General features: G+C 44.8%; 1 long non-coding RNA gene across 2 annotated transcripts; it reads right to left on the minus strand.

Annotated features, from left to right (window-relative positions):
- Positions 1-9,147: 9,147 nt before the first annotated feature.
- LOC146783977 (uncharacterized) lies at positions 9,148-190,207 on the minus strand. 2 transcript variants are annotated; one of them, XR_014970428.1, is made up of 4 exons: positions 189,975-190,207; positions 173,366-173,409; positions 16,879-17,360; positions 9,148-10,276 (listed from the first exon to the last, which is right to left on the minus strand). It is a non-coding gene; the product is annotated as an uncharacterized LOC146783977 (long non-coding RNA). The 2 variants fall into 2 exon arrangements; XR_014970427.1 differs by lacking the exon at positions 9,148-10,276 and having other exon boundaries at positions 16,216-17,360.
- Positions 190,208-288,358: the final 98,151 nt, after the last annotated feature.

Genomic DNA, 288,358 nt, shown 5'->3' on the forward strand with positions numbered 1-288,358 from the left:
GTTATGCTCGGAAAAAAAAAAAAGTAAGCCCTTGGTATACAGGCTTTCTCTCTAACTTCTTCCATTTCCATTGTCTTTTATGGAAATAATAAAAGAGTAAAAAATCCACCATAAAAAGGATTAAATGTTTCAGCTGAGAAAAAAAAACACTCGATTACCGTGTGGTCAAATTCTGCAATGCAATAATGTCCGTGATCCAAGAGTTAAGAGTTGACAGTTCATGACCATCTCAGTGCTTTGTTCTGAGTTTTTAAGGAAATCCTGTACTGCTTTGAAGAATTTACCTATTCTTGCCAGTTCGAGGGGCACCATAGTGGTAAAAATCCAGTTAATTGCATGGTTGCATGTTCTTATACCATGAATTAAGAAGAGTGGCTTTAGTAAGGATCGGCGGGAGTTGAGCAACATTGGACAGCTGCACAGTAGATGTAGAAACGTTTCCAATTTGTAGCCACATAGTCTACACTTGACTACTTTAGAAAGCAGCAGCCAGTTAGGATTAAAGTCTTTGATTTGTAATGCCAGCATCCTTACTTCCAAGATTTTGGTCAGGCAGGCTTTTCCTATTGTGCAGTTAAGGTAAGGTTGTGCCCTAAATCCGACATGGCTGTCATTATTGTATGATGCTGCCAGGGCCCTTAATGGCGATGTAGAGTTAATTTTTTGCAAGTCTGTGTTCTTAAAAAGTACTTTAGTCAGTTTTTTCAATATGCTTTTTATTGCAGTAGACGTAAGTAAGGAAGTATTTAGAGTGGTCAGGTCGATTTGCAAAGTTGCTACTGCCGTCCTTAAATAGGTGGACCACGGGTTGATTTTATATTTGAAGATGTCTTGCAAAATGAATTTCAAGGTGCCCGGCATTGCCGTAATGCACCTATGGTAGTACTTTATGAAAGACCCCATACTAGACCATGCGATGTCCTCCAGGCCGAATTCAAGTCTCACCAAGGGTTCCCTGGTGTAATAGGGCAATTTGAACACTCTTTTATATATTTTTAGGTGTAGTTCTTCAATGGTTTTGGTGAGTTGACCTGGAAAGGCCTCGCTGCCGTAGGTAATTGCATATGGTAATACAGCCCTGAGCACCTTTCTGATTGGCACTGAGGAGGGGCTTTCAAGGGCTGTGTATATTTGACAGAGTCTAGTAGTTATTAACGCAGCCTTGTTCTTTAGATGGCGCTTGTGTGTTGTTGATGCACCGTTTGCAGAGAACCATGTGCCCAAATAGTTATAAGATTTGGCTCCAGAGATTTTTAAGGGACCCAGGGACCAGTTATTACTTATTTTTTGTAGCGACCTTCCAAAGGATAGCACCTTTGTTTTGGCTTCATTTACTTTCATCTTGTTTACACTGTTGTATAAGTGAAGAGAATTTTATGCTCTCTGGAGTTCTATTTTTGAGTTGTCAAGAAGGACGATGTCATCCGCGTATTGCAATATTGTGATCTTAGTATTGCCTATTTTTGGGGAGCGTTGTTAAGTGCCCGGGACATGTCTGCTGTATATAAGTTAAACAACATTGGAGCAAGGACACACCCTTGCTTCAGCCCTTGGTTGGTGTTAATCTTCTTAGTTAACGCGGTGTCTGACAACTTGACCCTCACCCAAGTAGATGTGTATAACGATATGATGGCGTTGAGGATGCCGCTGGGAATACCCCACGCCTGGAGTTTTCTCCATAAGATACCTCTATATATATATAAAATTCTGCAAATAAAATATATAGGGGTCGATACCGATGTCGTTCGGAAGGGTTCCAAATCGGATTTGTGTTTGCAGATTCTGATCCGGAGCCCCTGTTTCCAACCGAATCGTACACACTTCCCAACAATTGTGTATGATGCCTGGAAACCAGTAGGGCTGTCTGAATCGGTTCTGAAAGGCATACGGACAGGTCGCCACTTTTGGAGCCAAATCGTACAGCTCTATGAAATCAGTTTCCAAGTGAGCGGGTATGATGACAGATTCGGACAGCCATTCTGATTTGGTTACTACGGAACGAATCTGTCTTTGGGGGCCCATAGCAGACCCCCTATACCCGGGGCCTTCCGAATCAGGCCCGTTGGGGTACCAAGCGGAAACCCCTTTCCAACCATGCACATCGTGGTAAGCACCATAGGGCACGCCACAGGGAGCACGATTTTCCCCAACTACCCATTTCTTCAATGGGAGCCTGTGTTCTCGTTCAGAACACAGACTCCCATTGAAATGAATGGGAGTCTGACCGAATCGTATCCAGAAGAATTTGGATGCATACAAATCGCTTGGCCGTACTCACCCATTCTGAGTTGTTCAGAAAGCATTCCGAAACAGATTCGGTCGAATTCTTTCTGGATGAGATTGGAATTGAGCCCATAGTATAGCCACTCCAATTTATAAAACATTACAAAAAAAAAAAATGTAAGTAAGGAAAAGTACAAATTACTATTCCTACTACCATACATGCAACAGTAGGGAAAGCGTTGAATTGCACAGGGGTAACATTTAGTATTCCCAAGCTAATCAGTGCAACAGTAGGGAAAGTGTAGGATTGCAGAGGGATAACATTTACTTTTAATTCACCAATAAGTGCAACAGTAGAGAACACGTTGGAACAGAGAGGTGGAAATTACTATTCCCACCCCAGTTGTTGCAACAGTAGGGAAAATGTTTGATTGTGGTGGGATTAAAGTTACTATTCCCACTCCAGACATAACTTAGGGTAAGTGTTGGATGACAAATGGGTAAAATTTACTATTTCCACTCCAGTCAGTGCAACAGTAGGGAAAGTGTTGGATTGCGGAAGGTTGAAATGTACTCTTCCTACTCCAGTCAGTGCAACAGTAGGAAAAGTGTTGAATTGTGGAGAGGTAAGATTTACTATTTCCACTCCACTAAGTGCAATAGTACGGAAAGGGTTCGATTGTGGAGGGGTAAAATGTAATATTCCCACCCCAGTCACGTTTTGCAACATTAAATACACTGTAGTTCAGATAAAAAATAAATATTAAAAACATTATTAAATAACAACATTTCTTAATAATTAATTAGTAAAGTTATATATATAATTCTATTTTAAAAATATATTCAAATTACACATTTATTATAATCTTTTATACATAATATAAATTAATATAAATCTTATAATTATAGCTAAAATACCAAACTGTGGGCCTCATTAGGATGGCGATCGGACTTACATCCGACCGCCATCATATTGGAGATGGCACTGCCCGACTTGCTGTCGGCAGTCGCGCCAATTGTTTTATAATGTGACCGCCTTGAGTGCATCTTTTGTATTACAGCGTGTGCTGTGGGCTGCAGCACATGCAGCAGTACAAAAAATACAAAAATAGACTGTTAGCATATCCTTGCACTTTGTGGCAGGCACCATGCTGAGGGCTGTGAGGAGGCCCCTGCAGAGGTCCTTTCAATCAGCCTTTTCATGGCAGGTATACCGCAAGTCTTTTCATTGCGGGTAAACCGCCATGAAATGGCCAGCAGGGAGGGAAATCAGAATCCCTATGGTGTTGCCTGGCAGCCACCATTGTAGGGATTCGAGTTTGCTCTGACGGTCTGACGGGCTCCTTGAGCCCTCTGAATCCATGGTGGTCGGTCTCTCTGACCGCCACCCATGCACCCGCCATCCTAATGTGGCGGGTAGTAAACATGGCTACGATGGCGGTGAGACCGAAGGGCAGTCGGTGGCGGTCCCACCATCATTGTAATCAGGGTCTCTATTCCCAAAATATTAACAACAAATAAATGCAATATATTTTTTAAATAAAAAAGCACAACACAATTAACACATAACATAACAAAAAACATGTTTCTAAATATTTAAATATTTTTAAATGTTTTATTACTTAAGTAACTTCCTACCCAATACCTATGCAAACTACACAACACACACTTAAATATTTTTATTACATTATAATATTTATGCATTTTACATTAATATTTTTCAATTAAATTATTAAAAATAAATACCTAATAGCAAATTGATTATATTTCATTACATTCCCACCCTTTATCCTTAGAAAACAAACAACCCTAATATATATTTTAATAAATGTTGATTTCATAATTTACATAGGTAATTATCAATTAAAAAATTAACATTTAACTAATAACAAATTAATTATATTTAATTAACTCCCCACCCTTTGTCCCTAAAATTCAACTGACACCTAATATATAACACAAACAATATCTTCATTAAACAATTTGCAAAATTAATTAACAATTAAATAAATGTATATATCAACATTAATTAAGTACTATAATTAATGTCCTGCACTACCTTTACCATTACAAATACAGGAAACTATGCACACAAAATGTGAACACAATTTACATAATTAATTATCAATTAATACAGCAATTATAATATTAAATATGTATTAATTATTTATAAATGATTTACTTCCCACCTTTTACCCCTACACAACCTAAAAACTGAACCTAAAACTTACATAAAAAAATATATATATGCAATTAACATCAATACTTATCAATTAAATAATTGTATTAATTACATACTATTAATTATAAATAATTTACTTCCCACCTATAGCCCTAAAAAACCCACAACCTGCACCTAAAACTTACATTTTTAAAAACACAATCATACAATTAACATAAATATTGAACAATTAAATAATGAATAGAAATTAAAAAAGTGATTTATTAAATAATTATATTTAAATTACTTCCCAACCTATACCCAAACAAAACCCACACCCTACACCTAAAACATATTTATAATTATACAATTACCATAAATAATTATCAATTAAATAATGAATATTAATGTAAAAATAATTATTAAATAATTATAATTAATTTACTTCAATCCGCCCTCCGTCCCAACAGGCTCCATGAGCCCACTGGAAACAAAGCGGTATTCCTCTGTGGGTTTCCCTCCAACCGCCAATATCATAATACGGCGGTCAGACACAAACCTCTGATGTCGGGCGGAAAGCCTCCGATGAGCTGTCGTATGGCTTTCCACTCGACATTATAATGAGGCCCAATATTTTTTAAATCGATATTAACAGCCTAGATATTTTTGTAATAGATATTTACTTTTTCAATATTTCTAACATCAATATTGCTCACCTTAAAATCGATATTCTTGTCAATGATATTTTTGCTGACGATATGTCTGCCTGACGATATTTCCAACTCGATATTTCTGTAGGTCTGTTAGAAATGGGGGTCAATAGTTGGCTGAGGTAGCTACCTTTCTCCAAATGGGGACCCTTGCTTCTAGTCAGGGTAAGGGAGATACACACTTTAGATAACCTCTGCTCACCCCCTTGGAAGCTTGGCAAGATCAGACAGGCTTATCCCAAACACAATGTGTAAAGTATTTGTACTCAAAACACACAGTAATACAGTGATAACACCACAAATGGACACCACGCCAGTTTAGAAAAATAAATTATCTTTATCTAAACTTAACAAGATCAAAACAACAAAAATCCAACATACATGTTATAAGAATATGATTTTAAAAAGGTTTCAAACAACTTGGTCCATAGAAAACTATGGATGCGTGATTTCACACTAAAGTACCTGTAGATGCATCAAGACTCACAAGACTAAACAGCGCAGAGAAAGGAAGCATTGGAAAACCGGGCGATGCCTCAGTTCCTGAGTCCTTGGGGAGGCGAGGCGACAGTTCTGCTGCACACAGGAGAAGTGCTGCGTCGAATCCAGACTGTAGGGGGAAGTGAGGCATCGAAATCCAAGATGATTCTGGTCTGCAGGAGATGCGTGGAAAAATTTGGGGCACAGGTACGATTCGCGACACACCGGAGTTGATGTGTCACTTTGTGAAGCTTCGCGCCGTCCGGCATCGGTGTTGGGGGCTGCGTGGCGAGATTTTGCATCGCCTGGCGGGATTCGTCAAGCCTTTGCGTCGTCCGGCATCTGTTTCAAGAGACTTTGCACGGCTTGGCAATGCTTTGCTATGCTTTGCGCCGGTTCTTGCAGAGCCGAGCTGCAAAATCCACCTCTGAGGCCCTGTGACTGGAAGGAGGCACCTCAGGCAAGGGTAGGACTCACAAATGGCAGAGTCCAGCAGCACCAGCAGATTTGCAGGAAGTCTTTTGTGTCCCCGAGAGTTCTTAACAGAAGGCAAACGCTCTAATCAAACCCTGGGAGATCTTCTTCAAGCAGGGGACATTGCACACAGCAAAGTCCTTCTCCTTTCCTTGGCAGAACAGCTACTGCAGGCCAACCCTAGACACACAGCAAAGGGGCAGTACTTCTCCTCAGTTTCCCCAGCTCTTCTCCTTGTCAAAGGTTGCTCTTGATTCCAGAAGTAGTCTAAAAGTCTGGGGTCTGGGCCCCTCTTTTTATACGTAAATATTTTTGCTCTCTCCTGGACCAGGGCTCTGAGCTCAGTCCAAACCAGTTCTGGGGGGCACTTTGCAAATGCACAACAACCTCCATTGACAGTATGAGCCTTGGCTCCAGACACACCACAGGGAGGTGGAGACATCATTGAGGAAGGCAGACACAGCTCTATTCAGGTACAGGTGCTACTCTTCCCACCACTCCAAATGCAGATCAGGCCTATTCAGCCTTGCACTGGCTCACCCAGACTCTCTGGAGTCACTGAACCTTCCCCGCCCCTGTCACTCTACAGCCAGACAGTCAATCCAGTTCCAAGCAGAGGCACACTGGATGGTTAGGCAAGAACATATCTCGTGTGGTATTTCCAAATACAGAATGTAAAAATCACCCTCAATAAAAGATGCATCTCAACATTCTGATTTCTGCATATCAAAATTTATTTTCCTATCTGGGTTATAAGATGTTATAAGCAAACTCCCCATTCTATCCTATGGGAACAGATAGCTTTGCAATAGTGAAAATCCAATTTGGCTGTATTTCACTATCGGGAAATGCCACACATTTCAGGGCATATCCTCCCTTTCACATACACTGGGCCCTGCCCACAGGGGTACCTTGGGCCCACCTTAGGGGTGACTAACATATAAGAAAAGCAAAGGTTAGGGCCTGGCAAGTGGGTGCACTTGCCAAGCCTATGTGGCAGTTAGCAACTGCGCACAGACACTGCAGTGGCAGGTCTGAGTTATCGTTTCGGAACTACTCATGTGGTGGCACAATCAGTGCTGCAGTCCCACTAGTAGTATTTTATTTACCAGCCTCGGCACACTCAGTGCACTTTACTAGGGACTGACAAGTAAATCAAATATGCCAATCAGGGATAACCAATCATGATCACAATTTACACCGAGAGCATATGCACTTTAGCACTGATCAGCAGTAATAAAGTGCCCAGAGTCCTAAAACCAACAACAACAGGTCAAGAAAAAATAGGAGGAAGATGCAAATGTTTGGGGCTAACTCAGCAAACAGGGCCAACAAGGTTGATATTCAAATTTCTTTTGTCTGAATACTGCTATTACCATTAGTGTAATATCTACACTTAACTATATGTACTTTGCTTTATGTGATATGGGTAGTCAATATTTTTGCTGCAATATTTTCATAGCAGGATTTGTGTATCTTCCATATCTTGTCATTCATTCAAACGAATACCCACATTATGAGTGATTTGTAGTGCTAATTTCTCAGAAGCACCGCTCAGGATCATTTCAACTCATGTGAATTTGTAAAGGCCACTCATAACCGGCTCTGAAAACTGCACAAGTAGCAACTCTGCTTCAGGGGCAACACACCTGGATCCGTTTGATTTGCTGCAGGGGATATTGGCTGCTGCTGGGCCCAGCCCATACTCCCAGCTCTTGGTCAATGGGTGGGTCTGGAAATGCTCCCCCAAACACTCTTCTCACCTGTTATATCCTCTGCTGCCCTTGCTACCCCACATGCCCCCACATCCCTTTTTCGGTGTGCTCCATTTAGGAGCTATGCTCGCTATTTTCCTCGGACTGGAAATAACTATGGACTTGGATCCCATATTTTTGTTTCTACCTGCTTTTCCCCATTCTGAGGCAAAAAACACCTGATACCCAGATTTAGGTGCAGAGATACCAGCTGAAAAATCATAATAGGAGCCATAAAGTCTACAGGTATACCAAATAATCGACCTTTACCTTTTTAAATGCATTTCGACACTAGACAATACAGTGCGATACCATGATCTATTGTGAGCCTTGGTGGTCTAAATCCTGTTTGAATGCATGGAAGTTTATATTGCCTAATAAATAATAACGCAAATCCAGAAAGGTTCTCTTTTGCAAAAGGTGTCTTCAATGGAACCACGTAAATGTAACAAGGGATAAGTGGAGAGATATGCAGGGCCAAACTAGCCTTTTGGCCAATCTGGCAGCGCCAAAATGTGTGGGCCAGTTTATGGGATGTTTGTGGGCCTGTTTTATGGCCTGCAGTTTGTGCGCTTGTTTTATGACCTGGTGAGCTGGTGTTTTACTGAGGATTCTCTGATGGTACCACAAACTGTAGACATTGCCACCAGCATGCAAAAACATATACCGTCTCACATTCCTGCGCAATACTTACACAGGCTCTTTTTAGAAGTTCAAAGTTGCCTGCATTGCAAACGTGGGTCACTTTTTTAGCTATCAGATTCAATAAGAGAGGGGCACTGTTTTTTGGTGCTCAGACCTACTTGGTTTTCCCGGTAGTGGCCTGGAGCTTAGTCTTTTTCAAAACTATGATGTGTACATGAAGCAACTACAGCTGCACAATCTTTTTTTAATTCCACGATAAGCGGGTGTAGTTTACGTTGCAATTTCACAACATTTCACTGTCTGGAACGGGTGAAAGAAAGTCGGGAAGCAGTTAAACGAGCCCTGCACAAATCCCAAACTGCTGTGTTTGTGGGCATTTTGGGAGGTTCACAGTCTATGCGGTTCATTTGCTTCTAAAAAGCCCTCAGTTTACTAGCCTGAGAGAATCACGTGAACCACACAAAACCCTGAAATCTTTCTGTTTCTCGATTTCACCCGTGGAACAGTTTCCAGAGTTTTTTGAGGCCCATGTTGGCTTTGCAAGCAGAATGAGAAGAAGCTGTGGCAAAGTCAATTGCTCTGGCATTTCAGGAATCACTTTTGAATAATTTTGGTCAAAGTTTATTTTTTAATTTATCATTCCAAGATAACTGCCCTCTTATAAGCAACATATCAGTCATCTTTGGAATTAAAGCAAGGATAAAGCATGACAACAAAAAATTCCTTGTGCATGTAAAAGCAGTGAGCATGAATATTTGTCATATTTGATCATCCGTGTACTGTTACAAGATAAACAACACATATACATCCAAAGGCAACAAAAAACATGGGCAACATAAGTACAACTGTCCTTGTACAATCAAAATGCTTCCGCATTAATTGGCATAAGTGGGATTGAGGCCAGAAGATGGGGCACGGAAACAGTATGGGGTTTGAGAAGAAACCAATCGCAGGTGAGATAGGGGTAGGCAGTGAGGTGAAAGAAGTGAGGACAAATGGCATGGCAGCATTGAGTTCTTTAGGGAAAAAATTTTAACAGATGATACAGACTTTTGGATCTAGTTACACTTGCAACTCAGAGAAAATTGGTTTCACGGCATACAAGCGTGAAAGCAGGCTTTCCTTTCTGCTGCAAACATCTATCGAAGCTGCTAGCCATGATACAGTAAAGCCATGAAGTACATATTTCTTAATTCTTGAATAGAATGTGTGGCCCCTATCCCTTCTGTGGTCAGTATAGAAGCCCCTTCATTTTGATACATTTATGGATAACCACGTGGACGACTTTGGCTTCTATGCATCCGTTTCAATCAATCAATCAGTCATTTGTAAAGCACGCTACATACCCGCGAGGGTCTCAAGGCGCTGAGGAGGGGGTGGGGGGCTGCTACTGATCGAACAGCCAGGTCTTGAGTGTTCTCCTGAAATTCAGCAGGTCTTGGGTCTGTCGTAGGCTTAGTGGAAGGGTGTTCCATGTTTTGGCGGCGAGATGGGAAAAGGATCTCCCGTCGGTGGTAGTTCTTCGGATGCGCAGATTTTCTTTCATTCACAAATTTATAATGCCATTCATTTCAAGAATTTGTCTGTGTAATAAACACCTTTCCTATACCTAGCAACTCAGCTTATACCAGTGGGATGTGCATACCAATATTATGTAAAGTGTGTTTTGCATGCGTCATATACAAACTGATGGTTTATCAAGTGTACCGAGGGTTGATTGTGGAGTACTGTAACAGTGGAAAGGACTTCTTCAAAAATATTTTCAACAGCTGATGATGTTTCTTGAAGCTGTGGAAAGCCGAGCTGGGTCTGTTCTTTAGCAGATAGCCCTGGACAAAATAAGACAATGCATTACTGCTGTCACAATATTTCAATGTTGGATCGCAGCAGCACAAGCAGAATGTCAATAGTGTGAAAGTGACCCATACCACTGCATCATATTTGTAGCATCCTAAATCTTAAATGCACTAATAGCGGGAGAAGGTGCTGCACACAGCATTAATCTACAGTAAGAGAAGAGCACTCTGGCATAGTACCTCAATCATGACAGTGAATATTTAGCACTGAAATTAAAATGATTGCACCTTTCAAGTCTTCTCTTCCAGCTTTATGACATAGAATCTCACACTCTTATTTCTGGAGTCCCTCAGGGGTCGGCCTTAAGCCCGATGCTGTTCAATAGCTATGTTTGCCCCCTGGAAGATATTGTGGAAAGTTGTGGCCTTACCCTGTTTTCCTACACAGATGACACAAATCATCTTTTCTTTGTCATCTGCCTAGGGCCACAATTTTGTTGCCCTGAATTCTTGTCTGGGTAGGATCCAGAACACCAACTCATAAAATCTTAATGATGATAAGACTGAAGTGATGGTGATGGGGAAGAACCCCACACTATGAAGCCCCCAGCACTGGCCTGAGACCCTAGGTAATCTCCCAGAACTAGGTTTTTTGCTAGATGTCAACCTGCCGATGAAATCTCAGATCGCCAAGGTAGCTTCAACCTCTTTCACGGTCCTGAAATGGCTGAAAAAAATCACCTGAATGTTCTCTTTTTCAGTTGTCAGACTGTCATCCAGGCCTTGATTTTGTCATAACTGGATTATGGAAACATCCTCTACTTAGGGGAAAGGAAACCCTCTATTAGACGCCTACAAGTCATTCAGAACTCTGCTGTCAAGCTGCTTTATCATCTTCCTAAACAAGCCTCTGTGCCCTGTCTTCTTCACAAACTTCACTGACTTACGGTGGAAAAATGCATACAGTTCAAAGCTCTTTGCTATAAACATAAAGCTAGGTCAAGGACTGGTTATCTTTACCGAAAATAATTGGTGGTACCATACTAGCCAACTCTCTCCCTTCAATCGAGCAACCAGTACCTTTGTATGGTTCCCAGAGTTAAACTGACTCACATGGGTTGTCGCTCCTTCTCACACTTGGACCCCAAGCTGTGGAACACCCTGCCTGAGTCCCTGATAAGTTGGCGCTCATTGATCACCTTCTGCAAAAATCTCAAAACCTTCTTGTTCTGATAGCTTCTCACTCCACAAACTCCTACCTTTATGCCAAAGTGCTGGGAAACCATTTAGGGTAGCTATGCGCTATACAAGATTGTTAGACCTGGCATCCTTGGCGTGGTTCTTCCTGACTTTTTGCCTCTACCTCCCTTGTTTTTTAATGCTGTGCTGGATTTCGTTTTGCTGGCTTAGATGCTTTGGGAACTTTGCCACTGCTGATCAGTGTCAAAGTGCAAGTGATCCCTGTATAAATTAATACTGTGATTGGTTCTCCCTGATTGGCATATTTGTTTATCAGTAGGTTCCTAGCAAAGTGCACTACATGTGCCAGTGCTGGGAAATCAAATGCTACTAGTGGGTCTGCAGCACTGATTGTGCCACCCACATGAGTAGCCCTAAAAAGAGGTCTCAGGCCTGCCACCGCAGTGCCTGCGCTCAGTTTGTTAACTGCCATGTCGCCCTGACAAGTATACCCACTTGCCAGGCCATACCCTTCTCTTTCTGTGCACATAGGACATGCCTATAGCAGGCCCAAGGTACCCCTTTTGGCAGGGTGCAGTGTATGTGAAAGGTAGGATATGTACTGATGTGTGTACCATGTCCTGATAGTGAAATACCACCAATTTCCTTTTTCACTATTGCAAGGCTATCTTGCCCATAGGACAGAATGGGGAATGCTGTGTAACTTTTACCTGCATATCTTCCCATAGAAGTGGGATAGAAAATTGGAGTCTGGTATCCCTGAACTCAGAATTTAATAACACATCTTTTAGTAAAGATGTTTTTTAAATGTTGTGTTTGAAAATAGCACTTTTAGAAAGTGGCTATTTTCCTGTTCAACCTTTCGGGCTTTTGAGTGACAGGGGCCGGGGTGGCTCCAGGAGTCTGGGTGAGTCAGCCTGTGCTGAATAGGCCAATCTGCATTTGGAGTGGTGAGAGGAGTAGTATCTGTCCCTGACTAGGGCTGTGCCTGCCTTCCTCAAAAGACTGGCTCCACCTCCTGCAGTGAGTCCGAAGACACAGGCCCACATTCACAAAGGAAGAAGTTGTGCACTGGCAGAGTGCACCCAGAACTGGTTTGGACTAGGTCCAGTACCCCTGACATATAAAGAACTAGGGGGCAGATTTATGTTCCCTGGCGCATCCCTGCAAAACAGCATGGATGCGCCAGGGAAGATGCGTCACGCAAGTTTGCCCTTGCGCCACTGCAGATGCACCACATTTACAATGCGGTGCATCGTGGCGCAAGGACAAGCAGATACGTGACGCATCTGCCGGCGTAAGGTTGGCGCAGTGCTGAAGTTGCGTCGCAAGCGCGACGCAACTCCAGCACTGTTCCAACCTACCCTATCCCTAACATGGTGCGTCAAGCCTTACGCCTGCTTCAAGCAGGCGCAGGGTTTTGACGCATCAGCGTTGGGAAAGTGACTCAGTGAAATCTTATAGATTTCACTGAGTCACTTTTCAGGGGCGTTCCTGCGATGGAACGCCCCCCCTGTGTCGAAACGCCCACGTGAAACCTGACGCAGGTTTCACGTGGCGCAGGGCTTCACACCGTGATGCATCTCCATAGATGCGTCATGATGTAAATGGGGCGCAACGTGGCGCAGGGTTTACGCCCCCGCTGCGTCACAAAAGTGACGCAACGGCGGCGTAAAAGGGGCGCAAGTCCCACATAAATCTGCCCCAAAGACTTTTGGGGTATAAAAATGAGAGCTGAAACCCCTGTAAATTAGACTACTTCATGATCAAGAGGAACCTGCTGCCAACAAGGATAGCTGAAGAGACTGAGAAGTACTGCCCTTGCTGTGTGTCTGGGGCTGGCCTGCAGTTTGTGTTCTGCTGAGGAGAGGACAAGGGACTTTGCTGTGTGCTGTGCCTCCCCCCGCTTGAAAAGGACTTTGCTTTATGCTATCTTCTGAAGGAACTGGCTCCAAGGGCCTTGGAAGAGCTGGCATCCTGTTACAGAAACTCAGGGATATAAAGGTTTCCAAGAACGTCTTTTCGCCACTGTGTGCGTGTGCTTGCACACAGCTTGTGTCCTGCGTGGAGCCCGTGTTGCTGAGAAGGGCTTTACTCATGAACTCCTCTACGTTGCTGAGTGCGTGTTCCAGCACCCAGCTTGTGACTGTGAGGAATCCGGAAGGAAGCTGCGATCCTCTGCATGCCTGCTTTCACTGCCGCCGGCCCGCGATCTACAAAAGTGCTGTGTGCCTCCTTTCACCGCTGCCGGCCCACAATCTACAAAAGTGCTGCATGTCTGCTTTCACCGCCGTTGCTCGAGTCGAATGCCTGAGGCCGGGATCGCCAAAGAAGGAGCCGCGTAACAGCCGGAGCAGTTACGGAAGGTTGCCTGGTAACCGGGGCTCCTCCGCGCTGATCAGCTGCTGCCGACCTGGACCGCCTAACAGAAGAAGATGAACCGCAACCCCCAGGTAAGACTCGGATCAAAGTCCGGAGTTACAGCGTGTGTCGCTGCCCTGGGGGCGGGTTGAGGATCAAAGAGGGACTGCTTACGGCACTGTATGAGCATAGCGGGTTCGGCTGCCCCAGGGGCCTGAGCTATGCCTCCCTACTCCATTAAATGCATTTGGGGCATAATTTGGCAGTGCTGACCGCGGAGTCAAACGTTTTAGGTGGCAAAGCCATTTGAAGGATAGGAGAGGCACTGCGCACTGATAACAGGTTCCCAGGAACTAAATTGTGAATTTGTTGGATTACCCTAATGAATACAGTTCCTGCAAGTGCAGTATGTTGGAGACTGTTGTTTTCATCACCTTCTATGTGCCTAAAGAGACTACTACCACTACCAGACTATTTTTGGTCACATCTGTGAAGTACAGAAACTACAAGAGAACCCTTACAAGAAAAGATTAAATGTGTATGTTGGATTTTTTGTTGTTTTGGTCTTGCAGTATTTAGATAAAGATAACTTAATTTTTATAAAAAGTTGTGTGGTGTCCATTTGTGGTGTTTCACTGTGTTACTGTGGGTGTCGGTGCAAATACTTTACACATTGCCTTGGGGATAAGCCTGTCTGCTCATGCCAAGCTACCATGGGGTTGAGCCGGGGTTATCTACAGTGTGTTCCCCCTTACCTTGACTAGAAGCAAGGGGCCCTATTTGGTCAAAGGTACCTACCTCTTCCAACTAGAGACCCCCATTTCTAACAAAGATCATATAATAATAATAATAATAATAAAAAGAGGGAGGCGATGTTAGCTAATCGTTCTTTTGGGTACTGTTAAAGCAAGACACTTGGATTCTAATTTTGCCTCTACTTCCACTCAACTTCCACCTCGACAACTGCCAAGACTCCAACTCCATCTCCCTCCTGATTAACCTCCACGTAATCGGACTCAATCAGATCGTACAAGGCCCAACGCACTCAGCAGGACTCACCTCGACCCTATCTTCACAGCAGGAAACTCCTTCTCCTTCATCCATACCTCTGAACTCCCATGGACAGACCACTGCTGCGACCACTTCACCTACAAAGCGAACATCCCCCGCAGATGCCCACCCCAGATCCAATGCAGAAATTGGAACAAGATCTCCGATGAGCAACTCACCACCACCCTCAGCGGCACCGCGCCCACCAACTCAGACAGCGACCCCACGACTGCTGCCCCCACCCTCCACAAATGGATCACCAACTGCGCCAACACCAAACCCCCCTCAAAAAACCCTCCAACCCTCACACCAAGAAGGCCAGCTGGTTCTCCACTGAACTCCGGGAATGCAGATGAACCTGCAGACATCTTGAAAAACTATGGAGGAACTCCAAAACCCCAGCAAGCCTCCACTACTACAAAACAGCCACCACTGCCCACCACAAACTCATCAGACACTCAAGGAACAAAGCACTCCGGGACAGAATCTCTACCCACACACACAACAGCAAGGAACTCTTTGGCATCATCAAAGAGTTTGCCCCACCCAACAGCGAGTCCACTGACATCCCACCCTCCCAGGACCTCTGCGACAAACTCAGCACCTTTTTCCATCACGACAACTTTGACAACAACAACCTCCACGAGGGACCCACTCCCACCACCTCCTGCACCACACAGCCGATGCTGGACAGCTGGACCACCCTCAGCATTGAAGACACCATAAAGACCATGAGGACCACCCACTGCGGGGTCCACACGGATCCCTGCCCCCACCATATCTACCACAGAGCCACAGACATCATCGCTCTGAGCTACAAAGAATCATCAACTGATCCTTCGAGACAGCCTCCTTCCCCGATGACTGGAAACACGCAGAGATCAACCCGCTCCTAAAGAAACAATCAGAGGACCCCACTGACCTCAAGATCTAAAGACCGATCTCCCTACTTCCCTATCTGGTGAAAGTAATTGAAAAAGCTGTCAACAACCAGCTCGCCTCCTTCATCAATGACAACAACATCCTTGACTCCTCCCAATAAGGCTTCAGGAAGAACCACAGCACAAAAACCACCCTCATCACCACGACAGACGACATCTGCTCCCTCCTCGACAGAGGAGAGACTGTGGCCCTCATCCTCCTGGACCTCTATGTGGCCTTCGACACAGTCTCACACCAGTTTTCAGTGTTTTTTAAGGCCCATGTTGGCTTTGCAAGCAGAATGAGAAGAAGCTGTGGCAAAGTCAATTGCTCTGGCATCTCAAGAATCACTTTTGAATAATTTTGGGCAAAGTTTATTTTTTAATTTATCATTCCAAGATAACTGCCCTCTTATAAGCAACATATCAGTCATCTTTGGAATTAAAGCAAGGATAAAGCATGACAACAAAAAATTCCTTGTGCATGTAAAAGCAGTGAGCTTGAATATTTGTCATATTTGATCATCCGTGTACTGTTACAAGATAAACAACACATATACATCCAAAGACAACAAAAAACATGGGCAACATAAGTACACCTGTCCTTGTACAATCAAAATGCTTCCGCATTAATTGGCATAAGTGGGATTGAGGCCAGAAGATGGGGCACGGAAACAGTATGGGGTTTGAGAAGAAACCAATTGCAGGTGAGATAGGGGTAGGCAGTGAGGTGATAGAAGTGAGGACAAATGGCATGGCAGCATTGAGTTCTTTAGGGAAAACATTTTAACAGATGATACAGACTTTTGGATCTAGTTACACTTGCAACTCAGAGAAAAATGGTTTCACGGCATACAAGCGTGAAAGCAGGCTTTCCTTTCTGCTGCAAACATCTATCGAAGCTGCTAGCCATGATACAGTAAAGCCATGAAGTACATATTTCTTAATTCTTGAATAGAATGTGTGGCCCCTATCCCTTCTGTGATCAGTATAGAAGCCCCTTCATTTTGATACATTTATGGATAACCACGTGGACGACTTTGGCTTCTATGCATCCATTTCAATCAATCAATCAATCAGTAATTTGTAAAGCACGCTACATACCCGCGAGGGTCTCAAGGCGCTGAGGAGGGGGTGGGGGCTGCTACTGATCGAACAGCCAGGTCTTGAGTGTTCTCCTGAAATTCAGCAGGTCTTGGGTCTGTCGTAGGCTTAGTGGAAGGGTGTTCCATGTTTTGGCGGCGAGATGGGAGAAGGATCTCCCGTCGGTGGTAGTTCTTCGGATGCGCAGATTTTCTTTCATTCACAAATTTATAATGCCATTCATTTCAAGAAATTGTCTGTGTAATAAACACCTTTCCTATACCTAGCAACTCAGCTTATACCAGTGGGATGTGCATACCAATATTATGTAAAGTGTGTTTTGCATGCGTCATATACAAACTGATGGTTTATCAAGTGTACCGAGGGTTGATTGTGGAGTACTGTAACAGTGGAAAGGACTTCTTCAAAAATATTTTCAACAGCTGATGATGTTTCTTGAAGCTGTGGAAAGCCGAGCTGGGTCTGTTCTTTAGCAGATAGCCCTGGACAAAATAAGACAATGCATTACTGCTGTCACAATATTTCAATGTTGGATCGCAGCAGCACAAGCAGAATGTCAATAGTGTGAAAGTGACCCATACCACTGCATCATATTTGTAGCATCCTAAATCTTAAATGCACTAATAGCGGGAGAAGGTGTTGCCCACAGCATTAATCTACAGTAAGAGAAGAGCACTCTGGCATAGTACCTCAATCATGACAGTGAATATTTAGCACTGAAATTAAAATGATTGCACCTTTCAAGTCTTCTCTTCCAGCTTTATGACATAGAGTCTCACACTCTTATTTCTGGAGTCCCTCAGGGGTCGGCCTTAAGCCCGATGCTGTTAAATAGCTATGTTTGCCCCCTGGAAGATATTGTGGAAAGTTGTGGCCTTACCCTGTTTTCCTACACGGATGACACAAATCATCTTTTCTTTGTCATCTGCCTAGGGCCACAATTTCGTTGCCCTGAATTCTTGTCTGGGTAGGATCCAGAACACCAACTCATAAAATCTTAATGATGATAAGACTGAAGTGATGGTGATGGGGAAGAACCCCACACTATGAAGCCCCCAGCACTGGCCTGAGACCCTAGGTAATCTCCCAGAACTAGTTTTTTTGCTAGATGTCAACCTGCCGATTAAATCTCAGATCGCCAAGGTAGCTTCAACCTCTTTCACGGTCCTGAAATGGCTGAAAAAAATCACCTGAATGTTCTCTTTTTCAGTTGTCAGACTGTCATCCAGGCCTTGATTTTGTCATAACTGGATTATGGAAACATCCTCTACTTAGGGGAAAGGACACCCTCTATTAGACGCCTACAAGTCATTCAGAACTCTGCTGTCAAGCTGCTTTATCATCTTCCTAAACAAGCCTCTGTGCCCTGTCTTCTTCACAAACTTCACTGACTTACGGTGGAGAAATGCATACAGTTCAAAGCTCTTTGCTATAAACATAAAGCTAGGTCAAGTACTGGTTAACTTTACCGAAAATAATTGGTGGTACCATACTAGCCAACTCTCTCCCTTCAATCGAGCAACCAGTACCTTTGTATGGTACCCAGAGTTAAACTGACTCACATGGGTAGTCGCTCCTTCTCACACTTGGACCCCAAGCTGTGGAACACCCTGCCTGAGTCCCTGATAAGTTGGCGCTCATTGATCACCTTCTGCAAAAATCTCAAAACCTTCTTGTTCTGATAGCTTCTCACTCCACAAACTCCTACCTTTATGCCAAAGTGCTGGGAAACCATTTAGGGTAGCTATGCGCTATACAAGATTGTTAGACCTGGCATCCTTGGCGTGGTTCTTCCTGACTTTTTGCCTCTACCTCCCTTGTTTTTTAATGCTGTGCTGGATTTCGTTTTCCTGGCTTAGATACTTTGGGAACTTTGCCATTGCTGATCAGTGTTAAAGTGCAAGTGATCCCTGTATAAATTAATACTGTGATTGGTTCTCCCTGATTGGCATATTTGTTTATCAGTAGGTCCCTAGCAAAGTGCACTACATGTGCCAGTGCTGGGAAATCAAATGCTACTAGTGGGTCTGCTGCACTGATTGTGCCACCCACATGAGTAGCCCTAAAAAGAGGTCTCAGGCCTGCCACCGCAGTGCCTGCGCTCAGTTTGTTAACTGCCATGTCGCCCTGACAAGTATACCCACTTGCCAGGCCATACCCTTCTCTTTCTGTGCACATAGGACATGCCTATAGCAGGCCCAAGGTACCCCTCTGGGCAGGGTGCAGTGTATGTGAAAGGTAGGATATGTACTGATGTGTGTACCATATCCTGATAGTGAAATACCACCAATTTCCTTTTTCACTATTGCAAGGCTATCTTGCCCATAGGACAGAATGGGGAATGCTGTGTAACCTTTTACCTGCATATCTTCCCATAGAAGTGAGATAGAAAATTGGAGTCTGGTATCCCTGAACTCAGAATTTAATAACACATCTTTTAGTAAAGATGTTTTTTAAATGTTGTGTTTGAAAATAGCACTTTTAGAAAGTGGCTATTTTCCTGTTCAACCTTTCTGGCTTTGGAGTGACAGGGGCTGGGGTGGCTCCAGGAGTCTGGGTGAGTCAGCTTGTGCTGAATAGGCCAATCTGCATTTGGAGTGGTGAGAGGAGTAGTATCTGTCCCTGACTAGGGCTGTGCCTGCCTTCCTCAAAAGACTGGCTCTACCTCCTGAAGTGAGTCCGAAGACACTGGCCCACATTCACAAAGGAAGAAGTTGTGCACTGGCAGAGTGCACCCAGAACTGGTTTGGACTAGGTCCAGTACCCTTGACATATAAAGAACTAGGGGGCAGATTTATGTTCCCTGGCACATCCCTGCAAATCAGCATGGATGCGCCAGGGAAGATGCGTCATGCAAGTTTGCCCTTGCGCCACCGCAGATGCGCCGCATTTACAATGCGGTGCATCATGGCGCAAGGACAAGCAGATACGTGATGCATCTGCCGGCGTAAGGTTGGCGCAGTGCTGAAGTTGCGTCGCAAGCGCGACGCAACTCCAGCACTGTTCCAACCTACCCTATCCCTAACATGGTTTCACGTGGCGCAGGGCTTTACACCGTGATGCATCTCCATAGATGCGTCACGATGTAAATGGGGCGCAACGTGGCGCAGGGTTTACGCCCCCGCTGCGTCACAAAAGTGACGCAACGGCAGCGTAAAAGGGGCGCAAGTCCCACATAAATCTGCCCCAAAGACTTTTGGGGTATAAAAATGAGAGCTGAAACCCCTGTAAATTAGACTACTTCATGATCAAGAGGAACCTGCTGCCAACAAGGATAGCTGAAGAGACTGAGGAGTACTGCCCTTGCTGTGTGTCTGGGGCTGGCCTGCAGTTTGTGTTCTGCTGAGGAGAGGACAAGAGACTTTGCTTTGTGCTGTGCCCCCCCCCCCCCTTGAAAAGTACTTTGCTTTGTGCTATCTTCTGAAGGAACTGGCTCCAAGGGCCTTGGAAGAGCTGGCCTCCTGTTACAGAAACTCAGGGTTATAAAGGTTTCCAAGAACGTCTTTTCGCCACTGTGTGCGTGTGCTTGCACACAGCTTGTGTCCTGCGTGGAGCCCGTGTTGCTGAGAAGGGCTTTACTCATGATCGCCTCTACGTTGCTGAGTGCGTGTTCCAGCACCCAGCTTGTGACTGTGAGGAATCCGGAAGGAAGCTGTGTTCCTCTGCATGCCTGCTTTCACTGCCGCCGGCCCGCAATCTACAAAAGTGCTGTGTGCCTGCTTTCACCGCTGCCGGCCCACAATCTACAAAAGTGCTGCATGTCTGCTTTCACCGCCGTTGCTCGAGCCGAATGCCTGAGGCCGGGGTCGCCAAAGAAGGAGCCGCGTAACAGCCGGAGCAGTTACGGAAGGTTGCCTGGTAACCGGGGCTCCTACGCGCTGATCAGCTGCTGCCGACCTGGACCGCCTAACAGAAGAAGATGAACCGCAACCCCCAGCTAAGACTCGGATCGAAGTCCGGAGTCACAGCGTGTGTCGCTGCCCTGGGGGCGGGTTGAGGATCAAAGAGGGACTGCTTACGGCAGTGTATGAGCATAGCGGGTTTGGCTGCCCCAGGGGCCTGAGCCATGCCTCCCTACTCCATTGAATGCATTTGGGGCATAATTTGGCAGTGCTGACCGCGGAGTCAAACGTTTTAGGTGGCAAAGCCATTTGAAGGATAGGAAAGGCACTGCGCACTGATAACAGGTTCCCAGGAACTAAATTGTGAATTTGTTGGATTACCCTAATGAATACAGTCCCTGCAAGTGCTGTATGTTGGAGACTGTTGTTTTCATCACCCTCTATATGCCTAAAGAGACTACTACCACTACCAGTCTATTTTTGGTCACATCTGTGAAGTACAGAAACTACAAGAGAACCCTTACAAGAAAAGATTCAATGTGTATGTTGGAATTTTTGTTGTTTTGGTCTTTTAGTATTTAGATAAAGATAACTTATTTTTATAAAAAGTTGTGTGGTGTCCATTTGTGGTGTTTCACTGTGTTACTGTGGGTGTCGGTGCAAATACTTTACACATTGCCTTGGGGATAAGCCTGTCTGCTCATGCCAAGCTACCATGGGGTTGAGCCGGGGTTATCTACAGTGTGTTCCCCCTTACCCTGACTAGAAGCAAGGGGCCCTATTTGGTCAAAGGTACCTACCTCTTCCAACTAGAGACCCCCATTTCTAACAAAGATCATATAATAATAATAATAATAAAAAGAGGGAGGCGATGTTAGCTAATCGTTCTTTTGGGTACTGTTAAAGCAAGACACTTGGATTCTAATTTTGCCTCTACTTCCACTCAACTTCCACCTCGACAACTGCCAAGACTCCAACTCCATCTCCCTCCTGATTAACCTCCACGTAATCGGACTCAATTAGATCGTACCAGGCCCAACGCACTCAGCAGGACTCACCTCGACCCTATCTTCACAGCAGGAAACTCCTTCTCTTTCATTCATACCTCTGAACTCCCATGGACAGACCACCGCTGTGACCACTTCACCTACAAAGCGAACATCCCCCGCAGATGCCCACCCCAGATCCAATGCAGAAATTGGAACAAGATCTCCGATGAGCAACTCACCACCACCCTCAGCGGCATCGCACCCACCAACTCAGACAGCGACCCCACCACTGCCGCCCCCACCCTACACAAATGGATCACCAACTGCGCCAACACCAAACCCCCCTCAAAAAACCCTCCAACCCTCACACCAAGAAGGCCAGCTGGTTCTCCACTGAACTCCAGGAATGCAGATGAACCTGCAGACATCTCAAAAAACTATTGAGGAACTCCAAAACCCCAGCAAGCCTCCACTACTACAAAACAGCCACCACTGCCCACCACAAACTCATCAGACACTCAAGGAACAAATCACTCCAGGACAGAATCTCCACCCACACACACAACAGCAAGGAACTCTTTGGCATCATCAAAGAGTTCGCCCCACCCAACAGCGAGTCCACTGACATCCCACCCTCCCAGGACCTCTGCGACAAACTCAGCACCTTTTTCCATCATGACAACTTTGACAACAACAACCTCCACGAGGGACCCACTCCCACCACCTCCTGCACCACACAGCCGATGCTAGACAGCTTAACCACCCTCAGCATTGAAGACACCATAAAGACCATGAGGACCACCCACTGCGGTGCCCACACGGATCCCTGCCCCCACCATATCTACCACAGAGCTACAGACATCATCGCTCTGAGCTACAAAGAATCATCAACTGATCCTTCGAGACAGCCTCCTTCCCCGATGACTGGAAACACGCAGAGATCAACCCGCTCCTAAAGAAACAATCAGAGGACCCCACCGACCTCAAGATCTAAAGACCGATCTCCCTACTTCCCTATCTGGTGAAAGTAATTGAAAAAGCTGTCAACAACCAGCTCGCCTCCTTCATCAATGACAACAACATCCTTGACTCCTCCCAATAAGGCTTCAGGAAGAACCACAGCACAAAAACCACCCTCATCACCTCGATAGACGACATCTGCTCCCTCCTCGACAGAGGAGAGATTGTGGCCCTCATCCTCCTGGATCTCTACGTGGCCTTCGACACAGTCTCACACCACACCTTAGCCTGCAGCCTCCACAATGCAGGAATCTGGAACAAAGCCCTCGACTGGATCTGCTCATTCCTCTCCTGCTGAATGCAGCGGGTCAGACTACCTCTCTTCATCTCCGAGCTCATGCCAACCACCTGCGGGGTCCCCCAAGGATCCTCCATCAGCCCTACTCTGTTCAACATCTACATGGCCCCTCTCGCCTCCATCGTCAGATCACACAGACTCAACATCATATCATACGCAGATGACACGCACTCATCCTCTCACTATCCAACGAAGCCAACATCTCAAAACACAAATTTCAAGAAGGAATGGAAGCAGTTGCCGGGTGGATGAAGAACAGCTGCCTACAACTGAACACATACAAAACCAAAGTACTCATCATAGGCACCCATCCCGATGCCTGGAACAATACCTGGTGGCCCCCAGCCCTCGGGAACCCACTCCACCCGCGGACCACGCATGCAACCTTGAAATCATCCTGGACTCCGAACTCAAAATGGACCGCCAGATCAACACTGTCACCTCTTCCTGTTTTCACACCCTCCATCTCCTACGAAAAACTTTCAACTTGATCCCCCTCGAACACAGAAAAAACATCACCCACACCCTCATCAGTAGCAGACTGGACTACAGCAACTCACTCTATGCCGGGATCAACATGAACCTCACCCGCAAACTTCAGAACATCCAGAACGCCGCGGCCAGACTAGTCCTCAACCTACCGCACCAGTGCCACATCACCCAACACCTGCAGACTCTACATTGGCTCCCTGTCGAGAAGAGAATCACCTTCAAACTTTTAACCCACACCTACAAAGCCCTCCACAACACCGGTCCTGCCTACATGAACCTCCGCCTCTCGTTCCACACACCCTAAAGATCTCTCCGCTCAGCCAGGCTCTCCCTTGCCACAGTACCACTTATCAAGAAGATCCTTCCTCGTAGCAAAGGCATGGAACACCCTCCCTCTCTACCTCTGCCAGACTCCTACTCTCTCCAAGTTCCTGAAAGGCCTCAAGACCTGGCTCTTCGACGAATCAACATAAGCCCCCGGCACCACACGTATTTAAAGGCCTCTGACCCACTTGGCCTCTGACGACACTCTGGGAATGCCTAGAAGCTGTGCTGAACCCTTCCCCCAGCACCTGGAGACCTTTCTGGGTGAGTAGCTGTGCTTAACAAACCTATGATTGATTGATTGATGGATCTACTTGAGTGCACTGTTTGATTCCGGTGCACAAATTCTTCTGCCAAAGCATTTTCTAGTACTCAGGAAATAAGCAAAGTACCTCCCCTCGCATATAAACAAATGAACACCTATAATATGTAGAAAAGAACGTGAATTAATCAGTCGGTCCATGCAGGTAACAGTGGTGGGGCCGGGTGGGGGGGGATTTCCTGTGACGATGCATAGGCAAAATTAAATAAAAAATATATTTTCCCTCGTCATCGTCCATCGGAATCCCACACACCCAGCCTCACCGCCCCACCACTGTTACCTGCACGGAACTCGGCTGGAATTAATGCCTATATTTTAAAACTGCGGCTTGAGCTCCTAATTTCTGAGAGCCTAAAAAAGTCAGCGAGCTGATCTGTATTGTTGGCTGACTGAACTGAATTATAATTTCTGCTCCTACTGCACAAAGTGCCAAATGAAGTTGGGGAAAGCCAGTACGGTATTACAACAGTGAACTAATATTGCATTGTGGGATGGAAGAAGGCACATACTTGGTCCTGAATGCATGCAATACAAATATGTTTTATTGTGTTGATTTTGATCATAAATAGACAAGACCATACAAAAAAGAGCATCGGAAAAAGATACAAGTAAGTTATAGTTTGTTAACTAATGAACTATCTAACATAATTATATAATAGAGTAAAAGAAAAAGAAAAGAAAGAAAGAAAAAAGAAAAGAAAAGAAAAGAAAAGAAAAGAAAGAAAATAGAAAGTAGACAATTGATGTAAAAGAGAGAAAAAGTACAAGTTATTGGAACCATAATAAACTTGAGAAGAACTACATAGCTATAATATAAATAGATATATATTACGAATTAATCAACCGATTAGGAATAGTCATGACTGTAAAGCTATATAATCATCAATTGGTTTCCAAAATAAATGATAATTAGATGTGTTATGGATAACCTCTGTAATAGATAAATTGGCTGCTCTTCTGGAAAAAATTATCCATGCCCAACATGTAAATACTGACAGTCATGAAGCATTTTTCCAATTAGCAGTAATGGATTTTAACGCAGCTGATAATAAAAAATCAAAGAGCTTGCCCTCAAGATCTGTCAATTTTGTTGTGATGAATACTGATTTACAAATTATTATAGTGTAAGGCAATTTATCTGTAATATTCAATATCTTGGTTACAATATTCCAATCATCACTCCAAAACCTACCAATGTTAGGACAGTCAAAGAGCATATGTCTCAACAGTCCTTCTTGTTGAGAGCAATTCCAACATATACATGAATTCAACAATGTTGCTTTATGTAACCTAAAAGGAGTCCACAAGCAAATGAACAAAACAGATCAAATAGTTTGATATAGTGAAACAGGTAACCATCCTGGGATGCTATTCAACCAGATTTTCCGCCAACTATCTAAGGATGGTACAATATCCAACTCGTTATTTCAAAAAGAAGTTAGGAGGTTAATATTATCACCTGCACTTCCATTCAATTCTTTTTTATAAAAAAAAGAGATACAGCATGAGATGAGGAGGTCAGGGTTTGGATATTTGCAGCCAAATCAGAGTTCGTGTTTTGGGGACACTTATTAGGAAAAGTGTCTAGTATTGAATTACACAATAGTTCATATTTATAACTATCTGTTGATTTTAGCTTGAACAATTGTTGCAGTTCCTGAAAAGATAAAAAAGTATTTTTATGGTATTTATCTTTCAAGTAAAAAAATACCAGCTACAATCCAGGAATTGAAAAATGTTGTAGATTTATTTAACTTAAGTTTCGGATTGTACCATAATGATGAGTGGAAAGTAAATGCCATAGGACATTGAAAAATTGAATCAAGATCATGTAGTATTAATTTTGTAGATATCACAATTGTTGATTTCTGAAGCAAACTCGTTAAATGAGACATGGTGTCTAATACAGGCAACGGAAATGGGGCAACTACCTTTTGTTCAATACTAAGCCAACTAAGAGTAATGTTAGGTGTCACAACTTCAAACCATAACACACTTTGCTTTAAAATGAATGCTTTGTGATACTTTACAAAAACAGGTAAACCTAAAACACCATTGTTCTTGACTATCTTCAATTTCTTATAGCTTATACAAGGAGGTTTGTTATTCCAAATACATCTGGTAATTATGCTATCTATTTTTTTATAGAATTCAAGAGGAAGCTGTGTAGGCATCATGAATAGAAAGTAGAAGAATTTCGGAGCAATAACCATTTTAATAGAATCTATTTTCCCCCACCAGGTTAAATGAAGTGCAGGCCAGTTTTGAAATTGTTCTCTGATATAGTCTAAAATACATTCACAGTTTAATGAAATTGATTGTTTTATATTATATGAAAATATTATATCCAGGTATTTGATTTTATCTTTGACCCAAATGATATCTTTGTTGAGAACCATAACTGGTAAACAATGAACATTTAAGGGAAGAAAATAATTTTTTTAAATATTTAGCGAGTATCTTGCAAATTGAGTATAAACACTAATTAAATTTAATAATGAGGGAATTGACGAAGCCGGATTACCAATATAGAGAAGTACATCATCAGCATATGGAGAGGTTTTAATAGGAACTTTATTAATAGTAAGACCTTCAATTTCCATAGAATTTCTGATCGCAAGTAACAAAGGTTCTATTGCAAGGAAGAAAAGTAGAGGCGAGAACGGGCACCCTTGCCTAGTACCTCTGTAAAGTAAAAATGTATTAGACCTCTGACCATTAATAAAAAGTTGAGCAGACGGATCTGAATATAAAGCTAAAATCATACAAATAAATGAGGAACCCAGAATAAATGCAGCCAATGTATGAAAGAGATACTGCCAGTGTATATTATCAAACGCCTTTTCTGCATCTAAAGCTAGAAGGCCAGCCAGTTGAGTTAATGATACACCACTTTCAATTGCATGGAATAATAATCTTACATTGTTTATTGACTCTCTGTTTTTCATGAAACCTGATTGATCAATATGCACAATGGAATGTAGTATTGAAGCTAATCTTGTTACCAGGATCTTTGCGTAAAGTTTTACAATCCTGATTAGTCAAGGAAATAGGACGATAATTTGAAAACATAGGGGGGGTCTTTATCTGATTTTGGAAGGACTATAATCAAAGCTTCTGTAAAAGACCCTGTTGTTCCTGTAAGACTAAAATGAGTAAATATTTTGAATAAATGTGGTGACAGGAGAGTAGCAAATTCTTTATAAAATTCTGCTGGAATAGCATCCTGGCCTGGAGATTTACGCCACTCGAGTGATTTAATAGCTGAGAGTACTTCATCAATTGAAATTGGCATATCTGGTTTATCTCTAGCTGATTGAGAAATTTGAGGTAAACCACACTTCTCAAAAAATGTATCAATAAGTGATAACTCATTTGAAGGAGGTTTATTATATAACTCTGAATAATAATTCATAAACTCATTCACTATTGCTGTATGAGATATAGCTGTTTGCCCATCAGATTTGTGGATAGCACTAATTTGAGTTTTGTCTCTCTTAATACGCAGATAATTTGCTAAAAATCTCCCAGGTCTATTAGCATTAAAACAGAATTTAGCTTTAGATTTAAAGATTGTTTGTATGCCTGCTCTAGTGCTTAATATAGAGTTCAATTCATAGCAAAGTTTTTGCAGGTGTATTTTGTATTTAATGTCACTGGATGTAATAAACAAACGTTCATATTTGGCAATTTGTTTGTCTAATTCTTGAATTTGTGTATTAAATGTCTTATTATTATGAGCCATAATTGAAATTGTAATCCCCCGATGTACGCATTAAAGGCATCCCATCTGTTTACAATTGATGTATAACCTTCTGAATTAAACATAAAACATTCATGAATTGATGATACAATTTTGGGTTTGTGGTCGTTGTTAAGAACATTATTTGTGTTCATGCGCCATCTTCCTCAAGACAGTTGAGAGACTGTAAGATGTAAATTGCATGAGACAAGTCCATGATCCGAAATATCAATATTTTGGATAGTGGGTTCAGAAACAGAGGGAACTAAATGACGTGATATCAATAATAAATCTAACCTATAATATGGATTAAGATGATTAGAAAAAAAGATTGTTTGTCTGTTGGGTGATGCAACCGCCAGATATCCACTAATTTAGTTGATTTAGAAAACGATTTGAGAGCAAAAAAAGCTTTTGGAGCTTTTGGAGTGATATTTAATTTGAGAACATCTATCTAATAAAGGATCACTTATAAGATTGAAATCACCTCCAATAATAAGTGGAACATTACCCAATTTTAAGACTTCTGGCGTAAAAAGGGATCAAAACTCATGGTCATCCTTTGTGGGACCATATATATAATAATCAAGTTTAGGACCACGTCATCAACTTAAATTTTAGTTATAAGAAAATAACCATTAGAATTGGAATACTTATGTAATATTTTTTCAAATAAAATAGCAACTTCATTTTTCTTATTGAGAGCAGGTGAAGAGATATTACCCACCCATATTTTGTTCATATAAGCTAGTATAGTGTCATCAACATGAGTCTCCTGTAATAAACAAATATCAGCCTTATGCCTAGCCAGGTAATCCATAACTTTAGTATCTTTAACATGATGCTACAAACCTTTAGCATTAAAAGACACACATTTAATACCATGAACATTGGACATCATTGAAAGAAATAGAGTACAGGGGAAAGTAAAGAATTAAAAGAAATAACAAAATATGCATAGTTCTGTTGAAAAAGAAAGAAAAGAATGGAAAAACATATAACAAAGACAACATAGAGACAGAAACAGAATTCTTGAATCGCACACACGCATAACAAGAATGACCAATTCAAACGTGCCCAGTAAAGAATTCCATCAATTTAGGCTAACTATAAATGCGTAATAATCTAATATCTCAAGTAACATTTTCATTAGTTCCATGGAAAGCTGCCAGTGCTGGTATAAGTATAGACGAAAGTCATCCAGGCATTGAAAGGACTTTGAGAAGCCCTCTTTCTATATTTGCATGGTAGACAGGTTGAAAAGTCCATTTTTGAAGCCACAACTTCTCAGTCATGGACGAAGATCAGCAAATTCTTTGCAGATTTTTACAGTCTCCTTGGCAAAGTCTTGATGAATAAAAATGTTATTACCGGTGACCATTAAAGATGGAATTTCTCTTGATGCTTTCCGTATTAATACAAGATGGTGATGAAGCAACACCTTGAATATCATTTGACGAGGCTTAGTTTGATTTGAGCTTCTATGTGAAGGAATTCTATGAGCTTTTCGATCTCAAATTTTTCAGTAAATTTTAAAGGCTAAAGGTCAGGTAATATATTTTCTAAATACATCCTGCAGTCATTGCCTTCCACAAATTCTGGCAAATTAAAAATTCTTAAATTGTACTGCCGATTACGATTTTCCAAATCTAGCAATGGTTTACTCGTTGGTTCTATTTTCGCTGCAACAGGAGTAATTTGGTTTTTTTGTCTTGAATTTTAATTGCATTGTCACAAACTTTCATTGAAATACTTACCATGTCTTTCCACAAATTCTTTATTTCTGACGCAATAGTGTCTGTGTTAGAACGAATAGCTTGCATTTCATCAAACAAATCAGCTAAGGAAGGTTCACCAGAAACTACAATTTCAGACTTGACTGGTGGAGGTGAAGTATTTTCTTTTACATTTCTTGAGTACCAAAGGAATATTTTTTCCCTCCATAACAATAAGATAAATATTAAAGGCTATAATCTGTTCAAATTATAAATTCCAATCCCTTAGATCTGAAGCAGTATAATTTAGAACTGTGCAGCAGCTAACACCAGCTGTGGGAGTATCCAGGCCACAGCAGCGACTTTCCTGCCTGTGGTTCCGCCCTCCTGACAGAAAAATACCTGAGTGGAAGCACTGCTGAAAGATGCTTCTACATATATGTATAGTGTATGTGGCTTTGTGTTATGGGTAAATTGCAGTAATTATAGTGGCATAGCAGTAAGACACTATAATGTATCACTGATTGAAACAGTGTGCAACATTTTTAAAGTTGAGGATTGTCTACTGAACTTTGCTAGATCTTTCATGGCACTTTTTACACATGATTGCAGTGCTAATTTAAACAAAGAACAAAGAACAAACATGCATTCTTTATGTCTTGTAAAAAGTATGGTGCCCACATGCACAAACTTTGAGGAGTAGGGTGCAGGCGGCCTATCATTACCACCCTTCAACAACAGGAAGTTCTGAAAAGCTTGCCTATATAAAACTCTGAACTGTCACAAGAGGATTGCGGTAGAAAAATAAGACGGCCCAAAAGGTGGACAAACAAACCACTCTATTAGAGATAAAAATAGGACAAAATTGTCAATTGAGCGAAAGAAATCCGCCCTGCAGTTCAAAACACAGATGCACAATAAAACATTTTCTAGACTTCACAGCAAAGATTATGTTTTTCTTTCTTCACTGCAACATAGACAGGAGCCAATCAAAACAATAATAAAAAGTGCAAACTGCAAATCCCATAAGTCACAAAGTACACTTCTTAGCACCTCTTCACCAGTCGACCAATCACTGACACCTAATGTCCACAAAACCGAGTGGCACCATCTTCTAGCCTCTTCCTTTGCTGTTCGGCAGTCAAGATAAGTCTCTCTCAGCTTTGTCCAATTCTGGCTGTTTCACAGTTCATTTTGAATATTACTTGTATTTCTTATAATATTTATGGATACATTTATTTGATATGTTTATTTTATGGTGATTATTACATCTCCCCCACTGTATGCTTCGTGTATTGCTCTGGCATAAATCCCCTTGTTGCACTTCAGCCTGGCTCAAACCCCCAGCCATACTCCCTTTCCTATGGCACCCACTATCTTGTTGACAACTTTCTACCGCACCCCCTTTTGCTGCCTTGTATCTTCCCTGTGCCGCTAACTCTGCTCGCTACATTCCCGTTTCAGAAGCAAGGACCGCACACTGGTAGCCCATTTCGGCACCACAAGCAGTCCTCTTTTTATGTTTACCACCTGTCTGCGGAGGTTGGACGTGGCTGCATTGATGTCGACTCTGGACTGCAAAAACAGGAGGCCATGACTCCCTTCCATATTTCAGGGCAAGGACTTCATATGTGAGAGACTTTTGCCATATTTCTGAGATCTTTTAAACACTTTGGAAGTTTGCCACTATTGGATGCCCCTCCCTGCAGAGTCAGCTGGGGCGGCCATAATTGTGCTCACAGGCCATGCCTGATGAGCTTATTCTCCCTGTGGAGCTGATGTATTCCTTACTCCTCTCTGCATGTTAGTCTGGGGTTGCTCCCCCCTATTCTCCCAGTGCCTAGAGACTTGGTGATTAGTACTGTTAATATGTCTGACGGCCAACCTTATGAATCTGCTGAATATGACCCCTTTGAGCAGGAAGGTGAATATTACTTTGATGATGGCTTTGTGGATGCTACCGATATGTCTGTTCAACACTCAGTTAATAAAGAAGCAGCTTCTGCTCTGCAACCATTTACTGAACACCTAGAATGTTTTGCCAAAAAGAAAAAGAAATGGGCCTCTGCCCCATTCCCCTCCACCCAAGGAAGTACATCTCCCCCTCAACGGATCATGTGGTGTATTACACAATGTCAGATAAAGTCAATTTTATTATTCCTTAAACTATGCTCCCTAACTATTCCACTCTCTAAGCAAATACCTTTTCAATAGACCCAAATACAGAGCCTATTCCTTCCCAGGCACCTGCCTCATTCAATTCAGTTAGTCAATGCACAATGTTAGTGATATTTGCAACATAACTGTTAAGCTGGTTATCTTCTCTACGGATGTAAGCACAACATTCCCTAGTGTTAGATACCTTGCAGACTATGCCTTTCTTCACAAGACGCATGTCTAAGGTGAGTCTATTTTGAATTATCATAGCTCTCATAGCAAGCAAATATTTATTAATTACTGTTAACGCATTGGCTGTATTAGTAGAAAGCCTGTGTACTATGGTGGATCACTTTCTAATCTTCAAATCCTTCAAGGTCATTCCTACCAATGGAATAAACGCTCTGAAAATTTTGCTAAATATCTACTTAAAGATACACTGGCTTCATTTTATAAACTGGTCAAGTTGTAGATCCATCTAATTAGGGTTGTAAATTCTGGGAAAGACTAATGCTGCATAGCAACAACCTACCAAATGGTGGGGCAGCTGAAAGAAAGCTGACTTGCCACACACTTAATATACTTAATATACTCCTTTAATTCTTTCCTCTAATTCAGCAAAGTTTCTCCATATAACTAAGTAACTATGGTTACATGCACTCCATCCCACCACTTCAACAATCTAATTTCCTTCCTGTCTTTTTATCATCCCTAAGGTTCCTACCCTTGGGGGTGGATCCTTTAGATTTTCATTTCCCTTCGGCTTAGTAGATTCTGCCTTAATTCCCTTTCTTTCTTTGTATCTTAACTTATTCTTTAGTTCAATTAATCTATGAACATTCATTCATCCTTCCTGATCTTGAAGGCTAAATCATGCATGCTTTGGTTAGTGGCTCTCATGTTAGTTATAGGAGTAAACAATGTCATTATCTACTCACCCTAATGTTTAAGCTCCTTAGAGAAACATTAAGAATGGTTAGTAGACCACAAATACATATTTCTATCCGTCACAATTGGTACATCTTCTAAAAGCTTTTCATAAATACTATGAAACATTCTAATAGAGTGCTAATGATAGAATAGATTCAGAAGGATACTGCAGTAAATTGAGTAAGACAAAGGTAAATGGAAGTATGCTGATCCCTCAGCTGTGGCGGCTGGAAGATAAGAACACACAAAACAGTCCTCTACCTGCATTGTTTTGACATATATTCGGCTAACATCTGGAAATAGACATTGTAACTAAAAATATATCAGAATGAGGGATATGTGAGACTCTACCTTCATATATTTGCTTACTAGCAGCAGTTTTAACAGTTAGGTTTGTCAGCATAAGAGGAACATCTCCTGACAGTAGATGAACTTCTAACAGCTACCCAACTATAGAGACTGTGGACCCGCTTCACAAAGGTAAACTTAGACTTAAGACTAAGTTTAGACCTGAAGTCTGCAGTTATACTTGAAGTCTAAGCTTAGGACTGGGGGTTAACTTTAGACCTGATGTCTAAATTTAGATTTCAGGTCTAAACTTAGGGTCTGATTCACAAAGGGCCTCTGCACTCATTAGGGAGGCCCTGCAGTCATGGCATGGGGACCTCACATGTGGCAGGACATACACAATTGAAAAACTGCAGTTGAGAGGTCCTATCACAAGTGCAGGCTCCACACCATGACAGCAGTATCTCCACCATTAGTGTGGAGGCCCTTGGTGAATCGGGCACAGAGAGCTCAGGTCTAAACTTAGACTTCAGATCTGAAGTTAGAATTCAGGTCTAAACTTAGACTTCAGGTGTAAGCTTAGACTTCAGGTCTAAAGTTAGACTTCAGATCAAAACTCAGACTTCAGGTCTAAACCTAAACTTCAGGTTTAATCTTACACTTCAGGTCTAAGTTTACCTTTGTGAATCGGGTCCAGAAAAGCAAACTACAGAACAATCAAACACAATTTTGCAACATTGATGCACTATGTTTGCTCAAATCAGATCAAAGTACAGGATCGGTATGTTGATTGAAGAGAATAGTCCTTCTTCACCTCCCTCATTGTCACAACCCTATCAGGAAAGCTATAGTGATTTTTATTCTGTGTCAGCTGGTGGCCTCTGACCATCACTCTAGCTTACTATCCATCCTCCTTGACGGTGTCAACAGTTCACACAAATTGAGCCCTGTTTGCCGGCCTTGAACTCAAGTAGGTTATTTTATGTGAGCCAGACATTCATCAAGTTTGATGGCAGTTCTTGCAAGGTACGTTCACTCAGGACCTGAATATTTGCGATTTACTTTTCTCTTTCTCTTAACCAGCATTGCTTCTAGGCTCTCATCACAGGTACCTTCTTGTGCAAGCAGTTCTTGTTCCTCTAACCCACCAACCTCTTCTATCGTTTCTGATCTTTTAGTAACTCTTAACTATTTCTTTCATCTCTGATCTTTTAGTAACTTCTAGTCCTTGTCCTTGGCCTAACATCTTCCAGCAGTGCCTGATTCTGAGACGTACGTGTAATTTCTGGTTCAGATGAAGCGGATTCACTCTTCAGAGGTGGTATTTCCTCTTTGATTCTCATTCTCTGGTTCTGGTTTTAAGTGATCTTGGGTGATTCGATTTAGCTCGCAATGATTTCTGACTGTCTCATCAAATATCCAGGCTTACTCCAGAATCTGCCGTCTTAGCTGTACCGTCATTCCACTCTCACAACTGTTGAGATCCTGCTACGGGGACTGTGAGGTTTTAGAATGGTCTTTCTCTTCTGATGCCTCAGAAATCTCAAACTTAGGCAGACTCAAGGAGTTAATGGATGTTGTCTCCGCTTCTTCCTCTTTTCGTCTCATCCTCTTGGTAGCTGAGGCATGTGTCCAGTTCGGTAGTCCAGCACACTTCACTGCAGTGTTATGGGCCTCTCCAACACTCTTCCAAGCACGACTTGCAAATGTGCTTTTTCACATGAACCTAGTCACCGGGGTTACAGGTCATGACCTGGAGATTCTGACCCTGCTGGAGTAGCAGAATTAACCTGATGAGAGACTGAACACACCACATCAACCAATTCCTTGCAATACTGGAGTGATCAGGAAAGCCATTTTAACCCATGTGCTGGACAGAGGTAAAAATAAGTTCTTCAACTAGAAAACAAATGTGGGATCACACTGCTTTACCTCCCAGCAGGTTCGCCCCTAAGCTTTATGGTGAATGCAGTTCGCCAAGCGTGTGTACTTGCAAAAACAGTTCTTATGAGTATTTCTCCAGGTTGGTGCAGATTGGTGCTGGCCATCTCTATACAGGTGTTTCTGGATTATTATTCGTCATCAGTAGAGAATAGGCATTTCAAATATTTGAGGTTGCTGAGCAAGTTGACAAAGTATTCTCGGGTCACAGTACCTCTCAGGCGCGCAGGTGCCTCTCCACGAGCTCGTCAGCTCAAATGGCTTGAAGGAGCCTTTAAAACAGGAAACAAATGTGGGATCACACTGCTTCACCTCCCAGCAGGTTTACCCCTAAGCATTATGGTGAATCAGTTCCCCAAGCGTGTGTACTTGCAAAAAAGTTCTTTCCAGTATTTCACCAGGTTTGTGCAGATTGGTGCTGGCCATCTCTATACACGTGTTTCTGGATTATTATCCGTCATCAGTAGAGATTAGGCATGTCAAATATCTGGGGTTGCTGAGAAGGTTGCCAAGTATTCTCGGGTCACAGTACCTCTCAAGGCGCGCAGGTGCCTCTCCACGAGCTTGTCAGCTCAAATGGCTCGAAGGAACCTTTAAAACAGGAATCAAATGTGGGATCACACTGCTTCACCTCCCAGCAGGTTCGCCCCTAAGCATTATGGTGAATGCAGTTCGCCAAGCGTGTGTACTTGCAAAAAAGTTCTTTCGAGTATTTCACCAGGTTGGTGCAGATTGGTGCCGGCCATCTCTATACACGTGTTTCTGGATTATTATCCGTCATCAGTAGAGATTAGGCATTTCAAATATTTGGGGTTGCTGAGCAGGCTGCCAAAATATTCGCGTGTTACAGTACCACTCAAGGCACGCAGGTGCCTCTCCACGAGCTAGTCAGCTCAAATGGCTCAAGGGATCCTTTTAGACAGAAAACAAATGTGGGATCACACTGCTTCACCTCCCTGCATTTTCGCCCCTAAGCATTATGGTGAATGCAGTTCGCCAAGCTTGTGTACTTGCAAAAAAGTTCTTTCGAGTATTTCACCAGGTTGGAGCAGATTGGTGCTGGCCATCTCTGTACATGTGTTTCTGGATTATTATCCGTCATCGGTAGAGATTAGGCATTTGAAATATTTGGGGTTGCTGAGCAGGCTGTCAAAGTATTCTCAGGTCACAGTACCTCTCAAGGCGCGCAGGTGCCTCTCCACGAGCTCGTCAGCTCAAATGGCTCGAGGGAGCCTTTTAAACAGAAAACAAATGTGGGAACACACTGCTTCACCTCCCAGCAGGTTCACCCCTACGTATTCTTGTGAATGCAGTTCGCCAAGCATGTGTACTTGCAAAAAAGTACTTTCTAGTATTTCACCAGGTTCGTGCAGATTGCTGCTGGCCATTTCTATACACGTGTTTCTGGATTATTATCTGTCATCAGTAGAGATTAGGCATTTCAAATATTTGGGGTTGCTGAGCCGGCTGCCAAAGTATTCTCGGGTCACAGTACCTCTCAAGGTGCACAGGTGCCTCTCCACAAACTCGTCAGCTCAAATGTCTTGAGGGAGCCTTTTAAACAGGAAACAAATGTGGGATCACACTGCTTCACCTCCCAGCAGGTTCGCCCCTAAGCATTATGGTGAATGCAGTTCGCCAAGCGTGTGTACTTGCAAAAAAGTTCTTTTGAGTATTTCATCAGGTTGGTGCATATTGGTGCTGGCCATCTCTATACACGTGTTTCTGGATTATTATCCGTCATCAGTAGAGATTAGGCATTTCAAATATTTGGTGTTGCTGAGCAGGCTGCCAAAGTATTCTCGGGTCACAGTACCTCTCAAGGTGCACAGGTGCCTCTCCACAAACTTGTCAGCTCAAATGTCTCGAGGGAGCCTTTTAAACAAGAAACAAATGTGGGATCACACTGCTTCACCTCCCAGCAGGTTCGCCCCTAAGCATTATGGTGAATGCAGTTCGCCAAGCGTGTGTACTTGCAAAAAAGTTATTTCGAGTATTTCACCAGGTTGGTGCAGATTGGTGCTGGCCATCTCTATACAGGTGTTTCTGGATTATTATCCGTCATCAGTAGAGATTAGGCATTTCAAATATTTGGGGTTGCTGAGCAAGTTGACAAAATTTTCTCGGGTCACAGTCCCGCTCAGGCACGCAGGTGCCTCTCCACGAGCTCGTCAGCTCAAATGGCTTGAAGGAGCCTTTAAAACAGGAAACAAATGTGGGATCACACTGCTTCACCTCCCAGCAGATTTGCCCCTAAGCACTATGGTGAATCAGTTCCCCAAGCGTGTGTACTTGGAAAAAAGTTCTTTCCAGTATTTCACCAGGTTGGTGCAGATTGGTGCTGGCCATCTCTATACAAGTGTTTCTGGATTATTATCCGTCATCAGTAGAGATTAGGCATTTCAAATATTTGGGGTTACTGAGCAGGCTGCCAAAGTATTCTCGGGTCACAGTACCTCTCAAGGCGCGCAGGTGCCTCTCCACGAGCTCGTCAGCTCAAATGGCTCAAAGGACTCTTTTAAACAGGAAACAAATGTGCGATCACACTGCTTCACCCCCCAGCAGGTTCGCCCCTAAGCATTATGGTGAATCAGTTCCCCAAGCGTGTGTACTTGCAAAAAATTTCTTTCCAGTATTTCACCAGTTTGGTGCGGATTGGTGCTGACCATCTCTATACACGTGTTTCTGGATTATTATCCGTCATCAGTAGAGATTAGGCATTTCAAATATTTGGGGTTGCTGAGCTGGCTGCCAAAGTATTCTCGGGTCACAGTACCTCTCAAGGTGTGCAGGTGCTTCTCCACAAGCTACTCAGATCAAATGGCTCGAGGGAGCCTTTTAAACAGGAAACAAATGTGGGTTCACACTGCTTCACCTCCCAGCAGGTTCGCCCCTAAGCATTATGGTGAATGCAGTTTGCCAAGCGTGTGTACTTGCAATAAAGTTCTTTTGAGTATTTCACCAGGTTAGTGCAGATTGGTGCTGGCCATCTCTATACACGTGTTTCTGGATTATTATCCGTCATCAGTAGAGGTTAGGCATTTCAAATATTTGGTGTTGCTGAGCAGGCTGCCAAAGTATTCTCGGGTCACAGTACCTCTCAAGGCGCACAGGTGCCTCTCCACAAGCTCGTCAGCTCAAATGGCTCGAGGGAGCCTTTTAAACAGGAAACAAATGTGGGATCACACTGCTTCACCTCCCAGCAGGTTCGCCCCTAAGCATTATGGTGAATGCAGTTCGCCAAGCATGTGTACTTGCAAAAAAGTTCTTTCGAGTATTTCACCAGGTTGGTGCAGATTGGTGCTGGCCATCTCTATACACGTGTTTCTGGATTATTATCCGTCATCAGTAGAGATTAGGCATTTCAAATATTTGGGGTTGCTGAGCAGGCTGCCAAAGTATTCACGGGTTACAGTACCTCTCAAGGCACGCAGGTGCCTCTCCACGAGCTCGTCAGCTCAAATGGCTCGAGGGAGCCTTTTAAACAGGAAACAAATGTGGGAACACACTGCTTCACCTCCCAGCAGGTTCGCCCCTAAGCGTTATGGTGAATGCAGTTCGCCAAGCGTGTGTACTTGCAAAAAAAGTTCTTTCTAGTATTTCACCAGGTTCGTGCAGATTGGTGCTGGCCATCTCTATACACGTGTTTCTGGATTATTATCCGTCATCAGTAGAGATTAGGCATTTCAAATATTTGGGGTTGCTGAGCAGGCTGCCAAAGTATTCTCGGGTCACAGTACCTCTCAAGGCGCGCAGGTGCCTCTCCACGAGCTCGTCAGCTCAAATCGCTCAAAGGAGCCTTTTAAACAGGAAACAGATGTGGGATCACACTGCTTCACCTCCCAGCAGGTTCGCCCCTAAGCATTATGGTGAATACAGTTCGCCAAGCGTGTGTACTTGCAATAAAGTTGTTTTGAGTATTTCACCAGGTTGGTGCAGATTGGTGCTGGCCATCTCTATACACGTGTTTCTGGATTATTATCCGTCATCAGTAGAGGTTAGGCATTTCAAATATTTGGTGTTGTTGAGCAGGCTGCCAAAGTATTCTCGGGTCACAGTACCTCTCAAGGCGCACAGGTGCCTCTCCACAAGCTCGTCAGCTCAAATGTCTGGAGGGAGCCTTTTAAACAGGAAACAATTGTGGGATCACACTGCTTCACCTCCCAGCAGGTTCGCCCCTAAGCATTATGGTGAATCAGTTCCCCAAGCGTGTGCACTTGCAAAAAAGTTCTTTCGAGTATTTCACCAGGTTGGTGCAGATTGGTGCTGGCCATCTCTATACACATGTTTCTGGATTATTATCTGTCATCAGTAGAGATTAGGCATTTCAATTATTTGGGGTTGTTGAGCAAGCTGCCAAAGTATTCTCGAGTCACAGTACCTCTCAAGGCGCGCAGGTGCCTCGCCACGAGCTCGTCAGCTCAAATGGCTTGAAGGAGCCTTTTAAACAGGAAACAAATGTGGGATCACACTGCTTCACCTCCCAGCAGGTTCGCCACTAAGCATTATGGTGAATGCAGTTCACCAAGCGTGTCTACTTGCAAATAAGTTCTTCCGAGTATTTCACCAGGTTGGTGCAGATTGGTGCTGGCCAGCTCTATACACGTGTTTCTGGATTATTATCCGTCATCCGTAGAGATGAGGCATTTCAAATATTTGGGGTTGCTGAGCAGGCTGCCAATGTATTCTCGTGTCACAGTACCTCTCAAGGTGCGCAGGTGCCGCTCCACTAGCTCGTCAGATCAAATAGGTCGAGGGAGCCTTTTAAACAGGAAACAAATGTGGCATCACATTTCGTCACCTTCCAGCAGGTTCGCCCCTAAGCATTATTGTGAATGCAGTTCGCCAAGCGTGTGTACTTGCAAAAAAGGTATTTTGAGTATTTCACCAGGTTGGTGCAGATTGTTGCTGGCCATCTCTATACACGTGTTTTTGGATTATTATCCATCATACCTAGAGATGAGACATTTCAAATATTTGGGGTTGCTGAGCAGACTGCCAAAGTATTCTCGGGTCACAGTACCTCTCAAGGCGCGCAGGTGCCTCTCCATGAGCCCATCAGCTCAAATGGCTCAAGGGAGCCTTTTAAACAGGAAACAAATGTGGGATCACACTGCTTCACCTCCCAGCAGGTTCGCCCCTAAGCATTATGGTGAATGCAGTTCGCCAAGCGTGCGTACTTGCAAAAAAGTTATTTAGAGTGTTTCACCAGGTTGGTGCAGATTGGTGCTGGCCATCTCTATACACATGTTTCTGGATTATTATCCGTCATCAGTAGAGATTAGGCATTTCAAATATTTGGGGTTGCTGAGCAGGCTGCCAAAGTATTATTCTGGTCACAGTACCGCTCAAGGTGCACAGGTGCCTATGCACGAGCTCGTCAGCTCAAATGGCTGGAGGGAGCCTTTTAAACAGTAAACAAATGTGCAAACCCCAAATTGTAAGACTGTAATCTCTACTGATGATGGTATACAAACCAGAAACACGCGTCTAGAGATCAGCACCATCACCGGCAACTTTGGCGAAACACTCGAAAATATTTCAACAAAGCGAGCTACTTGAGACTGCATTTACCAGAATGCCAGGGGCGAACCTTGTCTGCGAGGTGAAGTGGTGTGCTCCCACCCCTGTTGCCTATTTAAAAGTACTCCCGTGAGTCATGAAACTGACGAGCTCGTGGATGAAGCACCTGCGTGCCAGTGAGAGGTACCTGACCTGATGTGATGTTTGGGAGCCTACTCAGCAAATGCTAAATTGTAAGACTGTATTCTCTACTGATGATGGTTAACAAACCAGAGACACGTGTCTAGAGATCAGCACCATCTACGCCAACTTTGGCGAAACACTCGAAAATATTTTTTAAAAGCGAGCTACTAGAGACTGCACTTACCAGAATGCCATGGGCGAATCTTGCTTGAGAGGTGAAGCGGTGTGCTCCCACTCCTGTTGTCTGTATAAAAGTACTCCCGTGAATCATGGAGCTAATGAGCTCGTGGATGAAGCACCTGTGCGCCAGTGAGAGGTATCTGACCTGATATGATGTTTGGCAGCCTACTCAGCAAACCCCAAATTGTAACCTGTAATCTCTACTTATGACGGTTAACAAACCAGAAACACATGTCTAGAGATCAGCACCATCAGCGCCAACTTTGGCGAAACACTCGAAAATATTTCAGCAAAGCGAGCTACTAGAAACTGCATTTACCAGAATGCCAAGGGTGAACCTTGCCTGAAAGGTGAAGCGGTGTGCTCCCACCCTTGTTGTAAGTTCTTCAACTACATGATGGCTTCACTGAAAATAGAGGTGTTTGGTATAAAACATCTCATATTCACAAACCCACCCGGAATCTAGTGGTGGATTTGTGAATACATACACACAGATGGCACCTTAGAGGTGTCCCCTGAAAATCTACCAGCTGCTGGTGTGTTGGCTGACTGGCCTCCGACAGCCTGCCACCCAAGACAGATTTCTGACCTGCCAGGGCAAGGCCCTCTGCCCTCAGGAGTACAGAAACAATGCCTGCACAGGAAGAGGGTGTTCACATTGCCTCCATCAGGCCTTTGAAATGTGAATCAGGCTCCCCTCACTGAAGAGGAAGTTAACCCCCTTTGTCCAGAGCCCTTTGGTACCTGGACATGTGGAAGATTAGTCAGTAAGGTAGACGTGCCCACCCCCTAGCTAGTACAAACCCTAAGGTGGGTTAACTGAAGTGGGCACTTCTATTCAGAATTGCCCATCTTTGTGATGTCAAACTTAGGAATTTTGAGACAGGGTTAAGCCCACTTCCCACAGGAAGTAGTCATATAGGGGGTGTCTTGGCCTTAAGTGTAAGTAACCCATTTGCTACTACCCTACACTCCCCTAACTCTCCTAAATTCAGCATTTAGGGAGACCCCTGGCACCAGAGACACAGATCCTGTCAATCTAGAAGAAGACAAAAGTGAAGAGTCGCAAAGAGCAAGAACTGAAGCCCCAGCAACTGGATTGGCACCAACCCTGCCAGCCTGTCTGCTGCCTTCAAAGATTGCCCCAAAAAATGACTTGACCTGCATCTCCTGAGACCCTAAAGCCTGGGTGGCCTGCCAGCACTTCACCCAGGAATAAAGAATTCCTGAATAGTAGTAGATCTTTGTCCCTGCATCCTGAAGGCACCCAAAGACTCCTGAGAGAAACCCAACACCTAAAGACACTACTGCACCGGTTGCTCCAAGCCTGAGTTGAGGTGGGCCAACTGTGTCATCGCGGTCCCTCAGCCCTCCAAAGACAGAGTTTACCATGGTTTCGTCCCCAGTGAACTTTCCGATGTTGCCTGCAGCCTCTACAGACAGGCCTCTGGTACCTAAATATATATAAAGATGCGTGATATTTTTGTAAATTGGTATGGATCTCCTTATTGAATTGTGTGTCTTACATATTGACTATTGTGTGTATCTGTGAATGTCTAACACTCCCCTCTGAGTCCTACTCGACCACACTATCCTTTGGAAGAGCACCTTGGGATTGCTAGAGCAAGTCACTGTCCACTTGTGAGGGAACCCCTGGACTCTTTCATGATATATATCATTTTGATATATTATATAAAGGGCCAGCTTCCAAAAGGCATCTTAAAATCCTCTCAATTTTAGCATCTACAATTCCATGTCAACCATCATCATCCTGATATTCGCAACTTCTTTCGCTACATTAGATCAACTCTGCATTTGTTTGCCATTTCCTCCATTTTCTTATATGCATCACGTTGCTCCCTTGTAGCTTCTTTGCTCATGTAAAGTAATTCACTATCACAGTGCTCTAAGAAGTCCAATTCTACGTCACCCATCACAATTTCTTCAAACTAAGCTTTTAATTGGGTGATATTAAGCTCTTGAGGAGTCTGTCTTTTACCTTGCGAGGTGATTTGTGGAGTCAAAATAGTTGCGTTATCGCCTGCAGCAGGAGATCTCGAGGCCTCTCTCTGTGGAGGGGTCGACTCGGACTTGCTTGTTGTATCGGATGATGTTGATTTGGCCAACTCGATAGGTTTCAATGTCTGGACAGGAGGTGGTGCAGAAGTCTCAGTGTAACTCGGAGGAACGCTAGCTTCCAGAGTGCTCTCATTGGCTGCTCGATTCACAGCAGCTGAAGGGACTGTCTATTTCTGCCTCATTCTTTGGTCTCTTTTTCTCAGCCGGGTTTTCCTTCTCTAAATCTTTGCTCTTTATCAAAGGATAAGTTTCTATCATCTCAATCACTTCCTCGATTATTCTCTTCTGCCTCTCATTGTCATGTGAGCTTATCACTCACTTTTAAAGCAGGTGTCTTTCTTTTCTTTCTCTTTGCAACATGCTCCCAAAGAGTCAGGGCCTCCAATTGTGTGGGTCTAGGTTGATGCCTCAAATCATACTTTCGCCTACTCAAATTCACTATTCTCGGTAGGTGGAAAGTACCGCAAAGTGGGAATCTCAATTTCCCATCTTTGACTGTATATTTGTGACAATGACTAAGCCAACTACACATGGGTAACGCTCTCTTTGCTGCCGTTTCCATGGCTGGTGTGCCGTGGGTGGGGATTCTCTTCCTTATTTGTATCTTTCTGCTTTTTCAAAAAGGGATTTCCCATACTGTCAGTTTTCTCAGTCTCTACTTGTCCCACTCTCACGCACTTTACGTACTGTTGAATTCACCTATCAATACCAGTGTACCTCTGTCAAAGGTCGCCCCATCGCAGCGCAGCCTCAGCATTTGCCCACCGATCCCTACGTGGCACCTATGATGTAAGCACCTGTATGCTGTCAGGCTCGCCTGAATAATTTTCCTTCACAGTTAATGTTTGTCTATTTAATCTAAACAGAATGATCTACAAACCAAGAATGATACGTACTCTCACATAACAGCAGACTCTCGACCTGCAGCAGCTTACTGTACTCAGCGTGCTCACCCCTATTCACTAAGGAATGAACAGCCACCAAGCTTGTTTAATATATTAATGCAAAAGAAATGTTAAATCTGTATCTTAGTGTGACTGATAGCACATCACTGTATACCTTACTTGAGCAGACAAATTCAAAAATTCGACAAATCTAACTGAGTTACTGCTCTTCAACTTTGTGCTGCATATGTAGACGATTCACAGACTGCTATACTCAAAAGTCAAACAACATATTCAAAAGGACAATAACTGTCGTACCCACAATTTCAGACTCAATGACACATAATAGTTGAATTCAAAATCCGTCCACTTCATTTCACCACACCATTCCGTCCACAACACTCAAAATACACTGCTCGCATTTCATTCTCATTCCTTCTTTGTGTGTGCATGAATCCTTTATTGATACTCACATCGCTTTCTCAGGGATAACTGACAGCCACCTCGTCTTTGGAAATTAGGATCGGGATGGGGCTAAGTTAATATGAATCTTGGGACAAAACCACCTAAACCATGAAGGTACAGTAATTGGCTCTTTAGTCAATTTACCTCATCCAAGTAGGTATATTGAGTGCTGCCAGGATCCAAGTGGAACCATCAGCTAAGCTACCAAATGTGTTGTCATGCAAATTTGTCCTGCCTTTCTTTGCCCAACGCATGCCAGTGACTTGGACTGGGAGTGGTGTAGTCCCTTTATGGACTTTGGTGCACCCAGACTGGACCCATCTCTCTTTTATAGATCTTACACATTAGAATAAAGCTGTAATATTCTGCATAAAAATAACAGACATATGCTCAAGTTAAAAGTTTACTTAAAGAATATAAAGCAGAAATACATAAGCGGAACCATCAACCAGTTAGCATAATAGTACATAAATCATAAGTACAAAGACATCACTAAGTTCAGTAGAAAACCCAGTATAGATTCCCCTTCTAAGGTGGAGAAAATGCAGTCTCTCTAACATTGAACAGGCAGCTCCTATTAGAAGACTTTAGATAAAGGATTTTATACACTCAGTACACAAGAACAACATTCCCAGGATGTGCACAAATGGGGAACAAGCTAGAAGAAATATTTTACTACAGAACATATCTGAACATTTTTCATAAAACTATTACATTAGGTTCAGGTGTTCTCAGAGTCTATTCACGAACATAAGTAAATTCATAGTATGTCATGCAGCCAGGGACAGTCAAGTTGTGCTTGATTGGGTACATCACAGTCAATGTGACTGGGAAAGATTATGTTTTTAATTGTAAAACCTTACCATTCTTTATTACAGCAAGGAAAATAACAGCAGTACATGGTTTATTATAATGGAAGAAGGCATGCAACTCGCTTATATTAGCATATGCTTGAATTCTAGTACATTAAAAACAGTTTAACAGAGCAGTAGAGGAAGATAGCTCACCAAAAGCCTCTCTCTATTTGTATATTATGTAGGATTTCTTGGAGAAAAAATAGTTAGGTGAGGCAGCAGTCTTAAAGGTTGGACTGAAAAAGGAGAGGTTTGACACAAGAAATATTCACGCTCTTCTATCCATGAAGAAGGTGGAATGGAAGAAAAATTAATGCACGGTTGAAAATAGCAGGAGATGAGACAGATCACAAAGTGGAATTTAAAAAATCGTTTTTGAAGATCCATCCCAGAAGAATGCTTGAATTAACAAGATGATTGTAGTATCACGCTCTAGTTCTCGAGCGCTGTGTGAGGACGCAGCGCGCGAGAACGCGTGAGGAGGAGCGGACTGCGCATGCGCTAGACCCGCGATCTGCCGCGACGTCCGTTTTCCCGGCGCTCTTCCTTTGTTGTATGAATAAACATAGGTTACCACTACCTACAGCGTCCTGGCTATTCTTAGTGGGGGAAAGCACCCTAGCAGTGTCCTGGGTGCACCACAACTTTACAGTGTCGACGAGGCTGAGACCTGCATGCAGGAAGGTGTCCAGCAGAGGGGAACCGGAGCACAGACACACCACGTGGCAAGGTGAAAACCAGGAAGGACACCAGAGAGGACCACAGGAGGAGAAAACACCCCGAGAGAGCAGAACAAAGGGAGAGCGTGGCAGAGGCGGCGGCAAGACGTGAGGCGCTCCAAGGAAACAAGATACCAGCAAGAACAGGACGGAGAAGGCCTGTCGAACCCAAGAGGGACCCTGGCGGACGCAGTGGCGCGCAGGGACGGGGGGGAGGACGATCCCCAACAGTAGGACCGACCGCAAGGTGAGAGCGCGGACACGCCAGGCAGCTCGAGAGGCCCAGGGGCAGCGCCGGAGGGAGGCGCCAAAATGAGCGCACAGGCATCCTCATTGACAAATCCAATCCCGTTTCTACCGAGACCAGGGGAACCTCAAATGAAATGGGAAGATTGGAGGGAGTACTTCAAAAATTACATCGAAGCGTTGGAAGATGAAAATGGGGAAGCTTTTTCCAGTGCGCGAAAGAAAAGGATCCTACTGCACAACTTGGGCCCAGAAGGGATACGAGTCTACCAGATCCTAGTGCCTGCAGCCAGACCGGCCGCGGACACGGACGTTTTCCAACATGCAATAGAAGACCTCGACACCCACTATCGACCCGCAGTAAGTGTCTCCATTGATAGGTATAATTTCCAGCAAAGGAAGCAAGAACCTGGCGAATCCATCGATGACTACGTGTCGGCGCTGAGGAAGTTGGCGATAATGTGCAAATATGGAGCCCTAACGGAGGAGTTCATAAAAGACCAGATAGTCATGCACACCACCAACAAGACTGTACAAGACAAATTGTGGGCAAACAGTGAGGCGTCACTGAAGGAGGTGATAGCCTTAGTGAAAAAGGCGGAGATGTCGAAAAGGTGCGCAGAAGCGGCCAAAAGGGAGACCAGTCAGCGCACCATGGTGAACAAGGTGGATGACGCAGGACTGCAAGGTCGGGGCAAAACCATGCTGCCCGAAGGGAAAGGACAGAACAAACGGAAAGGGAAACCAAGGCAGTCATGGAAGCTGAGCGGAGAGGCCAGCGCAGGATGCTACAGGTATGGGAGCTCAACGCACTTTGCGCAAGACAAACGATGCCCAGCTTTCCGGGCAAAATGCACGTTTTGTGGGGTCATGGGGCACTATGAAAAAGTGTGCCGCCGGAAACCGAAGAAACAAACGGTGAAATACGTGATGCACGAACAACCAGAAGAAGAGGGTGAACAAGAGGAAGAAGACGAGATATTGTGTGTCGACGAACCAGTGTTAAGCGTCGGGCATAAGCGATCCCGCAAACCACTGTGCGACATGCGAATAGGCGGCGTGCAAATCGAGATCGTGGCAGACTCGGGATCGCCATACACCATAGTGCAAAGAGCAGTGTGGAAGGAAGACTTCGAGCCCCGCCTAGGATCAAAACTGGAACCACCAGACATACGGCCAGTGTCATACACAGGCGAACCCATCCCCATGGTGGGATTCCGGAAGTTGAACTTCGAATTCCAAGGTAGATGTGCGGAGTGCAAGTTGTATGTGGCGGAAAGAGGCCCGTCGGTTCTAGGATGGATGGACCAAGGGGACCTCGGGATCAAGTTGGACCCTGGAGGGGAAACGCAAGTACTACTGACAGCGCAAGGGAGCTGGCCGGACCTAGACGAAATGAAACGCAAATGTCCGAAAGTCTTTGGAGGGAAAGTGGGGAAACTAGAGAAATTCACCCACAAAATAGTACTTAAGGGAAATTCGAGACCAGTTTCACACAAAGTACGCAACGTTCCGCTGGCCATCAAAGAAGCGGTGCAGATAGAACTTCGAAGACTGGAAGAAAATGGTATAATTGAACCCATTGACAGCTCAGAATGGTTAGCCCCCTTAGTAGTAGCCGCCAAACCCAACGGTAAAGTGCGTTTGTGTGTGGACCTTCGCGAACTCAACAAGTGTGTGGTAGTAGAGAAATTCCCGTTGCCGCGCATTGAAGAGATGTTGTCAAAAACAAAGGGGGTAAGGTGGTTTTCCACCATCGACCTCACTTCCGCATATCACCAGATTGATCTCCACCCCGCAAGCAGGAAATTGACGTCCTTCATAACGCCCTTCAGATGTTATCAATACCGCAGGATGCCGTTTGGGCTGGCTTCCGCAGCGGCGGTTTTCCAAAAATTAATGCATCGTCTTTTTAAGGACATGGAGGGCATCCAATATTTCCAGGATGATAGACTGGTGATGGGGTCCGACAGGGAAGACCACGACAGGAAATTAGACAAAGTACTTCAAGTGTTGGAGGCCAAGGGCTTGACAGCAGAATGGGAGAAGTGCCGCCTAGGGATGACGTCCGTCACTTACTTGGGACATGAAATAGGGGGACAAGGCATTACACCCAAGCGAGCAAACGTGAAAGTCATCTGCAACGCCGAGGCTCCGTCCACCAAAGAAGAAGTAAGATCATTCCTGGGGATGGCCGAATATTACAGCAAATTCGTGCAACACTTTGCCTCCAAAACACACCATCTTCGACAATTAATACGGGATAAGTCGACGTTCAGGTGGACAGAAGAGGCACAAAAGGAATTTGAAGAGTTGAAGCGTGACATCAGCCAAGCAGTGCCCCTCCAAGGATACGATCCGCAAGGAAAATCCATACTGACAACGGACGCCAGTGAAAAAGGATTGGGAGCAGTCCTCATGCAAGAGAGAAAAGGAGGTACGACGGAGACACTCTGTTTCGCATCCAGATCACTATCACCAACAGAACAGAAGTATAGCGTGATCGAGAAGGAGATGCTAGCGGTGGTATGGGCCATGGGAAGGTTCCGCCAATTTCTATGGGGCACGAGGTTCACACTCAAGACGGATCACAAGCCGTTGGTCAAGGTGCTTACCTCAAGTGGTCATGCCAGCGCCACGCCGCGCATAGCCAAGATGACACTGAAGTTACTGGAATACCGATATGACGTGGAATATATACCGGGGACAATGAACAAGGTTGCAGATTACTTAAGCAGAGCGGCGGCGATGGAAGGAGCCCCCGACCCAGCAGCTGAAGAGGAAGAGACGGTGGCGGTGATGGAGGACCTCGAAAGGGTCATAAGTAGACAAGACTGGACCGAAGCATACGCAGACGACCACGACATAAGGGAAGTCAAGGACCACATAGTTCATGGTTGGCCGGAGAAAAGACGGCTGAGGGAGGCGCTCAGGAAATTCTATGGAGTCAGAGAGGAGCTGTCGGTGGGAGATGAAGGTATCTTCCTGTACAGAGTAGAGAGAGTCATTCCCCCAGCTGCGTTGGCATCCCGCCTGATTGGGCTGCTGCATGAAGGACACTTGGGAATAGTGAAAACGAAGATGAGAGTAAAACACATGTGCTGGTGGCCTGGAATGGACGTGCAGGTAGAGCGGCATGTCAGGGAATGCGACCAATGCCAGAGAGCAGATAAGACACTAAACCCACTAAGGCCAGAGCTGGGAAGATTCCAGCTACCGAAGGATCCGTGGGAAGAAGTTGCGATAGATATTCTGGAACCAGTACTGGACAGCCAAGGGACGCCCCAATACCTGTGCGTTCTTGTGGACAAGTATTCCAAATGGCCAGAGATACACATACGGGAAGCGATGGATACAGAAACGGTGATCAAGTTCGTGACATCAGTGTTCCTCAGGGAAGGAATCCCCAGGGTCATTTTGAGCGACAATGGACCACAATTCACTTCAGACAAATGGTACAAGTATACGGAGAGGAACGGAATCAAGGTGCAACACACGGCCGTGTATCACCCGTCGAGCAACGGACAAGTGGAACGATTTAATCGTGTCATCATGGGATCCATCCGAGCAGCCATCATGATGGGCAAGGACTGGGAGAAAGAGGTGCAGAACATGATTTGGGCATACCGTATCACCCCCACAAGCACAGGGTATAGTCCTTTCCAAATCCTGAGGGGACGACACCCTTTCACCAAAGACAATGTAGTGTGGAGAGAGAAGACAATAACCAGCAAGTGGTCTCCGGCGGTGGTACAGCATAACCTGGAGAAGGCCCAGAAAATATATACGGAGTATTATAACCAAAGGAGGAGAGTGAAGACCACCACCCTAGAGAGAGGGGAATGGGTGAGAGTCAGATCTGCAATGAAGAAAAAGAAGGGAGACAGCAAGTACAGCCCTCCCCTACAAGTGAAGGAAGTGTACGACAGAGCGGCTTTGCTCAGCGATGGGAATGTGTGGTCGCAAGATCGCATGACCAAATGCAACCGAATCGTGGGTTGGCCCCAGGAGGAGACTGAAGGAACGACACAAGAAGCAAGTGACAGCGGAGGTGAAGGTAACAGTATGTCGGTGGAGAAAGGAAGGAATGGGGAAGAGAGCAGTGAGGCGCAGGAGGAGCAAATGACCCCTGAATTCGGGGGACCGAGCAGAGAAGAGAGCAGAACCCCGAGGAGGGAAGAACCGAGCACGCCGAGAAGCCCAGCAGGAAGCCCGGCGGAAGGAGGTGCCCCAGAGGAATGCCACACCCCGGTAAGGCGCACCAGAGCAGGCAGAGCGGTGGTACGACCCAGCCGTTTCCGGGACTATGAACTAGAGAGTGGCTGAACTTTCTGGGACACAGTAAGACATTTGTTTTGGTTTGGAAAAGAAGGGAGATATGTAGTGTCGCGCTCTAGTTCTCGAGCGCTGCGTGAGGACGCAGCGCGCAAGAACGCGTGAGGAGGAGCGGACTGCGCATGCGCTAGACCCGCGATCTGCCGCGAGGTCCGTTTTCCCGGCGCTCTTCCTTTGTTGTATGAATAAACATAGGTTACCACTACCTACAGCGTCCTGGCTATTCTTAGTGGGGGTAAAGCACCCTAGCAGTGTCCTGGGTGCACCACAACTTTACAATGATGGCAAAGTAGAACAATTCTAATTTCTAAAAGTTCTAGATTTGAGGTAAACAGGCCTTTGCTCTCCTATTAAGCAAGCACTTAGGCAGCTAGCTTGTCACACCGAGAGAGCATGTCATGCCCTGTCGCAGATATTATCTCTATTGTACAAATCCTTATAGGCATGTGTGTATGCATTCGTGAATCTGGTATTGTATGTATAAGGCATTCCTATACCGCAAACCTAGCCAAAAGGAAATGAAGCACTGTACTTAGTCAACGTCCAGTGTAAAATGAAAGATAGATAGATGGTTTCTGGATAGTTAATGCATTTTAATATAATGGTCCTTACAAAGATGCTCCTTCAGCTCTTTTCTACATTGGAGCAGCATTGGGGTGACCTGATACATATAGGCATTTTATTATAGATTCTTGGTACACATATAGAAAAGGCCTGTTGTCTTGTTTTTTTCTTTTTTACACTTATTGCTGCGGATGTTACGAGAAACACTAGAGATTGTGAGCTTGTCTGCAAGCTTGTAAATTATGCAACTTGTTTTGAATAAAGTGCAGGCCAGAAAGCATAACTAATAAAGCTCCATCAACGTTAGGGAAATGTGATCATATTTCTCAGGGCCATGGATGAGATGTTCTGTGTTGTGTAGGAAACCCCTGAGGGATGCCAGCATTGTGTCTGGGATGCCATAGCTTAGGGTGTTACCACAATCTAAATGCAAGAGTAAGAGGTTTCAAAAAGCAGTTCTGAGTTGCTTTCTAGGGGAAATTAGAGTAGAGAGCTGGTACAAGGCTGTCCTTGTTTTTGTTCTTTTGTTTGTGTTCTTTAAGAGTGATGTTGGTGTTAAGAGTGAATCCAGGTTGAATCCAAGTGAGTTAGCATTCACTGATAGTTGGAGTTTTAAACCATGAAGGTTCAGGTCAATAAGCCAGGTTTGTAGTGTTTCTTGCTGTCGGCAAATAACAAGAATTCCGCCTTTTTTGAGTTGAGCTTCAAATAAGCACTGAACATTCAAACCAGGATGATGTGCAGGCAGTGTTTGAAGTGTTGGATGTCTGAAGCAGAGAAACCTTTCAGATCCACTTGTAGCACCTTTGGTGAATTTTAATGCTGTTATCTATGAGACGAGGACTGCTTGACTCCATGTATACGCTGAAGATGACATGGGACAGTATGGGTCTCCACAGGCGACAGGGCTCTTTTGATAACTGGAGGTGCCCCTGCAAACAAGCTGTTGTATGTTGGAAAGTAATTTCTTTGGTGTAAAACAGAACATTCAGTGTTAGAAATTAACTGTAATACATAAAAAGGTTGCATTACTCTCATTATCACGGACACTTTTCTCATTGTGGGTTTGGGAATTTCTCCATCTGTTCCTAACCACTGAATAGACTTTTCATGTAGAAAGGTAATGTCCCTCTTGTATCCGGTTATAGCAACAGCATTTACAAGAATCTCACAGGTAAGTCCGACCAGAAAATGCAGTAGTATGACCAACCTTTTAGATGCACCAATTACATCTCCCTCTGACTTAAATGTACAAGTTTTCTCCCTTTCCTGCCCTCTATTTGGAAAAAAAGAGCTTTACGGGTGGACTCCTGTATAGATATCTGTCTTGCTTAGTCAGACCATCCAGACAGGCAATGTTGCTTTCCTTCCCACAATAAACTGACAAAACTCTCAAGCAGTGGAGCAAAAGATCACTTTACACTCAAGATTCAAATCTATAGAACTCTCACTCCCAGAACGTGTCACTTGAAAGAGACTCAGGGGCATATCATCAACGAGGCGATCAAAAATTATCGCCGCTTTTGCATCCGTTTTCGTGCGAAAAGCGGCGATAATTTTATCGCCTAATTAGCAAGGTCACGCTATCGCGTGAAACCTTGCATTAGCGCCTGAATTCTGAACGCCCAGCTTTGCATCTCTAATGAGATGCAAAGTGGGCGTTCCTGCCCTGACATGACTGGAGAAATGTCGCTAAGTGACATTTCTCCTATCATCAAGCCCCACGCTAAGAAGCATAGCGGCAAGAAAAGTAGCGATAACCCCTGTTATCGCTACTTTCCTTACGCCTGCTTCAAGACCGACTCAGCCATGATATCCTATGGAAGGTGGATATCATGGCTAAGTTTGCCTTGCCCTATCATCAAGCTAACGCCAACCTTTGTGAGATTATCGCTGGATTTCCAGTGATAATCTCATGTTTGGCAGTTAGCGCTAGGATTTTTATTGCTTTTGAGATAAGCGTTGCTAATAGCACGCTATCTAAGCGATAAAAATCCACGTTAGCCGGCGATAATTATCCTAGAGCTAAGTGCGCTTAGCGATAATTATCGCCGGTCCTTGATGATATGCCCCTAAAATGGTTACAGAAAAGGTATCAGAAATATTCGATCCCAAACTACACATAGAAAATTACATAACAATAAAGCCTTCTTCGTAACCCCTCTGTAATCGATTTGCAATTTAGGTGGTAATGTTAAACATACCAAAAATGTCCCAGAATAGTAAACAACATCTAGTTATCAGATTACTTGCACTTGTTTGCTCTCTGGCACCTTTTAAACATTTCTGGACATCCGGAAGTCATACCATACTGTACGTGCCCTCTTGATTTTGGGAAAATGTATCTATGGTCTTCATAAATCTTTGGCTATCTCATGATTTTCTCACTAATGACATTTGAAAATAATGTTTTCACTGACAATTCCCGTAAAGCTAAGGACAGGTTTAAATTATTGCAGATATGGCTGGGGTAAAGTTAGCAAGACTTCAATACAAAAGGGGACACTGTTCCAAGGTGAGTAGTGCAAGTCGTCACTATCTCACATCAGGAAAGGAAAGGTAGAAGAAGGAGTAGGGTATCCTAGGTCTGGGACTCGGTGGGGAAGAACAAGTCTTGTCTCTTGTTACCCACACACACCCCGAAGGATGTCATGCTTCATCATCGGTCATTTGCTCCTTGTCGGGCCGGCACTGCAATGGCTTATGGGTCCCCCGAAGGTTCACTTTTTTGGGCCACACACCCACATGCACCCAACAGCAGTTCTCAGAAGATCTCCAAAAAGGGGACCCATAGGGCATTGCAGCGCCGGCCTGACTGTTGGAATGTCCAGAGGCCAACAGGTGCAGCAGAGCAAGCAGCTTAGTCTGTGGTGGGATGTTGGCCCTCCGCTGTGTTGGGACCGTCAGCCTGTGGGCGATATGTGTCATAATGCAGAGAATGGTTGTCCTTTTGAGCCTGTAGTGGGCAATGACTTCCGCGGGCGTTAGGTCTGTGAAAGTGGTGCATCTTCGGTAGGTCCGCTGTCTTACTCTACGGTGCCTCTGTTGTGGTCCAGGGGGGCGGGTCTGGGTCCTGGGGGTGGTGGCGGTCCAGAGTACTCATGCACACCACAGAGACGCCTTTGTAATTCACGCAGGCTCAGCATGGGCACACTATTATGAGCCAACATGGAAGAAGAAGCCGCCCCTGTACAATTAACAAGAGTATTTCTAGAGGGCCCTCGCGTCTCCACCTCACTCTCAGGCAGGCGTCAGGACGGGGCAGGTTTAGATGAGCCGATACCCTAGCTAAAACGTGAGTACCGGAGCCTTGACCATGACAGAGGACACCATTTTAAAAAGTACGCGATTGTTACGGGAACCTATGTGGTGTGCAAGTCTGCTTTCTTTTGGTCCCTGGCCATGTTTCATTATATTTACAGCCCGGTAAGGTGCGGGCACCCTACGACAATAGCCAATGGAGCACTTCTCCTTCCTCTATTAGGTAAGGGTCCCAACAACTTGACCGGCACCTACCTTGCATTTTGACACGTTCCGAAAACCTCTCTCTAACCTCGAATACTGGAGTGTGCGTGGTAGCTACCATGAGCCCCCACCATCCGTTGTTGAAACGCTGCGTTTGGTGTTAGCTTGTTTTGTAGCAGGCCAAGGTGACGCCTGACCAGTGCTCCAACAGGCACGGTGGTATGCGCCCCTCACATCTCTCGGGCACCCTCGCCGACATTGAGACTTCCGGGGTGCCAAGCGGGGAGTCGATATGGCTGTCACCCACCAGGCGGGGCTATGTTGGGTCTCTGTCATTTGCACCGGGTTGTCTCATTACACAGGATGCCTGAGGCAAGGGGTATTGCAGATGCTTGGTCTGTCTCTTCTACTCTTTTTCCTTTTCGTTATGCACAGAACGTAAGATGTGCCATCTCGACAGAAGCACGTAGAGGCCTACCATTTAGCCTCCACTACTGACCTGCAGTATGTCTCTCTTTTGTTTTTATTCTTTTCTTTCTAGTCACGATCAGGAGCGGACACAATTATTAAGTTGTATCCTTAACTAATGGACTCTTAGTTGCCGGCCCCCACTGATCGCCCAGAGGGTTGATTTTACCCTCTTGAATTTTACCCTCTTATTGGCATTAGTATTTAGATTCTCTAACGTGCACCACACAATCTTCACAGCTTTAATCTGGTCCTGATGAAACGCCAGGGATCTGTATGACCACAGAGGCATGAAACATGTCTACCTCCTAGTTACCTGGGCACATTACGCCCATAGGCGGTAGGGGTAACTACTAACCTACAGGTTTTTTACTCTGCTAAGGGTACCACCGTATTAAAGTTTCTTTTTTGGTAACCCTTACACATTTTTAATTCCTTGCATGCACTTTCCAACCCTCCACATGGGACTCTTTCCACACACCCACATGCACACAACGGCAGTTCTCAGAAGATCTCTGAAAAAGTGACCTTTGGGGGACCCGTAGGGCATTGCAGCGCCGGCCCAACGAGGAGCAACTGCCTGATAATGAAGCATGACATCCTTCGGGGTGTGTGAGGGCAACAAGAGACAAGACTTGTTCTCCCCCACTGAGTCCCAGACCTAGGATACCCTATTCCTTCTTCTACCTTTCCTTTCCTGATGTGAGATAGTGATGACTTGCACTACTCACCTTGGAACAGTGTCCCCCTTTTGTATTGAACTCTTGGTTAGTTTGAAGCATGGGCACTAGACCATCAATTAGCTCCTGGTCCCCCCCCCTCTCATTTTTTGACATTGGGGTAATGTTACCGCCATTCCATTCCTGCAATATTTTCTGGCAGGTTTATCATTCAAGCCTCTAAATATATAATAAAATTTCCAGAAAACATGGCAGAAGTGGCGAATTCGGAAGGAACATTATATGCCGCCATTTTAAACATATTTAAACTTGTCCTGAATCTTTGGGAATAACAGTGAAAACATTTTCTTGCCGGTTATTACCACAAGAATGCCCTTGCAATGCCATGGGTGCTCCTGTAAATTAATGGAAATACGTACAATGCTCCGAACAGAGAAAACATGCTAAAATCCGACTGATGAAATGTGTTACCTTCCTAGAATATTTCTGGAAGCTTTGACATGAACTGGTCAATTTGTGATATGTTTCCATTCATTGCATTTACACGACTGTAAGGCAGCATAATTGCTCTAGACCAGAGGTCTTCAAACTGTGGGGTGCGCCCCCCTGGGGGTCGTGAAAGTTATCCAGGGTGGCGCCAATGAATCTGCGTCCTTGACTCCATGATTAAATGAGGTGCCAATGACTAACAGAGAATCTGACAGAGGAGCAACATAAACATTTCTAGTCATCAAGAAGAAAGGCTAACAACAATTCTAGGAAGGACATACGGGAGGCTTACTCTGTCTTTCTTCACCTTAATGAGAATAGTTGTAATTTCCAAGGTCATTTATTTAACCATAAAATTATAGTTCTCAAGAACACATGTATATTTAATTACAATAAAATATATAGTCCGCCAGTCATGGCAATCAGTCCCATACATTATCCTCAGTCTACTCTTCATTTTCCTCTTGCTTCATGAGAACAAGCTCTGTCCTCTTCTCTCACTGACCATTCTTCTGCTCCAAATCTAATAAGCAACGCAAACCTGTTATGCTATCTAGTTCAATAGTAACCTCGTCATATATCAGCACATCATGCCCTTTATCATTCGCTGTCAGCAGTGCACCCCGAAACAGTTTGGCTTTTCCTTATTATTATAGACACTTTCCATGTTTTCAAATCCTCTACCTCCTGCCCCAGAGTCTTTCAGGCCACGAGGGATACACAACTTTCATCATTACAGTGACTCAGCTTTGGTTGGTCTAGCAAAGATGTACCAGGAATGGGCGAGAGGAGCATCTTACTATTGTGCAACTGGGTTATAGGTCTTTCCACTCTACTGTGCCTTTTCCCCGCGATTCTGTGTTTGTTGATTGTTTACATGCTAAGCTATAACTGTGATGCACTTATTTGTCATCTGTTACGTTAAACATAGCAGAGCTATGATACTAATTGATGTTTTTCTGCTTTTATTAAATGTCAATAAACATATGTTTAAAAAAGAAAATCAATGCATCTTGTGAACTTATGAATAATAGTTTTATCAAGTATAATGATACAGATTCAGTTACGTCAATATCCTTTAATCTGAAAAAAATAACTCTTAATTACATCATTCAGACGAAGAGAGAATCTTCATTATAAGGTTGTTGGGTAGGCTAATCCTCACCTCCATGTCTTTAATAGAACTGAAACTTTCCCTCTTGATAGGAAATGTTATATTCTATGTCAAAACTGGAGGTATGGACAATGCATGTTGAAAGCCTAGTTACCACCAAGGAGACATGGCAGCAATTTGTGCGTCAACGCAGAGTGAAAGGACAGGAATGCACCATATTTCATAAATAAGCTACATTTCTACCCTTTCACATTGGCGTAGGGCAGCGCAGCAAGAAGACTTGCAGCGCTGCCCTACGTGAATGCCTCATAAATGTTTTTAGCCACACCTTTGACCACGCCCCCAAGCTCACTGACCTTTGGTTTGCTAAACATTGTTTAATTTATTTATTTATAGAACTTGGTCCTCCTTATCATTGCCACCTATCCAGCGGCGGCTGGCTCAGGTAAGTGTGGTGAGGCGGGACAGGCGGGGAAGTCGACAGACGACAGAATAGGTATAATTAAATAAATAAATACATGATACCTAGTTTGTCTGCTTCCCCCTGCCACGCTTACCTGAGCGGACCGCCACTGGATAGTTGACAATGATGAGCAGGCCCCGCTCCAGGAATTTTTATTTGGGTGGGCCAATGGCGCATTTGGGTGGGCCACTGCGGGCCCAATTTGTCGTTTCTGGCGGTAGCCTACAAGCCCTGATTACATCATAAGTACTTGCAAACAGGCAGCATGATACAACGGATTGCTTCTGTGTGTACACAGAGCATGTGGAGAGTTATTTAAAAGTAAGACCAAGGTTTGGACCTAACTGCAAACCCTTGAATTCCAGCTGGCCAGGCAGTAAGAGCAATGTCTGGACATAACTGCAAACCCTCGAATTCCAGCAGGCCAGGCTTCAACACAAGTACTTGAATGCTAAGCATATTATAAAGCGTTCAAGATTAAGGAAGTCCCTATTACTAAACGAAAGCATTGAAACCAGTGCCCCTCATCGCTCCAAAGCACCTCCCCCTCATGACCCCCTCCTCGGATTTCCTCATTGCCATCCTCCAACACTGCCTTTCATCTCTCCGTAGCCTCTTCCCCTCATGACCTCCTCCTCAGACTCCCTCCCTATCTCCCTCCACCAGTGCCCCTCATCTCTCTGTAGCTCCTCCCCCATGACCTCCTGCTCAGACTCCCTCCCTACCTCCCTCCACCAGTGCCCCTCATCGCTCCATAGCCCCTTCCCATGACCTCCTCCTCAGACTCCCTCCCTAACACCCTCCACAAGTGCTCCTCATCTCTCTGTAGCTCCTCCCCCATGACCTCCTCCTCAGACTCCCTCCCTACCTCCCTCCACCAGTGCCCCTCAGCGCTCCATAGCCCCTTCCCATGACCGCCTCCTCAGACTCCCTCCCTAACACCCTCCACCAGTGCCCCTCATCTCTCCGTAGCTCCTCCCCATGACCTCCTCCTCAGACTCCCTCCCTACCACCCTCCACCAGTGCCCCTCATCACTCCAAAGCCCCTCCCCATGACCTCCTCCTCAGACTCCCTCACAGAAAACCTCCAACAGTGCCCCTCACCGCTCCAAAGCCCCTACCCCACATGACCTCCTCCTTGCATTTCCTCACTGCCACCCTCCACCAGTGTCGCTCATCGCTCCATAGCCCCTCCCTCATGACCTCAGACTCCCTCCCTACCACCCTCCACCAGTGCCCCTCATCATTCCAAAGCCCCTCCCCCATGACCTCCTCCTCAGACTCCCTCACAAACAACCTCCACCAGTGCCCCTCATCTCTCCGTAGCTCCACCCCATGACCTCCTCCTCAGATTCCCTCATTGCCACCCTCCACCAGGGCCCCTCAGCGCTCCATAGCCCCTCCCTCCATGATGTCCCCCTCAGATTCCCTCATTGTCACCCTGCAACAGTGCCCATCATCTCTCCGTAGCCCCTCTCTCGTATGCATTTTATTTGTTATATAGCGCTACTCGTAGTGTAGTGTGTCACAGTACTTTAAATCACGCTCACATTATGCAGAGACAATGAATCATACAAGTATGTAAATCAGCCTATAGGGATTGTCACATAAGCTAACGAGGGTAACCAGGTGTAGGAATCACATGTCATCCATACTGCTGGGCAATATGTTTTGAGAGGGTTAGGTTTGGAGAAGCACAAACACAGGATTTAAAGCATACCCTAGTGGTTGGGGGTTGGCTTTACTGATCAGAATGTATATCTGCCCAAACAAACTCTTTATTGCAACATTAGAATTATGAAAGACTGGGAAAATTTGAACTAACTAGCAATAAAAAAAAATAATATCTAATTATACCATTCTAGGTTGAATGCAGGTATTTGATGACAGTCCATAGGTCTCTGTCCTATGTTAGGATTGTAACTTCTGAACTGCAAGTGATCAAAGGATCTCTGTGACAAAGGCAGTAATCCATGTTAACTACAGTTTATCTGCATTTAAAAACTACAAACAGACAAAAGGTTGCTCTCCTGCAGGATCATTAAACCCCAGAGTTATCTGGACATTTTAATAGTTGTCGTGCCTCCTTGGCATAACAAGTCATGATAATGATACTAACGATTTAAACAAACGATTTAAATAAAATATACACGGCAAAGACAAAAGGTACACAGCCGACTGATAGAGCGCACATCAATATCAAAGTCCCATATTAGTACGTTTCCTGTGCCAAGCAACTCCGAGATCTGCTGTGTTTGGATCCCACTGGAAAACCAGAGAAGACAAATGAAAAGAAGTGGAGGTGGCACCAGGTATGAAGTCACAGTCACGTGAAAACGGATGGGTTCACTGTGGTACTTTATTCTCCTTCATATAACATGTAAAAACAGCCAACGCGTTTCGTTCCGTTTAAAGGAACTTCATCAGGGCAGAAAGTAAATCCAAAGGTAAACGCTCTATGTAAGTTTTTTCGTAAATATCCGAAGAAAATAAAGATCCGGAATGGCAAAGGTCAATCAGAAGTGTAATTCCGAACGCACCCTTGTGTTCGAAGCCTTCTCCTTTTGACTGTGGGTGCCTAATCTGTGATCGTGAGGCGTCAATCGTAACGCCGTCTACATATTAGACTTCGTCAACCATTGACACTTATTGTTTTTTGGATAACGTACAGAGAAGCTTTCGAACACAAGGGTGCGTTCGGAATTACACTTCTGATTGACCTTTGCCATTCCGGATCTTTATTTTCTTCGGATATTTACGAAAAAACTTACATAGAGCGTTTACCTTTGGATTTACTTTCTGCCCTGATGAAGTTCCTTTAAACGGAACGAAACGCGTTGGCTGTTTTTACATGTTATATGAAGGAGAATAAAGTACCACAGTGAACCCATCCGTTTTCACGTGACTGTGACTTCATACCTGGTGCCACCTCCACTTCTTTTCAAAATATACACGGCACACAAAGTATGTGTCTAGCACACAGATGAAAAAAACGCAACAATAGCCACACATTCTCTTACCTGCTCCTTACAAACTCTGTCACAGTCCCATCTGATAAGCAGCCCAAGGGGTCAGGAAAATGAACCCGCATAAACAAACTCCTCTTCACCAGCGCTGAAAAGAATTAAATATCCACGCAGCAGGAGGGTACACAAATCCAGGGCCTACGAAAGGATTTGTCACCTTCGCCATGCCCCTATTGTACCTGCACGAGTGGGCGGGGACACAGCCCACCTTTCTAATAGAAGATACAGATGCTTGATTGGGGGAGCGAGCCCAGGCCCAATCACGCAACTCCTAGAGAAAGAAGGAAAATAACGTTCAGAGAACATTTTAAATTGCAGTGGCCATTTTCTATTGGCCTTGCTGATGTCACTGCCAGGGCCAAGGTTCATGTTTGGGTGGGCCAGGCTCAAGTTTGGGTGGGCCTGGCCCACCCGGCCCACCCTCTAGAACCGGGCCTGATGATGAGGCTGACCAAGTTCTATAATTTTTTGTCAGGAGGGGGTCGTTACACCTAAAAAAGTTTGACAGGGGGGTCTCGGCATGAAAAAGTTTGAAGACCTCTGCTCTAGACTACGTAAAATTAAATGCGTCATTTAACAAAGTACATTTAAATGCCTCAATTAACACATTAAAAATGGAATAACGTAAATATCTTGATTTCTCAGTTGCATGACAGACATACTGACATAGAAATCTCCCCAATCTCTCATTGAGAGTAGCTTCATGCTCATCGCATCTCATCTTGAAAGGCCACACATAGTCCAAGCAGCACAAGCAGCAAAGAGGCGGTTCTCTCTTGCTTAGAGGCTCATCCCTCACCTGAAAAAGAGAAATGCGGTGGCAACCCAATGAATGATGAGGAAACTGCACGCCTGTAATTAAAATATAGGCTTCCCGCTAGCTATAATCTTCCCCTGACTCATTTAATGCACTGCATCACCGTGAGCCACATGTCGTGAGAGCTATTCTCGGAGTAACCTGATGAAATACACAGATAGGCGGTGCAACAATTATATTCAATAGGATCTTTTTCTTTCAACAAAACAAAAAAAAGCTTTCCAGTGTTTCCTGACCCTACAGGATATATTTGTCTTTTCCCTCGCCTCTGTCACCCTAGGCATCCAGATTTAACGCCGCCTCGCTGTGGCCTAATGCGGCAGTGAACAAGCAGGCAAGCTGGCTGCATTAGCCTACAAGCTGTGAGGCGGCGCTGGGGTGTCCGTTAAATACTACCTGAGGGATATTTCCATGCCATACGGAATTAGTGGCTAGTGCTTTCGATAATGCCTGCCCTGCGCATTCCACAAGGTCTCCTTTTTGGCATTTAGATTAATGCCGGAGACGGCGAGGAAGAGGCAGCCCTGTCTCGCGATCCCTCCCTCCCCTCCCTCAGCACAAATGACGGATGACAGCGCGCGACTCCCACTTGGAAATGCCTCCCCTTACTCATCTTCTGTCATTTCCCCCTGCACTCTAATTTCTAGGATGGCGCTCGAAACCGTATATTTGACGCAGGAATTCATTCTTTAAAGGGAGACTCTGAAAAAAGGGGGTAGTAGCAGCGTTAATCCTTGGCTGAAACATTGGCAGGGCATTTTTTAGGAGCAAATATTTTCAAGGTCAAAGAGCACGGTGAGCTAACCAGAGAAAAACCCAAGCTAAATCGCTTGCTTTTGTATCTGCTCCCAGGCTTCTTTGTTTATGTTTCAAATAAAGTCATGCAGATGGGATATTTGTTACCTACAGTTAAATGTAAAAGCATGAATTTACTTCGCTGATAAATTACGGGGAAGAAAATACAGCTAATAGCGCTGCATTTGTAAATGTAAGGTGCAAGATCACCTGCACAGAACGGGAAAGAAGCTTATATTTCTGGGGTTGTAGCGTACTTGCCACTTTGAATGCGTTTGCACCCTTCTCCTTTATTGCTGCTTTATTTTATGGGGGGGTTTTCAGCACACAGAGCATGTGTGTCAAAACCTAGGAAGTATTCCATGTGCCACAGCAGCACAAAGCACTCTTCACAATCAATCAAACAGGATTTATAAAGGGCAGCCAATCACCCCAGAGGGTGTCCAGACGCTGAGAGCCATGCTCAGGTGGCCACAGTTGAAAAGGCAGGTCTTGAGTCCCCTTCTGAATTCCTGAAAAGATGGTGAGGTCTGGAGATGGAGAGGGAGGCTGTTCCAGGACTTTGCGGCGAGGTAGGAGAAGGAGTGTCTTCCACTGTTGCGATGGACGCGGAGGTATGAGCAAGGAAGAGAGAAATGGAGTGCAGTAGTCTGGAGGTTTAGTGGCAGCTCAGGCAGTGGTTGATGTGTGATGGTCCTTGGTTGTGCAGGATTTTGTAGGAATTGGTCAGAATCTTGAAATGGTATCTCTTGTGGATGGGGAGCCATGGGAGTTTCTTCAGGTGAGGGGTGTGGTGGGTCTTTCTGGGGTGGTCAAGGATAAGTCTAGCCGCAGAGTTCTGAATGATCTGCAGTCTCTTCAGGAGGTGTGTGATGATGCCTGCGTAGAGTGCCTTGTCATAGTCCAAGCAGCTGGTGATGAAAGATTGAGTAATGGTGCATCTGGCGGAGACTGGGAGCCATTTGAAGATCTTTTTGAGGATGCACAAGGTGAGGAAGCAGGCAGAGGAGACTGTGTTGATCTGCTTCTTTATGGTGAGTTGCCTGTCAAAGATGATGCCAAGGTTCCGGGCATGGTCTTTGGGGATGGGAGAGGGTCTCATTCCAGAAGGCCACCAGGTGTTGTTACACGGGGAGGTGTTGTTCCTGAAGAATACTCATTGCGGAGATTCCCCTCAGAGACACCCCCATGACTGCAGGACCTCCTCCACGGGTGCAGAGGCTGTTTGTGAATTAGGTCCGTAGTCTCTAACCTGTCATTATTTTATCCCAATTGCTAATTTGATATTAGTAACGTGCAGTACCTCATGACCAAGCAGCGCCAATTTCCACTGCTCATTTATTTTTTAGTGAGCCTGCCTTTTGTGCCAAAGTTTGGACATACCAAGAATATAAAAATAGGACTACAATATCTGTCTTTCTCTGTGCCTTTAACTAAGTGAGCCAAGCACCCTACAGCACAACGTCTTTAGCATTTTCTTTTTTAAAATATATTTCCTTTCATTGACTTGAGACATTATAACATAATTTCTGTGTTCACAGGTTGTAGTGCTTATTTCGAGGCAGGGGTTGCTGTGGGGCCCACCAGCACTAATTTTTGGGGACCAGCACATATTACTCCTCATCAGAGATTGACCGAGAGCACGAGAGGGAAAACCGTACAAAGAAGAAAGAAGGAGGAAGAGGAAGACAGAAAAATTATCTCAAAGGGAGAAAGCAAGAGCCTGAAAGAGTTAGATAAATGGGCTGGGAGTGTCTGGTAGTGGATTAAAGAGTCACAAAATGGATTCAATACTAAACATTTGGAATACCTGCCGCTGGCTTCTGAGCAGAGCTTTGGCCACCAACACTGATTCTTTTACATATTAACCACTGGCTAGGTGTTACAGAACTGGGCAATTTAATAACAATAGCTCTGTTACTGAGCTCATAAATACATACTCCACTCTCCAATGGAGATCAAACACAGGCATAGGCAAGCACAACTATTTACCATCCACAGTAGGTAGATGGATTTGCTTACAACTGTAACCAGAATTCTCTGTCAAATGCTTCCTTTTATTTCATGTTAGAGGGTCATGCAGGTAGTAGTCTGGGTCCAACTGTGGTGATGTTTCATGAAGGAAGACATGCATACAAGGAACATCCTATACATATCCTGCTAATAACAATTTAGAATGTGTTTTATGATTAGTCTTGTTTCAAACTGATTATGGATCATTTGTTAAAAAGAGTCTTTCCTTAGAAATTCTGTTGATGCAATTGAAAAAGCTCAGGCCCACTTAAACCTTCCTCTTCAATCAGATGGTCTTTTTAGTTGCTTGAGAGGGAGAGAAAACCATCACAATTCAATCTCATTACAGTGTATCAATTAGCTACACAATAACTTCTCGGCAACTAAAACTGAGATTAGTAAAGTTTAGTTATAAATTCAGGAATAGTCTGATGTAAATAAGTATCAGCATCACAGTATAAAAATATAGGACATCCAGAATGAGTCTAAATCTCCTAAAGAGATTTACCCTATATGAAAAAAACCAAAAAGCAACCAATTCGGTTATAACAATGCTTGTAATAAGGAAAAATATTTGAACGTTAGATTGCATCAATTGATTATCAAAGTTAAACATGAGAACGCTATCTCTTGCTACGCTACCTTAAAAAGGCACAACCCTAAGCTAAGCAGCATTGAGTAAGAATCGATGATAGGAAGGTGTCAGTCACCAGACTCTTCAGTAGAAGAAACTCCAACTAAGGGTCATGTATCATGAAGCCACACAAAGCAGAAGAAGAGGTCTGTACCTCATGAACTCCTAAGATGTCTCTGTCTCTCACTAAGGGCCCGATCAGTATAGTGGGTGGTTGGACTGCCACCTGCTATAATGGCGGTCAGGAGACCGGGCGACAAGCGGTCGGCAGTCCGGCCATCCAATTAAGATGAGGCCGCCAGACTGGCAGTAACAAAGTGCTCATTTACTCTGCGGCTTGCGCTGTGGCCCAGGAAAAGGGACGCGGCATAAGCCAGCATGTGAATAGGCACTTCCTGCACCTCCATGCACTGTGTGCTATGCACCAGGTGGTGCATCGCACACGGTGCATGTAGGTGCGTGGGGGCACTACATGTGCCCCCTGGGCACTTAACAGTGACCCACGAGGGATGAGGGCCCTATTTGCTTCCCCTAATATCCCTTTCCGATAGCTTTACATGGGTGTTCCCGCCATGAAAAGGCTGTTGGAAGGGGATATACAAATCTGAACGGTGGTGCCTGACTCTGCACCACCGCCATAGTCAGAGGCAGCTCCAACCGCAAGATGCTACTTTATTCGTCCTTGGCTATTCTTCTCTTCCTCCTTGGTAACTCACCTCCTTGCTCGTTACCACGTTTATCCTTACCAAACTCTGTCTTCACATACCTTACTAACTTACTAAAGCACAAACCCTCTTTTACTAAATAATGAAGCTTTGCCTGCACTTGCAGTAGGAACAAAAAAAGGCAAGCAATCACATTCTACATTGAAGGTTAAATACAAATTAGATGTTGGATTTAAATGTGAGCTTGTGCTGAAACTGGACTTGACTAAACTAAGAGAAAATATATCCTAGCTGTCACATTCAAATGCTGCTAAACCAATTTAACAGACTATAGGCCATTAATTGAATTGATATAGGCTTGAATCATTTATTTGCTACTTCATTCTAAGCACTTTACTCCACATATAATCATAGGTCAGGTAAGTGTGGATACGTTTTAGTCAAGAACAAATTATATGTATCAAGGCAACAAATAAAACAAAAACATACAGATTTTTACGATAAGGTAGTGTGATGACACAAACAATAAATGAAGAGTGATACATAACAACAATTGGCTAAACATTATATCAGCAGTCTTAGTTTACAAAAGGAGCAGCTACAAGGACATCCATTACCATCCACATTGTGTAACCAATTTAAGAAGCTGCTACCTATGGGGAAAAGAAACATTAGGCCCGGTAGTGAGACCATTAAAAAAAAAATTGTACGGGGGAAACTTAATTAAATGCGAAAGTCCCTGTGTTGTGTAATGCCGACGCGTTTCGATTCCCAAGGTGGTTTACTGGATTCTCTTCAGGGCGTGGACTGGTTTATGTAAGGAACAAAGGGGGACATGAATTATAGATGAGGAGAGACTCTAAACTTCTCAATTAATCAAAATACGGGGTAATTTTTCTCAAAAGTACCTGTTTGAATAGAGGAATACATTTGCACATTGCAGGTGAGAAGAGGTAAGTTAAAATGTAGATGGCACGATCTAGAATAAAAATGGATCCACCAACAGTCATGTACATGGTTTGGTGAATGTTATTATTTTTAGGCCTAGGCGGTAAATTCCGTTCCGCTCGTGGAATTTGCGGAATTTGGGCAATTTTGCGTTCCACGGAGAATACAGAATTGCCAAAAATTCCGCGATCTGCGGCTTTGCGGAATTCTTTGCCTGTACGTAAGATATTTCTCCCCGAGCATGCAAATAGCGTTCGCGAACAGGAAAAAGCACCGCAAACAGGCGGAACAAGTAATTCCGCGTGCTCGTGGAGATTTTGTACCGTTTCGCGGAGCTTTGCGTAGCACGACTACGCAAATTTCGCCCACCCCTAATTATTTTGTAACTGAAGGAACAAGAAAAGGCACTTACTTGCACCAGTCGGGCGGTGCTTTTACTAAAGATATCAGAATGCTTGCTGACAGTTAATTGGTGTGCACCATGCCTGTTTGAATGCATGTTTCTACAGTTTTTTGGGGTACCCCCGTTGCGTTATCTGCTTGCAGAATGGCTCACCATTTATTTGGAAGTCATCATTGTGGGAACAGTTCCTTCGGATCCTGAGTAATTGCCCATAAGGAAAATTGTCTTTGAGATTCCAGGGGGGGGGGGGGAAACTGCGATAGTGCAGCATGGCATTCTTGTCTCTCACCTTTTTGTGAAGTGTAGTAGCCAGTTTGTTATGATGGGGAAAGACCTCCACATCTAAAAACGTTAGTGTTGTTCGGCTCTTAGTTAGGGTGAATTGAATGTCTGGATGTCGATGGTTGAGCCACTTGTGGAAATTGTTTAATGCTGACCGGTACCACTCTGAGGGAACCAAGTATCATCAATGTATCAATACCCTTGGGCAAGATTCTTCTTGAATGGGTTGTTGTTATAGATAACTTTGTCCATATACCTAGCCATATAAAGTACAGCCATCTCTGGAGCCAACGGACAGCCCATGGCTGTTCCTTTGATTTGCCAGTAGAATGTCTCCTCAAACCTGAAGAAATTTTTCTTGAGTGCCACTTCAGCTAATTGTAGGATGAAACTCGTGGGAACTCTGTGGCCGTGTTCTGGCTTCTAAAAAGAATTCTATTGCTTCCAGTGCTTCATCTTGCAGAATCTGGGTGTGCAGTGAAATCAAAGGAGAGAAGCTGTGCTTGAGGCCGCAAAATCATGTTAACTTAATGGTGTACCGGATTACAAATACATGCAGATTACTAAACACACAGCAAATGCAATATCTCAACAAATGGATAAATTGCAAAATATTACATAAAAGAAGTTATTTCAAAATACACCAACCTGAATATAATTTCTTGTTACATGCATAACTGTTTAAACATTAGCTCGTACAAACATATCATCAATTAGCTAACATGTTATTATCTTTGTTTTCTCTTAGAATATTAATATGTAAGTATAGCAGGAACTTTATTAGTCGTTTTTCTAGGCACACAACTTATAATCTTGTTTGTTTTCATGTGGAGTACTTTAAATATACAATAACCCATCTTCTCTTAGTAACATTGATCGCACACATTATATTTGAAGGCTGACTACACATGATTATAATGCACTCCTATAGTATCATCTTAGAATGGGATCAAACTTACGCTGCTCCACAATCAATCAATGTGAGAACATATTCTCACTGTCCTAAATGTGACCTTTTCGTGGTTAATAGTAATCAGGGCATAGATAGTATGAGTAAGAGATTAAAGGAACTTCAATTTTCAAATGTTCTTATTCTAGCTAACATATATCTTTCCTTAGGTTTATAAGAGCATGTTTTTAAACCTCAAAGGGCTTGCAAGATCATTAAACTTTCTACTTGAAGTTTATTAATTTAGTTTCCATTTTCCTTTAGCTTCAATAGTCACTGTTAAATTGAAAAAGTAATACAGTAGTTTTTAAAACGTGTTTTCTTGTAGAGAAGCTGAAGATAAAAGGCTGTACTAAACAAATAAAATGTAAGGAATACTACTCTGCTACAAATGTGCCTAATTAACTTAAAAGACTGTCTAACGAGGGTCAGACTGGGACACAAAATAGGCCTTCACAAAAATAAAAGTGGTTCCCATTAGTGGATGGGATAGCTAAAAATGTGGCGCATATTTGCAAATCATGATAGTTTCGAAGTTGCAAAGGTAAGCTGTATAATGTTTTTGCAAGGTTTTGGGGTCTGTATGACTTTATGCTTGCTGCAAGCAATGTTTGAGGAAATGTCATGTAAATATATATTAAAAACAGCTCACCAAACCATAAGACAGGTTCACAAAAAGTAAAACACTCAACCTACAAACTGACACTGACCTGTCAGACCAGCCATTCAGGCACTGCCAGATTGCTCTGTAGGCCAATCTGACCCTTAGTCCAACCAAGAGGTAGGAATAAGCTAGCGCCATGACAGAATGGTGTTTTTAATAAAGATCAAATGAACATCTGTACTGGTCACTCTCAAGTAAGTACTGTCAGAGTTGAAGTCCCTTTTATATAAATGTGTTAATGAATCCGTTTAATATTGGGAAAAAAGATGTTCAGGAAAATAGGTGCTGAATTACTCAGATGATGAATCTTTGTGAGACTGTGCTGGATTGCAAAAAGGATTTTGCCACTTACACAAATTTGAATCTAGGCTCACGCAGACCGAGTAATGCGCAAAGGCACATGTAAGAGAATCACCAAGAGATCTGTTACTACACTTATGGATTTGTAGATGACTCATAAGTGTATGGATTTGTCCCAAGTGCATTTTGACAAGTGGTCTCTCTTGGTAGCACTGAATTCTCTTGCCGCAAAGGGAGGCTTCCACCCTGCCAGTTAATGCATGAATCTGATAAAAGTTTTAGCTAGAAAGGGTTCACTTACGACCTCAGAGTAGCGTGCTGCTCCCACACAATGAGGTGCAATGTAACTAGTCAATACCACCTAAAAAAGTTGAAATTAGAATTGAAGAAGTGAATGAAATTAAAATGTTGTCTCAGGTAGTAAAACATGCACTTACACGTAGGCTTACATTCCTGTTTCTTACTGCAAAATGGAGGCCTCGCAGCCAAGACCTGGAGTATCCGTCCTCTTCCCCTTCAGACATCAACCTCCCTGGTGGAGGCTCAAGACCTGGCTTTTCAAACTGAGACGAGCAGTCGAGCACCTGGATACCCTCGCAGGTGAATAGCAGCACTGTACAAATATGAATTAATTGACTAAACAGATGCAGTTTGTTGGCCCGTAATCATTTGATGATTGTTGCAGTGTCACCCACTGTGTAGGTCCTGAATATCAACACAGGACTTTTGATTGTATTCACATTCTACATGAATTGGCACTTATGTTTCTAATTGAAAATAATTGTCATAAAAACATGCAGGTTCATTAATTATTAAGTCCTCTGCATCGCTTTGTGAAGATATGCTACCACCCCATAAGATGTTTTTAAATAGCACTGTCACATTTTTCCTGCAATATATTTGACAATCATGAAAGTCAACTGTGAGTGCTGTCATATTGAGACACAATACTTTGATATTGTGGGCGCACCCAAAAAGCACCACTGTAGTTAAGCTTGACCACTGTTGTCTCAACCCTGGCTGTGAACGGCCAACAGTGGTGAAATCAGTATCAGTTGTCTTGCATAGAGTCCTATTTACATCGAGTCTATAGGACTTGGCCCTTCCTGCCAGGTCAGCTCCGTTCTATTTGCCTTCACCCTCCTCTTTTCTGAACCCATTTCTATTGGCTTTTAGGACCCATGTAAACGTTATCACTGCTAACCAGTGCTAAAGTGCTTGTGCTCACTCTTTTAAACTTGGTAAAAGTGGTTCACACCCAATTGTCACATTTAATTTATTTATAAGTACCTAATAAAGTGGTACAGCAAGTACCCGGGGCCTACTAAATGCTCCTAACCCAATAAAGTAGCCTTTAAAAACACATCTCAGGCCTGCCATTGCAGCCTCCATGGAACTTTAAACTGCCAATTCGATAAACATTTTGTCAGCAGCGGCTGCTACTGGATGGGGATAGTGGGCCGGTGGGAGGTGGAGTGATGGGGGAGTGAGTGAAAGAAAAACAGACTTACCTGCAATGGCTGGCCTCTGTCTTCATCCTCGTTCTCTTCCTTATTCCAGTCCCAACCGGCAGCAGGGAACACCAAGGCACACAGGCTCCCCATAGCCAATCACAAGCCCAAGAGGGTGGCCAAACAGTCATGAGCACTTGGAGTGCAAACCACACCTCCCGCTGCTCTGGCCAGCCCCTCGCCACTGACAGCAATAGAAAAAGTAAAATGCTAATAACGTTATGTTATTTTAATTTAATTTTGTCTTTTGAGCAGTGGAGCAATGATCGTCTGCCTTAGCAGATGAGTCTCCACAGATACTTGTACGTTTTACATATCTTGGTAGTGAAATACTCTTAAATTCGTTTTTCACTACTACAAGACTTACGTTTCCCCTAAGATAACTTAGGGTTATCTTATTACATTTAAAAAGTTATAGCTTTTACTTGAAAGCAGGTAGAACTATGTTTGGTGTCTATGGAGTCATAATTTTAAATCCCCTTTAATGGTAAAGTTCAAATTCTAAGTCATAATTCTGAAAATGGCATGTTTAGAAAGTTGGCATATTTTTGTCAAAACCAGTTGGTGCTTGCAGCACGTATCATGGGTCACGTGGCTAGGTGGAGTTAGCAGAGCAATGCTCCAAGACAATGATGCAAAGGGAACTGGGTGTTCACAGAATGGGTCATCATGACTAGCTGGTTGGGGGGGACAGCTTTCACCTGTCACATTTGTACTTCAATAGGGACTGCCTCCTGCTCTCACAAAATACTGAGACCAGGGAAGGGAGGAAGGAAAATCCAGAACTATCTGTTTGGGGAAAACTCCAGAAATGTCTTCCTCTTCAAAGCTGGCACCAGTTATACAATTAGAACCCTCTGATTCACTCCTTAGTACACTCCTGGACCTGTGGATACTACAGAAGATGGACTGTCCTGGTGCAAGAGGACTGCACTGCTGCTTTATACCTGCCTTGCTTTCTGAGAATTAATGCAGGACCTGCTTGCATCTTCCCAGGCTGAGTGACTCCAAGGGCCAGGTGGCTGAAACCTGTTCTGAGCTACTGGGACACATCAAGCTCCAGAGGCCTACCTGCAACTGCCCATGCTGCGCTGGACCTGCCTGGACCTGCAAATGAACCTGCCTGAGCTCTGCGGACTTCTACAGGAGTGAGTTCCTGATTCCTAAGAGGTGCCTCTTCAGGTCCTGGACCTTTGGTTGGCATCAGTTCCGTTCCTAATGTAAAGAAAAGGAAACATTCTGATGTTTTAGGCTCAACCTGACAGTGGAAAGGTCTGTTCACACCAAAATCTCACCACTATTGTGAAGCACTAGTGGATCCAACTCTTCACTCTACAGCTACCGCCAACAATGACCGACAACTCAGGATCTGCAGTGCGCACTACAGCATTGAGAGCCAGTAGTGACCACCAATACGAAGTTCCAGCTATGACTGACCATGACGCCCAACAGGATTTTCAACTACAGCGATGACTGTCTGCAATCATCATCCTGCTCTGTGTGCGACTACCCTCTACGACGCCCTTCCTGCTCCTCGCAGCCTCCTCCACCTTGAACTGGACTCTTTGTGCCGGACTTTGAGAAGCTAACTTTTTGAGCAGGGCTAACCCGGCCCCTGTGCTCCATCGCAGTCGGCCTGAACTTGTATCTTTTCGTCTGCTTTTAGGCCCTATTCATACCTAAATCATTGAAATTACATATTCTACTGATTTAAATGTTGTTGTTTTGATGTCAAATAAAGTATTGCATTTAACTCTGTTTTTATAAATTGGTGTGGTATTTTTTTGCACCTCTAAGTTAAGCCTGACTGTTTTTGTACCAAGCTACCAGAGGGTTAAGTACAGATTAATTTAGTGACCTATTGTGGGTCACCCTGACATGGATTATGTTTACAGCTTGAGTAGGGTTTCACCCCTCTCAGACAATAACCAATTTCCTCACAGATTCATATGGAGGAAAGGCCAGTTAGCCTCCTCCAGGTAAAGTCTGTGCCTTAACTTGCAGCACCACAAAGAGAGGTAAGCTGTACACTAAAGTCTTCTACCCTGTTCATAAAAGTTGACATTATTATTGAAGTCATTAAGGAAAAGTACATTCTTTGTGAGCTGATAAGGCATGCAGTTACATAGGCCCAATTCCTTGCTCTACCTGTATAGTAGAGACAATAAGTAGGAAGACATACATTGTTTGCTATATCCATTAGACGATGCATGCAATATCCTGCATCATAATTCAAAAGTCCTGTACATCACAACAGGGCTTTCTCATTGTATCTACATTTTTGCAAGAATTGTCACTTATGTTTCAAATGAAAACTCTTTGTCATAACTTAATGCTGTTCATCATTTGTTAAAATGAAAGCCTGCTGCTAGTCTGCATTAACATATGATGTCCTGCCCTTGGGTGACTTTGGCTAGCATTGTGACATTTTTCCCCTGTAAGCCTGACTAGCAGTAGAACCTACAGCTGTGTGGATGAACAAGCGTGTGAGAGTCCACAGATTGACTCTGCCCTTAAGAACACAACTGCACCCCACCATTTGACCAGGACCAACGATCAAGAGCACAATGACATCTGAGACCAGTCACACTTAATTGCCCATAACTGTCATGATGGTGAGCGTGCCTCATCCATGAGTATCCCAGTGTCATAGGAAACAAACATTTTTCTATCTAGTTTATTTATTTATTTGGAGTTTTATATAGCGTTTACAAGACGATTATCAGAGCACTTTACAGCATACATGAATAGAAAACATAAACATTAGAATACAGTGAGTAGCATCTAGAATACAGGAGGTCAAAAAGATCGAGGTCATTGGGCAGATGCACAGAGATGACGGTTGAGGAGAAATTCTTTTAGTTGTCTCTTGAAGATCATGAAGGAGGGATTAGTCCTGATGTGGGTAGGGAGAGAGGTCCAAAGTTTTGGGGCATTCCAAGAGAAAGAGCGGGAGAGGGCTTTTTGTTTATGTCTTTTTGGGGGATTAAGAGGAGCGAGTTGGAGCTTCTTAGATTTCTTGATTGCCCATATTTTGTGAGTTTGGCAGCGAGGTAGTCCGTTTTGCCTGTGTGTAAAGACTTTATGGGTGAGACAAGCAGTTTTGAAGGCGCGGCATGCTTCGATGGGTAGCCATTTTAGGGCCTGTAATGCAGTGGTGGTGTGGTCATATTTCTTGATACCTGTGACCATTCTTGCTGTTGCGTTTAGGGTGGCTCTCATGGGGGCTGTGTGTGTTTTAGCTGTCCCAGTTATTGTGGCATTACCATAGTCAAGTCTGGACAGAACTAGAGATCGGGTTGCAATTTTTAGGTCATTGGGGGGTATGAAAGGTTTGATTTTGTTGAGGAGTTTTAGGTTGTAGAGGGCGCCTTTTGCTGTGGATTTGATGTGGGAGCTCATGTTGAGACTTGGGTCTAGAGAGATCCCTAGTGATTTAACTGAGTTTTCTGGAGTGAGTTTGCAGTTTAGTGAGTCAAGGTTGTTTATCCATTCTTGGATCTGAGGGGTTGTTCGTGATTGGAGAAGACAAGTATTTCATTTTTTTCTTGGTTCAGTTTGAGGTGGTTGAGAGTTAGCCAGTTTTCTACTTTTGAAAGAGTGGAGTTGAGATGGAGGATGTCATTGAGGGAGGAAATCTCGAGTTACATCTGGGTGCCGTCAGCATGGAGGTGGTAGGCTATGCTTGCTTGTTTTAGAATGGTAGTGAGCGGTTCCATGTAAATGTTGAAGAGTGTGGGGGAGAGGACTAAGACTTGGGGGACACCTCGAGTTGAGGGGGAGGTGTCGGACATTGAGTTTTTGATTTTTATGAGTTAGGAGCTATTATGTAGAAATGAGGAGAACCATTTTAGGACATTCCCATTCTCTCTGACACATTTTTGTAGGGCGTCTAAGAGTAGGTTTTGTTCAACCGTGTCAAAAGCAGCTGATAGGTCGAGGAGGACAAGTAGGCAGCATCTGTTGGAGTCAAGGGAGTTGTGAATGTCGTCGTAAGGTTCAGTATAGCGGTTTCTGTGCTGCATCCCTTCCTGAACCCGGATTGGTGTGAGTCAAGTAGGTTGTTAGATTCCAGGTGTTGGTTCAGTTAGGAGAGAACACATTTCTCCAGGATTTTGGCTAGGAAAGGAAGGTTGATGATGGGCCTAAAGTTTTTGAGGTCATTCGGGTCAGCATCAGTTTTTTTTAGAAGGGGGTTGACTTTGCCTTGTTTGAGGCAGTCGGGCATCAGTCCGTTGATTAGGGAGCTGTTGATAATCTTTGTCCACAGTGGGGTTAGGGTAAGGTTGAGGTTCCTAGCTAAGGAGGCAGGTAGAGGGTCTGCGTAGTAGTTGGAGGGTTTGGAGTTGGCAATCACATTGGAAATGTCCTCTTCGGAGAGAGGATTGAAGTCTTTCAACCGCTTGGGGGAGGATGGGAGACTAGGGCGAGGGGTGATTTAGGGGGTCGGCAGAGGAGCGGTCTTGGCTTCCGGGAGCATGTTGTGAGCTGGGGATGGGTAAGGTTTCATTAAGGGTGAGGATTTGCCATGTTGGGATTGAGGGTGGGGGTCTAGGGAGAGCTTGATATTGGAGATTTTGTCATTGAAGAATTTGTGCCGGGTTGTTACACTGAAGTTTGGACGCAGGGGTGTTAGCTTTGGTGGGCTTGGAGGTCCGATTCTGGATGATGTCGAAAAGTTCTTTGGGGTGGTTTTTGGCTTTGTCTAGTGCATCCTAGAAGAAGAAGGCTTTCTCCTTGATTATGTGTTTTTTGTAGTTACTGCGTTCTTTCCAGAGTTGGGAGAGGTTGATTGTGGATGGGTTCCCTCTCCAGAGTCTCTCAGCGGCTCTTACTTTTCTTCATTGGGAGTTGAGGTCATTATTGAACCTGACTTGGAAGGGGATGTCTCTAACTCTTTTAAGTTTCAGGAGGGCTAGTTGGTCAAGAGCAGTTGTCATTGTCCTGTTGTACAGTGTAGTAAGCTCAACCGTGTTGAGGTTGTCTGTACAGGTTGGGAGCAGTGATGTTATGGTTTCTTGAAGGGCAGGGAGGGAGACGTCCTTGAAGTTTCTGCTCCTATGATGGGTTTTGATTGGTGGAGCTACTGTTTGATTGATGCTGAATATAATGATGTGGTGGTCTGACCAGTGGATTAGGAGAATGTTATTGATGGTTATAGTTTCGCTTTTGGCTATGATTGCATCTAAGCTAGAGCCCTTGTTGTGGGTTTGACCCTTGCAGTGTTGGATGAGCTCATTTGTGAGGAGTTCATTTAATGACTGTATAACAGTGTCCTTTTTGTTATTACAGGGGAGGTTGAAGTCACCCAGGATGACGTTGTCGGAGTTTCCTGGGGAGCTCCGTGTTAGTAGGTCCGATATTTGTTCATTGAAAGCAGGAGAATTTCCTGGGGGGTGGTAAATGAGATGGCATTTTGTTACTTTGTTGTTTTGACGTGTTATGTTGGTGTTGAGGTATTCGAAGGTTGAGAAGGAGTGGGTTTGATTTCAACTATATTGATGTTGTTCTTATGGATGATGGCAATGCCGCCACCGCGTTGGTCTATTCTGTCTTTTTTAATGACGGAGAAGCCAGGGGGGACTAGGAGGTCAAGGAGCGGGTATGATGTTTCATTGAGCCAGGTTTCGGTGAGGAACGCTATGTCAGTGTCGTGACTCAGTATGGCATCAGCCAGCTCTATTGCATGCTTGGCTGCGGATCTGCAGTTTATAAGCATGCAGTTTACCTTGCCGCTGTTGGAATGGATTTGGGAGGAGGGGGGAACTTGGGGAATGGTTGTGCGTTGGGAGGGAAGTCTTGTGGGCCTAGGTTGGTTGTTGCCTCTACCTATTCCGGTGATTACCTGAATGTTGGAAGGGGGGATTTGGGTTTCTCTGGGGTTGTGGGTTTTAGCGAGTGTCATTGCCTCTCTCATAGACATATCCGGGTTCGTTCTTCTTGGTCTGAGATATTGGGTGTTGCGAGGGGAGGAGCGTCAGCTGGTCATCTGGAGATTAGGCTGTTGAGGTGGCTCACTGGTGTTTATGAGGGAGGGGCGAATTGATTGTTTGGCGGGTAAGGAGGGCGCGGTGGTGTTGAGAAGGATTTTGTTAGTGGCCTGCGTGATTGTGTTGATTTGACTGCGGAGTAGGGACAGGTTTTCAGTTATGGTTATGAGGTGAGTCAATATTATAGGTAAGAGGGAGTTGAGTTGTTTTTCTATGCATGTGAGGTGCTCAGTTATTACCTCCATTGTCTCTGGGTTAGGGGTAGGGGGAGGGGTGAGTTTGCAGTGCATATTCGACTGAGGCTGTCGGTTGGGACAGGAGGTTCGAGGGTTGTTAAGGTAAGGGGAGGGGAGGGGTTGTGGGGTGGATTAGGTTGAGGGTGTAGGTTGGGACAGGAGTGTTGAGGGTTGGGAGGGTTAGGGAAAGTGGAGAGGCATGCGTCTTCCGATAGGCGGTGGTGGGGGGATTGTGGAGGGTGTTTCTCGAGAGTACTGGTGTAGTTTTGTCTGAGGGTTGGGCGTTGGTTAGGCGGGTGTTCGTGTTAATGTGAGCAGGGGGATTGGGGTGGATGCTTTGGGAGGGGTGAGGGGGTGGGGCAGGGTGCGGAGTCTTGGGGTTGGAGGTGTGGTTGGGGGGATGGGAGTGGGGGTGCAGGGGAATCTGGCCTGGGGGTGGGGACAGGTCTGCAGAGTTAAGTAGTTGAGGGCTTGGGGCAGGTTTTGCGGCTGGTCTTCTTTCGGTTGAGGTCTGGGGGGTGAGGTGGGAAGGGGTGGGGCAGTGTGGAGGGGTCAGGATGGAGTTTCACAGCTTGGGGAAGGCGAGTTCAAATTGGTGCATGTTGAAGTCGTTGGCTTGGACCATGACTTTGCCATTTCTGTATAATGTTATGGTGGCATTGATTGTGAAGGGACTTGGAGATAATTAGTCGTAGGCCGTGGGGGATGTTAGTGGTTTTGGTAACTCGCAGGTGGTTAGCTAGGTTATTTCTCCATTTGGCTTGGTGGGTGGTGTAGAAGATGAGGTCTGTTTTAGTCTTGCCTTTGGAGGAGTTCTGGTAGAGGTCGGCTATGAGTGTTTCAGGGTGTTGCTTGAGTAGACTATGTTTGAAGATGTTGGTGGTGTTAGCTGAGAGGTTGGGTGGGTAGGTGATGGACAAGGGTTTGGGGCTTGGGGCAGGTTTTGCGGCTGGTCTTTTTTCGGTTGAGGTCTGGGGGGCGAGGTGGGAAGGGGTGGGGCAGTGTGGAGGGGTCAGGATGGAGTTTCACAGCTTGGGGAAGGCGAGTTCAAATTGGTGCATGTTGAAGTCGTTGGCTTGGACCATGACTTTGCCATTTCTGTATAATGTTATGGTGGCATTGATTGTGAAGGGAGAAGACTTGGAGATAATTAGTCGTAGGCCGTGGGGGATGTTAGTGGTTTTGGTAACTCGCAGGTGGTTAGCTAGGTTATTTCTCCATTTGGCTTGGTGGGTGGTGTAGAAGATGAGGTCTGTTTTAGTCTTGCCTTTGGAGGAGTTCTGGTAGAGGTCGGCTATGAGTGTTTCAGGGTGTTGCTTGAGTAGACTATGTTTGAAGATGTTGGTGGTGTTAGCTGAGAGGTTGGGTGGGTAGGTGATGGAGAAGGGTTTGGGGCTGAGGGGTTTCAAGTTGGAGAGAGGTGGGGGGGGTGATGGGGTGGTCTGGTGGGGACTTCGTTTGGTTGGCATCTTTCTGATAAAGGGTGTAGGGGGAAAGGGGGATACACAAGAGGGTTTCGGCATGGGTTAGTGGGATGGGTATTGTGTGAGAAATGTCAGGGGTAAACTGTGCCTTGTTGCGCGCTGCATTGTCTGTTTTGAAGAGGTTTGTGCCAGTGGGGGGGGGGCTGAGCCGTGTGGAGATCGAGTAGGGAGGAAGTAGGCTCGGTGATCCTAATGTGATTTTCTGGAGATGTGCCAAATAACTGGGGAAAGGGAAGAGAGCACCGAGAAGCAGCCCCAAGGTCTAAAGTTAAGAAACTCTACTTGACTTCTCCCCCTGGCCTGCTTCAGTATTCACTCTGAGGGAAGGTGCAAGACCTCAAAAAGGGACAAGACGTCCTTATGTAAATACAGAACATTGTACATAGCATAGCCACCAGAGGGTTTGACACAATAACGATGCCCACAATATTGACAGACAAAAATATCGAAAATTAAAAATCATTAACATAAATAGCGCCCTCCTCTACTTGTAATTGTAATTTGTAATTAAATTAACTTATAAAACTACAAAGATCAAGAACAAAAGGTCATTGTTAAAAATATTGTTTCTTACTAATATTGAAAACAAGAATATTGTTAATATTAAATAAGCATATAAATAGTAAAAAATATCACCTTGCACAATATTGACTACAATAATATCACCAAAATTATTACATTGCCATTATTAAACATAAAAATACCCACTTTTTACATTAAACAAAACATTAAAATAAATATTAAACAGCATACACACTTTGTAAATAAAATAAATATATTACATTACTAAAATAAATATTAATCACCCCATATAAAATATACCTTAATACATAACAATATCAGTAAAAAAAATATATACAACGGCTGAAGACATTTCTAAAACAATTTAAATATCCATATATATTATTAAATATATATATATATATATATTTTACAAAAATCCAAAGTTTCTAACTACATTTAAAATAGTATAAAACACATAAATTAGTATTCACCATAGAAGGACATGAGTGAAAAAAATTCAAAGCAATAGATAACTAACCAATAAAATGTAACTAAAACAATCTTAACTAATAATATCACACAAAGGGGCCGATTACGATCTCGTTAGGAAGGCCTCCAGATGGGTTCCGGAAAGAGCCTATGTATCTGACCAAATTGTTCTCCGTTCCGAACGAACAAGTACGATGCGAAGATCTCATTCACGTCGACCAAATCATTTCTAAGCCTGATCCTGTCAGCTCGACTCGTTCACAACTGAATCGCGCCGCGCAATGGAGCCGACTTCCGAACGAGCGAGTACGCTGTACGATTTGGACATCCATATGACTCGGTCTCAGAGAGATGAAACGGCTGTGGGAATCAGACTTCGGGGGGCTGTAGCAGGCACCCATTCACAAGGGGCCTCCCAATCGGTACTGTGGGGGTACCCATGGGTCCGCACTTTCCATGCATGCACAGTGTGGCAGGCACCATAGGGTGCCGTCACAGTGTGTACGCTTTTCCCCACCCATCCCTTTTTGCTATGGGAGCCTCTGTACGAGTTCGACATACAGGCTCCCATAGAGTTCAATGGGAGTACGAGCGAACCGAGTCCATCACCACATGGGTGCATCGGAATCGGTCGCTCGGACTCGCAGAGAGCAATTCAGTAGGAAAGCCCTCTGGATCCTAGTCGTATGGAGGGCTTTCCTAGCGAGATGGTAATCAGCCCCAAACAATTAAATCAACAATATAAAATGCACACAGATTTTTTAACTAACACTCGAAATATGACAAAAGCTACAAGAAGAGAAATCTCCACAAGAGTCTTGGAAGAGAATCTGGAAAACCTATATGTATACATATACATATACTGTATACGCATATTTATATGTATAGACAACTACAGTGTAAAGTACATGTAACTACAACTTACTTTACTTTTACTTAAAGTTAAAAACGTAAAATAAATAACAAATGATTAGCAAAATACTCTACTATTTCTACCTCTCTACATGTGCTTACTAAAAGTAATTACTACAACACCAAGAAATTGTTAAGCTACTGTAAAACAACACCAGTCACACACCTGGGAAAAGACATAAAAAGAAAGCTATTGTAAATTATTATAAAACAGGAAAAAATAAAACATACCAACCTCAACCCCTACTAACTACCAACAAACATACATTTAAAAGGAAGCTGATTTTTTTTCTACCAATAGAAAAGACACCACCTGCTCCACATGACACCCCAAATTGAACATCTGCAAAGAAGAACATTCATGTAAGTATAAACAAGTTGCATAATTGTATATGTAAATAAGAGTCTAAAATTTGTATCCTTTATAAAATTACACTATTTTCAGACATAATGACAGAAAGAGCAAGATTTATCACATCACAGAATGGAAAGCAATTGTTATATCACAATGGCTACACCTATAACCAAAAAACTACATTAATGGGAAATGTGAATAGGAAATGTACTAAATGTTACTCTAATGAATGCTATGGGAGGGCCACTACAAAAGATCATGTTGCAATTATGTAAGGGAGCACAACCACCCCCCAAATGTGACAGAAATAGAAGTACGGGAAGTATTGCAGGATAAAAGAGAGGCAAGCACTAGCTCCCAGGATCCCACAACAAATATCCTAAAAGCTATACTCCCTAAAGTCCCCGAACACCTCTCAGGCCAACTATCAGCTGTACCCAACGTAAAACGCTTAATTGCACAAATTAAATAAGCAACCAATGATACACCTCCTGCCCCTAAAAGATACCAAGATATTGAAATACCTGAACACTTCAAAATCGCACATAATGAGGGACCCTTCCTGTTACATGACAACCTAACTAATGATAAACAAGTCCTAATATTTTCTACAGCAAATAGCTTACTAAAACTAAGCCATTGCCAAACTTGGATGATTAATGGGACATTCCAAGTGTGCCCCAAACCATTCAGTCAGATATACACCATACATATGCCCTACTACCAAATAAACAAAGTAGCACTTACTACACTCGTAAACCAGATTAAACATAAAACCAAATAACTACTACCCACAAACAGTAATAATAGACTTTGAACAAGGCATGATTCAAACTGTTTTAAGGTGTCACACACAAAGCCATACAAGGCTGTTAATACCATTTTAATCAAAGCATTTGGAACAGCTACAACAACCTGTGAGTGTGGAATACGCTACAAACAGTAAACATTAAATTTGCATTTGAAATAAAACAAAAATGATCGAACACCCCTATGTACCTGTCACCGAGGTAGCTAACCACTACAATTTACCTTTTCCTTTCTAAAACAAAATGAACACAAACCAAGTCCCCTATTGGATTATTTTTAAGACACTTGGGTTGGCAGACTTCATTGCTTTGAACACAGATGCCAACCCAAATCCCAAATACCATGGGGGAATGTCTATGACAGCACCTTGACACAGGAAGCCAAAACAAACAATGCACTGAAAGGATGGCACTATGTCTTCCACTCCATAATATGCCGGACCCGATCTACACCGTATAATTTTATAGAAGCTCTACAAAATGAACAGAACTAACAACAACTATGGATGGAGCAATTTGTATCCCAAATTAAACCTAAAATTAGCTAACAAACCAACAGAATGTATGACATGCTACATTGTAAAGTAAAACTCTTCATAAACAACAAAGGAACAGACTCACTTGAAATTATAGCCAAAGCCGAATATAAAATAAATACTACTCTACCAAACTCCCCAAAAAGTAATACATAATCTTAAACAACATAACATTTTATATACATAATAAGCATAGTATCTAATTACATCAGTCAAAAAAGAAATAAAACTCAATTTTTAAATAAGACTGATGATATAAAATAATACATGTTAATTATGTAAACAACATAAACCTCACCAACTAGAAATGTTAAACAATAAATTTAATCCAGTATGAAAAATAATTACAACACATAAAAAATGTAATACCAACTAGCAATCACATTGAACTGAAGCAAATGAAAAAATATGACATTCCAAAACAGAACAAATAAATTAAATGTTGATAACTCTTCTTTAGTTGCAGATCCTCCTCCATATCCATGTAGTCAAAAAGTATAATACATCAAAAACTGGAAAAATAATTTCCAAAAAGTCCCAAAAAATGGAAAAATAAAATCATTCCAAAAGAGATCCATGGAAGCAATCCAAAGTACTCAGGAAACATAAAATAACAGAAAAAGTGTGAAAATCGGAAAAAGAAAGAAAATCAAAATAAAACATATTGGTTTACTTGAAACCAAAACAGATTTCCTTTAAAAATTGAAAATGCTGAATCCAAATGTCCAAAGAACACATTTGTGTAGGAAAATGTGCAAGTATAACAGAATATCCACTTGAAAAAAAAGTAAAGTAAAAAATAACATATATATTACACTTAGGGCCTGATTATGAGTAAGGTGGTCCCAAGACCACTTTATCCGCAGTGGTTTTTCGACTGCCACCTCCTTAGCTGTCCAACCACCGATTACAAATGGGGCAGATGGACCGCTTCAAGACCGCAGCAGCCGCCAGAATCTTGGATCCCGCGTCTGTCAGAACAGTGTCAGCCTATGGAGGCAGTGCCGGTGTTGGCACTGCCGTGGCAATTTCGACCTGCCTTTCTGCCAACCGTTTCATGGTGGGGATCCTGCTATTAAAAGGTCAGCAGAAAGGCAGGGAAGGGGCCCAAAATAGGGCCCCCGGGCATTTTAGCCCAATGGGCATTGTAGCTAGGGCCACATGTTGTGACCCCCTAATCCTGCACAACATATTGCATGGCAACAGTGCACACACAACAGTGCAAGTGCTGCAGTGTGGCAGCATTGCCTTCAGGCACTCTCTGCGTGCGGAAGCATGCCGCAGCCTCAAGACCACCGACAGCACATGGCCAGCCCTGTGGTAAACTCTAAATATAGCAGTAGGGATGCCGCAAGTTTAGCGGCATACTTCTGACCACAGACGCTGAAGCCTGAAGGTCCAACCACCAAGGTAGTAATCAGGGCCTTACTCATCAAAAAGCAATTAACATAACACAATATAACATAATATATCAATACATTACTAAAACACTGTACGAAAACCTACATCAACACACTAGTGCAGAACACTACAATTAGTACAACTAAATATGCTAAAAACCCAACAGCAACACTATACTTAACCTCTAGAACTCCCCCTAAATACCACTACCCCAAAACTCTAAAAAGTACTTTAAAAGTACTTACCTGTTTCGGCAGTACCTTCCCCCAACCTAGATTCCGGTAAATAGACTAAGAACCTGATTACAAATACGGCGGTGGCGCTCAGACCACTGCTACGCTGTGGAAACATGCGCCACATTATCAGTGTGTTTGTCGGACTGCCACAGGACAGCCACCTCCGCAAGGATCCAGGAACCTACGACGTGGCGGTTTGAGGCAGGTATTCCGAGTTGCCAAACAATCACCCTTTCTATTGCGGGGAGCCTGCCATAAAAAAGGTGGGGGTGAGGTAAATAAGGGGGATCTAATAGGATCCCCATGATACCTCTGGACCCAGGGGGTGCATGCGGGGGGGCACATGTAGTGCCTCCCTGGATTTGCACCCACAGTTCCAGCACAGTGTGGCATGTATGCCACATCATGCAGGAAGGTGCAATCGGCGCTCTGACAGTGGCAGTCTGCATGTTAGGCTCTTCTATGAGCCTGACAGACCACCGCTGTCATACTGCTGCAGCACCACCTGCTAGACCAAAACTCCAAATCTGGCGGGCGGCAGCACCACAGCTGTGGCGGTCTCATAGTGGACGGCCGGTTACACATAGGAAGGCCAAAGTCGTAATCAGGCCCTCAAAATTAGACAAATCCACAAAATAGAAGGTGGGGGTAGGAAAAAAAATGGCCTGTAAATGAAAATTTTAAAAAAGAATATCTTTCCATAGAAATAAATTGGAATGTGAATTAAAAATGTTAATGTTTAAAAAAAAATATGTAAAAAACTGTTAAAAATGGAAAAGATGTTACAAATTTTGCACAATATGTCAAAAAATGAAAACTAAAATATTAGTATAACAAATATTCAACTATTTAATATATGATGGAAATATTATGTAAAAAGTATGTTAAAAATATGTATATAAACAACTGAATTATTGGTAAAAAAAGTTGAACAATGTAAACATAACTGAAAAATGTACAACATACAATACTGTTTAAATGTGATTTACATTGTTTTTTTAATCATTAAAGTGTATTACAATGGTATTTATTAATCAAAATAAGTGTTTTTGTATAACTAGAACAATATATGTAAACATATTAATTAAATAAAATTTGAAAAATAATTTGAACATTGTGTTGGATCCCTTTTTAATTCAAATGTGTAAATAATAATGTTGTTTACTACAAATACAAAGCCAACTACTATGTTAATTATCTTTCTAAATTTCAGAAATGCTAATTAAATTACATAAACCCCTCCTGCTACATAGAAATACATTTTAAAGAAGCAATTTAACTCTAAAAGGGTTAAAAAGGGTTAAATTAAGTATTAGCACTCCACTGTAAACTAATTTAAGGACGGTGTTTTACTCCAAAGAAGCTAAATATACTATTTCTACTTCAATCTAAACAATTTTAAGAAAGATATTTGACAGTAATGAGGTGACATTTACCATTTCCACTCCAATCAAAATAATTCTGGAGAAGGTGTTTGACACTAAAGGGGCGACATTTACCCTTTCCACTCGAATGTATACCATTTTGGGGATGGAATTGGACACTAAAGAGGTGACAATTACTATTCCCACTCCAATCTAAACGATTTTGGGGATGGTGTTGGACACTAAATGGGTGACATTTACTATTCCCACTTCAATCTGTACCATTTTGGGGATGGTGTTGGACTCTAAAGAGATTATAAACACAATCAACACTCCAGAGTCACACATAATTATTTTTCTGTATGCAGTAAAATAAAAAGTACTTAAAAGACACACTATAACCAAAACTACAAAAGCTATATATTTAAAATTACCATTAACATACAACTTTGGCTCTCATATGTTGCTGGGCGGGCCAGGCACCCTTGTGGAGAAGGAACCGACCAACCATAGGAGGTTGGCAGTTCTACACACTTCTTTGGATGCAACTGCACATAGTGCGGTCAGAAACATCCATTTTCCAATGGTAGCTTCTGCAGCGGGCTGAAAACGGCAGTAGCACAAGCTCCCATTGGAAAATGGAAGTTTGTAAGCATCCCTGTACCATGAGGCAGGCACCTCATGGTGCTTTCCACACAGTTCAGGGATGTTTAGTTGGCCCCCAGGACCAGGGGGCAAGGGTGCCCTGCTAGGGTCCGACATGGATTGGCTATTGGAAACCGACATCGTAAGTCCGACGGCGGAGCCGAGCCTGACTCCTCCATCATTGAAAGGATTATTATTCCGCTCCAGGTCCGACAGGCGCACAGACCCCGTCAGAAGAGGAGCGAAATCCTCTTGAGGTTTTCCCTCTGTTCACCGTAATCAAAATACGGTGGTCAGAGGGAAGCCTCAGGATGTCCGGCGGAGAGCCACCCGCCATCCAGATCGGGCTCATACTTTGCTTCTTATGTAAAAAAATGTATATTTGTTTATTTGTTGATATTCCTTAATTTCGAAAAATAACAAAAAAATTTAATCCCGATTGAATTTTTTTGAAATATATGCGCAAAACATGGAAACATTATTAAACATATATACATTTTATAAATGTATATCACATTTAAATTAAAATATAACTCACATTAACAGATTTTACTCCAATAACATAAATATTAAAATGTTCATTATCCCTTTTAAATAAAATTTAAATAAAAACCTATAACATATAAATATATAAATAAAGATGTATTAACAAATTATAAAAACCTAGATTTATTATATTTTCATACTTAAATGTTAATAATTTTGAAGTTTTTATGGACTTTAAAAAAATAGAAAAATGTTTGAATTCATATGTGAACAATGAAAGTATATTTTCAACATTTAAAAAAATAACAAACACTATGAAATATTAAACAAAATTTTAAAGTAAAAATATGCACTGAAAGTAGATTCAAACAAATATTTATATTATACAATTTAAATTTAAAAATACTATCTCATTCCAATGTTGTTACAAATATACAATAGAATAACAATATTGTTAACAATAAGGTGCTGATTCTGATCCGGTAAAAAAAATTCCCGTACGAATCGTATCTGTATTTTTTTACGTGCGAATCGTACAAGTCCCGTACAAACGGGCAAGTACGATTTGTACGTGGAAAATACATACGAATGACATCGGGAAAAGTCTACGACACGTCCCCGGACAGTTTTACGTACGATTCGTAAAACTGAAGTCCGAGCGCACAAGTACGATCCGTACCGTCCGTCCAAATATACAAACGCAGGTAATATGCTCCGTCCAAATATACAACCGCATGTAAAACGTCCCGTACAGAGCAAACTGCCCCCCCATGTCCGCGCCGTACCCCAGCACCGCCCATGTCTGCGCCATACCCCAGCACCCCCCCATGTCCGCGCTGTACCCCAGCACCCATGTCTGCGCCGTAACCCCACTCCCCGTATGGGGAGTGGGGGTATGCACCGTACATACGGGGGTGGGGGTACGCACCGTACATATGAGGGGTGGGGGTACGCACCGTACATATGGGGGTGGGGGCATGCACCGTACATACGGGGAGTGGGGGTACACACCATACATACGGGGGTGGGGGTACGGCACGGACATGGGGGGGTGCTGGGGTACAGCGCGGACATGGGGGGGCTGGAGTATGGCACGGACATGGGGGTGCTGGGGTACGGCGCGGACATGGGGGGGGTGCTGGGGTACGGCGCGGACATGGGAGGGTGCTGGGGTACGGCGCGGACATGGGGGGGCTGGGGGTATGGTGCAGACGTGTAGGGATGGGGGTACGGTGCGTACCGGGCTCCCTTTTCGCCGTGCATCGTGGCGTACTTAGCTTTTCCGGCACTTTTTGGGTCCCATAAAAATATTGCCGTGCGAAGTGCTGTGGGTACGAATCGTACTTGCTGGTCCGTAAAACGCTGCCTGACTCCGTCCGGACGTCGCGAATGTGCCGTCCAGAATCAGATTTGTATGTATTTTTTTGCCGGTCTGTGTTTTTTACGACTCGTATGGAAATGGTATTTCTGTGCGAATCGTACTTGCAAGTTTGTAAGGTGTTTTTCCCGGGTACGAGTCGGACGGAAAAAACGCTCCGTACGACCATTTGTACCCGGGTTTTACCGGATCGGAATCGGAACCTAAATGTAATTAATCAATACATCCAAATTAATCATTGGATATTTTTAATAAAATGTAAGAATTAAAAATATAACTTTAAACTTTTACAATCCTATTTTGCATATTGTTTAAAAATTGCATCACATTTAAATTAAATATTCATATTTTACAAATCTCCCCAACTTTATAACCTAAGAACACAACATCCTACTAAAAAACAATCACATAGACTTTAAATGTACACATTAACAAAATTAAAAATAAACATCCAACAATTTAAAACAAAATTCATACATTATTTTACTAAACACACAAATTAAAAATATTACAAAACACATAAAAGCAAAAACACTACAATATAATACATATAAAATAACACTATGGGCTTGATTCCAATGCGGTTTGGAAGTCATTCTGACTGAATCGGTTTGGGACTGGTTTCCGACCAACTCGAATCGGTACAGTCTGACCAACTGAATACGATGCATCCGGATGCTTCCAGATACGATTTGGTTGGACTTCCATTAACTTCAATGGAAGCCTATGTTCCGAGCGAATGCATAGGCTCCTATTGAAGAAAGGGGTGGCTGGAAAAAATCCAGCACCCTGTGGCAGGCCCCCCCCTGGTGCCTGCCACATGTGCATGGCTGGTAAGGGGCGAACCATGGGAACCCCCACGGGTCCGATTGGAAATGCTCCGGCTGCAGGGAGGCCCGCTACAGGTCCTCAAAGTCTGATTCCGACTGCCAATTCGAGTCAGATGACAAGATTTGTAAAAGCTGTCTGAATCCAGCATCGAAATCGGTAGTTAGGAAACACGGTACATCTGCCCCTGTACGGCTCCGTCATTCCGAATGCTGTCGGGTTCAGATTGGGATATTCCTAACGACTAACTCGAATCGTACGTGGTGGGTCAGAAACCTTTCTGATTCGTGGCCCGATTACAATACAGCTAGGAAAGCATTCCCACCAAATTGGTTTGGGTATAGTTTCCGACCAACCTGAATGGGAAGGATTCGGGTGCAGGGGGGCCCGCAAAGTCTGATTCCGACTGCTGATTCAAGTCGAATGGTACGATTTGGAAAAACTGTCTGATTCCAGCATCGTAATCGGTCGCTCGGAAACGCGGCCTGTAGAGACATACTATTCTGCTCCATACGGCTCGGTCTTTCGAAATGCCATCGGATTAGGATTGGGATATTCCCAATGCCTAATTTGCATTGTAATCGGTCGGTTGGAAAACTTTCCGATTCAGATGGAAAGACATGTTCCCGATCTGATTCGGATGGAGAAAATGCAGTTAGGAGGCCTTCCTAACCGCATGGTAATCAAGACCCGCAGTCGAAAAGACGCGTTCCCAATCCAATTCGGACGGAGCAAATGTCGTTAGGAGGCCTTCCTAACTGCATTGGAATTGGGCCCTCTCAAACGATATTCTATACAAAAATATTTTCTAAAACAATATTTTATACCACAATATTAAAAACAACACTTAAAATAATATTTTTACCTTCGATATTTCTGTCTGCAATATTTTTGACATCCCCATATTCTTGACACAAAGGGGTCGATTCCGATCCTGGTCGGACAGCCCTCTGAGAGCTGTTCGTAGGCTTACCTTGCGACCGACACGTTCCGGGAGCCGGTCTGTCCGGGCAATGAAGTACGATGCCCATAACTGACACAATTCCGACCGACGCGTAGGTGGCGATTCCAGCAGCATTTCCCGTACAAGCCGTACCTCCGTACACCAATTCGAGTCGCTCAGAAGCAGTTCCCACAGCAGTTTCCGGACGGACAAGTATGATGCGCAAATCATACACGCCGGACGGGTCACCACGTACAGCATGTCACAGCATCTGGGAGAAAGCAGCATATCAGGTACGATTCACGCCAGAACACAATCCATGGCTACGAGATGGACCAGCTAGCAATGGGTATGAGACGGAGCAACAAGCAGCGTGTACGAGACAAACACATCATGCATCCCATCGTGCAGGTCATACCAGTACTGTACATCTATGACCGGATCAGGAACAGACACGGCTGGCACAGACGGTAAGTCAGACACCCACCACACAAACAAATGACATGTACCCACCAAATGTCACACACACCCAGGGGATCCATATCCTGTCCACTAGCAACAGGCCACCATAGGGGTTGCATGGCCATCACCACCACCAGCCCCACTCATAGGGGACTTGTTGCCCATCACTACTGCCAGCCCCACTCATAGGGGGTATGTTGCCTATCACTACTGCCACCCCCACTCATAGGGGGTATGTTGCCTATCACTACTGCCACCCTCACTCATAGGGGACTTGTTGCCCATCACTACTGCCACCCCCACTCAATGGGGGGTATGTTGCCTATCATTACTGCCACCCCCACTCATAGGGGGTATGTTGCCTATCACTACTGCTATCCCCACTCTTAGGGGACCTGTTGCCCATCACTACTGCCACCCCCACTCATAGGGGGTATGTTGCCTATCACTACTGCAACCCCCACTCATAGGGGGTATGTTGCCTATCACTACTGCCACCCCCACTCATAGGGAGCTTGTTGCCCATCACTACTGCCACCCCCACTCATAGGGGGTATGTTGCCTATCACTACTGCCACCCCAACTCATGGGGGACCTGTTGCCTATCACTACTGCCACCCCCACTCATCGGGGGTATGTTGCCTATCCCTACTGCCACCCCCATTCATAGGTGGTATGTTGCCTATCACTACTGCCACCCCCACTCATAGGGGGTATGTTGTGTATCACTACTGCTACCCCCACTCTTAGGGGACCTGTTGCCTATCACTACTGCCACCCCCACTCATAGGGGGTATGTTGCCAATCACTACTGCCACCCCCACTCATAGGGGACTTGTTGCCCAGTACTACTGCCACCCCCACTCATAGGGGACCTGTTGCCCATCACTACTGCCACCCCCACTCATAGGTGGTATGTTGCCTATCACTACTGCCACCCCCACTCATAGGGGACCTGTTGCCCATTACTACTGCCACCCCCACTCATAGGGGACTTGTTGCCCATCACTACTGCCACCCCCACTCACAGGGGACCTGTTGCTCATCACTACTGCCACCCCCACTCATAGGGGGTATGTTGCCTATCACTACTGCAACCCCCACTCATAGGGGGTATGTTGCCTATCACTACTGCCACCCCCACTCATAGGGAGCTTGTTGCCCATCACTACTGCCACCCCCACTCATAGGGGGTATGTTGCCTATCACTACTGCCACCCTCACTCATAGGGGGTATGTTGCCTATCACTACTGCCACCCCCACTCATAGGGGGTATGTTGCCTATCCCTACTGCCACCCCCACTCATAGGGGACTTGTTGCCCATCACTACTGCCACCCCCACTCACAGGGGACCTGTTGCTCATCACTACTGCCACCCCCACTCATAGGGGGTATGTTGCCTATCACTACTGCCACCCCCACTCATAGGGGGTATGTTGCCTATCACTACTGCCACCCTCACTCATAGGGGGTATGTTGCCTATCACTACTGCCACCCCCACTCATAGGGGGTATGTTGCCTATCCCTACTGCCACCCCCACTCATAGGGGACTTGTTGCCCATCACTACTGTGACCCCTGCTCATAGGGGGTATGTTGCCTATCCCTACTGCCACCCCCACTCATAGGGGACTTGTTGCCCATCACTACTGTGACCCCTGCTCATAGGGGGTATGTTGCCTATCACTACTGCCACCCCCACTCATAGGGGGTATGTTGCCTATCACTACAGCCACCCCCACTCATAGGGTGCTGTGTGACTATCAATATCAACACCCACACCCATAGGATGGGTGATGCGCCACACATCCATCATACACCAACATTAGGTATGTCAGCAAAATACATCCCCCCAAACATCATGACAACAGTGTGTAGTCTGTGACAAATGACCACATCAGTGAATATAACTTCAAACATACAATGTAACGCCCATCACATGTGTGACCAATAACTGAGTGTAGCCTACACAAGTCAAGCATCACAATAGCACTGTGTCAATGTGCACTAACCCCCCCTCACTCTGTAGAACAAAATTTAAGTGTGGGTTTCCAAACTGCAGCAAATGTTGAGCATTGTGGTAATGGGGTCTAAACCCACCATCATCACAGTGACCAAAAGGTAAGTGTCATCATGGTAAAAGCTGCAAATGCCAAACAGCATGTATGATTCCTGGTCCCAACACATGAAACACATTTGTGGCAAAGTAGTGGTTGTGTCCCATACCCACAGAGATATGGTGAGGCTAACAGTGCTGTGAAAATAAAACATACTCTCGTCCATGTGCAGACAAGCACCACCCATGGGGGCTGACATTGCATGCAGTGTACAATGACACAAAAGCAGAAGTGACCATTATAATGCATACACACATCTCGAAAATAGACACACAAATCAATACATCCTGTGTAGACTGTAGGTGTCAGGTCACAAACTACCATTCCATGGCAGCAATGGGACCTAACAAACACGATGAATGTGCAGAATGATGAGATATGTCTCACAGGGACAGTAGGGAAAATCACCCAAACAACATCCAGCCAATGCCCACAACAGCAATACCAATGCACTGGTGCAGATGCACAAACACAAACAGGCAACCTCACACTGCACATCTGACACAACATGTGTGTGTGTGTCTCAGAATCCCCAGGCAACTACACAACCCATGAGGGGGGCTGAACCGCAGTGAGACAGATGTGGACACAGTGCCATACAAAAGTAAACCATCAATGGTTCCCCCTTAGTGGGCAGTCAGGCATTGTGAGATGAGAGGGATCCCAACAGACACACGTGACAGAAGCAGGAAGGAACAGCAACTAAAACGGCAAGAGACAGACCCACAGCATCACTACCCCCAGGGACCATAAATTGGGATGACACAAGCCTGCATGATACGTCCACTGTGATGACAAAGGTAGATGTCGTTCAAACTGTGAAACTCAAACATGTGTCCTGTGCCACAAACGTACATCACACCTACACAAACACAAATCACTCAGCATGGCCCGGCATCCAGGGACAAAAGGGTGGTAGGGGCCGAGCCATGCAAACATTCACATCTGTCCACCCTCAACACCACACACCCTGTACTGCACCAATGTGCATTAGTGAAGCCCACATGGACATGTGACATTGCACATGCACCCATGACAAACACAGTAATGTTGGGAGGATCTAAGGTGCACAGACTCATCACACAAGGACAGTCTACAACCCTGGTGAATGACAGACATACTGCACAGTATGCGGTACATGGCCATGATGTCAAAGCTCCCGTAACCTTCGGAATCCCTACCACAGTCCCAGGACAATGCAGAAGCCAAGGAGAACCACAAGGCACACATGCTGACACCTGCAAACATTGCAGCCTTGAACCGGACAAGTGGGATCAATCACACACACATACACATATCTCAATCACTGAAAGGTACCACCTAGGGACAACTACATGATATTGCGAACAAACAAGTGCCATGGGGACCCCTGACTGGGTCCCATCTGCGTCTGACCACATCATCACCACTCAGAACTGACAAATCCCAATGATGACACACCAATGAACAGTAGTGTGTCATGCACCCACATATCTGGTAGCCCAGGACAAAGATGTGGGATGAACACAGGACAACTCAGCAAGCATCGCCAACAGGAACATATTAAGGGAACACAGCCTGTGTAGAAAAAGGGATGTGGACACACACACACATGCTCACACATCACACACCATGGGCCCAGGCAATGTCATGAAACAACACAGTTACTTGAGGGGACTCCACTCCTGTGGAAGCTCAGCTGTGACAAACATAGTCCCAGCAGGTCTCAGTCATGTCAGCAGAACACTTGGTCAGTCAGCCATCAGTTACCACCCAATGAAGGCTCTGGTCACATCAGCCTGGGTATGGGAGTGTCCATCATGTCATCTGCACATACTCAATACATATGTCTCGCAAGTTGCACAGAGGACACAGTTGCTCCTACACCGATGATGCCCACACCTGCATGGTCAGTGGAGATAGGCCCACAGTCAGGGAAATAGACAAATTGGACAATGGGAAGCACATCATATGTGCATGGGTGCAAGCCACAGATGTGACCATGCAAATGAAATGTTTACATCTATGTGCAAAAATTGGTAATCATGACACACCCAGTTTGCTGCAAAGGATGACATGGATACCGACCAGAATAGGATACATATCTCATGTACCACATGGAGTACATCACATCAACACCTCAGTATTCAACATTGAAAATTCAGCATTATAACAGCAAGGTCATGGTAAACATCATCAACATAATGTACAGCTAAATCAAATTCACAAGGATAACAACAAATGCTTTATTCAGCAAATTTGAAATTAAAAGTCTATGAAAGTCTATGAAAAACAAAGGCCAATGACCAGTCCATATCCTATGTCCAAATCGGGTGTGAGTGACAACTGTCACATGTTACTTGCCTGCACTGCTAAGGACAGGGGACATCCACTGGGAGGGGCATACATGGGGGCAGGCCAGGCACAGCAGGGACAGGATCAGGGCTCAACAGAAGGAGGCAGTGAAGGGGTGGTGGGTTCAGGAGAGTCACTGGCAACTGCAGTGGAGGTGTCTGACATAGTGGGTGCAGTCACAACTGTGGGGCACAAGTCAGATGGGGTGGGTGCCAGCACAACTGCAGTGGGCAGGTCAGATGGAGTGGACTGGGTCCCCATTGCAGTGCCCAAGTCAGACGGGGTGGGCGTGGACTCCACTGCAGTGACTAATTCCCTGGGAGCAGAATGTGGTTCAGGTGAGGTCAGCAGGACAGAGGGGGGCCACGGTCCCCACACCAGTGGCACAGACAGGCTGACCGGCGGGGGTGGGGGTGGAAGAGCAAGTGTTAGGGGGAGGGCCTGAGCATTTTGGGGATGGTATATCTGTGGGTGGGGGAACCTGGGGCAGGGTGTGGCGGGGGAACCTGTGGAGTGGTGGCCTGGGGGATGGAGGATGGAGACTGTGTCATGGAGCTGTGGGGTGGGGATGGGGTCTTGCTCTTACGGGTCCGAGGGGACTTGCGGGTGGGGGCCTCAGTCTGCCTGCGCCTGGGGGAGGGTGTCCGGGTGTGAGGAACACTCTCTTCTGTGTGTGGGGACTTCCTCTTGTACGCTGGATCTGCTGGATCGGTGGGGAAGAGGCGAAGGTCACAGATGAAGAGCTTCTTGGGAGATGGGGTTGCAGGTGAGGCAAGAGAACGGGTCTTGGAGGGAGAGGTATTGGAGGACTGCAGAGTGGTTGTGGATGCCTGTGTGTGTGTTTGCAAACCATCCCCTGTGAGTGCGGTATAAGTCCCCTGAGGTTGCTTGCGTGCACGTCTAGACATTGGTTTGGGTGTTTGTGTGCTGCCCGTGTCTGTGGGTTTGGGTGAATGTGCTTGTGTGTGTGTGCTTGGGACAGGTAGGGTGCTAGGAATTGTGGATGAGACAGCGGTAGGAGGGGTGAGGGACTGTTGGAGTAGGGACACTGCTGCCGTCAGGGAGGAGGCCATGGACTGAGTGGTCCTCTGTAGGGCAGACATGCCCGATGAGATGCCCTCCATGAACAACACCAGTTGTGTCAACAGACTGGTGTGTGCATGGAGGACACTCAGCACTGGAGCCTGCCCTACATGGATCTGTTGAAGCAAGTCCACATACTCCCCACTCAGGGCAGCAGGGGACACAGGGGCGCAGTGTCTGGCACAAAGGAGACATTCTCCCGAACACAGACCTCTGGGATGGGAGCCGATGGGAGGGTGGTGATGGTTGTGGTGTTGGTGGTGGCGGGGACAGCCTTACTAGCTGGGGTTTGGTGGCTGCTGACACCCGCCTCCACAAGGGAGTCATCCTCTGAGCTGCTGTGGTCCTCAGCTGAGGTGGATGGTGCTGAGGACTCCTCGGTGTGGCTCCACTCGCCCTCCATGCCACTGGGTCCCTCCAACTCCTCGCTTGCTGTCCCAGTCTGGCTCTGCGGCTCCTCCTGGTCTGTGGTGCTGTCCCCTCCTGTGGCCGTGGATGTATCTGGATAGAATTAGGAAAATCAGACCAACATCAGTCACCTGCACTGACCGCACACACCACAGTGAGTACAGCACATCACAGAGCAAGCTCTGGCATCATCATGTGAACACTGCTCAAAGAGCTCACACTGTTTTGAATAAGCCAATTGTCAGTCTGACCATCAACCATGGCACTCATATCCCTCCTGGGCTTGCACCCATATGTCTGTTGCATGTTGGATGCTAATACCCCAGTGTGCAGACATGCACCACCTACACAGTTGTTGTACATGCAAGTGAACATGTAGAAGTTTGCCACTATACACACATCACATCTCTTGCCACTGACTCAGTACAGGTGTCAGGAAGAAGGGATGGCCAGAGTCTCATTTCACATGCTTGTGATGTATACCAGCACCACACACAATGATGTTCTCATGTCCTGACAGTCAATGCCACAATGGGGTGCATGGAGCACATTTGACTCCAATGCAGGATCCCTCATAGCAAGTTCAACGCCATGGCACAGGCATGCCTGGAAAGTCAGTGATCACTGTCTCCTGTCACAGGGGCAGGGAATCCAGACAACAACATTCTGCACTGTGTCACAATCATAGGTCATGGGTAAAGCAAACACTGCAGCTGACAAGTGCACTTGACCATCCCCTGCAAACAACATATTCCGGACTCTGATGAGCCCACATCATACATATCAGACATATGAGTGACTGCGAACACAACTCCCTGAGTATGAGCACCTCACAGTCTGCTGTGAATGAAACACAGCTGCCTGAACTTCACAGTTGCATACACCATTGTGCACTGTCAAGTGATCACACACCTATATGTCACACAGGTCTCATCTCCTATAGTCACATCTCAGATGTCCTGCTGACCCTCAAACTCATGAACACCCCAGTTGTCCTGAAAAGGAAGCCACACCACAATGCCACAGAGGCAGACACCTGAGGGCACATGTCACTAAGCACAATATGTAAGTTGATACATGGGAGTGGGAGTACAGCGTGTTTTTAAATGCCCTGGAGTAGGCATGACTGCCCAGGTCTACGTGAAACATTGTATAGCCCTAGACAGTAGGCAGATGGCTAAGCAAGTGTGACACACTTGATATACATACTCCTGACGCCCCAAAATTGGAGTCACCTGCTGCATGGGTGTGTTTGAAATACCCCAGGCACATGTGGCGAGTCAGACTAGCAATTGGAACACATATCAAAGGCACACACAGATCACATGTCAGATCTCAGGCATTGTGTAAACAATTGACCCACCCACGAAGCACACAACAGAGTCCCGGTAACAGATGCTGTCCGGAACCTTAAGCATAGCTGAGTGCAGGAACACAGTGCTCAAGTGAAACAAGTCACAGACTGTAGGGGCCACACCTGTGGATCAGATGAGGAGGGTGCATTACACAATTGAGGGACATGAGTCTTGGACTACAAGACCAACTTAATGTGGAAGTGTAACCAGGCCAAAAGACTGCAAATAGAATGTCAGACATAGTTCACAGATTAGGCATGGACTTACCCCCTCTTTGCTGCTGTCTGGCCTTCAGCTGCCCATCCAGGTCCGGGAATACCACCGCCAGAATCCTGAGCATGTGGGGGGTCAGGGTCTGGTGTCCGCCCCTCCTGCGAGGAGGCAACAGCTTCAGCTGGACCCTTGCGATCCTCCGGGTCCAGCCCTGAAGGTCCTGCCACCTCTTCTGGTAGCTGCGGATCCGGCCCTTGTAGACCCCCACTGATCTAACTGCCTGGGCGATGGTCAGCCAGATCTCGTGCTTTTGGTGGGCATCAACCTGTGGGGATGATAAAGTGAAAAGGCCATTACCACACATGCCACATATTTGTGCTGCACACAGTTGGATATACATGTAGTCATCACAAAGGTAAATGAGGTACACAGGTAGTGCACCCATGGAAAAGGACAATTGTCCTGCATGTCTGACATGGTAACATTGCCTGGGAAGTTAAAGCTTGCACAAATGCACTTTTGCTGTAGAACACCTGTTCATCACTTGTACCTACACACTTTGGGGGTTGAAAGTACTCAGTGAGTATGCTTGCCACTGGTGTACACACTGCTAGTACTGCTAGTCAGACAACATGCACAATTAGGAAGGCAGTGGACTGCACACTCACCTGCTCCCCTGGTTTCCCATACAGCTTGCAGTACTGTGGAAGGAGCCTGTTCAGCAGGGCCTGGTTCTCCTCCTCTTGGGCTCTCTCCAGAGTATGTGCCATAGCAGTAGCCAGAGGATGCAGAGACAGCAGCAGTGGTAGCAGAGATGTGGTCCAGTAGCATATAGTGCAGGCAAGTGAGCTCTCTGGGATCCAGACAGCCTTATATCTGTGCTGCAGAGGCAGAATATGTGCCATGTTTCCTAAGTGATAGGTTCAACACGGTTGCATTTTATGAATCTAGCCAATCCATGGAACTGTACGACTCGTACATGTCTTCCGCATCATTCAAAATTTCACCTTCATGACACCCTAGGAAATTCAACATTGTTGTAGGCAGCTAACTGAATTTCCAGCACACGACTCGTACAAGTATTGAATCCACGTCCGTCTCCATGACAGTCCATAGCCAAGGAGTGCGCACGGCTCGGTCAACTAACTGTACAACGCGTATTTTGAAAATCCACATGCACCTGTCGCCATACGATTCAATGGGCTATGTGTGCGCGCGGCTCGGCCCATGCCTGCATGACGCGCATACATAAAAGTCACCCGCGTCGGTTCACATTGCAATCACTTGCCTAGGCGTGTGCATGGCTCGGTCCATGCCTGCACGACACGTATGCATGAAAGTCACCCGCGTCGGTTCACACTGCAGTCACTGGCCAAGGCGTGCGCACGGCTTGGTCCATGCCTGCACAACGCATATGCATGAAAGTTACCCGCGTCGGTTCACATTGCAGTCACTGGCCAAGGCGTGCGCACGGCTCGGTCCACAACTGTGCGATGCGTCTGTGTAGAAGTCACCCGCGTCGGTTCACATTGCAGTCACGGGCCAAGGCATGCGCACGGCTCAGTCCACAACTGTGCGATACGTCTCTGTAGAAGTCACCCGCGTCGGTTGACATTGGTGTGACTTGTTAATGGATTCCACACACAATTACTTGCCAGGGACTCAGGTGCACACCTACCACACCACAGCATGTGCCACACTGTATCCCATGGCATGTTAGGCTGCATTACCTGTGTGTGTAGGGGGGCAACATTTGGTTTGTTGTGTGGCACTTTGGTGCAGCCACTCCCAGGCTGTGCACAGGTTCATTGGGACAGAATCCTTTGTGTGTTGTGCACATTACCACTGTGATGTGCAACTGTACAGTTATGGGCATGAGTCATTGACACAGTTGCAGGTTGCATATGTTTAGGACACGTCACATACACCTAGAGTCCTGGGTGGAATGGTATGTACGTCACAGCGAGACCCATAGCCACAATTCTGATGCACACCCACAGTCTGTGTGCATTTTGTGTCTCAGATGTGTCTGATCCCATGTGCCCAATGGGAGACAGTCTCAACATCCATGTGGTTTGTGCATCAACATTGATGTTGTGTGTGTGTCTCAGAGACGTCCATGTATGGCCTGCAGAGACAACAGGGGCCACTACCTGTGGGACTCATGGTTGTTTTGTGGCCTGTACATGATACGCCATGTCATGCCAGTGTCCATGTGGCAATACAGGGACCCTGGGTATCTGCCTTTCAAAGAGCTGTGATGCCTGGGAGACATCAGTCCTCACTTGTCACTGTGGTGTGTGTTTGTAACGTGACAGCAGTACATAGGTACTGTGACACGGCCTAATGATTTGCCATTGCACTACATGGAACTTATGTAGACATGTGGACTTGAGATGTGAGATGATGTGCATGTAGGTGACATATGTGTCCATACCCAACAGCACACACCTCAGTACATTGTGTATTGTCATGATGTATCATGTGATATTTTGCTTGGTCATAGCCACATGGGTAGATGAATCAACAATCTTCCTTTGTTCATCTCTGTACTGCAGGGCACCAGCTGTCCATAGACCGTTCCCAGACCTTGAAACCATGCTGGAACGCGACTGCATCCGACGGCACCACTTCACCAGGCCACTGATTGAGGAGTTGGCGGAGCAGTTGGCGCTACATCTGCTACCTGGCCGGACATACCCTACAGCACTGACCCCGAGGTGAAGGTGATGGCAGCCCTGCACTTCTTTGCTACCGGTACCTTCCAGTACACTGTGGCTACTGCTGGTGGTATGTTGTGTGCTTCGCGATGTCTTGGAGGGGATGTTGCATTTCCTTGACCTGTACATCAAGTTTCCTAGCCCAGGTCAACTCACTGATATAAAGGCTGCTTTTTATACACTGGGGAGGATGCCGAACGTCATCGGATCTATTGATGGTACACATGTGGCCCTGGTACCACCACGGGCACATGAGCAGACATACCGGAACAGGAAACATTTCCACTCCATCAATGCTCTGGTGGAATGTTTAGTGGACATGTGTATCACACATGTGTGTGAACGTTTCCACGGTTCTGCGCACGATGCCTACATCATGAGGAGTAGTCGCATTGCAACGATGATGTCTCAGATGCCAAACCAGCGTGCCTGGCTTGTCGGTGTGTACTGACTGCTTACCATTGTGTGTGTTTGGCAATGTTGTATTCCACCCTCTTTCAAAACTCAGTCGGACCAGGAGGGTGATCGAGTGGACATTTGGTCTCCTGAAAAGCCGCTTCCACTGCCTGGACAAGAACGGAGGGGCCCTCCCATATGACCCTGCAATGGTGTGCAAAATTATCATTGTATGCTGCATGCTACACAGCATGGCAGTGCGGAAGAAGTTGCCTCTCATCCAGGATGACGATGACCTACATCCGTCACCTGTGGAGGATCCAGGCCTGGGCCACGATGCCAGTGGTGATGATGATGAGGGTGACGTCCGCACACAGCTCATCAACAACTTCTTCATCTGAATGTGAGTTTACATGGTTGTTATGTCAATGTATTGAGTTACCCTGAAATGTGTTGGTGCTGCTCTGTTGCTGTTTGAGTGTGTCTGTGTGCTCCTTGACTATATGTGTGCAGTGATGTGTCCTTTCAGGTAGTCTGTACTCCACAATAGTGTCGACATGCTAACTTGTTTCTGTGTAGGTTTCTTGTCAAATGTTTTGTGCATGTGTATTGCATTTCTATCCTGTTCTGCTGTGCTTTTGACTGTGTCTTATGTCTGTCCTTCCCAGGGTACTTTGCCTGTTGTTTGGTCAACTCTGACCCCCAACACCCAGAATCTAATCCCAGGGTGGAAGTTGTCGATTCCCATCAAGTGATGTACCACACACCCCTGGACTTCAATTCTTCGACACTTGGTGACCGTGTGTCCACTGTCACGTAGAACTACCTTGCAACTGTTGTGGAATAAACATGTTGCTGATGTGTAATGAACCTGTGCTACACTTTGTTATGTGTGTTGTCTGTCTTCCCACATCTGACTGACATTTGCTTACCTCACCTGTGGGCTTGTTACCACTGACTGTGGATAGGTGTGGTATCTGTGCATTCCACTGTATTTCTGGTCAACATCATTGTAGGCGATGAGTTACATGGCCATGGTGAGTATGTGTTGTGGTGCCCTAGTAGTGTGTCTCCCTCACATGTGTCACATCACCATGACTCACATAACGGTGATCACATTGCTGTAATAGTTAGCATGCACTGTGTTCCTTAGCAGATCATCTCCATGACACGTACCAAGTTGGAATCGCAAAAGAGGCAAGTATAGTGTAATAGTGAGTTTATTTGCAAACATGTGTGAGGATGGTGCACAGGATGGTGCTGTACATTGGGTTTGGAATCCAAAGTTCACAGATGAGTTGGAAGTGTTGGTAGCTGAAATGTCCAGAGTAAAGTCCACAGTCATCTGCTACATTAGACCAACATAAATCCTCCATGTCATGTTGGCGATTTGGGTTCTATACGACAAGGTGAACGGTTTGCACACAAAGAACATTTTCCAGAACAGGGTATATGTCCCTGGGGGATGAGCATGGCCATCTGTGTCTCACTTGTCCTTCTTCGGACGACCCCTCTTCTTCTTCCGGGGGGGATCCTCAGGTGCAGGCGCCTGCGGTGCAGAGGACTCACCACCAGAGTCATCCTCCCTCCCTGTGGCATTAGCAGATCTAGCGGCAACAGATGTTGTTGGCACACAGGGAGGTGTGGACATGTTGGTGCTTATCTGGCGGAGGCATGTCAGTATGTCCCTATGCACCGCAGTAAGTTCATCCCACTTGGACTCCATGCGAGCCTGATGGGCAGCCTGCTTCTGTTGAATGTCCTTGAGGATTCCCACTACCTGGCCGAATCCTCCGGTGCTATCCTGGTACGCATCTGTGATGCGTGCCAGTTGGGGGTCATCATGCACTCCAGACCCTTCTGCAAGCCGTGACCTCTGCCTACCACCCCTCCCACCACCCCTAGCCACACGGGCAGGACCTGCGATGGCACACACAGGTGACCCTGGGCCCCCTTGTGTGTTGTTAATGGTGGTGTTGTCCATAGCTTCCTGGGTGGCCTGTGTCCCTGTGCTGTCGGAATTCTGTGTCCTTGGTCTGTCTGTGATGGTGGGGGTGCTCTGTCTGTTGCCAGATGTTAGAGGCGTGGGTGCAGGGGGTACAGATGTTTGTACTGCTGGTGCTGCATGATGACTCACACCGGAGGTGCCAGGTTGTTCTTCGTCATCCGAAGAGGACAGAGACTGATCCACACCAGAGAGCTGAGGGTCCACCGGTGTCTGGGACAGGGACTCCTCTTCATTTGCTGCTGTGTCCCCAGCACCACCTGTTTTTGGAAGAGACACACAATGTAAGTTATGTTTCTACAGGCATCAATGGTTCACATACATGACATTTGCAACTCTACGTCAGGATGCATGCCTGTACACTGCATTGTCCAAAGTTGACACGGACAGATATTGATATTGTTGCAGCACATTGTCCAGCCAACATGAAGCATTTCAATGTGCATGTCGAAGTGTGTGCATGACCAGCTCGTGTATAGATTTGACTGTACATGGCCATTGCTACTCAAGGGTCATCACGTGGCTGACACAGGTGTGTCATACTTGTACACATATGACCTTTAACGAGGACATACGTGCAATTCCACTTAGGCTATATTGCAAGATTGGGGCATGTGTGGTAGCAGTTTTTGCTAGTCTTTGTGCGTCACATTGGTGTGTTGGTACGACATGGTCACAGTCCGGTATGCCTGTGATCTCTTGGGAGAAAGTGTTTATTTTCCTGTGTTCCTATTTCCCATCTCATTTCATACAAGTGAAGATGTCAGCGTAGCTAATGAGGCTGGTGCTGAGTTTTGTACGTGCAGAAGTGATTTAACTTGTCAATGTTCTCCATGGTGATATGGATTGAGCAAGGCAGCTCTCTGGCTTTTCCATGCTCATGACAGTGATAGCCAGTGTTGTGTGTGTTGCGGTTTTGCTGCTGTGAGTAGCATGTCTCCTCCAATGCAGTTCAGGTTAGACCTTGTGTGTAAAGTGTCTATGACAGTGAGTGGTGTGTTGTGTGAAGGATGCATATGTTGCAGAACGATGTAGGAGTGGAATGCAGCTCACAACAGCACCTAGTGTGAATGAGACCATGCTACATTGTCAGCTATATTGGTGCATCTATTCCATTCACTGCCAGATGTCCCCTGTCAATTATGTATATGTGAGTTCCTATGTGTTTTGTGTAATGTACTATATATGGATCTCCACAATTGTCATCTGCAAGACACACCTCCACAGCCAGGCCAGGGGGCACCCTGGACACTGCATCCCCAGACAGTGAGTTTGAACATACGGTTGCAATGGCTGTGAGTGCGAACGTGTTTTGGGTTGGCCAGTGCATATGTGTGATTTTCAGCCACATCATTTATCAGGCCTATGTGTCAGCCATCTTGCCCGGGCATTTACTTTGTGAGTGACTGGTACCATGTGTGCAATGTGTTTTAGCAGAGACGGTGTGTGTATGGCCAGCATCGGTGGTATTTGTTTTTAAGTCAGGACCTCCTTCTCCCCAGGCCAGTTATCTGATCATGAATCGTGCCACCATTGCAGTGGGTGCAGGTTAACTTTCAGGATGTCAGTCAGTGTTGTCCTGTTGTTTGTTGGTGCACAGTTTCCAGCAGGGCCTTGTGCTCCCCACAAGAGATTCCAGTGTCAGACATCTTGTCAGTCCATTTCCACTCCCTGTGAGGTGAGCATGGTTCAGTGTGAGCTTGCTGGGTCGTGTAGGTGGGTGGGGATTGTCTGTGACTGCAACTCCCATCATGCTCTTGGCTACACCCCCCTTCCTAGCATGCCCATACTTCCTTCCTTTTGACTCTGCTTCCCTGTGAGTGGGTGTGACAGCAATTGCAAGATGGCTGACAGTGCAGTCCTGTTGTTTGTTGGTACATAGTTCCCAGCAGGGCATTGTGCTCCCCACAACAGAGCCCAGTGTCAGACATCTTGTCAGTCCATTTCCACTCCCTGTGAGGTGAGCATGGTTAGTGTGAGCTTGCTGGGCCATGTAGGTCGGTGGGGATTGTCTGTGACTGCAACTCCCATCATGCTCTTGGCTACACCACCCTTCCTAGCATGCCCATACTTCCTTCCTTTTGACTCTGCTTCCCTGTGAGTGGGTGTGACAGCAATTGCGAGATGGCTGACAGTGCAGTCCTGTTGTTTGTTGGTACATAGTTCCCAGCAGGGCATTGTGCTCCCCACAACAGAGCCCAGTGTCAGACATCTTGTCAGTCCATTTCCACTCCCTGTGAGGAGAGCATGGTTAGTGTGAGCGTGCTGGGCCATGTAGGTCGGTGGGGATTGTCTGTGACTGCAACTCCCATCATGCTCTTGGCCACACCCCCTTCCCAGCATGCCCATACTTCCTTCCTTTTGACTCTGCTTCCCTGTGAGGGAGTGTGACAGCAATGGCAAGATGGCTGACTGTGCAGTCCTGTTATTTGTTGGTGCACAGTTCCCAGGAGGGATTGTGCTCCCCACAAGAGAGCCCAGTGTCAGACATCTTGTCAGTCCATTTCCACTCCCTGTGAGGTGAGCATGGTTCAGTGTGAGCTTGCTGGGTCATGTAGGTGGGTGGGGATTGTCTGTGACTGCAACTCCCATCATGCTCTTGGCTACAGCCCCCTTCCTAGCATGCCCATACTTCCTTCCTTTGGACTCCGCTTCCCTGTGAGTGGGTGTGACAGCAATTGCAAGATGGCTAACAGTGCAGTCCTGTTGTTTGTTGGTACATAGTTCCCAGCACGGCATTGTGCTCCCCACAACAGAGCCCAGTGTCAGACATCTTGTCAGTCCATTTCCACTCCCTGTGAGGTGAGCATGGTTAGTGTGAGCTTGCTGGGCCATGTAGGTCGGTGGGGATTGTCTGTGACTGCAACTCCCATCATGCTCTTGGCCACACCCCCTTCCCAGCATGCCCATACTTCCTTCCTTTTGACTCTGCTTCCCTGTGAGGGAGTGTGACAGCAATGGCAAGATGGCTGACTGTGCAGTCCTGTTATTTGTTGGTGCACAGTTCCCATGAGGGATTGTGCTCCCCACAAGAGAGCCCAGTGTCAGACATCTTGTCAGTCCATTTCCACTCCCTGTGAGGTGAGCATGGTTCAGTGTGAGCTTGCTGGGCCATGTAGGTGGGTGGGGATTGTCTGTGACTGCAACTCCCATCATGCTCTTGGCTACACCCCCCCTTACCAGCATACTCATACTTCCTTCCTTTTGACTCTGCTTCCCTGTGAGGGAGTGTGACAGCAATGGCAAGATGGCTGACAGTGCAGTCCTGGTGTTTGTTTGGCTACAAGTCCAAAAAGAGCCCCTGTGCTTCACACAGAAGAACCCAGTGTGGTGTATCTTTGAGTGATATTTCAATGGAGTTAATGCATTATCCCAGGTGAGTTATGTGGAGTTTGTGTTGAGGGGTGTGTGTGACGAAATATGCTGGTAAGTATGGTCAGAGCTGTCAGTCCTCCTTCCCACCCGGCCAGACATCCCACCATGAAACGGTCTTCCGTGCAAATTGGTTTTCAGAATGTCAGGCAGTGGTGTCCTGCTTCTGATTGAGCACAACCTCTACCAGGGCCTTGTGCTCCCCACAGCAGGACCCAGTGTCAGCCATCTTGTCAGTTATTTTCCACTCTCTGTGATGTGAGCATGGTTCAGAGAGGTCTTGATGGGCCAATTGGGAGTGGAAGCATTATCTGTGACTACAAACCCGATCATGCTTTTGGAGACACTCACTTCACCAGCATACCCACTATTCCTTCCTGTCAGTCAGCTTCACTGTGAGGTAGTGTGTTTGTGGTGGCAAAATGTCTGACAGTGTTTATTTAGATTTGTGCCACTGCCTTGCCCTATTTGTTGGTAGGTATGTACATGTCATGACACAGTTACAAGTCACTATGAGATGGCAGGTATTCTGTTTGTCTGACTAGCATACACATCTTAGGATGATTATCTATTGGTTACTGTGGCTTTGCTAACGGTGCATGGTTTCACTGTCCCCTTGACAGTGATGTGTGTGTATTGCCACACAATATTGAGTATATTGGTTGTGTACTCACCAGGCTCTGGTATGTCTGATAGACCATGGACGCTCTCTGGTGGTAGGATGTCCCGCACTTTCTCCTCCCAGGACCTGAAGTATACTGGTTTGGCAGGAGGGCCACCACCAGTGCGCTGACTCAAGGCGTGATCCTTCTCAATGAGCTTCTTGACCCTCCTGCGCACATCATACCACCTGTTCTGGATGTCATCCTTTGTGCGCAATATTGGTGCTTGAGCGTTGACCTTCTCCACAACCCTCGCCCACATCTCTATTTTCTGTGATGTAGGGGTCCTTTGGACCAATGTACCAAACAAATGTGGCTCTACTCTGATGATTTCATCAACCAGGACTTCTAACTCACTATCTGTGAACTTTAGATTCTTCTTTGGGGGCATGGTGATGGGTGGTGGTGGTGAGTGATGTGTGTGTGCGGGTGCAAGTGAGGGTGGGTGAGTGTCAGTTTTGCTAGGTGTATGTGTGAGTGCTTTTGGAGAGGTGCTAATGGTGTGAAGGTTGTGTGATGGGTGAGTTGTGAGTGTGTCTGTGGTTGCAGTCTGATGGTGTTCTCTGCTGGCTGTTCTCTTGAATTTGCAAAGGATCATGGTAGTGATTTGTGGCCTTTAAATAGGTGGAGTTGTGGGTGTGTCTTTGTTCCAAGTTTTAAAAAAAAATATTTATTGACTTTGTCATTGCTTGTTTGGTCCTTTTTTTTGTATTTTTTCCTGTGGGTTTTTTAGGCATGAAGGAGACGGTCTTCTGACCGAGACGGACGCTGATGTTGGCTCGTGCGGGCTACTCCAGGTCTTTCACGCTGACTTTCTTCTGTGTTTCATACGCGTCGGTCGTGGAGATCTCTTTTGCTTCAGGTCCCTGTTTTCTGTGTGTGTCTGTCATGCAGCTTGAGCTCCGTGTGAATCGGTCTGGTTTTACACGCATTGCATCATACTGCGCGGGTCGGACTTCGCGAGTACGTGTCTGTCGGGTTCATTCCTGGTGCGTGTCGATCGGTGCAAATCGCGTGCCGTTTCCGGGTGAATCACTGGTTTCCCTACGGCTTGGTCATATGGCTTGTATTCCGTACATGTCGGTTGTACGTCAAGGGCGTTGCATCGTACTACATGGGTCGTACGGCACCTGTACGTGTCGGTCAGACTCCGTTCCCGGTCCGTGTCGGTCGGTTCGATTTCCAAACGGAATCGGAATCGACCCCTTAATGTTAGTATCACAATATATTTTATTCAATATTTTGTCCAAACACCTGTCAGAGCGAACACTTATGAAGAGTCAAATATTTCAGTACCAAATCTGCCTTTCTGTTTATAGGATAAATAGGAGATGAGTCTTTGGAAGCCAGAGCCGATTGGGAGTAACTGCTAACTAGCAAAGATTTACCTTGGTTTAGTGGTGTAGCTCAAAATGTTGGGCCCCCCTGCAGAATGTGTGGAGGGGCTGTCGAGAATCATACATCTCACAGAGATTCATTTGGCCTTTGGCCTAAAGGGTTGAGGGGCCCTGACACTGCAGGGGCTACAGAAACCTGCAATATGCCCTGCCCTGGTAATGGAGGGTACTTAAGAGTCAAAACTGTCCAGCGACGACTTGAGAAAATATTATCTTTTTAATGGTTTTTCCACTCCTAGTCCTTAATGATGAGAACTGTCATGTGCAGAGAAAGCCATTATGATTATTGAGGTCAAGACTATGAAAGAAAATAATCTTGAACTTGAGCAAAATTAGAAAGAGGATCACCCAGATTTCTGAAGAGGTGGGGCAGAACAGCCAGCAGGTCCGAACAATGTACAGAGTGACCCCAGTACTGTAAAGAAGGCCCTCAAATGCCAGAGGGATGAATATACTTAATTTTTTCAAATAGCTTCCATGATGCAGGTGTCTCAATTAGCTGCCAAGACATAGGCAAAGGGTGAATAAAACGGTGCACAGATCAAAAAATTTGAGTGATTTAAAATTCTAAACTTTGCTATATACTAAGGCTTTGAATTGGCACTTGTACAATGCACTGCGATGTGATACAGTGCAAAGTGGCATAAAGAGCCGAGATGATCAATTTTCAAGAGCAGAAGGTATTTCATGCTGAAAGGTAACAAAATTGCTCTACACCAAATCCCAGTTAGTGTATGCAAGGATGCCTCTTTCAGTTAACTCAGCATAAAAAAAAACACTGATGTTGATTCAAAGCCACATCTACTACATTAGTGCGATCTATCTTTTTCCCTGATCCTTTCACCTAGTGAAATCAGAAGCAACGTAGGGTTGGCGATATATCACCTGATTTACCTAAGTGGAACATGCATGCTTTACATAAAAGCACACACCTTATTCTTCTGTCAAGTGTGCAGCTGTCTACTGGAGGGTGTACCTGGAGTAAAAACTCCTCTTAATTAGGCACTGCAATTTTTCCTTTGGGCCAGAGCATCGTGCAGAATAGCCACTTTTAGGGGCATATTTATTTGTTTATGAGAGGCTTGTTTCACGTTGGCACCATGCAAAGCCTCTCAGGATTGTCTTTTTGCAGTAAAGCGCCCCTTTCTGCACAAAAACAATCCTGCATGAAACTGAGGCCCCCTTGCACCATGGTGAAAGAGTGAGCGCGTTGGCGCTAGGCTGGCAAAATGATGCTAGAGCAAAGGGAAAGGACAGGAAAGCGCAGTATTGGATACATATGGTGCACTCCTGCCCTTTCCCAGTGATGCAGGGAAGTGCAGCAAGGTGACTTGCTACGCTGCGCTGCTCTGCCTCTATTTTCATGAATATGCACTTAGTGCGAGGACCATCGGCAGGTGACTCTTGCTAAATCTTGTGCTGCGCTTTTTTTTTGCCCTTTAAATAGCGAATCATATCTAATTCAGTTAACCTGTTTTATGCACCTTTTAATTTTATAGCACTTGACAAACTGCTATACAGAGAATCAGAGATTAATACACAGGCCCCAGGTGTGACCCCCCCCCAGGTTCCATGTGTGAGGGCCAAGGGGGAAGAGGGGCCCCTACGGGCCCCCAATGTCCCTTTCCACCTGCCTTTTCATGGCGGGTAAACCGCCATGAAACGGCAGGAGGGAAGGGGCATCGTAATCCCTACAGTGGAGACTGGCAGGCACCGCCACCATGTAGGGATTGCGGCTCCTTCCGATGCACCGGCTGGCTCAAGGAGCCCATTGGATGTGTGGTGGTCAGTCTTTCCAACTGCCAACCATCTGGCCGTCATTGTAATATGGCGGGCGGTAAACAGGTTTACGATGGCGGTGAGGTCCCACCGTCATTGTATTCAGGCCCATAGTTCCTTGGTAAGCATGACTGCAAAGCCACATTTTTAAACCTTTATCTCCACTGTATCCCACTCCAGTGAAACTCGCCCCATTTATGAAACCATTAAAAGCGTATTTTTGTTGTCAGTCAAGAGAATGCCCTGAATGGTATTTTGTTCTGGAACAAAGGGGAACATCTGCATCTTGGCTAGTTGTTTCACTGTCAAAATCCCATCAAGGCTAATGAAATCGCGCCTTCTCCATTCGCATATATTTTACAGAAAAGGATACTGTATTTATTTGTTATAATGTACACATTGGAATGTGCGTTAGCATTCATATTGTCAAGAAACGTTTTGGAATGTTCCGCGGCTCTGGTCTCTGAGTGAGTAAACACTCGTGTGGCTTTCAGGTACTTATCGGACACTGTCCAGAGGTCATGCATTTGTTCGGCATTTATATGTGAAAGTGAGACAAGCTCTTGGCGACCTTTGACTTGAAAACAGCTTGTGATGCAAGTCTGGGGGGGAGACCATGCCTTGTTCTTCAGTTATGGCTACTATGTGCCCCGGAGGAAAGATGGGGTTGAGGACAGACCAGTCAGATGCTAAAAATTAACAGGAAAGAACTGGCTGAAATGAAAGCTGGTTTCAATATCGTTTCTACACATTTGTTCCTCGTTGCGGTCACGGTGAACCTGTGGGATGAAAGCCAGTGATGGATGAGCAACTTGGAAAAAAAACGACGCAGGCAAAATGAAATCGTGATATTTTCAGAGTAAAAATACAAAAGTCTATGTCTTGTTGACAGAAACAACTACACTAGTGCCCCCAAGATGTTTCCATTTGGGAAAGTTAGATTAACGTTTTCAAAGCATTTTATATCAAATGTAAAATGTTAAACGATGAGAAATGCATCCGAGGTACGGTGACCAGATTTTGACAACAAAACACAAAGCACAGAAATAGGACTACACATAACATCGACATAGGGTCAAAGAATGACTTACAACACTCACAAGCATAGAAGACACACACATTGAAGAACTAAGGTGAATTAAATTCCACTTTTCCACACAACATCATCGGTATTAAATTGCTTTCTGCCAGGGGCTACTAACTTATTCTGCACTGGAACACATCAAAACGTTCTTCCCTCTGTGTTCAGTTAATGCTCGCTGACACCGGAGAGGTGCTAACTTTATTGAAAAGAAATTTGCAGAAAAAGATGGGTAAAGTCCAAGATTGGCCTTGCAAATCCAGGACATCTAGCCTCACAAATCATAAGCATCTAAAATAAAGTTCAGCTGAGTTGCACTAGCACTTTCAGTAGATGTCTAATGAAAACAACTCACATTTGTGATGTCTTACACTGACTGCATCAAGTTGTACAGATAGGTAATTGTGTTCTAATACTTTCTAATGACTCACATTTTGTTTGGCTGTAGTTTGTGGATTTCTGTAAATAACAGTAATACATATTTTATATTATTGCCCACTTATCTATTTGAAAAAACGCTCAAGACACCCTTTACTCAGAGACACTGAGCCTAACCCGTAGCCCACTGACGTCAGTAGGGTCCACACACTTTACCAATGATGTACGCCTACGCTTATAACTCCTTACCTTTTCAAGAACCACCCAATCCTTCACTCTTCATGGAAGGTGGTCTGCTATTTTCCGCAGGTGCTGTCTATATTGCACCTCGTATCTTGTATACTGTAAATGTTAATGCCTCTTTTTGGAACTGTGCTTTTGAAAAATATTAAATGAATAAACATATCAATAAATAAATCTAAATATATAAAAGAGCTTTTGTCCCGCCCCTTCTGCCATTTCTTCCTTCAAGTGCCATTCGCTTTGATAAAAACACTGGACAGCATGGTGGGTCAGCTCACAATCAGCCATTAGCTTTGCTACCATTATCTATCTTGTTTTGGGTCAGTCAACTGGGTGAAGTCCTGGTATAGACAAAGGTCAGTTCAGGAATAATGAATGAACGAATGCCATGGCCTGGAGCTGGTATGGTGTGCTGCTTTATTAGTTTTATGAAGCTCTATTTCATGTTCTTCTACTGCCCCAGTCTAAGCATAGCTTCAAAACCCCATTGTGCCCTCACTTTTTCAGAGGAAGTAGCGGCCAGTGTTCAGATGGTCAGAGTGACAGTCATCCTGGTCCTAGGTGCTTCTATCAACACGCCCTGCAGAACAGCCATTGTTAAGATGTCTTACAACCGCCACTCACACTGCACGCTGGCACTTCAGGCAGCTTTTGTGTGAATGCTGGTGATGTGATCGTAGAGACCAGCACAGCCACCATGTTCGAAATACTTTTTATGTGTTTTACACTATAACTTCTATTATTGATGATCTAAAGGTGCCAAATCCAATATCGCCTTGGAAGTTCTCTTGTGAGATAAACAGGACCTGTGTTTCGAAACCATATTATTGCATGGTCACTAATGGCTGGGAATTATTTGAGGCTTTAATATGAATTCAAAATGCCCTCATCTGAGGAATATGGGCACGCTGGACATTAAAATGCATATACAATATGTTTGGATTGTGTCCACCCATTGAGTTCATCTGTACATTTCACATAGTATGATTGCAAATCACACTGATCCTGTGCCATATGATCCTGGTGAGCTGCATGCAATTTTTTCTCTTTCTTTCAGTGATGTACCTCTTGTAGCCCTGTACCTCACGCATACTGGGGAGCTGCGAAGACCCCAGACAGGCTCACCCCTGCAGCCACTGCGGACAAGACATAACTAACCCATTACTAATGACCCATACATTATCAGTGGAGCTACCATGCCTGAAAGGAGATCAGAAGTCTTTTAAGTGACTGGGCATTCTGCTTTGGTTTTCTACTGTAACTGTATAACAAATACATCTGCCTTTCTTGAATGGATGTTTTCTACAATCAAAGCACACAGTCACCAGGCTGCACTCATGCAGCTGAAAACTGCAGTTTTCAAAGATGGCAGCGGTTTTGCAGGGAATCGAGCTGCGAGCTCCTTACGCAGGAGGTTTGAGTTTCTGTGAGTACCCTACCAGCCCCTATCTGCCTGCAGCCAGAGTGGGAGCAATGAAGCATCACAAGCGTAAAACTCATGCCTCAAAGCTATCTTTTTTTTTACCTCTACCGATTGGCCACAATGCGGTGCGTCGTCATTACTGCTTGTATCCATTTCATCGTTCAATATGCGTCCTTTGTGGTATTATGACATGAACCTATAAGCCCCTACACTAGCCTAGCAAGAGATGTAGGTTGCATGGCTATAAAGAAGGCTTTAATCTAGTATAATCCTGACTTTGACCTAAGGTGGCAAACATTTTGACTTCACTCCTATTTTTGCTGATCTCATTTGTGTTGGCCTTAGGTCTTCTTAACCAGTGGTAAATGCTTGTGCTCTCTCCCCTAAACGTGGTGGAATTGGCTTGTACCAATTCGCACATTTAATTTACTTGTAACTCCCTAGTAAAGTGGTACCTCATGTACCCAGGGTTGTACAACGGTACAACGCAAGTAATTACTTCACATGTCTTTGCCATGCATTTTTTAGCGTGCATGTTTTTACGGCAAATATGCAATTAAAACGCAAGCCAATACCACGCATTGTTTTTAGATTTAAAAACAATGTATTTGTGGAGGGAGAAACCCCACACTCCCCAACTTACTTTAAAAGCATGGTATTGGCATGGTTGCAAATGCATATTTACTGTAAAAATATACGTGCTAAAAATGCGTGGTAAAGGCACAACGAGGTAAAAACCTTGTTGTAAAGGCTGTTTCCTATAACCAGGGCCTGTAAATTAAAAGCTCTGAATGAGCCACCCCCTTAAGCAGCCTTGTAAAACATATCCCTGACCTGCCATTGCAACCTGTATGTTCAGTTTGAAACTGCCATTTCAACCTGGCAAAATAAATCTTTTTCCAGACCTTAAGCTTCTTTTTTAATACATATAAGTTACTCCTAGGGAAGGCCCTAATTAGCATGAGGAAATATGAATTTTATGATCAATTGTGTCCCCTATCTTAGACCCCAACGGCTCCATGTACATGCTACAAGTACATGTATGTTCCCTCCACTTCAAGCTATGAAGACGCAAATACAATTGTGTCCAACGTTAACATGTCCTCTTTCAGATCCACCATGAATGGGTCGGATATTCCGTTCCTAAGTATGCCTTGCCACCGTCTTTATATGGTGTACTTTTCACGTTTCTTCAGCTCTGGCAAGTTAGGCCCTGAATTCTGCCATCGAGCCTTTTCCTGCTTTCTGCCTCTGAATGCTCCAGCCTGGACCTGCATCTGTATCCATGACCTTTGTCTTACTTCCTGCGCGGCTAACGGTGCCTGGCCCGGCCTGTTGCCTGCCAAGACTGTATTCAGCCTTCAAGTTATCTGCTCCGCTCCTCGAGAAATACATTCCTGTCTAGTAGTTTAGGTAAACATCCTTCCAGCTACAGAGTAAAGGGCCCGGCCTTACTGTCTCCGTGCAAGTAATTCATAGCTTCTGTTGCCATGGTAGGCCCATGCCCCTCGCATCTCATGTAGACACGTAGACGCTTATACACGCACTAACAGTCAGTATAGGATAGCCTCTGCCTGAGAGACCTTTCCTTCCAGATAATACAGTTCCTTAAACACAAGATATTAGATACGATTTGGGATTAGGTTGTTCTGACATCCCAGACTTCTGTCTCCTCATGTAGAGCTAAATGTCAAGTCCCCTTCACCCTCCAGTTACACGTCAATCACACGTCATGCTGCCGTGTGCGCATCTCTGCCATGTATTTCTGCTGACTTTGCAGGATTCTCTTATGGATCCACCCACCTGTGACATCCTTAGAATGACGTTTCTAGTACACGCCCTTATGCACGCCTATTGTTACGCCTTTTTCATTACGTATGTGTATTCTTATCTCTCTTCTCAGCTGTTACGCCTCCTGCATATGTCTTTACTGTAATGCATTGACTATATATATGACAACCTGTCAATAAAGTATTGCTCTATCCCTTCCCGAACCTTCGTGGTGACGGAATCCGATTGCCTGGTTCGAACCAATTCCTTTGTAAGGAATAAATTCCCTTTTAAAACCTCAAATACCGCGGATTCTGCCTCTTATTTTTACTGAGTTATTCTTATTGAATTTTACCACATAAATTAAGTCTAGCTAATTAAAATTTACCACATAATTGCCGCCCGAACAGGGACACCTCCCCCACCCCACGCGCCGGAGGTGCATTGCAGACCCGGTCTCCTGCCACAGCCGGACGGACAACTACGCGTACCTGCAGGATTTCCTGTATCTCCCTCAGGCCAACGGGGGTGACTAAGGCTGCGATCAACACCCAGACGAGGCGGTGAGAAGTTCGGAGGATCCCGACCAGAGCCTAGCTGAGAGAGCAAGATCCGAGGTATACAGAGGCCCACCAGATTCCGAAGTTCCGAAGTAACTAAGTCACGAGTCGAGTCCAGTCCAGTTTGGTCTAGTCCAGTCCAGACTTTCCGAGGCCTTCTGTTCCGTTCCGTGCTTCCCGGTGAGTACCGTTGCTGGGGACGCATCTAGACGTGCGCATTGGTTTGTGCCGGTCAAGACGGGTTTGGGTACACAGATCTGGTCTGCACTGTTTTAGCAGTGTATCTGTACTGTTTAGCAGTACATCTAGTATTATGCAGTTAGCTAGTTTTATTCTAATTATCATTGTTCGTTTTAAAATGTTTTAATATGTTTTAAATGTCGTGGTATGAGTGATTGTTCGATCTTCATTACTGTGTTTATTGTATTAATTGTGTTCAAGTCCGAGTAAGAATCAGGTAGCAAGGTTAAGATGCCGTTATTCTCAAAATTAAGACAGATAAAAACTAGAAAAGGGATACTCGAGGAAGCCTACACTCCAGGGTACTTTATGTACCATAAACATGGCCTAGATGCCGTATTATATCTCGAATTGTGGGTAGACTACACCAAGGATTTAGCAGAGAATCAGAGATGGCCCACTACTGGGACATGGGATGCAGATTGCATCATGAGAGTAGAAGAAGCATTATGGAAAAAGAAAGCAAGACAATCACAGAAAGATGCCATTGAATTATGGCGTAAAGAATCGCATAGACGCACAGAGAAAGCACTCAGAAAAGAAGAGAAAAGTAGGGAGGATTCAGACAAAGCCCGAGAAAACGTATTAATTGAGGAAGGTATCCGAGTAAAAGCAGAACAAGTAGACAGGCAACGAAACAATCTTATGAATGGTATGTATCCTCTTCTGGCCGAGGGTTTACCTAAGGCCACCCTGGAAGTACCAAAAGATCTGCCACCTCCATTGCTTCCGACTAAATTGCTCCCCAAGACCGCAAAGGACATTTTCCTTTCTTCCTATTTAGACGATGTAGCCCCCGAATATGTTAATGCTCCGCCGCCACGCACACCACCTGCTAATGACGCTCGACCCCGAGATAATCTGCCCCCACTTCCGCAGCAACATACTCCTCCTTCCGTTCCAAACCTTCCGCCCGTTCCTTCACTTATTCCTGCACCTATTCTTCCTACCTTACACCCAACGAATCCTTTTGGACCTGGCACCTCAGGAGGTGCGACAGGAAGTTTTCATACGCCGCCATCAGTGCGTCGATTGACTTATAGGGATCTAGCACACCAACGTACCCCTCAAACAGCGAATTATGACATATTTAAAGAGCCTCTTACAGACTGTAGATATGATCCAGTACCCGGTAAAGACGAAAGAATGATGCTATCATCAGTACGTCTACGACGAGTTGCGAACTATTTAATGATATTACCAGGAATGATTGATCATCTAGACAAAATATATCACTTTGTCCAAACAGGGCAAGGTCCTGAAAGTATTGGCGAGGCCATGGCATACCAGAAAGTGGACACGCAAAAACTGTTGTTACGCTTCTTTATAAACTGCCTGATAAGACACAGAGATAGGCCAGGTGTAGACCCGGAAGAAATGAAAGCACTTAACAAATGGGGTCAGAATATAGCAGACGGAAAACATGATAAACAGAATAGTATAGAAAGTATGTACCGAAGGATCAGAAAAACAGTAGAACAAATATGTGAAAGAGAACAGCCTGAAAGAGAAATAGATGCAGATAAGACCGAATCCTCCGGGGAGGAGGAACAACTAGAAATGGCAACAGGACAATTACAACTACCAGCTAGAGAAACGATAGCTTATGTAGGTAAAGGAAGATCCTTTAATAATTCAATACGTCCGATACGTCCAGAAAGTAAGAGAATTTTTCAAGCAGCCATATCAAATCCAAAGACCCCTGAACACTTATTTCAGGCTACTGATAAAATACTTCAAGAACGAATGGGGTACCATGTACTCGATTCTATGGATGAACAAGAATTAGCCAGGTCAGCAGTACAATGGGCTGACAGTTCTGATAAATATAGTGATGACGCGCTAGTTCATACGTTTTTGAATCTTTCACCAGACGAACAGCGTTTAGCTGGTATATACATGATACAACACCTCCTTATATTGTATAAAGGCCAACACTCCGATCCTGGTCCCCTACCTGATATACTGATAGAACTACTCATGAATAAATGGAGAGGTCTAGGTACCGATCTAATTAAAGTAATTCTAGAATATCGACACAGATATAGTGCCTTTTTGTGTCCAGAGCTTGATCCAGCTCCCTCCATGGAAAGAAAAATGTATTACATAGACCGACAGAATCCCTTACGCGAAGTGCACCCAGTTAGAAATGATGATAATACTTTTAGACGCGTGTTTGTGTACACGCCTATAACTAAAATAGAACTATTGGAAATGAAAAAATTAGTGCCCAGTCATGACAGAGATCCAGCAGGTTTCCACCGTGAAATAAAAGACATGTTACTCATGGGTGATTATACCTATCCTGACATTATGAAAATATTGAAAGTATTATTGCCTGCCGGTATTTACGAGAAACTCAAAGAAAAAGAATGGGAGGTGGGAGAACAAAAGATTGATTGGACAGCATTAGAAAACGAAGAAAATGCCCGAACTGCAGGCCTAGGGCTTGGAGACAAAACTAAAGCGTTACCAGGATTATTAGTACAAGTATTACCACGTTTATTAACTACGAAAAAGGAAGACTGGGGAGCAATCTCAGTTTGCAAACAGAAACCCGATGAAGACACTAGTGATTTTTATTCCCGATTTGAAAAATGTTTTGGTATTAATAGCGGTCTGAAAGCAAGTAGCGATTCATATCCACATCTTTTTGTAACAAAATTAGTCGAGAATTCCTTGCCCCAGGTTAAGAACAGAGTATTGAAAGTAGAGAGCTCTTGGCAAGCTAATACCCCGTCACAAATGTTACAAATGTTACAGTACCACCAGAATAGAATTAGAGAAGAACAAGAACACGAACAAAGACGTATGAAGGACACAAAAATGAAAATGCTCGTCGCCCAGTCAGTTCCAGCTGACAGTCATAAAAAGGGTGCGACACAGTCCAGTAATTCAGCGGTTCCTGTTAAAGGGACATGCAACTATTGTAAACAGCCAGGTCATTATATAAACGATTGCGCAGTTCTGAAACATAATATCTCTACGGGTAAAACCAAGGAGAGACCACGTCCACCTAGACAGGATCAGATCCAACAACAAGTACCTCAGAATGTACAGCCTATGCAAGCTACACAACAGACCGTAGCAGTACCACAGCCACAGCCTATTGCCGCAACACAAAACACGACACAACAGATGTACCAGTATGCACAAAATGACTATCCCGATTATCAGTGATACACATGAAACAGCCTAGAGAGGGAAGTTGGCTTACCCCTTATTGAGGTTCCCGTAGATCAAGAGGGTCCTTATGTACATAGTCAAGTATTAGGGAAAGACAGAAAGTTTTTAATTGATACAGGGGCAAGCAGAACAACTATAAGTCACGACGAGGTTCCAGGGGCACCCCTCTCAGGCTCACAGAATGTTTCCCTTGGATTTTCAGGAAAACCTATTGTTAATGAAGTATCGCAACCTCTTCCTCTTGCAGTTGGTCCATTGACACGGACTACAGATTTATTGCTTACAAAATCATGCCCAGAAAACTTGTTAGGTATAAGGACACTGAAAGCTCTAGGAGCTGTAATATGTTGTTCCCCGGAGGGGGTACGACTATTTTTGCGTGACTTCAAAGGTCACTACGTATTTAGAGACATGGATCACCGGTTACAGAATGTCCCTGCACATTTATGGGCACAAGGCCCCACTGATGTAGGTTGTATGCACATTACACCATATCGAATCACACTCAAAGCAGGAGTGGTATTACCACGAATTCGACAATACAAGTTACCTCCAGATGCTGTAGTGGCTTTGCTGCAAATCATTGACGAGCTCATTGCACAAGGAGTGGTTGTGGAAACCGTCTCCAATGTATGTAATTCTCCTATTATTCCAATTCTTAAACGAACTGATCCAAATGCACCCCCAGTTTATCGATTAATTATTGATCTGCGCGAATTGAATAAATGCATTGTACCACAATATCCCGTGGTTCCAGATATCTCTTCACTATTGACAGCTATTGATTCAGAAGCAACGTTCTTTACTGTAATTGACCTCAAGAACGCCTTCTTTAGCATCCCAATAGATCCGGAAAGCCAATATTTGTTCGGATTTTGTTTAAATGGACGAAGTTTCAAATTTGCACGCGCACCTCAAGGATTCACAGAAAGCCCCAGCATCTATAGCCAAGCACTGAAAAGACAACTTGACAGTATCCACATGCCTGTCAACACTACCCTGCTTCAGTATGTCGATGATCTGCTGATCACCGCCCGAAGCGAACCCGAATGTGAAAAAGCATCACTGACGGTTTTACATTTTCTGGCCGACAAGGGGCACAAGGTGTCCCCTTCGAAGCTGCAATTCTGTGTTCAGCAAGTTGTGTACCTTGGGCACTTGCTGTCCAAGGGGGGGAGACAGCTCACACCTGACCGCATCCAGTTAATTGTAAACATGCCACCACCCAAGACACAAAAGGAGGTGCGGGCCTTCATAGGTCTCACTTCGTGCTGTAGACAATGGATTCCCCAATATGCATTTCTAGTAAAGCCACTCATTCAGTTGACAACCCAGGAGGCAGCGACTTCGACTGTCCTCCCTTGGACTCAGGCACATACACAAGCTTTTGAAGACTTAAAGAAAGCCTTATGTCAAGCACCTGTTTTAGCGACACCATGTTACAGTAAGCCATTTACACTTTTCGTTACAGAACGCGAAGGTACTGCCTTGTCAGTACTCACTCAGGAACAAGCAGGTTCACACAAGCCGTGTGCTTATTTTTCTAGCACATTAGATCCAGTAGCCCAGGCTCTGCCTACGTGCCTGAAATCAGTCGCAGCGACAGCTTTAGCGATCAGACAAAGCGATTCCATAGTATTAGGACATCAATTGACAGTGCAAGTTCCACATTCCGTGGAAGTTCTTTTAAACCGAACTCAGACTCAGCACTTGACTATAGCACGACTGACAGGTTATGAATTAACATTGTTCCAGCCACACATAGAAATCAGACGCTGTAGTACATTAAATCCTGCCACACTTTTGCCATTAAGTGGAACAGACCCATTGGCACATGATTGTATTGAAGTCGTTGCTATTACGACGAAACCCAGACAAGACTTGACAGACGTTCCGTTACCATATCCGGACCTGACACTTTATGTGGATGGTTCATGCATGAGAACAAGTACAGGAGAGTTAGTGGCCGCTTACGCAGTCACGACAGACACCGAAGGTATTGAAACGAATTGTATTGACACATTGTCAGCTCAAGCAGCAGAGCTCATCGCTCTGACACAAGCCTGTATTCAAGCCAAAAATAAAAGAGTCAACATATACACAGATTCACGTTATGCATTCGGAGTCGTACACGACTTCGGAGTCCTTTGGCGAGAGAGAGGTTATTTAACTTCTCACGGTGCCAACATTCAACACGGTCCCCTCATTCAAGCTCTGTTAGATGCAATACATCTGCCTACTTCGATATCTATCATGAAGTGCAAGGCCCATACAAAAGTTACCGATATCATTTCCCAGGGTAACGACCTAGCAGACCGAACAGCTAAGCAAACAGCACAGAATCAGACTCATGCAACTGACTTGACAAAGACAATAGTTCCGACATCGACACATTGCATGACAGTTAGGGATCCCGCCCTTGATGTAATTGACATACAGACACATGCTACACCAGAGGAAATCAAGAAATGGACTGAACTAGGAGGGATCCAAACAGATCAGGGATGGATGATGAAGGGAAAATCTACATGGTTTCTCCCCGACTCCATGGTTCAAGTTATCATTAACACAATACATAGTCCAGCGCATCTAGGAGAGAAAGCTATGTTAGACAGTATTCAAAACATTTGGTTTAATAAACACTTACGAGCTGCAGCCAAACAGAAAGTGCGTACTTGCATGATTTGTTGTCAGTTCAACCCAGGTAAAGGCGTTCCTGTAGAACAAGGTGGATTTCAACCTCCCGATCACCCTTTTGAAGTCCTCCAGATGGATTATATCCAGATGGAACGTTGTCGAGGATTCAAATATGTCCTCGTAGTTGTATGCGCACTTTCCCGTTGGACAGAAGCATATCCAGTCTCAGATTACACTGCCCCTACCACTGCCAAGCAGCTGGTTCGTGAATTCTTCCCACGGTATGGTTTGCCCCGTATCGTGTACTCAGATAATGGTCAACCATTCTCATCCGAGCTAATGAAACACATTTCACTCCTGTTAGGCTATCAATGGAAATTCCACTGTGTCCGGCATCCCGAGGCAGCAGGTCTCGTGGAGCGTCATAACCAGACTCTGAAAATTCGACTCTCTAAAATCTGTAGAGAGAAAGGCGTCGACTGGATAGTAGCTTTACCAGTTGCACTCTTTTACATGAGAATGATAGCACATTCTCGAACAGGGCTATCCCCGTACGAGGTGGTCTTCGGTAGGCCACCAAATATGTGGGGGACGCCTATACCTCGTAAAATCACTGATGTTGATTGTAATATGCTGACAGATTACCTTGCTTCCTTGATGTCTGCACTACAATCTTGACGTTCACAGGTAGCTGCAGCCTTTCCCGACAACACCGAGGTGAAGCCCCATGAAGTGGTTCCCGGAGATTTTGTTTTTATAAGAAATTTCGACAGGAGGTGCCCGCTGGAGCCTCGCTGGCAAACGCCGAAATTAGTACTCCTGACGACGAGGACAGCAGTGAAGATTGAGGGTCGCAAGGGTTGGCTACACTCGAGCCACATCAAGAAATTTCATGGACTGCCTTCTGATTTGAACTCTCAGCCCTGCCCTCCTCCACAGACTGACTCAAAACTCCCCCTGGTCGAGAAAACTGCTGCCCAAGAATATAAACTGAAACTAAGGTCTAGCAAGTCAGACAATTTGATTGTTTAAGTCCTCTCCTAGGTGAATCGGTTAAATTAGTCTCTGACATGTATCCTCTAGACCGAAATCGAGAGAGAGATAGACAGAAACAGCTCAAGAAACGTGCATATTGTAAATCACTTCATAGTCACTGTATAGTGACATTATTGATTATGTTTTTCCTAAATCTTCTGATTATTGCTGCAAGTATACTATTACACATATACTATCCTATTTTCAAGCGTGCACATTCTGCTTCCGATGTTACTGCCGAACATTCTTTTAGCGAATTACCTCTACATGAGTTGCCCTACAGACTTGCGCTGCGCAACAACACATTCATTAGTATGTTACATCACTCCCATCAGGCCAACAACGCTACAAATTGTTGGATATGTGGCCGACTCCCTCCCTATCAGAAATACAAGGGAGTCCTGCCCCTCTTTCCGTATCCATTCACACACAATGGTTCCTGTGGTGCATGGTTTAGTTTGATTAATTCTTTAGATTCAAATACCGTAGTTTACCAGAGCAACTGGGTATGGGGAAACCTGAACTTAGTTTTGCTTAAAGCCTGCTACCCTAACAAGGAGGGACTTCCCAAAAGGACAGGAACTGATCTAGAAAATGAAGTATATGGATTAGGTAATTTTACACTTAACCTCATGATTCTAAATGTTGAATCTGAAACTGCACTAGTCTTGCCTGCTATGTCAGTATTACCAGTCAAAGGTGAATTATGTGTAAGAAAGAATGGTTCAGTACACTTGGGTCATAGTAAATGTACTACTGTGATCGAATTCAGTGATCAAGGCAAGTCTACATTTAGAGCTTCCCGTCATTCCTACTTCATTTGTGGTCATACCGCATATATACGTTTACCTCTAGATTGGGATGGTACCTGTTACATTGCATTCCTTCTGCCACCTGTTTTCCTAGCCCCTCCTGATTATCATAGAAATACCCATTTAGTACACAATAGACCCCAGAGAGATCTCCCGATTGTCGACTACACTGAAACAGCATGGGAACAATACACAGACTTCAATAAAGGTCTCTTTCCCTACATAGGTGTTGTCTCTAATAGTAAACTGATACGCAGATTAACCAGAACCCTTGAAGCAGTAGTGAATGAAACTACCTCTGCCCTAGGCAACTTAACAGAGGAGCAGTCTGCGATGCGGATTGTTGTTCTCCAAAATCGTCTTGTCCTTGACGTCATCCTGGCCGATAGGGGCGGAGCCTGTAGAGTCATCGGATCAAGTTGCTGTGTTTTCATTCCAGAAAACGCGCCATCCGTATATAAAGCCATAACTCGTTTTCATAAGATTGCAAGCCAGATACATCAGAATCCAGGCACCTGGACGTGGTCCGGTTGGTTCTGGAGCATGTTGTCAGCCTGGGGATGGAAAGTCCTATCCTTCCTAGGTATTGGCCTTCTCATAGTATTCAGTTGCTGCCTGTGTCTACAATGTGGACCAGCGATTTGCGGCCTGTGTGCCACATCATGTATTCCACACTCAAGTTCTCATTCAAAATCCCGTAAGAAGAAAGAAGAGCAAATGATGTTACATGAACAGATTGATGGATTCCTGAGGATCGATATCTCATGAAGGGTCCGTAGGGGACAAGGAGGGAATGAGGAAATATGAATTTTATGATCAATTGTGTCCCCTATCTTAGACCCCAACGGCTCCATGTACATGCTACAAGTACATGTATGTTCCCTCCACTTCAAGCTATGAAGACGCAAATACAATTGTGTCCAACGTTAACATGTCCTCTTTCAGATCCACCATGAATGGGTCGGATATTCCGTTCCTAAGTATGCCTTGCCACCGTCTTTATATGGTGTACTTTTCACGTTTCTTCAGCTCTGGCAAGTTAGGCCCTGAATTCTGCCATCGAGCCTTTTCCTGCTTTCTGCCTCTGAATGCTCCAGCCTGGACCTGCATCTGTATCCATGACCTTTGTCTTACTTCCTGCGTGGCTAACGGTGCCTGGCCCGGCCTGTTGCCTGCCAAGACTGTATTCAGCCTTCAAGTTATCTGCTCCGCTCCTCGAGAAATACATTCCTGTCTAGTAGTTTAGGTAAACATCCTTCCAGCTACAGAGTAAAGGGCCCGGCCTTACTGTCTCCGTGCAAGTAATTCATAGCTTCTGTTGCCATGGTAGGCCCATGCCCCTCGCATCTCATGTAGACACGTAGACGCTTATACACGCACTAGCAGTCAGTATAGGATAGCCTCTGCCTGAGAGACCTTTCCTTCCAGATAATACAGTTCCTTAAACACAAGATATTAGATACGATTTGGGATTAGGTTGTTCTGACATCCCAGACTTCTGTCTCCTCATGTAGAACTAAATGTCAAGTCCCCTTCACCCTCCAGTTACACGTCAATCACACGTCATGCTGCCGTGTGCGCATCTCTGCCATGTATTTCTGCTGACTTTGCAGGATTCTCTTATGGATCCACCCACCTGTGACATCCTCAGAATGACGTTTCTAGTACACGCCCTTATGCACGCCTATTGTAACGCCTTTTTCATTACGTATGTGTATTCTTATCTCTCTTCTCAGCTGTTACGCCTCCTGCATATGTCTTTACTGTAATGCATTGACTATATATATGACAACCTGTCAATAAAGTATTGCTCTATCCCTTCCCGAACCTTCGTGGTGACGGAATCCGATTGCCTGGTTCGAACCAATTCCTTTGTAAGGAATAAATTCCCTTTTAAAACCTCAAATACCACGGATTCTGCCTCTTATTTTTACTGAGTTATTCTTATTGAATTTTACCGCATAAATTAAGTCTAGGTAATTAAAATTTACCACAAGCAGGTAGGGAAGGATGCACTGTATTTAAAAAGTTAGACGTACTTTTACCTTTTACATGTCCTGGGTAGTGAAAAACGATTCCATTTGTTTGTCACCACTGGAAGGACTACCGCTCCCATAGGTTAATTTTAGGTCCCTTAGTACATTTAATAAGTGGTAACTTTCAATTGGGAACAGCTAGACCTTGTCCTAACTATTTGTGCCTGCACACTGTCCCTAGGTTACATGACTAAGTGTAGAAGGCAGTTGGATTTTGTGTATTACTCCCAGGCAATGACACAAAGGGAAAGACAGGTGTTGTCAGGAAGGCCCACTCTGATTTATCGAGGGTGAGGAGCTGTCACCTACCACACTTGCATATCAGAAAGGTTCTTACTGAACACACTCACAAAGCGTTTGTCACCAGTCTTTTGTGTCCCCAGAAAGGCTGAGAACAGGGCAATGAGGAAGGGGATGTCTGATACCTCAGGAGGGGTGGAAACCCCCAGAACCTTCTTCTACTTCAAAGTGGACCCTGGTATATTTACTGGACTCTCAGACCCAACTCCTCAGTGCACATCTGTATTGTGGAAGAATAAGAAGAAGGACTGCTGTGCTGCTTTACTGCAAGAATGACTGCCATTCTGCTGCCCTCCTGTACTGATCTGCTTTCCTCCTGCCTGAGTGAGAAGAACTGGACCTACATCTTGAACCCAGAATGACACGTTGGCTGGCCTCCTGATCAGAGCCTCAGGAATTGACATGCTCCAATAGCCTGGTTCACAGCTGTTAGTTCTGCCCTCCCAAGTGGTGCCACCCCAGCCATGGACCCTTGGAAGTGTGCCTGAAGTCCCAGCAGAACCGAGGCAGCATAACGCATCACCTCCCAGAACTGTGCATCAGAACCACAGTGCAATGTTTTACCTTACAAAAGTCTGCATCGGAATTGCTGTGAAGTGCCTCGTGATGCAGGACTTTACATCTCAGCCTGCAGCCTTCTTGGAATTGCCTCTGCGTGGTACATCCTTCACACAGGTCATCACATCACAAGTGCCTCTTCGATGGCATTCTCAATACCGATGCAGGACTTCTTCGGAACTAGCCGGTGCATGTCGCATCTTTGACACAGGACTTGGCATCGCAAGCCCCTCGTCGGCATCATCCTTTTTTTTGTCCTCATTCACCTCAGTTTTCCCTACTTGGGATCCCTTTCCTGTGTGCACCCTTATTTCAGATCTCGAGGTCTAGAGTCTCACTCACCGGAGTGGTGTCTTGCTGGCTATTCGGTACACCTCGACCATTTGGCCTCGTATCAAAATGTTGAGACAGCGAGTAGGCGTAATCATCGGACAGAGGAGCTAACTCCTAGTGCTGGTTGACGTCCTGCCCTTCCCTAGACAACTGACAAGTGCAATCCAGTACCTATACCTTTTATTCTCCAAAATCTATTGCATCCATCCATAAATTATATCTGGCTGACCCCATGCAGTCCATATACTCGGGTGGGAGATCACTAAGCCACATCATGCGGAATTCCCTTCAAGCCAGAAAGATCATATAAAAGAGCAGCTTCTCTATATCCTTATTTAGCTTAGCCTGGCCCTTCCCAGTCCTAAAGGTCACAAGGGGAGACTTACCTAAATTTTAATGTTGAGGACCACAGACAAAAAGTTGCACACATCCTCCCAGTAACTAAAAATACCTAGATATTCCAAAAACATATGGATGTCATTTGCCTGGATATTTTTAGAGACATCTTTGATAACAATACAGGATCTCACATTGCAGCCTCACTGCTCCCCAGAACAAATGCTGCATGACACAACTCCACACTAGGACCCTGCATCTCCTCCGCTGAGTGACGCATCCTTGATGTGGGATCTCGTAGAGCTCTGCAACCAGGATTTAATGTATGTACTCTTCTTCAGCGGGCCCACCTGACTCCGGACTGTACTCCATTGCGGTTGGCCTGAACTTGAAACTTTGTCAAGGTCTAGTGCAACCAAATAACCACAGTTGGTGCTTTTGGCTTTTTGGTACTATTTTTACTTAAATCTTTAAAACTGCATATCTCTGGTCCTATTTATTTCAATTTTTGTCGGTGTGATCCTAAGTTATTTATTACATTTTACACTATTATTCTAAATTGGTGTTGGAACTTTCTTGTGTTGTGTTTTCACGTTATTACCATATGAAGTGCTGCATAAATACTTTACACATTGCCTCTTACTTAAGCCTCCCTGCTTGTGCCAAGCTACCAGAGGGTTCAGTACAGCTTATTTGGGGTTGCTTGCGACTTCACCCTAACAGAGAATTGTGGTTGCTCCTTGAGTATGGTTTCACCCCCCTCAACCAGTGATCTAATTTCTTACACAGACATATTGGGTTTGATGATGTTTGTTCCAAAGTGAAGCGCTCCTAATCTTTGTGCTGCCCACATATAGCCCAATAAGAAAAACCCATCTGATTAACTGGATCCAACAGTAACCATGTGAAACTTGTTTAATAGAATTTCAAACATAATACATATCCATCCAGGATCTTATTGATGAAAACGTCTGAGCCTGTGGAATGCTCTTTTGACTGCAAAAAGTTGATTTTAAGGCTGGAGTTGCGAAATTCTGTTTCCTGAAATTAGGATATAAGAAATATTTTATTTCAAAACCCTACTTATGGCCATAGCAAATATGCAGATATTGCCGATTTTGCCTTGTCAAAAATCATAAAATAAAAATGGGAGCATGGGTTTAAAGGGCATAGTTAAGAAGGTGGACATTAGCCCTCTACACAAATGACAACAATGTCATAATTTTGCAAATATATATTAGAATTCTCAATGGGATTTCTCTAGGGATGTGTGAAATGCACATAATTCCCATTTGTAAAAAAGTACTGTAAAATGAAAATCTGTCATTTTGCACTATTTTGTGTGAGGTCCATCCTTCTGTGAGCAATTGACAGAAGTGGAGCAAACTAAAGATGCTCACCTTCTGCACGTTCACGTGGTTCTGGTGTTCCCACAATAGGATTTTTTTTACCAAAGTGTCCCTAAACTATGCCATGTGGTATAATTTTACTTAAAGGCCATAATACAAAATTCCAGAAATTATCCAAATTACGCTGGAAATAATAGCAGAACAAACTGAAAATTGTGCAGATTGTGTTTGAGAGTGTCTCAAACATGTCCATAATTTCAGTGAGTTTTGACAAATGCTTTCTTGTCACATAGGAAAATATTTTTCATTTCAAAATTAAAAAATAGGAAAAATGCCTGCCCTTGTGGCGGCGGCCCGTAACCATGATTGTGGTCCGCACTCGTGGTAGGACCGCCACAATGGGTAACTGCAGTACAGAGGTCCTGTCACTACTGCGTTGCCTATGTCACAAGTGCGGAGGCCCTTTGTGAATCAGGCCCTATATGTCTTTATATTTACAACTTGATTTTGGAATGGCAAAACAGAGGAATCTACTCAAATCGTAGGTGATCATCTACAAGACAATGAGTAAGACATGCTTACACCCAGCGCAAAACTTTGCAAATCTCAAAAACAAATTCAGTGTTTGGGCTCATTCTATTCCTGGAAACTTCATGAGTAAAATACTCTTACTGTTTGCTATTCATTCCCAGGCATTGAGGAGTAATTGCAATCTAAGACACAATTACACTTAGAAAAATGTTTTTGATTTGGGCACTAAGAGGATTAATGTGATAAAATGCTCTACAAAACATGGAACTTGATCTAAATTTTGAAGTACTGCCTAAAAAGAAGTCAGCTCTTATACTTATTAATTGAACATTTGTATTTTACTTTGTTGTGTTGGAATGTCAAAGGAAATACTAGGAAAGGACTAAATTTAACAGTTTCCTATTATAAAAAACTGGAACTTATTAGGGCAATTTACAGTTATAAGAAGAAAACATTTATTCTCCAGTAAACAAATGTACCACACTTGTCACTTGCACATGTCCCAAAGCATTATATTCAAGCAGTAAATATACTTCAAAGCCAATTTATTGTCTACTGTTACCTATTAGCATCAACAAAAAAATCACCTAGAAATTAACAGGACCCCCAAAAAACTTAGGTTCACAAGATTCAACTCATTAAAAAACAAGATGCAATCTTCAAAAAGATGGCGGGTAGGCACTGGGACACATTTGTGCTGTGATGTCATACTAGTGTCAAAGTATGTGCTAAATAACATGTATTTGTCTACAGTGAGAACTTTTGTTACTGGTTAACTGGGATCTGAGCCCTGGGAAAGCAGCAACCACAATCCTTATCAGGATGAGCCACAAGAAACCCCAAATTAATCTATGCTCAATCCCCTGGTAACTTGGCACAAAACAGTCAGGCTTAACTTGGCAATGTATAAGTGTTTGTGCAACACTTCAAATGGTAAAACAGTAAAAACACCACATAAAAAGATATCACACCAGGTTTAAAAACTAGAGTCAAATTTAATAAATAAAACAAGACCAAAATGACAAAAATCCAATATGTAGACCCAGAGTTATGAACTTTAAAATAGTAAAATAAAATAAAAAGAGCATAAAAGCAGAAGACGCCTACCGCGGTAATCGGGTCGTGCTGGACCAGTCAAATTCAAATCTTTAGGTCGACCGCAATGGAGCACAGATCGAATACAGTCCCATTTTAGTCCCACTGAAAGTTTACCATCTCAAGTTCATGCCAAGAGTTCGCTGAGTGCTGCCAGCGAAGCATGAGGACTAGTCAAGCATCGTGGGGAGCCATTGCTGGAAATTCGTAGTGACGGTTCCCGCAACTGGTAGATGCTGCAGGCTGAAGAGTCGGGATGATGGAACTTCAAGCTGATTTGCAATGCGAGCGACAAGGTCTCGGTGAGAACATGCCCAAAAACTTGATTTCTGCGCCTGTGAGACACCAAGGGTCCAGAGCCTGAGAGGCAACACTTGGAGGTCAGGAATTTGCTGCAACTGGGTCTAGGGCTGGTGTGGGATGTTGGTTGGTCTGCTATGTCCCTGAGGTTCAGATCAGGAGGCCAGCAGACTAGCCCTTGAAGGCACTCTGGGGTCCTTGGTTCAAGATGAAGTTTCAGATCCAGTTCTCCTTCCCCAGGCAAGAGGGCAGCAGGCAGCAGGTCACCAGGGTAGGGCAGCAATTCCTTTAGAGCAGCAATCCAGCAGAGTGGCAGTCATTGTTCCAGGACCCCTGTCATTCTTCCTGGCAGAGACTCCACAGATCCAGAAAAGTACTGAAGAGTTGGTATCTGAGGTCCAGTATTTATACCCAGTTGCACCATTGAAATGAGTGAGAAGCTTCTGAAGATTTCGATGTGAAGTCTCCAGGCATTCTACCTTCCCTGTCCTGGCTCCAGACTGACCACAGGAGGTATGCAGCCCTTTATGTGGAGTCAGGATGTAGCCTATTCAAGTGTATGTGGTGCTGTGCCTAGCTCCTCCCTCCCATCCTTCCAGTGATGGCTCATCCATGCACACCTAAGCTCCCTATTGTGTGTGGCTGTTTAGGAGGAATTCACAAAGCTCAACTGTCAGCTACACCCAGTCATGTGACCAGAGACAGGCAACAGGCACTGAACGGCCAAGGCCGGAAAATGGCAACTTTCTAAAAGCGGAATATTTAAAATGACAATTTAGAATCCGATATGACCATAAGTTAGGATTTAAAATTGTGATTCCAGAGATGCCAAACATGATTGGGTTACCTATTCCCATTTGTAAATAACACATATAGAATGTAATAAGGGCACATCATTGTTATCATATGGGAAGGGTACGCCTTGCAGTAGTGAAAAACACATTTAAGAGTTTTTCACTACCAAGACATGAAAAACTTAAAAGTAAATGTCCAACTTTTTAAATACATTACACCCTGCCCTCTGGGCTGTCTAGGCCTGAACCTAGGGGTGACTTATATGTACTAAAAAGGAAGGTTTTGGCCTAGGAAAAAGGTTTATTTGGGCAGGTTAACCACACATTGGCTTCAATGGCAAGTGTGAGACATGTTTAAAGGGCTACTTAAGTGGTTTGCACAACCTGTGCTGCAGGCACGCTAGTAGCATTTAATTTTTCCGGCCATGTAGAACCAGTCTACTAGGGGCTTAAAAGTAAATTAAATGTGTCAATTTGGTATAGGCACAGGTTACCATGTATGAAGAGAGAGAGCACACGCACTGTAGCTCTGGGTAGCAAAGGTAAAGAGCACAGAGTCCTAAGGCTAGCAAAAACAAGGTCAGTTATAATGAAGGAGGAAGGCAAAAAAGTTTGGTTGAAGACCACCCTAAGGCTGACAGGTCTAATATGTGACACCCCCAGGTGAAAGGGGGAGAACTACCCAAACCCTGTGGACGTCCCATCACTAAGTCAGAAGAACCCGGATAGATCATCAGCATTGGCGTGGTCTGAACTAGGATGGTGTTTCACCGTAAAGTCCATTCCCTGTGGGGAGATGTTCACCTCAACCAATTAGGATGTTCACCCCTCATTTGCATAAGCCATCAGGAGGGCCTGTGGTCAGTCTGAACCCAAAAGTGAGTCCCTAATAGTTATGGTCTCAGCTTCTTTAGTGCCCAGACCACAGCAAAGGCCTCCCTTTCAATTGCACTTCACCTTTGTTCCTAATGAAGGCTACAGGTTGGTCTAGGTCCTCTTCATTTAACTGTGATAAGACAGCCCCTATGCCATGCTCTGACGCATCTGTCAAAAACCAAAGGAAATGATGGACGGAGTGTTGATCATTGCAAGCACTCACCCCCAGTCAACCGATCTGGGTTTAATCCATCACCGTTCTCTAGCCCACTCTGCCACCCCAGTTCAGACATGGCCATATGCAAATCAGTCTGACCCTGTGCCTCATGGGAACAGTCCAGCACGAACTGCCAAGCCATGTGTTCCCTGGACCGGAAACAAGCTTCCTAGGACCGGTTTCTGGCATTTCAGCCGTCTTCAGCCAGGCTTGCTTGAATCCAGTGGCAAAGTGAGCAAGGGACTCACGTCTGAGCATACCCTGCCAACTTATGGCGGACAAAGCAAAAACCAAAGGAAATGATGGACGGAGTGTTGATCATTGCAAGCACTCACCCCCAGTCAACCGATCTGGGTTTAATCCATCACCGTTCTTTAGCCCACTCTGCCACCCCAGTTCAGACATGGCCATATGCAAATCAGTCTGACCCTGTGCCTCATGGGAAAAGTCCAGCCCGAACTGCCAAGCTATGTCTTCCCTGGACCGGAAACAAGCTTCCTAGGACCGGTTTCTGGCATTTCAGCCGTCTTCAGCCAGGCTTGCTTGAATCCAGTGGCAAAGTGAGCAAGGGACTCACGTCTGAGCATACCCTGCCAACTTATGGCGGACAAAGCAAAAACCAAAGGAAATGATGGACGGAGTGTTGATCATTGCAAGCACTCACCCCCAGTCAACCGATCTGGGTTTAATCCATCACTGTTCTTTAGCCCACTCTGCCACTCCAGTTCAGACATGGCCATATGCAAATCAGTCTGACCCTGTGCCTCATGGGAACAGTTCGGGCTGGACTGTTCCCATGAGGCACAGGGTCAGACTGATTTGCATATGGCCATGTCTGAACTGGGGTGGCAGAGTGGGCTAAAGAACGGTGATGGATCAAACCCAGATCTGTTGACTGGGTGTGAGTGTTTGATTGGTTCTGATGCTCCGTCCATCACCACCCCCTTTTGTACCGCATTGTTTGCCATAAGTTGGCAGGGTATGCTCAGACGTGAGTCCCTTGCTCACTTTGCCACTGGATTCAAGCAAGCCTGGCTGAAGACGGCTGAAATGCCAGAAACCGGTCCTAGGAAGCTTGTTTCCGGTCCAGGGAAGGCATGGCTTGGCAGTTCGGGCTGGGCTGTTCCCATGAGGCACAGGGTCAGACTGATTTGCATATGGCCATGTCTGAACTGGGGTGGCAGAGTGACCTAAAGAACGGTGATGGATCAAACCCAGATCTGTTGACTGGGTGTGAGTGTTTGATTGGTTCTGATGCTCCGTCCATCACCACCCCCTTTTGTACCGCATTGTTTGCCATAAGTTGGCAGGGTATGCTCAGACGTGAGTCCCTTGCTCACTTTGCCACTGGATTCAAGCAAGCCTGGCTGAAGATGGCTGAAATGCCAGAAACCGGTCCTAGGAAGCTTGTTTCCGGTCCAGGGAAGGCATGGCTTGGCAGTTCGGGCTGGACTGTTCCCATGAGGCACAGGGTCAGACTGATTTGCATATGGCCATGTCTGAACTGGGGTGGCAGAGTGGGCTAAAGAACGGTGATGGATCAAACCCAGATCTGTTGACTGGGTGTGAGTGTTTGATTGGTTCTGATGCTCCGTCCATCACCACCCCTTTTTGTACCGCATTGTTTCCCATAAGTTGGCAGGGTATGCTCAGACGTGAGTCCCTTGCTCACTTTGCCACTGGATTCAAGCAAGCCTGGCTGAAGACGGCTGAAATGCCAGAAACCGGTCCTGGGAAGCTTGTTTCCGGTCCAGGGAAGGCATGGCTTGGCAGTTCGGGCTGGACTGTTCCCATGAGGCACAGGGTCAGACTGATTTGCATATGGCCATGTCCGAACTGGGGTGGCAGAGTGGGCTAAAGAACGGTGATGGATCAAACCCAGATCTGTTGACTGGGTGTGAGTGTTTGATTGGTTCTGATGCTCCGTCCATCACCACCCCCTTTTGTACCGCATTGTTTGCCATAAGTTGGCAGGGTATGCTCAGACGTGAGTCCCTTGCTCACTTTGCCACTGGATTCAAGCAAGCCTGGCTGAAGACGGCTGAAATGCCAGAAACCGGTCCTAGGAAGCTTGTTTCCGGTCCAGGGAAGGCATGGCTTGGCAGTTCGGGCTGGACTGTTCCCGTGAGGCACAGGGTCAGACTGATTTGCATATGGCCATGTCTGAACTGGGGTGGCAGAGTGGGCTAAAGAACAGTGATGGATCAAACCCAGATCTGTTGACTGGGTGTGAGTGTTTGATTGGTTCTGATGCTCCGTCCATCACCACCCCCTTTTGTACTGCATTGTTTGCCATAAGTTGGCAGTGTATGCTCAGACGTGAGTCCCTTGCTCACTTTGCCACTGGATTCAAGCAAGTCTGGCTGAAGACGGCTGAAATGCCAGAAACCGGTCCTAGGAAGCTTGTTTCCGGTCCAGGGAAGGCATGGCTTGGCAGTTCGGGCTGGACTGTTCCCATGAGGCACAGGGTCAGACTGATTTGCATATGGCCATGTCTGAACTGGGGTGGCAGAGTGGGCTAAAGAACGGTGATGGATCAAACCCAGATCTGTTGACTGGGTGTGAGTGTTTGATTGGTTCTGATGCTCCGTCCATCACCACCCCCTTTTGTACCGCAGTGTTTGCCATAAGTTGGCAGGGTATGCTCAGAAGTGAGTCCCTTGCTCACTTTGCCACTGGATTCAAGCAAGCCTGGCTGAAGACGGCTGAAATGCCAGAAACCAGTCCTAGGAAGCTTGTTTCCGGTCCAGGGAAGGCATGGCTTGGCAGTTCGGGCTGGACTGTTCCCATGAGGCACAGGGTCAGACTGATTTGCATATGGCCATGTCTGAACTGGGGTGGCAGAGTGGGCTAAAGAACGGTGATGGATCAAACCCAGATCTGTTGACTGGGTGTGAGTGTTTGATTGGTTCTGATGCTCCGTCCATCACCACCCCCTTTTGTACCGCACTGAAGCATCTGTCTGCACTATGAATTCCTTGAGAAGTCAGGAGCCTTGCTTAGGTGCTGTACACATGTCCCCTCAAGCGTACCAAAGGATTTTTGGAAGGCCTCTGTCCAGATCACATGTCTGGGCTGCTTCTGTGAAGTCAGCACTGTTAAGGGGGCAACAATGGTGCCATATCCCATAACCAACCTCCTATAGTATCCTGTGAGGTCCAGGGAGGATCTCACCTCAGTCTGTTTTTTAGGGGCTTTCCAGGCCAGGATAGTTTCTATGGCACTTACTGGCCCTGATAGTCAGGCCTGCCTAGATGTGCTCCTCCCAGCTGGAGCTATAGGCAGCAATGTCGTCCAGGTAGGTGGCACAGAATGCCTTCTTCCTAGGTAGGACCATATAGACCAACCTCTTAAAGAAAAGGTGCCAGGGGGATTCTTTAAGCCAAAGGTCATCACCCTGAACTTGAAGTGGCCCTCTAGGGTTACAAATGCACACCCCTCTTTTGCCCACTCAGAGTAATCTGCCAGTACCCTGATGTTAGGTCAAAGGTATTCAGAAACATGGCAGCACCCAGACTGTCAATTAGTTCATCCGCTTGGGGATGGGGTGTGCATCTGCCTTCGTGATGGAATTGAGACCCCTGTAGTCCACACAGAACCTAAGTTCTGGAGAAGTACTCGGTGGGGCAGCCTTGGGTACCAGCACCACAGGGCTGGGCCAGTGACTGTTAAAGGGCTCAATTACCCCTAATGCCAGAATCTTGGATCCCTTCTCCTTGATGCTGGCCCTCATCTTGTTTTACAACCTGTAAATCTTATTTTTAACATATGGACTGTCTCCAATGTCACTGACACACAGGAGTGTGAGTCCAGGGGTGAGTTAAAACAGAGAGGCAAATGCCCCAGTAACTAGAAACAGTCACTCTGTTGTTCTGGGGTTAGGGTAGGGGAGAGGTTGACAACCTCCACTTACCCATCATGCTTCTGGGCAGACAGGAGGTCAGCAAGGACTGCCTATGATGAAGCATGACATCTGGTAGTGTTGAGGAAAGTCCTTAACATTATTTAAGATGCCTAACACTCTATCTATAGAGTGCTTGTAGGGATATGGGGCCATATGTAGGAAGGCAAATTGCGATCGCAAATGCTGAAATTCGCCGAATTTCGGCGTTTGCGATCACAATTTGGGCAGTGTGCTATGTAGCACACAAAAACCCACACGCAAAATAAGGAATCGCAAAATTTGCGATTCCTTATTTTGCTAATGCATTTAAGGAATCCCAAATTGCGATTCCTTAAATGCAATGTAGGAAGCACCCAAGTTGTGCAATTTTGGCTTAAGGAATCACATATTACCACCAACCTCAGGATGGTGGTAATTTGCGATTTCCTTGAAAAATGCACTTTTTTGCATTTTTCAAAGTGCCATGTGGCGCACATACATGCCCTTAGCGCATGTATGTGCGCCACATGTGCACACATGTTTATTTCAGGGGTGCAAAAGGGTGTCCTATTGACACCCTTGCAACCTTGAAATTGCATTCTCAATTTGCGATTCTCTAATTGAGAATCGCAAATTGAAAATGTCTTCCCATTCATTCCTATGGGCCTTCTAGCCCATAGGAATGAATGGCAAGGTATTCCTTATTTGCGAATCTCAATTTGGGATTCGCAAATAAGGAATAGGTGGGAATCGCAAAACATTTTGCTAATCCTACCTACATTCCGTTTTGCAATTCTCTAATTGCGATTCCCTAAAAATTGCAATTAGAGAATCGCAAAACACGTTTTACCTATATATGGCCCATGGTTACATAACGCATGTGACCATTACTTCAGGGTAGCTTCTACAGTGTGAATATCTCAAAGCCTCCACGCAGTGCCCATTGATGGTGACACACCACCAGCACTTAGAAGTATTTGCAGGCATATTGACTTTTAGCACCATCTCTTTATCTCCCAGGTAAAAAAGGGTCACCTCTGTCTGCTCCCCAAAACTAACTGGGCCCACTTCCTCCCTGAGTGCTACAACCAACTCTGGGTGTCTGCTCACCAGTAGGGGGCTGTGCCCTCTTGGGACATTTGGAGTCACCTTTTGAGTGCCCATACTTGTAGCACTTTGTGCTTTGGGATATAAACATCCCTGTTTGCTTATAAAAGAACACCTTCTTTTCAGGGTCATACTGGGACTGGTGACTAGTGATCCCTTTTGAACTGTTTTGGGGTCCTTTTGTGAACTTCTTATTTTTAAGTCACCCCTGTCTTCTGCTGGGGCCCTGACCACACTTGTGGGAGTCACCCCCACATACCTTTTGGACACTCTGATGTTGGCCCAGAGTTCCTCCTTCTCAGCAAGCTTCTTGGGGTCCGTTAGCTTACTGTCTACTAGGTGCTGGCGCAGTTCTGTAAAACAAATACTGAGCATGTGCTCTCTCAAGATTAGATTGTACAACCCACTGTAGTCATTACGTTTGCTGCTCCGCACCCAACCATTCAACTCCTTGCTTGAGTAGTCCAGAAAATGTACCCAGGACTGGTTGGGGCGGTTCTGGCTGTCCCTGAACCTCTGGTGGTACTTCTCAGGGTTCAGTCCAAACTTAGCGATCAAGATGGCTTTAATGATGGAGTACCTGGTTTGGTCCCCAACCTCTAAAATAAGAGGTGTGTCTTGCCCCACTGTAGGAATGTGTTTCCACAAATCGCCCCCCAGTGCTCTTCTGGGATCTTGTGAACCCTCAGGGCTACCTCATAGGCAGAAAAATATTTGTCATGTAATCTCTCACTAATTAACTGGGCATCAGATACTTGGGGATGAGGACCTTTTTGTCTCCTTCAGACACTGCAGAAATGCTGCCACCATCACTGCTGGACTCTGCTTGTCTAGCCTTGATATCCAGCTCTTTAAGATTAAGTTCATGAGCCAGTAACAATTTTTTCTCCTCCAAGGCCCTCTCAGCCTTCATCTTCTCTATTGGCAGTTTCCTTTCCTCCATCTTTAATTGGACCATCTCAGCTTGCTAGTCATGGCCCATCCAGGCACACCAACGCTCCCTATTGTGTGTGGCTTTCTAGGAGGAATACACAAAGCTCAACTACCAGCGTGACCCAGTCATGTGACCAGAGACAGGCTACATGCACTAAACGGCTAGGGCAGGAAAATGCCAACTTTCTAAAAGTGGTACAAAAGGGGGTGGTGATGGACGGAGCATCAGAACCAATCAAACACTCATACCCAGTCAACAGATCTGGGTTTGATCCATCACCGTTCTTTAGCCCACTCTGCCACCCCAGTTCAGACATGGCCATATGCAAATCAGTCTGACCCTGTGCCTCATGGGAACAGTCCAGCCCGAACTGCCAAGCCATGCCTTCCCTGGACCGGAAACAAGCTTCCTAGTACCGGTTTCTGGCATTTCAGCCGTCTTCAGCCAGGCTTGCTTGAATCCAGTGGCAAAGTGAGCAAGGGACTCACGTCTGAGCATACCCTGCCAACTTATGGCGAACAAAGCGGTACAAAAGGGGGTGGTGATGGACGGAGCATCAGAACCAATCAAACACTCACACCCAGTCAACAGATCTGGGTTTGATCCATCACCGTTCTGATGCTGTAGTTTAGTGCAGATCTAGCTTTGTTGGTCTCACTAGCGGTCATTGTAACACTAACAGTCCGGTTCATAGGAGCTTTCCATTGGTGGTTGATGCAGGCAGCAAGATCTTGGCATGAACTGGCCCATTTGCTGTCGTGAAAGCCCAAAACTTCTGGATTTCTTCTTTTCTTCTGGGAGGGACTCAGCTGATGCCACATAAAGGGGTTTAGGACCTGGGAGGCACCTCTCGGAGTTCAGGAACTCACTCCAGCAGATGGTACCAGGACTTCGGCGGGTCCAGTGGGAGGTCCAGTTGCAGGTCCAGGCCAGCCAGTGCAGCAGGTAAGCGGGGCAGTTGTAGGGAAGCGTCTGGAGATTGTTGTGTCCCCATAGCTGAGAACAGGAGTCTAGCTGCCTAGCCTTTGAAATCGAGAACACTTGTAGCGTTCTCCCCCCCCCCCAGAAGTGTATGGAATTTTCTGCCTCCGTGCCCTGCCTCCCCTGGGTCTGGGTTCATAAAAGGCGAGTGGTAATTTCTTTGTATGTGTGTGCAAGTATGTAAGTTATCAACCCCAGCCCTCTCATCAAGTCTGGATTACCCCTCCTGCTAGTACTCAATCTCTCCTTTGTGATACTGCCTGGGAGGAATGCAAAAATATCACCTGCCAACTAAACCTAGTCATGTTACCTTGGGGATAAGCTGCAATCACCAAATGGTTAGATAAAGAAAATGCCAATCTTCTAAAAGTGTAATCTTCAAAATAGTGAATTAAAATCTGACATCCCCATTCAAGAGAATTTTATATTACAATTACTTAGACACCAAACATTAAGGGCCCGATTAGGATGGCGGGCGGACTTTTGTCTGCCCGCCACCCTAGAGGTGCTGGGACCGGCCGCCAGTGGTGCGGCGGTCCTGCACCTGCAATTAGGATGCCACCGCCACCGTGGGTGGCAACCTCCATTCCCAGCATTGTGGCGGGCGGTGCTCACAGCACCTCCCACCACTATGCTGGGAATGCACTGTGTGCATTGTCATGCACAAGGTGACAGGTACCACGCGGTGCCTGCCACCTTGTCCAAGACAATGTAGGGGGTACCATAGGTACCCCCCATGTGCAACCCCCACCCCCCAATACCCTGGGGGCCCGCAACGGGCTCCTGACAGCAAACTCCACATGCCTTTCCGTGGTCCACGTTGAATTGGCAGTTCAAAACTGTATACATTCTCAATGGCAGTCCTGAGAAATTAATGGGGCTACTAAATGGGTGGCACAATACGTGCATCAGGCCTACTAGTAGCATTTAGTTTACCAGCCCTGGGTATATTGTATACCACTTTACTAGGGATTTATAAGTAAATTAAATATCCTAATCTAATATAAGCCAGTTTTACCCTATTTTAGGGGCTGAGGACTTTAGTTCTGTTTAGCAACGGGAAAGTGCACAGAGTCCTAAAACCAGCAAAATGAATTTAGCAGAACAGGAGAAGGGAAGGCAAAATGTATGGGGTACTACCACCCAAGAATGTCAGGTCTAACACAGGTGAAAACACATTCATCAGAGTAATGAAATCAATGCATGTTGAATGTGGCTAATAGCTCATTGTTGTACTACCTCAATCATTATGCTTGATGTCATTCTGTTTCTGATTTTGTTAATGAAGATCTGAAAAAATAGTTAACAATCAATAAACTAAGGACTCCAAACATGCCAAATTCCCAAAAAAAGGGCTGAACAATTATCTCAAAACCTGCCTAGGAAAGTAGAACTGAAGACGTCTGCTTTCTGTTCTGCTTTCTTCTCCATAATGTCTGTGGCACACCTTCCAATACGCATGAGGAGGAGGATCTTGGCACTGTGTTCTGATTCTAGATATTAGCTACTGTTAGAGAACATTTCTGGTCTATGGCTGGTCTTTTGTAACGGAAAACACAATACCACAGGTGAAAAATGTCCTTTTTCACTTGTGCTGTGTATCAGTTTGCCTAATCATTAACAGGGAGTGCTATCTTATGTGTTATATGGTTATTTATTCAAATTGCACTCATAGTGATTTTGTTGCTCATTTTTCAAAGACAAGTGCATTAATCAAACCTAATCAGGAGAGTTTGGTTGTGTTATTCAACCATACAAATAATATAAAAATGCTTGGCAATTAGGCTGGTAAGCCCGTGCGTTTTCAACTGAAACACGTATCCCAAATTATACTTTTTTTTTATACCAAAGTGTGAGGGCTCTTGTCATAGTCTGCTTTATACCCTGTCTTATTTTTTTTGTATTTCTCTGCCTGCTGCTAGCAAGCAAATGTACCTAATAATTGTAGACAACAGACATCATTGCAACCGCTTCATCTGCTAAGTTTTCTTAGAATTTATTTTCTTGCTTTTTCATGGAGTTTTCACTATTATGATGCTAAGGGAAGTAGAGAATGTATAGGATCAATCAAGTCCAATCCAATCCAATCTCTTTATTCAATCTCTAATAAAAAACAGATCATAAAAGCATCAATTCATCAAGTAAATCATGAGACAGTGTTATAAAAGGATCTACATAAAACCAAAGTTTGAAACATTTAAAATCAATTCAGAAACAATAGTTTCACAGGTAGACTCTACTTAAAATCATGTAGGGGCAACCGTGCGCAATAAACAGTTCTGATGACTACGGCCCCCAGCCTTTAAGTACAATCACATTTTTTATTTTTACAGCAATTTAATTAAAAGAGTCCCAGTTCTCCCGCCTTATCAAGCATGCCCACAAAAAACATGCTACAGAGAAACTCACAAAGGGGTCATGAAGTGACTTTAGAAAATACAGTGCCATTTGCATTGAGTAAAATTGTGACGCTTGAAAACACGAGGAGATACAAGATTTCCTTTCAGAGTAATAACATTTGAAAAAAAGACACTATGTGTAAGAATGATTGGGGAGAATGGATGTCACAGGGACAGGGGGGCAAATCTGAGTGCTTAAACTTCCTCACTGGGAGGGCTAATATCAGAGGGATAAGGTTCAGGCGGAAACATAGTAAGATAACTCTGTAATGAGCAAAGTTGTTGCATGAGAGATATAAAAAACCATCACACAGTCTTGCGGGGATGAGATCATAAACAACTACCGCCCTTTGTTTGTGATTCTTTTCCCTCCTCAGAAAGTCAGCCCTTTGAAGGTACAGCTCGGTGGTTAGCCTCTTTGAGACCTTCATACACAGTGAGGGGTCACTAAATAGATGACCCTCCCCAATTACGATCAATTTAGCCTCTACGTAGCTAAGCCAACCAATCCTGTCACAGTGGTCCAACTTCATGCAACTAGCAATTATACGTTGCGTTAAATTAACCACGGACATACGCCAAATTGAAAGCCAAAGCAGGATTGGCACCAATCGGATGGAATCGAGCAAGTAAGATAACCACAATTCTAAATGTCAAGCATAGTTTGATTGTGATTGGGGTAAGGATATCCGATTTTTAAAAAAAAGGTGTCTTCCATTCTCTGAAGAGGGTCAACGTTTACCATCTCCCCACACTCCCATCCCATACATTACCATTGCCTTTGTTTTGGCCTGATAGATGTTTTTAATCATATCTAAAGGACGGGCACCCAGTTTTCTTGCTAAGCCCTTAATAGCCTGCAGACTCCTTTCCATAGCAGAAGTTCTTCCCACACCCAGGTTTTACCAGGAGGGGTTCTTGTCAAATAGAACCCCAGGTTGGAAAAGGAGTCTACCACTTCGAGTTTCTTTGAGGTCAACTGGAAGTGAGGGTGTTTTTTTCCTCTTCTAGAACCTGCTATAACAATAATTTTTTTTCCCTCATTTACTCTGAGATCTAGTGAAGCCATAAATGATGCCTACGATTTTATGGGAGACTGTAAGGCCACCCCTGTCCTGGCAATCAGGACTGAATCATCTGCAAACGCCAATATCGGAAGGGGCCTGTTATCAAAAATAGGGACGTCCAATGGAGCTTGAGACAGGGCAGCCTCCACCACGTTAATATAGATGGAAAAAAGGAACGGGGCGAGGACAGAGCCCTGCCTTACTCCCCTCTCGATTTTAAATGGGTGTGTACATTGCCCATTTGCACCATACCAAACAGAGGAAGAGGCATTGGCGTATAGCTGGCAGATGAAGCGAATTATCAATGAGTCGACCCCCATCTATTTCAGCATAAGCCACAGCTTTTGGTGGGAAACACAATCGAAGGCCGCAGAGAGGTCCATATACACTGGTCCACCGTCCCCTTTCCCTTCTGGAACCCATATTGAGCTTGAATCAGTATGTTATTTTCTTCAGCCCAGTTCTTCAATCTAACAAATAAAAGCCAGCCCATAAGTTTTGCAGTGGTATCCAGAAGGGAGATAGGGTGTTAGTTATTTGGGGAGCCCCCATCCCCTTTCTTATATATAGGGACAATTGTACCCTAGTTCCAAGATGGTGGAGGGCCCTCAATTGCTATTCTATTGAACACATTTGTTAAGAAGGGGACTCACAAGTCATAGTTCTGCTGGAAAAGATTTATTAGGACCTCATCAGGGCCCGGGGCTTTCCCTGGTGGACAAGACTCCAACCCTCTTTTAACTTCTGTTAATGAGAATTTAAGGCAGCCTGATGACATTTCATCAGGGTCAGCCAGAGCTAGCGAAGAGAGTTTTATGAGGCCAAAAACGCTTTCAAAATGAGCCACCCAGTCCTCCTCATCTACGTGAGGGGCCAATGAAGGATCCTTAGAATCCTTAAAATAAGGGGCGTTTATGACTCTCCAGAAGTCCCTGCTGCTGCCCAAGGTCGTAGCTTGCTCCTGGCCTTTTCCCTTATCTCCTTCTTTCTTATTTCCCTGACCTGTTTGTAATTACTACGCAACAGTTTGAGCTCTACTGGATCTCTTTAATGGGCTTTAAGAGCCTTCTTGAGTGCTGCCCTTGCTGCGGAACATTCGTGATCAAACCATCCTCTTTTCTAGTTCAAGTTCATTGGGTTGGTATGAGTAAGTGCCATTTTTAATTTCGTAAGAAGTACTATAAAGTGGATAACTAGATGTGGAGACGTACTACCCTCAGCCAGACAATGTGTGATGTCTTCCCTTACTTGCGCCATTATCTTGTTACCCAGATTCAGCTTCTCTACCTGTGCCCATTTTAGCTGGTATCCATTTTTCCTGTATAACAATAAGTTGTCTGCTACCTGTTGATGTTTCGTTGCCTTACAAGGGAGGTATAAAGAACTAAAGAGGATAGCGTTGTCGCTATACCTGTGTAAACAAGTTTTCTAGGTGGACCACTTTACTGCTTAGTATGGAAGAGGCTAAAATAAAGTCAATCGTTGACACCTGTGAGCCCCGCCTGAAAGTTGTCCCTATCTGGCCAGATTTTGTACTGTTGATTATACCCAAATCACTTGGGTACAGGAAGATATTCAAGGTGCCCCCATACTCATTATGTGAAAAGTGAGTAAGGGGGTTATCCTGGAGGTCCATTAAACCACAGACCTTAGAGTCAGCATATTTGCTTAAGTGGGTGTTAAAATCCCCCACCCAAATATTGTGTGGTATACCTTTTTTCTAAATTTCGGTAATCTTTCCTAACTCCCTGATTAGATCTTCGGCTACTTTATTCATATTTCGCCCAAATTCATTATTGTAAAAATGTATTAGGATCCATGTTCCCTCGTTTTTGAATTCAAGATAGAGAATCTGGAAGTGGATATTTGGGGAACCGGCCTGCCTTATTTGGACTGGAGTAGTATTAGAAATCAGGATTAATAGTCCCCCCTTTGTTCTGCCTGATGAAGAGGGCACTGCGGGAATATGAAAAGTGTGAAAACCAGGGAAAAAGACCAGCTCCTTAGCCCAGGTTTCCTGGAAACAAATGATCTTCAGGGAGTGCCACAGGTTAAACCACTGTTCATTATCTATTTTAGAGGCAAATCCTGCCACATTCCAGGATGCTAGAGTAATTTTACTGTTATCCATGTTAAACTGGGTGAAGGCGGTCACAGGTGTTGCCTGAGTTCCATTTGACAGACTAGCTGACATAGCTGTTCTGCCAGCGAGTGATAATGGTCAGTCACAAGATTCTAGGTCGGAGAGAGGAGTGAATCTGTTATGTAAACATACCCCCTGGGGAATATTGGGGCCATCCACATATCTAGTGGGGAAACGACCTAGCCTTAACCCACCACTGTTCCCTGCTCCTGGATTTGCAATCTGTTTATAAAATGATGCAATGGTAAAGGTGTAATTTGAGTACTCCCAGAAGGGGCCCTGTGGAGATTGACTCGCGCAAGATGACACACCTAAGGGTTGTTGAAATTTATCACCATACAATCTCCCCCAATTGTCTTTGGAGAACTGCCCACTAGGGGTGGGCGGAATTTGCGGAATTAACCTTCGCAAATTATCGCGAGAATGTTTAAAATTATCGCAAACAAGCAGAAATATCGCGAAGATGCGGAAGTTTTTTTCCGGCATGTTCGCGAGATTTTCTGCATGGTTGCGGGTCGCCAACTTACCCATGTGGTTGCTTGCGGGCGCGGCCATCTTGTTTTGAGTTGTTCTCTCGGTTCATGATCGCGAGAAGAAAGACGTGATCGCGCGACGCATGACGTCACTGCGGGCGCGAACTGTCGCGAGACAGCGCAAATGGCTAAAAACAATACAACATCTCATGGAGAACGCGACCGGATCAAGAAAACTTGTCGGCGAACGCAGGGATTCAGGTAAGGCGATCGCGCGCGCGCGAGAATGTATCATTTTACAGCGCGAGCAAGAAACAAATTATCGCCAAGCTGCGGAAACCGGAATTTTTGACATTTTCGCGCTCTCCGCGGAACGCAAAAATGTCAAATTATCGCAATTTCCGCGAACGGAACGAAATTTTTGCCCAGGCCTACTGCCCACCCATTCCACTCTCCTGGCCATGATGATTTTATTTGCCAGGTAGTGGTTGCTCATTTCCAAATTCCTTAGATTATACGAAAGCCAATGGAGGCATTTGTCCATCAGTTGTGATGTTGATTCCAGCTGGTTTTCTAGAACAGGTGGTACATTTGCCAGAACCAATTCCATGGGGGAGGGCTCCGGTGGAAGATGGAGCACTATTGGGGTACGAACATCTATGTGGTCTTATACAAGGGTGGGACGAGTGTCACATATACCTAGAGCCTGGTGAGGGGTCCTTGAGATCTACCCTGCTGAGAGTTGTCGGAGACATATGACCCACGGTGCCATAGTTTGGTGGTTTTGTGCCTCCCTTTGCAAATTTGCATGACCTCTCATTATAGAGGATGGCCCGCTGGCTCGGATAGCCGGGCTAGGTGTATTGGCCCGTAGTGGTGCAGATGAAATAGGTCTGACCTCACCAAGGAGAGTTGGCGATGCATCTGCAGGTATATGTGAGGGATGCGCTCCGGAGGGTTCGGCCGAAGAATGGGGGAATATGTTGGATGTTATTAGGCTGGCCAGTCGCTGTTCGATTTGAGTTAACTTCAAATTGGGTCCAAAAGTATCATCAGCCTTTTACTTGCTTCTGCCCATAAGTCCTCATTGCTGGAATGTTGCAGTGGCAGAGTATTTGCCGTTTGAGTCATTACAGATATTCCAAGAGTCTATGTGGGGACTTTAGGTTGTATGCCCCTTGATTTTGCAGTGCCAGTGGATGTAGTCTGCTTGGTGATAGTGGATGCACCTGTCCTGCGCCGCTTTGCGGGGGGATCATTTTGGGTGTCTGTTAATAATAAAACAGTTTGGGGAAAAACTCTGCATCCTTTTCAGGTATAACAGATGGCAGACCGGACATGGAGAGCGGATACTGTTGCCCAGGTGGTAGGTCACCAGATATTATCAAATGGGGTGAACAAGCTTGTAGAGAGTCCTCCAGAATTGCCCCCATTTGTGACCTCAGTGGGAGAAGAAGCGGTTCCATTGACAAACACCTCTGAGTTAGCTCAATTTCATGGGTAAGAACGCTGGCTGCTCAAGATAGAAATGCATCCAGCGTTGCTACAGAGCCTCCCGCCCTCCACCTGCCTTTTCCACCGGGCCTTTATGCTTTCCCATATTGCAAGGACAGACAGCAAATGGAGAATCAAACAGTACCTTTTGGGTGATGGAGGATGTTAGATGGGGGCCCAGCCTCTTTCGGGCTCTGACGGGTGTGGACGGATCCAATGTTGGCCCAGGCTTAGCCTGGGTGCATCCCAGCACACGTCCCGCACCACGGGTGCACGACGCACCTTTACAGCGCAAGGACCAGAAACATGAAGCAGGACCCGGTGGCGGGGGGAGATGGGAGATGTAGTCCACTCCCCCAGCGATGCCTTTTCGTGCCCAGTTGAATCACGGCATTGCAGGGAATGTGTAGATCTCCTCTCCCTCCCCCTCAAAGGCAGCAGCAGATCAGGTTTGGGGGCAAATAGGCAGCCAAAATGAACAATCAAGTAATCCTGAAGAAGGTTGTTTCTTAATCCTTTAGCTGCTGAAGCATTTTCCACCCTAGTGCCAAAGCTTTTTGATGTTTGAGAAGCTTCAGGCTTAAACCTTCATAACCTTCTTTCCCAAAATGTATCTAGGCTAAATTTGCATTCTTTGCTACTTAGGGTTTGTGGATCCCCCTGGTTTCTTTGAAAAATGGGAGCAAAGTATTGTGCAAGAAAGTGAATGTCCTTTTCTAAAAATTGAATCAAGAAAAGATGTGCAATGCTAATTTCACCATCTGCCAAGCTTTCAGGGCAAAGAGAGATATAAAAAAAGTGATGCATATATTTTTAATACATTTTTTATTTTTCTAAGTGGTGCTTGATTTTTCCTATTTTGTGTGGTTTCTACTACTTCTAGATTATAGTGGAAACAGTTGTGAAACACATGGGTGAACCCTAAAAAATGAATAGCATTCCAAAATTAGCAATTGTTTCTTCATGTGGATCTATCATTGTTTCCTAAAGTAACCCATCTTTGAAATAAAAAGTAAGAAAAAATAGTAATTGTTTACTTTTCATCTGTAATGTTTTGCCCTGAAAACCAATTTAGAAACATAATGTAACTTTATGTCCACCAGTCCCTTCTAGGTGCAGGTATTATAGTGCTTTTTAGATGTCCAAAGACATGTGATATCCAGAACTAACAACTGATGTTTCATTGTATACTGACCATGCAGCAATTCATATGGTAAAATTTAGTGAGTGAAAAATGAGTATGAAGGAAACTTATGCATTATTGAAATGTATCCCTTATTATGAGCTTAGGAATAGTGATTATTTGTACAACTCTGAATTGGGTGTTGCCCATACTATCATGTGATTCAGAGGACGTTTTGCAAAATATGCTATTTCTGGCACATTTTATTTTTTTTGGAAGCCACACATGGAGTAAAAAGCAAGTGATGATAGCAAATGTTCTACTATTCTTTGTTTCCAAACTTCTCCCAATACAAAAGTATCCCACTTGTACCTCTGGTCCTAGGGCCCATGCCGCAATATGCTCCAAAATGCAACACGAAAATACTTAGTTTTCATATAAAAATTGACCCATTTTGGTAATGAAGGAAGCTGGGGATTTTGGGCTTGACCGCCACCTCTGGAAACCTTCTAAACCACGGTGGTGTGACCTTGATTGATTCTACTATGTTTTCTTGCTTTGAGAACCTAAATATTGTGGCTACAATGGCACATTCACCTCACATTTATTTGAGGGGAATTTCCAGAATCTGGGGGTATCCACAAAACTCCAGCCACCTAGCATTCCCACACTCCTCCTGATAAAAATGATACCTTACTTAACTTTACGAATACTGCAGTGAATAAAGACATAATAGCGCTATTCTAATTTAGGAAGCCAAATAGTCTTGAATTACAGCACAATTTTGGTTGAGAATCATTAGAAAAATATTCCAAGTCAGATGGAACAATTTGAAAGCCTGCATAGCTAGACAAGTAATGGCCCATAAAAGGGATATATCCATGAACATCCATTTAAAGCCTCATACTAACTATAAAACTGACTGCTCCATTTCAGTCAATTTCCCATAACATCCCTTTTGTGTGGTACAAATTGAAGCAATTTGGAAAAAAAGGATGACTTCTAAGGGGCAGTAAAAATGGCTTGCCTCCCTCTTACCCTACTGGGTACAAACTCTGCATCAATGATGCAACTGACTCTTTTTTCTGCTGCAGGGATGTGGTGGGAAAAGTGCTGATCCTGCAGACTTGCAACATCTACTGCAACACATGAAGTGGGGGCTACGCTTCTACAGCAGAAGACCTTCAATAACAGTCAACTGCAAGTCAAAGAAGGACATCAATTTTCCCATGGTAATCCTGATGAGAGACAACATATGCATTTGATCTTGCTAACTGTATCAGATGCTTAGACAACTTCTAACACTATGTGAGTGTAATACAGTGTGCATTGTATCGCTGAAGTACCTGGTCATTCCTATCTACTGTGGACATGTATATATTGGAATCAAGTATACAGTTGGACAGTGGACTTTTGCCAACTGACCCCAAACCATGACTGGAGAAGCGCCCTCACTGTGAATTGTAGTGAGTACATATACTTTCTGTTTATATGATAATTTCACACTGAGTAGTTATTTGCAATGCAACGCACTACCCTGGACTTATTTTGAGCTTCTTCAAACAAGCTCCTGAGAGAATCCTTTTTTGGTGACTTTTAATTGTATTGCAAGGCAAATGTCAGCTTTGTGCAGCTCACTGAAATGCAGTACTCCTTTCGAAATGTTGTTCACTCAGAGGTCATAACCTTTATGAATAAGTGATTTCACAAACTCCCCATACAATCTTCTCACTAATTCCTAACAGGATTTATACAGGAGTACTTCCCATTATAAACTCTCCGTCTGTATACATAACCCCTGAGAGCTCTTACACACCATGTATATCTTGATGCCATAGCAAGCCTGTTGCAAATTCATCCTGTGTCCTGGGCACCCCCCAACTTTTTGCTGACTGATACTGGAGGTAACTGACTCTGACTGACCCCAGACTCTGCCTAACCAGGCCCAGGGCCAGTGCTATGCTGAAAGAGACACATTAGAATACAGTTAAAACACCTACATACACTAGGGTATAAAATGGCATGGTGAGGTACCCCTGTGATTGGCATGACCTACTCTATAAACCCCTAGTATATAATAGGGCAGGGGGATTGAAACTACATAGAAGTCCCTTGTACCCTAGGGCATGGCAGTTTAGAGGCCAGCAGCTCTTTTTGCACTTGCATATGTGCACTGCTGAAGGCCCTGGGTGCCAGGACTGATTTAAAAAAGTAAATTGTCCCAAACTTGACTTTGGGGTTTAGGGCACTTAAAAATGGATAACCTACAATGTTTTGGATATTAGGCACCCCCAGGGTCTCCCCTAGTTGTCCCAGGGGTGGGGGAGGGCGTCAGATATGTATAAGGTACACCCTTATAAAATGAGTTTTTATATGCCTGGGTAAAGTGAAATTTCACATTTCACTCCCCACATTGTGGTAAAGTGCAAATTCGACTTTGATGCTAGGAGCACTGTGCAGGGAGGATCTGCAATATTTCTACAGATTCAGAACCCCTAAAGTCTCCCCTAGTTGCACATGGGGTGGGGTTCCTGTAGATATAAGACAAGTGCTTATAAAATATGTTTTTGTAAGTCCTGGTGCTGGAAAAATGGCCCAAGTCATTTTTCCTTTGCAAACCCTATGTTACATAGGTTAACATGGTAGGAAGTTATTGATTAATAACTCTTGATAGGAGAGGGCTAGAAATACCATTCAAAGACTTTCCAAAATGGTATTAATAAATCCAACAATATCATATTGTTGAATTTCTCTCAAAGTGTACATTCAAGAAGTTATAAGACTTTCTTGTTTGTAAGTCCAAATTCAGCCTTCCAGTGGTCTGCCCTGATTGGTCAGAGTTAAGTGGATTAGCCAGGCTGCCTTGAAGAGGTGATAAAATGTCCCTGGGGGCAACCAGCTCTACAAGCAGGGCAGTGTGCTGTGCCATAGGAATGCCAGACCAGGGGGAGGAGTCGTAAACTATGTTCTTCAAAGAGGAGAGCAGAGACCAGTGTCATTTACAACTCTGAACCTCCCACCTTAGGCAGATGGTAGGATTAAGGAAGCTGTGAGCAGGGGGGAGAGTCTAAGTATATTAGTCATCCAATGGGTGTGTTTAGCCAACTCTTACCTCCTTGCTGGAAAATAAGCCATTATGGATTTGGAAGATTTGATGCACTCTGGAACAAAATAATGCCACACTCTACAGGACATGGTCATAACTTTGAGGAGTTCCCCTGCTCGCATTGTTCAGAAGTGACCTCCTGCATGGCCCAGATAACGTGGAATAAGTATTTGAGAAGGGCAGAGCCTCTCAGATCTGCTGCTTGAACCTTACTGAAGCAAGAAGTGCCCTGTTGAGAAGTTTTGCTGTGCAAAGATTTCTAAAGCCTGATCTCTGAAGACAGCACCATCTATAAACTACAGCCTTGTGGATTACCTTGCTAAAAAAGAACTTAAGTGTGGACTCCCTGAAAGATGCAGGTTAAAAGAGCTCATCTGGAACATCACCGACTAAATCTACACCTTGGAGAACCATCAGTGGATTTGTAAGGGTTTTGTACCAGTGGATTGTGGGAACTGAAGTCCTCAACTTTCAAGGACCATCTTGGAGCTTCCAGACCCTTGGAGTGAGTTTGAGACACGTTGGGACCCCCCGAGGATCTTCAGGAAGAAGTTCAAGAAGTTTGGAGAACTTTGGAGCAACTTTGAAAAAAAGCTCCATAAAGGGACCTAGTCAACCTGGCCAGCCAGGCCGCCTGCCTTCAACCGCGAGCTGGCGAAGCCAACCAGGTTCGTCCCGCTAAAAGCTCCATCGGTCCAACTTCCAGAGTTTGACCGGGACTAGAAGAAATCTGAAGCCGGCGAACCCTCACTGGATACGGCTACAAGAGGAGCATCGAGAGACCCCACGAGAAAAAGCTCCAGAAAAGTTTCTAAGTGCGCTCGTAGAAAAGGTGAGCAACTGCGAGAGCCAAGCCGTCTGCCTTCCTTCGCGTGTCGCCCTGGATTCCTGGGTCGCCCTGCTGAAGCATTAAAGGAAAATTTTCTAAGTCTGCTCCAGGGAAGTTGACCGGCACCTCGTCACAAGTCAATCCGGTGAACCCTCACCGAATCTGGACTGGCTGGGAGCTTTGAAGGGCCTCGAGGAGAAAAGCTCCAGAAAAGTTTCTAAGTGTGAAGGTAGAAACTGAGACCAGGACCTGCCACAAGCTGTAGCCACCCAGGGCTCCATCGAGGTCAGCCTGAAACTTTGATTTTGCCCCGGTCTATCGCGAGCAGGTATCACAATATGGTGCTATAATCTTCTATGTGCTATATCTTATAAAATCTTTCAAAATTCATATCTCCGGTTTCCTACATTGGATTATTGTCGTTTTGGTGTGATTTTAAAGATAAAAATATGTCCTTTTTTTATAAATTGGTGTTGGATTTTTATTATGTGTTGTGTCTTAATTATTTACTGAAATTGTGTTTTTAAATGCTTTGCATACCTGTCTTTAAAGTTAAGCCTGTCTGCTCGCAGCCACGTTACCAAGGGTTGAGCATAGGAATAATTTTCTAAGACCTATGTGGAGTCCTATCAAGTATTAGTGGCCTTATTGCCGGTGGCAGACCAACATTTGCCCCTACCGATAACCCACTATCCAACGAAGCCCTTTTACTGAATATGTACTGCCTCTTCTGCAGCTGCCGTTTGTACAGGATAAGCAACTCATCAACCGCTATATTCTTCCCAGGAGTATAAATCTCTAGAAAGTTGGCACACACACGTTTCATGACAGGCACAATTCTGAACAACCTGCCATGATCTGGATTGTTAGGAGGCAATACAGCAGAGTTATAATTGAAATACAGCTATGCTGCAGAATCAAAAAACAATCTCTGCTCATGACGGATGCTAAACTACACAAAAAGTGATGGATGGAATGCTTGAATTAATCTCAGCCACTGGTAATTACTCGGGCCCCATCCCAGTCCATGGTTAATTTGCACAACATGACACCTCGGTTTGGAGCCAGCTATATGCAAATCACTCTTGGCCCTGTTCTAATGGGAACAGTCCAGCCCTAACTGCCAAACCAGGTGGTGCCTGAATAATTGCAATTGGCTGAGATTAATTTGAACATTCCATCCATCCCTTAGTTTTTTGATGCCCTATGTGTAACAGGTATGCCCAGACATGGGTTCAGTGCTCACTGTACTACTGAAATCACTCTATACCTGGTTGATGAGCCCCCAATAAGGTGAAACTGGTCCTGGGACGCCTATGTTCAAGTTCAGGGAGGGCCAGGCCTGGTAATCAGGCTGGACTATTCCCATTGGAGCAGGATCAAGGCTGATTTGCATATGGCTGGGTACTAACTGAGGTGGCATGGTGTATGGAAAATGATTGAACGGGATATGGGCTGAGCAAGCACAAGTGGCTGAGAGTAATTCAAGCATTCCATCCATCAATTTGTTTTTTGATTCCCCATGATAAATGCAAAGCAGGGTGTTGCCCGAACCATACAAGCATTCCATCCATCAATTTGTTTTTTGATTCCCCATGATGAATGCAAAGCAGTGGCGTCACTAGGGGGGTGCGGGGGGTGCGGACCGCACCGGGTGACACCATCACATGGGGTGACACCCGGCACCGTGACACCATCGGGGTAATGGGTGCGAGCTTTCGAAATGGAGCTCAGCCACTGACTTCCTTTAGGCCTGGAGGGGGGGGGGAGTGATTCACCAATCCATACTCTAGCAGAGTGGTGGGGGGTTTCAAATGATGAAGACATGCCCCACCCACGTGAGCAGGAGCCACCGCAACAATCCCCTGCGCGGCTGCGCCGGCCTCACCGCGCCCAGAGCACAACAATGCGCGCGCTTAGAACATCTTCCTGTAAACTGAAAAACCGCACACAGTGCCAGACTGCCTGCTCAAGGCCAAAATTACTCGCTCCTGTCTCACAGGTAAGTGAAGATTACTCACTGCCAGCGAAAGCCATCAGCTTCTCCACCCACAGCAAGTAAACACCGCAGCCAATGGTCGCACCATTCGAGCTCCCCTTCCGCCCATGCTCCTCCCTCCCCCCGGACAGTGCCTGTATGTCAAAATAGCATGATGCTATTTATTGAATCCTGCAGGTTACTTTGCTTTTCTCTTTAGGAAAAACCTTCACGCAGAAAATGTTTGTTCCTCTTGTGAAATATTAGATGTTATTTACCGTTTCGTATAAAAATATGTGAATCGAATGTACAATCCTGTTCACATTTAATCGGTATGAACAAAATACAAAAAAAGTTATATAAAAAATATTTTTTTTGCGGCGGAGATGGATTACAGCAGAGAGGGCCAAGGGGAGTAGGGGGGAATTAGGTGAGAGGGGTAGGAATGCAAGCCAGGAGTTCGGAAGCATATGAAATCCTAGCATATAAACAAAGTCTCTGTAAAAATAAAGACCCCATAACCAGGATTATAAAATGTCTTCTCACTTAGTCGCACTCGCCAACAATATGCCCGGACTAGAGTTAAAATATTAATATAATGTGGTATTATAAATAAATATTAATATAAATATTATAATAGGTTTGGTAAATTATTTTAGCTCGATTAATTAAATAAATTCAGGCCACCATTTTTGTAGGGAGCCTTTAGTAACTGAGTCTGTTTTCGCGCTCCTCTCACATGGAACAAGGATGTCACCATTCGAGCTCCCCTTCTACCCGTGCTCCTCCCTCCCCCCGGACAGTGCCTGTACGTCAAAGCCTCCTACCTCGGAGAAGAGGCATAGGAATACCTCAAATATACGAGGAAAGGAGGATTTACTATTAGTAGGTAATTTGCGCACAAAAAAAAAAAAAAGTGCTGGGGCTCGCGTCAGGAGGCAGCTTGCTCCAGCGCATTTCACCTGTTAGCGCCGCCTAATACAGAACCAATTACTAACCATGAAAGGGGGGGCAGTGGGGGAGGATGTGGCGTAATGGTCAGAGCTGCCGACTTCGCAGCTGGAGAGCCGGGTTGAGTCTAACCACACTGGACCCAATTACGAGTTGGTCGATAAAATGAGGGGGTAATGCTGGGCTCATTTACTGTCCACTACAAGTAGGAGGAATAACAGACCAGACCCAGTATTACTGGGCTATTTACCACTTCCACTGACCCACCCCTCCAATTCCAGATCCCACTCACTCGCCTGGATCCACAGATATGCACTAAGATACATCAAAGCTACACTTTGCATCTGGAATTTCTCATTAGAAAGTCGCAATAGAGCTGAGGAGCCGCGCGTGATGATAGGGGTTAGAGGTTAAGGAGCTAGACATGTTGATTGCCCTGCTCATTCGATAGTGCCAAGGTCGGCCATTATCTCACTCTTCTCTGTTATGGAAGGGCGAGAGGGGGAGGGTCTGAAAGCGTGGCCAGCAGCTGTCCCTTTATGTGACAGAATGAAATTTGCCTAAGTTGTGTACCACGTGTTGGTCAATAGCATTTCTGGGCTGAATGAGATTGTAAAGCTTTCTATTTTGTTTTTTTTTAAACAAACTCAATTCTTCCATGGCTCGTCTCCTTATGTGCCTTCGTAAAGAATGCGCCTGTCTGACCATTTGATTGTTCCATATACCCATCACACAGTATGGACAGACTAACCAGTGGCGTCACTAGGAGGTGCGGGGGGGGGGTGACACCATGAGTTACCGCACTGGGTGACACCAACCCTAGTGACGCCACTGATGCAAAGCAGGGTGTTGCCCAAACCATACAAGTCAACCAGTGAGTTGTACTGTAGAGCCAGTCAATGCCAGTGCCCATTCACACCGGGGCATACCGGGGCAGGACTCAAGCTCCCAGCTCGCACTGCGGCATCATGCCGCCTTCACCATCGTACCAGGAGGCGCCTTAAGGAGCTCGGGGTTCCCGCATCGCGGGAGCCCATCATTGCCAGTGGCCATCCACATCGGGGAATACCAGGGCAGGACTCAAGCCACCAGCCTCCTGGCATCATGCCAGGGGGTACCTTAAGGAGCTCAGTCACCACCAGTGCCCATCTATACTGGGGATACTGGGGCAGGACTCAAGCCCCCAGCATGCACTGCAGCTTCACGCTGCCTTCGTCATCACGCCAGGAGCTACCATAAGAGCCAAGGGCAGGCCCGTCTGTGGTCAACCGAGGCTGAACTGGGCCACCCCCTTTGGTTTTCATGATTCCTGTAAGTTTGTTTTCAATTTTGTGCTTTTAGTATAGTGTTTTTTCATTTTGTGAGACTGTGAGCCTCCTAAAATGGCCAATTGGAAGCAAACGGGAGACAAGGAGGGCACACCCAGGATCCTCCAGAACTCTACCCTTGACTGTTTTATGACACGGGCCTCTAGAGCATTAGACAAGGAAATCTCAGTGGTAGAACAAGGTCTATCCATGGAGGGTGGGGCATGTTTTGCTTTAAATCCGGACTTATCTCCCCATAGAGAGCCTGGGACATTGAACCAGAGATCTCCTTTAGGACAGAAACAATAACAGAATTACCTTCTGGCATGCTGTCCCTGCACCATCCACCCAGAGTCTCCATCTATTGGACCCCCAGTCAAAAGGAAGAAAAAGACGAAACACCCAGTGCCTTCGCTGGGAGCAAGTACCAGATCTAAAAACAAATCCCAGGACATACTTCATGGGGGTCTAATAGCAATCTATCAGTGCCTACCACTGCATTAAATACTACAACTATGCCATCTGATTCCACAGTTTTATCCAACCAAGCTATAGGGACTTTAATAAGTCATTTTGATATTGTATTATCAAAACATCTTTCTCCAATATTAGACAGACTAGATAAATTAGAGGCCACGGTGGGAAATATCCAGAGGTCTATTACTTTTCTAATGGCAGGGGCAGGTAAGGACTGGTCTATAGCCTCTGTACGTCCCGTTTCTGGGGAGGCGCAAGAGTTTGTAAGACACTGTGGCAAACCCACACAACCTCCTCTGGCAGCTATCTCTCAAAATAAGAGTTATGATCCTGGGAAAGACCTGACCAAAGACAGAGTCTTGCGACAAGTTGGCCAACCAATTGGGGGTAGGTGCACGGGAATTAGACTAAGGCCAAGAGTGCACAGTCTTTCACAGAATGCGAATGACATTTTAATTACTGGTCAGTCACATTCACCAACATCTGATACTTCTGACACATAAATATATTCAAATGAGGTGAATCTGGATCTTCCACCTGAAAGTTGCCCATACGTTGTGATTTTAAATAATGTCCCTTTGCTTCAGGGAAACCTTAAAGAAATCGCAAGTCAACTGAAAAACAAAGTATATCACTGGTTAGCCCGTAATTCTGATTTTACAAACTCTAGTGATCATAACATTCTTTTCGTTAGAAGAGTGAGTTGGGATGGTCCCCTGCCCAAATCTCTTTGTGGGGACTGCAGAGTATCTAACTGCAGTTCCCCAGCCCTAGCAGAAAAACTGATTAGAAGCGGGAGGAAATCACGTGGGTGGGGCTTTGATCAGGCGATGGGCATTATGCAGCTGTTTTTTTAACAGACACCTCAAGCCCACTGGTCCAGCTACCATATCTAACACCCGTGCAGTCGAGAATCTGCAAAGGAGTAAGGAGTAATTCACCCTAGCAATTAGCAATAGATATCAAGTACTCACAAAGCTGGATAACCCAGACTGACTTAAGTTGGGAAATGTTAAATCTATGATGGCCCATGCCATGGAGTGGGAGCGGGCTGACTGATGATGGGAACAGTTTGAACTAATCCAGATAACCTCGAGACAATCGCCTTAACTTCCCCATTTGAGGTAATCAATCAATCAATCAATCAGATATTTGTTAAGCGAGCTACTCACCCGTGAGGGTCTCAAGGCGCTGAGGAAGGGGGGGAGCAGCTACAGGCCGAACAGCCAGGTCTTGAGACGTCTTCTGAAGGTCAGGAGGCCCTGGGTCTGACGCAGGTGGATGGGGAGGGTGTTCCATGTTTTGGCGGCGAGGTGGGCGAATGATCATCCACCGGTGAGTGGGACGGTGGCGAGTGCAAGGTCGTTAGAGTGGAGCTGGTGGTTCGGGGTATAGCAGGACAGTCGTTCGTTGAGGTATGCTGGTCCGGTGTTGTGGAGTGCTTTGTGAGCGTGGATGAGGAGCTTGAAGGTGATCCTCTTGTTGACCGGGTGCCAGTGCAGGTCTCTCAGGTGGGTGGTGATGTGGCTGTGGCGAGGGAGTCCAAGGATGAGGCGTGCGGAGGCGTTTTGTATGCATTGGAGTCTCTTCTGGAGTGTGGTCGTGGCTCCTGCGTAGAGGGCGTTGCTGTAGTCCAGCCTGCTGCTGGCGAGTGCTTGGGTGACCGTTCTTCTGGTTTTGGTGGGGATCCATCTGTAGATCTTGCGGAGGGTGTTGAAGCAGGAGGAGGAGACATCGTTCACTTGCTGGGTCAGGGAGAGTGTTGAGTCCAGGATGACTCCCAGGTTGTATGTGTGGTTGGTGGGTGTCGGGGTGGTACCCAGCGTGGCCGGCCACCAGGAGTCATCCCATGCAGTGGGGGTGGAGTCCAGGATGAGGACCTCCGTCTTGTCCAAGTTCAGTTTCAGCCAACTCGTCTTCATCCACTCTGCGATGGCCTTCATTCCCTCGTGGAGGTTGGATTTGGCGGTGGACGGGTCCTTGGTGAGGGAGAGGATCAGTTGGGTGTTGTCGGCGTATGAGACGATATTGAGGTGGTGTGCTCGGACGATGTTAGCGAGCGCTGCCATGTAGACATTGAAAAGGGTCAGGCAGAGGGATGAGCCTTGGGGTACGCCGCAGGTGATTGTGGAGGCTTCGGACCTGAAGGGGGGGAGGAGGACTCTTTGCGTTCTGCTGGTAAGGAAGGAGGAGATCCAGTCCAGGGCTTTGTCTCGGATCCCTGTGTCATGGAGGTGTGTGCACAGGGTTTTTTGGCAGACGGTGTTGAAGGCGGCTGAGAGGTCCAGGAGGATGAGGGCTGCAGTTTCGCCGTTGTCCAGTATGGTTCTGATGTCGTCAGTGGCGGCGATGAGGCCGGTTTCAGTGCTGTGATTGCTGCAGAAGCCGGATTGGGAGGACTTCAGGATGTTGTTCTCCTCCAGGAAGTGGGTCAGTTGTCTGTTGGCGGTCTTCTCGATGACTTCCGCCGGGAACGGGAGCAGGGAGATGGGTCAGAAGCTCTTGAGGTCCTTTGGGTCTGCCTTGGGTTTTTTGAGAAGGGCTATTCTCGGCATGTTTCCAGCTTTCTGGGAAGGTGGCGATCTCGAAGGAGCTGTTGATGATCTTCCTGAGTTGGGGTGCGATGATGGAGCTTGCTTTGTTGAAGATGTGGTGGGGCAGGGGTCGGAGGGTGAGCCGGAGTGGACGGTGTTCATAATTTTGATGGTGTCTTCGTCGTTGACGTTGTGCCAGGAGAGTAGAGGGTCGATGTGCTTGGTGGGTGCAGAGTCGGGGGGGATGGCGTCTGTCGTCAGTGTCTGGGTGTCGGCGCTGTTGTGGATGTCTGGGATCTTGCAGTGGAAGAAGGTAGCCAAGGGGTCGCAGAGTTCTTGTGATGGCGGTATATCGATGGAGCAGGAGCTGAGGGTGGCAAGTTCTTTTACAATGTTGAAGAGCTCTTTGCTATTGTGTGCGTTGTTGTCGATGCGTTCTTTGAAGGAGGTTCTTTTGGTGGATCGGATGAGTTGGTGGTGTTTTCGTCTGGCATTTATGAGGACTGCGTGGTTGTCTGGTGTCTGGTCATTGCGCCAATGTTTCTCGAGTCTTCTGCAGGTGTGCTTGGAATTTTGGAGGTCGGTGTTGGACCAGATGGCTCTCGTGTTGGTGCGCCTGTTGGAGGGTTTCCTTATCGGGGCGAGGGTGTTGGCACAGTTGTCGATAAATTGTCTGAAATTGTTGGCAGCTGTGTCGGTATCCGAGGGCTTGGGTGGAGGGTCTCGGGTGAGTGTGGTGGTGAGCTGGTCTTCGGTGACTTTTTTCCAGCTGTGGTGTGGGATACGTTGTGGTTGGTTGTGTGTGCTGTGTTTCTCGAAGGAGAAGTGGATGCAGTGGTGGTCAGTCCAGTGGAGTTCGGTGGCGTGGCTGATGGTAACGTGGTCGCTGGCGGAGAAGATGGGGTCGAGCATTTGACCAGCGGAGTGGGTGGGAGTCATGACGAGTTGTTTGAGTCCGAGGTTGGCGAGGTTGTCGATCAGCGTTGTGGAATTGCTGTCGTTGGTGTTCTCGAGGTGGAAGTTCAGGTCTCCGAGGAGGATGTAGTCTGTGGAGGTGAGGGCATGCGTGCTGATGAGGTCGGCAATGGATTAGCTGAACTGTGGTCAGGTCCCGGTGGCCTGTAGACAAGTGTTCTTCTGAGGGTGGTGTTGTGATCGACGTGGATCTGGAAGTGTAGATGTTCGGCCGTGCTGAGGAAGTCTTCGGTGTTGGTCGCAATGCTGATGGTGTTCCTGTGGACGATGGCGATTCCTCCTCCTGGTCGGTTGTTGTTACGATCCCTGCAAGTGATCTTGTAGCCATCCGGGATGGCTATGGCTATGTCGGGCGCCGAAGAGTTGTTCATCCAGGTCTCTGTCAGTAAGGCGATGTCCGGAGTGTAGGAGTCGAACAGATACCAGAGTTCGACAGCGTGCTTGTGGACTGAGCAGGTGTTGAGCAGAACACAGCTGAGGTGGTTGTGGCCAGCAGTGTTAGGGTGGGCAGGATGTACAGGTGTGCGCTGGCTGGTGTAGCTGCAGTTACGGCAGGTGAGGGGTCCGTGGGTGAGTTTCGGGGTGGCCTGGAAGCAGGAGGTGGATCGGCCGGTGTTGAGCATGTGGAGGGTTGTGGCGTCGTTGCGGCGTCTGGTGTTGTGGTGCTCGCTGGGGCCAGGGGGTCTGGTGCTGGTGCTGGGCGTGGTCCAGGCGCGGACAGGCACAGACGGACTTGCCTTAGGCGCGGCTTCGGCGCGCCAGCGGTACGACCACGCAGCAGTTGCCATAAGAAGGGGGCGGGAGCAGAGGTAGGGGGTGGGAGATGGCTGGAACAGTGGGCGTGACTGCAGGGGCAGCAGCGGCGGGAAGAACAACCCTCTCACTCAGCACTCACGGGTAGAGAAAAAAAGCAGGGGCCAATAAGAAATAGAAAAATACAGTCACGCAAATACAGGGCAAGACTAGAAAACTACAGTCATGCAAATACAGGGGCAGGACCAGGAAGGACAATCAGCCAGACAGAAGTAGAGCAGTAACCAAGTCCTGCGCACATGTTTTTTAGGGTGTGTTTCAGTGTAAAAACCATCATTCGGTATTGTTGTTTGTACAAAATATGAAGGTCAACATTAGGAATGTCTTTCAAGTTGAAGTTTATATCACGTTTCCTCTAATAGATACAGAAAGAAAAACCAGCCGACATGTGTTTCGTCATACGGGAATCATCCCGTGACTCTTCTGGGCTGGGAAGGACACAAAGAAAACTGTTTAATACACAGAATGTAAAACAAATGTGAAAGTGAAGGTGATGATGACGAAAAGAGCACCCAGTTAAAATGGAGACCTTAAGAGAGTAGTGCAGAAAGTACACACAGTGACTAACTGCAAAAAGCACTAGAGTTGCGTCTCATGACAAATGATTTGGACTAACATAATTATTACAGAAGGAAAAGTCATAATTATTCGCCAAAATCTGGTCACATAAGAAATATCAAGAGCGTGTTTACAAGGTGAAAATATCTAGACGATCATAACATGTTCAGAATCATTTCAAATAGAGCAGGCTGCCAACAGTTGAGAAAACGGTGTCTGGGTTGGATGCAGCACGATTGCCTAAATGATTGTTAGCAGTAGATCTGGTAATGGATTCTTAAATCCAATTGCATTAGTTCAAGAGGATATAAAGATGTTCAAGTAATTCGCAACAACACCATTGTTTAGACAAAAAAAACAGTCCCTGTAAATAGGATACACGCATTGGTAAAAATTATATATCTAAACGAAAAAGGACGTAATCAAAATTGTTTACCATAACAAGGCATTTGTGGTGAAAGTGTCTTGTTGGTAGGTGCAGCATGAGTGATTATCTAAAACAAACGGTAGTAAAACTTATTTCACAATTAGAATTTTAGCAAAGAGATAGTAGGATGAAGGTAAGAAGAAAAGGAGAGTAAGTACAGGCGCACAAGGGTAACTGAAGAAAGACAAAACGCTAAAGAATCGTCTAAATGTCATGCGGTGGAGCGCGTTATAAGTTAAAGGGGAGTGCGGTAAAGTCAAGCAACTACCTGTTGGGGATGAAAACACGGCTGTGCATGAAATCTGGGGAGAAAAGGTAAATGCTTTAGACAAAAATTCAGCGAAAAGAAAAGGGCAACTCGGGTTAAAGTTATGGTACTAATATTTACAACGGAATGAGACACTCACCGCTGGCCCGGTGATAATTCCAACCCGGTCGGTGAGACGGGTTAATATTATTGAAATGCCTCGAAAGGTATAAGGGGAGGACAGGTCAGTCACTAACCCCAAAAGTTCTGTTTTCCGTGAAATGTAGGAGGACGTGTACCACTGTCCTACGGGTGGACCTGAAAATGGAAGAGCCAATAGTAAGTTCCGTTGCCTAAGGGTTTAAAAACAAAGGGTTGAGAGCGCGGGGTACGGGAGGAACGCATACCGTCGTTCTCGGTCTGGTGGAAGACTGCTCCGTCTCGTCTTCCGGTTAGTAGAAGGAGACGGCATGGCAGGAAGTGTTTTAAATAGTAAGCGAGGAAAAAAGGACTAGAGCGCTGAACTCCACCATTTAAGTGGCTAAACGGAAGTGAGGGCGAAAGTAAGAAGACATTTTGACCGGAAATGTAAAAGATGCATTTCTATTAGGCATCATGTTCAAAAGAGAAATTGTGCTCTACAAAAGGAAAAAGAAAAAGAAAAACTAAAAGGGGCAGATGATAGGAGATGGAATGAAGTAAAGAATAATAATAGTATAAGGAGGTTGCACAATGTAAAGAAACACTTGATTACATACAAAACATCATCCAATAATAGTATCGAAGTATAATGTTTTCGACGTGGAAAAGGACATTTTCACCGGTATGAGGTTGGCAAGAAAAACAGCGGAATCAAAACTATATGTGAAGGGTTTGCATGTGCAATTGGTTAGCAGGGGCATAAAATAATAGATGTAGTGCAATTAGGGTGCGACGTCCTAATTCTAAATCAAGAGAAACTATACATAAAATAATGTGAAACAAAAAGATCAAATGTTCAAATTACAGAATCTCGCTGTAGATCGCGCTATGTCAAAGGTGTGTAGGTATCACATGAAAAATCGACAGAGATCGGAGTCAGAATGCAAAGAAGCAGGAGGGCAGTGACCCTGTTCAAGAGACAGGGTATTAGGTTCCTAGGAAGTATTGTAGTTCGTGGTCAATGTTTAGGCCGTGTCTCACGGTATGCAGACGCATTATCCAAGTTGCCTCAATCTGAGTTCGCGATTTCCACTTCTGAAACTTGGTTGGTTGACATCCATACCAAAAAATATAAGTCTCTTGTGTTTGCATTGCGTCAGGCATGATGCTACGTGCAGGGCCATAGGGTATCTAGCATCTCCGTTTTGCATTGCCCTGACATGTTCCATGATTCGTTCCTTCAAGGGTCTGATGGTGCTACCAACATACTGTCTCTTGCATGTGCATTCAAGAATGTAGGTTACATATTTTGTGTTGCAATTGATATTGCAATTAATGTCATACTTAAGTTTTGTCTTACCTGAGAAAGTTTTTATACTATTCTGAGCCCATTTGCAGACTCCACAGCAGCCACATTTGAAAAAACCTTTTATGTGTGGAGTATGCCAGGAAGAGGTTGCGGTGGTGCGTGGGACTGAGTCTGTTTCTCAGAGTTCTACCACGTCTGAAGGTGATCTGAGGTCTTGTTGTAAGGAACTCTTTTAATGTTTTGTCTGCTCGTAAGGTGTCCCAGTGTTTGTTGAAGCTATTTCTTATCACCACGCTTATCTCGTTATAGTCTGTGATGAGCCTGACTGGTTGGGTCTGTGATTTGGATGTTTCTTTCACATGAAGGGCTTTGTCTCTTTTTGTTTTCCCAATTCTCAGAGCGGCTTTTTGTATGGTGCGTGGTTTGTAACCCATTCTGGTAAATCTGTTTTTCATGTCAGTTAGACAATTCTAAAAATTCAGTGTCTTCACTACAGTTTCTCCTCGATCTTGTGAACTCCCCATAGGGAATGGCCTGTATTTGATGTATGGGATGGGTACTCTCTGCATGCAGGATGGCGTTAGAGGAGGTTTCCTTGCGGTAGAGTCGACTGTGTAGTGTTACTTCTTTTACATACAGTTCTACGTCCAGGAAGGTAACTTTTGTTGCACTGGAGGTGCATGTGAAACGCATGTCCATGTCGTTCGAATTAAGATGGTCACAGAAAGCCACTAGTTTTTCTTGCGAACCAGACCAAAGAAGAAGGCAGTCGTCAATGTAACGTCCCCAGTAAATGATACTGTCTGTCCATGGGGCCCCTTTCTTACCCCATATCCATTCTGATTCAAGTGAGCCCATGTAAAGGTTGGCGAAGGAGGGCGAAAATCTCGAGCCCATGGCTACGCCCTTGATCTGTTTGTACCATTGTCTGTCTTACATGAGGTAGTTATTGTTGAGTATGATTTCCATCATGGCTGTGGGCATACTTGTATGCTGCCAGAGTGTTGCTGGTCTGTTGTGTAGAAAATGTGTTACTGCCTTAAGATCTAAGTCGGGTTTAATGGAGGTATATAGTGATACCACATCTAGTGTGGCCATGATCATATCTTGTTGCCATTGGACATCAGCAAGGACACCTAAGATGTATTTAGTGTCCTGAATATAGGAAGGTAAGTTTTTGACCATTGGGCTAAGAAATAAATCCACATACTGTGCTAATCTCTCTGTTGGCCCCCCTATGCCAGACTCAATGGGTCTTCCCGGTGGAAAAGTAGCTTGTTTGTGTACCTTTGGGAGGGTGTATAAGCAGGGGAAATTAGGCCTCACTACCTTCATGTAAAGTGCCTTTTCTTCATCAATGAGACCTTGAATGTGCCAATCTGAAAGGTTTTTATTAATCATAAGAGTCAGCGGGCCTGTGGGGTTATTGTTGAGGAGTTCGTAACAAGTGTTGTCTTGCAGTTGCATCATTATCTCGTTGTGATTGTCAGTAGTGTTCATGACTATCACGTTCCCCCCTTTATCCGCCTCTCTAATGATAATATCTAGGTCTGTGCTCAGTGTCTTAAGGGCTAGACGTTCACTTCTAGTCAAGTTGTCTTTTGACCTACGTTTGTTAGTGAGAGTTTTGTTTTCGTATTTGTCTAAGTCTTCTAAAACCAAGTTGTAGAAGACATCTCTGGAGTTCCCCCCTGGTAATGTCGGTGTCCAATTAGACTTAGTTTTTAGGCCACTAGAGATGGTGGAGTCAGTGTCTATTTCTAGGTCCTGCATAAGATGTTCTAAACTGAGGGGAGGATCCTCCATGTCCGTAAGCGATAGTAGTAAGTGCGTGGCCTTGATGTCGTTGATGCTTTGGAGGTTCAAGGGATTAGTATTGCAAATACTCTTGGTACTGTTGTCTACAATGGGAATCCCTGAAAAGTGTTTTTAAGTTTCAGTCTCCTAATGAATTTGAATAGATCTATTTTTGATCTGCAAAGGTCCCCTGATTCATGGGGATTGAAATTAAGACCTTTGCTCAATAGGGATATCATATCTTCAGAGAGTGGTTTGGAGGAGAGATTGACTACCTGAACTTCTTCTCTGACTGTTATTGTTTCCTCCCGTCCCCGGACCTCAGTTTCTTTTTGTACTCTTCTTTCTCCAGATCTTTTCGCTCTACGGGTTTTCTGTCCAGTGTACCTTGTCTTTGTTGTGTCCTGTTTTCCCGTCTTATGGTCTGTACCTCTTGTCAAAAACTAGATGTGGTGTGTTTCTGGGCAGAGTTTCCCTGGTTGTCTGGCTCACTATCGCTGGTGAGAATGGAGTTGAGTGAGGAGGAGCTGGAGTGACGGCTCCTGTTGTTACCACTAATAATAATAGGAGAATCAAATGGCCCCAAGTAATTGCTGATGAGAAGATGCTCCCTAACATCTACACAGAGGTGGCACAGACTCTTGCTGTATTGGGAAATCCTAACATAAATGATGATAGCATTATGTCTAGCTCTATTATCTAATAGTATAAAGCCCTATTTCAGCAGACAGTGTAGTTCAAATATGGTCAATAGAAATGCTGCTCCATTGTATAATGAAGAATGCAGCCAAGCCAGAATTGAGCTAACTGCGGCTGTAAATAAAGGAATGAGGACTGATATAATAAACAAAAGAAGAGTCTACAAGAAAACAACAATTGAGCTGGGAGATAGAGAATTGGCGTACATTAGCTGAGACATCCAAATTGAAGTATTGTTAGTTCTTCTGTCATCATCTCTCTAAAGGGGTAACCCAGCTGTTCAGTGAAGATGACTTTGGCATACAGTCTGGGAAGAGTATTTTCAGAAATTATATTCTAGAGAGGACTTTGAGACCGAGGGTGAGGTAACATTAACAGGCAGGAATTGTATCATAGAGCCAGTAGTGGAAGATGTAATTAGCTTTTCCTTAGAGGAAACTGTGAATGCAATTAGTTCACTTGAGACTGGGAAAGTACCAGGGCTAGATAGACTACCTAGAGATCTGTATCGATCTGAGCCCAATATATGGAACCCATTGCTTTATATAGTTTTTAATGCCATCACACGAGCGGGGGCGATATCCCCGTGACCTGGAAGGGTGCTGAAATAATCCCCATATTTAAGAAAGGTAATAAAGGGGATCCCTCAAATTATAGGCCTATTGGCCTTATAGATGTATCCCAGAGAGTCTTTGTTGCATCGTAACAGTTGGATAGAGGAAAACAGTATACTCTCCCACTTGCTTCGGCAAGCACTTTAGATCAGGGGTTCTACTTCCTTCTGTTTATTTGGAAGAAAGTCACGATCAAGAAGGGCCACCTGTACGTTGTGTTTGTCGATCACAAAACAGCATTTGATTCCATAGATCGCACCAGGCTTTGGGCTGCCCTTTGGGACCTTGGGCTTCCTTGCGGCCTGCTCCAAGCTTTGGTCCATCTACATAAGGTAATTATGCCAAAGTGAGGTGGAACTAGATGGCAGTCTAACTGACAACATATCTGTCTCAAAGGGGGTGCACCGGGGTTGTGTTTTGGCTCCAACCCTGTTTACCTTGTATATGAACGGGCTCAATAATGATCTTTATGACTTTGGAGGTGACCGGCCAAAATTAGCTGGCAAATAAGTTCCCTCTCTTTTATTTGCAGATGACATGCTGCTCATCTCTAGAACCCCAATGGGTATTCAGAAAGTTTTAACTAAGTTTGCATCAGCATGCAAGGAGCAGGGCCTTGAAGAAACTGCTCTAAAACAAAGTTTATGGATTTTAATCCTTATAAATCTTCTAAGGGGAAACTGAGGTTGGGCTCCCAACTGTCAGAGCATGTTAAGGTCTTTGATTACTTGGGAGTTAGAATTAGTGATAACATGGCATGGACTCCACAAATTCAGAAAAGCACTCATACTTCAGCATGTGAATTTCACAATAGTAAAGAGAGTCAAGCGACCAGCCTTCCCCACAATTTCTCCCTCCTTAGAAATACATCAGGCCAAAGGGTTGGGCACAGCCCTTTATGGGGCCGAACTATGGGGGCTGGAGCACCTTAATAAGTTAGAATTTGCAGAAAAAAATTCTTAGAGCAAGCCTTAATCTGCTAATGAACACACCATTGTTACCATTACTCCTTGATCTTGGCCTAAAATCTATCACCCACACAACTGTCCTTAAGGTGCTTATGATCAATAATACCCAGATCCCAGTAAAAGACGCAGTGGAAGAAATATTAAACCTCGAAAGACAAACAGGGTGATTGGTCTGGTTCAAAAAGGTCAGACAGTGATTTTTTTAATTGGGTTTTGGGGATTATTTGGGATGCTCCACAGTCCATTACTAAAAAAATTATTCCTCAGCTTAAAAAAAAGTACTGGGATGTTATTGACTCTTCTTGCACTAATACCAGGTCACTTGGCACTTTAACCATAAGATTCTTAAATGTTAAAAGTTGTTTTAAGTTTGATAATTATATGGATGATGTTAAACCCCCTCAGGCACGAGCACTTTATATTCAATTTAGGATGGGAGTTCTCCCATTGAATGCTATGAAATACAGCTGCGCGAATGCTACTGTAACTTCGTTGTGCCCGTCATGTGGCTATAGCCCAGGAGCTATAGAACACTTTATCTTCTTCTGTCCCCTCTTTGCTAACTCAAGAAAAATATGGATTATCCCAGCATGTCATCTGCTGTTGTTCTCAGGTCCCGCAGATGCACTACGTGTATTCAGATTAGATATGACAAGGTGGCTTGTGTTTACACTTTCAAGATATTTGCTTTATGCTTGGTGGAAGAGGTCTAAGTTGGAAAAATAATATCTCTAGGCACGAGTCTGAAATACGTAGGCAATGCATGCTCTAAGGTTACATAGAGGGACTGCAGCATGTAACGATGTTTATGAACTGTCTTATGAATGCTGGTGTATTCTTAATGTCTATTTTAGGTGCTTTTAAAGTGTTAAAGCACCTTACACCAGTAAATAATTGTATTATCCTACTCTCTTACGATGTTCAGTATTATGAAGGTGATGTAATTCTTGTTTTTCTTTGTTCTATTTTTAATCCAATGAAATATTGTATGTTATGAGATATGTTTTGTATGTAAATGATCATGTTGTTGATCGAATAAACTACTACTACTGAAGGTTTGTGCACATTCCATTGAGGTGTGTAGGGAGGGATATTTTTCAACTTCCAAAGTGAAGTGATAGTCCACAGTGTGCCCTAGGATAAGGTCCTTTGCTCAGAATGGTAGTGTCTTGTACTCAAGATTGAGCTACATTGCCACTGTGTCTCAGCTGCACATATTGTGCTGGTGAAGGTTCACTAAGTCTGCCATGGCTACACTCTTCAGAATCACCACAGGAAGATGAGTCATGATGGGCTGGAAATCCAGTCTGAAATCATTCTTTCCGATTATGATCCAGGATCCTCACGTCTCATGCTTGCTGAGCATCAGACCTGTCTTAGAGGTCTCCATCATTATTTAAATTATAGTCAGGCCAGCAGTCATCTCGCTAATGAGAAAAAACAAGGACCCCCTGAACAATGGATAGTTCAATTCCTAGGACAGGGACTTGAATAGTAATGACAAAAACTCCTAGGCAATATCAATAAAGTAAACAAATTACACAATATCTACGACAATAAGAAGACCAAGGAAGACGGAAAAAATATGTTCAAATTTGTTACTATTTTAATAATTTCTTCTCATATTATTTAAACAAATGATATTTATACAAAACATCTAAAAAATGAAACAATATTTAACACATTACATTTAATAAATATGTATAACTAAAAAGTTAAAAAGTGGCAATATCTTTATTAACTCAAAGTTAATATGAGAAGAAATTATTAAAATAGTAACAAGTTTGAACATATTTTTTCCGTCTTCCTTGGTCTTCTTATTGTCGTAGATATTGTGTAATTTGTTTACTTTATTGATATTGCCTAGGGGTTTTTGTCATTACTACAGCAGTCATCCAGCTACACACAGTGTCATTTCTGTTAACTATATGAAAATTCCTTCCTCAATACAGTGTGCTAGGTAGAATGTAGAGGTTCTTGTAGAAATGTAAATGATCTGAGGCAGTTGTGTGTGTGATATGAGTTGAAAATGAAAATACTATGCAATGCTGTGCAAATCACAATGTTGCACAACAGTTATAGTGACAGGCAAAGCAATTATATCAAAAAAGAAATGGATTGTCTCCATTCTCCAAAGTCTTCATTCACTGAGCTAAAAACAACAAAGATAAAAATGTGCTCAACTTGCAGCGCACACAATAAGGCAAATATAATTACATTTTTACATGTACCCCTTCTTGGGGGTGGCTGTTCCTCCCCAAGGGAAGAAAAAAAGTTGAAAATTGATTAGGCCCTTTAGTGGGCTGACCATCTAAATACATGGTTTGGGGAAAATCTTTATTGTTGTGGAAGCTGCTGGGCTTCTGTCAGTCTAAAAACAACATTGACTAAACCGAAACATACTTTTGGGCCTTGAAAAGCACATATTAACATCATAGTAGTCCATGAGGCAGAAGAAAACAACTTTGTGTGTTGATGTTCTCCTTGTGAAAAAATAGAATCTCCTTTTTCATGGTGAATGGAGCCAGTAGCTGACCATTGTTTCATTGTGTATGCTATTGTGGGGTGAGTACTAATGTGAATGATACAACAAGAGAGCAAAAAAGGACCACAGTCCTGCTGAAACACCAGCAGAAACAGTGATCCCCAAGCAGGAATCCTTGGCAGATGTACCCCACATGTCTGGTTCCTTCTCAGGAGGCGTCTTAAAAACCCCAGGCACAAGTGCTGAAAAACCAAAATGGCTACCACATTTTCCGTTCATTGGTATGTAGCCCAATAGTACCCTCCCCCAGGGAATTAAAAATGGTAAATAAAGTTTGATGCCACCTGAGAGTGGTCTACCCATGCCTGTGAGTGTCATACCCAGGAAAACAAACTTCACCGTCTTCTGGTAGGGATTCCTGATTAGGTATTGTGGCCCCATCGTCATCCCTGAGCAGCAATCACTTTTGACCCCTGCAGGGACAGAAATTCCATGGGATGCGCAGAGAAGCATACACTTGCTGTTTTTAGAGTGCTGTAGGTGCCATACCGTATGCTGGAAGAAATTCTGAGTCTGCCCCTACCAATATTAAAATTGGGGGAAGCCTCTGGTGTAAGCACTAGAATTTTTCCTGTGTCCTCACTGCTTGATTAACTGTTCACATCAATTGTCCTACACAAGGAGTGTGCATGATGTGAACAGTTTGTCAGCCACACTCAAGCAGTTGAGAGTAGTAACTGATCTGGCCTTTTATAATCTATTTTGCTTTCCTATCACCTCTCTTAGGAAAATAGTTAATTGTTCCCTCACTTGGTCCATGTTTATTTATTTCATTTAAAATAATTGTTATCCGTGCCAGGATGATTCCTCCTCATCATTTAATTTCCTTTTCCGGGCTTTGAAAGGCTTTTAATGACAAGTGCCCCACTCTCAGAGGAATAGACTGCCTCAGGAAATTAGTTAATTGGGGATATTTTCTTGGTGACTCGGGGTTTTTCGCACCAGCATCGCAGAAAAAGATTTAGTTCATCAAGTGCAAATCCTTTTGAAAAACCTGCAATCCCTTTGGATTTCATATATGATGATATATCTTAAAATGTTGACTTATAAATTACTTGTCTTTTGAAATACTTCATGCCAGGTGAAACATCACATATATTTTGAATATAAAAGTTCTTTTTCTTCTACAGATGGCCTTGCAGAAGTGACTGAATGATCTGGAAGTTAATATCTCTTTAATTTAATTTCAGGAAGTCATGAAAAACCTATCATAATCATAGAACAAATATGCTGCTTACAATAATACAAATATTGTGTAATATGCATTCTACCCCAGACACGCCTCTTCATTTCAAATTGCAGCATTCATCACCCGGTACACAATGTAATAGACCTGGCACTGATCTTGAGCATTTTATGGGTACAGTTAAAAAGATACTGGTTTACTGGATAGGAACCTCAAGCACTTAAGCATGTAAGCACTCAAGCTCGTGTGTAGTGTGAGGGGATCCAACTTTCACAAAATCCATGTAATAAAGAGCATGGATTGAATGGTCACACATGTGCAATTATGTATTTTTTGTTTTGCTATGACAGTTAATTTTTACACTCCCCTTCTTGCACCAAAATCTGTATTAGTTAAAACCTGTTGTAACGAATTACCACTGTGCTCCTATATAAAGAAATTAATATTGCGGACTACTTCCATTTGGAATAATTCATTGCCTTTGGGGGAAATATTTTAAACAGACTTGAGCTTGATAATGTTTTATTTATGCGACAATTTTACATGTATGATTATAATAATGTCTTAATTAGTTGAAAGCAAATGTTGCCATGATCAGACTAGATACATAGTGCTGCTGGTTATTGTCATAGTTCTAGAGGAGAGGCAGATCAAGCTGTGCATGGTGGGTTAAAAGAGAACATGTTATCAGGCTAATGCCTTCATATTGGCTGTGATGGGTTTTTATATCCAGTGTTCTTAATTAGCCAGTCATGGCTGGACAGATGAAGGTTCAGTAATGTATTGTATGTTCCACTAGCATTGTTCTGCACCTTTGTATGGTGGTGTGCATAAGGGGTGTTAAATAATAATAAAAACATATCCCACAATAGCCCTGGGTTTTTCACCCCCCACATCTTCACTAAGTCCATGCCGCCTCTGTATCGTGCCATTCCCAACTGACATGAATATCATTAGACTACAGAGACCACACAGAAGACCTTAATCTAAAAATGCATACAGTCTATTAAACAATAAGTCACCTAAATTTAGTGATTTGTCTCCAATTTATTTAAAATGTACAAAGATTATTTAAAAAACGTGAAATGGAATAGGAAAAATAGTGATTCTAACAATTGTATCCACAACATTTAAAATAACATTTCAAGCAACACAGTGCAGCAAGTGAAGTTGCAGTGCATCATTGCATGAAAGGGAGAGAGCAGAACTGCACAATATTTTCAAAGATATGGCACAGTTGTGCTCTCTCCTAACACTGGTGGGCGTGTGGCTAAATAGTGCCAACACAGACATCCTTGCATTAAGTCCCAAGATTGCCTGTGTTGTGTTCGGGATACATTTTTCTGAAGGAACAGGTACCTTCCTGCACAAAAACTATCTTTGGAAGCTATTTTCTCTATGTGTGTGTGCTGCAGAATGAAGAAGAACCAATGAGAATTAAAGATTTTTCTCCTCCTTAAGCAAGCCTCAGGTAGGCGAAAACTCATGTTTACAAGTCAGAGTAAATATGAGTTTGCATCAAAATGCTTGTATAAATGCATGGGAACACCCGTGCACCATCCATGTAATACACTTTGCGCTGCCTTGCATTACTTTTTTTTCCATAAAGCCATGCAAAGCCATTCAAATCGGGATTTGCATGGCTTTGTAGATCCCAAAATAGATTTGTGTCCGAGCTGTGTCAAAATAGTGAAGCAACACCAACACAAAATCTTAGGAAATCTGGGTCATATGTGCTATACATTTAAATAAACATAATAAATAAATTAAAGGTGAGAGAGAAAATAAGCAAAAATAAAAGAGAGAAATACTAGCTGAGGCTGATTAACTTTTATGCAGAGATTTATAACTTTATACCGAAGAATTTATGTACCTATACTGTTTAAAAAATAATCAATTTCCCTTGTCATAAACAGGAGGTATGTCTTCCAATTCTTGGTATGAAGGTATTGTAATTGTACACTCTGGAGTGAAAACAAGAGCAGTCACTTTCAGATTTCCTTCTGGATTCATTTTCTGCATTAACAATATTTAAGAAAACCAGTAGCCCGCTACCCATCTGGACTAGTCATAGTGATTCTCACAGTGGCACAGTATACAGCATGAATTTATAAAAAACATTCCCAACATTAAAACTTTCCTCATCACAGTATAAGTAGTATAACGCATAACTCACAGCACATCACCTTCTTTCAAGCCATCGGTTCACAAATCTTTAGGTATCAGTGCTTGTGTGATTTGTTCTCTGACCTTGCTTTGCTGGCAGTTTTAATGGAAGAAGGAAAGATGTGGATGGAAGAGTAGCAGGCACCACCGACAGGTGCCTTACCTGGAGGGTAGTGGCTACCTGGGTGAGTCCAGACAAAGACAAGCCAAAGTAACTGTCTATACTTAAAAATGAGCACAATTTCACGATATGTTTTCCACTTATTGGTGTGTGATATTCTCCTTTTCCTTTCTAACCTGGTATCGGGACAGAGTACCAAGAAATGTCATTTATTTCACTTGATACTGCTGATTGGATGCTGTGCTACAATAAGCTGAATTTCGAATGCGCTAGCCTTCTTGACTACAAGGTAGGAAGAAGAGAAATAGACAGAAGAATAGCAAAGTTGAAAAGGCAGCAATTATCTCATATAAAACAGCTACTTACCTGGGTTGTTGCCAAGGAACAGCGGTGGTGACCCCATGAAAACCCTAAAAGGAATTGAAATAAGAAAGAATTAGTGGGAGGATACCCTGAGAAGAAAGTGAAAAACTACAAAGGACAGAAAGCCATATTACATATTGTACCTTACCATAAAAAGTCATCCTATGTAAAAACCAACCAACAAAGCCTCAAAAGCATTATTCCCGCCCATCCCTCCACAGCCATTCAGTGTGTTTTCTTTTGAAATGGAAAAGTACTTTTATTATGCACACTACTAAATTCTATGCATTAAGTTACAATTACATCCACCCAGGCAGATAGAAATAACTTTGGTGACACCCTCATATTAGGTTAGACACCTATGGGGTCCAGAACCTTATAACCAGTCATGGCTGGTGCAGGTTAAAGCAGTGGAGCGGGATGGGGGAGTCGACTGATGATGGAATAGGACAAATAAAATAGATAAAACCACTGACCTTTGCAGTCGCCTTATCGCTGACTCACTGATGTTTCCCCTATTCCATCATCTGTTGACTTCCCCCATTGTGCCCCGCCCCACCACTCTTACCTGCACTGGCCGCAACTGCCTATAGCCACTATACCCTCACTTGTACTAGATGCAGCAACCCAATACAAGGGGGTGTTGTTATCAATAAGCCAGGCTTACTAGATTCGTAATGATGTCACCACATTACTAAAAGCACCAATATGTTCATCATTGTTATGCGAAGGGTTCCTCTTTTAGGGAGATTGATTCATGTTTGCTCCCTGCACCAGATCTGTCATCTGCTTTTGTTCCTGAGGCTCCCTCCTGCTTGGGGGACATACTCCACAGCTTTTCCGCATCCTGTACGCAGAGCACCCTTGCAGCTGCCCCACCCATGTTCCAAGGCTTAGGCTGTCTTGCAGGGCATATGTGTGTCAGTAGCAGAGTCAGTGATCAGTCCACAGAAGACCAATTCTTGTTTGCTCCCTGCACCAGATCTGTCCTCTGCTTTTGTTCCTGAGGCTCCCTCCTGGGGGACATCCGTGAGTCAAGGGCCAGTCCACAAGTCCTAGGAGAACCATACAGGGTACCCCAGCAGATCCATTCCCCCAAGTTGTCCTCAAGGGGAATAGGAGAACCAGCACCACTGGTCCTGGAAAGACCCATCCTAGTCCTGGGGATCAGCTGGAGTCAAAGTTCCAAAGTCCCTCTTGCAGGGGCTTAATTTCACTGGAGTGGCTCCCAGGCCCAATGTTTTCTCATCAGTCTCTCCCATGCTCAGGTGTTTTGATGTGAGGGTGGGAAGATCTAGAAACCAGGCACCCATGGGCAGCACTAGGGTGTTGCCTCATCACTTCACTTATGCCCCAACTCTTCTACACTACATTCTGTGACACTCCAACATGGCAAATTCATGTTTTCTGTGAAAAGAGCTTCCCTGAGAGCCTCAGCTCCACCTCAACTGACACAGTTTCCTGATCCCTCCCCACAAAAACTTCAAAGGTGAACCCTTCCTGCGTTTGGCTCCAAAGGTCTTGCTGTCCTCCTTTGTTTTTGTGGGCCTCAGCTGTCCCATCCCAGGAATGGTGTGACAAGCTGTCGCAGCCCAGGTATAGTTTGGCAGCGAATTAACAGATGCAGTACTCCTTCCTTTCCAATTGCCCTCCTTTTCTCTTCTCAGGAACTGGGCCAAGCACTGTTATTGGCTCTATTGTATGAAGAGGCCTTTGGTCCTTTTGCAGGACAGTGGACTAATGTACTTGGCCCAGTAGTATAAACAAAGGCCTGGATTTTGATTGTAAGCTAATCTAGTGAAATATGGCAAGTCTTAAAGTATCATAAGGAGTGTAAATATGATGTAAGGGTCCGTGGATCTACACTCAGGATGCATGTTTATCCCAAGGTGATACATTGCTGGACCCTGTAGGCTTGAGTAGCATGGAACTCTACTTTAGTGTAGATTCCATCTATAATGTGTAACACAGTTTAAGCATCATAGACCTTCAGTAAGCACTACAGATCTACACATGAATGCCTACTCTCATTAGAATTATCCAAATCTGTCTCAATGGGGCTGTGTATCCTTGGACTTCCACTGCAATAGTGTCATTAACAAAATACTCTGCGAGTTAGTTATAGTTATGCGGTAAGTGCATTTATTTGACCAATTCTCTTCATATAATGCAGAAACGATTCACAAATTGACACAGCATTTACATTTCTCAAAGAAAAAGGTGTACTTAACAAGTGACGGAGCAGTGGAAGTGATATAAAGTGAATAAAGAGTGTGCATATGCTATATACAAAAAATATATACATGTGACTGATTGGAACAATATGCTGTTATGAACGGCACTCATGATATGAGTGTCGAAACCCATAATCACATTTTAAAACCAGTCCACATATGCTAATGTCAATGTTTTGACCCTTTAATATAAATATTTAGAGCAGGGTCATCATCAGGACAAAGTAAGAACAGGAGTCACCTAAAAATAAAATAATCATTTATCAAGCTATATGATTGTGTACATTGTAATGTATTTACAAGCAGGCTTATAATCCAAAGCCCAAATTTACATACCAAATGATTGGGGCAAAGAGTCCCACAACCAAAGATGTATCAATCAAAGTTTCATGGGAAATCCTCAGAGAAAAGCATGACAGAAGGTGCAATGAAATAAACTAAGTTCAAAACAGGCTGCATCCTGAACTTGCATGTAAAGAGGTATAGATAATTAATGCCTACTAGGGGAGTGTGTCAAAATTTCAGGGCTGAGACAGACAATTTATTAATGCTTGTGTACAGACAGATTGGAGGCTGTAAAAACAAGCATTTGCAATGCAATCGGTCTCGCCTTTGGGACCTTATATGTATTTAGCTATGCGGCATGTTAGCCTGGGTGCTGAAACATCTACTGTTCTTTATTAAGGAGGTAAAGTAAGCACCAAACTGCGTGACATGCCAGGTATGGGAACACATGGAGAGAAATGTTGCCTTTCAGCGGGAAATGGTATAGTCCGAAGCTTTGTTTTTTACTGGAATCTAGAGAATGCTAAAGTGATTTTGGTATTTTACTGACCTCTGCAAGTCGTTTTCTATCAAGAATGTTAAATAGAGGCAGTTGCAGAAAAATAACAAAAGAAAGTTACTCAGCAGAAAGCAATTCTGGAATTCTACTGACCTTTTGTTTTCTATCAAGACAGTTAAATAGAGGCAGTTGAACAGAAAAAAAGTCCCTAAGCAGAAGCAGACAAGTCCTAGGGTTGATCTCCAAAGGCCACAAAGTACATACACATATAAGTATATACTAAAGTATATGATAAAGTATATGCAAGAGGTCTCGAATGCTCGACCTAAAAATGACCCCACTCGGGTTCTCGGGTCGAGGGGGGGGGGGAAGGTGCCATGGCCATCATTGTACTTGTTAAATAGACTTCTGTATTACCCAACCTTCCAACAGGTTACATAGCTAAGTGGTCAAATGTATCCAAAGAAGAGGCGTGTGATTAGCCAGACCTTACAGGTTCAAGTGAGAGCAGGCCCAAGGTTCCAAGATCCCGTAAAGTTTTGGTGCTCGGCCTACAAACAGTAAATTGAAATTATACCTATGTTTGTTAGGTCGCCAGGGAATGCTCAGACGACAACATGTTTGGCACTGTAGGAAAAAAATACAATTTTTAATGTGTACACAACTATGTGTTGCATCATCTGCATGCAGGGGAACGCCAAAGCGGACTATCAGAATTCCCTATTGATTTCAGATGAATACCTTATTTAAAGCCAAATGTCAATATATTCCTATTCATGAGGTCAACAAAAGGCAGGGAGAAAATTAGGCCTAACAGACAGCCTTTGACAACTATATCCAGGGATGGTGTGCCATGCTGAAACTCTGTGCCAGTACAATTCAGTGGGGAGTAGTGGTTGTCAGAAACCATCTGTTAGACCTGGCATCTTTGGCGTGGTTACCCCTGACTTTTTGCCTCTACCTCCTGTATTTTTGATGCTATGCTGGATTTCGTTTTTGCTGGTTTAGATGCTTTGGGCACTTTGCCACTGCTGATCAGTGTCAAAGTGCAAGTGCTCCCTTGGTAAATTATTGTGTTGATTGGTTATCCATGATTGGGATATTTGTTTCACCTGTTAGCCCCTAGTAAAGTGCACTGCGTGTGCCAGGGCTGGTGATTCAAATGCTACTAGTGGGCTGCAGCACTGATTGTGCCACCCACAGGAGTAGCGCTAAAATGATGTCTTAGGCCTGCTTGCAGTGCCTATGTGCAGTCCAGGACTGCCAGGTCGACCTGGCCAGTGCACCCACTGACCAGGCCTTATCCTTCCCTTTCTGTACATGTCAGGCATCCCTATGGTGGCCCTAGGTACCCCCCTGGGCTGGGTGCAGTGTATCTGAAAGGTAGGGCATGTACTGAGGTGTGTAACATGCCCTGGTAGTGAATTACAGCCATTTTCGTTTTTCACTGCTGAGAGGCTATCTTGCCCATAGGATAGAATGGGGAAGGCTGTTTACATGCCTATCTTCCCATAAGGGCAAGATAGAAAATCCAAGTTTGGTATCTCTGTGTTCAGAATTTAATTATACATCTTTTTAGCAAGATGGTTTTTAAATTCACTGTGTGAGAATAGCACTTTTTAGAAAGTAGCTATTCTCCTGTTTAACCTTCCTGCGTGCCTGTGTGCTGGTTGGCTGACTGGTGTCAGGTGATGTGCTAGGTGGCTCCAGGAGCCTGGATGAGTCAGCAGCAGGGTGAATAGGGAGATCTGCTTTAGATGGGTGGGAGGAGTAGTCCCTGGGTCTGAATAGGGCTGCCCCTGACAAACACAAAGCTGGCTCCACCCCCTGCTGGCCAGGCTGAGGACTCTGCCTCTGCTGGCACAAAGAAGGCTCCACCTCCTGCTGAGCGTCTAACGACCCTGCCCCTCACTCTGAAAGGAACCAGGTGCTCCAGAGCAGAGCACACCCAGGAACCGGTTTGAGCAGGGGAATCCCCCCACTGAAACACAAGAGACAAAGACTTGGAGGGGTATAAGAAGAGGACCCCAGACACCTAAAACTTTAGATCACTTTGGAACTAAGAAGAAACCTCTGCCAAGGAGAAAGCTGGAAGAAACTGAAGAGGAGAAGACTGCCTGCTTGCTGTTTTGCTTTGCTGCCAAGGAGAGGGGAAGGACTTTGCTGTGTCCCCTTCTTTTGATTCTGATCTCCAAGGGCCTGAGAAGAGCTGGCTCCCTGTTAAGAAGTCCCAGGAACAAAAGGACTTCACCACCAGCTCCCCTGGAACTCTGCTGAGAGAGTTCTGACCTGCCTTGGAGTGCTTGCCCAGTCTTGGGGCTTCAGGAGGTCGTTTTGCTGTGTTGAGGGAGCTGGGAAGCAGAAGCGTGAACAAGAGTGACTGGTACCCAACGCATCATCCGATTGCGTGTCGCAAGACGAGAGTGCGTGGAAAATTTCATCGCGGCACCATCGCAACACGCAGGGTCTCCGCATCGCCGAGTGCGTCGAGCATCGTCCCGAAGCGTGAAGCTTCCTGCCATTGCGAGGGTTGTCGCAGAACCAGTTTGCGGGCCGCACCACTGCCGGTGCGTGAAAAGTCTCCAATCGCTGCGTGCGTCGACGCAGAGTCCCGTTCCGTGGCGCATCGAGAGTTGCGGCGCCGGAAGGCAACGCTGCGCCACGCATCGCACCACATCGAAGAGTGTCGCATCGAACCTGTGCGTGAAGCTTCCCCCTAAGAAACCTACGCAACGAAAGCCAAAGGTATCGCATCCTCCCCCTACAGATCGGAGCCGGCGCATCCACCTCTGCTGCGTGAAGCAGGGCTGCTGCAAAGCCTCCCCAGGATCTCAGGAGCATCGCATCGCCTTTGCCATCTTCCTTGTGATAGCTTTTGGGAACCTTATCGCAACTACAGGTACTGTTGGGCACGAGAGTGTCGCATTTTGTGCATTGAGAGTCGCATTGTGCAGGACACTGACTTTTACATCCTGGAGTACTTTCTGCAAACTCTTGAACTATCTTTAAAGTAACCTTTTGAATTATATGTTGGTTTGTCTGTAATATTTGGTCTTGTGAAGTTTTTAGTAAAGATACATTATTTTTCTAAAACTGGTGTGGAGTAAATCTGTGGTGTTTTCACTGTGTTACTGTGAGTGTTGGTACAAATACTTTACACATTGCCTTTGATAGCCTAGACTGCTCAGGCCAAGCTACCTAGAGGGTGAGCAGGGGTTATCTTAACAGTGTATCCCCCTTTCCCTGACTAGAAGCAAGGGTCCCTACTTGGACAGTGGTACCTACCCTGCCAACTAGAGACCCCCAGATCTAACATTGGTGGTCAGCGGTGAGGATTGAACTTGTATTTGTACTTGACCCACAGTAATTGGTGTACATCACTAGTTTAAGTGCAGACCAATAGACAACCACATACTATATTTTTGATTCTATTTTTGAGTAACTCTTCAAGAGCATCATGTCTCAGGTGGCAACAAGCGAGAAGGCAGAATTGGAGTTTTCCATTGCGGATTTATATTCATACAAAGTTGAAGATCTCAAGCAATTCTGCAAAGACCGTGGTTGCTCTTTTAAAAGCGGAGCTAGAAAAGATGTGCTACAAAGAGTCCTGAAGGCCTGGTGGGAGGCCCAAGAGGAAAGTGATGCAAATGAAGAGGATGGTTTTGTTCCCCAAGATCTGCCTGTGAGCAGACCAGTCTCAAGGGCTGGCAGCTCCCATTCCAGTAGGGGGCTCACTCCAGAGGAGTTGGAGGAGAATCAAAGGGTGAGAAACCATGAATTGGAAATTATGAAAATGAAAATGAAGCAATCAGAAGTAGACAAGGCGGCGGAGGAGAGCAAGAATGCCCGTGCCTTGGAGGAGAAGAAATTGCTTCTGGCTCATGAAGTGAGCATGAGAGAACTGGACATCAAGGCCAAGCAGGTGGAGTCCGGTTCAAATGGTGGCAGCGCACAGCCAGTGCAGGGGGGTAAAGTATATATCCCCAAAGATTTAGTACAGAATTACAATAGGAGTGAGGATATCTATGCCTGGTTCACATCGTATGAAATTGCATTGAGGATGAATGGGGTGCCTGAACAGCATTGGGGGGCGGGCCTGTGGAAACATTTTGAGGCTTCTGGGAGGAGTGCTCTAGAGCCCTTAGAATTAGCAGGTGCCATGACCTATCCCAATATGAAGGAGGCCCTATGTCTCAGGTATGGACTTACTCCAGAGCAGTATAGACTGCAGTTTAGAAATTCCAAGAAGAAAGAGTCTGAGACTTGGATGGAGTGTGTGAATCTGTACTCGCGGGCACTGGAAGGTTGGATGAAGGGCAGCAAGGTAACTGATTATAAGGGGTTGTTACATTTAATTAGTTGGGAGCACTTGAGTAGTCTATGTGTTCCAGAGCTGCGCCAGCATCTTTTAGATAGCAAGTTGACGGACCCCATTGAGCTTGCTAAGGAGGCGGACCGCTGGACCAGTACCAGGGTCCACAGAGGAATTGTGGGTACCGTTGCCAAAGGTGGGCAGGGTCCCCAGCAGAAGAGTGGGGGGGACAAGGGTAACCAAAAGGAGTTCTCACAAGGGCCCCAAAATAGTTCCCAGGGTAACCAGTCCCAGCCCCCCAAGTCCAAACCCAAACCAACCTGGCCCCCTAAGGGCAGGTCGGATAACAAGGGTCCCATTAAGTGTTATCACTGTCAGGAATTGGGTCACAAGTCTCCTGTGTGTCCCCAGAAATCTCAGGCACCCACTGGTGCTCCAACACCGGGTATAGCTAGTGTAGCTTTTGGGGGGGATTTAATTTCTAGTGATTTGGAGGGTTTAGCAGTTATGTCCCTTGTCTCTTTAGGAGACACAGAGATGGTCCAGGAAACCCCTGTCCCTGATAACACTAAGAAGTACAGGCAGTGGGTGACCATCAATGGGAGGAGGATGGAGGCTCTCAGGGACACTGGAGCCAGTGTGACTACGGTCAGGTGTCAGTGGGTCCCTGAGGAGCTGATCATTCCAGACGTACTTCACCCAGTAGTGTCAGCTGACAACTCTGTGCGCCTTTGCAAGGTAGCACATGTTCCCTTTGAGTGGGGGGGGGTCTCAGGTCCTCTCAAAGTTGTTGTGAGTCCATCCATGCCAGTTGACTGTCTGCTAGGTAATGACCTGGAGAGTTCCCCGTGGAAGGAGGTGGAACGCCAGGCTCATTTGGAGATGTTGGGTTTGCCTGAGTGGGTCTGTGTGACCACCCGGTCCATGGCAGCCAGACAGGGTTGTGAAGCAGACCTGGAGCCTGAAACAGTGGCCCAGGTCCCTGCCAGAAAGAGGAAGGGCAGGGGGCGTGGTGCGTCCACCCCCGCTGTTCCCACGGTCCAGGAAGGAGCAGAACCTACGGGGGATGCCCTGGAGCCTACAGGGGAACAGGTCGCTGAGCTGGGAGACATACCTGAGCTGACCCATTGGCAGCAAGAGGGTGGTCCCTCCAGAGAGGAGTTCTGCCGTGCGCAGAAGACATGCCCTACTCTTGAAGGTCTGCGGCACCAGGCTGCAGACCAGGCAGCAGGTGCTGATCCGAAGAACTTTTTTCTCTACTGGGAGAATGACTTGTTGTACAGTGAGCCTAGGTTTGCTGAGCCGAGTGGATCACGTACCCTGGTGGTACCCGCAGGGTTCAGAGACTTCCTACTGGGTCTGGCTCACGACGTGCCGCTTGCAGGACATCTCGGGCAGGACAAGACCCGACAAAGGCTTGCCACCCACTTTTACTGGCCCGGGATGAAGACGGACGTCGCTTCCTTTTGTAAATCATGCCAGACTTGCCAGGCAAGTGGCAAGGCTGGAGGAAAATGCAAAGGCCCTCTCCAGCCTTTTCCGGTAGTGAGCACCCCTTTCGAGCGGGTGGGAATAGATATTGTGGGGCCACTGGACCCCAGGACCGCCTTAGGCAACAGGTTCATCCTGGTCCTGGTGGATCATGCCACCCGGTACCCGGAGGCTATCCCTCTCAGGACAACCACAGCCCCGGTGGTGGGCCGTGCGTTGATGGGGATCTTTTCCCGTGTGGGTTTCCCCAAGGAGGTGGTATCTGACCGGGGTACCAACTTCATCTCCAGGTATATGAAGTCTCTGTGGGAGGAGTGTGGGGTAACTTATAAGTTCACCACTCCTTACCACCCTCAAGGAAATGGGTTGGTTGAAAGGTTCAACCGGACCGTGAAAGGCATGATCATGGGGCTGACAGAGCCCATGAGACGGAAGTGGGACGTCTTTTTGCCATGCCTATTATTTGCCTACAGGGAAGTACCACAAAAGTCTCTAGGGTTCAGTCCCTTTGAGCTTTTGTACGGGCACCCTGTTAGAGGACCTCTCAGTCTGGTGAAGGAGGGTTGGGAGAAATCCCCGGGGAAAACCCCTCAGGATGTGTTCAGCTATGTGCTGGCCATCCGCAACCAGACACAGCGCTTCCGGGCCCTCGCTCAGGCGAACCTGGAAGCCAGCCAGGATGAGATGAAGAGGTGGTATGACCAGCATACCACTCTGATGGAATTTCAACCTGGGCAGATGGTGTGGGTGATGGCGCCAGTGGAGCCTTGCGCGCTCCAGGACAGGTGGACTGGGCCATATGAGGTGGTGGAGCGCAAGAGTGAGGTGACCTACCTGGTCAACTTGCGATCTCCCAGGAACCCCATGAGGGTCCTACACGTGAACCGCCTCAAACCCCATTTTGAGAGGTCTGAAATAACAATGCTACTGGCTACAGATGCAGGGATGGAGGAGGATAGCGATCCTCTTCCTGACCTCCTGGCAGCTAAGGAGCAAGATGGGTCAGTGGATGGAGTGGTCCTCTCGCCCACCCTGACCCCAGAACAGCAGAGGGACTGTCGCCATGTGTTGGGTCAGTTTGCATCTCTGTTCTCCCTGACCCCCGGTATCACCAACTGGTGTGTCCATGACGTGGACACGGGAGATAGCATGCCTGTGAAACAGAAGTTTTACCGGGTGGCTGACAAGGTCAGGGCCAGCATCAAGAAGGAGGTTTCTAAGATGTTGGAGCTAGGGGTGATTGAGCCCTCCAGCAGCCCCTGGGCTAGCCCAGTGGTACTTGTACCGAAAGCTGCTGCGCCAGGTGCCACTCCAGAACTTAGGTTTTGTGTGGACTACCGTGGGCTCAATGCTGTCACGAAGACTGATGCACACCCCATCCCCAGAGCTGATGAGCTCGTGGATCGGTTGGGAGCTGCCAACTACCTCAGTACGTTTGACTTAACTTCTGGGTACTGGCAGATTGCCTTAACTGATGGGGCCAAGGAGAGGTCTGCGTTTTCAACGCCAGAGGGGCACTTCCAGTTCCGTGTCATGCCCTTTGGGTTGAAGAACGCCCCTGCCACATTCCAGAGACTGGTCAACCAGGTACTGTCCGGGCTGGAGCAATTCAGCGCCGCATATCTGGATGACATCGCTGTGTTCAGCTCCACTTGGGAAGAACACTTGCAACACCTCTGCGCAGTGTTGAAGGCTCTGCATAGTGCAGGCCTCACTATCAAGGCCAGTAAGTGCCAGATAGGGCAGGGTTCGGTGGTGTATTTGGGACACCAGGTAGGAAGCGGCCAGGTGGCGCCCCTACAAGCCAAGATAGATACCATCCGGGCTTGGGAACCCCCCAAAACCCAGACAGCGGTGAGAGCCTTCTTAGGACTCACCGGGTACTATCGCCGTTTTGTCAAGGGGTATGGCACCATTGTGGCTCCCTTGACAGAACTAACTTCCAAGAAGTTACCGAAGAAAGTGATTTGGACCAGTGCCTGCCAAGAAGCTTTTGATGCCCTGAAGGAGGCCATGTGTACAGCACCTGTACTCAAGGCGCCTGACTTCTCCAAGGAGTTCATAGTGCAGACAGACGCTTCTGAGCATGGAGTGGGAGCGGTGCTCTCACAACTAAATGATGAGGACTTGGACCAACCTGTAGCTTTCATTAGTAGGAGGCTACTTCCCAGGGAACAGAGGTGGAGTGCGATTGAAAGGGAAGCTTTTGCTGTGGTCTGGGCGCTGAAGAAGCTGAGGCCCTACTTGTTTGGGACTCACTTCCGGGTTCAGACGGACCACAGGCCCCTCAGATGGTTGATGCAGATGAGGGGTGAGAATCCTAAGCTGTTGAGGTGGTCCATTTCCCTACAGGGGATGGACTTTACGGTGGAACACCGCCCCGGTACAGAACACGCCAACGCTGATGGTCTGTCCAGGTTTTTCCGCCTTAGCGATGAGAACTCCCAGGAGGGTGGGTAGTTCTCCCCACTTTCAGCTGGAGGGGACACGTGTTAGACCTGGCATCTTTGGCGTGGTTACCCCTGACTTTTTGCCTCTACCTCCTGTATTTTTGATGCTATGCTGGATTTCGTTTTTGCTGGTTTAGATGCTTTGGGCACTTTGCCACTGCTGATCAGTGTCAAAGTGCAAGTGCTCCCTTGGTAAATTATTGTGTTGATTGGTTATCCATGATTGGGATATTTGTTTCACCTGTTAGCCCCTAGTAAAGTGCACTGCGTGTGCCAGGGCTGGTGATTCAAATGCTACTAGTGGGCTGCAGCACTGATTGTGCCACCCACAGGAGTAGCGCTAAAATGATGTCTTAGGCCTGCTTGCAGTGCCTATGTGCAGTCCAGGACTGCCAGGTCGACCTGGCCAGTGCACCCACTGACCAGGCCTTATCCTTCCCTTTCTGTACATGTCAGGCATCCCTATGGTGGCCCTAGGTACCCCCCTGGGCTGGGTGCAGTGTATCTGAAAGGTAGGGCATGTACTGAGGTGTGTAACATGCCCTGGTAGTGAATTACAGCCATTTTCGTTTTTCACTGCTGAGAGGCTATCTTGCCCATAGGATAGAATGGGGAAGGCTGTTTACATGCCTATCTTCCCATAAGGGCAAGATAGAAAATCCAAGTTTGGTATCTCTGTGTTCAGAATTTAATTATACATCTTTTTAGCAAGATGGTTTTTAAATTCACTGTGTGAGAATAGCACTTTTTAGAAAGTAGCTATTCTCCTGTTTAACCTTCCTGCGTGCCTGTGTGCTGGTTGGCTGACTGGTGTCAGGTGATGTGCTAGGTGGCTCCAGGAGCCTGGATGAGTCAGCAGCAGGGTGAATAGGGAGATCTGCTTTAGATGGGTGGGAGGAGTAGTCCCTGGGTCTGAATAGGGCTGCCCCTGACAAACACAAAGCTGGCTCCACCCCCTGCTGGCCAGGCTGAGGACTCTGCCTCTGCTGGCACAAAGAAGGCTCCACCTCCTGCTGAGCGTCTAACGACCCTGCCCCTCACTCTGAAAGGAACCAGGTGCTCCAGAGCAGAGCACACCCAGGAACCGGTTTGAGCAGGGGAATCCCCCCACTGAAACACAAGAGACAAAGACTTGGAGGGGTATAAGAAGAGGACCCCAGACACCTAAAACTTTAGATCACTTTGGAACTAAGAAGAAACCTCTGCCAAGGAGAAAGCTGGAAGAAACTGAAGAGGAGAAGACTGCCTGCTTGCTGTTTTGCTTTGCTGCCAAGGAGAGGGGAAGGACTTTGCTGTGTCCCCTTCTTTTGATTCTGATCTCCAAGGGCCTGAGAAGAGCTGGCTCCCTGTTAAGAAGTCCCAGGAACAAAAGGACTTCACCACCAGCTCCCCTGGAACTCTGCTGAGAGAGTTCTGACCTGCCTTGGAGTGCTTGCCCAGTCTTGGGGCTTCAGGAGGTCGTTTTGCTGTGTTGAGGGAGCTGGGAAGCAGAAGCGTGAACAAGAGTGACTGGTACCCAACGCATCATCCGATTGCGTGTCGCAAGACGAGAGTGCGTGGAAAATTTCATCGCGGCACCATCGCAACACGCAGGGTCTCCGCATCGCCGAGTGCGTCGAGCATCGTCCCGAAGCGTGAAGCTTCCTGCCATTGCGAGGGTTGTCGCAGAACCAGTTTGCGGGCCGCACCACTGCCGGTGCGTGAAAAGTCTCCAATCGCTGCGTGCGTCGACGCAGAGTCCCGTTCCGTGGCGCATCGAGAGTTGCGGCGCCGGAAGGCAACGCTGCGCCACGCATCGCACCACATCGAAGAGTGTCGCATCGAACCTGTGCGTGAAGCTTCCCCCTAAGAAACCTACGCAACGAAAGCCAAAGGTATCGCATCCTCCCCCTACAGATCGGAGCCGGCGCATCCACCTCTGCTGCGTGAAGCAGGGCTGCTGCAAAGCCTCCCCAGGATCTCAGGAGCATCGCATCGCCTTTGCCATCTTCCTTGTGATAGCTTTTGGGAACCTTATCGCAACTACAGGTACTGTTGGGCACGAGAGTGTCGCATTTTGTGCATTGAGAGTCGCATTGTGCAGGACACTGACTTTTACATCCTGGAGTACTTTCTGCAAACTCTTGAACTATCTTTAAAGTAACCTTTTGAATTATATGTTGGTTTGTCTGTAATATTTGGTCTTGTGAAGTTTTTAGTAAAGATACATTATTTTTCTAAAACTGGTGTGGAGTAAATCTGTGGTGTTTTCACTGTGTTACTGTGAGTGTTGGTACAAATACTTTACACATTGCCTTTGATAGCCTAGACTGCTCAGGCCAAGCTACCTAGAGGGTGAGCAGGGGTTATCTTAACAGTGTATCCCCCTTTCCCTGACTAGAAGCAAGGGTCCCTACTTGGACAGTGGTACCTACCCTGCCAACTAGAGACCCCCAGATCTAACACCATCCAAGAAGCCAGAGAGGGCAGAAACTTCCTTCTTAATCATGGTTTTCAAATACCCAACTCATGATGCTACTGCCCTGTGGACCTGTCGCATGGCTGAAAAGCAGTGGCTATCCACCTTCAAGTTGTGTTGTAGGGTGTTCAAACACTAGCAGACCACCTATGATCATCTTAGGGACTTCTAGAGAACACAAAATTAACTCTGTCTGTATAGGTGGAAGAAACTGAGGCCACAGGAGAAGATCCATGGGCGTGGAGAAGAGGAGGGTACTGCGTCAAAGACTTTGTGGCTGGGTCTGGAAAGTAAGTTAGTTGTTGAAGTTCTTTGATGGTACTTAGACTAGTATTACTCAGTGTGAGCACTCCCACACGGGATAGCATCGATAGCCTCCATTTCTCCACCTGCACATATTTACTGGGCAGGTCTGCCATGCCAGATCCTCACCCCCGTCTTCATCTTATTTGGTTTGCTGGCTGTAATATGGGTTTTTCAACCAGTCCTCTTCATCTATTGGTCTTTTGCAGAGTCATTGACATTTCCTCCACCCACTGCAGAATATAGCATGGGGTCATGGCGGTCAGCCTACTTCAACCAGGCTAACTTCACTGCTAGTGACTGACTGCCCTTTCATAAGGAGCACATTCACACAAAGCAGTTCCTTCAGAGGCCAGGAACTTCTCTAGCAACATGTGCATTTTAAGGCCCAAAAAATAGCTTTATGCATCTTTTTTTCCTTTAGATTGACGAGGGCCCAGCTGCATCTTAAACAAAGCTTTGCAAATAACTAGCCATAATAAAACAAGCACTGGCAAAGCCAGATGGCTGCCAACCTTCGACAGACCTTTGGGTTTTGCCAATGTTTATGCTCAAGGGTGTCTATACTAAAACGCCAGAAGGAGTTTTCTTCCTTACTGAGTCTGAGTAAAAAGGCCAATTGATAACCAATGGAGTATCAATCTTCTCACTTAACAGCAGGGCAGCGAACTGATTCAGCAAAAAGGGAAAAAAATACAAGTGCAGAAATAACTGGGAATACGTTGAGGGATGTCATAACATAGCTGGTTCCTTCAAATTAAAATCATAAGTGAACTATGACATGAATTGCATTCAAAGATATAACGTCAGGCTGAAATTTGCAGTAATTTGTGTTTTGCGTGAGGTTTTCAAATGACCTCCAGTTCCGAGAAACTACCTCAAGATAGAAGTGGGAACATAAAGTTAATAGAAGAATATACAGTTTTTACACACACACACACCCCTCTGCATCAATCCTCTGGGACTTTGCTGGCTGTACACTGCGCACTCCAGCTGGTGCATTAGCCCACCGACCTATGTTAGGAGGATTCAAACATGCACCTTGCAGGTTACACTTTGCTAGTTCACCGACCAATAATAACACTGTGATTAAGAAAATTGGATTTGATAGTACATTAAGTTGAGTATACACGTGTTAATGCAAAGGGAAGGTCGGGCGGGTCAGACGTCCTGAACAAAAAATCTGACTGACCTCCCTGAAGCCTGTTTTTCGAGAATTCCAAAAAGGCGTCTTGTGAGCACTCGGCCCACTGGCCCCTCCCGCGAATACGCACCCAAATTTATTGTACATAGTGCTGCTGGGAAATTCCATCTGTAACCGGGTCTGCGATAGATCAGGACTGCACAGAAGCAGTGCACTTACATACCCCTCACCCACTCCTCTAGTGATCTCAGGATGGAATATAACAGAATGTGTTAGTGGCCGGACAGACAGGCAATTACAGCTTCTACAATGGCGGCTATAATTAGGGAAGCTCTGTAGATCAATGGTTTGTCAAACTTCCAGGATTTACTAAGTGGACTGAAAAGTGCCCAGATGTAGTTTAGCTTGCCGACAGCGCTATAAAAAGTTTGCAAATAAAATAAATACAGTCCATTAAAATGTATCAAAGAGCAATGATCTTTTAGGGAATTATCGGTTCCAAATAAAACATGAATGTGAGGCAGGGCAATACACGAAGAGCAAAGTTCAGGCAACAAACAAACAAACAGCAACTGGTGGCGCTATGCTTTGTGTTTATGCCCACAACTCTTTCCAGTGACAGTCACAAAGAGAGACGGCACATGCCCACAGCACCTTGAAGAAGGGAAGGGTTTCAAAATAATAATTCAAATGGCAAAGAAACTGACAAATAAGTAACACAAAAATGCGGACAGGGTCTGCAAGGAACCTGCAGGTATATACACCACTTGCACTGGGGGTGGGATTCAATTCAAGCAGAGATCCCGAACAGTGTACAGTAAGAAGGAAATGCCAGTGTAGCGTTTACTTGCATCATATACAATAAAGAGCCCCCACCCTTCTATATGTGGGCTATAATCTGATATCCCGAGTATATACAAGATACTTTAAACAATGACGTTTTGAAAACTGCTTTACGTGGCATGCAAGAAAGCATTACTGTATGGTGTTATCAGTCCCATCTGGGTGTATTTAAAGTGAAATGGGCCAGCAGCTTGAACTGCGAACCCCGTGGTACTCTCTCACTCACCTCCTGGGCTCTACGGCACACCCCTGTAGATCCACTCGCCAGCCCCACCCAGAGTGTGCGTTAGTGAACCTCTTCAATGGGACACCGGGGCTCACACTCAGGCTCGATAATGAAGTAACGTCAACACCCACCACATGCTAATGTCTCTCGAGCTTTCCCTGGAGCACTTCCTGCTGCTCACCGCGCTCCGGCCCCTCGCAGAAAAGCCTCTATCTGCTCTTTGCCAACTATTCAAACAAGCATTTGCAATGCAATAGGACTCGTAACTGTGCGAGACCTATTGCATTGCATCACCGGACAATGGGCGCGAGGGTGGGGGCACGGGCACTGACAAGTGCTCACACTCCTAAACAGAATGCTCTTATACCTGGAGTGATGTCCGTCGCTGCTAGATTGCCGGGCTTGGTACGTGACAGCAGAAGCAGCTCGAATCTTACAGCCAGGTATGAGCAGCTCGTTGCCCGGGGCGGCGATCTATGAGGCAGTGGGTGTCTCTGCACAGGGCCAGTACACCAGCACAAACCGGTGTGAGGAAAGAGGAGACAGCGGGGGTAACTGGGGAAGCAATACCGGTTGAGGAGCACCTCTAACTCTGGCTGCAATAACAACAGTACCCCGGTCCAGCAACAGTTCGAACCCATTTGTAAACTTTTTTTGCCAGCAGCTGAAGCAGAGCAGGCACCTCCCACTTCCGCCTGACTCCTTAACCCATTCACTATCTCTGAGGGAATGCCTGTTACATCAACACGCATATCACGAGACCGCTTCCCCTTGGAGAACTGACAGCAGCTCCACTCCCAGCCTTAACAAAATCTACCACGGCACCAAGCCGCTCTGAAACACGCAACACTCATTTCAATTGGATGTACAAGGAACAGAACACAAGCATTTGAAAACGGGAGTGCAGGGAGCGAGAAGGCATGAACGCGAGTGCAGGGGGGGCTGAGAAGGCATGGACTGCGGGTGGAAGACGAGGCACGGGATGAAAAGAGTGCTGTCAGTAAAGGGGTCAATAGCCGTGGAAGGACACAAATGACGACATGCTCGTCATTAAGGCGGGACTAACAACCCTACAACCAATTGGAAGGCTGCATTTAAGAGACAAGCCAATGAAAAAGATGGGGGCGGAGACTGGGTGGAGCTTCCACGAAGCTTCCAGCTATAGTGTATACTGCATGCCTCGCAAAGCGATGGCAGCGCATTTGCGCTGCATCGCTAGGCGAGACCTAAAAATAGATGTGTTTAGGATAGTGCATCCAAATGCTGACATGAATATGTAAGCATGGAGATCCACATACGAGATGAATTTGATAGCATTGGACGATGCGGTTTAATGGGTATCAAATGATAAAGCCTACGCCGGATCAGTACCAACCCTGGAGGGCTCTCTTCTGTGAAAAGTTACATGTGCGCAAACAAAGTGCTGCTCACAACAATAGGTTTACACATGCAGCCACACATGTGCACATACATGTGTTCACGTGTACCCAGCCCAGAGCCTCTTACTCTAGCTACACAAGAGCAGCCTTACCTTAAAAGGCAGACACTGGTTATTAGCATTCTTAGTCCACTTAGCATGAATTTACCATCCATGAGACTCAAGTAGTGAAACTCGCCCACAGTAAAAGTCCGAAATCCAGTTTTTCAAAAGCTAAGAATCAATAGGGACTAAATGGGCAGAATCCATTTGCTACAGATATATTGTCCTGTATGAAGGAGTGTCATGGCTGCTCTCCACTTTTACTAAGAATATCTCTCACCAAGGATCAACATTAGAGCCATTTTTAATGATACTGCATTACGTGTAGAGACCAATCCACCACAACCGCTGTGCATCCACAATAGCTACTAAATTGTAACTAACCACTAAAAAAGGAAACATGCTATTATTTATAATGATTATCAATTGACTGTTAAAAGGATTTGAGAATAAATTATCATTTTCTTTCAGGTTTGCTTTAAAATGTCACTGTGTGTTAAAAAATGGGTTTCATTCATAAGTGTTCTAGAACATTTTAGATAACTGTCTCCATTGTGAATTATGCTTGCACCCTATACATTTTCCTGAGATATGTGCAAGCGTGCTGCATGAAGCAATTTGCTCAAGGAGATATAATTGTATTTTCAATTTTACTTTCAATGGCGTGAAATACGTTTTTCCAATAGGGGAAAAGTTTTTGTGTTTCAAAACGATAATACATAGAGGCATATTCACAAGGACTTATCTCCGATTTATCTCTACCTTAATGCATCAAAAATGGAGATAGACCTAACACCCCATTCACAAGCTAGTGCAAACTGCAGACATTGCCAGCATTCCCACGATAACTGCCCCAAATTTTATCTCCACAGTGGACACCACCAACTAACCCTAATGAGATGCAAAGTAGGCGTTCCCATGCAAAAACACACAAAAAAACCACAACACCACTTTCACAATGAACTGCCAATCCGCGAAGCGAACCACAAACAGGTGATAAGCCGTGGTATTTAACACCTGCCTCAAGCAGGTGTGAAGACGGACGACTACCTGCAGTAGGCAACGGAGCCCTGCACACAGCCACACCCGAAGAGCAAATGACACCTTGGAGCTACTCTTCATGCAGCTCGGAGCCCCAATGGGGCCACAACACCCACCGCCACCACCCCCAGGACCACCACCACCCCCAGGACCCGGACCCACCCCCCCGGATCACCACAGAGGCAGCGCAGAGTAAGAGAGCGGACCTTCCGAAAATGCACCACTCTCATAGACCTAACACCCGAGGAAGTCATTGCCCACTACAGGCTCATAAGGACAACCATCCTCCGCATCATGACCCACATCGCTCACAGGCTGTGCAGGAACAGCTTAAGACAAAGCAATGCTTCTACGCCAAAGCCGGATTCCCGGCCATGTTGGGGGCAATCAACTGCACACATGTCCAACTTCAGCCCCCTGAGGATACTGCACAGCACTACCGCAACAGAAAGCACACGCATTCCATCAATGTGCAGGCAATAGTGGACCACCGGGGACTCTTCACCAATGTCGTTGTCAACTACCCAGGCAGTGTGCATGATTCCTCCATTTACCGACAGTCCATCATCAACCAGCGCTTCCAGGATGGCACATATGGAACTGGACTGCTCGTTGATAAGTGCCAACACATCACACACCCCAAACTCACCACCACACAATGCACAACTGTGGGAATGCACACGTGACCAAACAACATACGACATGTTAAACTACACGACCACCTACCAGACATGACAACACCACTCCATGGTTATCCTGGGCTACCCCTGCACCCAATACAGACATATCATGGCACAACAGCCACACAACAGCTGAACGTGTGGAGCTGCAGAATGCAGCCATGTGCGAGGATGCAAGTGACCCATGAATGGGAATGTACATAACGAGAAGTGAGGCGTGGATGTGCAGGACAGACATGGGTATGCAAACCACAGACATGTCCATGCAGACCACAACTGCTGGTGACTGGAGTAGTGAGCAATGGACGCAACCATGTCACCCCAGGCCGTGGGTCAGATAGTGGAAGTGTTGTACGCTGCGTCCCCCCCTGTGTGTGTGAGCATAGTGGGTTGGCACTGAGTACACCAGGGCTGCGCAGGGGTGTGGTCAAAAACCCTGTTGCGCAGAGCGTGGTTCACTCCCGGGAAGGCCTACGTCACTGACAGTGTGGCACCTTGCGGCCTGCCATGAGGCCGACGCAGTGAGCAGCGGGGCCTGTCACCCTGTGTGCCTGCTGCACCCCAGGACGCTGGTGCACAGACCAGGCCTGCACGCCCCAGTGCACCAGGGCTGCACTGCTCACCTGCCAACACCATCGTGTGTCAAAGAGGGCCCACCACATGCTGGTGCAAGCTCCAAGCCCCAGTTCCACGACCTCTGCAGCCTCCTCAGACCATCGCTGGCCCCCCCGACACTGGCCCACATCATTCCTGACTTATTGACATGCTCCACCGGCGTCCTCTTCGGCCCAGTGTGTTCCACACGTGGAACAGTGTCCTGGGTCCTGAATGGCAGTGATCCCAAGTCCGTGGCAGCGGCCACAGCACCAAACTCCCTTCGATCAGTGAGGCATAATTCCATATTGCAGGCCTGCCACACGTGGTGCCACTAACCCTGTGCACCATGAGTGACCGTCATACTCCGGCGGAACATCGTTGGTGTCTGAGCCTGTGGCCTGGGGGTTGTCATCAGCAACTGGCAGGTACGAACTTGGTGTCTGGCATGAGACTGTAGCATTCATATCTGCCAAGTTGCCGGACACAGCTGGCATGTGCCCTCTGCATCATGCCCTAGGGGTAGACCTCCAATTCATCCCCGTGACACTCCGCGGAAGGCACCTATGACACATGCGAGGCCCTGCTCTGCCCTCATGACCCTACCCCAGTCTCCCACAGGTCAGCGTCCCGTGGCGGTGGGCCCGTGTCGGCCGATATGCATCCTGGGCCAGTGGCCCTGTGCGACTCAAGTCATTCCCCCTTGTTGTACAGACATTGCATTTCTGAGTGCCTGATGACTGTTGGAGTTGTTGCCAGCATCAGCTACTCCCTGAGGGCTGGCTTACACTCACCCCACACACAGCCAGTACAGGCGTCACTGGATTAGTGGGCCTGCCATCACATCCTGCTGTAACAAGTAGTGACTCTTTTCTCCCTGCACTGTCACAGGTGATCAAGGATATGCACTGTGCCCTTGGATGATGACACCCCTCCGAGATCTGGACACACCCACCCAGAGGCAGTACAATGCGGCCCACATATGCATGTATTTGGCATGTTGAAGTCAAGTTTCAGTTGCCTGGACGGCACAGGTGGAAAGCTCCTGTACAACCCGAACATCGTGTGCAAGATAATCGTTGCATGTTGTGTGTTGCACAACATCTATGTTCGCACCAATACCCCATGGATCCCAGTTCCAGAGTTACCGTGTGATGATGGTGACGATGGGGCAGGTGGCCCACATCCCACTGCAGCTGCAGCAGGAATGGCCCGTAGGAACGCCATCATTGACACTTGCTTCTTATGAGCACGTCACATTGTGGCCGTCCATGGCATTAATGGGACAATACAAGATGTCCAATTGCACTGCATGTGTGATTAAAACATATTTGCAGGTTACAGGTTGTACTTGTACATTGTCATGTTACATTTTCCTGCAGTTTCAGATGTGATTTGCCATGTTGTGCACATTTCCGGAACCAGTTGTGTCCTGTGTTCTGTTGTGGAGGTGTTGCTGTTTGTACCGGGATGTTGTCAATGTCGAGGTGCACTTATGCTTATGTGCATATGCTGCACGGTGGGCGAGTCGCTCTGGTGGCTCTGATTTGTCTGCCACTGGTCTTTTTCATGAGGTGGGCCTGTTGGCTCTGTTCTTCCGCGGTGCTTGGATATTGTGGGGTACATGTTGTCCTCTGCAGTCGGTCAGGGTACTCCGATGCAGCGCGCGCAAAGAATTTGTTTTATTTATTTAAATGTGTTCTTACCTCCGTTCATCCATATTCCGGTGTTTAGATTTCCCCACCCTGCCCCTCCTCTGCCCTGCCTCACTGCCCCACCAAACTCCCTCCACGGACCGCTACTGTTAAGGACTTATTATGCGACATATCGTAAGCCCATTTTAGGCTAAAAGGAATACAAATTGTGTGGGGAAAGAACTGAGATTTGGTCATTTTCACAGATCACATTTCCCAAGGTAAAACAGGTCAGAAAGATGCCAAACAAGCAGAACTGGTACATAAATCTTCAATTCTGCATGATATGCCTCATTCTGAGCAGGAACACTCAAAATAGGGGATAATACTGCAGCTAGTAAATGCTCCCCCCAACAGTATAGATATTTACTTGAGGTTTTAGCCTCGAAAAACACAGGAAAATAGAGCTTCTAATTAATATTAAGTACTTAACTTATACTTGTGCATATTAACTGCCTTTCTCTTTTCTTTAGGCAATTGGGAGCATTCCACTCATACTATATAACAATTCTATATAGAACTTAAAAATTGGGAATATGCTCTGTTTTACGCTTGTTGGCCACCTGGGGCCATATAATGGAAAGTGCACTTGGGGCACAACAGGCATGGGTGCTTGCTTTCTGCGCCCCTGGCCCACGTTGGTATTACTAAAAGGGGTGCGGACACTTGTGCAACCCTTCCTCTAATACAGATAGCACTGGCACACATATGGCATCAGCGCTATCACCAGAGGGTGCTCCCTCATTTGCATAGGGGCCTGGCCCCATGCAAATAAAGGAGTTCCTTTTCTTCTGCGCCTGCACCATATTATAGACACAGGCGCAGAGGAAAATAAGTTATCAGGAGGCAAACTGACAGTGCCCCACCTAAAAGGTAGCACACTGTTAGTGCACATCCTAATTGCAGCCATCTGGAATCACTCACTGCAACCTATCTGCAAGCAGATCTGTCTCTCCTCTTAAAATGCAGGCATGTTGCCACCTGCACAGTGAAATACGGAGTGGCTGCTTCAAAGTCGCTCCATTTTTTACTTGAATGCTTTGCCCATTCAGTGTAATAGGGTGCATTCTCCTTGTTTGCACCGGGTGCACCTATTTGTGGTGTAAACAGGAAAAGTGCTCCCTATGTGTAATAGGGCCCCTGGAGCGCATGAATTTGCTGAGATAAGAAAATGATCATAGAAAACGGTTCAACTGTATTGAAGAACTAACTTAATGAATTGAAAATCAAACTTTAAAAATTCAACTATCTTACCTCGAATTGAAAGTCACTAATGACTAACTTTGGGTATTTGTGGGTGCTCAAACATTTTTTATTTATTTTTTGGTTTCGTTTTTCACAACCTGGCATCATGCAATGAGAAATGTTTTTTTTCTTGCAGTCTTTATTGGTTATTCGCAGACTCTAGACTTCGCCACAACAAAACATACTTCAAATGTACACATTTCCGAAAGATCTACAGTAACAGCCTTTTTAAAAATCTTTCGCCTAAGGAAAACTTTGTTTAAGAGGAAATATTTGTATTATGTAATGTGTGTTTGGATATGTTTTCAATTGGGGATTTCTTGGAAACCCTTTTATTTAGAAAACAACACATGTTAACTAAATCAGACCCAATGGTTTTGTTTCATGCTCTGAAACATATTTTTGTTATTGCAACATCACCTTACCCATTGATTTTATTTTCCAGAATTGCTCCATAATATGTTGTATGTGTGTGTGTGCGCGTGTGTTATGTCCAAAGAGGAAGATTCCTTAACATCTGGAAGGGCCCTTACGCATGGAGCTCTTCAAAGGGAGGGTTAATGCACATATACATTTAGCTATTTATAGTGGTTTCTCCAAAAATGCAGCGTAACGAAATAAAACACATTTGTGAGCATGGTTCTGTCCCATTTTCCATAACTAGCAGCATATTAAATAATAATAAACTTTTCAAAACCACCTGGTGGTCTTGGCTCAGAAATCAGAATAACAGGTAAACATAACACGATTCCACAAGTATGGGGCATAGCAGAAGACTGATTTCAAAACTTAAGCAGAATCGAAAATATACACATTATTAAAACAGTGTGCATGATGCAGGTTTATTATATATTGTACTGTGCTTTAAATCCGCCAGGGCAATGAATAAAACACAAAGGTGAATATTCTCAAGAACTGTGTTAATTATCGCAGTCTATTGTGGGAAAACAACACCGTGTTAACGTTGTATTCTCAACCCGGTGGCACCATGCGATAGGCTCACGATAACGTGCCAAATGGCCGCGTTAAAACGAACGCGACGCTGAAAAATGCAAAACACGAACGCAAAAAAAGTTGTGATGTGGACAATCGCGTTAGAAAACACAGCGATAACCAGCAACAAGCTTGCAATTCCCACGCGTCATACGGGAAAATGCACTATAAAAACACCGAAAAACACAAACAAAATAATTCAAACTGCATAGCACCATGGAGGAAGTCAGAGCAAGTACAGAGGACGACCAGAAACCCACAAGTCCCCGGAAGGGCAAGGAGAAGAAGACGAGGAAGACGAGGTTCAGTCCGCAGGAAAACAGGATCATCATCACGGAGGTGATAAAACACCAACAACAACTATCAGTGACCTCCAACGTGCCATTGGCAAATAAAAATGGAATATGGCAGGCCATTCTGGACAAGGTGAATGCAGTCAGAGTGAGGAAGAGGACAATTGGAGAGGTCAAGAGGCGCTGGAATGATCCAAACCAAGAAGAAACTCGCTGACAACCATCAGGCAGCAATGTAGACTGGCGGTGGCAGTCCAGCGGAACACCAGGAGCTGGATGAGATGGAGGAAATGGTGTCCACAGTCATCAGTGGGGAGACGGTGGCAGGACTTGGGGGTCCGGAAACTGCCTGACATGACCTGACACAACAGCACCGAGGTGAGTACCGAACAGGGACTGGGGGATGGGGGAGATAGGCACAATGGCACACATGCACAATTAAGTAGAGCACACTGCACACCCACAATGACTTTGGAGCATGTCCCTGATCCCCTTGGCACACTGCAGCACACATACAAACAGCAAGTAGGCCCACGTCCACTATGGACATAAAGGTTTCTCCCCCCAAAGTACCAATCCCACAACCAACCCATGCACAGCAAATCTGCGTGTCCGTGAGTCACACTGACATTGCAAGTGACACTGCATGAGAACTAGCATGGCTGAAGTCCAACAATCATGACGTGCTGCACGCCACGACACTGAGGTGACTGACTGTGGAACACATGCGGAAAGGAGCAGGTCACAACCTGACACATCCACGTGCACACACAACCTCTGACGGCAACAACACATCTGCGGATAGACCATGCCCAAGAGTCCAAATCAGCCAAGTCTGCAACATCTCATCACTGTAGAAGCACAGAAGTCATAGGCACTCCGCCTCAAAGGGATAAGGGCAGCAGAATCACAGCTGCAGGGGTGACTCACCGACAATGCAGCACACACACATAGCAACAACAGCACGTCAACATTGACGACAATGTGGTACATAGTGCAACACTTTCACTGCAGAACAGAGAACACAACTGGTTCCGCTTATGCGTAGAAACTGGTCAATCACAACAGGCATAGCTGGAAACTGTGAGATGAGAGTGTACGCATACAACCTCACTTCCCTGATGTAGTTCAAATGTCCACTGTCCAGCATGAAATACTCAGCTCCTCCCAAACAGTCACAAGGTACATTGTCATGCAGTCTGTTTGCAAACATGTACAAAGCGTCAACATACATGGACCACACTGTTAACCTCTCCTTTACATTGCATAGGGACAATCAACACCTCCTGCAGAGCAGACCAGACATCTCTTCAGTGATAATGAAGAGGACCCCATGGACATTTGCCCCGACACCCTTCAACGGCTCTTGAACAGCCTCCGCACCGCCCCACCCCCAGGAGCAGGGCAGACCAGCAGCTTCAAGGTGACCCCACCCCCTGCACAGACCACACAGCAGGAAGCACCCACCACCACGGCTGGCTCCCAGCACCTCACCCAAGAACACATGGCATTCCAAGGCCAGGTGTTAGACTGCCAGAAGGAGGTGGCTTAACATGTTTAGGAGGGGTTGGACAACATGGCAGTCAAACTGGATGGCATATGTGGGTGTCTGAGTCACATCAGGGACCACTTACACTCACTAATGGACACCCACAGTTTGCACCATGATGTCCAACAATCCGTGCCCGACACCACTGGAGACATGCCTCTGAGAGGAGAACAACTGCTTACTCAGAGTGACCTTAGCGATGTCAGCCGAAAGTTGGCACAGATGATGAGGATATGGAGAACATGGAGCATATGAATGCGGAAAGAATGGCTGCCACGGATACACACCAGGGAAAAGTTGTTGGTATCTTCCATGCCCTGCAGATCCTCATCATGGCATTGCTGCCACTAAGGCAGTCGCAGATTAATGCTGCTGGTACTTGAACACACATCTCCAGCCCCTGATGTGTCAGTGGCACATAGTGTTGCAGACCAAATATCAGCACCCACATGTCAGACAGATGACATAGAGGACGAAGATGCGGGTGATTCCACCTGTGTATTAAGAAGGAGCCAGTTGCAATCCTCTCCATATGACCTCCGCCATATGACCTGTTTCATCTTGGTGCTGCCCTCTGCATCATGCCCTTTGACAACACCTCCCACTGTCCCCCGGAACACTCTGCGACACTCACCTTGGACCTCGACATGGACTGACATGTTCTGTTTGCTCTACAATGACACAGCAATCACACTGCGGACTGTCCTCTACCTCTTCCGATGTATTTGTCAATCCCTAAATGACTCTGCCTGGCCCTACCCTGGTCTATAATGTCATGTGATATTTGCATGGCTATGTACTGCTCAAGCTCCGACAACCCCAACGAATGTGAATAAAACATTCAAATTGATGCAGATGGCTCATGTCCATTATCGATCAAGTTTGAAAGTATGAATGAATGTAAGGACATTGATTGACCAAAATGGTACACCCCTGGGAAATGAGAGCAATGCACATGTGTGACCGTGACACACATAGGCAGTGAGATGACTGGGAATGTGTGCTCTAGCTGTGGCCTCAATGCACAGAAACAACACTTGCGCACTTTCACAACTTTGCCGCACGCAATGTTAGAAATAGGGCTGTGTGTGTAATGTCTGAGTCGTTGGCAGGCCTAAAGTAGCGTCCCCCATCACATTTGACACCAGAACAACTCTTCCCATACCTACTCACAATCAACTGGGTGGACACAGCCTTTAGTGATGATCACATTGACCCCAGGTCTCTCAGCAACTATACCAACCACAATGTCTGGCTCACAGAGGTGGAGCTGGCAATAGGGACTCACCCCTCAGTGAAATGTGTCAGTCAGTCCCTCACTGTGTACGGACAAATCCCCTTGGGGCACATGATTTGTCATTCCAATCAACACTCATCACAATTGAAAACGAGTGAAGTTGCGTAGACTTTATTTGCATGTGCGTGTCAGTACGGGCAAGACAAGGGCCACAACATGCAGACCAATGCATCAGACACTAACAGGCAGCATTCGGTCATGGTACAGTTCCACGTGACAGCCTTTGTGCATGTACCTAGGATATTCGGACAGTGCGTTGGTGGCTCTCGTATCACCGGCACTCCTCAGGCCTGCGGCAGTTATGTGGATGATATGCTACTGCTCGGAGCAATGAGTCATATGTGTGTGCAATGTTTGGACGTATGGGTAGTTATGTACGTAAGGGTCAAGGGCATTCCATGCAGGAGTACCTCTAGCCAGGACTTCTGTGTGTGTGGTGTGGTGTGGATACGTTGCCCTTTCATTTGCGATGTGCATAGTGTGGGAGTCCTCATCATCTGCTATGGTACCTCTCTCAGGGGGTGCCGGCAGCATGGTCTGCACCCCCTGAGAGGTACGGATGTCCTTCTGGATTATGTATTGGGACAAAGGTGCTTTCATCCCTGATGTTAGTCTGACAACTGCTTGCATTCTGGAAAGGTGATGTGGCTTTCGCGCTGCAAATGAGGCTAGGCCATAGGCTTATGATGCACCAATGGCGAAACACACACAACAGTTGGCATGTATGATCCAAGAGCCCGAGCGGTCTTGTGCTCCTTGTACAATCCCTTCATGCGCTGCCACCCTCTGGGCGCGTGCAAAATTGCAACATTATCGCTTGCGGGCCGTGTGGCGCCGACACTGGTACAGAGACACACGCATCAGTTGGTTTCCTGTCCAGCCCAGAAATGAACCACGCCCAGAGCCCAGGGATAATTATTCACACCCCTATGCTGGCCCAGCCCACACGGCTTAAGTATAAAGGGGGGGGGACGTCGCTACATGTCCCAGTTCTTCCCCACTGCCGAAGGTGACATGGCTGCACCCGCCTGGCATATCACAGGACTCAATCATAGAGTGTCCATGATTTGCATTGCACAGAGTTGGTGGCACCCGATCCACTCCGGCTGGCATGGACATACCGCCACGGGACGGTGACTTTCGGTGCACTGAGGTAGGGGCACCGTAAGTGTTGAGCAGGTATGCAGCCTGCGATGATGCGCCATCCCGCCGGTCCGGACTGGTAAGGATTTGTGTGAGCCTTGCTGGACCGCAGTGTAGGCCTGAGCCGGGGGCAATGTGGGCATACTGCCATGTGGCGTAGCCTTGCAGTTCACAGAGTTAGTGGCACCTAAAGAGCTGGGAGGGTGTGCAGCCTGCGATGATACCCTGTGCCCTGATATGATCTCTGCCATTTTGTAATCAAGACCCAGAATCAGGTGTGTGACCTTGTGGCCCGCGGTGCGGAACTGCATGATGTGGAGGCTGCCAAGGTTGCGGGATCCGGGCTTGGAGCTTGCACCGGCACGTGGTGGGCCCTCTTGGAGACACGCCAGTGGCAGAAGGTGAGCAGTGATGCCTGCTTGCGCAGGGGCGGCCAATCACCACTGGGAGGTGGGAGGGGCTGGTGTGCAGCAGCCAGTGTGCACAGGTGCGGGCAAGCGCTGACGGCGTGTGCAATGCTGTAGACTCTGCCATTCATGAATCAGATAAGGTACCTGGTCGACTGCAGTGTGTACCGGCACGTGGTTGGAGACACACTGGTGGCAGCAGGTGAGCAGTGAGGCCTGGATCCCCAGTGTCGGCACACTCTCTCCCTCTCCCCCTTTCACTGTCTCACTCTTTCTCACTCTTTCTCTCTATCTTTTTCTTTCTCTCACTCTTTCTCTTTCTCTCACTCTCTTTCTCTTTCTCTCTCTTTCTCACTTTCATTTTTGCTCTTTCTCTCTCTCTTTCTTTTTCTAATTCTCTTTCTTTCTCTTTCTCTTTCTCTCTCTCTCTTTCTTGTTCTTTCTCTTTCTCTTTCTCCCTCTCTTTCTCTTTCTCTTTCTCTTTCTCTTTCTCTTTCTCTTTCCCTCTCTCTTTCTCATTCTCTTTCTCTCTCTCTCTCTCTCTCCCTCTCTTCCTTTCAATCTCTCTCTCTCCCTTTCATGCTCACTCTCTTTCTCTCTCTCTCTGTCCTTGGATCAGCGCATGACACACCTTCTTATCTTTAATTTTTGTCTTGCAGGCTGTGACTTACAGATTGTCCCGAGAAGACCCGCCATGACGCTTCCACATAGTTGTATTTGATTTCATTTAAATAAATTGTTTTGTTTGGAAATTCAAAGATAAATGACTGATTCACCTTTTTGTGACCACACATGATTGTTGATAGTTGTGATTGTGCGACATCAGGCAAATTGTTTTGTTAAGGATTTTGTGCAGTTGATGGGATATCTTTTTGTCCGGAGTGGTCCAGGAAGAGGGGGGCTTCCTGGGCGTGTTTGAGGTGGGTGTTGTGGCCCTCTTGGGGCTCCGAGCTGCATGATCAGTGGCTCCATGGCATCTGTCATTCTGCAGGTGTGGCTCTGGGCTGGGCTCCCTTTCATGGTGCAGGTTGTCGTCCAACTTCACACCGGGTAAGAGCAGGTGTTAAATCCCTGCTCCTAAAGTGCCTTATCGCATGTTTTGTGAACTTATCGCCGAGCTGGCTGGTTGTTGAGAATGTTGCGAAGTGGTGTTGTCGCGTCTTTTTGCATGGGAACGCCTACTCTGCATCTCATTAGCGTTAGTTGCCGGCGTCATCAGTGGCGATGTTTTTTGCAGCTGCTATCGCCGGAAAACTGGTGATATCGTCTGTTAGCACCGGCCTGTGAATAGTGCGATGAATTTATCGCCACTTTGGCAGTGATAAAATGCAGCTAACTCGGCGATAGGTCCTTGAGAATATGCCCCAAAGTCCATAATCAAACGTTTAAATAATTTTAAGAAATCCAGTTTAGATGAGTTTCACATTTTAGTTCAAATAAAACCATATTTTTTAATACGCAAAATTAAAAGTAGCAAGCACGGGGAAAGATTTTAGAACGCGATGTTATTTTTAGGATTTTCTTAACATAGTGTCCAGAAGACCAATGAGTTATTGAGCAGGGGAAAGGTTAAAGAGTACAAAGAAGAATCAGACAAAAAGGTAAGAGGGAAGTATGTGAGAAGATAGTAAGCAGACACTCAAGGATAATAACAAGAACATTCATTCGGGCCCATTAAAGATGCACAGAGAACATCATTACATAAGCACTGCCTCATTGGGGCCTTAAGTACAGTGTACATACCTCAGCAACACGTTTTGCCCTTCAAAAACATGCATAAAAGCTGTTTCTGATGTGGGGCAATGTTTTCATGGGTGCCACGTAATTATTGCAAATTGAATTATCACATATGCAATAGGTATTGGAGCGTGCACGTTTAAACTTGTAATAGTGCTAATCCACATCATCATTAGCACTCATGCATTCTGCACACATGCTCATGCTAAGTGCACCGCCAACAGGAAGAATATACAGGACACCAAAGAGGACTTTTCTTAAGATCGAGGTGCTGCTAAGACATGTGCAAAAGTCATTGCACATACGTACCTTTTACACGCATTTCAAAGATACAGCGCATGGTCGTGTCGTATCCCAGCTGATGTGGCGTTTTTCACCAGCAGGAAAGAGTTAGCCCTTTTCTTCTTCCTCTTGAGTGGTGGCAGAGGCTCGGAGCCCATTCAAAATGTCTCCTGTAATGGGCAGTATTGTAGCCAGAGAAGTTACAGTACCACTCATCCCGTAATTTGGTTACTATTTTTACATGCTGATCTTGTGACCTACGTGGCTGATTTACTAAAGGTTTGCGAATTGGTACAAGTTGCAGACTGGTTAGCGATAACTAAATTGGCTGTTTGGAATGTACCAAGACTCTCTAAATTATTGTTTCTTAAAATTGCACACTACACCGAATAGATAGCTAAGTCTTATTTTAACGATAGAAATTACTGAATTACTAAAAGCGTTTTCCAAATAGCAAATTGCTATTTTGATCTGCAAAGCATTTGCAACTAGGAAATTCGTAAAACACTGCTTTTTGAAAGTGCAAAACATGTGGTAACCAGGTGCAAAGGATAAAAGGGTTCAGAAAAGGCCTTGCCATATTTCAGAGTGCTGTAGTGAGAAGTACGCAAATTCTTCAAGCTCAACAAGCGGAGTAGAAGGTGAGAAAGGACAGTCAGGCAGAGGGTGACTTTGTTTGAATAAACTGATGAGAAGATTTATGCCAGATATAAGTTTATCAAATTGCTTAATTAATAAATTGGACCCTGTATTACTGTATTAGACAGGCTTGCCCTGCACAGTGTAGCAACACCTACACATATTCAGTTACTGTGTAGTTTATACTTGCTAGTTTCTAGTAACTACCAGCACACCATGGGGCCGATTACGATACGGCCCGCAAAGGCTCAGACCGAAGGGCTGCATCGTAATGGGCTGTTCGATTTCCTTTGCGACCACCTGATTATGATGGAGGTGGTCAGAAAGAAAACTGGCCGGTCATTACGGCTGGCTTGCGACAGGTTCAGAGAGTCCGTCAGCCAGTCAGTCGGAAGCCACTCTGTAATCTGAAGGGCAACTCTTTCCGCCCTTGAGATTACAATTCACTGTTTCCAAAGGGTTTCCATGTCGGTCTGTCCGCCATGGAAAGCATGTCGGAAAGTGTGTCATGGGGCCCCCAGCAGTGCCCCCTTCAGTGCACGGCCTCCAATTGGAGGCCGAGGGGGCACCTATGTTGCCCCCCCGTTGATCCCTACAGCCACAAAGAGCAGGGATGAACTGCTCCTCCCATTACACTCTGGGAGCATGGATTACAGCTGGTTTACCGCCGTAAAACATGCTTCCATGGTGAAATATAGGAAATCAGTCGCATCCTAATGGGGCGGTCAGGACCGCCGACCGGTTGGTCCCATGATGAAGTAATTCCGTCCGACATCGTTATGCGCCCCTATATCTTTTGCAGCTGGAATTTTGCTAAATACTTTATGTAAGGTTTTCAGGAACTTTCTAGAGGCAATGTTGTCTCAAATTAATTCCCACGTTTCTTTTGCTAGCTTACCTACAGAGATGGAAATTTTGAAAGCACCGAAATTCAATGTTATGGTGTAGACGTTTTCCACATGCACTTGATTGTGTGGAGGTTACACATATTTTGTTTTGCTCACCTTCTGACACAGAATATGTATATGGTAATTGTAAAAACCAACATTCATTAAACATACAGGCAGTATGTAATGCACAATGTCTGATTACAGATCTCCTTGCATTATACCCTGGGAGCACTCATGAGATCTTGCAGGATGCAGTTTTGGAAAACAGGGCATCAAAGAAAAAGGGGGTGGATGTATGTGGCCCTTTGTCCTCCCTCATTGTAATGTGACATTTTACCAAGTTTTGCTCAACCCTCGACTTATGATTTTTCCCTCCTGATTACTAAGACTTTTCCTGTGCAACCAGCCACAGGAAAGATTCTCTGTGACTCCACACCTAGAGGTTAATGCCAGAGGCCAAGCAGACAAACCACATCAAAAACATCACATTAGTATCAATGACCAAAAATAAGTTTGATGTCAAGGGAAAAGTATGTAATCTATATTTATGGTGGTTTCATGTCAGACCTCCTCTTTGAGCATTCTTCTTGGAGGCAATAGCGGATTATGGAAAAAGTCATTCTTGCCATTTAGACATGTAGGGGTCTCACAACCTGTTAGATGTGGAGATCTCTAGTTGGCAAAGATATGCACCTTGTCCAGGTAGGGACCCTTCTTTCTAGCCAGTGTAAGGGGAATTACACTTATAAAATAACCCCTGCTCACCCCATTGGTAGCTTGACATGAGCAGTCAGGTTTATCTCTGAGGCAATATGTAAAGCATTTGCACGTAACACACAGCAATACAGTGAAAACAATACAAAATAACACCATATCAGCGTTAGACATATTTATCTGTGTAAAACAAGACCAAACCAATAAAAATCCAAAATACAGTAAACAAAATATGAATACTGGAAATACAGACTCAAGATACAGTTCTTTTAAGTAGATAGCTTCATCTAGGGCTATCATGGTGCCATGAACTAAAAAATCCAACAGTTCAGGACGCACGCAGTGCCGCGAGCCAGCTACGGTGTTGGGAAGACCCACAAAAGAGTATCTTGGAAAAACAGGGTGTCAGGGACCTTGTGATGAGCTCCAATGATGGGACGTAGGCAGGTGTCGGTCCTGGAGTTCAGTGCAGGAGTTAGTAGGCCTTTGAAGTCAAATGCTTTCAAGATCAAACTCTATGAGGTTGAAGTCAAGAGCACAGGTGTCAGCAGGCATCAGGGCTGCTGTGTGAAGTGGAGCGATGGGGTGTGGGGTGCCCTCAGGTGTTGGTGCAGGCAGCGGCGTCAGTGAGACCGGGGCTGAGATGCGAAGCGGGTGATGATGGCAGGTCACGGTGCAAGCAGCAGCAGCATCATCATTGCTGAAGTGCTGTCATTGGCAGACGAACTGTAGTTGATTGTGCTGGTGCCAGTAGACCTAGACTGCAGTGTGGGATGGGACAGTGTGTTGTGTAACTTACGAGCGATGCCCCGAGGCCAAGGTGCAGAGAGTGGCATCGATGTCGGCATAGAATAGCGTTGTCGATGATACCAAGGCGGCAGTGTGAAGTCAAGCTGTGTGAAGTGCGGTGCCCTCAGGTCACAGCACAAGCAGAAGATCAGTGGCAGTGTTGGTCAACAGCAGGGGCGAGACCAAGGCTGCGGTGCAAAGCGGGACGGTGCTCTCTGCAGTGCCAACAGGTCGCAGAGCCGGCCGGGGCGTTGTTGAAGGCATTTGGGTGCTTTTTCTTCAGTTGCAGCACAAAACACACAGTTCCCAGTGCTGGTAGCAGATGATCTTGAAGTCTTTGCTGTTCCTGAGATTCTTGAACAGGGGGTAAGCTCTACCTCAAGCCCTTGGAGAAACTCAGGAAAATAAGTTGCAGAAAATCCAGTCCTTTCACCGCCCAACACAGAAGCAGCCACTGCAGGCCAACACAGCAAAGCACACAGCAGGGTGGTAGTTCCTCCTAACAGCTCTTTTCTTACATGTAAGTCAATCCCACGAGAGGCCCAAAGAAGCCCTGTAGGCAGGGTGCGGTGTATGTGAAAAGTAGGACATGTTGTAGTGTGGTTTACATTTTCTGATAGTAAAATACTGTGCATTTCATTTTTCACTATTGAAAGGCTGTCTGTCCCAAAGGTTAACCAGGGAGATTTCTTGTAACATCTTACAAATGTAACTTTCTAATGGGACAAGATAAAGAAATATAGTTTAGGCTCTCGGAATTCAGAATGTATTAACACACCTTTAAGTAAAGGTTTTGGTTTAAATTGTGTGTTTGAAAATGCCACTTTTATAAAGTGGACATTTTCTTACTTAACCATTGTGTGTCTCTCTGCATGTTTGAGTATTCACCATCTGGTTTTGGACTGACAGGAACTAGGATGTGCATATAGTCTAGACAGTCACAAGGGGGGGCTGAAGTGTGTCTTGTCTTTCCTGGGTGACTCAGAGGCAAGGCTTAATAGACCTTTCTGCATGTAGACTGGTGGAAGTAGTTTTCATTAGCACCGATATAGGCTGTGCCTGCTCTGCACAAAGCTGTCTTCCACTCCTGTAGTGAAGCTGGACCAGGGAGGACAAACTGGTTTTCACTGAACTCAAAAACATTCTGCCTAAAACTTCAAATGGAAAGGTAGTATAAATATTGGGGCCCTGAAGCCAGAACTTTAGAACGCTTGTGGTCCAAGGAACCTGCAAAGAAGAAGAGCTGGAGAAGCTGTTAAGAGGAACTACCACTTTGCTGTGTGTTTTGCTGTGTTGGCCTGCAGTGGCTGCTTCTGTCTTGAGCAGTGAAAGGACTGGTCTGAAGTTTGTGCAACTTATATTCCACTGACCCACTCCTACTTGCAGCTACAGATTACTTGCACCTCACATCAGTAATTTCCAACACACATGCATTGCCTCAGTTAGGCTGCTATATATAGCCCTGTAGCGAAGAGTGGGAGGGGAGACTATAGAGTATTTCTGCCAAGGAGACTATAGTATCAGATGCTGGTGAGAGAGTATGGCAATGTAGGTAGTGGCAGGCAGGTGAGTGAGGCAATCCTTCAGTTCAGCTGTGTCCCATCAGAGAGTCTTAAGGAAGGCATGGACCATGCTGTAGACGGGGGGGGGGGGGGGGGGGGTTGGCCAAAGAGAGATGGTCAGGCATGATATTTACATCCTGACCTGCTGTACTGTTTGGATCTATTGGTTTGATTTCTTGTTATTTTTGAAGCAGTTGAATCTGGATGTGTGTCCTGAGAGAGAGGAGAAATAGCTCAAGAAACTGCCATTTCAGTTGGTTGCACATCACAGATCAAGAAGTATAAATATATGATGTAGACTCAGCTATAATTGACTTCTCTCAACAAGACATGCCAAAGGAGAAACATGTGCCAAAGCAAGACGCAGTAAAAAAAAAAATAATAAGATTGAGAATATGGCCCATCAAAACAATATCTGCTTAAAATAAAGAACAATCTACTACAGAGAAATCACACCTCCCTGCTTATTTGGATAGCTCAAACAATTGCACATTTTATTTGCGTAATGATCAAATGGTGTGTAGAGTCACAGAGTAGAGTGGGCAGTGTATCTATACTAATTTATAATGATTTACTCCCAAACATTTGTGGAAAAAGATAAAGCGCAAATATTTCTGACGGAAAAGCATCATTTACCAGGCAGTCTTTGAAATGATCAGCCTTTACTACAAGGTTGGTACCCCGCATGCGACATTACCATGCTTTACTTTATCAAGCAGGTCGTTACAATGGCTAGCTGTAGGGGGTGCTGTTGGACTGGTGTTGTACTTTGAAGTCCAAGACGTTCCCTACTGTTGCGTAGACTGGAGTTGGAATAGTAATTTATACTGTTCCAAACTCCAGCGCCCCCTAAAACAAGTTGCGGGGTACTGACTGTGTTGTAAAGGCGTGCTGGGTAAATGCCTGTGGGGTTCCATCATACAACCATTTCCGACCTTATGTTCTATACATACATGGTTAACTCTATTTTCCATATTTTTTCTTCCAATTATCTTTTTTGGGTATAAACACTGTTTAACCCCTTCAGCGCGGCGCGGATTTCCGCGCCACGCTGAAGGTTCCGTGCGCGGGCGGGGCCATGACGGAACGGTTCCGTCATAAGCACAGCCCAACCGACGTGCATGACGGAACCGTTCCGTCATGCGCGTCGAACGGGTTAAAAAGAACAATGAGTGTTAACCTGAATATCATACCTTTCCTATGTAATTAATGGTGGAAATAAACATATGGTGGTGTGGATTTACAGCATCAGTATTACAGGAAAGTGCATCACATAAGCAAAAACATTTCTATTACCAGCAACAGTAACTGAATTTCAAAAACTATAATAAATAGGAGGTAACTTTGTTTGGTAATAAAGTACTGCACATGACACCTCATTTGTAACACCAGAAAGGTTAATACGGGGATAGTATTACATAGTTTTTCAAAGGTTTTCTCATCAGCCATTAGCAGTTTCACCACTAGAATTTTAATTAGTCAATGAGTATGTTAAATTAGAAAAAATTGAGGGATGGTGTACTTAAATTGTTTTCAGCTTCTGGTTTTTCTTCAGGGCTGCATTCCATTTCTTTGTTTCTTGCTCACTATGGCTTTCAAGACTAATAGCAACATTATGCAAATCAGCCCAGAGTTTGCTCCAGCTGAACTGTCAGCCCATATCTTTTCTGAAAAGGACTGCAAGCAAACCTAGACCTGTTTTGACCATGTTTGAACTCATCATATAAGTGCAGCTTCAGTTCTGTGGCATATCATACATGAGACACACATTTGGGTATACGGACACTTAGGACATCTAACTGAGAAAAACAAAAATTAACTTTGAAATACTGGAATAAAAACTCGGTCCCTGGTAATTTCTCTTTCACAAGGTTGGTCTATGTCTGAAGTAGCACAGTGAACAAAATCAATGGAATGTAATGCAGCCAGAAAAATTACCATTTGATAAGATGTATTTATTGAAGCCTTTGTCCCATAACTATCTAGGCCTGGCTGCAGACAGGATAATTAAGCAGGAGCACAAAGATAATTTGGCTTTGAGTCAGCCTCCTTTAACCATGGGTTTTCATTTGATTTTCATGCATTGCCATTGCTTGGATGGGCTATTCATCAACCTCATGGCATTTCAAGGATGTTTACATTGTCTCATTTTGTGCACGCAATAGGTTAAATAATGAGGGTCAAGTAGATCATTTTCTACACTGCAGATACTACATGCCATGTAGCTTCTAACAGAGAGATAGTATGTGCTTTTGCTGTAAATACTTTACACCCTTTATGACATTTTATTTTCTGGTTACTGAGTTCTTTGTTTAGGAAGTGGCAGCAGTTTGGATGCCTTAGCCTGCACAGAGCTATTCATTGATCACCCTCACATGCTTATTCGTTCTATTTGCCTCTCATAATAATATGTGTTGGATGCACATCTTCATTCATAAAGTAAAACATGTCCATTAATTCTCTCTTTAAGATGCAATCAAAAATCTTCGCCCTTTGTCAATGGTATCTACTACTGGGTATTTTGCTGTGTAGTCCCTGATAGTTAACTATTTACAATGTAAACTTCATTTTGTTTTCCTTTTCATGCACTCTTTTTTGAGATTTCTGTCTGCCCAACAAAGGAACCTTGCCGTCAGCTTATATATTATTGTTAACCAAGTTGTTATTTCATTTTGCCTCAGTTGCCCAGCTATTACTGAACACTTGCCCTTAACATACAGCTTGACCAATTGGCTTTTCTGATTTGTTTTGCTTTTCTCAGCAGTTATTTAGTCTGAGGAACTAGTGAAAACATGAAATCAGTAATATTGGATGCAAAAACATCTTTGGGCAAATTACATTTTAACCTGGTGCTCAGGTAGTGGAGTGCCGAGACCCCTTGTGGTTGAGTCTATGTCTGCATTTTGTGGCCTGAAGAGCGCTAAAGAGACACACAAACATGGTTATGGTTGTTTTGAGCAAAAATGCTTTATTTAAAATATTTTTCAAAGAACAATTGTTGTTCATCATTATCAGGGTCTGGTGGCTCAGTTAACTATTGCTTCCTCTGTAAGGGGCCTGTGTTTGACCTCATGGTCACAGGTTCAAGTTCCGGAGGGTCCACTCAGCCTTTCATCCATCTGAGGTCGATAAAATGAGTACCATTGAGTTGGGTAACAATAAACATCTGTTATTCAGCGGTAAGATGCCTACAGGTGAATGTGCACTTCACAAATACACATGTCATGTTATGTTATGGATGTACATTGGAATACATTTAGTTACAGGTATTGATCAATTATTTTGGTGAATTAATGACAAATACAATAGATCTGGTTCATATATGTTGATGTGCTGACCCCCAGATAAAGCATATAAGCCTGCCTTTTGGATTTTGGTAGTCTGCCCCTTTGACAAAGCCAGTAGGGTTGGCTTACTAAAAATTACACCCATTTAAATTGTTAATCTACATTAAAAAAAACACAGAAATTTAGAATAACACTGAAAGGTTAAAGTCATGCTATAGTTAGGCTATTGTTATAATACCTCACTTTACATAAAAAAGCTCAGAAATTCACAGAAAAAAAGGTTAAAGTACTGTTATAGTTTGGTGAAAATCTCAGTAAAAAAACTGTGAAATTCACCGGTTATAGTTAACTCAATTAAGTATCACTCATGCCCTCGCCATGCACTGTTCATGACCTGACATACTACATCATTCCTGAAATGTTCTATGACATCTTTGATAAAATCATTACTGCCATTTGAAATTATATCATTGATGATACCACTGTTTAGAGCAAAAGAGAGAGTTGTAGGGCCAGATGTACAACTGATTTTTGCAGTCGGCAAGGGGATTTCAGCCCCTTTGTGACTGCAAAATAGGTCAGACCAATGTACTAACCTTAATTTGTGAGTCGCTAATCAATTAGCAACTCGCAAAATAGGGTTAGCGACTAGCTATTAGGAAGGGGCGTGCCAAGGGCGTCCCTTCCTAATAGCTACTCAAAAACTCATGTATGAAACATTAAACTGAAGAGTTTCATTTTTATATTTTAAATGCATCGCATTTGAAAAAAAAAACTGCTTTATTTAAAAGCAGTCCCAGACATGGTGGTCTGCTTACCCCAGTAGGCCACCATCCCTGGGAGTGCGTGCCATCCCCAATGGGGTCGCAAATTGCAACTGCCTCATTAATATTCATGAGGCATGCAATTTTAAACTCTATTGGGAATTGCAAACAGTGTATCAGACACTGTTGTACATAGCATTTTGCGACTCGCAAATTGTGACTCGCAATTTGTCGCAATTTGCGAGTCAAAAAATTCTATGGTCGTACCTCTGGCACTTAGATAACAATTTAACTTTTAACCAGTGGAGTTCAGTGTTTTTTTAAAGTTTAAAACATTATGTTTTTCCTGACATTTTCACTTAACTATAATGTAATTTTAATCATTGTTTTTTTCAGTGAATTTTCTAGTTTTTTTAATATGAAGGAAGAACTTATTACATTTACCTAAATATAATGAACTTTAACTTTTTACACACATATACATATATATATATATATATATATATATATATATATATATATATATATATATACTCACTGAAAAAAACAAAGGTTACAGGGATGTTATAGTTAGCAAATAGAATTTTTTAAAACTTAGAATTTCACTAAAAATATAAGTTACAGGGAAGTCATAGCTAAGGTCAGATTTTACAAAATCAGAGAAATTCAACCGCTTTAGTTAGCTGAGTTCACTATATCTCCCGCCCCCATAATGCACTGCTTTACTCAGAGGCGTAGCTAGAGCTTGTGGCGCCCGGGGCTATCCCTCCGATTGCCGCCCCTGGGGGGGGTGCTGGGGAAAAAGGACTGCGAGCACTTGAAAGAGGTCCGAGAGACACGTAGAATCGCCGCTAATAGTTACCTCGATCATGCAAGTTACGTGCACATACATGACGCGGTCCAAGGCTACACAGTTAAATACACCGGTGACATCAGGCGTTAGACTAACACATTTCAGTGTGGTGCTCCGCATCACCACACTGAAATGCATAGTCACGCATTTGATTCCACTCTCTCTGCTGTCACACAAAGCGCTATTCCAGTACACTACTGGCCACTCCAGGCTGCTAGCTTGCGTGAGTGCCTGTGTGGCTGGCCTGCGCCGGGGCTGCTCCCTCAGATGTCACTTGCCGGTCTGGGCGCGCGCTGCCAGTAGCACACAGCACAGCAGTGAGGCTGCTACAATGTATTCTTTTTTAACAGCCGTAGTGCATTCCCGCCCGGCGCGGCGCCACTATCACAGCCTGACCTCACGACACGGCCGACTAAGGCAGTTAATTAATGCTACGTTCTGCTGCCACCTGTGGCGCAAGCGGGGGTGGCTGCGTAGGCAGTCGAGTGGAACTGCGGCAAATGGAAGTGCTGCTTGCACCGCCGCGGTTACATTTTTTAAACGCACATGATTTTTTTTGCGCAAATGGGAGCCAACCCACGGACCACGGTGGCTGCTGGAGACCGGAGGAGCAGTCACAGCACTGACTTTGTGCAGCTGCTGCTGTTTGGTGAGCCTGAATCTATAGAATCAAGCCCGAGCACCGTGTTTGCCGCGGGATGATTCGTTGCGGCCACTCCACTGCCAGGGCTGTAGGTGGCCCAAAAACCGAAATGTCCGGGCTGGCCCACCCTCCGCCTTGCTGCAAATAAAAGTAAGTGAGACTGTGAATGAGAGCGCACTAATCATGTCACTGATTGTTATTAAAACTGCTTTATAAATTTAGCGCGCAGTCTGCATCAGCTGCCTGCCCTTCTGTGATACACTGAAGTTCTCTGCAGTCACACACAGTGAGACAGCGAGAGTCTCATTCTGTCTGGACTCAGGTCACACACTGTGTAGTTCAGGGACGAGCCACGCGAAGACTTACTTTCTGAAATATTACAGCACTTGCTGCGCTGTAGTGCCTTAGCCTGAGGCTTGCCCAATCAATGCAGCCCAGTGGTGCTGCTGCCGAGTCAGTCAGCGGGTAGTACTGACTCTGTGTGCTGACAGCTAGACTCTTAAAACTTACTATACTTAGGCAGCTGAGTTGAGAGCTCATCTGTGCCTCTGACTGCAGGGCTGGAGCCAAAATGTGGCACACCGACCGTAACCACTTCATGTTAATAATTTGGTTGAGAGCACTACATCGAGCTAGCTGCCGGTTGTGAGCTATGTGACATGACTGTATGGCTTAGCCCGAGGCTTGCCCAATGGTTATAGTCCCCGACTAGTCAGCTGACTGTGTTGACCAACTTGTAATTTTAATTAGGCACTGCAGCTGTGAAGACAGAAAGATCCGTGCTGTTGAGGGCTCACATCCTGGGCTCTGTCGCACTTGGGACAGAGTGGCCTGGAGTCCACTGAGTGATGCTCTACAGCATCTGATTTGATTGATTGCCACTAGGAGGATCCAGGGGGCCAGTAGGCAAAGGCAGGAATCAATTTTATTGTTTTTCTGCCAGTCTGCCCTGCAACACTACTAGGAGGCTGACAAAAGAATGTTGTTGGGGCCTCAAATACTGTTTGGGCTGGGTCCCACGTGGGACAGAGAGGCCCTGGAGTCCACACAGTCGCTGTGATGCTCTGCAGTTTTCAGAACATCTAAGAGTTTCTTGTTTCTCAAATGGGTGTAATTTCTGATATTTGTATGTTTCCCTCATCTTCAGTGCTTGATTTTGCTTGCGAGAAAGTATCACTCATAGTCGTTGAAATGTCAATCATAATTACACTGAAGTTATGAGAAAATGTCACACATCTGAAACCTTGGCAGCTATGCTGCCACTCTGCCACTCACTAAATATCCCATCTGAAAACATTTAGCTCTTACCTCACTCAGCCTCCAGCAGCACTCCAAAGTGGTAGCAGCCAGGGTCTGTACGGCAGGGGTTGGTTCACTTCTGCTGCAGTGGCCAGCAAATCGCCCAGCACTGCCACTGCCCCAGTATCGACTCCTCACAAGAGCGCGTAGTGGTGAAGCGCGTGACGCGTCACTCCTACGTTCTCATCGCGAGGGCTGGCCAAAATGATGCCCAGGGCCAGTGTTAACAGATTTTGAGACCCGTCCCAAGCCCAAAGCCGCTCAAGTATAAGCCCAACGCAGACCAGCATCAGCCCAAAATCGCAACTTTCATTATGCAGAAATAGTCATCAGAAACCATTTTAAGGATGAATGTATATTCAATTCGATATACAGATAGAGGGAGGGGGTTAACTGGGCACCTGTGGAAAGAGACTAGCCTGCCCCAAGTCTTTTCAACAGCTTGTTTAACATGTGTGTGTCCCTTTCCTCTTAAGATGATTTATTTCAAGTGTTTTCTTCATGCAGGTTTCTTTTTCCTTAACCCCTTTTAACCAGCCTTTCTCCTAACCCAATGGCTGCAGTGTAATAGAAGAATCATTTTCAAAATAACTTTAGTTGATTCTCTTTTTCGATGCATAAATGGCCAAAGCTTACGCAATTGCTATTTATTAAGACAAAGAATATATCCTGTTTGCGCTAAGAACACCATTCAAGATAATTATTTGGACAAAGGAAGAATATACATCAAAATAAAAGCACAGTGCTACTCTTCGATTACTTTTTTAAAGACCTGTTCGTTACTGCGGCCACAGTGTGTCAGCTGTTCTCAGCGCCGCAGTTCACACTTCTGCTGCTGGCAACGCAAATGATAGCATGAAAGCAGTATGTAGACGGTGCCTCCCTGCTCCTGTGTATGGCCATTGCTCACCTGAAACGGCTTAATAACAGGCCAGAGACAGGCTTCAAGAGTCAACCCATGCATTGAGCAGCACTGGGACATTCCAAATGCTGCTCAGACGCTACTACAGCCAGGTTGTCCGCTCTGCCCCCCACAACACTTGTGGAGGGCAGCGAAGATGTTTTCCATCCAGGGCAGTGGTAATGTCTGCTTAGGGGCAGAGCATGGGTGGGGGCAGAGGGATGGAAGGGGGCAAAGGTGTTCCGGAATTTGCAAAAATACCTTGCCTAGAGCCAGCCAAGCGTGAAAAGCTCTGCCACAGAGCAGCAATAAAGGGTTGCGCCTCGACCAGAGGAGGTGCCACTCTGGTAAGGAAAAATAAAGATGTTGCTAAATGGTCAATCAAACATACCCCATTGTCACAGTGAGATGGCGCCCTACATTATTCTATACAATGACGTGAATACTGTAACAGGAAATACTAATCTGTATATACACCTAAATAAGGCACTGCATTACCTCGCGGTCTAGTCAGCATGATAAAAAACAGCCTCATAAATAGGGCTCACAGCATCTTCACATGATAACAAAAGAGGCCACTGTATATTTCCCATCTTTCATTTAACGAAAAGCATCTGTAAAAAAAATCCCTAAACACCTGGCTCATGGAAGAATCTTTCTTTTAGCTTACACTCTGAAGCAATGCTGGCACAGTTCCTACCAAAGAGAGACATATGCATTTCATGCCAAAGTGTACCGGAGACCAACATGTGGATTTGTTCCAAAGATGTTTATTCATAACACATCAACCTATTGTATGATCATAGTGTACTGTTTGCATATATACAGAAATAACAAGCCTGCAGACCAGGATTGAATATGGTCCTCGAGTGGAACTGTACGTGTAGTAAACCACTAAAATGCCCTCGGGCAAGCAACCCCCTGGCTGCCCAGTACATTCTTTTTTAAGTAATTCAGAGGAACGTCACAGGGTAATCATTGGTAGGAGAGGGCTACACACAAGGTATATTTAATTAAGTATAGCAACATATTAAGGTTATCATAAGAGTCCATATTAAAAGCACACATTTTCTGGCTTTGTACATAATTTACCTAGTTTGTTAATATTAGGACTTGTAGTCTTGGTGTAGTTCAGTTTGATCATTTGGATTAACACCCCAGAAAACAGTGATTAGTAAACAATGTGCAGAAACTGAAAAGTTGTATCCACTGTAGGGATTAAAGTGATAAACGTAGAGACTTTGGGGACGGTTGGCATTGAATTTAGGAGCGGGGTGGGGGAATCACACTGGGTGACAGAGAATGCACAGTGACTTTGTTCAGTATTAGGAAGGGGCTCATGCATGCAGGACTTCGTGTAATTTAGGTGGGGCATGCAGTATTCAGGCTGGCTTTTCGCAGTATCCATGAGAGGCCTGCGCTGCATTGAGGGATTCACAATATTCAAATAGTCTTTGGTGGGATCATAGCACTGGAGGGTTGACAATATTTAGGAGCAATTACGTCTTTCTCCCACATAATATTCCTCAATTAGTGCTCCTCCCTTTTCATTCACAGCCCTCCTCCACCCTTGTCAACATCCTCTACCTTTCTGCCTGTCTGCTTACCGGGGCTGATTTCGAATTTCCATCTGTCTCCCGAAGCGGGACTCTTGAAGTCTATTGCCGCGTTGGTTTCACTCAGTGACTCACTGTACTACAGTGATGAGACAGTGACTGTGAAATAGCAAATCCCGACACACTTCACCACCGCCTGCGCCGAGAGACCTACGTGAATAGCGCGTGACCGCTACTTCTGAGGGTGCCGCAGGCGTTGGGCAAAAGTTATTGCCAGGGCCGTCATTGGTAGCACTTTCACAGCTACAAGTTTGACGGCCTAGTGACCCACAGACTGAACACCCACAGCACTATAGTGGCTGGCAACACGTTGCAGCAGATGTGCTTGCAGACACACACTTATACGTGCTGCTGCATTACTGCCACGGGGGCGCTCAGGACAATAACATTTGCAGGGCCGTCATTGGTAGCGCTTTTCGCGCGCTACCAGATTGACGGCCCTGAAACCCAAACATCAAGCCCAGTCATGCTGCGCGAGTGCGCCTCCTGTCCTCATTCGCTCAGGGCTGGCAGCCAAGGATGATAAAATGTTCGGCACTGCTGAGGCGCCGCCCCAGCTCAAAAATAATGCGCACAACGGGCCAAACGCGGTACGACTGTCGCGGCGGCAATTAATTGGCAGCACCACTGCTGCGGCAGTCACAACAAGCAGGTCAGGTGCGACCGTGTGCTTGCACATCTTCAAAGGGGCCCTGCGCGCTGCACTGGTGGCCCGTTGCGGCGGCCTTTATAATTTATTTGGGGACACTGACACTACTGGCACTGACAGTAGTGTCAGTGAGTGTCCCCAAATAAATTATAAAGGCCACCGCAACGGGCCACCAGTGCAGCGCGGCCGCCCCCAAAATAGTGCCGCCTGGGGCGGACCGCCCCCACCGCCCCCCCTAGCTACGCCGCTGGCTTTACTACCTCACATATTACATCACTCATGACATGGTCAGTGACATCACTGATGACATTACTGACGACATCAAATGACATCACTGATGACATCAGTAATGACACCATTCAGTGGCTGTGAGTGTTTTTAAAACATTTATGAGTGTTAATAATATATACCAAGGTGTATTGGTGAATCAGTGGGTGTATGAGTGTCTATGGATGACTAGGTGGGTGCATGACTGACTGTGTAAGTGAATGATTAGGTGTCTCAGTGTCTCAGTGAATGTATGCTTGAGTGACTGGTTGTGTGAATGTGTGTATCTGTCTTTTCAGTTCATATCTAAGTTGTTGTATGACTGTGTTAGTGGTTACATGAATAGCTATATGGGTGATTTATTGGTTTTCTGACTACCTCTATGGATGTCTGGTTCTTTATATATATGAGTGAGGAGGAGTGTGACTACATATATCAATGAGTGAGTGGGTGAGCCAGTGGCCATATGGGGTAGTGTGTGCATGTCTGAGAAGCTGTATGGGTGAGTGAGTGTCTGTATAGCTGTGATGGTAATTGAGTGCATGTGTCAGTATGGGTGATTAACTGGATACGTGAAAGGCAGTATAGGTGAGTGATGTGGTATGTGAGTGACTGCATGCATCAGTGAGTGAATATGAGAGTGGCTAAATGGATGAGTGCATGCTTCTATCAATCTCGCGTGTTCAAACTGAAGCACTTGTTTGCTATGGGATGGCAGGAGAAATGCTGATTTCTCCATGTTAGAAATGGAGGTCTCTAGTTGGCAGAGGTAGGTACCTTTGTCCAAATAGGAACCCTTGCTTCTAGTCAGGGTAAGGGGGACACACACTTTAGATGGCCCGTGCTCACCCCCTGGGTAGCTTGGCATGAGCAGACAGACTTATCACAAAGGCAATGTGCAAAGTATTTGTACTCAAAACACACAGTAATACAGTGATAACACCACAAATGGACACCACACCAGTTTAGAAAAATACAATATTTTATCTTAACTCAACAAAACCAAAACAACAAAAATACAGCATACATGTAATAAGAATATAACTTATAAAAGGTTTCAAACAACTTGGTCCATAGAAAACTATGGATGCGTGATTTCTCTCAAATTACCTGCAGTTGCAACAAATTTCACTAGGGCCAGACAACCGCAGAGATGAGAAGCATTGAAAAACAAAGAGATGCATCAGTTCCTGAGACCATGGGGAGGCGATGCAACAGTTCTGTTGCACGCAGGAGAAGTGATGCGTTGAATCCGGTCTGTAGGGGGAAGTGATGCGTTGATTCCGAGCCAGTTCTCATCCACGGGTGATGAGTCGGGAAAATTTGCTGCACAGGTAAGATGCGTGGAAATCCGGGATGCATCGGCGATCGATGCAGTGGCGTCCAGTGGCACTGCATCGGTTTCTTCAGCCGCGATCCCTCGATGCGTTGGTTTTTGCAGCATCTACGGGTGCTGCGTCTGTTTTGGCAGTGTCGCGCCGATGTGCGGAGATTCTTCTTGCACAGTGGTGCTGCATCAGAAAAACAGCCGCAAGAAGAGCAATGCATCGATTTTCTTGTAGTTGCATTGCTTTTTCAGCTCCCAAAAGCAGTAACATCCTCCAGAGGCCCAACACAGTCACAGGCACCGCTTGGCAAGTCAGAACTCCCCGCAAGGAAGTTCTGGGGAGCTGGTGGTGAAGTCTTTGTGTCTCTGGGACTTCAGAACAGGAGGCAAGCTCAACTCAAGCCCTTGGAGATCTTCCTCAAGCAGTGGGGACACAGCACACAACAAAGCCCTTTTCCTTTTCTCTGCAGAAACAGCTACTGCAGGCCAACACCAGACAGCACACAGCAAAGGGGCAGTACTCCTCCTCCAGTTACTCCAGCTCCTCTCATTGGCAATGGTTCCTCATGATCCCAGAAGTAGTCTACAGTTCAGGGGGTTTAGGCCTAATACTTATACCCCAAAATGTCTTTGTTCTCTTTATTCAAGGGTCTCTGAGCCAGTCCAAACCAGTTCTGTCCTCACTGGTGCAGCATGACTGCAGGGGGTAGAGACAGCATTGTGCAAGGGAGACAGGCCCTATTCAGGTGCAAGGAAATCACCTCCCACTACTCTAAATTCCCAATGGGGCAAGATAGCCTTTCAATAGTGAAAAACGAAATTGGCAGTATTTCACTATCAGGACATGTCACACACACCAGTACATGTCCTACCTTTAACATACATTTCACCCTGCCTAGGGGGGTACCTTGGGCCTACCATAGGGGTGCCTTACATGCAAGAAAAGGGAAGGTTTAGCTCTGGCAAGTGAGTGCACTTGCCAAGTCAACATGGCAGTTAACTGCACACAGACACTGCAGTGGCAGGTCTGAGTTACCTTTTCAGAGCTACGCATGTGGGTGGCACAATCAGTGCTACAGGCCCACTAGTAGCATTTGATTTACAGGCCCTGGCGCACTTAAGTGCACTTTACTAGGAACTTACCAGTAGATCAAATCAGGAAGAACCAATTCTAACAACAATTTTCACAGGGAGCACTTGCACTTTGACACTGTTCAGCAGTGACAAAGTGGCCAAAGCATCTAAGGCAGCAAAAACTAAATTCAGCACAACATCAAAAATACAGGAGGTAGAGACAAAAAGTCAGGGGAAACCACACCAAAGATGCCAAGTCTAACACTCCCCTTTGCATTTGCTGCCCTATATTGTTGTGAGAGCTACAACCAGCCACACAAGTGTGGTAGCGCTATTAGCGGGAAAAGTTTGTGAATGCATGATAGTATAACATATCTTGTTGTGAATTGATTTTCTCTCCATTATTGGTTTCCAAATGTAGGCCAAACTACAAGATTGTATTTTCAAATTGACCTCAGAATCACATGACAGTATAAGTAACCCCAAATTCAGAGTTGTAGTAACATCCATTGTTCCTAAACTCTATATCGTGTGTACAAAAACGTTGTCACCTATTGCTATTTTATCCTACTTATTTGCATTATCTTTTGATTTCAATGATTTGTTTGTTTCAGGAAAACATGAGTAATCTCCACAAATGTATTCGTATTGAATTCAGACTTGTGTTTGTTTTTCAGAACTATGTAGTTTTTTTAGGTTTATATACGAGTTTCACACCTATTTCCACCACAAAATGCAAGTGGGTTGAAACTGTAAAAAGTAGAAAAAACTAGATTACCGGTAAGAAAAAAATAAAAAGAATATGGTAAAAATTGTGGCTTTTTTTTCAACTCTGCTTGTTCCTAAATGCTGCAAAGATTGTAATCTCAGCACACCAAACCTTTTGTGGATGATATTTTCAGGGAAAAAACATATGCTTTCTTGCTCAGCACACTTTTCCAAAAAAACAAAATGTTGCTGTATTTTGACTATTTTCTTGGTTCCCTCCAGGGAAATTTAAAAACCCTGGCTGCCTTTAGAATTCCAAGATATGGGAAAGAAGAACACACATTTGGCTTGAATAATATTTGTGGGAAAAGAGTTATGACGGCTTCAGCCTGAAGTGCCCGAAACATGAGTGAGGTGGAAACAGCTCAGGAGCAACCACTGTTGCTGCTTCACGATCATTGTAGAGAACGCTTTGTGGTTGGCAAAGCCTGAAATAGAGCTTTTATACCTCAACACTCCTCTAATAAATGCTCTTCTTACAATTTATTAGAGCTACTGATATGGATTCAGTTATCAGTGTTATGCTCCAACCTGACAAGAGGTTTTGATCTTTACTCCAAATATATACTTTTAACTATATTGGCATATTCTAGCAGGCTAGATGTTTTCGAAGCGGGTTGGTATGGTACCCACTTGGCTAAAAGTAAAGAATTGATCAGAAAAACATTCAAAAATCATATTTACCTTTAGAAACTGTGATTAAGTTGGGAAGGCAGATTACGCTTAATATTATGCCACAGCTGATAGGATATATTGTACAGCCATGCTTCTAATATTGTATGCAGGTACTCAGAGAGAGGGCAAGAGAAAATGGCTTCATTGTAAGCCAGCATCTTCTTATCATAGTGAAATTTGGCATATTTGGCATAGGTGGACTCCAGGCTGCTCTTCTGTAACTGTGTGCCATGCAGGGCCCTAGACTAGAAATGGCGGGCCGAAGTTGAGATTTTGGGCACTGTAGTCTATGTACTACCACTACCTTGCAGGGCCCCCAGGCCAAACATCTAAACTTGATGAAGGGTGCTATGAAATTCCTACATGCCTTATGAGGCCTGGTAATGAACTGGCACAAAGCCATGTGTGGCCTGCTTTTGATGGGATATGGTACTCCCCACACTGGTGTCAATGATATGTTATGTAAACAGGTACGTGAGGAAACAAAAATGCGAGGTGGAGAAGAGCCCAATATTAAGCATATGAGTGAGGATAAAAAGGTTAAAAATAATGTGCAGTCAATTTAATAATATAATAGCAAGAAAGTGCAATGTGCAAAACAATGATATAATAACAGCAAGCAGCGATTGTGCGCGGCGTTAAAAGCAGCCACACCTCACGTGCTGCATGGTCACGGCATCGCGGTATTTATACTTAAGGAGGGGAGAACCACTAGAGCGCTCACTGACCCTGATGACCCCGCTCTCACAGACGGGTAACCGCAGGCACGTAAGAAAACAAAAATGCGAAGTGGAGAGGAGCCCAATATTAAGCATATGAGGGAGGATAAAAAGGTTAAAAATAGTTTGCAGTCAATTTAATAACATAAAAGCAAGAAAGTGCAATGTGCAAAACAATTATATAATAGCATCAAGCAGCGATTGAGCGCCGCGTTAAAAGCAGCCACACCTCACATGCTGCGTGGTCGTGGCATCGCTGTATTTATAGTTAAGGAGGGGAGAACCACTAGAGCGCTAACTGACCCCGATGGCCGAACTCTGACAGACGGATAACGGCAGGCACGTAAGGAAACAAAAATGTGAGGTGGAGAGGTGCCCAATATTATGCATATGAGGGAGGATAAAAAGGTTAAAAGTAGTTTGCAGTCAATTTAATAACATAAAAGCAAGAAAGTGCAATGTGCAAAACAATGATATAATAGCAGCAAGCAGCGATTGCGTGCCGCGTTAAAAGCAGCCACACCTCACGCTTCTTATCTGATTGCACCATCTGTAGCTAATAGAAGAATTTTAAGACCCTCTTAGTCCCTTAAAATAAGAAAAACAAAAACCCTTCCTTTGAGTAGTATAAGTTGTTGCCACTGTTTTGATCTATGATCTATGGTCCCCCATGGAGGAGACCTTTGCAGCACAACTATAGTAAGGGCCTATGGAACAGCAACCACTTTAATGCAAATGAGGGGTGTTCTGGTGAAAATTATAAGAAAGTGTTATCATAATTACACAAGCATTGGCATAGCCAATAGGTCTCGCCTTTGGGAACTTATAAGTGTTTATCCATGCAACACTTGATGTTGTTGCACCAAGGATATTGTGCTGGATAACTAAACACTTATAAGGTCTCAAAGGCGAGACTTATTGGCTATGCCAATGCTTGTTTATCACTGCAATCTTTTACCACGCAAGTCGTTACAACGAGCAAGGACTTCCCCTGGGGGAAAGCGCTGGACTTTGGAGAGTTATCAATTACAATTCCAACACCAGTTGGCACAACAGTAGGGTAAGCATTGGACTTCGAAGTCCAACACCGCATCCACTATTGCAAGTCATTGTAAAGACTCTTGTGGTAAGGACAGTGACACAACGCTGTCCCTGACATAGTGAGGTAATTTACGACATAAAAGACACCTGTGGTATATGGACAGCACATAAATCGCAAAAACTCTGCCACTGGCATATTTTTAGGTAACTTTTGGTGTAGGGAACACCCATGGCTTATGGGGGCACTCATGACAAAGCTGGTCTTGGCTTAGGTTGTAATTATGGGAACACTTATTGCATATTCATAAGGAGGGATAAAAAGGAGTCAGCTCCTAGGAAGGGTCGGGCTTCACTGGCTTGGCACACCATGAAAGATCTGAATATTTAATGAGTGCCCTTTCAGACCCTTTGATTTTTGAGCAAACCTATGTTAGTGACAAAACAGTCACTGGCTCTATATTAGCCTTCCTGTTCGTACCAGAAGTCGAAATCTAATAGACACAAATAAGTAACAGTCTGATTGGGAACAAAGGCAGCCACAAAAAGAGGAATAAGCAAACATGCTCAAGCTGCGCAGTATGAATAAAGAACCACGTGCACATTAGCTTCCCAACTTAAGAAAGGGGCTTCAAACACATGTTTATCAGCCGACTAAGCTTCTTATTCCCTATACTCAAGTACACACCTCCCTCCCACGACGCGTCAGCTCCAACTCGCCAAATGATCCCACGTTATTTGCATAGAGCCCATCCTTACGGCATCGAGCCCACCATAAACTTCTCTCAAAGCTCCCCCATTACATCTCCCATCACACTAACCCTAGCTTCCCTGCCACAGACCATCCCACGATCTCCACTCTCCTCAGCTTAAGCCAAGCGACTCCAACCAGCCAGCCTCAGTGCCCAGAGCACTTCTTCAACTACCTTGGCCTAACCCATACCTTTCATATCCGCCATGCCGCCCCCACCGTGACTTGGTCTCCGGGGGCGGGACTGCCTTCCTCCCACTTCGGTGTGTGCGGGCGGCCTCGGGTGGGCGCACTGCTGCATCGGGCACCGGCGAGAAGTCCGTGCCGGGTGTACCTGCTACTGCAACGCTGGTGTCCGGATGAGGAAGTACCGAGCCTCCCCGGTGTCCTACAAAAAACACGGATCTGTGTGCCCGGATGTCGGGTGGTGGCACTCTATCAGTCTCCGGCGCCCTATTGTCCGTAGCCCGTTCCCGCGCGTTGTTCAGTGCACCTTCGCGCCAACCTAGAGCAATAGTGACCCACCGACCAATCGAAAACTAGGCTGTCACCCGAGAGGGTGGGTCGAGCAAACAACTGGCGGATCTTGTGGTATCAGAAAGTACCTTCACTCGGTCTAAGATATGGAAAAAAGACAAAAACTACTTTCTCTTGATTATTTTTCACACTTTATTTTATAAAGCCTCACAATAACACAATTGAGGTCCGGTGCCTTGTTTTATGTAAACATGATAGGCTTATCATTGCCATGTAGTTTTATGGCATCATGTGGCAACGAGCATTAATGTAGGGTGACCAGATCGTGGGATCCAAAAGCAAGTGTGCGCACCTCGCGCAGATAGGGGGTGGAGGGGAGTGCGGCCGAGAGCAGGCAGTGTTTCCCTTGCGGGAGCGAGCGGCACCAGGAGAGATAATTGATAACACATGGCGAAAAAGCTCGCTCCCGCAAGGGAATCGCCAGACGTGCACACGTTGCCATTGGAAGCAATGCAACACGTGCACGTTTTTACCCGCAAAGCTGTGCCGATTACTAAAGGTCTTTTTCTTAGGCAGCGCATGCGCACTGCATAGGCGAGACCTAAAAAGGAGCATGATGCCCCTTCTGTAATACTCACTTGCATATGTTATGGAGGTCAATTTCTCCAAGGCATCCAGCACTAAACACAGGTACCTGCAGTAGAGACCTTAGCTTTAAATCCCTCTCTTCGAGCAATTAAACTCCATAATGTTAAAAATACAAAGAAGAAAGACAGCCCATAGATTGAAGGTTCGGCTCCGATATTGGTATAAAAATATTGTCAGCGATGTTTTTCTATATTTGACTGGCTAAAAATACAAACTGAAAAGAGGTGGCAGATCAGACATTGGTTCGATAAACAACGTGCATGGCAACGTAAAACATATAGAAAATAATTTAATGTTTTTATATTTTAAGGCCAATAACATCTTTTGCTGTACCGTATGTGCTCTAACTTATCCCATACCTGTAATACAGTGGTGTCCAACTTAGGTCGAGGAGTGTTGCATCCATGCCAGATTTCGAGGATATCCATGTCAAATATGTTAATACAATTCGTTTAAATATAACTCATTTAATGAGTCAATGGTTACCTTGAAACTCTGGGACTTAACCTACGCGGACTACCATGCATTATAAAATAATATATGTGTATTACATTCTCGTGTTATAGATGCAACAGGATCATCTTAGAGTTGGATGGACGTTCACTTTAGTTTCTAGACAACATATACCACACTGTGACATTTTAATCATAGTACTCTGTTTTGGAAATTACACTTACTGTTTCTAAACTCTGTAAATGTCAGTTTTTATTATTACACAACATAATGGCACTCCATTTGCCGCCTCGGAAGGGCGAAAGGCTGTGCGCATTACTATGAGTTGAAAAAGTGACCACCACATCCCCACGTTTCAGCAGCCACCCAGCCAGCTCAGCCATCGCTTTGACAACAATAATCTGTGAACTCTGCCGTTGTCAGCAATATAAAAGTACTGGGCTTCTAAGCACCTATGCACATTTGCAGTTATTCATTCGCTTGCTTTACACTTGCAGTTAAGTTCCATGTGTCCCGAGTACGTTCGATATCTTATATCCTTGCTCATTAAAAAGTTAAGAACGTGCATCCAGCACATGGGGTTTATTAAGGAGTAGAAACCCTCCCACAGATTTATCAGAAGCTGTTAAGATTCTACCCTTGAGCCTGAAAGGTCACAGAATCCCAGACACCTCGGGCACAGCTCAGGAAGAAGAAGGAAATACCTCATTTCCCACGGACTAGCACATGTAAACTCAGACACAATGGGGTCAAGCCTGCGCCCTTCTGCTGCACTATCCTATCACACCCCCTGTCTGCGGAATGTTTTCTTTTCACTTTAACAGTTGTATCCCCATTAAATGTTAAAGTTAGAAGGAAAAGGAGCAGCTGTGATTTTTCCTCATTTGGAAACAGATGGTAAATTCATTTCTTTGTGTATTTTATAAAAATTATCTGGCTCATAAATCTTTGGCAGTTTGGAGCAAGTCAGGGACATATTCCTAAAACAATAGTAGAGGGTAGCATATCTGAAATTAGCCGAATTAAGACCTTGCCTGCTGTTTATAATTGTCTACTTTTCTGCAGGTTACAAGTCAGTTTCACACCTATTTGATGGACAATCCATTATTGGTTGACACCATGTGTGTGCCCTGAAAAGATGTGCACGTGCAAATGAAATTCCCAAATTTCTTAGCTTTACTTTTTGCACTTTTCACATCATTAAAAGGCTTTTTGGATGTTTATATGCTTGTTTTTATATCATTTGCTAGACTGAGCTTGTGCACAAATCGTATTAAAAGTGGCGCTAATTTTTAAATGTTCTAGCCTACTGCTTTTATAAGCAAAATTCCACGAACGCGTGAGGGGCCGGAGGGCAAATATTAGGAATTTTAGATTTCCAAATTGCACTTCTTACCAAAACACAATTAGGAAATCACAATTCATATTATAAGAAATATTTGTACTTTTAAATAGCGATTCCTAGTGGGTCACAAATTGTCCAAACTGATTACTATTAATGAGGTAGGTCGCAGTCTGCGTCCCATTAGGAATGATAGCCATCATAGGGAAGATGCACTGCTAGGGTCAGCAGATCACCATGTCTGTGACTGCTTTTAAATAAAGCAACATATATTTTTTTAAATGCCACCCATTTTCCTTGTAAATGTAATGTAATGTAAATTAGTATTTGTAAAGCGCTAACTGCCACTCCGCAAGGAGCATCCTGCCGCTGGTTGGTTGGAGGTGAGAGAGGGCCCTAGCAATGCTAAATGAGTGAAAGGCAAAATTAATCTGGGGTACCATATATCCAAGTCTTCAAAGCCTTTCTGAATTGAGTTTCTGTTTTTAGAAGTCTTAGATTGGTTGGTAGTACGTTCCAGGCTTTGGTCCCCAGGACGGCCACTGTTTTTCCTCCTTTTGGTTTACATCTAAAAATGGGTGGTTTAAGGAGGCTGGCTGAAGGGGACCTAAGAGTCCTGGTTGTGATGTAGTGGGAGAACCGTGCTGAAAGGTACTTAGGTCCTGATTTAAGCATGGCTCTGTAGGTGATCATAGGGATTTTAAAGAGGATTCTCTTATGTAGCGGTAGCCTTGAAGGACAATGGGTTGCGTTTAAAACAAAAAAGAAAATTAAATCTTTTAACTTTCATTTCTTAAGAGTAGGCAGAGGTCTGTGCTCTTAAAAAAAATCTTTTTTTACATTTCAAATTGGAATTTGTCCCCTGGGGACCCCTTCCCATTTGCGAACGCACTTTGAAAAAAAATCTTCCATATGGGCAATTCCTTCGAATTAGGAGGAATTGCACCAATAAGGAAGATTATTTCTCCAATGCAGACATTTTAAAGAACAAATTGATCATGCATGGATATCCTAAAAAATTGATGAAAACGGCATTGAAAAGAGCGTGGTATACGCCGAGAGAGGAACTACTCACTCCTAAACAGCATAAAGATAATTCACCCCTGACATGTGTGTACTTACATATGGGCAGAAAGCAAATAAGATCAAGAAAATCATCCAATCTAATTGGAAACTCATCGACACTCTAGATATTCCAAAACCATTATTTGCGTTTAAAAAAGGCAAAAATATTCGACAGCAACTAGAGAGAGCAGCAAGAAGTATAGAACCCCCTAAAAAAGATCTAAGGAGCCTATTGAGTTTACCACCTGTAACAGGCCATTATAGATGTCAAAATTGTGTGGCATTCAAATTGACAGTGGATTCGAAACAAATAGTCATTAATGGCTATATACATGAAGAAAGACTTTTTTCTAATTGCAATTCCAGCAATATCATATACTGTCTAAAATGCCCATGCAAAAAGTTTTATATTGGTCAAACTACTCAGAGAGTTAAGAAACGGATTTTGCAACACAAATCAAGAATCAAGTGCAGGACACATGGAGCGCCCTTAGTCCAACATTTTCAGAACAATAATCACACGGAGAATGACTTACATTGGTCTGTATTGATGGTGCTTCAAGATGTTACGAAATATGTACTTTAAACGAAATTAAACAGACTAGAAGCAAGGTTGATTGAAAAATACCACACGGCAACACATGGTCTCAATGACCGGGACGAAGTGTGGTCATTGTTACAGTAGTTTGGAATACTTGTTTAGCTTTACAAATACATCTGAAGCCCACATTGTATGGTAAATAAATAATATGAAGCAGATATGACTTGTACTGATTTTGCGACATACTAGTAATATTGTACGGAGTGGCAGAGTAATTATGGGACACGAGGTGTAGTGAATTCTTATTCACATTATTATTAATTTATTTACCTTGGATGGTGATACTTTTACAAATTTTTACTAATCCTCATCTTTGTTATTATTTTCATTAGTGCCTTATTGTTTATTTTATAACACCTGATCGATACATAATCCTATGATTGCGGTAGTCTTTCGTCACAGAAATTGCACGTTTCACTTTGTACGAGCCCTTCGCCCCTTTTAATCGTTACGACACAGCTCCGGTCACGTGACTGTTTTCACGGACCTGGAACTCAGTTGAAAGGCGGGTGAGTTAGCGCGCACATTGTATGGAATACACGGTAAGATTAATCGCTTACCTGGCCACAGACATTTTTTGTCATTTTTTTGGGCTTACTCTTTTTATAGAACGAACAAGGAGTCAGGAAGTTAAGCCCTGGGATATGATCTGAGAGGCGCCAGTAAGACGTGGCACCTTAAACTCACTAATTGGTAAGAACACTTGTGTAATTTAGTCTTGGGCTAGGTCCATTTACTTGTTTAACTTGATGCCGTTTTGACCATTAGTGTATATATTACATGTAGATGTGCTTTTTGCCTTTATGCCCACAGTACTAGTGAGATACCACTGTTTGTCCGGTAGAGATTCATTCCTGGGTGTTCTATGCTGTTCTATCTGGATTACTCGACTAGACTGGTAACCTTTTAGTTCTTAGAAATATGGTTTTACACTTTGGACACAAAATAGTTTGTTTTAGCTATGTGGCACTTCTTTAGTACTAGACTCCTAGCATCTGCACTCGTTCCCTTGAATAGTCTTTTACTTTATTCTGTCTTTTGGTTATTTTCGTCACGGGTGATATGATTTTCAAGGTGAAAAGGTATCTATCTTTTTGTACTTACTGCACCCGATTTAAAATATTTCATATAGTTTTGGTCTGCCACCTCAAGAGAGGAGTTTCTTGTTAATACAAAGGTTTATACCTTTGCTCCTGTGCAATTAGCTATTTGTATATATGGTGTATATATATATGTAACTAGATGTAAATATGTTATATATCTGTAAGTAAAACAAGATATTTGTATTTTAGGTGTTTTTAGGGAGAGATATCCTTATGTACCCTAGTCCTGATGATGCCCAAAGTAAGTTGGGCTGAAACGCGTCGACTGTTTGAATTGAAGAAGCCCTTGACAAATCAAAATGATTTGTACAATTGATATAATAAATTGTTTAGAGGTATAAAGTGTAGTTTCCTCTTAGTACTATTGAGTAGGGCTATCTGAAGCGATGGAATGCTCGTATCAAAAAAGTGAGGGCATCCACACTCACTAATAGGGGAATAAGGAATAGAGGATATATTCATGTTTATTTGTATTTAGTTTTTGCTGGAGTTCTTTATTATAATTTTTTTTGATTTTTTTTATTTAATTTTCTTTTGTGTGCCATATTTGTATGTATATGTGAACATATGATGTGTTGACACTTTTTGCATATTGATACATACAACGATTTTGTTTAAAGCTGTTTTCTGGCAATGATATTGATTAATGTATGATTAATTCAGAGAGAGCATCTCGTTTTGAAGGAATAATTAATGTTTTCCTGCTATTTACAGTTCAGTACTGATTTATTCCAACGCATTACGTGTATTTTTGTATATTTGTTTACCCAGATGCGGTTGGATTAACTGGGTAACCCCCTTCATATATTGTGTTTTTTAAATAAAGCAGTTTTTTATTTTGAAAAGCAGTCCATTTGCATGCATTTAAAAAAGAAAAATGGGTTACCACCCCCTTCACAGAGTTGGTAAAGTATGAATGTTTTGCACCGCATTCCAGTCACAAAACATTCATACATGCCCCTGCGACTCTTTATGAGAAAGGTACACCCTTGGGACGTCCCTTCCTAATAGCAACTCGCAAACTCAATTTGAGATTCGATAAAACTTACAGAATCGCAAAAAGGCTTTGTACATTTAAAAATGCTTTATTCAGGTCACAAATGGCCCAATTCGGCGATTCGGGCCGTTTGTGAGCTGAAAAAATCTTCGTACATTTGGCCCACAATTGCACAAGCAAATTGCGATTCAGTAAGAAGCTACTGAAACACAATTTGGGTTCTGTACAATACAAAAGCTTTTTTTGAGGTCACAATTGAATTTGGCCATTTGCCACCTCCCAAAACAAATTGTACATATGGCCCTAGGAGTAGTACATATGCATATGCAAGAAATGGGCAGCACAAAAAATCCATTGCATATTACACAGAAGTGCAAATATGAAAAGTCCTTCACTCATTTTCCCCTTTCCGTTGTACAGCCCTTAGGCATAGTTCTTGCCACTTGCTGAAAAAACAAACCACCAAATAATGCACACTTCATTCCAAAAATTGTTTAATAGTCCAAAAAGGAAAAGCTTTCAGGCACTGAATTGTACAAATTGTAGATATGGTCATTTGGGAAATCATTAAGAGGCCTTTGCAACTATTGATATGTGGTAAACTATTCTGCATGTATAATAATGGGTTATTATATGGCACGTAACTGGATTGCCTGTCGTGCTCCATTGTTAGTCCACTCGACAGCACTCATGTTGACTACCTCCACAGGAGGAAAGAATGCGTCACCCCTGCAAGTTTCTGAACCTTGTGATGATGAGTATGATTAGAACTGGCACCTCTGTTGGGTCAGCTGGTACTGAATGCGAGATCACACAATATATAATTTACGGTGCACACTCAGATCAATGTGGAGAGTTCTGCCAAGCTCTATTCTGATGAAGATTTGGTGTATCTCACTCAGGGTCGCTGGAATAATGTGATTCTGTGGCAGTTTCATTTTCCTCCTGAGCATAGATTTACTGCATTTGCCACATAATCCATCACCCGCTGCATAATTTGCAGATTTTAGCACAAGAAAATGTTTCTAGTTCAATTGGATCAAAGGTTACTGAAAACACTGCGACACATATTTCTGTGCTTTGGAAGGCCTTTTTCAAAATTTGACTGGTCACCTTGCGGTTGTTTATTGCTATATTTGGGAGTTTAGCTAGAACCAGTGATTGTAACATGTGTCCTATTATGCCACAATGTTTGCCTTCACTAGCACATAATTTAGTCAAACATTGCCATATAATTTGGTCCATTCATGCCACATAATTCTACTGCCCATGATCTTTTTGAAATAAGGAGATTAGACACACATTTTAGTAACCAGAAAAAAAGACTGTCAAGTAAATGTCTTAAAATAGAAAAAAGATATTCTAATAAATTGCCTAAAAATTATTGTTTGATCAAGTACACCACTGAATGTAAGTTCTACATATGCCAGCTTCACAGAATTGATGAGCCCAGGTCATGTAAGGGGCATCATTGAGAATTGATGATCTGTAATGCTTGCTGGCTGATGGGACTCAAGCGCCTGGCACCAAAAGGGAATGAACGGAGTCTAACAGTTCCCCCCAGCCCATGAAACTGTTAACAACCATTTAATGCTTATGTTTCTTGCAGATGTTCTAGGTTCTGATTACTCTATTTTCCTCTATATTTTCTATTTGCTCTATTGCTGTCTCCTAAATGTTATTCATACACTCTGTTATCCCCTTTTTGTCCTCTTCTTCACTTCTCCCTGTTTCTTACTATCTCGCTCCTTGTCTTCTGTCTATTCATCATTCTCCTGTTCTTTACTTTGTGTGTTTACAAAGTCTCTTATTCTAGTTTCCTCTATTACTTTTCAATCTTCTACTCTTATTTATTTCTTAGCACCCTCTGCCACTCCTGTTTCCCTTTACTAAATCATTGATTTTAACCCTCTTTCTTCCTTCTTCCCCCTCTTCTCTCTTCCTCTCGTTTCATCCTCTTGCTGTCTCCTGTGACGGAAAATCACACTTGCAGATCATAAAGTCTTTTGAAATTATTTGCTATTTTTCCTCTTTCAGACGGCCTAATGCCTCTGTGGCACCCTGCCTCATTATTACTAGAATAGGGGGAAACCCGTCTCCATCATTATTGAAATCCAGGGACTCTCCCCCAATGAATCCGTGGAGCTAATGCCTGCTTTTAAAATATATTTTAGCAACCATTCTCAAAGAGGAAGCAGTCCTTTGGGGGCCTCTTCCCACTTGTGAATGGGTGACAACCATTTTTCAAATGGTGGTAAATTGCAAATGTTTTGCGACCACATTTCAGTTGCAAAACATTTGTACATACAATTCCGATTCTGTATTAGGGAGGGATGCCCTCAACACGCTGCTTCCAAATACCAACTTGCAAAACCCAAATTGAGATTCGGCAAGAAGTTACCCAATAGCAATTTTGGCTTTGTACATCCCAAAAGCATTTTTGCGGTCACAAATGGCTCAATTCTGCAAATCGGACAGCTTGCGACCTCAAAAATACTTTGTACATCTAACCCTACATAAATAATATGTAAACAGATACAGTCAGCTCCTTTTTAATGGAGGGCTCAATTTATAGAGCTGGCAGTGTGGGGAATATTGGTGTCATTGTTAGAGAAATAGACAAACCTGGGGCAGAATGAGTCAAGAGGGTAACACTGCATCAACATAAATGTTGTATTTTCTTGCATAGCATGCAATATAAAATGAGCTGCAGAAAAGATACACAGACCACCTCATTACAAGTTAAGTATAATTAGGTGAGGTATTTACCCACACATGGTAAATACCATTACTTGTACTGTAATTCCTGAGTTACAAACCAGCAATATTTCACCAACTAAATCTGTATGTTTGTCATGGCAACATACTTTTTCATAATGCTTGCTAAGCCTGCAATGCCGTTTAGTCGTGTTAACATCTGTAAATAGCTGAGAAAAACACTTTCAAATACATATTAATTACAAATATATAAATGTATTTGATTTTTATACCAGGGGTTGTTCACTACACATTGTTCCCAGGCTGCAACTCTTCCTGCTTCGGTGGGACATAGTCCCCCAGCATTCTAGTGGTGGCAGGAGGGCCCAGGAGAAGTTGGCTCCTTTAAATCAATGGAGCAGTCCTGCGGTGCGGGCTGCTCACTACACATCGTTCCCGGGCTGCAACGCTTCCTGCTAGGGTGGGACTCGTTCCCCCAGCATTCAATTGGCAGCAGGAGGGCCCAGGAGAGGTCGCCTCTTTTAAATCAACAGAGCAGTCCTGAGGGAAACAACCTTTACAACGCAACTATTACATTGCACTACACTTACAACGCAGGCATTACAACGGAACATCCTTTACAACGCATGACACTACAATGCATACCATTACAACGCATACCATTACAACGCATGACACTACATCGCATGTCACTACAACGCAGGCATTACAACGCATACCATTACAATGCATACCATTGGAGTTAGAATAGTAATTTTTAACCCCTATACTATCCAACACTTACCCTACTGTTGCACCCCCTGGAGTTAGAATAGTAATTTTTACCCCTATACTATCCAATACTTACCTTAAATGCAATGTAATAGTATGCGTTGTAATGGTATGCGTTGTAAAGGTAGTATGCGATGTAATGGAATGCGTTGTAGTGGAAGTTGCGATGTAAAAATTGCGTTGTAAGTGCATGCGTTGTAAAAGTATGCATTGTAACGTCATACATCCCAGTCCTGAGGTCCAGGCTGCTCACTACACATCGTTCCCAGGCCGCTTTGAGCTGCAACGCCTCCTGCTGGGGTGGGACTTGGTCCCCTAGCATTCAATTGGCGGCAGGAGGGGCCAAGGGAGGTCGCCTCCTTTAAATCAACGGAGCAGTCACCTGGAAGAGGCTGGGCTGGGCCTACTCTCTTTCCTGCTTGGGACACCATCTGGCTGATGAAAGCGAATGCTTAGTACATCTTTTGCTCCATATCTACTTTTTGGCTTGCTGTCTGTCCACTGGTCTATTCTGACATTTAGTTACCTCATTTGTTAATGATGGGTAAACGTAAGGCTGGGGACTCTGTGAATCATGAAATCCATGCTAAGAAACCGTAAAAACCAGGGAAAAACAGATCTGAGGAAAACTTTGATTGAGTCCTCTACGCTAGCTGAAATTGATACATTAATTGAAGAGGTTGAGTTGCTCCTCAACACAAATAATTCAAAGGGGAAGAGCAAATTGCCTAAAGTACCAGACATGTTCAAGTCAAACAGCTCCAGGGCTTCCCCCCAAATCTGAGGAACACACCAAGAAAACAAAGTCTTGCAAGTAATCTTAGCAAACCAGGATGACCCAAATGTTTTAACCCATGTTTCTCCTAGCCCCAGAGTTACTAGTTCCTTAGGACAAATTGATAAGGCTCCTTATATCCTTCAGTTACTATTGTCCCCAATGTGCCTTGTTATAATCGTTTTGACCCTATCCAAACTAATTGAACTGACTATTGAACAGGCTACAATTTTGCCTATTATGCCTTCCCATGGAAAATCAACTGCACCATCTACCTTGGTAATGTACATTGCCCATGCAGAATCAGTTAACATTGAACTATTGTCCAGCAAATTGAACTATCTCCACAATCTAGTATTGTCTCTAACTGCACAAGTAGCAGGACTTGCATCCAAAGTTCTCTTGTTGTAGGGATCATGTGTGTAAACAAAGTGCTCAAGGTTGTTAGTTTAGACCCGATAGCAAGTGGGGTACATTTTCAAACTCTATCCCAGGCAGAATAAAAGTAACCAAAGGTGACTTAAACACACATACTTCATGCAATAGTTTTCTCTCTAAGAGCCCAAATCGGAGTATGTGTAAGGGACCTCGTAGAACCGCAATGTTCCAGTCTGAAACGTCAAACTGCAACATCATTGACTGTAGGCATTCCATTAGATGGAAGGAATTATCCCCACAAAAGACCCTTGTACCGAATGGCTAAATCTGGAAACCACTTTTCCTCCCCACTGTGTCATCGCCCCTATACCAAGCAATCCAATCAACAAAATGTGAATCGGAAACCAATAGTTTGATTTACATGGTGCAGGTTCCAAAACTGAAGCCAGGAACTTTTGAGTACACTGAAGCATTAATAAATAAGGTGATTTTTTGGATAAGGATGGAGTGCAATTGCTTATCTATAATTAGATCAGACATTATTTTTGCAAAAAGGCGCTCAACCAACTCCCTGTCCCATGATTATATTCATGTTGTTCTATGTTCCAATTACCTGCTTGAAAATCTCATTAACTTTGAACTACGCACCTGTGACTTCTCTAGGGGTAAACAGCTGGGCATATGTTTGAAGGCATCTCCTCCTCCCATGGACACAATGGGAGACCCTCCAAGGCTACAGACTATTCCGGTGTCATGAGACATCGTTACTCTGCTACCTACCCCTACATCGACTTTGAATTAAATTGATTGACTAAAAAACAACATTCATCCACTAATGTGTATTAACAAAGATAATGGAGCTTGTAGTACAACTATTGCAAATAGCCTCACTAAAATCAACAGAGGTTGAGAGCATGTAATGATGCACTATTTCCGATCCTGATAGAGCACCTACTTTCAAAGGAGGAACTGCCACTAGCGTCATTGACCTTGTTCTTATTGATGTAAGGTTATGGTTGCTTTTGGCTGAAACAGAAGTTACTGAGCGAACCCATAGCAACCATAACCCATTGAAGGTAACCTTACTTGGTGAATCTCTGAAGCAAATAAAACGAAATTCTTACACAGATGTCCCCGCTCCTGTTGTACCCAATAATCGTCACTCTGTTAAGTGTCCTAAATTTCTGTCTAATCAATATAATAGTCACAGCTATATAGGCTGTTTGTTGCTTTTTTTACAACAGTACGAGGAGATGAACGTAACTAATATTCCCATTTCCACTGTGCATAACCAAATGTTTGGGGTGCTGCAAAAGATTTTTTATAAGGAGGTGACCACTACAAAATATAATATGGGTAAAGAGAAAGGGTGATTTGACTCAACATGCAAAGAAGCCAAGAGATCTCTAAGGTTGGCTATTTTAGATGGGGACAGGTCACAAATTAGTGTAGCTAGACATACCTACAAAGCTAGACTGAAGCAGACAAAAAAGAACTGGTATAAAAAACTCTGTCAAGATCTGATCATTGCTAGCAAAATGAAAGATAATAGAACCTTCTGAAGACTAGCTGGCCTAACTAAGTCAGGAAGTGCAAAAACCATTCACTATAATATACCTCCCCAAAAATGGGTGTCGCACTTTACTGCTCTATATACTGCTAATGAACATAATGATTGTGGGCCCAGTAACAACCAGGTCTCTCCCGTAATGACATTTACTGTAGACTGAGAAGCAGGTGCTACCTCGGTTTCCTTTGGCCTTGATGAAGCAATTAGTGCGATTGACTCGTTGAAAATGGCAAAGGAGCAAGGACCTGAGAAAATCCCAGGAGACCTTTATAAAGCTGAGCCACATATCTGGTTGATTTACTTGAACTTGTTATCAAAATGCTATTTCTGCTGGGGGAGAATTACCTGAAACATTGGGCGGAGCTGAGATTATAACCATATTTAAAAACAGAGATACAAGCAACCCTGCTAAGTATAGACAAATAAGTTTGATCGACAATGAGCAAAATAATTTGGCCAAGCAAGTTTTGAATAAACTGATCAATTGGGTAAATGTTAATAATATAATGTCACCTTTTCAAACTGGCTTTAGGTCAAAGGTCAGCACAATTAATCAGATTTTTAGATTTTGGAATTTATATTGGAAAACAGTTGTATTACAACAACAAAAGCTCTAAGTGGCTTTCATAGATTTAAGAGCTGCTTTTGATTTTATTCCATGCTCAAAACTATGGCATGTTTTAGTAAATATGGGAGTTCCAGGCAATCTTGTTCAGCTCTCAAATAAATTGCACGAGAACAACTTTGCACAGGTTCGTTGGGGCAGAAATTGGAGAGCTGACTGAACTCATCCCGATTGATCATGGGCTACATCAGGGCTGTGTTCTTGCACCCACATTGTTTTCCTTGTATATGAACTATATTGTTGAAGTTTTGGAAAATTGCAGAAATGACTCCCCTACTCTGAATAACAGGTGGGTACCCATTTTATTCTTTGCCAATGAGTCTCTTCTTATCTCGAAGACACCCATGGGCTGGCAAACCTTAGTCAATAGATATTTAGGGTTTTGCAAGTCCAGGGGCCGTAAATTAAATGTGAAAAAGACAAAGTATATGGTACTCGTCAGGGGTCTGACGAAAAAGATGGTTATTCAAGCTTGTGACGAGGTACTAGAAAGGTTAGATCATTTTGATTACCTAAGGGTGTGACTCATGGAAAACTTTAAGTGGCTGGGTCAATTAAATAAGAGCACCCTTGCAATTGAGCATTGATCGAACACTATCATTCGGATCCATAAGCAAACAGTCTCACGCGCAATGTCTCTCGCCAGCTTTGGAGATATATCGAAATAAGGGGCTGCGCTTTATGGCACAGAAATCTGGGGTTATGTGGATGTCAAGCCCCTAGTCACTGTTGAAATAAATGTTGTTATAAAATTGGTTTGTCTTCCATCCAGCTCACCCTTGTCCCACTGTATTTCGCGATGGGGCAAAAAGAATAGCGGATGTGGCTGTATTAAAAATACTATTTTTTTTGGATTCATCTCTGGACCACGCCCAGCTAGGCGAGTAAAAGGATTCACTTGTCAAATTATTACAGATCCTAGGAGCGAGGATTCTACCCTGGGTAAAATGTAAGTGTATGTGGCTGGGGAAGCTGGGGAAGCTGGGGCTACAAAGTTATTGGGCTGACCCTGCAGTAATAAAAACAACCCCTATATGAATGTATTGAAGGCTATTGGGCAAACATTAATGAAGAATATATAAAAAGTAGCTCAAATGGCTCCCTAACTAATGCATTTCTTGAATACACATTAACACCATTCTTCGAACAATATTTAGATTTAATACCGTCTCCATTAGCTAAGAGCCTGTACCTATGATTCCATTTTGGGACCCTTCCTTTGAGATCGTTCACTCATCAGAGTATTTGAATTCTTGTCATAAGTGGATTCATCTCTTGTGTAGTGATATGGAAATAACCAGATACCAGTTAGCTCTTAGGATTTTAAAATCGGACACTCCTATATTCTGATATGTTTTAATTGCATGAGGGTTGTGACGTATTATGTCATCAATTAATTGGAATGTATTTTGTTCATAATTTTAAAATTATGCTTTTTTTTATGTCTATTGTCGATGTATACTTTGATGGTTGCAATAACCGTATATATATATATATATACCTGGGTCTTGGTATAATTAGTGACTTGTAAGGCACAGTGGTTCTTTGTTGGATATGATCTCCTATCGGGAACTTGTTTCCCTGTCACAGCATAATATTTCTAAAGCAATCACATATATTTCGAGGAGTGGAATCCTGAGAAAGAAAATATAATACATCGTTTAGTTAAATTGCATGGAACCTTCATATTGATCCCTGCGTGATCTACATTTTGATCATCATTGGCTCACAGCACACACTTCAGAGTAGGCCTTGGTGAAATTTTAATTAGGCCAGAGTAATTTCAGTAATTATGCATCACCCTTGTGATGCAAAATTACGTGATTACCACAACTTAAGTGATTTAGACTAATTTGGCACAACAGTCCTACCCCAGGAGCACAGAAACAACAAATTATGAAAGTGAGCAGCTGCTGGCTACTGTGTTCATGTCCTATAGCATTTATTGTTATTTTCGTAGTGCAAAATACATCTTCTGGTCAATTTTGGAACCAAAGGGGAAATTTGCACTAAGAAAATGGTGCTTAATGGTGGATTATGCTTCTCACATAATTACAAGGCATTTTGTGGTAATTACAAGTAATTACGCTAGAATGAATTACACCAGTTACACCCACCCCTAATTCAAAGCCTTTACTGCCTCAGTGTTGAACCCAGTAATTAAAAATTGGAGCCCAGAAAGCCCTGGGCAGATTACAGCAGATTTCTCAATGGCCATCAAGTGCCCAGTCAGGGCCGCAGACAGCAAGTCTCCCCAAGATTTAGCGTCAGATTTACTAATGTTTTACGTTAGCACAAAGCAAAGCAGCTAAAAAGGGCAGCAGAGTGTAACCTTTGGAAGGCAAAAAAAGTGTTTTGCACTGGAAAAATGACCGTTTCATAACACCAAATCCACTCTCAACTCTCATCATCAAAGGGTGCTATTTTAAGGATCATCAAATGACATAATGTGTGACCTACTAAGACAGCTTGGCAGGATTTTGTGTTAAAAACTAAGACCTAGTGGAAATGTGAAAACAAGAGGGAATGTTGTGAGTTCCATGGGAAACCAATGCAATGTGTCAGTGAAGGGCTGCCCCACTTCCTGTGTGTAGGAATTTATACTGGAAGGATATTGCTTGCTTGCAGAGCGTCTATGGTTTTTCACAATGGTAATGTGCATTCATCTCTGTGGCATGGTGCAAGGCTGTGCATGATGCAAGGGAGTCTCTGTTTTGGCTCAGCCAAGGGGGAAAAACACAAGTAGTAGCCCAATGTTAGCAGATAGGGCCCTGCTGTGTGGTTCCCCTAGGCACAATTTGTCTGCAGTGCTGCGCTGATTAAAATGTAAATAACTCTTGTCCATAAACACATTTACCTTTTGGCTCATAGCAGTCTAAAGCACATCATCACAATGGTATCCTGTGAATGCCTGCCCCTGAATTAATATTTGCAGCAATAAGATCATGACACATAATGTTCTGCACGGACAGGGCTCATTTTATACAGTTTTAGTCATAGTATTCAATGGGTATACTTAGCAAGAAGTGTTTGTCTTTTATTTCACTCATCACCACCTTTAAGTTTATTCCGTGCTTCTCTCCTACTATCCCTAGACTCCTATATGAACATGGCATTAAGCAAGGAGTGGAATCGGGCTATTTTTAGCTTAAAGGCTCTTTCACATTTTTGACAAAGGTAAAGTTGAAAATGTGATGGACGTCTGGTAGGTGTCGCCAGGGGTTGCAGCTGAGACCTCTGGTTTGTCCCTTGGGAACACTGGCACTGCATGCTCGACCCCTGGGCGCTGAGGCAGTAAAATCAGTGCCAGGACCACTGGGCAGCTCCTCCTTATGGACATCGGTTGGGGCTGCTATCTGCTTGTTTTTTGTCATTTTTGTATTACACTATTAGTGAATAATATCACATTGTTCCCTATTAGTGTAATAAAAATTGGAGCACATTTAGCTAGAAATTGGCCCTCCCTGGAATTAGAAGTAAGCAAAAAATATTTTTAAAGGTATGTTGTGTGCATGCGTGCAGGTGAGCATGTGTTTATGTGAGAGAGAGTGTGTCTATTTGTGATTTTGCAAAGAAAAGTATGCTTAATGAAACATAAACATTTATTTTTTACATTATTGCTTTAATCTCGTCAGTGTACACGTTGGCGTTTGATGAATTTAAATAAAGTAAATATAATACTTGCTGTTATTTGGTAAAAGAAATCTGTTTGCTAAGTATTTTGCATCTACAAAGGAGGCATAGGTCTCTTTAATAGTTTTGTGTGTAGTTGCAGAAAATACTACAATTTCTGGGTTTTTTAAGCACATTCTCGAACGTTTGATCTGAAACGATTTACACCCCAGTCCCATCTGATCTTAATTCTTCCTTGTTCATAGCACTGATTTGATTAACACCTAATGTCATCACTCAGACCCCTAGCTTCCAAACGTGGGTTTCTAAAGTGTATGTGAGAAATTATGAAAATTAACACTTCAAGCCAGTTTGACAGGGAGACCAGCTCACATTGTGAAAAACACCACGGCGTTTAATTTTAACCACGTAGAAAAACTAGAGACTCTCTAGCTTTTGCGGAATGCTGTGTTTGTGTCCGAGACACATTTTGCAAACCGAAAGGATGAACTAGTTGTAATCCTTAACTGGGAACATAACAAGCATAACACAACATAAACATAGAATTGGGTAACATAACAGAACATGTTATTCTCGAATTTGCATGGGGAGACCCCAAAGAAAACGAGTGCACTAGCATATGAGAAAACAGGAGTTTACCTATTAATGGTACAGCAGGTGCAGTGACACCGGAGCTCGGAGGCCTGACGAGCCCACTGAACCTTGATTATTGCTGAATTTTGCTTCGCAGCCTGTAATCTGAAGGAAGGAGCAATTCCCCATGGCACCCTTGCTTTGCCACTGTGAGAATGCACCAGCTCAGGTGCCCCTCCAGGCCACCCCAGCATTCCTTGGGGCCGGAAGGCCTTTATCTCTAGGAGTCCAGCAAAATACAATGCAGCAAAATGGAAGCCTGGGCTCCATTCTGCATCACAAAGGCACCTTGCGTAATTGAATCCCTGTTTTTAATAATGCATAGCAATCAGGACAGCTGAGTCTGATGACACACACTTATTGATAGGCTGATATTGACCGCACAATTTTATAATGTTCTTATTCATTTTACGTTTTGAAGTTTTTGCAAATCACAATTTTGTAGTCTCTGCCTGCACACTTGATTGAATATTTTGTTTTCCAAATCTTTCTCCTCTTCTCTGAGTCGTCAAAGCACTGTTTGTGTTGCTAGACTTGGTTTCTGCAGTGAGCTCAGTGTTTTGGTTATTTTCCATAACTTTGAGACATGGCTTCCGCGCGTAAGGCACCGCACAAATAAACCAATTCAAAATCATATAAACATGAAAAATGCCACAAAATGCCGTGAGATGAATTGCGTTTTTGTTCCAGTGCCAACATCAATTTGTGCCACTTTGTTTCAGTGTAAACTATTTGTAGCATGCATGACTGCTGCTTCTTTCCTTTGCTTTGCTACATTTGTTTTCACCAGCGTGGGATGAATGCGGTTTTAAATACTCTAAGGAGTTTCAAATGAAATACATTATTTTCTATAGTATGTGCGTGCAAAGAATTCTCCTGCATTCAACATAATTGCTGGTTCTTAATTTCACCCCTGATTGTGCTACTCTGCATTATCCCATCCGAGGTATCTGGCATTTTATTTGTTCAAACTACATGGCCTAGTGTGGGCTCCACTTGACATCTTTAAAACCATGTGCTCATACTGGCAGGATCATTTAATCAGCCTCACATAAGTCCTCCAACCACACTTCCAAGGGCAGATTCCTTTCATGCTTACAGTTATTTATAACCGATAACTGACCAATCCTCAACCCTTTATTAGACAGGATCTCTCTTTTACTAGTCAACTCCAAGAGTCTGCAAGAAGATTACTATAACTAAGGGGCATATTATCAAGCCAGGCGATAAAATTATCGCCGCTTTAGTGGCAGAAAACTGCAGCTAAAGCGGCGATAATGGGCTTGATAATATGCTCTATGGAATTCCAATTGTAACCCATGTTAGATGTGAAGGACATTCAAAATTGTCAGTTTACCTCTGCGATAAGGCCCGCAGCTGTGAGTAGTAAATATGTAAGGGCCTGACAAGATATTTCTCCAGACCTTGAAGAAAAAAGCTTCAATGCTCCTACTTTCCGATGTTAGTAATACATTGTAAACAGATAATCTGATTGCAGGTGGTTTGGTGTTCTTGGAATCCCAACAATTGAAATGGCGCTCTCAACCTTCATCCAGTTGTGAAGTCCTAATAGCAATGTCCTCCTACAGATTATTTGGGTTGAAGCAATAAAACTAATCATTTGTTAACTAGATGTAAGATTTTGGCTAGCCTTCTTGATTATCGGTAAGATTTCTCTTCAAATCATGAGTCTGGGATTGAGCTTGATGATATTGCACCATTGAGCAAGAGTATTAACAAGCATTTGCAATGCAATAGGTCTCGCAGTTGTTAGAGTTTGAGCTATTGGCATTGTAAATGGCAATGCCTTTTATTTACGTATTGGTTTTTAAAACATAAATAAAAGGCATTGCCATTTACAATGCCAATAGATTAAACTCTCGCAAATGCGAGACCTATTGCATTGCAAATGCTTTTTTTTTTTAAGCAGAGGGGCAAGTTGCATGCTAAGTGCGGCCGTCCTGCCATTTCTTTTCTATTACTTTACTTTTGTTACAATCTAGGCACCCACGCGGGTGCCGTGATTTCAGCAAAAGTAAAGAAGTAGAAATAGAAAAACATGGTGCCGCGATTGCATCAAAAGTAAAGACATTTTCTATTTCTTTACATTGGATGCAGCAATAGGTCACGCATCTGCATTGTGACAGAACGGAATATTCTCTTCTCCTCTCTCTCTGTGTACACCCAGCCCTGCTGGCGGGAGCAGAGGTCACGGCGTTAGCCAGGCCGAGCTTATGACATATGACAATGGATCATTTAGTTAAACTCTCATCGCTGCTCTTGGCATTTATCCATATGTCACTAGCTAGAATCCCAGCAAGATCAACTCTGCCTCTAGTTGTTCGAAATGACAGAAACGGATACATTTAAATTGGTAAAATTGCCTCCTCATTTTACAGGCCTTAAAAACGGCAGGCTCAGTATGAAGCGCTATTTAAAAAGCAAGCCGTTATTCCGAAGTTACGTTTCACTGGAATGTATTCAGTGTGGGCAATGCAGGACTACAAATTAAAGAAGCATTTGCAATGCAGTAAGGCTGGCATTATTGAAAGTTTGAGCTATTGACGTTGCAAATAATAATGCAGCGTCAATATCTCAAACTTTCAAGAATGCGAGACCGTTGCATTGTAAATGCTTGTTTTGAACAGATGTCTCTCAAGCGCAAGCTGCAAGGACTTCAGTCACAGAAACAACAGCGAGGCCTCATTAACATGCAAATGGTCTTTTAAAGACCTGTGAAGTGCTTGGGTGCGGCTGGGTGTGCGCCGGGAAGCGGTCTCATCCCGGGCTGCCACACACGACGGGGGGGCTGAAGCCCTGTGAGTCCAATGGGTGTTGCGCACCTGCTAGAAAAGGCTGCATCACACCACAGAATGTGTCCCAAGATCAAAAGCTTAATTGTAACAGAGCCGAGCTCTGTTAATTCAGGAGCATGAACAGGGATTCGGGCAACCAGAGGTGTGACAGAGACCTTTCACTGCTGTGCTTCTCTGAGAGAATGAGACAGAGAGAAGGAGGGGGGGGGGGCAACTGTCACAAGATGTGGGTCAGGGAGGAAGAAGGAACACCCACGGATGCGTTATATTCCCAAATGTTGTGTTGTTCTGGGGTTTGTGCAATTCCATGTCTCAGTCGGCATTCAATGTTTATGTGGCTTGATTCAAGAATATCAGGCTCTAGAGATTAAAAGCGGAGAGAGAAATGGAGCGTCACAGTAGACAGAGACGGAACGCCCCATTAATAACTTGTTTATTAATGTTCAATAAATGATTTTGCACTTTTTTTCACTGCGTATTCCTTTCAACAGGATAACAACAGTGAGGTCCAGCACGCACCTAATTAGTACCATGGGGTGCAGCACTTTGTTCAACTGATGCAGTGCCACTTACTTTCGCTTTCTCTCACATAGGTCCATGGGAGGCCTCATGAGCAGTAAGAGTGCGAGATAAAACAGTGCTCATGAAAAGTGCTTCTAAGGGAAAATAAACTAGGTGAGCCCCCTTAAGTAAGTGCCTGTTCTGTCGCGGATCCAAGCGAGCCTCAGATTCTTGCTTAGTTACACAGCAGGAGAGTTGAGGTCGCTTGGCACTATTGACATCACCCAGTGGGTCAAGGCACCCGTTGCTGTCGCGTTGAAGGGTATTTTGTTCGCTGACATGGAATCTGGCACAGAATGAAACCGAAAGCAGCATCCGGGAGGCAGGGGGGGTGATGGTGTAGGATCTTGCAGTGGCCGTTGTTGTCCAGTATTTTCATGCATGTGGTTGGGCGTTGTTTCGTTTGCAGGCTACAAGTGCTAAACAAGCATTTGCAAAGCCAATAAGTTTCATCTATGCGGGATCTATCGGCGTTGCCGCTCTATAAGATGTTGCACTTGCACATCAGCGCGGGCCGTTGTACAGTATGGCTCAAAGTAATTAAAAACAAAGCGCCGCACCCGTGTCGTAGCACCTTTTTGTGTTTACTTTAAGTAGTGGTCGAAGTGCATTCAAAAAACGCATGGGAACTGTGATGCTGTGCGCAATGCGAGCGGGGTACATGAGCATGGAACGATGTAAAAGGTGTGTTTAAATTCTAAAAAAAATTCTGTCTTTCACCTTCAGGTAACTACATATGAAATAAGGAACAGCTTAAATGAACAAGCGGCACTGAAAGCGACCGCTTTCGCAATCGCTATTGTAAACAAGCACTCTACACGCTTATCAAAAAGTTTTTTTTAAACTGTCGTAAAGTGACTCAAGCACTTCAAAGTATATCATAATGTCCGTAAAAAGCTAGGAGTGTGTCACGGTGGGGATGGAGATAGCGATGTATAAAACAAACGAGAAGGGAGGGGGGAATGCCAGCAACAGAGGAGCCCGCGAAAGTGAAAGTGATCGTGATTACGATCACTACGGAGTTAAGACACATGGCGCTGCGCGCGTGCACGTTCACGTGCACTGTAGCTTTAGGCCACGGCAGCACTTTGAAATGCCCAGATATAAAATGTCTCTTCGAGCCTTTGGCTCGCGAGACCTAAAAATGGCCCTCAGTTTTTGGGATCAGATTTGTAAAGATCATAAGCCACTCTATAAAGTTGTGGGTTTTTACATTTCCCTGGAGAATGGAGAATGTATAGCACATACTATATCCTCTAGTGCTAGTAGAAGCCGTCATACCTTGATAGCTGTTATGCCTCCTGCAACTCAATTCACTACCAAATATTGTTCCTATTGTATCGCATGCACAGCAATGAAAATATGTACGTCTGCACATGTGGTTATCACTTGGTCCCCATCGACAAAGATCTGTCACCATGTTTACAATGCCCAATTACTTCGCACGCAGTGGTGTTTCTTTTCAAGAATACGGTTTACCAAGGTTTACAAATATTACATACAATCATGCCTTGAGAACTATTGGTAAATCTTTATCATCTCATTTTATCCTTCTACTGTTTTGTGACACAGTAACACTGGAGAGAGTAAATGTAAGCTCTTATATGACAGAGAGATATTAGCCAAGCCAGTATTTTGTATTACAATTGATGAGTAGTGGTCACTTTTTAGGTGTATCTTGTTCTTGGTGCTATTGCTTATAATGTTTTAAAAATAATCAAATAAGTCATCACATTGCTCATTATGAGTATGGGCTTGCAAATCATGTTCGATTTAGTTTTGCTCTTATATGCTCTAAAATCCAAATGTAAACCTAAACTAGTCATCTTGTATGAGGATACCCGTTGTATAGTAAATGATTGTTCAATCACTTTTATGACTCAAATGTTAAAAGCTTACATTATTGTAACAGAGTTGCAAGAGCTATTCCATAAATCTGTGTATCATTTCCTGGTGCATGCTTAAACCCCAAATCATAATTCTTAATCTGAATCTATAATATTAAAATAGCATACTAATACAGGTAATCCTGAGTGAGCATATTTAAAATCATTACGGCGCCCGGAATCTTCATCGCAGCTGTGAGGGGAACAGCCCACAGGAACCACAGCTCCTAGCTGCCCGAGAGCTGACGCCGCCAGTGACGCTGCGTCCCGTGCCCGGAGGCTCGTTAAAGGTACAAGCGGGCTCCCGCAGCGCGGGGCACCCAGAATCTTCATCACAGCTGTGAGGGGAAAGCCAACAGGAACCACAGCTGCCCGAGAGCTGATGCCGCCACTGATGCTGCATCCCGCGCCTGGAGGCGTGTTAAAGGCACCAGCAGGATCCCGCAATGCAGGACGCCCGGAATCTTCATCGCAGATGTGAGGGGAACGACCAACAGGAACCACTGATCCCAGCTGCCTGAGAGCTGACACCACCAGTGACTCTGCATCTGAGGAACCTGACCTTTAAGGGCCAAGCAGCGCAGAGTACGCCTGAAATCCTCTAGTTCTCCTGCCTTGCAATACAGAGACACTGGACACTCCGTCAGGCGTAAAAGATTGAGTTTTATTAGCTGCAGCTAGTACAGTTGTCCGTGAAGTCACACAGGGATGGGTTCACAAGAGACTGCTCTTAACTCCGTGGTGCACAGGCTTTTATACAGCGAAATACAATGGATACAATGGATAATCCAAACACATATAGAATTTGAGACATCGACAAATGTTACCAACAATGGTTTAAGCCAAAAACTGACTCGGGTTCCAGGTGATGTTTGTTGCTGGCCCCTTTAAGCAAATTGCAAAGAGAATCCACATGATACAGTTTACAAGGAAAGAAAACATGGTTGTATGTTCTAGAAGGACAGTCGTGAGACCAGAGAATGCATGAGATGTGTAGCGAAGGGCAGTAGATAAGATAAGCGGGGGGAAAGAATGGTGTGAGCTAACAGACAGTTCGGGCGGGGATTATCCAGCTCAGACATGAATTAGTGTATTCGGTCAGACCCTGACACTAGTTAATAAACACGGGACGAAAAGCTACCTGGCACGCAAGGGCAGAAATAACAAAAACATCTCGTTTACCAGCTGCCTGAGTGAGGGCAACCTAAGATGGCGGAGAACACAAGATGGAGTCTGGGTACGATCAAGAAACGACAAATTTCAGAACCTCAGACCCTCCTTTTGCCATTACTCAGGCAATAACACAATGACCGGGCTCATGTTAGACTGAGTCGGAGTCGATATCAATTGCCATAAGGTTGTTTAACTGTTGCTGGACCATCATCTTAATATTCTCTGTTTGTTGGGTTACAGGCTTTGATACACACAAGGTAGCGAACAGACCACAGATAGCAGGACCACAGTGTATGCACAAGCAACAAGAGAATATGATGGCCAGAATTGCTCCAAGGAATGTTAGTATTTTCCATCCCCAGGTAGATAATAATCCCCATAACCATCCCATGAGGGACCAATCTCCTTCGTCCTGATGGATCGATGTGGAGATGGTATGTAATTTTGAGATGGCCTGATATACAGTTGGGGCGTCATCAGGAATGTATATACAGCCGCTTGATCCAACTAATTTACAGACTCCTCCTCGGTCTGCTAGGATCACATCTAGTGCAATTCTGTTTTGTAACATCATAAGACGGTCCGCTCGGAGTTCTGCCGTGATGTTACTTAAGGCACCTGCAGTAACATCGATGGTTGTCTCAACCACGCGAACTAATCGCCTAATGTTTCCGCTGTTAATCATTGGTCCCCAGAAGGGAATGAATCCTTTGAAGAAATCTCCTCCCTCCTGGCCAGCTGTGTCTTTGGCATCAAATACGCCTCTACCATATCTGTGTCTGTGATGGTCTGAGGGTGCAGTATACGTTGGGGGAAGCAAGAATGCTATGTAACATGTTCCCGAAAAGTCAGAGGGGAGCCATGTATATGCTTTGTCATAGCAAACAAAATAGGTTCCTTGTGATGGGATCAATGGAGGGTTATTTTGAGACGTGAATACATATATCTGGGAACAGTTTTGTTGAGTGTCATTCTCCTTGCTATTGATTCGGAGGCAAAAGTTGCCCTGGTGGGGTACAGTCCATGCTGGGGAAGACTTCTCTTGTTTGGTCTTGTTATTAAGACTGGAAATGTAATGAGTTACATTCCAAACTTCGTAGGCTTTCTTTTCATCCAAAGGAATCTTACTCTTCCCTAGGATTTTAGCCATGGCCACTATACCCTTTATCAAAGTACCGTGGCTAAAATCCATTCCATTCCCAAATGTACCTATCGGATATCGAAGTCTGTTGTGGTAGGAAGCCGAAAACATGGTCAGGTAAGCCCATGCTGAACCTTCATATGAGAAAGGCAATACTAGATAGGGCATCCCTTTATGGGCAGTGTGAGGCATGAGTCCACACACCCAACAGTCAGATATGTTGACAACTAACTGGTGTTGGTGTAGCAGCTGGATAAACGAATTATTTTGATACTCCATCCTTCTTATTTGTTCATGTGAGGAAAGGGCACTTATCTTGTGTTGAAATTTAGTGGGACGAGAAGGTACAGAAGTAGATAAAGGAACAGTTTTTAGTTGTAACACATGGACAATCCAACCTATACATGCTAATAAAACACATAGAATCAGCAACACACACAAGGTTACGCCAAAATGATTACGTAATGATTTACAATATTTGGTTTTCATATTCTGTCTCCTATCTACCTGACGTGATGTACCATCCATCCTGGCTAGAAAAATGTGTCACTCGCGGCAATCTTCCTCAATCACTTGGCTATTTGATAATCCTGAACCTAGCGGATCTTGACCATAAACCAGGTTCAGTCCAAGACTCCTAACGAGATCCTGCGACGGGGACAGATGGCACAAATACTATCTAAAAAAGAAAAATAGTTCATTGGTGGCAAAAGTAACAAATGTTCAAGTCTTTGCTTCAGGCCTGGTCCTCAGGTTGTATCGTTTCTTCATTGGAATCGTTTGGTCCTGAAAGATTATTTCCGGATAAGTAGTGTTCACCTGCAGATGTAATGGAATGGTTCTTTGGAGAATGTCATCACTTTCTTCCTCAGTCTGGGTGTCTTCCAGCTGTGCGTTACTAAATGGCACGAACTGGGGAGTCTTGTCTCCTTCAGACTCACCTATGACCCCGCGGACCCACTGGTCAAAAGGCAAGGGCAAGGGTACCTTTTTGCAATGCACGGCGTGGACCCAGTTTTTCTTGCCTTCTATCCTTACTGCTGTCCTCATAGCCAGTAGAACTTGGCGAGGGGGTGACCAGCGAGGATCAAGGTTTTTCTTTCGTTGAAAGTTCTTGGTGCAGACCCAGTCTCCCGGTTTGATAGAGTGACCTGGGTCTGTTGAGGCCTCTGGCAGAGCACTTTGAACCTGTTGACGAAGAACACTTAATTTAGCAGTCAAGTCATGAAGGTAATCAATAAGCATAGGGCACGGTAAGTCTGAGTGCTTCCTAGGACGAGGAACTCCCCAAATGTTGGCGGGGCGTCCGAATATCACTTCATATGGACTAAGTCCCATGCGAGAGTGTACAGTAGTTCTGGTGGATAGTAAGGCCAATGGTAAAGCGTCTGGCCAGGCAAGACCTGTGCTGGCCTGAATCTTTGCCAATTTGAGTTTGAGAGTGCCATTTTAGCAATCTACCAAACCCGCTGATTGTGGATGGTTTGCCGCATGGAATTTTTGTCTAATACCAAGACCCGTACATACTTTCTGCATGATTTTGCCTACAAACTCACTTCCATTGTCACTGCAGACAATTCGCGGCAAACCGAATCTAAGAAAAAACTCTTTCAGTAATACTTTAGCAGTTGATACAGCTGTGTTATCTTTTAAGTGGGTAAGCCTCTATCCATCTAGAGAATGCACATACCACCACCAGAACATATTTGAGATTGTTGCATCGATCCATGTATATATAATCAATCTGTAATACTTCAAAGGGGTACGTAGGGGGAGAGAAATGGCCTGCAGGAGCTGGAGTACCCTTCCCTGGGTTATGCATTAAGCATATAATGCAATGTTTTACCACATTGTCTGCACATTTCGGAATTCCTTCATTTTGCCAAACTGGAGCCAGGAGTTTGCATATGCCTTTAGCACTAATGTGAGCTGGTCCATGAGCCATAGTCACTACAGGTAATACATATGCATCTGGCAACATCCATCGTTGATGCTCTGACAATTCTGTCCAACATCCATTTGAATCCAACATTCCCGTACTTTCTTTCCACTTACTCAATTCTTTCTCTGTAGCCTCTTCCTGAATCGTTCTTACGCTCTCAATTTTGTCCTCACACATTCCTCTTTCTGGGACCTGATTTGCAGGGCCTGCAACATACATGTGACTTGTGATGTCCCTAGCTGTGTTTTTCGCTACCTCGTCTGCGAAAGCATTCCCGCGACCAATGTCATCTGTGACTCTTTTATGTGCACTACACTTGATGATGGCAATTTGGGTAGGTAATGTGAGAGAGTCAAGAAGATCGGTGACCAACTGGCCATGCTGAATCTTCGTTCAATGGGAAGTAAAGAATCCTCTTTACTTCCATAAACGACCAAAACTGTGTGCCACACCAAAGGCATATTGGCTGTCTGTGTAAACATTCACTCTTTTCCCTTTCGACAGCACACATGCTCTAGTCAAGGCTATCAATTCTGCAGCCTGGGCTGAATTGTATCTGATGCATGCTGTCTCCACTACTGTATGTAATGTGGTGACTGCATAAGCTGAGGTAGTCTCGCCATTGGGTAATTTGAAACAGGAACCGTCAACCCACAAGGTTCCATCCGGATCCTCGAGCGCAGTATCTTTTAAATCTATTCTTCCTTTTGTTTCTTCTTCTGTGCGAAGAAAGCAATCATGATGATCCTGAGGATCTCTTTCATCTGGGAGTGGTAACAAAGTAGCTGGATTCAAGGTGTTACATCGCTTTATACGTATGTGGCTTGCCAAGAGAGTCAACTCGTAACCAGACAACCGGGCACTCGTGAGATGTTGTGTTTTAGTTCTATTCAATAAAGTGTCCACAGCATGTGGTACCATGACAGTGAGAGTGTGGTCCAACACGACTCCAGCTGATTGACGAATAGCGATTGCTGTCGCTGCCGTAGCTCTGAGACAGCTAGGTAACGCCTTAGCTACCGGGTCTAACGTAGCAGAAAAGTAGGCACATGGCCTCTGTTTGTCTCCAAATTGTTGTGTCAAAACTGACAATGCACAACCTTCTCTCTCATGGACATAGAGCGTGAAATATTTACTGTAATCAGGGGTACCTAACACAGGAGCAGAACACAGGGCTGATCGTAAGTCAGAAAAACTCTTCTGACATTCATCAGTCCATGGGAGTGGATGGGGCGTGTCTTTCTGTGTAAGTGCTAATAAAGGTTTGGCCAATAAAGAAAAACTAGGTATCCATTGCCTGCAGTAGGAAGTAATGCCCAAGAAAGCACGTACTTTTCTCTGGGTCGATGGTACAGACATGTGCGTAATTGCTTCAATACTTTCGGGGGTCAGTCGCCTTCCCTCCTTTGATAAGAGATGACCTAAGTATGTAACTTCTTGGCACACGTACTGTAATTTAGAAGGTGATACCTTATGGTTGAGATCAGACAAATGCCGCAACAATGCCACAGTCACATCTTTACACACATCCTTTGAATCAGGCGCGATCAACAAATCATCTACATACAGAATAAGAGTGGCTCCTGGAGGCAAAGGGAACGTATCAAGCTGTGACTTAAGAGCTTGACTATAAATGGATGGACTTTCACAGTAGCCTTGTGGTGCTCTTTTGAATCGGAAGCTTCGGCCTCCTAAACAAAATCCAAAAATATCTCTGCTCTCTTTAGCAATAGGAATGCTGAAGAAAGCGTTCTTTAAGTCAATCACGGTGAACCAAGCTGCTGAAGCTAGTATCATCGTCAGTAAGGCTGTAATGTCTGGGACAACAGGGAACTGTGGTGAAACAATTTTGTTCACCTCTCGAAGATCAATCACAAATCTATAGATGGGTGGTTGAGAAGGATCAGTTCGCTTAAGAATCGGAAGAATAGGGCTGTTACACACATTTCCTCTCGTTTCTTCCACCACACCCTTCTGGACCAAATCTTGAACAATAGCCAATAATGCTTTTTCACCCTCATTGGAAATCTTATACTGAGCTATACGTGGCAGTTTGACATTAGGCTTGAGAGTGACAACATATGGTGGACTCGCAAGATGACCCACATCATTCGGACCCGTAGCCCAAAGACTTTCAGGAAGAGATAGTAATTCAGGTGGAAACTTATCTCTAGACAAATGCATTGACGATGTTAGTTTCTTACCTAGCGTAAGATATACGCCAGAAGGGGAGCAGTGTAACGTGGCATGTAACTTTTTCAACAGATACAAACCCAATAGATTCTCACCACAACCAGTTGTAAGGATAAGTGATGCTTCCAGGTCATATGGACCAATCGAAACAGGTAAAGGGCAAGAGACTGGGTTACGAACTGGGGCGCCAGAAAATCCTACAGACGTGTTTATTAAGCCAGACAAAGGTGCCCCAGGGAGTTTAGAATGAATAATAGAACTTCTCATTGCACCAGTATCCAAAAGAAATGGCTCTGAAATACCCATTGCATTGACAGTGACATAAGGACCATTCTGATCTACTGGAATTGATACTACTCCCTTACTTTGTCTATGGCTGTCCTATTCATTTTGGAAACTTTCGTCGCCACCTTCAACATAATAGTCACTATAATATTGTGTAGACTGGACTCTCTGTTGGTCAAAAGAATTCACAGCGTTAGGATAGGGAAAGGAACGCTTCTCTTGGAGGGATGTACCTCTACCTCTACCCCTGGAGACTGACTGGAAATTACCACGGCCTCGTGGGACAAACACTCCATTATTACGTTGGAGCAAAACTGGACAATTACTCTTAAAATGTCCCTCTTCCTTACAGTAAGCACATTGGTTTGGACCTAGCATAGATCGGGGTACATAATGTTCGGGCTTCTGAAACACTTTCTGAAACTGGGGGGGGGGGCTGAGAAGACTGGTGCTGAGCAGGACGTGGAGGATAAGCCTGCTGTACAAGAACCTTTGTTTTTAAATCTTTATTTTTCTTCTCCTGCTTATCTTTCTCTTCCTTGTCTCTGTTTTCATAATATTGTGCTGTAGCCAATATTTTAGCAGTAGAAGAAACAGCCCATGCACTCTCTGAACTTTTTAATTTATTCGATAATTCGGGAAGCAAGTTAAATACGAACTTGTCCACAAATAAGCGTTGTCCACCTTCCGTGCTCATATCCTGACCACTATGATCCAGAAAGGTCTCCTCAAAACGAGTGAAGAAATCGGAGACGCTCTCGTCTTTCTTTTGCTTACAGGCGGTTAACTTATCCCAATTTACTCATACTGCAGGCATAAGAGTCTTAATTAAATCAATGATTCTACCAGGAAGTGCTGTAATCAGATCGTCAGGCTTTGCGCCGCCAACTTGTGCTGTGTCAGCAGCTCTAATAGCTGTCCAAACACCACCTAGTTCGGCAGCATGATCTTCCCTACGAATTTTCGCCCATATTGCTTGTGGAACAACATTCCCAAATAACATATCAATGTCAGCTAAGTTCATAACGCAAGCCTCAACTGTCTGGGATAGCTCCTTATAATAGCCAGCAGGATTTTTACGTGGGTCTGGAAGTGTTTGTTTAAGGGCTAAAACTTCGGCTCTTTTCCAAGGTTCATGTACCCATATACGCTGGAAATGAGCAGCCACCGGCTGAGCACCACATACCGCCTCTCTCCATACTGGGGGAACTTCACGCATTGGATAATGTTTAGTTTTGTCAATAAGATCAGTTTCGGGGTGTTTTAGAGAGAGAAATGAAGTCCTAAATTCAATCAGCATAATCACCGCTTTCTCAACGTCTGCTCCTACTATAAAACTTTTATCAAAATCGGCTTGGAGCTTCATCAGTTCCATAGGAGCCGTGTCTAATTCCATATCGTCCCAACCCTTAATGAGAGTGTCGCACATTATGTCAAAAACATATCTTTGAATGGGCTCGGTCCATTGACAAAAGGTGCTCATAATATCCCGTGTACTATTTTTTGGACCTTTCTCAATCCATTTACGGGCGAGGGAACCTAATACTGCTTTTTCTTCCGTAAGAGGAAGCTGCCAACGAGATTGTCGTCTAAAAAAAGACGGAGACAGATTCAGGGCTCCGATTAAGGGAGAAAAGAAACTTGTGACAGCATTTGTGAGTCTCTTCGGTGTACCTGGAGAATTTCTCACCAGAACAGGGGATAGAGAGGAATTTAAAGGAGATGGAATAACAGGAGGAGGAGAAAACAAAGGCTGAGGAAGAAGAGAAGTATTATTTGGCTGAGCAGGTCACTGAGCAGCTGCTGGCTGAGCCATAGGAGGTGCATTAGGAGTTTGCACATAGGGTGGAGGAGAATTCAACAAACAAGACATTAAAGGGTCTTCCTCTATATCTTTACTCTTCTCTGAAGGGGAAGTAGGCAACACCGGATAGCATCTATCTACTGCCATGCGATGTTGTCTTTCTGATACCTCCCTAGCAGAGTCTACTTCGTTATTTCTTAACTGCTGGGCAGCCTGTAAAATCTACATATTTTTATCTTTTTGATCTCTTCTTGCTTGTTTAATTTCTTTCTGTTTGGCTTCCTTTCGCCAAAGGCGGAACGAGTCAAACATTGCCGGCCGGGATTTTCTTCTAAACAAAGTGGTTTCTAAATTGTCTAATATCTTGGGCTCAAAACTGCCATTTTGTGGCCACTGCAAAACACCATCTCTTCTGGTATATCGGACCCATGTTTCGTTAAAAGTAATGGGACCAATACCATGTTTTGAGTAGAGCTGATAAGTGGGAGTTCCAACCGGAGGAATCGGACAAGAGTCCTCGAGCTGGTAGTCCCTAGTGCAACCTAAGCAACAAAATCGACGAAACTTACTTAGACCAGGCATCGTTATTTCTCTGGACTATTCTACAAACTTCAAAAAGGGGGGTGTGTCAATTCTTAACAAAAACAGCACAAACGTACTCACCCCTTGGCTTCAATTATTGCAACAATTGAAATACAAAAAGGAAACTCAAAGACCCAAAAAACAAAATTTGTGGGAGCGACCCACCAATCAAATACTTAACTAAGTATCTTCTTACGCCAACCGGAGGTCCGTCTATCGTCTCGCTCTACCAAATCATCACAAAAACCGGGGCCAAGGCAGGACGGCAGACAGGGCAGCAGTCGCAGCAGCCGTCTGAAAGGAGAAGCCCCGCCGTAAAATCCTTCGGCCCACTTCCGACATACAGGGGTCAATCACGTGGGGCGCCTCCTCCGGAATTTTCTTGCGGGCCCCCTCACGACCTTCTGGCTGCACCGCTACCCTTCGTGGTCGCCATTTGAGGAACCTGACCTTTAAGGGCCAAGCGGCGCAGAGTATGCCTGAAATCCTCTAGTTCTCCTGCCTTGCAATACAGAGACACTGGACACTCCGTCTGGCGTAAAAGATCGAGTTTTATTAGCTGCAGCTAGTACAGTTGTCCGTGAAGTCACACAGGGATGGGTTCACAAGAGACTGCTCTTAACTCCGTGGCGCACAGGCTTTTATACAGCGAAATACAATGGATACAATGGATAATCCAAACACATATAGAATTTGAGACATTGACAAATGTTACCAACAATGGTTTAAGCCAAACACTGACTCGGGCTCCAGGTGATGTTTGTTGCTGGCCCCTTTAAGCAAATTGCAAAGAGAATCCACATGATACAGTTTACAAGGAAAGAAAACATGGTTGTATGTTCTAGAAGGACAGTCGTGAGACCAGAGAATGCATGAGATGTGTAGCGAAGGGCAGTAGATAAGATAAGCGAGGGGAAAGAATGGTGTGAGCTAACAGACAGTTCGGGCGGGGATTATCCAGCTCAGACATGAATTAGTGTATTCGGTCAGACCCTGACACTAGTTAATAAACACGGGACAAAAAGCTACCTGGCACGCAAGGGCAGAAAAGACAAAAATATCTCGTTTACCAGCTGCCTGAGTGAGGGCAACCTAAGATGGCGGAGAACACAAGATGGAGTCTGGGTACGATCGAGAAATTTCAGAACCTCACATCCCACACCCAGAGGCGCGTTAAAGGCACCAGCAGACCCCCACAGTGCGGGAGAGGCGCGAGATGCATGCAGACACGCCCGGGCTGTGCCCGGGCAAAGCCTGGGCCAAGGGTGGGCCCGTCTACGCCCGTCCGTGGCCGATCGAGGCTGAGCTGGGCCGCCACCCTTGGTTCATGCTCAGGAAATAAGTGTACTTGGTCTCTGGATATCGTTTGGCTTAAGGTCAGTGCCCTAACCCTCTATACACTTACTGGACCAGTGAGCTCTCCCGTCTTTCTTAATTTTTTTGGGGGGGTGATTCGGTATATGATCTAGACAAGTTTTGGTACTGTACTGCTATCTTTGAAAACAAGTGGTGATCCTACAACATCTACATTAACAAAGCAAGTTGAGAGCAAGTAAAAAAAAATGGGTAAGCAAATTTGTGCTGAAACGAAACAAGTGGCACTCCCGAAATCAAAGCCTAAAGCCCAACTCACTTCTATTGACAGGACGTTACAGAGAGCAATAGGAGTGGTGGCAATAGAAATAGAGCTGACTGAAAGACGGCTATCATTAACCCCAAACTTGGTTCTCCCTTTGATACATCTGGATGCCACACATGCTTCAGGATCCTTGGTTAGCGATACCCCCAGGGCCCAGATAACTGCAGATGAAGTATCCAATGCTGATTTACATATGGGGCCGCACCTACATGCTACACCAAAAAAGGAAAAACCAAGCACCAGCAAGAACGGGGGTAAAAAGGAAGAAGGTTGCAGATGAAATTATGGACAACATAGACACTGGGGAAGGAGGACCATCCAGCCACACTGCAATGGCCAATGAACATCCAACATGGATCACAAATCTAGTGGTGGACATACAAATCCAAGTAAGGGCTATTGTAAAGGACAAGCTTAAAATGCTGGTAGAAAAGGTTGACAAGCTGGCTATGCTGCTCGAGGCCCAGGCAGGCAATAGCGGGGTAATAAATGGGAGGGAAGTGACTGACAGTGGTCAAGAAGCCCAGGTTGCACTCAGTATCAACAAGGCTGACCCTCCACCTGTACAGAATGGCCCCACTACCATCATCACTCTAAATCAAGCTAGACAGCATCCTATAAGTCCCGGCATGGCCAATTTAACATCTTCACAACCACATAACAGCAGGCAATAGCAAGAAAATAGACAGTGGGAGGGGGAAGGATTTATTAAAAGTACAGAAGCAAACAAAGAAAGTCTACCCCTGCCGTGCATTAATCTACCATCTGCCTAAACCCCTTATGTTGTTGTTCAGACAGGTATTCCTGAGCTTGGGAGGGGCCAAAATGAATCCCACCAGGGACTAAAATATAAATGCATGTTCTGGTTAGCCAATTTCCTTATGAGGATGCAGGAGAGATCTTAACAACTTGCAGAGTCGGCTGGGTGGGTTGGAGACCCAAGGTTATGCAGGGAGACTGTATAGTGATACATTTCAGAAATCCACTGGTCGCCCGAGCAATCGTAAGTAGGGACGACTGGAGACAGGAGGGGGCCATAAGGGCCCTTCCGCTGGGTTACTTTTACCCTCCAGGGAGACCCGAACAAATTAGAAGGCATAATGATTGGGAGGGGAGAACTTTAAATCAGAACTACCAAACTACGAACCTAAATTACGATCGGCCCAGGCAGCTATTCTTGAATATTCCAACAACAGATTTGGTGGTCTAGAAGGAGCAGATTGACTTGAGCCCAAAAGATATGGGCTGAAGGAATACCATCACCAGAGAGAGCTACAGGCAAAAACTGTCCAAACAGGGGAGGTCAGAGGCCAGAGTATGTCATCAAGGGAGGGTGAGACTTGTGGGGGGTTGAGTGGGACATTAAGGGACGAAATTGATAGATGTCATACGGCTAAAACTAACAGAAAATCTCTATTTTCATCCAATGAGATCACCCAGAAGTCAGATTTGTGTACTGGTGGAACCCTGCCCTCGCCCTCCCCTGTACTTGCTGTCATAGATAGCCGGCCGGATCCATCGAGGCTGCAAGTCCTATCATTGAACATAGCTGGACTAGCCCCCAAAACGGAAAATTTTGGCACCATGGAGTCTTTTTGCCCCCCCTGGGGGGCAGATGGGGGAGTCCCCAATCTGCCAAAATGGGCATGCCCATGCCCCCACCACACCCCCCAATTATCACAGTCTTTCTGCCCCCCCCCCGGGTGCAGATGGGGCATTGGCCCCTAATCTGCCCCTTCGGGGGGGCAGAAAGTCCACTATACACCAGGGATTTGTTTTCAGTTTCTTTTAGGGTGGGGGCTGCCCAAAATGGGCACGCCAATGCCCCCACCCACCCACCACCATTACAGCCTTTCTGCCCCCCCTGGGGGGCAAAAAGCCCACTAGACACCAGGGAATTAAAAAAAAACAAATAGGGGTGAGAGCTGCCCAAAATGGGCAGGCCCATGCCCCCACCCCACCCCCCAATTATTACAGTCTTTATGCCCCCCCGGGGGTCAGATGGGGCATTGGCCCCTAATCTGCCCCTTCGGTGGGGCAGAAAGCCCACTATACACCAGGGATTTGTTTTCAGTTTTTTTTAGGGTGGGGGCTGCCCGAAATGGGCATGCCAATGCCCCCACCCACCCGCCATGATTACAGCCTTCCCACCCCCCCTGGGGGGCAGATGGGGCATTGGCCCCTAATCTGCCCCTTCGGGGGGGCGCAAAGCCCACTTGACGCCAGGGATTTTTTTCGCGCAATTTTATTTAGGGTGATGGATTTTATTTAGGGTGTAGGCTGCCCGAAACGGGCACGCCAATGCCCCCACCCCCGCCACCTTTACAGCCTTTCTGCCCCACCGGGGGGCAGATGGGGCAGCAGCCCCCAATCTGCCCCCCCCCAGAGGGGCAGAAAGCCCACTATCCACCAGGGATTTTTTTTGCGCAATTGATTTTAGGGTGTGGGCTGCCCGAAATGGGCACGCCAATGCCCCCACCCTCCCCCCCACAAAAATGACAGACTTTCTGCCCCCAAGGAGGCAGATGGGAGCTGTAGCCCCCAATCTGGCCCCCCGGGGGCGCAGAATGCCCACTAGAAACCATGGATTTTTTTGTTTTATTAGTGTAGGGGTAGGGGCTCTCCAAAATGGGCATGACAATACCCCACCCCACCCCCAGAGAAATTCCAGTCTTTCTGCCCCCCCAGGAGGCAGATGGGAGCTGTAGCCCCCAATCTGCCCCCCCCCGGGGGCGCAGAATGCCCACTAGAAATTTTGGATTTTTTTGTTTTATTAGTGTAGGGGTAGGGGCTCTCCAAAATGGGCATGACAATACCCCACCCCACCCCCAGAGAAACTCCAGTCTTTCTGCCCCCCCCGGGAGGACAGATGGTGGCAGTGGCCCCTGATCCCCCTCTGCCCCCTGGGGGGGCAGAAATCCCACTAGGCGCCAGCGAGTACACAGGCTTTTTTTATGCGTGGGGGTGGGGGCTGCCCAAAATGGTCATACCAATGCCCCCACCCCCACAAAAAATAGCCACAGTCTTTCTGCCCCTTTAGGGGCATATTGGGATGAAACCCCCTTCCCCGATTCCCTCCCAAGGCGGCAGAAAGCCCACTGGGCTCAGAATTTCTTTTTGCAATGTGCATACCTGTGGATTTTGGGCCCTGGCGCAGTTGGCACGTAGGCAAACCTAGCAAACCTGTACATTTTTGAAAACTAGACACCGAGGGGAATCCAGGATGCGGTGACTTCACTGGCTCTCACCAGGTTCTGTTACCCAGAATCCATTGCAAACCTAAAAATGTGTCCAAAATAACACATTTTCCTCACATTTCATCGGTGGAAAGTTCTGGAATCTGTGTGGGTCCACAAAATTCCACCCACCCTGCATTCCCCAAAATCTTCAGGGATTAATGTTACCTCGCTTGCGTGGGTAGGCCTAGTGCCCGTGTCAGGCAAGGGCCCAAAACCTATTGAGGAGACAACAAAATTACCTATCACAAAACAACCTGGTTTTGCAAAGGGGGGTCCCATGAGTTTTTGGCCCCGGGCTTGGCGGCCATCTAGGGAAACCTACCAAACTCACACATTTCTGAAAACTAGACACCCGGGGGATTCCAGGGAGGTATGGCTTGCGTGGATCCCCCAAAGTTTCCTTACCCAGAATGCCCTGCAAACCTCAAATTTAGCGGAAGAAATCACCTTTTTCACACATTTTTGTGTGGGAAAGTTGTGGCATCACTGGGCTGACACAAATTTCCTACCACCCAGCGTTTCCCCGGGTCTCCCGATAAAAACGATGCCTCACTTGTGTGGGAGGCCCAAGTGCCCGCGACGGGCAAGGGCCCACAACGTAGTGAGGCGACATGAAATTTGCCTATCTCAAAACGACCTGGTTTTGCAAGGGGGTCACTTGGGTTTTTGGCCCGGTGCTCGGCGGCCACCTAGGGAAACTTACCAAACCCACACATTTCTGAAAACTAGACACCCGCGGGATTCCAGGGAGGTATGGCTTGCATGGATCCCCCAACGTTTCCTTACCCAGAATGCCCTGCAAACCTCAAATTTAGATGAAAAAATCACCTTTTTCACACATTTTCATGTGGAAAAGTTGTGGCATCACCGGGCTGACACAAATTTCCTACCACCCAGCGTTCCCCCGGGTCTCCTGATAAAAACGGTGCCTCACTCGTGTGGGAGGCCCAAGTACCCACGACAGGCAAGGGCCCACAACGTAGTGAGGTGACATGAAAATTGCCTACCTCATTACGACCTGATTTTGCAAGGGGGGTCACCTGGGTTTTTGGCCCGGTGCTCGGCGGCCACCTAGGGGAACCTACCAAACCGACACATTTCTGAAAACTAGACACCCGGGGGATTCCAGGGAGGTGTGGCTTACGTGGATCCCCCAACGTTTCCTTACCCAGAATGCCCTGCAAACCTCAAATTTAGCTGAAGAAATCACCTTTTTCACACATTTTTGTGTGGGAAAGTTGTGGCATCACCGGGCTGACACAAATTTCCTCCCACCCAGCGTTCCCCCGGGTCTCCCGATAAAACGGTGCCTCACTCGTGTGGGAGGCCCAAGTACCCGCGACAGGCAAGGTCCCACAACGTAGTGAGGCGACATGAAAATTGCCTACCTCAAAACGACCTGGTTTTGCAAGGGGGGTCACCTGGGTTTTTGGCCGGGTGCTCGGCGGCCACCTAGGGGAACCTACCAAACCCACACATTTCTGAAAACTAGACACCCGTGGAATTCCAAGAAGTTATGGCTTGCGTGGATTCCCTAACGTTTCCTTACCCAGAATGCCCTGCAAACCTCAAATTTAGCTGAAAAAATCACCTTTTTCACACATTTTTGTGTGGGAAAGTTGTGGCATCACTGGACTGACACAAATTTCCTACCACCCAGTGTTCCCCCGGGTCTCCCGATAACAACAGTGCCTCACTCGTGTGGGAGGCCTAAGTACCCATGACAAGCAAGGGCCCAAAACGTAGTGAGGCGACATGAAAATTGCCTATCTCAAAACGACCTGGTTTTGCAAGGGGGGTCACTTGGGTTTTTGGCCCGGTGCTCGGCGGCCACCTAGGGAAACCTACCAAAACCACACATTTCTGAAAACTAGACACCCAGGGGATTCCAGGGAGGTATGGCTTGCGTGGATCCCACAAAGTTTCCTTACCCAGAATGCCCTGCAAACCTCAAATTTTGCTGAAAAAATCACATTTTTCACACATTTTTGTTTGGGAAAGTTGTGGCATCACTGGGCTGACACAAATTTCCTACCACCCAGCGTTCCCCCGGGTCTCCCGATAAAAACGGTGCCTCCCTCGTGTGGGAGGCCCAAGTACCCGCGACAGGCAAGGGTCCAAAACGTAGTGCGCCTCAACAGGCAAGGGTCCGAAACGTAGTGCACCTCACTACGTTTTGGGCCCTTGCCCGTGGCGAGTCCTTAGGCCTCCCACACGAGTGAGGCACCATTTTAATCAAGAGACCCGGGGGAACGCTGGGTGGTAGGAAATTTGTGTCAGTCGGTTGATGCCACAACTTTCCCACACAAAAATGTGTGAAAAAGGTGATTTTTTCAACTAAATTTGAGGTTTGCAGGGCATTCTGGGTAAGGAAATGTTGGGGGATCCACGCAAGCCATACCTCCCTGGAATCCCCCGGCTGTATAGTTTTCAGAAATGTGTGGGTTTGGTAGGTTTCCCTAGGTGGCCGCCGAGCACCGGGCCAAAAACCCAAGTGACCCCCCTTGCAAAACCAGGTCGTTTTGAGGTAGGCAATTTTCATGTCGCCTCAATACGTTTTGGGCCCTTGCCTGTCGCGGGTACTTGAGCGTCCCACACGAGTGAGGCACCGTTTTTATCGGGAGATCCTGGGGAAAGCTGTGTGGTAGGAAATTTGTGTCAGCCCGGTGATGCCACAACATTCCCACACAAAAATGTGTGAAAAAGGTGATTTTTTCAGCTAAATTTGAGGTTTGCAGGGCATTCTGGGTAATGAAACTTTGGGGGATCCACGCAAGCCATACCTCCCTTCAATCCCCCGGGTGTCTATTTTTCAGAAATGTGTTGGTTTGGTAGGTTTCCCTAGTTGGCCGCCGAGCACTGGGCCAAAAACCCAAGTGACCCCCCTTGCAAAACCAGGTTGTTTTGAGGTAGGCAATTTTCATGTCGCCTCAATACGTTTTGGGCCCTTGCCTGTCATGGGTACTTGGGCCTCCCACACAAGTGAGGCACCGTTTTTATCAAGAGACCCGGGGGAATGCTGGGTGGTAGGAAATTTGTGTCAGCCCGGTGATGCCACAACTTTCCCACACAAAAATGTGTGATAAAGCTGATTTTTTCAGCTAAATTTGAGGTTTGCAGGGCATTCTGGGTAAGGAAACGTTGGGGGATCCACGCAAGCCAAACCTCCCTGGAATCCCACGGCTGTCTAGTTTTCAGAAATGTGTGGGTTTGGTAGGTTTCCCTAGGTGGCCGCCGAGCACCGGGCCAAAAACCCAAGTGACCCCCCTTGCAAAACCAGGTCGTTTTGAGGTAGGCAATTTTCATGTCGCCTCACTACATTTTGGGCCCTTGCCTGTGGCGGGTACTTGGCCCTCCCACACGAGTGAGGCACCGTTTTTATCAGGAGACCCGGGGGAACGCTGGGTAGTAGGAAATTTGTGTCAGCCAGGTGATGCCACAACTTTCCCACACAAAAATGTGTGAAAAAGGTGATTTTTTCAGCTAAGTTTGAGGTTTGCAGGGCATTCTGGGTAAGGAAACGTTGGGGGATCCACGCAAGCCATACCTCCCTGGAATCCCCCGGGTGTCTATTTTTCAGAAATGTGTGGGTTTGGTCGCTTTCCCTAGGTGGCCGACGAGCACCGGGCCAAAAACCCAAGTGATCCCCCTTGCAACACCAGGTCGTATTGAGGTAGGCAATTTTCATGTCGCCTCAATACGTTTTGGGCCCTTGCCTGTCGCGGGTACTTGGGCCTCCCACACGAGTGAGGCACCATTTTTATCGGGAGACCCGGGGGAACGCTGGGTGGTAGGAAATGTGTGTCAGCCCGGTGATGCCACAACTTTCCCACACAAAAATGCGTGAAAAAGGTGATTTTTTCTGCTAAATTTGAGGTTTGCAGGGCATTCTGGGTAAGGAAACGTTGGGGGATCGTCGCAAGCCATACCTCCCTGGAATCCCCCAGGTGTCTAGTTTTCAGAACTGTGTGGGTTTGGTAGGTTTCACTAGGTGGCTGCCGAGCACCGGGCCAAAAACCCAAGTGATCCCCTTGCAAAACCAGGTCGTTTTGAGATAGGCAATTTTCATGTTGCCTCACTACGTTGTGGGCCCTTGCCTGTCGCGGGTACTTGGGTTTCCCACACGAGTGAGGCACCGTTTTTATCGGGAGGCCCGAGGGAATGCTGGGTGGTAGGAAATTTGTGTCAGCCCAGTGATGCCACAACTTTCCCACACAAAAATGTGTGAAAAATTTGATTTTTTTCAGCAAAATTTGAGGTTTGCAGGGCATTCTGGGTAAGGAAACGTTGGGGGACCCACGCAAGCCATACCTCCCTGGAATCCCCTGGGTGTCTAGTTTTCAGAAATGTGTGGGTTTGGTAGGTTCCCCTAGGTGGCCGCCGAGCACTGGGCCAATAACCCAGGTGACTCCCCTTGCAAAACCAGGTCGTTTTGAGATAGGCAATTTTCATGTTGCCTCACTACGTTGTGAACCCTTGCCTGTCGCGGGTACTTGGACCTCCCACACGAGTGAGGCACCGTTTTTATCAGGAGACCCGGGGGAACACTGGGTGGTAGGAAATTTGTGTCAGCGTGGTGATGCCACAACTTTCCGGCACAAAAATGTGAGAAAAATGTGATTTTTTCAGCTAAATTTGAGGTTTGCAGGGCATTCTGGGTAAGGAAACGTTGGGGGATCCATGCAAGCCATACCTCCCTGGAATTCCCCAGGTGTCTAGTTTTCATAAATGTGTGGGTTTGGTAGGTTTCCCTGAGTGCCGGCAGAGCTAGGGTTCAAAAACTACAGCTAGACACTTTGCCAAAAAAGGTTCATTTTTCACTGCGAAATTGAGGTGTGTCCACGATGCGTTTTGCGCCGTTTCCTGTCGCGGGCACTAGGCCGACCCACACAAGTGAGGTACCATTTTTTTTGGATGACTTTGGAGAACACGGGGTGGGTGGAAATTTGTGGATCCACGAAGATTCCAGAACTTTCCACCACAGAAATGTGGGGAAAATGTGTTTTTTTGGGCAATTTTTTAGGTTTGCAGGGGATTCTGGGTAGCAGAACCTGGTGGGAGTCAGTCAAGTCACCCCATCCTGGATTCCCCTGGGTGTCTAGTCTTCAAAAATGTATAGGTTTGCTAGGTTTCCCTAGGTGTCGGCAGAGCTATGGTTAAAAAACTACAGATAGGCACTTTGCAAAAAAAGGGTAATTTTTCACAGCGAAATTGTGGTGTGTCCACATTGCGTTTTGCGCCATTTCCTGTCGCGGGCACTAGGCCGACCCACACAAGTGAGGTACCATTTTTCTCGAAAGACTTTGGGGAACGCGGGGTGGTTGGAAATTTGTGGATCCACGCAGATTCCAGAACTTTCCACCAGAGAAATAAGGGGAAAATGTGTTTTTTGGGGCAATTTTTTTAGGTTTGCAAGGGATTCTGGGTAACAGAACCTGGTGGGAGGCAGTCAAGTCACCCCATACTGGATTCCCCTGGGTGTCTAGTTTTCAAAAATGTGTAGGTTTACTAGGTTTCCCTAGGTGCCGGCAGAGCTATGGTTCAAAAACTACAGCTAGGCACTTTGCAAAAAAAGGGTAATTTTTCACAGCGAAATTGTGGTGTGTCCACATTGCGTTTTGCGCCATTTCCTGTCGCGGGCACTAGGCCGACCCACACAAGTGAGGTACCATTTTTCTCGAAAGACTTTGGGGAACGCGGGGTGGTTGGAAATTTGTGGATCCACGCAGATTCCAGAACTTTCCACCAGAGAAATGTGGGGAAAATGTGTTTTTTGGGGCATTTTTTTAGGTTTGCAAGGGATTCTGGGTAAAAAAGGGTCATTTTTCGCTACGAAATTGAGGTGTGTCCACGTTACGTTTTGCGCCGTTTCCTGTCGCAGGTACCAGGCTGACCCACACAAGTGAGGTACCATTTTTCTCGGAAGACTTTGGGGGACGTGGGGTGGGTGGAAATTTGTGGATCCACGCAGATTCCAGAACTTTCCACCAGAGAAATGTGGGGAAAAAGTGTTTTTTTGGCACTTTTTTAGGTTTGCAAGGGATTCTGGGTAACAGAACCTGGTGGGAGGCAGTCAAGTCACCCCATCTTGGATTCTCCTAGGTGTCTAGTTTTCAAAAATGTATAGGTTTGCTAGGTTTCTCTAGGTGCCGGCAGAGCTAGGGTTAAAAAACTACATCTAGGCACGTTGCTAAAAAAGGGTCATTTTGCATTGTGAAAATGTGGCGTGTTCACGTTGGGTTTTGATCCATTTCCTGTCGTGGGCACTATGCCTACCCCTATAAGCAAGGTACCATTTTTATCGGGAGACTTAGGGTAATTCAGATTTGTAAAGGAACTGTTATTACCTATTGACTTTCGATGCATTTCTGCCTTCCAAATGAAAGACATTGTGTAAAAAAGAAGTCATTTTAAAAAATGACTGATAATTCTCATGCTAGTATGAGTATTCCCAATTTCGGAAATGTGCAAATATCTACTGTTTCTAAACTCTATATTTTGTTCCCATTTCAGAAATACATAGGTATCTTTCATACGGATTTTTCCATGTACACATTTTTACAGAATAATTACTATATACCCGGTACATAATAAAAACCATTGCAAGTTGCTGCTCAGTTTTTGGCTCTCGATTCGTCGGGTTCTTGGTGAACCTACAAGTCCTATATATCCCCACAACCAGTAATGTCCATCAGATGTAACGGTATATTGCTTTCAAAGAGCTGTCATAATTAGAAGAAGTTACAGATGAAAACGTTGACACAAAAGGCTTTTTTTTTCAACACATTTTCAATTTATCCTATATTTAACTGTTAGTTTCTATAAAGAAACCTTGATGGATCTACACAAATGACCCCTTGCTGAATTCAGAATTTTGGCTACTTCTCTAAAATGTATAGCTTTCCAGGATTCATTATTGCTTTTGTACCCATTTCTACCATTAACTGGAAGGAGGTTGAAAGAACAAAAAATTGCAAAAATAGGCTATGTCCCCGAAAAATGCCAAAACTGTGTAAAATATTTTGGGTTTCTGACAAAAGTCTGGTATCCCCTAAAAGCTGGGAAAATTGTGATTTCAGCCCCACAAACCCGTTTTTGATAACATTTGCAGGGAAAAACCCGGATGCTTTCATTTGCAGCCCGTTTTTCCCATTTTCCCCCCAAAAAACTAAATTTTGCTGTATTTTGGCTAATTTCTGTGACCCCTCCAGGGGAATCCACAAACCCTGAGTACCTTCAGAATCCCCATGATGTTGGAAGAAAAGGATGCTAACTTGGCGAGGATACCTTATGTGGTCAAAAAGTTACAGGGGCCTCAGCGCGCACTACCCCAAATAGCCAAAAAAGGGCGTGGCACAGGTGGGGGAAAATGCCTGGCAGCGAAGGGGTTAAGACCACTCTCCCCTGCTCCTGCTGGTGGTTGTGATCTTTGTAACTCTGATAAGGTCTCTGTTTCTTGTGATGTTGTTTCCGCCCCCATTGTTAGCAAAGTTTCCGGACCTTGGATATCTTCCGCTAAAAGGATGTTACTTGAAGGTGTTTTATTCGCTGGATAGTTCATTTTCGATTTTTCTATGTTTTTTTTTTGCCAGCTTGATTTTTCTTGTATATTTATATAAATCAATTTTGGTTTGGACGATATCCCAGTGCACTGTGGGACAAAAATTGAGACCTTTTTTCAGAACATTCATTTCAATGTCTGTTAGGATTTTTTCGGAGAGGTTGATCACATTAAGTTCTTGTGAGCTTGATTCTATTTCTTTGATTGTCTCAATCGATCCTTCGTCCATGTGTCCATTCTTGGTTCTTCCCCTGCCCCTCTGACCTCTTCTCGTCTTCCTCTTGTTCCTCTTCCCCGACCTCGGCCTGTACCACCTCTTTGATTGTTCTTTTGTTGTTGTTGTTCTAATGCCATTCTCATCTCGGTTAAAAAATCGGTCTTTTTTTCTCATGTCCGATGCTGTTGCTGGGATGTTCTCATTATCACTTACATCTGTGCTGGTCAAGGAATCAAAACTCGAGAGTTCCCTTGAGGTTTCTAATTGTGCTTTGCTCTTCCGCACTTTATATTGTCTGCCAAAGGTGAAGATACGGCCTTCCTCAAAGTCTATTTTGTCCCTTTAGAACTTATGTTGATTGCGCTGTTTGACTCTATCTTCATGTCGCTCCAGATTTTTAAGTATGTCAGACTTTAGTTTTACTTGATCTTCAGATTCTATTTCTTCTTCTTTTTCTTTTAGTTCACTTCTGATTTCTTTTAGGGCTTTTTCTATATGCTTTATTAGGATTAATATTAAACCCATCGATGATTCCAGTAAGTGTACTCCCCATTCTTGTAGCAGTTCTCCACTTGTATCTTGGTGGCTTGGCATTAGCATAAGGCGGAGTCCTCTGGGGATTCTTTTTACTTCTACATACTTTTGTAGTGTTATTAGCTCCCACCATTTATTAATTTCCTTCTTTGAGAGTCTCTCCCAATATCTGAGTATTTCTTTGTTATTATTTTGAGATGTTATTTGTCCTCTCTCTGGTCGTTGTGAGTTTGAAGTTGTGAATAAGCCAGACATTTCAACATTTCTTTTAGCCTCTCTTTTTTCCATGGCAAAGAATATTGTTTCCTTTTCCTCTATCTTTATTAAGGGTGGGCGTAGTTCGCGAAGTAGCACTTCGCGAAGCTACGCAAAGTGAAGTTCGCACTACGCGAGCTACGCGTAGCACTTCGCGAACTGCGAAGTAACATGTTCGCACTGTGCAAGATGTTGTTTTCAATGATTGCACAGTGCGGACAAGCAACCGGCACTGTGCAATCATTGAAAATGGCATCTTGCACAGTGCGAGCTGTAGTTTTCTGCTGCTCGAGTAGATTTTTACTCGAGCTGCAGCTTTCTCAATGCGAACTGGTAGTTTCTCATCGCGAGCGGTCGCGAGCATACGCGACCCCTCGCAATGAGAAACCTGACCTTCTCGCGTTGGGAATCTCGCCGGGAGGTTTATTTTCCATGCTCGCGATCGCGAACAAGGAAAAAGTCTCGCCAGGATGTCATTTTGCTTGCTCGCGGTCGCGAGCAAGCAAAAAATGACCGCAGCACTACGCAACACTACGCTACGCGTGTTCGCACTGTGCTACGTGCAGTTCGCGTAGTGCGAAGTAGCGCGAACTTCGCAAACTACGCGAGCGTAGCGTAGTGCTTCGCCCAGGCCTAATCTTTATGTCCCTTCCGCTTTGAAAATGAGTTTCCCTTCCCGTTTGTTGTTTAGTTTAAGCGCCACTTGTTAGATGTTAATTCGTCATGCTTTTTGTTATTATTTGAGTCATTGCCAATAAAGTTGGCTAGATTGTATCTATCCGCTTCAGAGGAACGACTTTGTAACAGAAAGGAGCTTTGGGAAGCGATATCTCACCAATGAAATATCTTCGGGAAGCCCCGAATAAGAAAAGAATTGGAAATATTGGCAAACAATGGCCAAGAAAACAGACATTGAAGCAGGACTTGCCAAAAGAATAAACAAAAGAAATTGTTTATATATTTAAAAAAACGATATAGAGATAATAACACTTAATTCACTTTATAAAACATCACTATGTTTTTCTAAATGTATATACCACATCAACCACAATGCACTATAATGTAAAACAGGAAGTAACTGTGTGCAGGTAGAAATAAAAGAAGAACTTCCTCTATATCACACTATCCCGTGAACAAGGTCAAAGTGATTTGACTGAAACGCGTAGGGCATGGCAAATAATTAAATAAATCCGCCTTATTACTTCTGAAAATGAGTGAGTGCGTTCTTCACTTTGCTGAAAGGCGAGAATTGGTTTACTGATACCGGCGTTGTTCTGCCGGAAAGAAACGCACCGCCCCTTATGATTGCAGCGCCAGCGTCAAACATTTGAACCGAAAATTGACGATATATATATATATATATATATATATATATATATATATATATATATATATATATATATATATATATATATATTCACTTAAAAAACCATAGGTTTCACACATGTTATAGTTAGCTGGACATTTCCCTCGTAAAGACCAATGAAATTCCCCCGTTATAGTTAGTGCAGGCAACTATAACTCACGCGACCGCAATCCTCTGCTGATGACGTCAGATATTATATCACTGTATTTAGACACCTATTTACCCATGTCTTCTTCCATTAATCTTTAGCTATACATATATTACAAATATTTATTTTTCAGAAAGACACATATGTAATCAGTGATGTAATATCTGACGTCATCAGCAGAGGATTGCGGTCGCATGAGTTATAGTTGCCTGCACTAACTATAACGGGGAATTTCATTGGTTTTTTAAGAGTGAAATGTCCAGCTAACTATAACATGTGTGAAACCTATGGTTTTTTAAGTGAATTTGCAAGGTTTTTTAAATGCTAATTCCTAACTATAACGTGTGTGAAACCTATGGTTTTTTAAGTGAATTTGTACGGCTTTTTAAATGCTAAGTTATGTATTTATAAATATATATATTTTTTAAGGTATTCACCCTGCGCGCACTGTGCGCGCGCTGTGGGCACTCGGTGCGCTTCGCGCACCGAGCTCTCACGAAGCATTGTGCGTACCGTGCGCGTTCCGTGTGCGCACCCCGCGCATTTTCGACAAAAAAATTAATGTTTTTTTCACCCTTGGGGGTCCTTCAGTGACCCCCTGACAAAGGCTAGGGGGTCAGGAACTGTCCACCCTGCCCCCTTTTCACGTTCTCCACCTTTGTTTTTCACTGCCTCAGACTGCGAGAGACAAAATGGCGGCCGCCACTTCCTGATTTCGACCGATTCGAATGTTTACTGACATCTAACAACCAATCAGAATTGCGCTCACGCACGGCAGGGTGCGCGCACTGTGCGCGCACGGTGCGCGTGTATAGATATTGATATGGTTTTAAATGCTATTTTCTCAGGAAATACTGAACAGATTTACACGAGACCTTCAAAAGGCACATCCTTGACCTTATGGCTACCTCTCTGCCAAATTTCACATAATTCTGTTCAGCCGTTCGGGCTGTACCTTCGACTAAAGGTCCTATGGAAAAATGCATGGGGAAAACACATTTTGGGACACCCCTTTTTTCTCGGCCCCCGCTTGACTAATCACCCCGAGACTTTCAGGGTAGGAGCGGAGCGCCCCACCTATTTTGAAAAATTTGCGAGGATTCGTCAAGCGGCGCCAAAGTTATTCAAAATAGAATTTTCAGATTGCCTGTGGAAACACGGTCCTAACTGTAACTATCTACTGGCGACCGCCAGTAGATAATATATATATATATATATATATATATATATATATATATATATATATATATATATATATATATATATATATATATATATTATCTACTGGCCAGTAGATAGTTATAGTTAGGACTAGGCCTGGGCAAAAATTTCGTTCCGTTCGCGGAAATTGCGATAATTTGACATTTTTGCGTTCCGCGGAGAGCGCGAAAATGTCAAAAATTCCGGTTTCCGCAGCTTGGCGATAATTTGTTTCTTGCTCGCGCTGTAAAATGATACATTCTCGCGCGCGCGCGATCGCCTTACCTGAATCCCTGCGTTCGCCGACAAGTTTTCTTGATCCGGTCGCGTTCTCCATGAGATGTTGTATTGTTTTTAGCCATTTGCGCTGTCTCGCGACAGTTCGCGCCCGCAGTGACGTCATGCGTCGCGCGATCACGTCTTTCTTCTCGCGATCATGCACCGCGAGAACAACTCAAAACAAGATGGCCGCGCCCGCAAGCAACCACATGGGTAAGTTGGCGACCCGCAACCATGCAGAAAATCTCGCGAACATGCCGGAAAAAAACTTCCGCATCTTTGCGATATTTCTGCTTGTTTGCGATAATTTTAAACATTCTCGCGATAATTTGCGAAGGTTAATTCCGCAAATTCCGCCCACCCCTAGTTAGGACCTATTTTCCATAGGAAATCCGCAACATTCTATTCCCAATAAGTCTGGCGGCGATTGACGAATCTTCGCAAAATTTTCCAAACTTTTGGCCAGCTCCGCTCCTACCCTGAAAGTTTCGTGGTGATTCGTCAAGCGGGGGCCGAGAAAAAAGGGGGGTCCCAAAACGCGTTTTCCCCCTGCAATTTCCAATAGGATCTGTTGTCGCAGCTACAGCCAAACTGCTGAACGGAATTACACCCCGAACCCTCCCGAGCACGAGTTGAATGGTAATTGGCTGCCAACACTCTGAATCAGGAAGTGTTGGCAGCCATCTTGTGCCTCGGTAGAACCGAGGCACAAGAACATCGAAAAAAAAGGCGCAAAACGCGACAAGGGGGCAGGGTAGAAACACCCTGACCCCCTAGGCCTGCTCAGGGGTCCCACAAGGACCCCTTGGGGGGGGGCGAAGTCCTGGGGGCAATATCTTTATCATGATGGGGGGCCCCTCTGGGCCCCCAGCCCCGGGGACCGCCACCCCCGGGGCTTTAATTTAATGTATGCGGGGCGCTCATGGCCCCCCCACACGCCCCGGGGACCGCCACCTCCCCAGGACACTAATTATTTAAAATAGGGGGTCCGTTACGGACCCCCAAGCCCCGGGGACCACCATCCCCCCGGGGCTTAAAATTAAGTGGGAGGGGGGCCGCGCGGCCCCCCTCCTGGAGCCAAAGATGGCCCTGGGGACTGCCACCCCCCAAGGCCGGCTCCTGCAGTGTCCCGGGGTGCCCACCCCCGGGACACTGCTGTTTGCAATCGCAGGGCGGGAGCCTCGAGGCTCCCACCCTGCCATTGCAAACTGCTTTGCTTCATTGAAGCGAGAGCAGGGAAACCTGCTCTCGCTTCAATGGAGCAAAGACGATTGCTTTTCCACATGGGGAGCAGCATGTTAGCTGCTCCCCATGTGGAAAAGCAATGCCGGCTCCCGCAGGAAGCGGGGAGCCGGCTGGGACCGTGGGGGGATGTCATTGAGATGTCATCAGTGATGTCACTGATCATGTCATGAGTGATGTAATATGTGATGTCATCAGCAGTGCATTGCGGGGGCGCGAGTTATAGTTAGCTGAACTAACTATAAAGGGGGGATTTCTAGGGTTTTGTACGAGGGAAATGTCCAGCTAACTATAACGCCCCTGAAACCTATGTTTTTTTCAGTGAATTTCTAAGGTTTTTTAAATGCCAATTCCTAACTATAACGCCCCTGAAACCTATGGTTTTTTCAGTCAATATATATATATATATATATACATTTTTGCCTGAATGGCTGAACTGAGAGATAGAGTACAGGCTTATTAAATTTGACATTGTAAATTGTACATATATACTGCACACGCACTTTAATGTAGCCAGTTATTTTTGGACTGATTGCAACGTAGGCTGTTTGTAGGTTACATTTGTGTGTTATTTATACAATGCCATATGATGAATGTATATTTTCTATTTGTTTTATCATGAATCAAATGAAATGTATGTTATTGTATATATGCTTTTATGGTCAAATTGGCCGAAATAAAGTTTCATTGAATTGAATTGAAAAAAAAGAATTAAGAACATCCCAATATTATAAAAATTGGTACTGCATTGCAAACAGACACATGCCTACACCATCCAAAAAAAAGTTTTAGTAAGCTGAACGTGACTAGCACAACTCAATGGTTCACAATTGGGTAACGTCTTACTTGCCAAGCTGTTTGTGTAACACAATGGCCCAGATTTATTAAACCTTCATGCAACACAGCAAGACACATTGATGTGCTGTGCTGTATGAAAGGGAGAGGGCAGAAATGCACCATATTTAACATTACATGGCGTATCCTGTCCTTTCTTTGTGCTGGCTCAAAATATGATGCATTTTGACAAGGCAGGCACCCTTGTGCCATTGTGTATGGGTGCCTGCATTGCAGGCAGGAATATTGTATGCAGGAAGGAGCACCTCCCTACACAAAACAATCCTCTCAGGATTTCTCCTCCCTCTAGGTGTGCTACAGAATGCAGCACACATAGAAAGTGGAAAAGACAAGGAGAAATCATTTTCCTTGTTACGCCTCCCTTGGGAAGGCATGGCATTTTGACACATTCGCAAGTCTATCACTCATGGTAAATCTGGGAATGTATAAAAATTAGTGAGTGGGTGTATGGGAACACTCACGCTCCACCCATGGAACACCTTCCCAGGGCAGAGCAAAGCCTGCTATCTAATGTCTCTGGCCCAGACGTGATTTTCTAATTTAGGCCCTGCCTCTAACTGGAGATGAGAGTGGGAGCTGCTAACAGGGTACACTTGTTTCTAGATCTGGCATATCAGGCAATTGATTTTCCCTTCCAGAGCAGGTTGGGGACAGCAACTGACAGGTGACATGTGGGGCTGGGGTGAAGGTTCCTGCCCATCTTATGTGCCCAGCTGCATGAGCAGAATATATGTTCCCCATAAATTCAGGTACATATTGCTGTTTGGTCGAATTTCAGAATTACATTTATATCATAAATGCAAGCCAATGAAGCCTGATTATGAAAAGTTGCATTTAATGTACAGAATGAATAGCTTTTTAAATGAGGGAAATCAGCACAGTTCACAAATCATGACTTATGACAATCATTTCTCCTATGATTATTCAAAGAAAGCATTTTTAAATTCTCTATAAACTGATGACTAATTATTTACTGGTTTAAAATGGAGCAGAACATCAGTAGAAAAGTATTTCTTTTTATTGTCTCTGTTCTCTTGTGTTTCCCCCCTAATATTTTACCTTCAACTCTCCAGTTTTGCTGTCTTTGGTTTTGCTGACCTTAGGACTCTGCACAGATTACCACTGCTAACCAGTGCTAAACTGCTAGTGTTCTCTCCTTGACACATGGTAGAACTGGCCAATACCCAATTGGCATATTAAATTTACCTATAAATCCCTAGTAAAGTGGCACTACCTCTGCCCATGGCCTGTGGATTTAATGCTACTAGTGGGCCTGAAGACATAATTTTGCCACCTGCTTAAGCAGTGCTTTAGACTTGTCTAAGGTCTACCATTGCAGCATGTGTGTGCGCAGTTTTAAACTGCCACATCAACTTGGCAAAAGAAACCTTTTGTGAGGCCTGAACCTTCCTTCTTTTTTTAATTTTTTTTTATAATTCTTTTTATTAAACAATATCTACATGTCAAGCAATTTGAATCATATTTGGGAGACAGTATATAGATCAAACAATTGTACATGTTTACAAAGGTCGAACAGACAGTGAAGATTACATAACACCTAGGGAGGTGTGAAGTGGTCGTCATCATGTAATGGTGTCGGCGGGGTGAACCTTCCTTCTTAATGCACATACGTCACCCCCTAGCTAGTCCCTGGTCAGACCAGAATGAAGGGTGCAGTGTATTATAAAACGTTGGGCATGTACGCTTAAATGTTATATGTCCTGGTAGTGAATAACTCTTAAATTCATTTTTTCCTACTGCAGCATCTACCTCTCCATTAGGATAACATTAGAGTTACATTATGACATTTAATAACTGTCACTCCGAAATGTGAACAGGTAACCAGTTCGTGTTTGGTGCTTTTGGAATTGTAATGAAAAATCTTGTCTTATGGTAAAGTCGGATTTTAAATTACGATTTTGAAAATGCACTTTTAGAAAGTTGGCATGTTCCTGCCTAAGTCATTTAGTGCCTGCCGCGTGTCTCTGGGTCACATGGCTGTGTGTAGCTGACAGTTGGGCTTTGTGTATTCCTCTTGGATTGACATTATGGATTGATTTGATGAATTTGGTCTATTTTGCAAGAGTCTGTGTGTTGTGTGTGTGTGTGTTTGTGAGAGTGTGTGTGTGTGTGCCCCAATGATTTTACGGACTGCACATAGATTTATGTAGTGTGGAAAAAGCTAGTTTAAACCTACAGGTGACCTGTGAGGGTTCAGGTTTTGAAGAGATACAACTTGAAAGATCATTAGTGAAACATGACCCTGTCACCAGCATTTTGAATTCACATATAATTGGCTATAGCAAATACACACATTTCATTTGTTTGTTAATAGGAAACTGTCACACTCAGTCAAGCTTATTTAATCCACTGTGGCCGCTTTGTTAACTCCAATTACATAAAACAACTAACATACAGAAAAGTCAAAGGCTGTGAGATGTTGCATTTGTGTTATATAACATGAAAAGATAAAAGTTCATACCACACTCTATGTAGTAACATGAAGATTATGGTAGAAGTAATGATATTGTCCTTTATATTTCTCACCTACAGACAGCTTTTAGCTATCCATTGTGAAAGACCTATAGTAAACAAACATAACATTTAGAGCGGATTTTGGGTCATCCCAGTACTTCACATTGTCTGCCTTTCTAGTTTGATTTCTTCCTATTAATGCCTTTCATTTCTCCTCTTCTTTTTGTGCCTTCCGTAGAATATGGCTTATCACCCTTTTCACTGAATTACTGTTATTCCTCTTCTGCTCACTTCCACAGAGCTCTAGTTGTCTTTTTCTTTCAGCACTACATTGGAGTACATGTTTTCTAGCTCTCTCCCTCATATGCTGCTTCCCTCTGCAAATTCCAATCCTCCCCCTGCTGTGTCTGTGATGCTCCCTGTTCACCCACTCCTGCATGTCCAGTGTTCATTAGTTTTACTTTTTTTATTCCGCCCCCCACACCCCATGGCCCTCTATTGCTTTCCTCCCTGCTGATCTCAAAACTCACCTCCCCAATATTGAATTTCCCCCGACTATTCCTCAGAAATTCTTCTTCTGTCCATCCCATTGTGGTCTTTATGCACTTTTTAAAAAATATGAAAGTTTTATTTGTTGGCAGGCTCAGCACCTCTACTTTCTAGTGAGCCCTCTTTTTACTCTTAGGCGTTTTTACACCTTATTTTTTAAACGACCTCTTCACGATTTGGAACAGAAAATTAAACGTTTTTTATTTATTTATTTTAAATGGCCACTACATCAAAATACTCATGTGAACATGCTTGGTGATGCTGTGTGTGCCTTTTTTTTTCTTTTGTTGCCCTACATCAGCAAACATGCATTCAAAAATGTTTTTGCTTATGGAGAACGACATCAGTCAAAAGACTACGCAAAGCCAAAAGGTTGGGTAACATCATTGAAATATTGAAATGCACTGCCATTTTTGCCAGTACTTGTTACAGAGGGCTGTGGAGAAGGAAAGAGGGAGAGAGACGGGATGCAGGGCATATGTAGAAGGACTAATGAGGATATGCTGCTGAGGGGCTGGGTATGGTTCTTTTTCTGCTTAGATTGTTCTTCAAAATTTACCAGTTGGTTGAGTAGCAGTGCAATTAGGAAGGGATATTGTAAGTACAGCTAATTTGTACCTATTCATTCATGGATGAGCTTTTGGTGTTGATCATGATGTTACATCTTCCTTTAGTCTCATAATCTATTTTTGGCTTGCATTCTTACCCTGAGATGCTCATAAATTCGAGTGTTTGGAGCTTTTGGGGGATGTCTCCCATAATGCCTAGCCTCATTATGTGATTCTTTGTACCCATAGCTGGGCCCACATGTTTTCCTGATACCCCCTGTCCATAAACTACTAGCACGGAACCGCACAGAGTGTACTGATATATTCTACTTCTTTCATTGAGGATGGTAGATAGGCTGAGAGCTGATGTGTTGGCACACCATTTTCTTCAAGACTCTTCTGTCTATAATTCTCCTGTTTTTTTGTTGGTAAAGCACTTTGTTGTCCATGCGGCTAGTTTCACACTGCAAAACACTGCTAATAAATTATTAAACGCTAGAAGCTTTGTTTTAAATTCACATTGCTCAAGAAAGACTGCAAAAAAGTAATTGTGTCTGGCCTCACATGCCCTAGAAATACCAAACTCAGGAAGCAGTGGCATTACAAGCTGTTGAGTACATATCACTCTGAAGTGCGGTGGACACCCCTATAGTTTATTCTTTGCAGTCCATGGGCACCACCAGAAGTTGTCTCCCTCACGTCTAGTGCAAGATCAATCATGGACTGAGGATCTGGGAACTTCAAAAGTCTGGAATACAGATGCTTTCAGGGTATGGGGCAACAACCTGAGACTGCATATTAACATAGCAAGCCCCATCTGTGCTAGGAATGGCTAAAAATTAAAGTCAAAAGTGCAAAAACCACAAGCTACTTTGAATCAGCATGCACAACACATGTTCTTTCTTTTGTAGGTGACATTCTATCATATTCGCAAACGAGATCATTCAAAAAATATTTTAAAAAATTGAAACTGAAAATGTGAGAATTAAGTTCCCATTTTTATTTAATTGTGCATTCAAACTATGCTAATGTACTTCTCAGATGATCTTTGTACATCGCTCTGGTACCCCCTGGGGTCCCAGTTACAGTATATGAGTCTTGCAATAAATAAATAAATACAATTATTGGCATCTCTTTCGGTTACACAGATTATGGATTACTGGTTTCACATGGAAATACAGACCACTGAACTCCTTGTACCGCACCCCCCTCAAGAAACTTCATACCTCAAAGTTTACTGTTCTTTTTTATCATAGAGCTTAACAGAAGGAAGAGGCATGTTCTTCATATGTCTTTCCTTACCTATTAGAACATTGGAATGTTGAGCACTCCATTGAATACAATGGACTGATCCAGCGTTCTAATGTCTGGTAAAAGCCAAGAGCATCAACATTCCAATGGGTGTTCACTGCTGTTGTGGTGAACAAAGGGGATTTGTTGGAAAAGGTTGCCCTCTAGTGGTGTAATATTCTAATAGCCTAATGGCTCTCTGTAGCTGGGCTATTCCGGCATTAAAATTCCGCTCCATTGTTAAAGGCCCAAGCTGAATGCTGGAGCAGGCTTTTAATGGCCGGTAATGCCCACAATGGTGGGCTATAAGGCTATATGAGACCACATTTGAGTCTTTCTCAAGAGCACAATAGGGAGAATTGCTTTATATTCTTCTCTGCCTCCTCTCTGCCTGCATGAGACGTAGAGCAGTGGAAAAACATGAACAGTATGTGCCTGCTGACAAGGACTGAGCAGAACCACAGAAACACTCAACATAAATTAATTTGGAGTGAGACACCCTGTAGTGCACATTAAGTTACCCAGTTGCTCAAGAGTAGATAAAGCACTGGCAGAGTGGCATGTGCTGACTCACATCTAGTGTGTATTGACAGCAATATTGATATAGTCTGATGGCTTGAGCAAAGGTCCCTTCTGCTTCTTGCGCATTTTCTTAGTCATCCTAGGTACTATCTTCCCACAGTTTTCAGATTGAAAATTCCATCGATAGAAAATACTGTTCTGTAGAAAATGATGCTATGAACAGCAGAGTATCACAACCAGGCATCCCTAGTGGAACTATCTTCTACAGAGAACCCTACTTATAGTGAACCCATGCTTAAATAGCATAAATGAAAACACTAAACACTAAAGTAACTACTTATCTACATATCTAAATTCACGTTTACAAGTTAACTAGCGATTTCATTGATATTGTAATTTCAGGGAAACCAGTCTCCTTTGAGAGACTGCAAAATGAAAAAACATATTTTAAACATCATCTCTCACTTTTTCACCGTCTTGGGTTTCTGCTCGCAATATCTTGGAGCACTGCATTTTTTTAAAAAAGCTGCCCTTATACAATTTTACAAAATATCCTATCACGCTTTATAAAAAAATAAAAAAAAGAAGATACGTGCAGTAAATGATAAAGCTGCAAGATCTTCACCTAAAGGTCTGTAAATATTTGTTAAAGAAAAGTTTCTCAATAGTTTAGCTCCTCGCCAGAGGATCTAACTCTGAAACTGTGCTCTCTACTTTCCTTAATTGTTCATTAGTCATCATTTCCCTCGTTCGCCTTTGGAATTAATGAAAGACCAAAAGCTGTAAATTGTTCAGCCCACTTCCTTTGGCAAAGTGGTAGCATGAGATGACCTACAATAGTTCAATCGATGTTGTGTTTTTGTCTTCAAGGTTGATTTTTTGGCTAATGCGGCGACGGTGAGTAATCTTCAGGAGACAGTTGACTGCATCCTGGGAAGGGCTTCTGACCTTAGTAGACCCTACCTTCATAATTAAACAGAGATTTAGTGAACCAATTATCTCTGCACACATCCTGTGAAATACATCACCTATTACAAAGACTGCATGCTCAGATATGTCTATGCAGAGCACCAGTAAGATAGCTCATTGAGCAGTTCTGTAGTCGAGGTGGAAATATGCAAACTCTTCTGGATAAGGCACATGAATTCACTTCCTCCTTCCGAAGATAGAGCACAAGTTGGTGTCTTGCAAACAGTAGCTTTGCAGAGAGTGCAAGATGAGCTAAAATCAATTGTGATCTTATATTAATCAGAGAGCCAACGCCAGACTGGGAACCCAAAGCAGCCCAGACAAATGTTGTCTGACCAACCCCCAAATGGTGCATACTTAGTGCAGCCAGTGACCACTACAAGGAGGGTTGGGGTGGGGCGTTCTCCCCCAAGAAAAGTTTGCCAAAAATGGCACTTTCTACAACACATTTTTCATTGTATATTCAATTGAATTAGCTTTTAAAGCAATAACTGATGACAGTAAATGATGACTGCAGTGTGCACCAGAATTCAACAATCTTTGTTGGAGCCTTTCAATGATTCCCTCACTATCACCCTCCAATAGTGTCCCTCGTCTCTCCATAGCCCCTCTCTCACATGTATTCCATTTGATTTATAGTGGCTTTCATTCCACTGTAGGGTGTCGGAGCATGTTACATCACACACAAGTACAAAGACAATGAATCTTATGTGTGTAATTCAGTGTATAGAAAATGTTGCATAAGACAAAGGGGATTACAAGGAGTAGGATTCAATCAATCAATCAGGTGTTTGTTAAGCACGACTACTTACCCGTGAGGGTTTCAAGGTGCTGGGGGAGGGGGATTTCGCAGGTTCCAGTCCATCAAGGAGGGGGTCTGTCGAAGAGCCAGGTTTTGAGGTTTCTTGTGAAGATGGGGAAAGATGCTGTCTGTCTGAGGTGGAGAGGGAGGGTGTTCCAGGCTCTGGCCACGAGGAAGGAGAAGGAGTGGCTGCCTGATCTGGTCTTTGTGGTGCGGGGGACCACAGTGTAGGCGAGCTGGGCTGTTTGTAGGGTCCTTTGGGGTGCGTGGAATTTGAGACAGCTGTTCAGGTATGCTGGTCCAGTGTCGTGGAGGGCCTTGTGAGCGGGGGTGAGCATCTTGAAGGTGACTCTAGCTTTGATGAGGAGCCAGTGGAGTGTGCGCAGGGGCTGGGAGATGTGGCGGTGTCTTGGCAGGTTGAGGACCAGTCTTGCAGTGGCGTTTTGGATGGTCTGTAGTTTGCGGGTGAGGTTTTTGTTTATTCCGGCATAAAGTGCGTTGCCGTAGTCGAGCCTGCTGGTGACAAGGGCGTGAGTGATGGTCTTTTTGTGTTTGAGGGGGATCCATTTGAAGGTCTTACGTAGGAGGCGGAGGGTGTGGAAGCAGGGGGACGAGACAGAGTTGACCTGGCGGTCCATTTTGAGCTCTGAGTCCAGGATGATTCCCAGGTTGCATGCATGGTCTGTGGGGGTGGGGGGGCTTCCAAGGGCGGGGGGCCACCAGGTGTTGTTCCAGGCATTGGGGTTTGGGCCCATGATGAGTACTTCCATTTTGTTGGTGTTTAGTTGTAGGAAGCTGTTTTTCATCCATTTGGCGACGGCTTCCATTCCTTCCCGAAAGTTGTGTCTGGCGGTGTTGGGTTTGTTGGATAGGGAGAGGATGAGTTGGTTGTCGTCTGCGTATTACACAATGTTGAGTCCATAGGTTCTGACGATGGGGGCGAGCGGAGCCATGTAGACGTTGAAGAGTGTAGGGCTGAGGGCGGACCCCTGCGGGACCCTGCAGGTGGTAAGTGTAGGGTCCGAGAGGAAAGGGGGGAGTCTGACCCGCTGCGTTCTGCCGGAGAGGAAGGAGCCGATCCAGTCAAGGGCCTTATCTTGGATCCCTGCATCATGGAGTCTGCATATTAGGGTGCGGTGACAGACTGTGTCAAACACCTCTGAGTGGTGGAGGAGGATGAGGGCTGCTGTTTCTCCTTTGTCCAGTAAGGTGCGGATGTCGTCTGTTGTGGCGAGTAGGGCGGTTTCCGTACTGTGGTTTTTTCTGAAGCCGGATTGGGAGTCGAGGATGTTGTGCTCTTCGATGAATGTGGCGAGTTGGCTGTTGATTGCTTTCTCGATGACTTTAGCGGGGAACGGGAGCAGGGAGATGGGTCTGTAGTTTTTGAGGTCAGTGGGGTCCGCTGAGAGTTTCTTCAGGAGGAGGTTGATCTCAGCGTGTTTCCAGTTGTCGGGGAACGAGGTGGTTGCCAGGGAGTGGTTGATGGTGTGGCAGAGCATGGTGTTACTCCAGGCCTTTTCGAGGCGGCGGCAAGTGCGTCTACTCTCAAAGTTCGGTGGTGAACCATCTAGCTTTCTTGGTGTGGGTGTTGTTGTTTTTCTTGAGGGGGCTATGGTGTTGGCACTGTCGGAGATCCATCTGTGCTGGATTCGGGCCGTGGTGTTGGGGTCGTCGTTTTCCGCGATGGTTGGGGTGGAGTTGCTGAGTGATGAGGTTAGCTGGTCATCGGTGATTCTGGTCCAGTTTCTTCATGGGAGCAGGTGCTGGTGTCTGTGGTTATTGGGTGTTCTGAAGGTGAAGTGGACACATCAATGGTCAGTCCATGAGAGTTCAGTGGTGTGGCTGAAGGTGATGGAGTTTCCTGTTGTGAAGAGGGGGTCGAGGGTGTGTCCTGCTGAGTGCGTGGCTTCGGTCATGATCTGGCAGAGTCTAATGTTGTGGAGATTATCCAGGAGGGATGTGGTGCTGGGGTCTAGTTGGTTGTCGAGGTGGAAGTTGAGGTCTCCCAGTAGGGTGTAGTTGGTGAAAACGATGGCATGCGAGGAGATGATGTCCATGATGGAGTTGGCGAAATGTCTGCGTGGTCCAGGGGGTCGGTACATGAGGGTTCCTCGGAGGGTGGAGGTAGGGCTGGCCAGTATCTTGAAGTAAACGTGTTCCATCAGGTCTGTGGGCTCATTGGGGAGTGTGCTCAGGTGGAGGGTGGATATGTGGACAATGACGATTCCTCCTCCCGGGCGGGTGGGGCGGTCCTTCCTGGAGATCTTGCATCCTTGGGGAATGGCGATGGCGATGTCCAGTCCGGAGGTGGTGTTGGTCCAGGTTTTGGTAAAGAATGCTACGTCTGGGGTGTCATCCATACAGGTGGGCAATTTTAACAGTGCTTGGTCCAGCGAAGCACAAACCCAGGATTCAGAACATAACACAATAGTTAGGGTTGGCTTTACTAATAAGAATTTATTTCTACCCAAACGCTTTTTAGCAACATTAGGATCAATCAATCAATCAGGGGCTTGTAAAGGGCAGCTACTCACCTTTGAGGGTCTCAAGGCACTGGGGCTGGGTGGGAGGGAGACTGCTGGTTGGACTGGGTGGAGGATCACTCAAAGAGCTAGGGCTTAAGATCCTTCCTGAATTGGGTCAGTGACGCTAATTGCCTGAGATGCAGGGGCAGGGAGTTCCATGTTTTGGTGGTGAGGTAGGAGGATGATCTTCCCCGGGTTCTGGTCTTGTGGTTCCTTAGGATAAGGAAAGACTCACAAAAAAACATAATGTTCGAACCTGTGCCATGCAGTTTGCATGCTACTCTTTGATGACATTCCATAGCACACTGAGCTAGATTCTGATTGTAACTTATGAACTGCACAGTAGCAAAAGGGTCTCTGTGACAAAAGCAGCATTCCAATAAGCTATGCACATAAAATAAAGTTCTGTGATCTGCATGGCATATGTCCTTTGCAGCAGGCATATTAACCCTCTGCTCTATAGATTAGTCAATACTGCCGCGAGACAAAACTCTGATCTCTCTCCAGCAAGTACATTAATCAACAGAGTTATCTTGACAATTTTATTGTTGCCTGGAACCTGCTAGATATACAAGGAGCTCTGTAGCAAATGCTTTCAAAACCAGTGCCCAGCTGCAAAAACGGTTCCATGTAATAAAAGAACCCGCACCTCAACCACCCTCCGGGGGAAATGCCCGATGCCCATTATGGCTAGTCCAACCATCCAGAGAGCCCATTTTCTATCTTTGCAAAGCCCTTGGAGAGGGAAACGGAGGGGAAAGAGTGACAAACCTTCTGCATTGGTGCTCCATATGATTTAAAGGGTTTATGGCACCACATTGAGATACTACTGATCATCAACTACATCGACCCAATGACTACACAGGAGGGTAAGCATACATTTACTATTCTTATCTGCTTACATTGATGTACCCTACTACGTATTGGTTCAGTCAATGTAGGGGTGCAATACTATTGTTACATGGTTAAAGGCATACAACATATTTACCTTGTTCAATGCTTATCTGGCTCCATATGTTAAGACTTCTGGGTCAGATTCACCTACATTGTAGTACACATAAGTGTAGTATACCGAGGTGTAGCTAAAACACATACAAATTAATTTGGAATTTTAAAAAGCACATCCTAACTCGCAGAATCAAGACAATTGACAATTTAGAATCATAATGTGGACTTACATTTGGTAGAAAATCTATCAGAATGGCAGATTTTTACAGTGAAGAGTAAACTTGCTCCTAAAAAAGTTTGCAGTAATTTTGTGCATGTGTTCAAAATTGTTGGTCACCTCCTTCAAATTTCTCTAGGCAATGGTTTTCTCAAAATTATTTATCCGGTGTCAAAAAAGCAAAAAAGAAATGTGCAAGTGCATACTCCTCTGTTAACTACTGGTGGAAATGTTACTGATGTGGATACATTTCCTGCATGGATGAAAATCTCAATGAGTAGCAATTTGCCAGCAAGAGACTGCTGTAAATCAATGAAATCATAGGACTTTAGTAAGTACACCTGTGATTATAGAATCCCCAGAAATGTTAGGAGGATACATTAGAGCCTAGAGTTCCATATGGAAGAGCATTGTAAATCATTCCCACTCTGATGAGGCAATATATAACCTCTAGGTAAGGTGTACCAAATCTACCAGGGCCGTCTACGACATTCAGGTCCTGATTCACAAACGTAAACTTACACTTTATTGTAAGTTTACTATTTTTTGGTATTCACAAACGGCGAGTTTAATTTTGCTAATAGTAATTTTACGACTGCAGAGACTTCACACATTAAAAAATATAACAGATGTATCTTTTTATGTGCGGAGTCTACGCATTTGTAAAAATACTGTTAGTAAAATAACACACAATTAAACTCGCAGCTTGTGAATACCATAAAATAGTAAACTTACACAAAATTGTAAGTTTAACTTTGTGAATCAGGAGCAAGGGGTTTTAAGGTCTTTGTAATGAGAACAACTGATTTGGATAACAGAGAAAACTTGCTATGAAATGGCAAAACAGCAGCAGTAAGATCTATAAAAAGGTCTAAGGGCATTATTTAGCCAAGCAGCTGGGAAAGTGGAGGCCCTGCCTTCTGTTTCCCACTTACACCAAGTTGATCAGTAAGCTTTTCAGCACCTTGAAAGTGTAGCAAGTGAGCAGGCAGTGAGTATTGTATCATATAAAGGCATCTGGGTTGAAAGACCATCTTAGCAATCATAGGGGCATATTAACAAGGAACAGGGAAAATTAACGCTAAGGGCGCTTAGCATTAATTTTTTTAATGCCCGCTATCGCTGGATAATATCGCCTGGTTATCACGTTATTAACAATGTAACCACCTAGGCGATAAAAAAACTTCAGCGATAGCGGTATTTTGGGAGGTTATCGCTGGTAATGCAGCGATAAAACTACAAGGATAAGGATATCCTTGTTGATAGCCCATGGTGGATTTAGCCATGTAATCCACCTCCCATTGAATTACATGGCTAAATCTGAAAATTAGCAGACGTAAAAAAGCAGCGTTAACCGTGGTTAGCGTTGCTTTTTCTGTCTCTAACAGGGTTAGCGTGAAGCTTGATAATAGGAGAAATGTCGCTTAGCTACATTTCTCCTATTATTTTGCTCTGGAACGCCCACTTTGCATCTCATTAGAGATGCAAAGGGAAGCGTAGTGAAAAAGGGTGCTAACATGCGATTTTGCATGTTAGCAC

The sequence above is a fragment of the Triturus cristatus genome, chromosome 11 (assembly GCF_964204655.1).
Source record: "Triturus cristatus chromosome 11, aTriCri1.1, whole genome shotgun sequence".
NCBI classification, from domain to species: domain Eukaryota; kingdom Metazoa; phylum Chordata; class Amphibia; order Caudata; family Salamandridae; genus Triturus; species Triturus cristatus.